Below are 288,358 nucleotides of genomic sequence, written 5' to 3' on the forward strand. Positions count from 1 at the left end.
GTGTGTCACGTAGCTGCAAGACGCAAGGAAGATGTCCACGGGTGAGTAGTTCGGGAAGGCAGAAGTAGAAACCCCGGAGAAATGAGGCAGCAGAGAACTCTGAGGTCAGGTGTTTAATTAAGGATGTCATCATCAGAGAAGGAAGGAGAGGGAGGGCACAGACCAGTTGCAAAGCTGTCCCTCCCAGAACACTAAAGTGCATGCTCAGGTTCTTCAGAGAATCAGACAACAGGTCATATGATGTGAGGTAGATGAGTGGAAATGGACTGTGGGGCTCAGCTGAGGCATCCCATGACCTGCTGGCTGATAGCCAGTGATGTCATTCAGTCCAGAGGTCTGAACCCAGTCTGGGGCCAAAGTCTGGGGCTAGGAGAGGTTTGTAGGGTGAGGTTTCCTGTGGGAGGGGCTTTGTCTTTCTATATTTTTGTTCTATTCAGATCCTCAGAGGATTGAATGATCCTACCCTGCCCACATTTTCTTTACTAATAGAATATAGAATACTGGTAGAATACACAGACAACAGACACACACAAGAAAGAGACAGGCACAGAAATAGAGACAGAGAAACAAAGAGACAGAGGCCTTTGAGGGAGGGCCATGGGCTGTCTTGTTTAGTTTTTAAAGGATTTTTAATGATTGTATTTTACTTATTTCATGTGGGTGGGTGTGAGTGTTCATGTACCATGGTGCACACATGAAGGTCAGAGAACAACTCTGGAGAGTTGTTGTTCTCATCCCCCTTCACCACATGGAATCCAGAGATGGAAAGCAGGTTGTTGGACTTGGCCACAAGACAATCCCCTTTGCCCACTGTATCATCCTGACTGCCCTTCTTGGTCATTTGTAGTTTCTGCAGACATTACTACATAGGTCTTGGTAACCTATGTTTTGTTCTTGTGCTAATAGAAAAGTACTTTTTCTTTGGACCGTTGTTAGGTTTGCTTTTCCTTCTCTTTACAGAGAGAACATGAACACAGTCCCCCACTACCAGGAGTTACGCAGTTGAATTTCCTGTATGTGAGAAAATCGAAGAGTTAGAGTATCAGCCTGCAGGAGATAGACCTTACCCTGAGAAAGTTCTCTTCTTGGTCTTGCTGTTTCCCTGGCAGAAGAACATTACTGATTGGTTTGTAAGCCAGGGCCTTGCTCCGTAGCCCACACTGGCTTTGAACAAGGTTTCTCTGTGAAGCCCTGGTTGTCTTGGGACTTTTTCTGCAGACCAACATGACTTCACTATGGAGCCCAAGTGGGACTAAAATTTGCTATGGAGCCCAAGTTGGCCTCAAACTTAGGGCAACCCCTGAATCCTCTCCTTGGTCTCCTGAGTACCAGGATATTTTGTACTTTTTAAAATAAAGTGACTTCAATCAGCCTATTTTCTCCCCATTGAGTAAAGAAGGGTGTGTGTGTGTGTGTGTGTGTGTGTGTGTGTGTGTGTGTGTGTGGTATTTGTGGAGGTGCCAAAGATTGGTACGGATTATTTTCTTCTATCTCCTTCTACCTTCTCTTTGGAGACAAGGCCTCTTACTGAACCTGGAGCTCGCTGTTCCATCTAGGCAGGCTAACTAGCAAGTCCCCCTACCCCCATCTGCCTGTCTCTGCCCACCCCATGCTGTGGTTACAGAACATACCACCACTTCTGGCTCCTTTGATGGGTGCCAAGGATCCAAACTCAGATCTTCAAGCTTGCATGGCAAGCTATCTACCCACTGAGCAGTCTGCCTAGCCTCCTCACCCTGGCATTTTAATAAGTTCATAATAAGTGATGTGCCCAGTTTGTGAAAATAATGGACTTAAAAAACATACTTTTTATTATAAAAAATGCCTTCAAACACTTACAGAAATAGCATAGTGTAGATAAAATCCCCCGTACCCATCAGCTCGTTACCCAGACTTGACAGTTATCAGCTCACAGATGAGCAGTCTTTGTCACACCCATCATCTTCCTTCTGTGACTCCTTTTTGGCAGTTAATCTTCAACATCTTATCATTTCATCTGAAAATATTTCAGTATCAGACAATTGAAAAGGTATGCCACCAAGGCATCCACTTTTTCCTTTGTGGTTTCTGCTCTTAGTATTGTGCTCAAAAGAATGTCAAGTGCTGGAGACATGGTATAGCAGTTTAGACACCATACTGCCATTGTAGAGGAGGTAGGTTCCCAGCACCCATGTTAGCTGCTGCTCATGTCAGGTGGCTCTCAGTTGCTCGTAACCCCAACACCAGGAGATCTAACACTTCTGGCCTTTAAAGGTCTTTGGCTCCTGTGCATATACAGCCCTCAGACATGTAGATTTTGTTTTTGTTTTTAATAGCATGTTCTTGGGTATGGCAGTACACGACTTTAATCCTAGCACTCAAAAGGCAGGGGCAAATGGAGCTCTGTGAGTTCAAGGCCAGTCTGATCTACATGGTGAGTTCTAGAACAACTAGGACAATGTAGAAAAACCCAATCTCAAAAACAAACAAACAAACAAACAAACAAACAAAGTAGTATATTACAAAAGAAATCCAACCAAAACAATGAATAATCAGATTATAACTAATACTTGCCTAGAATCCTCTGTCTCTTGTTTTTTTCTGGTGGAGGAAGTTGTCTTCTGATTCTACAAGTTGCCTGAGGGAAGCAGGAAATGAAAACCTATTGGATTCCAGACGAGGGCTGGTGCCTGGGCATAACTAGGGCATTCTAACAATGTGGGCGATTACTGACTTGCAGCAGAGGAAACTCAGGTAGGTGTATGTGACTTAGTGCATGTCCTAGTCCAAAAGATTGGGCAAACAGAGTACGATCTTCACAGCTGCCAGAAGGGTTGGACAGATCCCCAGGACAAGGGGGTCCCTCATACCCTGCCCTTCAGGTAGAAGATAGAGGGGAGACAGAGCCTCAGGACAAAGAGGTCCCTCATTCCCTCACCTTTGGATGGAAAATATAGGGGACAGATTGTCCTCTGGTTCCATGAATTCACTGGTGCTAAGGAGGCTGCTAATTTTCCCTAGTACTGGTTGCAATGCATTCTGGGAGGACTCTGGCTGTAATATGGAGTAGGCCCAAGGGAGCCTCTCTCTTAGGAGGGCAAAGACCTGCTGGGAGATCGCAGACACCTGTGTATAGTTTGCTTAATCAACTCTTCTTCAGGGCCAAGGTCCCACCTGCATACATCTCCATAAATATACTTATTAAAAAAGTATCAATTATTTTTATCTACATTTTTTCTAGTTGATTTTGGTTTCATAAATAAAAATGCTTTAATCAGGGCTGATGATGCAATAGATAAAAGGCTTGATACTCAAGAATGAGAACCTGACATTGGATCTTCCTCCAGGACTTAAAAGAGCTGACCTCACCAAACAGTGTAGCCGATCAGTAAACTAGAGACTAAAAAAATTAAGGTGGAGACAAATAAAGACACTTAGACATTGACCTCAGGTCTCCCTATACACATATATCTAAACTTGCATCTGTACCAGACCCCACATGAATATAAGCACACATGCACGCACGCACGCATGCACTGCTTTAAACTTTGGATCCATCTGTACTAAGAAATTTTAAAAATATAATTAGCTGAGTAAGTTACTCTGTTCTCACAGGATTGAAACACCAACTTCTCTCTGAGAAATGCTTTTTCCATTGCTGGAGTGGTATTTTTTTTCTCTACCATTACCGTTCTCTCTCTCTCTCTCTTTTTCTCTCTCTCTCTCTCTTCTGTGTGGAGGGAAGACCTTAAAATTGAGTATTCATTCTACTGAGAAGTTACATTTGCAAGCTCTGCAGACACAAATTATCCCTCTCTGTTACTACTAAGTACAAATTTACTCATTACTTAGTCAAGCACAATCCAACCATGACGGTATATTTTTACAAATTAAAAATGAAGGTGACTAGAAATTACCAGAAATTTAATTCCAATTAATTGACAGATGTGCTTTGAGTTCCCACATTGTGATTAGGACATGATACTTGGCCCTTCTGATGTCACAGGGGAAACAAGGGGGACAGAGGCCCCATCTTCAAGTAGATAAGCAACTCCAAATCCTGTGATCTATTTTCCAGGCACTGGGCCCCTTGTGAAGACTCCTTAGAAAGGGCAGTGGGAGGGTGTACTCATCTGTGAAATGACCTCACTTGTGGGAAGATTCGGGCCCCTATGCTTTGTTTCTTTCGATTCTTACCTCCAAGGTGCTTTCTCAGCGTTCTGTAGCTCAGAGAGCTCCCCTCCACCACCCATACTACTTCCCCCTGTTCTGGGTTCCAGTGACCTCATTTACAAAACATTGAATAAAAGGCCTCAGAATTTAAAAAGGTCATAAAAAAGGTAAAGAGGAAAGGGGCTTTGCCTCCAAAAACTTTCCAATAAACGGAAGGTCCTCCCTTAAGTTACTGCCAACACAGAACCCTGGCAGTCTTCTCAAGGTATCCTGTGCCCTGTTTGAGAAATGTCAATTGTCGCTTCCTGTTATTTTCATTGTTAGAGGTGGAATTATGTTTGTTTGTCTCTCTTTTGGTTTCATTGCAAGAAAATTATATTCTTGCTTTCTATAAGGTGTAGTTTCTCTCCTTGTGTTGGAGCTTTCCATCTATTATCCTTTGTAGGGCTGGATTTGTAGAAAGATATTGTGCTCTTCACATTAGATGTATTAAACAGATACATCCTTAAAAGTCTACTCCATTATTAATTATACTTACATTTTTTTCTATTCAGGAAAAAGTAGAATGTAGTCCTAATTATCCCACAACTGATCAATACAATGCTCGTTTTGTCTGTATTGGAAACCACTTAAGAGCAGTGTACAATCTGTTGTTACGAGTATGTTATGAGTTGTATATGAGTTAATGCTGCTGTGAGGCACAAGTAACAAAGCAAACACAACATCAAGATAAAATCCAAAGCCTTCCAATTTTGTTGTGTAAGGAAGGCCAAAGTTGGAAGTTAATTCAACAACACCATTAGAATGTGAACCTTGGGGCCAGTAAGATGTCTCAGCAGGGAAGGGCCCTTGGACCAAGCCTGAGTTTCATCCTGGAAAAGACGAAACAGAAAGCCAAATCCTGATGTCCAGAGTGAACACACACACACACACACAGACACAGAGACAGAGAGACAGAGAGAGAGAGAGAGAGAGAGAGAGACAGAGAGAGACAGAGAGAGACAGAGAGAGACAGAGAGAGACAGAGAGAGACAGAGAGAGACAGAGAGAGAGAGAGAAGGGGAGTTAAACTTTATCTCTCTCAACTACCGTGTGACAAGGTAAGATCGTACAGAGGTTCCTCCATCTTGTATTCTTATTGAGATCATTTCAGGTTTAAGTAGACTTTGTTCTCCTTGATAGAGAATCCCACCTCTTTTCTATGAACCCAAAGTCAACATACCCTAAGCTAAGATATCTTCTTTTAACCTGTCTGCTTGTGCAGATCCTCCCCCCTGCAGCTGCAGAGCAAGGTACCAGGATGTGGTTAGATGTTTGGTGCTACACTGGGCTCTTAAATACCTGAGTATAGTCCCAGTCAGTTGGCATAAATACTTTCAACTGGCTATAAACTGTGCTGAGTGGTCATCTCTGGTGGATTCCTTGTAACATTTTGGAAGCCCCAGTGAGATCCCCAGACAGAGACTGGACTCTGACACAGGACTTGGGACTGCCGGGAATGGGGAAGAGAACACAAGCTGGAGAGGACTCCTAGAGGGTGAGCACTCCGAGAGGTTCCAGGGAGCTGGAAAAATCCTGTGCAACTGTCACTGCTGAGAGTGCTCCAGAGGCGATGCAGTCCCCAAAAGAGAAATCGAAAGTCATCTGCTCTGAACATCTTGTAGGTAAGTTCAGTCCGCAAGAGGCGACATCTGGTTAGGTCTGTCTGACACAGCTACAGATTCTGTGTCCAGGATCAGAGTGAGATGTCGCTGGACTTCCCTTATCTGTTCAGGTGTATGAAGTGCATGAATGTGTGCTGGTCACCCCAGTTGCCTTTATTACATGTCTCTCTGCATGACTATTTTCTCCGTGTGTGTGTGTGTGTGTGTGTGTGTGTGTGTGTGTGTGTGTGTGTGTGTGTGTGTCTGTCTGTCTGTCTGTCTGTCTTGTAATTCTGTTGTTTGGAGAAACAGATCTAAGCTGCAAGAGGCATAGATGGGCTATCCTAGACAGCAGCCATCAATGCCTCTGAGGCAGTACATGGTTTCCTGATTTCCTACAGGCTCACGGCCATACATACAGGGTTGCCTAGCCTTGCTGAGGTAGCCCTCCTTCCAGTAGCAACTGAGGATGCACCTTGGTTACTGGATACTCACGGCAACGCTGATGGCTGCCCAGCCACACACCCCTTCCTCCCTTGGCTTAAGACCTGTGCCATCTTGTTGGGGGCCTGAATCCTTTTAGCCTGCTCTTGTTACTCAAAGAAAAAATCAAAACCTCTGTCTATTCTCTCAGTTCTACAGGATGACATCGAACTCCTCCCTTCCCTTCTGACTCCCGTTCATGGTCCTGGGGCCCTGATCCTGTTCTCTGTGTGGAAGCGGGGACACCTCAGAGTGCATGCAGGAGCTAGAAATAGGTCCCCTAGGCAGCACCTGCTCTGATCCTTCTCCCCTTTCTCTAAGCATCTGTGTTGGACCAGAGAAGGAGAAAGTGATTCCCCAGATAGTTCTGTGAGGGCAGGGGAGTGGAAGTTCCACTTTTTCAAACGATTCTTTTGTACATTACATCCCAAGTGCAGTCTCTCTTTCTTCCATGTCTTCCAGTTCCCTCACACACTTCCCCTCCAATCCCACTGTTAGGAGTCCCACAGGAATTCCAAGCTACACAACCACAACAGAAGTTAAACTCCTTTCCTGGTCATAGTTTGTCTCCTTCTCTACCAATGCCTTGGATAATCGGAAGATCCAAACCCTTCCACTTTTGGATATGCTGCAGGCCCTTTCAACCTATGAGAAACTGTTTTAAGGTAAGAGGGCACTAGGAACCTCACCCCATTACTGGGTAGAGTAAAAGTGGTAGGTCAGGTTACTTGAGGACCTGATGAATCATTTGCTCAGTCTCTGGAAAAGCTCTGAGAGAAGTATCAGATACTCACTGCCATACACCCAGACATCCCCCAAAACCCAGCAGGCTGCTAATTGCTGATCCAGAGATTTGAAAGGATGACTGTGTCTCCACTTTTGGAAATTTGTTCAGCAAGTTTACAACAGCCAAGATTCAGCCAAAGACAGAAAGGGAAAGAAACTTCTGTGGGGTGATTGCTGTCCTTGGGGAAAACAAATATGAGAAGACATGGGGGAAACAAAGCAGGAGAAGGGGTTCAGGGACTCACCAGCAATTTTTCATAGAGCAGAGTGTAGATCTAATGGAATTTAGACAAAAAGATTCACAAAGCACCCTGTTCCAGTGTGTAGATGGCCTCCTCGTAGCTCCAACCACTGAGGAAGAATATGGACAGGCAATAGAAGCCCTTTAGAGGCCCTTGAAGCCCTGGGATACTGAGTCTCAGCCAAGAAGGCTCAGGTGTGTATCCCTCTGTTCATATACGTATGCTACAACCTAGAGGAAGGAAAACAGATGCATGGACATGTGGATACATAACAGCCATGTTTCAGTTACCGTGTAATCCCTTTCCCCCATTAAAAACCAAGCACATGAATTTCTAAAGGAGGTTGGATGCTGCCAGGTATAGACGGTGGGTTTTGTTGATACAGCCAACACCCTCTATGCCAGCCCTGGAGATACATACACTTTGAGATGGACTGAAACTGAGCAGAGGGCGTTCAGACTTTGAAAAATGTCCTGGTGTCTACCCTATCCCTGGCCCTCTCAGGGCTAAACCATTATTACTAAACCATTCCACTTGTATGTAGATGGGGCTAGAGGCATTGCCCAGAGGTTCTTTATGCAAACCCTGGGTCCCTGGAAAAGACCTATGGCAATCTGTTCAAGAGTCTTGATCTGGTTGCAGCTGGATGGCCAGCATGTATAAAGGCCACAGCTGCCACAGCCCTACTGGTGCAAGAAACTAATTAACTTTACAGCATGAAATGTTCCTGACAGCCCCACATTCTGTTGAAGTCCTCTTAAAGAGAGCACCTGAGAGAGGGATGACTAATTTTCAAGTGACCTGACACCAAGCCCTGCTTCAGGATTGACTTAGTTAGGGTTTTACTGCTGTGAACAGATACCATGACCAAGGCAACTCTTATAAGGACAACATTTAATTGGGGCTGGCTTACAGGTTCAGAGGTTTAGTCCATTACCATCAAGGTGGGAGTATGGTAGCATCCAGGCAGGCATGGTGCAGGAGGAGCTGAGAATTCCACATCTTCATCTGGCCCAGAGAGTGGCACTATTAGAAGGTATGGCCTTGTTGGAGTAGGTATGGGCATGGGCTTTAAGACCCTCATTCTAGCTTCCTGGAACCCAGTATTCTGCTAGCAGCCTCCAGATGAAGATGGGTGGGAGAAAGACTGGCTACCACCATATACAGATAGCTGATACACTTTCACAATGGTCCATGGGCTCAATATAGGGAAAGAAGATTGCTAACTTCAGCAGGAAAAGAAATAAAAAATAGACATCTTGATTCTATTGGAAGCTATCTGGTTACCCAAAAGGGTGGCCATTGTCCAATGCAGAGGACACCAAAAGGGTGATTCCCCAGAAGCCACAGCAAAAGAGAGGCTGACCTGGTAACCAGAGAAATGGGCCCAGAACCAATGGAGCCTCTCCAAGTCTTGGGAGTTCTGCTGGAGTTTAGTTTATTGGACCACCTGGAGTAGACTGAGGTGTGGTTGGGGATGGAGGGTGGTGCTTGACTGTGAGAAACAAGAACTGGCCAAACAGGATAAGCAAGGATGGTAAAGGTTGCCAGATATAGACCAACCTTTCTGGGAGTCGAGGGAAGTCAACTGGTTACAGATCTCCACCAAAGCACAGGGACCACAGAACTGCCGAACTCCTCGGGTATTACACTCAAAATCTGGGAAGCCTGATTAATGACACCACTTTTAGACTGTGCTACCTGGGTTCAGGTGAACCCCAAAGGGGAAGGAAGATCCCACAAGAGATCTGGGCCTTGGGAAATGGGCCTGGGAACATCCAGAGTTGGACTTTACTGAAATATGACCTAATGGTTTTGGCTATAAATATTTTCTGGTATTTGTAGACACCTCCTCAGGATGGGTGGAGGCCTACCCCAGCCAAAAAGGGACCGCACCAATAGTTACTAAGAAACTTCTTTAGGAAATAATTTCTAGGTTTGAACTGCCCCTAGCTCTGGGGTACAACAATGGCCTGGCCTTCACAGCCAAAGTGTTTCAAAATTTGACAAAAGTATTAAATATTAATTAGAAATTACACCGGGCACATAGGTCACAGAGCTCAGGTCAGGTAGAAAGGATGAATAGATCTCTTTAAAGAAATTATGACGAACTTGATCCTGGAAACTTGAAAAAAATGGGTCAACCTCTTCCCTTTGCTCTTCTCAGGGCCCAATGCACTCCTTACCAGGGGGAGGTTCCTTCTTTTGAAATTGTGTTTGGGACAGCATCACTATCTTGGTCAGTGTTCTATCGGTGAGAAAAGACACCACAACTATAGCAACTCTTATAAAGGGAAGCATTTAATTGGAGCTTGCTTACATTTTCAGAGGTTTAGTCCAGTATCATCATGGTGGAGAACATGGTAGCATGCAAACAGGTATGGTGCTGGAGAATTTGAGAGCTCTATGTCTGGATCCACAGGCAGCAGGAAGACAGTAAGCCACCGGGAGTGGCTTGGGTTTCTGAAACCTCAAAGCCCACCCCCAGTGACATACTTCCTCCAACAAGGTATCCATCTTCTAATCCTTCTAAGTAGTGCAACCCTCTGGTGAGTAAACATTTAAGATATGACCCTATGGGGGGCATTCTTATTCAAACCATCAGAACCTCCTAGTCTTCCCCAAATTCTCAGAAAATTCACCAGGCAGAAATGTCTAACCACTCCTTTCTCAAGTCATTGCAGACTTTGCAGAAAGCTCAATAGGCCATTAAAGGGATTCCTGCCATCTCCCGCCTCTGAACCCACCCACCGGTTCCAGCCAGGAACTGGTTTAGATAAAGAGGATCCCTGTCTGGACCCTGAAACCTACCCAGACATCCTCAACACCCCAACTGCTGTCAAAGTAGCTGGTGTCATCCCTTGAAAAAAGGCCAATGAGGATGACAACTGAGGGGTGGTTGCTTGGATCTCAGACCCCTTGGATCTCAGACCCCTTAAAGATAAGAGTGACTGGAGTTTACCAACCCATGTTACACACATCGGCTTCACACCTGGACATGGAAGTTTAAAACAGCAAGGACGGGAAGCTCTGCCTTTCAGATGGATCTCTGCTGTCTTATACCTCCTTCCAGGGGTAGAACAGTATGGGTCGAGGAGAGAGATGACAGTCAGGAAATCAGGTTTCAACATCCTTAATTTAACTTTTGCAGCCAGGTCCTCTCCTGGACTCTGAGAATTTTTGAATGATAAGGGAACAACAGAGTGGGCAAGTTGCATGTAGTCTATTAAGGCATAACAGGAAATTGGTTATGTTTTATAGCTTACCCACCTTGGTTTAGATAACAGCACTTTCTATATTCTTTACCATTTAATAGACAATTAAGAAAACATTTGGAGAAGTGGAATAGGTGTTTGTGCCCAGGAACATGAACTTGTTTGACCCTGTCAGCAAGATGAAGAACTTGTTCTTGAGATGGCTGGACTCAAACAACTGTTCCCTCACAAGTTATCCCTGAGATGTCAGGACTCAGACAACTGTTTACAACAGAAGCTGTTCAGCTGTAGGGAAGTCCCCAGCTTCTCTTAGAGCCTGGGACTTTGAATCCAGTTTCTCTCTATGATTCAATGGAGTCCGGAAATGAAGTGGTAGTACTTAGCACAAGTTTCCTTTGCTTATTCTCATCAGTATTAGTCTCTGTTTGCCTGGTCCTCATGGCTGACCATCATACTTTAAATATTAGTGGCACCATTGAGTCAAATTCTGATTAGGCTAAGGGTAGGACCCTGGATTCTCAACTGCATGGTCAACTACATCAAACAGAGTGTAAACTCATTACGCTACCAGTCCTCAGGACCAGCTGTGTCCTCCTGGAAAAGGCAAACAATTTGGCTCATGCCCATAGAACCTGAGACTGAGGCTGGACGAGAGACTGCAGAGCTCTGTCATCTTACATTCTTACTAAGGCCATTTCAGGTTTAACTTAATTTCCTTAGTGGAGAATCCCATGGCAAATTACTCAACTCTATTCCAGGAACCCAAGGTTAAGATTTCTCAGCTAACTTAGCTTCTGTTAAACTGCTTGCTTGTGCAAAAACCTCCCCCTGCAGCTGTGAAGTAATGTGACTTTTAACTTTAAAAGCCTTTGCTCTACATGGTCAAAGCTACACTTGGTTTCCCAAATACCCAAGTATAGTCCCAGCCAGTGGAATAAAGACATTCAATTGGCTATTAAAAACTGTATTTGAGCAGTCATTTCTGGTGGGTTTCCTTTTACACCACCATATTTCAGTGTGAAATTCCATCTCTTGGTGGCTATAGTTCTAGAAACAAAGCCTGCCACTCAGGTGAAACAAGAAAGGGATGCTCAGTCTGGCTGTGGGCTAGGGATGTGGCTTAGTGATTCTGCCATGGAGAGTAGTGTATAGAAGGTCCTGGGTTCAAACAGCAATGAGGCAGTCTAGGAGTCTTAATTGGGTTCATTTTCTCTGACAGATAAACAATTACAAGCTAAGAAAACATCTCTATTGAGACAGGTAGCAATGGAGAAATCTAGAACACAGCATACAGGAGCTGACAGAATCAACAGCTGAAGAAGGTGCTTGGTGGGGTTGAGTGGTGGGGTTGAGGAAGCAAACCCATGCAGCAGACACAGAAAGAATCTCTACAAATCAGGGTGGGGGGTGGAGGGGACTTGGAAAGTTGAAAAATCTAGTCTCTTCTAGAGAGCTGGGTTTTTAAAAGTCTCCAAGGAATTTTTCTCCCTGGATTTAGGGTTGGTCAGTTTGAAGAAAGATAGGATGGTTGATTAACCCGCAACTCTTGTAAAACAAATCCTGATCAAGTCTAAAACTTGTTGGGTCAGTCCAGCAGTAGAGGGCCTTCTAGCTGGAAAAAGGTTTATAAGACCTTTAAGCTACCAGGTGAGGAAGATGAGGAAGAAGACAGCTGCCTTAAAAGCTCACCATCTTTATTACCTAGTTTTGGCCCTTCTCTCTCTGTCTAGTAGGGAAATCTGTCTCCTCAGTCTCTCACCAGTTCTGAAAAGAAAGAACACATTTTTTTTTTTTTTTCTGGAAGCTCCTCAGGATGTTTTCTACTACTGGGCAGAATCATGTCATGTGGTCTTGCTTGTATCAAGGGAGGCTGGGTGACTGTCTTCATTGTAAGCCTTGTTACTGAGAACAAAATCTGGGCTTTTCCTTCAAGAAAGGTGGGGTGGCTGCACAGCTAAGCCACAGAGCGCATGGACACTGCCCATCAATTGTGTGGGCTGCTTTCATCTTCCTTAAGGTCACATTGCATTAACACTGCCCACACAGGGAGGGACAGATTTGCTCTATAGAGGGATTCACCAAATTATTCATTCATTAGCAACTTAACTCACATTTTCAAACCCTTTATGCTTGCATAGGGAGATCAATGATGGACAAAACAGACATGTTTCCTAGTCCCTGACTTCCACAGTATCTGGTGTCAGTAAGAAGAAAAACTCGACAATGTATCTGATTCCATCCTGACAAGTAAGGTTTTCTTTTCTTCTTTAAAGATTTATTTGTTTGTTTTATGCAAGTACACTGTAACTGTCTTCAGACACACTAGAAGAGGACATCAGATCCCATTACAGATGGTTGTGAGGCACCGTGTGGTTGCTGGGAATTGAACTCAGGACCCCTGGAAGAGCAGTCAGTACTCTTAACTACTGAGCCATCTCTCCAGCCCAGATTTATTTTCTTTCTTTCTTTCTTTCCTTCCTTCTTTCTTTCTTTCTTTCTTTCTTTCTTTCTTTCTTTCTTTCTTTCTTCCTTCCTTCCTTCCTTCCTCACTTCCTTTCTTTCTTCTTTCTTCCTTCCTTCCTCCCTTCCTCCCTTCCTTCCTTCCTTTCTTTTTAGATTTATTTTATCTTCATTTTTAGTTGTATGCATATGTAGAGTAAACTGGACTCAGGTCCTCTGTAAGAGGTATATGTGTGCACTTAATGGCTGAACCATCTTTCTAGCCCCCGGAACTAATTTTTTAAGCATGTATATTCACCTTCTGTTGCAGGATATTTGATCACACTGTGAAACCTGAAATTGTGTTACTTATAAAACAAAACCACAAAAAAAAAAAAACCTCAGGAAATCAAAACGAAACAAAAAACAAAACAAAACAAAATAAAAAAGTGTTTCTAGTTATGGTGTGGTTCAGCCCTTAGTACACACCTTTATTCTAAACAATGAAGGTAATGGTAGTTTGTAGAAGAAAGTACCCCATGTTTGAAAGTTTTGTCTAATTGAGTGACAAAGCAACAAATTAAAGAAAGATCGGACAGAAGAAGATATGCCCAGCTCTACTTAAAAGAGCAGCACAGACAGAAAAAGGAAGGAGGCAGTCTTACTGGGACAGTTGTACAAAGACAGGTTGTAGAGGGAGAACATGCTAGACATGCGTGAAAGACAGAAGTCAGAGAATGAGAAGGAAGATTGCATGGGCTGGAGAGATGGCTCAGTAGTTAACAGCACTGGCTGCTCTTCCAGAGGTCCTGAGTTCAATTCCCAGCAACCACATGGTGGCTCACAACCATCTGTAATGGAATCTGATGCCCTCTTCTGGTGTGTCTGAAGACAGTGACAGTGTATACATAAAATAAATAAATAAATCTTTAAAAAGACAAAAAGAACATATTGCCAAAGTTAGGATGAGGCCGAGCAAAGCGATTCAGGAGAAACTGAGAGAAGTGAGGGTAAATCCAGGACAACAGTTTGAGCCAAAACAGCTGTCTTGAACCAGCCTGCCAGAGATCAGAAAGAGCTCAGAAAAGGAGAGCATATTCAACATCAAGTCTCAGAGGCTGAAAGCATTCTAGGCCTAGATAAGATTGTATGGCAGCTAGAAGCTTCTAGGACTAGGCCTAGCAGACAGAGGCAGTCAGTCTCTAGACAACAAATTGTATCAGGTGAATACAAGTTACTTTTACACCCTTCTCTTTTGGTCATAATACATAAGTCACCTATCCCATATTAATATGGCTTTGCCTTTACAAATCAAGTCAATCTTCAGTAACTCAACACTTACAAGATTAATATGCAAGACAATGTCAAACATGTAAATGCCAATATCAAAGAGTAGAAGCCAATGCCTTCAGCTACATGGTGTGTTGTTTAGCTCATTAGTCCTAGCTGGTGGGCGGGGAAAGAGTTACTTCAACAGCAATGACAATCCTAACATTTGGCTGTGACGTGACCTTGTCCCTTCACATGTCCCAGGTCAATTCATTGACTAGACTCATGCTAAGGACCCAACAAACACATTTGCTGGTCTGAATTCAGGGTAAACCTTACTCTGCTAGAATGGTAAGAATCACATAGAAGTTCTTTAAGGTCAAGTTGGACAGCTGTTAACTTGGTCCTTGTATCTAATAGGGCACAGCCATTCTCCAAGGTGGATGCTAAACTCTCCCAGCCAAAATGCCAAGGCATCCTGTCTCTCCTGTGGATGCTCCCTCCTGAAGATGGTTGTACAGAGAGGTTAGCATCTAAAAACTAGAACGTATTTATTTGCTGAGGAGCTTTTACACGACGATTGTGCTGAGACACTGAGTTTGTTACACCCGAGCAGCACATCTCATCTTAGAGGGCCACACAAAGTCTAACCTCAGCTCTAAGTAATATGGGTGAGCAAGGCTTGCTCTCTATGGCATTCAGCACATTAAGTTTAATAGTCACATAAACACAAATGAGTTTACTTTTACAGGAAGCTTCCCTCTGTATAGTCTCTCAAAATGATCCAAAAGTTTAGTCTTTCCATTTAGTTATTAGTCATGTACGGAGTCGTATTGCACACATCCTTTGCAGAGGATACAGAGACTAAACTAAAGAAGCCAACTTTAAGTTTCCCAACAGCTCTGCCACCAGAACATCTGGAATATGACTGCTATCCTTCCTATCGTCAGCGCAAAGATGCGGACTTAGGAATCATTAGCTGTCCTTTCACGGGCTGCGCGCTGGTCCATTCTGTCAGGTGGGAGGAACGGTGCTGGAGGAAGACTGACTAGGAGGAGAGTGGGCACTACTCATTTCAGTTCAGTTCTCAAAGTCCCCTGTTTTTACCCTGCATTAGATTAGAGTGAAGCGTACTGGCATCTGTTCCTCACAGAAATAGCAAGACAGGACCTGAGACCATTGTCTAAGGATACAAGATGGCTCAGTGGGTAAACAAGTCTGATGATCCAAGTTTGATCCCCCAAACTCGCATGATGGAAAGAGAGAAACAACTCCTATAAGTTGTCCTCTCAACTCCATACCTATGTCCACCCCAAAAATACATATAATAATAATAATAATAATAATGATAAGATCACCTAAATATTCACAAAGGACTGATTTATTTGCTTATTTATTTATTTATTTATTTACTTAAGTTATGGTCTCATTGGCCACTATGAAGTTGGGAGTGACCACGAACTCCTGATCCCGCAAACTGTTTTCAGGCTTCTTAAGAGTGTCTTGACTGTGGCAGAGATAACTTTCTCTTTGCAATTCTGGCAACTGACCCAGTAGCTATGGCATGAAAAACGCCACACACATTGACTTAGTACAGGAATCAAGCAGGCAAAATAGCAACATGAAAAAACTCTCAAGTCTTTGGGGGAAAAAAAATGAAACTGAAAGCCAGAAGGTAAAGCCTAGCCATGGAAGAACAGTTTTGCCCAGCTAACTTTAAAACAGACTTGAAGAGGCATTGTGTGCAGTTTTTTGGAAATTTATGAATTTAGTGAGTATATGGTCTTCTAAAGTTCAGTCCACAATGTTACTACTGATGTTGGTATTGGTAAATCAATTTAGATTAGGATGCTCAAAATTCTTTTTGTTTTCAAAAAGGTTGTAATCCTTCTTGGGACATCTTTGAGGTCTGGAGTGGTGACTGCCCACTGGGGCTCTGGTTGCATTAACCGCAGGTAGCCTGGGATGCCCTCCTCTCCCTGAAAGCGAAGCCTAATGCCAAAGTCCAGAGGAGAGGCTCTGCCAACTGAACACCAGGGTTCACATGGTTTCAAAGGCCCTGAGAGCTATATTTGGAAAGTCACTTAAAGCCCATAGTCAAGACAACAGACGATTAAAATCGTTTTAACATGTCTTTCATGATTAAAAGTCTGGCGCCAAAACAATTCTAGAGAAACTAACATCATAAAGGACAGATATGGAGTATGAGTATCCAGTTGGCACCATGTAGGGGGGGTTGATGTAAGGGGTGAGGGTGAGAAAGTACCATGTTCACACCAGTTGTAAAACCAACAGGCACGGGAACACGTACGAGGGGGATCAGAGCATCTATGGTAGGGGGTATTCAAAAAGTCTTGAATCTCAGCAATTGGTGTAGAGGAAAGAGGAATCCGAGTTCTACGCCAGTGTAGGTTAAACTGTCTCAAACAACCAAAAGAGAAAAAAATAGCACTGATTAGAGGGAAGCAAGGCATTTTTTAATGTATTCAATTCTCTTTCTCAATAATTATCTTTTACATAAATTCCCAATAACCCTACCAGGACAAAGTTGGTTCTGGAGAACCGAATCCTAAAGTATCTGTGCACCTACCTTTTCAATCCAGGATTGTCCCAACCGCCCCATCTCTTCAGAGCCCCGCCCCAATCACCGTAAGCTCCGCCCCAGACACCAGAGCCTCGCTTAGGACCGGGGAGTTTGTTCTAACCAGCAGCCCTGCCCAGATGCACTAACTCCCCGCCCAAGAGGTGAGAGCCCCGCCCAGATAGGGGAGTCCTGCTTCAGACTAGGGCGTCCGTTCTGAGGGGCAGCCCCGCCCGCTTGTGGGGCGCGCGGCGCGGTAACCCGGAAGTGGCGGCAGCGTGCGGGGGCGGGGCGGCGCGCTCGAGCGGGCATGGCTGCCGCCGCCGCGGGCTTTGTGTGCAGCGCGCGAGCCCCGCCGTCCGCACTCGCCGGGGCTGCGGGGCTGCCGCTGACCCGCCCCGCTCGCCGCGCCGCGCCCGCCTGGCCCCGCCCCTGGCCTCTCCGCCTCCTCGGCCGGCCTCCAGTTCTCCGCGCTCTCCCTCTGCGCTCCCTGCGCTTCCCTCCCGCCCGCGGCGGGCGCCAGGCCGTCCCGATGCCCGAGCCCGGCCCCAGGATGAACGGCTTCTCGCTCGGCGAGCTGTGCTGGCTCTTCTGCTGCCCTCCTTGTCCGAGCCGCATCGCCGCCAAGCTGGCCTTCCCTGCCGCCCGAACCCACCTACACGGTGCTGGCGCCTGAGCAGCGCGCGCCCGCGCCCGCTGCGACCCCGGCGCCAGCCCCCGGCGGCGCAGCCCGCCCGGCCGAGGAGGGTGCGGGCCCCGGCGCGTGCAGCCTGCACCTGAGCGAGCGCGCCGACTGGCAGTACTCGCAGCGCGAACTGGACGCCGTAGAGGTCTTCTTCTCGCGCACGGCCCGCGACAACCGGCTGGGCTGCATGTTCGTGCGCTGCGCGCCCTCCAGCCGCTACACGCTGCTCTTCTCGCACGGCAACGCTGTGGACTTGGGCCAGATGTGTAGCTTCTACATCGGCCTGGGCTCGCGCATCAACTGCAACATCTTTTCTTACGACTATTCGGGCTATGGTGTGAGCTCCGGCAAGCCCTCCGAAAAGAATCTCTACGCCGACATCGACGCCGCATGGCAGGCGTTGCGCACCCGGTGAGCCCCGAGCCACGGTTTGGGTGCGGGCTTGTGCTCCCAGATTGTTGCATTCGCTCTGGATCACCAGCCCTTGTGGGGATGGATAGCTCAGACTTAAAGGGTCCTGCCTGCTTTTCACTGGCCAGCGAGGCCTGGAGTCTTTGTGGCTCCGGTTAAACGCACGTGGCCGCTGTGGGGGGTGCTAACGTACCGGCCAAACCAACTTGGTTGAGCTCGAGTTGTGTGATGAACTACGCGCAGACCCTGAAGGTCTGGTAGAAGTGACCTTGGGCTTTTCAGTGTCCTGTGAAAACAGGGGAGAGACTATGACCTCTAAAAGACTTTCTAAGTAGAAAGTCCCCCTGGGGCGATGCCTGAACAGCCCTTAAGGCTGGGTCGGGTCGGGTGTGGTGAGGACTTTGCCTCTTGGTCCCGCAGAGTATGTGGCTCCTTGAGATCAGGAAGTTAGCTGATGTCGGAACCTTCCCTAAACCCCACTAGTAGCGCAGGGTGTCTTATAGGCTCGAGGGAATCGGTTGACCTTGAGTTAGGGTTCATAAAACTGGAAAGTATTTATTCGGGGTCTTTTACATGCCAAGCACAAATTGTTATATCTGGGGACAGATCAGGTGGGAAAAAGAAAAACCTGCTTGAGTTTTACTCTGAACTTAAACTTTTGATTTGTGAGAAAGTTAAGTGACCTGTCCTGTTTGATGCTTGTGACCTTCCCATGTAATCCCCATAGCACAGGTGGCAACCTTTTGGGTAATGAGCTTGGATTTCTTTAGAGGAACAAGTCCTCAGAATAAGGACAGTAGGCACTGTTCTTTTTAGAGACCTTTGTATAGTTTTTATGAAAAGTCTATTTGCTGGGCTAAGTACATGATCAGTAATAATGACTTATTTCCATATGTGTTGCCCGTATGTTCATAAATTATCCCTTATGCTTCTTGAGAAACAGAGAAGTACTTAGTATTTACTCTGTGCTGTTTGCTTAAACTCTTCTGAGGTCTTGGAGGGGATCCTTAATTGGGGTGTAGTTTTCAGAGAACGATGTAGGCAGATGCGGCTGGATTCTGTCCTGATGGAGTGGCTGAGGATCCACAAGTAGTCACATGCCACCTGTTCCCAAGAACAGGTTTCAGAAGTATGTGTCAGGGAGTGCTGGTGTAGGATATGCCTCAGTACTCTGGGGCAGAGGCTGAAGGATTGCTGAACGTTTCAGGCTAGCCTTAGCTGCACGGTGAGTTCTACATTGGTCAGGGCCTGGAAAAAGTGTTCAGGTAGCTAGGTGGCTGAGTGAGTGGAGGCTGCTTTCTGGGCAGACATGGTGACCAGAGTTTGACCTGTGGAATACAGAGGTGGAGGGAGAGAGAACTGGCTCTCCTAGGCTGTCCTGTCATCCAGTAATTGTGCCCACACTCATCTACCATACCCAGTTCTTTTTAAAAAGCACGCGTCGCACATCTTGAACTACCTAATCTGCCATAGTGTAGGTGGTAAAAATAAATTTTAGTATTAGATATTTTTACAGTGAAACAGTAAAGTCCTACCTTGAGTTGATGGTCTATAAAAATTTCTACAAAACATTGCTCAGATGTGGACCTTTCTTTCTTTCACTCTTGAGTATGTATGTCTGTCTTACCACAAAGGTGAGGTGCAGTCCATAACACATAAAAGGCATTGTTTCGGGGTACGTCAAGATTTGAATTACCTGCTAATTTTGCTTGTGGTTTAATGCTTTACTAGAACTCATATCTAAAATAAGCATGAGTTCTTTGTTGTTGCGTTTGGTCTTTGTTGTTGTTGTTTTTTAAACTGCTTTTGGAGACTCAGACTCACCTTGCAGCTGAGTCTGACCATCACCACCTCCCTCTGCTTCACAAGTGCTGGTATTACAGGTGTGCATTGTCACTCCTGGTTCCCAGAGTCAGACTATGAAGATACAAATAAGCCTCTTATTCTGTGCTTTCCCAGCCGGTTAGACTGACTACAGTAAGATGCTCATTCCACACCTTGATCATGCTTGCACATCGCATACGCATCTGAGGCTGCGTATCTGAATGGAATGTTTCACAGAACATCCCAACCCCAGTGGGTACTTTGGGTAACAGAATGTGTTCTGTTTTATTTGACTTGAAAAAAAAAAAAAAAAGTGCTGGTTGTGAAGTGTTTCCCAGCGCCCATGTGGGTGCTGCCTTCATCCACCCTCCCCAGGATAATATCACAGCCAGCCAGCAGGTCTCCTAACTGGTAGTTTAGAGTTTTCTCACCCTGTATTTGATTTCTCAAAAGGTGTAAGTCTGGCTTACCTGATTCTAAGGCTGATTCCTCAACCACCTTCCTTCAGCCTAGATTGCTGTGTTGTCTTACTGTATGTGATCTTTCAATAACATAGTCTGGAATAAGCTCATCTCTACCCCTTCTCAGCTGTCTTAAGGTCCCTGCTGTTGAAGGACTTCTTCACTGTGACAGTTCCTCTGGACTGGCTCAGAAACCCTCTCCCAAACACCAGTTGTTCTGTGAGTGGTTTCCCCTCTGACTTCCTGGTTAGCTACACTGCAGAGGCACTGACTTGAGGCTTGCAGCCTCCTGAGTCGTCTCTGTCCTGGCCCATAGATTAGTCCCCGAGAAATAGGTTGTTTAAGTCAATGCTAGGCAGCCCCAAGTCCCAGGCATTTCCTGAGCTCCTAGGTGGTGTTTTGAGAATGTCCTTCATGTTAAGAGTATTGATCCTAACTGAATCCTGGTTATATTAGGAGATCCTAGTGTCCCCATCTTGTGGCCCATGGTTTAAGCCTGGTCCCCCAGTACAGTGTTCAGAAGTGGAGCTTTGGTAGAAATGATGGGATAGAAAAGACCCAACCCCACCCACAGATTAATAACCCACTGATGGTTCTTAGTCAAATGGACTTTGGAAAGTGAGGAACCTGGAAGTGGGGCCTGATTGGAGGAGTTGATTACCATTGTGCGTCAGGAGGTGATATCTTGCCCTGGCCTCTTCCCCTCTTCTGGCTGCCATGGGGTGGTAGTGGATGGGTAGGGGCAACTTTCCTCTATTATGTCTTTCTTCCTTAATAGCCTTGGCACGGGTCTAAAAGCAGCAGAGCCAGCTGAACTTGGGTAGACTAAAGACTTTGAAACTGTGAGCTAAAGTAACTCGACCCTGAAGTTGTGTACCCCATATCTGTCACAACCACGAAAAGTAACTAACACATTGTTGCACCTGTCACTCAGTCCCTTTACTTAGGCATTGCCATAGCTGCTGTTTAATTGACAGTTTCTTGTGGAAAGGACCTCTGTCCACTCTATTCCCAGAAACTAGCACTGGGACTTAAAATATAGACTCTGATCAAATATTTGCTCAGGGTGTTTCATTTATAAAAGAGTGAGTGCTCTGTTGACGAGTGGCAGTCAGTCAGTGCTGCTAAGTTGCAAACAGTGACTACAACCATCCACCAAAAATGGTGTGTGTTCAAATGGCTTGTGGTCTCAGCCACTTCCTAGCTGTCATATTGGTGTTCTTATGACTTCGTGGTGTCTTTATCCATTATATGTCTGTGCAGCTCCTTCGTGCTATTATTGTGATTTTAACCGAGAGCTGAAATTCTCCCCAGCATGCAGACCCCCACATGCAGGTATAAAGTCAGCCAATCCCTCCAAAAAAGGGTACAGAGTCAGAAAAGGTGATTTGCTATAGGTTATTGACTATAATCTATAAGGATTTAAATATTTTCTGGGGGCATGATGTTGGAGAGGAGGTAGAAAGTGACCTCGTGTTGGCACGTGACCATAAGAAATGGCCACTAAGCCGGATGATGGGTACCAGGGACAGAGGCGCATCCCTCTGCGGGCTCAGAAGCACTGGAGAGCACACTGTAAATCATGGGCTTGTTGGAGCCTGTGCTGCTGCTTGAGTTGGGAAGATGGATTGCCTGATGTATGCAGTGCGGGGTGAGGATAGGTGGACCCAGGCTCTGTGCCTGCCCTGTAAGAAGACAGATCTCGTCAAGAATTGTAGACTGCAGATGTTTGACTGTAACTTAGTGGGATTAAACCCAAATAAGCAAATAATCCCCCAGAATGGGGTATAAAGTATAAAGAGAATTTTAGCTTAAGTGTTTCCATCTAGATTTCCAGAAGTGAACAGTGGGGCATTCGTTATTTGGTTTGTTTGTTAAGTGGTCATCTCTGAGCCTTCCGTTTGATATAGGTGGCAAGGACAGTAGAGGAGAAAAGGCATTTGGTAACAGAGAAAGCAGATGCAGAGAGGGGAAGATAAGAAAGAAGCTTTTTTTATGGCTTGGTTCAAAAAGCAATTTAAAGACCCAAAATCTTATTCCATCAGCAAACCATTTATTAGCCATTGTCTGCCTGTTTCTCTCTCTGACAAGTGATTTTAGAAGCAAGTGAACATATATCCACATGCTGTTTGGTAACTTTAATGTCTGCCATTCATAGGCCCTGTGGCTTAGGGAATCTGTGACAGACAATAAGGCTATGGTGACATAGGTGATGGGGGTTGAAAGGCACTGTCTGTGGATTGTGATCAGTATTTAAAATTGGCACTCGGTATAATTTCAAGAGTAACAAAGCTCTCCTTTTCGGAGTATGGTGAAGTTGTTAGTATACCTCTTTGTTCTCAGGAATACTGTGTACCTGTTAAGGAAAAAGCCTAGGATTTCTGTCTATCTTTGATCAGTAGTAAGAAAACAGAACCTGTTTTGAACACTGTTTGATACAAGGAGAAAGCACAGTGATATTTATGGAAAGGAATTGTACTTGTCTCCTGGTATCCATGGGTAGTTGTTTCCAGGACCCTGTGGATACAAAAATCCACAGCTCAAGTCCTTAGTAGAAAACGGCACAGAATTTGCATATAACCCACATTCGTCCTTTAAATCAGGTCTAGATTGCTTGTAAGATCTAATGCAGTGTGAATGCTATGTAAATAGTTGTTGGATTGAACTATTTAGGGAATAATGACAAGGCAAAGGTCTTGTTCAGTAGAGCTGCAGTTTGTGTTTTTTGATACTTTGATGGTGAATCTGCAGGTGTACAACATGTTGACATGGAGGGTCAACTGTCAATGCTAGCTCACAGTTCCAGCAGTGGGAGACTCCTGTTAGGAAGAGCATGACTCCTCTGAGAGCAAATGTGTCCAGGCAAAGCAGCTTGAAAGCAGTCTGTCTGCCAGTCTGCACAGAGCTCTCCCTCTGGCTGCTCCCTTTCTCTCTCATGCTTGAAGCCTAGGCTTACTACTTCACCCCTGCAGGAAGCAGAGTCTGATTCTTACCTCCTCCCTGGGGAACCTGCTGACTGGTTCTGTTCTGATGGACCTTGTACTTCTGCTGTTATCCAGTCGCAGGACATCTGTCGTTTTCTTTGGTAATGTTTAACTTCATAATGAGCCTGCTCTCCTCTCAGCATTTTGTTTAGGATATTCTTGGTGTCCTAAGCACTCATCATTTAACATTCAGTCCTAAGGCTGGAAGAAGTGTTGCCACAGCCCTTTAAGGCTGGCTGTTGTGAATCTACCTTACCCTTAAGGTCCCTTGCTCCTTTCTGCTTCCTCTCTCCACCCTCCATCACACTTTTAGAATCTTTGTTCAGCAGTCATAATCCCAGGTAAGACTCTGAAGTCTGGCTTTAGAAATAGAGTTCATTTGGTCACACCTTTCTTATCTGCACTGGCTTCTGCTAACCTCATACTGAAGCTATAGGTCTGGTCCAGTCCCCACCGAAATACACATAGGAGATAGAAAACAATGGCACTTTTTTTTTTTGGACACATTGTTCTAAGTAACAGGTTCCTTGATTTTGATAAGAAGATAGAGACAGTAGATGAAAGCTAAAACTTTGAGTTTGGCAGTCAGTTTAAATTGAGACTCACCACTCTCTCTTTGCCCCTTTGTGCTGATGTAGTGGCAATACACAGATTATAAAGAAGCTTATTCTTCCTCATTAGACTCTGGAAAGTCTAAGATGAAGGCACTAGTAGGTTCTGTGGTGTGGTGAGGGCCCTGCCTTAGCTTCCAGGACGGCTCCTGGAATACCTTAGAGGGGCAGAAGGCTCCTCCTCACAGGGGTTAGAGCTGGGCAGGGCTTTTGGGGTTTGGTTTTACAGTCACAGTATCTTGTGCTTGCTTACGGTGCCCTTTCCTGTAAGGTTTGCGTCTACACTTTACCTTCTTCCTATGGTTTCTCTCTCCTACTCAGCAAATGATCTGACCACCCTGACAGAAGGCACTATTCCTTTCAGGAAGTGGGGGGTTATCTTGGTCTGTCGCCTCCTAAAGGTTCCACCTAACAGTGGTTCAGAGGGAATCAACTATCAACATTGGTCTTGGGGAAGGGCTGTGGCAGATGCATAGGTCAACTTTGTTTCTTTCTCATATGCAGTGCTCCACATTTACTGTGCCTTCTCAGTTGGTCCTGCTTTCCATTCAATCTGTGTGGGTTGTGCAGAATGTTGACCTTGAAAAAAGGTGCCTTAAACCAGGTCAGTGGGGCAGTAGATGTCACTGTTCTTTTGTGACCTCACGTGTGGTCGTCTGATAAAAGCCTGGAAGAGATGGTAGAGAGCAGCCAGGGAACATGGGGCTCTTCTCTTTGGACACTTCTCGTTTTCCTACACTTCCCTACAGGCAGCAGATGACACTGAGGGGTGGTGGAGGAGGCCTGTTGTGGAGATGCCATTCTGAACAATCCACAGAGCAGAGAGAGCAGGAAAGGGATGACTGCAGATGCTGCGTAGTGCAGGTAGGCTTGTGTGTGGTTTAAGCTAAAGATCTCCAGCATGAGATGGTCCAATGGTTTGTTTCTTCATTTAGGAGATTTACAACTGGAACTGGTTTCCAGCTTATGTCAGAATCACATAGGCAAGGTTGTTAGAAGGATAACTCAGAGAATCACGTCTCTGCCAGCCTGAGCTTTCAGATAATGTGTTTAGAGATTAAGGGAACAGACTTTAGTCTAACAGACTTGGATTTAGGACTTGGCTGTGCCACTTGCAAGTTACGTGGCGCCATTTGGATGCTGTGGCCTTCTCCAGCCTCCATTGACTAGTGTAACTGATAATGTGGTGTAAATGATAATACCTGGGCCAGGTCCTGACACAGCACCTCTACACAGTGAGGCACAGGCAAGAGATGCCATTGCCGGGATTGTTCATAGGACTGTTGGGAGTTGCTGTACCAGATGCTCAGATGGGACTGGAGACCAGTCCATCGGTTGCTAACCCCTCCTTCCCCCACCCTCCGGCTGTCTGTAGGGAGATGTCCAAGTGGAGCCTCACTCTGGGGGGGGGTATATTTAGAGCTGAGAAGAGAGAAGTTCTCAGAATTGGTTCCTTTGGAGAGCAGTAGTGCTGTTTTCCTACTGTGGTGTTTATATACTTCCCAATGACATTCTTTCCAGGAGCAGAAGAGAAGCCTTACCTGTCTGTAATCCGACACCTGCAGTCACTTTGCAGACTGTCCTTTGTATTGCTGCAGCCACAAGGGAGCCCTCTCAGATGCAGCAGCAGGCAGAGGCTCCGGGGGAAAATCAGGACAGGGGTGAAACCTGGGCTTCTCTGGCCATTCAGAACCTTCTGGCTGTTCTTGCTAAGAGAACAACTATAAGCCGATATCCGGAAGTTGGCCATGGGACCTGAATCATGTTTCCTTTTAAAATATGAATGTTCCCATGATGCCTTGCACTTCCTATTCAGGGAGTGTTCTCAGGGCTGTGTAACAGAGCTCATTGATAAGTTCCATGATATTGATTCACTGTAGAGCTAAAGGGCCGTGGCACCGTGGTGAAACGGGAAGCCTGTTTCCAGGAAGTCTGGATTGCTCAAGTTCGGGGCTCAGGCGACAGTTAGCTGAGTATCAGTTACACACTGAGTAGCTGTGAGAGCCCTGCAGCTCAGCACAGGACTGCTCACATCTTCAAAGAAAAAGGAGTACAAAGAACCCCTGCGTGCTGCTTCACCTGACATTTTAAATGCTTATAGTGAAGTGTGGGCAGTTGCTTTGTGGGAAGAGTGGAAAGCAGAGCTATTCTGAATGTGTTCACCATAGAATGTGTTTGCAGATGGGAAGGAAGCATGCCTGCTGGCTGCTACTGTAGTGTTAGCGCTGGAACTCAGAAGGGAGTTCCAGCTTTGCCCAGGTGACTTCAGTGAATGTCCTGGATGCAGTGATAACAGTACTGACAATACAGGTCCATGATGCCAGAACAAGATTCGTTTATGGTGGTGGTGGTGGTGGTGGTGGTGGTGGTGGTGGTGGTGGTGGTGACGGTGACGGTGATGGTGGTAATGGTGGTGGTGGTGGTGGTGATGGTGGTGGTGGTGGTGGTAGTGGGTGGTGATGGTGGTAATGGTGGTGGTGGTGATGGTGATGGTGGTGGGTGATGGTGATGGTGGTGGTGGTGGTGGTGGGTGGTAATGGTGGTGGAGGTGGGATAATGGGGGTGGTAGAAGGTGGTGATGGTGGTGGGGGGTGGTGGTGGTGATGGTGATGGTGGTGGTGGTGGTGGAGGTGGTGGTGGGTGGTGGTGGTGGTGGTGGTGATGTGGTGTATGATAGTATATATTAGTACTTGGTGTGTGGGTGGATGCCAGGGGAATTCTTGCTTCCACCTTTATGTGGGTTCTGGGAATTAAACTTGGGTAGTAGAGCTTGCAGCAAGCCCTCTGTGTACTGTGGGATCTTTCCCACCCTCTATTGTTTTAATTTTTATATAGCTGTTAGGAAAAGACTGTTCACATGCTAATTTGTTTCTGTGCATATTTTGTACTATAATTAGGCTAGATGAAGTAAGTTAAAAATGAACATGTCATCTTGGAGTTAATGGAAGAAATTAGTTTTTCTACTAGATTAGCTAAAAATAAGCATACAGAGGGGTAAGAGTTCAGGCTGTCATTGGTGTGTAGAGTAGATCATGAGTTCCTGCGATCTGAGGGTTCACCTTCTCAGGTGGCACTCACTGGCCTTTTCATGGTATACCTAGGCTCAGTGTTCTGTAAACATGGTCTGTCTCCTTGTTCTGAACCTGGAGAGCCCTTTGGCGCCTTCCCTCCTTCATCACATACCTGAGCAGTTGGTCATTTTCTTATCTACCACCTCTTCCCCGGTACAGCCCTGGTCCCTCTCTGTTCATCATCCTTCGCTGTTCTCTGCAGGTCTCTGTCCAGTCCTGGGTCTGACCTGAATCTACATGGCTCTTGGCTTGCTAGTGCTTTTCACTAGCAATGAAACATTCTGTATGCTGTCTGTTGAGTTTTATACAGATGTGTTGGTGATTGCAGGGCTGATGTGAGGTTGTGTGATCTAAATCTTAGGGATACTGGGCCTTGTAAGCTTGTGAGGTAAGTAGTGGAGAAGCCTGCATGGTGACTGGTTTTTAGCTCTCACCATTTCCCTGACATTTGCTGCAGTTCTTCACCTGGGGTGGAGAAGCATGTCACTGGTGTAACAGACTTTTGAAGCTTGTTTTGAAGTAAATGTATACTGTTTTGTTGTTTTAAGAGTCTCTATAGCCTAGGCTGACCTGGAACTCATAGCATTCCTCAGCTTCTGAGTGTAAGCTTCCGTACTCAGCTGTTATATAATAAATGCATAGTTCTGGTTTTTAAGCTCTTTTTGACCTTGGTCTAAGCTGTAGTCCATACATTTTGATCCTACCTTTTGTCACCCCACGTTCTGTGTAAGCCTGCACAGTTTGAATATTGTATGATGTCTAGGCACTATTCAACAGCCTGCCTTGTGATCCCTTTCCCCATGATTCTCTCTGACTGCACCATTGCACAGCTCATGTCTGTGGTCACATCTTGCCCTTTGAAGTCACCTGGACTGAACTGCTGCAAGGATTTTTCGTTCTCAAACATCTGTGTTGACGATGCTGGGAGAACTCGAGAGTGGAGCAGAGGTTACAGTTAATTATAAAGGGAGGCTGGGATTTGCTTCATCTCAAGATGAAGCAGTGGAGGAGAGTTGTATCCCTGGGTTGGAGTGTGCCTGGCAGATGCAGAGTATCAAGGAAGTCAAGATGTTTGGGGCAGGAGAGTCAAGGGTACCAAGGAGGACAGTAGATGGACCACTGTAGGGCATGGAAGATGTGGAAGGGGGTTTAGGTAGAGATGTGATGTGATCTGATTTAGGTGTTAGTCCTCGGTGCTCTTGATAAGGTTGGGGGGAGGCTGCCACGCCACTAGAAAAGAAAGACCAGTAAGAATTTGGAGTGTTTTAGATGACAGGGGAATGAAGTAGTGTGCTTAAAGTTTGGGTGTATTTTAAAGATAAAACCAGCAATATTTGCTGATGCAGAGTAGAGACTGGGTATGTCAGAAATGAGCACAGGAGCCCAGTGGGATACACTCCTGTACCTAGCTCTTGCTGGCATTCTGGCAGTTCCAGCACATGATGGCAGAGGCCAGAGAATCACAAGTCCAAGGTCAGCCTAGGCTACATGGGAAGAGCCAGTCTCACATAAATAGATGAGTAAATGTACACATAGCTGCAAGAATGCTTAAGGTGGAGGAAAGCTGGTCCTGTTTCTGTTGAGCTGGGTGGCTAGGGACAGGGTGGTAGGACACCTAAGGAGGGTGCTGTTAAGCTTCTGAGTTTGAGGTACTCAATTCACAAGTGTGGGGTTCAGGAACAAGAGGGCTAGAGGTAAGAGAATTGAGAAGGGAATCCACAGAAATGGAAAATACCCGTGTTGGCTAGTCTTGCATGAACTTGACACAAACTAGAGTTACCTGAAAGAAGGAACCTCAATTGAGAAAATTTGTCCATAAGGTCTAGCTGCAGGGCATTTTGTTAACTAGTGATTGATAAAGGAGGGTCTGGCCCATTGTGGGTGGTGCCAAACCTGGGCTGGTGGTTCTGGTTTCTATAAGAAAGCAGCCTGAGCAAGATGTTGGGGAGGAGCAAGCCAGTAAGTAGTACTTCTCGATACTTCTCCATGGCCTCCGCACCAGCTCCTGCTCCAGGATCCTTCCCTATTTGAATTTCTGTCATGACTTCTTTGAACAGAGATATGGAAGCGTAACCAAATAAACCCTTTCCTCCCGAAATTGCTGTGGTGTTTCATTTCAGCAATAGAAATTTTTAACTAAGACAGCACATGAAAGAGTTGTCACTTTTGGGTCAGCAAGACAGCTCAGTGGGTGAGAGTGCATGCCACCAAGGCTGAGAATTTAGGTCTGAGCACTGGAACCCATGTTAGTGGATGGAAAGAACTGATTTCTACAAAAGGCCAAGATGCCTGCCCTTCCCCCCCAAACACACCGAATGAGAATGGATGAATGTAAATTTAAAGGGTTAAGAGTGCCCACTTCTGCTTGAGCTTAGTCTGCTGCTATCACCTTCCTTGTGAGGACCACCCTGCAAGAGCTCTCTTCAGTCTGTTGTCTCCTTCCAGGGTCTCTGGTTGGTGTTGCCACAGGTCTACTAGAGGCCAGTGCTGAAGGACAGAGAACTTGTGGCTGGCCTCTTTTTCTTTGGGAGAGATCATCTTGGGGTTAAATTGTGTGTTATATCAGCCTGGCTTGTCTGTCTGGGTAGCCATCCCTAGTTTTCCTTGTACCATTCGGCCCTCCCAAAGCCCATTGAAGTTTTGTGTCCTTACTTGTATTGTGCACTGCAGTTTTGACAGCAGTCTCCATGACTGTATGCTTCCTGGCTTCCACTGAATCAATTTTGAAAAGCCCTCCTAATGACCTGGTGCGCTCTGGATCTTTTTGATGTGTGAAATGCCAGAGACCTGTAATTACTTTCACAGGATTAAGGATGGCAAAGGATAACCATTTTAATTTGCTGGCTGCCTGTCTGTCTCCTCTGTCCCTTATGAACTAAAAGTGGGACAAGTGTTTCTTGGGGACATTTGCAAACTTCTTAAGTCCATTCTTATTTTTGAGTTATCCTCTTAACTTTACATTTAACAAAGAACTGCAAAATTAACACCCCAAACAATTGAAATCTTAATCTTTTAGGAGTTGGATTTTTCTCTTCTGTCTTACTTTTTTTTTTTTTTTTAAACGTGAGAGACTTCTGCTACCTGTGTGTTTCTGAAAGGCACTCGCTCCATCTCAAAGGCATGGATAGCTCTTCTCTAGAATCCTCTGGCCCTTGGCCCTATGCCACCTTACATGTGCCTTGCCAGAACAACAAACTTCCCTGTCTCCACTCTTAGCACTCTGACTTTACCCCTGCTGGATCTCGTCCCCTCCCTAGTCCTCTGAGGAAAGACAATCATAGCTACTTGTTCTTAGACTCAGTAGGCGCCCTGAGAGGTGCTCTTCCTGCAGAGCTGGCCCTACCTGTTCTGATGGCATGGTAGATGGGCTAGACAGAGTCTGAAGCACTCACCGGGTCTGTGTTTCGGGCACTTTGCCCTTTCAGATTAAAGATCATAGGTCTTGATCTTCTTAATTCTGGCCACAAAAGTGCCAGTCAGGTTGCTGGTACAGTTTTAGCTTTCAGTGAAGTCGTTCTCCAGGGTTGAGTGTGGAAGTATAACCCATCTCTGGGAGATACAAGGATCTGGGAAAATTGAGGTCTAAAACCAGTCTCGATGAAAGATGAATCTTTCAAAAAAATCAATACCCTAACCCCCATATTTGCATTTCAAACAGCAGGGATGACCGAATTGCTCAGAGGGGACAGGGTGTGTGTGGTGTGTGTGTGTGTGTGTGTGTGTGTGTGTGTGTGTGTGTGTGTGTGTGTGTGTGTGTGTGTTGCAAGTAGCCACTATTGGGGGAACTAACTACCATCCTTAATATGTATATATACAGCCTTCTCATTCTGTTTTATAATGCTTGTGGTAATGGGTGTGGTAATTACAAATACTGTCAGCTGACTGCAGTGCGGTCTCACTAACTGTCTGTCACTCCATTCCCTCCGGTCCATGAGATCTTGGTGCTCCATTTTCCTATACCATAGTGCTTATGGAAAGCCACTTTATTTGGAAAAATCTCAAAATATAACCAAAGTAAGGAAATACGGGAATAAACCCGGCAATATTAGTGTTCCTCTTTGAGCAGTTATTAACATACAGCTTCCATCTCCACTCACACTGCACCAGGCTGTTCTCAGTATTTTGTGTAGGCCGTTCTTTCTCAACGGAAGAATGTAAAAGCATTGAAGTACAGCCATGCTGGCTGTCTGATTGCTGACAGGATCTCATTATCTGGTCTGGTGGTGAGCAGGAGTGGTACCCCTCCTTCCTCACCGTACAGGAGACACTGTACTAGATGGCAGCTGGGGAGTGGGCTGCACGTGTGATGGACTGAAGGGCTCGCAAGTGCATGCAGTACCAGACAGATAGTTAGAAGGAAGGCTGTAGTCTATTCACTGAGCCCCTGCTGTAGTAATGTCAAGGTGCTGGGTAGATCCGTGACAGAGTTGGTCAGCAACCTAGGGAGCAGTGGCTTCTGGGTGACTACCAAAAGACGCAGCTGTCAGCTCCTGTCTTTGCGCCTCAGTGCCTCTGTTTATGGTAGTAAGAGTTTTGTGCCCATCCTGCTGAGTCAGCATTTGTCAGGGGACTGTTTTGTGCTGAAAGTAACTATTTCACCTATTATGTATTTTCAGCACACCACATCTATGAAGCAGGGGTTTTGGCTGACCCATTTCACAGGTATAGAAACTGAAGACTACAGAAAAATGAATGACTTGATTTGGATCACACTGAATTAAGCAGCAAGCCAGGGTTTGATCCCAGGTGGGCTGAACCTGGAGCCTGTGTTCTCAGATCAGACACCGTTCTACATAGGAGTGTGTGTGTGTGTGTGTGTGTGTGTGTGTGTGTGTGTGTGAGAGAGAGAGAGAGAGAGAGAGAGAGAGAGAGAGAGAGAGAGAGAGAGAATATTGTTATTGTGAGGGACACTCAAGCCCAAGTGTAAAAAGCAAGATCAGAATTTAGAGTCCTCATCCTCACTGCCTGCTTCGTTTTGCTTTGCCTTGGGTGTGCGTCAGTTGTGCAGCCTATTAAAGTCATGCACAGCCTTAGTCTCCTGCTCTTATTTAAAGTTCAAAGGCCAAAACCCTTGGATTTCTTTTCCTGAGTTTTTAAGATTTGAGCACAACAATAAAATGTTGAGAAATTTTAGTCTTTGAACAAATTGAGTACCTGGTGTGTCCCTGTAGGATGTAGGGCTAAATGCCAGGTAGGGGCTTACGTTGCTCACACACAATGTTTAATTTGCATCTGAAAAGATAATTTGAACACCTTCATACAGACTCCCACTGCCCTGAGGAGCTCAGCGCTGTTGGTTGGGTAACAAATAGTATTCTGGAGACAGAGTACTTACTTTCTGGCTTTGAGAATCAACTGGAAGAAGGAAGCAGCTTCTCTAGTGAGTGGTTGCTTGGGTTCCCGAATAGTTTTTGAGCCTCGTGCTTCCTGTTATATGGTTTTTGGTTGTTGTTGTTGTTGTTTAAGAGTTGTTGTTTTTTTTTTTCCAGTGTTGGCAACATTTGGTAAGTTTGTTGTTGTTGTTGTTGTTGTTGTTGTTGTTGTCTCTTTTAAACTGAAGAGAAATGAGTCAGTTCAGTGTATGTGAAAGATAACAGCCTGGTGTTTCTAAGGGAGTTGCAGCCTTCAAAGTGCTCTACTTTGATCCCGAGAACAGCTCTGTGGGAACAGCGGGAGGGGAGCTGCACACTTGGGGGCTTAGCAGGAGGAAGCCAGCTGGCAGTGGGCTGGCTGAGCCAGGGGCTGGGGAGCGAGTATCAGCTGTTAGTATTTCTCCTGACTTAAACATTCCTGTGACCTGCCTCAGTGATGTAGTGTCTTCTGTGTTGGACCTTCTTTCACTTGAGTGTGCTGCTCACTTACTGATATCCCTGTTCTTGGTTATGATTAATGATTAACTCAGTTAACTTGTTTGTTTTCTGAAATGCTCTGATGCAGCTCAGGCTTCGAAACTGTAGCAAAGCCACTGCTGGAACAATACCATTTAAATAGGGACCAGCTTTTCTTATTAAATTGCCATCTCTTTGAAGAGGGGGTTTGAAATATTTAAAACTTCAGTTTGATTTCCTTATGAAGCTTAAATTAGCGTTGCAAGTCCCTTCCTTCCTGGAGTTGTGTAAACTCATGGTGTAGAATGTTTGCCTTCAGCAGCAGTTCCTTGGAAGACCGGCACTGGGCAGTTCTGGAATGGCTTGCTGACCTGAGGACTTGGCTCCCAATGGGCTTATTTGGAGACCACAGGAACAAGTAAGACAAGTCCTGTGATCCAGTTGGAGGTGTGATTCATAGCTTGTTAGCAGTTGGTACATTAGTCTCAAAGTTTAGACAGTGATGGCCTCATTTGCTCCTAAAGCAAGGGGGGGCTCTGGAGACCTGTCCAGACAGAGCCTGCAGATAACTGGGCAGGATGGAGCCCCCCTCTTGTCCCACACAAGTTGAGTCTTAAATCAGCCAGAGAGATTCAGATGCATGGCGACTTGTGTTAAAACAGAGTGTACCCTGTAAAGTTCTGTTCTTGTCAACTGGTTTTAAGATTTTGGCCCTTCCATTATTAAGAATGCCATTGTGACAGTCACATGATCTTTGGTGGGTGATGAGGATGGGAATGATCTAGTAAACTCCTGATGCCAAATGGTCCAAGAAGACATTGTGACTCCACAGCAAAGTAGGAAAGCGGGAAGCAAAAACAGTGCCAGTTCCTGGAAAGTCAGATGCAGAAATTACCACCTTTTTTTTATTACAATAATTGATTGCTGTTTAAAATTTGCAAACTTATTAACTCCTTTATTGGGGGGGAAGAAAGGGGCAGTTTGGCAAGTATAAAATCTAGACATCTAGGATATACTCATACTGACCTAGGACTTAATTCCTCTCAAAAAGTTCTGATGCCAAATCCAGAGTTAATTTTCATTTCATGTGTGGCCTTGCTCACGTTAGCAGGTGCACCAGGGTTGAGTCACACCCCCAACACAAAATTTGGTTGATTGAATTACCAATTGTTGACACTTTGAATGACCCCATCGCTATCAGTTTATGTTTGCGTTTGTTTTAAGATGCACTAGATTTGCTATGGGCAAAAGGTAGAGAAGGCCATCCATCTCCTTCTGTGTGGTTCCCATCCTGCCCTTCTCTCCTGCCTCCCAGCGCAGTGTGCATCTCTACACATAGTGGGTCAAGCAGGACTGTGGACAACATCAGGGAGGTTTCATTCATTGAGTGCTGAAGACAGAGGTAATCTTAGTTTTGTCTTGACTTTTAAGGGTGATTTTTAGTTTCTTATAAGTGTTCCTTAAGTGTTTCCCTTTTCTCTTTATAATTGAATGTGCACTCTCATCCAGAGGCTAGTGATCATGTACTGTATGGGCTGTGTGTGTCGGGATTCAAAGTTGTATGTGCTGAGTCCTTTTTATCTTCACTGTAGTCATTTTAAGCACGTGTCTTATACGTATTAATTTTAGCACTTTTTTTTACTTATGATAATGTTCTTTTTTTAATTTTTTTATTATATATTTCTTTACTTACATTTCAAAGGTTATTCCCCTTCCCAGTTTTCTGTAAGCCCCCATTCTCTCCCCTCCCCTCCCCCATCCGGGTATTCCCCCTATACATTCCCCTGATTGCCCTCCCCCATATTCCCCTGCACTGGAGGTCCAACCTTGGCAAGACCAAGGGCTTTTCCTTCCACTGGTGCCCCAACAAGACTATTCTCTAATTTTAGCACTTTTATCTTCCATTTGGAGCTAAGGAAATAGCTCAGTTGATGGAGTACTTGCCTACTGTGCACTAAACAAAGCCCTGGGTTCAGTTTGCAGTACGCACGTAGCACACACCTGATTTCTAGCACTTGGGTGAAAGGCTAGTCAAGAAATTCAAGGCCAGCCTTAGCTATATAGTGAGTCCCAAGCCACCCTGGGACACATGGGACCCTGAAAGCCTTATTTGGCACCTGGCATATTTCTTTCCAGGTAGTGGACATTATACCTAGCAAGATTCCTAGAGTTCCTAGAAGCTCAGATGCTCCAGTTCCAGGACAGCTGAGGCAGACTAGTTCTGCTGGTTCTACAGGTCAGGTGTTGGAGAAGCAGCTTGCTCTGCTCTGGGGATTTGGGAACTGTGTGTTTAGCAGTGTCATTGCACTTGACGCCTGTGGTAAGACCATCTCCAACTGTTTTCCCCTATATGAACTCTGGCTAGAACAGGTTCCTAGCTTAGTGTTTAACTTTCTAAGATCAGCTTTGAATATTTTTGAAACATTGATACCTTCTTGAAGACCAGAAATGCTAGCACATCTTTAATCCCAGCACTGGGGAGGCAGAGTAGGAGGAATTATAAGCTCAAAACCAGCCTTGTCTACATAGGGAGTCCCAGGCCAGCAAGGGGGGAGGGGTATACAGTATGATCCTGTTTGCAAACGAAAAAGATAAATAAACATGTTCTTATAATTTTGAGCGATAAGCTTCCTCCATATCCCCTTGCTCTGATCTTGTTAATCCTCTGCCTTGATTTTTGATGAGAAATTGAAATGTAATTATTGTGCATCAGCATCTGGTGACCTGGGGGCTGAGTGACAGCATTGCAGTGAATAGTTTGCATTTTTGTCACAGCTTCAGAGACAACTGATTAGTGAAGGACAAGGTATAAAGTGAGAGAGAGAAATAGTCGTTTCCGGAATCTCCGAATGAAGCCTCTTCAGCATCCCCCTAAAGTAGTGACCAGTGAACCCAGGTAGTAACTCCATCCTCAGAATTTTTAACTGGAGACGTTGACTAGGTTATGGCTCAGTAACTACAGAGTATCTCTAGGTGCCCACATTGACAGTTAGTGCTCATGTAATAAGTGCCAGGAGAGCTGAGTGACTTCTCGATGACCAAGTCTCATGAGGAGACTGTACATGTGATATCAGCAACAGAACATGGTGCAGTGGACAGCACAGGTCCCCTTAGTTCCCTGACTGCTCCCCGCAGCAGCTTCAGATGGTTATCAGCCTTCTGTAGAGGATTTTTAGTATCAGCTCCTGCCAAGCGCCCCAGCTTTTGACAGATACCTTTGGGTCTGTGCTTTCTGTGCCAACGATTTTAACTAGTGGATTTAAACTTAATTCTTACCGTGTGTGTGTGTGTGTGTGTGTGTGTGTGTGTGTGTGTGTGTGTGTGTGTGTGTGTGTGGTGTGTGTGGTGTGTGTGTGTGTGTGTGTGTGTGTGTGTGTGTGTGTGTGTGTGTGTTGAGGGGTCACCCTCCTGCACCCTTACCTCTTGCTTGGCTTCAGTTCAGCTTTTACTTTCACCATATCTAGTTAATAAACATTCACATCCTTTATAGTATTACCCAGTGACTTATCTTGGGCTTCCTTTAAAAAAAAAAAATTAAACCACGTGTGTGGGGTGGTGGTGGAAGAGACAGTGCATGTGTGGAGGTCAGAGGATAACTTGCTGGATATGCTCTCCGTGTAGATTCCAGGGTTTGAACTCAGTCATCAGGCTTGGCAGGAAGCCATCTGGCCAGGCTTCTTTTGGCTTTCTGTCACTTAAATTGCATTACAAAAGTCAACAAATACCATTCTCTTTGGCATAAAGATGTGGTAGGAAAGTGTCTTCATCTTGGACCTGATGACGTGGCTCAATGGCTCATAGGACTTGAGCCCAACCTGATGACCAGAGTTTAGTGTCCAGAACCCCCATGGTAGAAGGAGAAAACCAAGTTCCACAAGCTGTCCTTTAACTTCAGGTGCACACACATTCACACACATGATTAAAAAATGACTATAAAAATGTAAGGAAGAGAAAGACGGTCCCCCTTTACAGATCAGATTTCTGAGCTTTGGGACTATTTCTTCCCTAGATTAGTACTTATACCATGTATACTCCTAATAGGAACTTAACAGCACGGCTATGTGGTTTTTGAGTTTCAGTCTTCAAATAACTTTCTCTGTGATATTTTTTTCCCTTTCCCCGTTCTTCATGATTGCCTTTTTCTCTTCTCATCTAGCCCTCAAATCACAGCTTTCTGAGATTGGACAAGCTCCCTTGTGCACAGTGTGCACAGATAATTCAGCCATTGTAGCCCCTAGCACCAGTGAGGTGCCTACACTGGTCCTCCCCTGGGTGGCATGAGCCTTTGTATTCCCCACCACAGCAGTGTATGTTTGAAATGTGAAGTAGATACTTTTGGAGAATGTAAGCATCAGATGCGGGTTCTTGTGTGTACTGTTAGGAGCTAAGCCAGCACCAGCCAGACATCCTGTATGTGCCACCTGCTCTGCCACAGGCTCCTAAAACCAAGGCAGCCTGGTTGACCAAGGAGGAAGGTAGACAACAGGAAAGCTGGCCTCCGTGGCCTGGATTCCAATGCATGTTCAAAGACAGGGGAGGGTGAAAAGCCTTTCCTACAGTCAGACAGAGCTCCCAAGTCAACTGTGGCCAGCTGTAGCCAGCTGTTAAAGAGGGTGGTTTGCCTAGCCAAATAAACATTTGAATAATTTGGGCTTTCGGTGGAGCTGAAGGGTAGAGTCCCAAAGTCTAGTAGCACTGTGCTGGGGGGCAGACACTTATGGATAAGAGGTGGCTGGATCCTTCTGAGGGAGCTGCAGTCTGGCTGTAGCTCTCAGGTCTTCTGAGCTGGTGTGTGTCCTTTTAAACTTCAAAATTTAACAGCAATTTGTGATAACATTGGACTAAAATGCCTTTATGTGCTTCCTTTTCATTCTAAGGAGAAAATGGATGGCATAATCATTCATCAGTGACTGTGGATCATCATTAGGAAACTTGGTTAGTTTTTTATTGATTGCTAACTTAATATCTTGTCTTGAGTGAGGTCTGTTATACATGAAATAAATGACAGTAAGGGGAAAAGCAGAATAAAATGGAGCCAAAGTGCTTCTGTGATGACCTGAAGTTTGTTGGGTTGATGGCTGTTTCTACATGACAGTGCCTTGGTGGTTTCTCTTGTCTTCGCCATCCTTTCCCAGTCCTCCTCAGCTTTCTTATGCCTCTTTTCATGAAGGCAGAGCTTTCACTTCTCAGTTCTTCCTGGGATCCTTACGGTGAGTTCCCCTGGGTGGGAGAAAGTAACATCTCTTTAGCTTGCCAGCTTTGATTATGAGTCCACCATCAGCTGTACCCAGTACTTTCTCTGTACCAGTTATATAATCTCCATTTTTATGCTCTTTTGCTCTAGAACCTTGCAGAATAACTAGTCAACTTATCCAAGACTCTCAGGGAAAGGCCTGGTGGCATGTTTTCATTCAGAGATGCTAGTGTCTGTAAGTGTCCTAGGTTGAATTAACTGACATCTTGACACAGCTTAGAATCACAGGGTAGGGGGCAGGGGGAGGACTCATTTGAATGGTTATCTTTGTCAGCTTGGTCTGTGAATCTGTCTTTAGTGGGATTCTTGGTGGTTACTGATGAAGGAAGGCCCACCTTGGATGGGTAATACTGGGCTGTATATAGACGCTAGATGAGTGAGATAGAAAGTGAACCTGCACGTTACTTTCCTCCATGCTTTCTGCCCTCAGATCCTTCCCTGACTCCCCTCAGTGGTGAACCTGCAAGTATAAGCCAAACAAACCTCCTCCCCAGGCTGTTTTTGCTTAGAGTGCCTTACCACAGCAGCAGAGAGAAAACCAGAATGACCAATACTGGGCTCCAGAATGGCAGCCATATACCATTAGCTCATCAAGACTTGACCCAAATAGTTTATAATCCAGGATATTTTAAATTTCTTAGCTTTTGTAGTAGAGATGACCTAATGTGCCGATGTCCTGAGGATGCTGGGCTGCTGCAGGCAGGCTTTGCTGGGAATCCTGCTCCAGGCACTTGGCACATGTTGCCTTCCCCACAGTCTTGTGCACCAAGTTTCATGTTACCGTTTGCTGTGGCTGTGACTTTGATTATGTGAGTGGTCAGGGGGTCTTAGTGAGCTACACTGCCTCAGTAGTTGCTGCTCTCATTGTTTTGCATGTTGGCTGTCATTGTGATTTCTTTTGATTCAGGATTGTTCAGAGAAGTTTTTTCCCCCTGCGTTTCCCTAAAATATCAAGGATTTCCCCTGCTTTTGGCTAACTACTTCTTTGTTCCTGTGCAGCGCGCTCACATTGCAGTGAGAAAGGGTGCCGTGTTGTTTACTGTGATTCTTGACCTCAGTGCCCTTAGCATTTTATTGACTCTTGCACATGTCTGAGTGGTTGATTTCTTATAGTCTGCTCTGCTGTCCCCACTGTTGTCTGGTGCTAGGAGTTGAAGTAAGTTCAGCGTAAGGTCGCAGGTAACCCTGTTCCCATCTTGCAGAGGAAGACAGAAAGGTTAAGCTAGACGTGTAGAAAAAAATCTATTAGCTCACCGTATTGGGCATGATGAGTTCTTAAGAGCCTTGGCCTTATTGCCTCTATGAAGTCCTTCCTTCCACAACAGAACTCAATCGCTGAGTGTAGTCTGGTGTATAGGGCATTTACAAAGAGACTGGGGCAGCCAGCTGCAGGAGAGTGTGCGAAATTATCTGGCTATTTGAGGACTTGACTGTGGGAAATTCAAACTGTGTCTGCTGGGCAGGCGGCCCTTCCGAGCCCCACTGCACATGTGATAAAGTGCATTCTCTGTGCCCTGCCAGCCTTCTGTGCTGTGAATAGTCCACATTTCTAGAGCCACTCTTGGTCCTTCAGCCAGCCATTGCTGTCATAACATTGCATTCTTTTAAAATTAGAGCATGGCCAGGTTCCGAAAATAGTTTCCTTGCAGTAACTGGGAATGCTGGGCGAGAGAGGGAGAGTGTTGTCACTTAGTGATCCTGTGGCCTACGGAGCTCAGTGACCATGCTGCTCACACAGGACATGCTTTGACTAAATTGCTCTGTGTCTGGGGCTGCCTCCTAAGATTCCCACTTAGCATCATGAGGGTGTTATTATGGCAGAGGCCCAGGTGACTTCCTTATGTTCTTGGCTATAATCCAATCCTGACTTCATATCACTTTGCACTGTGTAGCAAGGCTGCCCACCACAGCCTTTGTGGGTCTTTTGTGGAGACCTGTCACTCTGAACAGAGGCTTGGAGCTTTGGAGGCAGGCACCAGACTTGGACAGTTGACCTGACTGGTGGGAGTTGAGTGTCTTGTTCTGTATACTGGAGCTGACCATGCCAGATTGTTGCTAAGACCAGGGACTAGATATAGAGAATGGATTCTGCTGGACGTTTGCTGATGACAGCAAGATCAAGCCACTGCTGTAACACTGTGTGAGCACCTAGCTTCCTTTCATACAGGTGCTGGTGGCCTACAGAGTGCAGAGGTTCTTGCAGAATCAGACATTTTATTCACATGAGGCCTGAGCAGAAGGTAGTAGTGGTACCTGGCCATTGGCCTGCTCCTTTTTGTCCGACCTGGTACAGGTTGAGCTAGTAGGGGAGCAGTGCCAAGCTATTGTAGCTGAGAGGAGCAGGCATGGGCAGGATCCAGACCTGATCCAGCCTAGGCCATTATTTAGGATTAGTGACTTGTGAGCACAGGGTCCTGGACATCACTTGGTTGGCACATCTAAGTCAGTGAAGCCACTTAAGCAAGTGCAAGGGCCTTCCAAGGTCTGAAGAAAACTGAGACTGTCTTTAGAAGATAGAACCTTATCTCCTAGGTGGTCAAAGGAATTATCTAAAAGAAGCACAGCTTTCCCAAGGTACATCCATCCTGGCCTGAGGTCCCGGAGTGGCAGCCCTGGGAGACAGATTGGCCAGACTTAAGAAGTCTTGTGCTCTGGTACTGAGTGCAGGTAACACTCATGATCAGCTCGCCGGTCCAATGATCTTTAGGGGCAATCTCCCTCACCCATGGCACAGTTCTCATAGAGGGTCGGAACTGCCTTACTCTTAGGCTTCTGAGAGGTCTGGTGGGGCAGGGCCAAGGTGCTGAACTCAGGTGCTTGATATCCATTCATATATTACCATGCTTATGAATTTTGTTTTGTGCTGGAGCATAGCAGATTTTCTTAAATACTTTAGCCATATGTTTCCTCTTTTTTTTCAACCTGAGGAATTCTAATACAATATAGAAAATATGCTTATTTCAAGATAAACATGCAAATAAGTAGATATTATCGAAAGCATTTGATCTTGCTTTGCAGATTTTATTTTGATTTCTATGACACTCCCACCTCTATCTTTAAGACTATACCATAAACACTTTTCCTAATGCATTGCATTATGGGAGTTCAAACAAGCTGGTAAGTTAGCAAAGGGGAGCAGTGTGTCAGAAATAACAATGGGAGGACATTCCTAGGCTGAGGATAGATTTAGAAATTTAATGTGTTTAGGTGCCCAGAGCCATCTTGGCCAGGATTTCACCAGGATTTGAAGTCAGGTAGATTTAGAAGGAAGAACCTGGCAGGGGAAGCTGCTGAGTTCCTGAGAGCAGACACGTGGTAGTCACAGATAAGCCTTGCTCTGAGACAGTAAAGTCTGTGCTCAAAGCAGAGGGAATGACCAGGAGCACTTGTCTCTCTGTCTTGAATCTACTATGCTGTCTACCTTCATCCCCTGCTTTTGCTTAACATCTTAGTTAGGGTACTGGCCTGAGTGTCCCCTGTCCTCATAATCCATGAAACCCACTTATGCTGGCCTGCGCTGTCCTCTTCTATTCCTGCTGGCTGTCAGAATAAGGAGCCACCTCCTGCCCACCTCCCAGGCACCTGAATGTGGATGATAAATACATCCAGATGTTACAGTCTGAAGGGTTTACAGTGACGGACCAGTTTGATTTCAGAGTAGGAAGTGGGTTTTCATGTGGAGCTGTCTGAGAGCATTGTTAGCATGTAGCCTGTATAGGCATCACTGTTTCTGTAACAACTGTAAACAGGAGGTAGATAATGTTTTATGTATGTCTTGCCAAAGAAGAGCCATCATTATTAGAGCAGAACAATGTAAGACTGGTGTGGGTCTGCTGCCAAGAAGTTTGTGAATATAGTCAGCATGTGATACACACCTTCACTTCCAGCACTAGGGAGGTAGAGAGTCTCTGAGCTTCAGGCCAGCCTGGTCTACCAGCTTGGTAAATTTCAGGACAGCCAGAGCTATATATACAGTGAGACCTTGTCTTGAAAACAAATAAACAGCAGGTGATGAATGTCTTATCCCTGAGCATGCAATGCTGCATGCTTGGCTTGCTTGCCACAACCACCCAGAGCTTGTTACGCCTCTGGGTGGTTTGCATTTACTCCCAAAGAGTGCATTATAAGATATTGTAAGTGGTTATGGTGAAGTGTGTGGAATGGAATGTGGTTAGCTGGAAATTTTGAATTATTGATCATGGTACTCAGTGTTCTGAGTGGCCAGGAAAGCCTCCTGTTTATGATAACTAAGAATGTAGAATTTGCTTCGTTAAGTTTATGCACGGCATAGTACTTTAAAATAGAACACTGAAGTTACTTCAAGCCTGCGGCTGACTGAGAAGAGGGAGTGGAGGGTTCTGTGAGTTAAGCCTCAGAGTCAGTCTGCTGTTTGCAGGGCACAGAGATTGGATTTGGCACACAAAATCCTAGAGTCCTTGACAGGCGGTCGAGATGGCACATTAGGATGCAGCAGCCCTGTACCAGCTGCCCTTGAATGTTCAGATATAGAAGTTGGAGTTCTGTTACTGTTTCATTCAAATGAAATACACCATTGAAAGAAATGCTTCTGTCCTCAGTGCATTCCCACTCAGCACATAGGGAATCCTTTCATCTCCCAAGACTAGTTAGTCATGGTAGACACGTACCTTCTCGAGGAGGAGAGGTGATGGATGCCTTCCTGGCAAGGAAGGTAAAGTGCTGTTCACACAGCAGTAGTTAGGGTCGCCACCCAGCTTCCCTGAGCCTTCTATGCCTCCTCCCCTAAATATCCCAGGAGAGGAAGAGTCTTCCAGATTGGTAAATTTTATAGTGGTCTTCTCTTTCTCTTGGCTTTGAAACAGTCACTTGCTGTTTTGCCCAGGCTGGGCGGCAGTGACCTTCCTGCCTCGTCTTCCCTAGCAGAAGAGCACAAGAACCACAACACCTGGCTGTACAGTCTTTTTTTTTTTTTTTAAAATAGTAACAATAAACTTTAGTGCCCTTGGATTTACAATAAAAAAGATAGCTTTTATTGTGTTTCTATTTAGACACCTTTGCCATCTTTCTTCTATAGTAAAATCTCATTTAGAATTTGGGAGAACTGGTCTTCCATTGTAGAATCTAGGATAATAAGGAAATAAGATGTGTTAGTTAGATTTGAGAGGAATGGCCACACTATTTTCTTCTTAAAAGTTGTGGTGTATATACTGTAATCTGATTTTGTTTTTTAAGACAGTCTTAAAATGTAAACCAAGCTGGCCTTGAATTCGAGCAATCCTCCTGACTCTACATTCTGAATGCTAGGATTACAAGTATGCGTCAGCATCCCCAACTCTTGCAATTTTTTATTTATCACTTTTAAAAACACTTTTTGGGGAGAGGTGCAGGGGTACACACCTTTAATCCCACCTTTGGGAGGTAGAGGCAGGTGGATTTCTTGAGTTCAAGGTTAGCCTGGTCTACAGAGTGAGTTCTAGGATAAATAGGACTGCACAGAGAAACCTTGTTTCAGAAAAACAAAGCAACAACAAAAATTGTTTGTGACATAGGGTATATCCTTGGTTTATCCTAGTTAACATGAATCTTGCTAGGTTGGCCTTAGATTTAACATGATCCTCTTGTCTCTGTGTCTCTATTGCTGACTTTCTAGGTGTTTACCACCATCCCTGGCACCATGTCTGACATTGTGTAGCATTACCCTGTATATCACTAGGACCCTTCCTACCTCCTCTCCTCCCCATTAAAGCTGATACTCTGCTAATGGATGGACTCGTTCTACTGTTGGATCCAGCAGCATCACCTGGGTGTAGACTGCTGCATCTTTTGAGTTGTGGGTGTGCTTATGCTAATGAACAGCGTTGACCGATCACCCACCACCTCTGGTAGGGAGGATTCTGGTACACAGTGGGAGCTAGAATCCAGTGCAGGGTTGAAAAGCATGCCCCCAACATGTCAGTGGTGGAGGTGGAATAAAACAGTTGTTGGCCTGTCAAAGCTGTGTTGATACCGGCTCATTTATTACACCTTCAGGGAGGTTGCAATGCACAGGATCTGTGGTTCTTCCCCTGCTTAGTTCCGGCTCTGCTCCCCTCAGACGGCTATCTTGGTAATCACAGTCTCAGTTAACGCAGCACCCTTGCTTAGAGCTTGTGTTCTTATCTGTAAAACGTAGTCTTCCATCTGCAGTCTCTAAGGACCTTGCTAAGCTGTCCTGTGGTTTGATTTATTTCTATAATGGATGATGTTGATAATGTATGCTTTTAAGAAAGAGGGAGATGGGAGATTCTGGAAGCAGAGGGAAGAGTGGAGAACACAAGGAGACACAAAGAGTGGAAGAACAAGGGACACACTTGGAAATTCGACTCTGGAGGAATCGAGCTGAAAATATCACTGAGGAGAGGCCAGTTGGTCAGATCTGCAAAGGTGCAATTGCAGATGTCTGGAGCATAGTCAGGCTGAGTCCAGTGTAGGGCAGGATAGCAGGGCAAGTGAGCCAGTGTGCTAGCCTCAGCCTGGGTGGTAATGTTCTGTGGTAACTGGGGCCACAGGCAAGGCCTGAGATTGGAAACAGGACACCAGTATAGAAGGCACATGGGAGGGAGACAGGACTGTGAAAAAGAGAGCTTAGAGCTTGGTTTATCTACTTCTAGGTGTATAGAAGTTAGTCTAAGAATCTGGGTTGCCTGCCCTATCTATCTGTTCTCTCACCTCATTTGTCCCTTACTGCAGTTCAGGAAGCCAGACTCACACCTCTTTGTAGCCAGAGAAGTGGGGTGGGGGAGTCCTCCTGTTGTGGTATATTGGAGACCTAGGATACATTTCCTAGGACTATAGTTCCCCAATGTGTATTTCCTCCTGCTCTGTTCTGCACATCCCACTATAGTCATCACCACATACCTCACTGTTTACCAGAGTATGTTGTTCACTTGGCTTCGTCAGGAGCCATCACAGTCAAAATGCAAGATTGGGTGTGGGCCCTCAAGCTGTGACATTAAGAACCAGTTTCCCTTGGACCTTTACTTGGCTTTCCTCTTAGTAATTGCTGTGGAGGCGGTGTGGTAAAAAAGGTGTCTTTCCTTAGTCCAAGACATGATTGAGACTACACTATGTCTACATAGTGTAGACATCTGAGAGAGACCGGGATAAACCATGCTTGAGTCTTGTGGTTTACCCTGAAAAGTCACCCTGTTAACCTAGACGGGTCCAGACCTCATTGACCATCCCAGCTGTCATACTCTCCAAAAAAGAGTAAGTCATAGGTAGGCTCTGTCTTCTTTTTCTGACCATTCAAGAACTTCCTAGTGGAAACCTTTTTGTTGCAGGACCTGATGGAACATGTAGTGTCCCATCTTGCTAAGGCAGTGCTACGTAGGAAAGCTTCTAGACATTGAAGGTCTGCCCTGAGACTGCATAGAGTGAGATCAAGTACTTAGATGTTCTAATTCTGAGAAGTGACTTTCTGCCTTGCCAATCAAGTGGGGCATGAAGTTGTTGTTTGTTTGTTTGTTTGTTTTTAATCTTTGTCTTCCCAAGGGAGAGCTTTCATGAAATCTGTAACTTAACATTCATTGGGGATTCTAAGAGGTGGGATTTGTGTTTAACTGTATTTACTATGGACAAAGGTAACACTTAACCCCAGTCTCTTGTCTAGTGCCCATGCTAGGATTTTGCATAAGCCGGTTTCATAGGTCTCTAAGGACCTAAAGACAGCTGTGCTCTCACCTGCTTGAAGGTATTTGTGCAGCTGTGGGGGAAGTGGCATTTTCTGGCTTTTCCAGCATGTCAGATAATTACAGAATGCCAAGAGTCTGATTATCATTGGGATAATTTCATGCTCAATTATATTTAGATGAATTCAAGTAAGTGATTCTATTTTAATTGTAACAGATCCAAAGACAGTTAATTCTATATTCTTTAGAACTGTAGTTTTCCTATGAAAGATGGTTTTTAAAATATTAAAATTAAGTCATGTCAGGCTTTATTTATTTTTGCTTTGACAGAGAGTTGGAGTAGGGAACAGTTTTGAATGTCAGAAAAATTGAGTTGTCAGAGTCTCTATTTAGAAAGAAATTGCTAGCATCTAAGCTAGAAGGCCTCTTTGTAACTGGGGGAGTGCATTATGAAAGGAAGGTGCACGGCCTAATGGTGTTTAGATAAGCCCTGACAACAGCTGAATTGATAAGTGTAGTATACCAGTGCAAGCCTTCCTGTAAGTTATATTTTTCTAGAGGCTTCTGTGTCCTGTGCATTTCATTTTATCATCGCAGATGGGATCTGGGCCACTTGATTCCTCCCAGAGTCTCTGCCATTAGCAATACTATGAACAGAGCATTCCTTACCAATGGATTCTGTATCCATGGACTCCACCAACTACATGGGAACATCTGGGAAAGAGGTGGAGAATTAAGAGTCTAGAAAGTTCCCAAAAGCAAAGCTTGAATTTGATATTTGTTGAGTAACATACTAAATCCATATGAGCAGAGTAATATGTGTGCATGTATGTCCTGCCTCTCAGGACTGTTTCCTGTAGCCCCCATTGAGCACTGTGGACTGTAGTTAGTCCTGCTGTGGCTATACTTGTACTGAACATGTAGGCTTTTCTTTTTTTTGTCATTATACCATAAACAATATAGTTAGGTATTGTAAACCGTACAGATATGATTTAAAGTATGGTGGTATGCATAGGTTATATACAAGCATTACACTGTTTTTATGAGAGGCTTGAACATCCCACAAGGGTTGTGTGCACATCTTCTGATACACAGGATGAGCTGAGTTTGTGTTCACATACACAGACATGCACTGGGCTGCCTTTCCAGCCAGGCATCTTCTACATTGTTGCAGAAGATAGGATAAGGAGAACTTTGCACTCAAGATTGGTCTTTCTGGCATATATATCAGACCGTGTATAAGGAGAAGATTGTTCCTTATAGCTAATCCTGAGAAGTTGTGTCACCAAAGTTCCTTGTGTGGGCTGGTGCTAAGCATTGTCTACTCTTCCATCTGAGTTCCCAGTGACAAACTAGGTTAGGATCCTACCAGAGTTCACTCTGAGTAACCAATGAGTTTATTAGATTTAGTTACAGAGGAGTGGAGGAGGGGCTATAGGCAGGGGCATTGATGGCTTTGAAGCAGCCACACTGGAAAGTTTGTGCCCCATAGGCACAGTTGAACTCATGGAGATTGTAATAATTTCTCACTTGGAAGATAATGTCATGCAACAGGTTGACTTTTGTGTACCCGTATTTTGTGCCGGTATTCCATAGTTTCCTGAAATTCAGTATATTCCCAAATGGAACTTCCTACTGAAGCAAACACAATTCTAACAAGATATAGCCGATCTCTTTTACAACTCCTCAATTTAGCCAGTTTTCTCAGGAGCCCTTCCCTCTAGTGTAATTTGACACCCCTCCCCCCCTTTTTAAACCCTTCCTTGTTCCTTCCTGTGTTCTACACACCCATGTAAGAGGCTGTCTTCTACCCATGGCCTTCTCCAGACCACAGCTTACAACCAAGCTCCATGTTCCGGGTATCTTGTGCCTGACCCCCCAAGTCCTCTCCCATGCTTAATCTTCTATAATTTCCAGTAGCATCCTTCTACACCCCTAGGTCCCTGTGTGAGCTGCCTTCCCTCCCCATCTGAGGCCCTGTCCTGGGGGAGGGGAGAGCTCATTCTAACCTTGCCTCATCTGACTGCTTCTTCCTGCCTACGTGCCTTCTTTATTCCTGGAGCTTTCCCCACCCGCCAGTACCCATCCTTTCTACCCTGTTTTTAGACTAAACCTGCCAGCTCTATTGCTCATTTTGCCTTCATTTGTACCTGGGTTTCTATCTGTCCTCAGTTTGAATCTGTTTACTTTTTATTTCCCCAAAGACATGTGACTCAAGCACATAGTTCATCCCCCACCCCTTGTAACCTGGATCCAGTAAGGCTACTTTTCGAAGTTTATGTGGCCTGTTCGATTTTATAACCAGTATGGAGGGAACATGGTTGTGCTCACTTCTTTCTTGTTTGTTTGTTTTGTTTTGTTTTTCTTATAGCTAATCCTGAGAAGTTTTTTTTGTGTAACTCTGGCTGTCAGATCTGCCTGCCTCTGCGTCCCAAGTGCTGGGATCAGAGATGCGGCCCACCATGCCTGACTGTGCTCACATTCTTAAAGCTTTACAGTTTGCAAAAAGTAAATGTCCCTTTCAACTAAATTAACTAAAGCTAGAGGGAAAAGAAACATAGCTCATGGCAGTAACCTGTACATCTTTTACTTTCTAAAGTGGTACCATGTGTCAGATTCTCGAGTGTTTCTGTTTATCACTAGAGTAAACACCTGGGGCAGCCAGCGCATGGGGCTTGGGCTGGTCTATTGCTGAAAACCCTCTCCAGACATACAAGGGTGCACCGTGAGAGAGAAAGGGGAAGGAAATCACTGTGCTTTATGTGGTAGGTGTTTTTTCTCCTCTTCCTCATACATAAAATATAAAGCTTGTGTTGGTTAGGTTTTCTGTGCTGAGAAAGACCCCTACCCTGTGCAGAGGACCTACCCTGGCTGCGTCTGGCCTGTTTGTGCACCTGCTTCCCTCAGCTGTTCTGCTCTGCAGTTTTGACCCACAGTAGACAAGGGCTTCTCCTTACTCTCCAACCTCATCCTTCAGTTACATCCCTGCTACCTTGTCTATTTATCTTCATCCTATGACTTAAGAAATTTCCCCTAGGAATTCTAGCCCTGAAATATTTAAAATGTTGACTTCAAAGTCAGCGGAACTGTGCCAAGCACACGTCTGAAGATAAACGAGGAAGCTTTTGACAAAGGACAAAGTCAAGGTCCATTAACTCACACAGGATGGGGGTGTCTCAGGGAGGCTGGGCTTGTGTTCTGTTGTACACAGAGAAGAAAGCCTTATGCTGAAACAAAAACAAATGACTTTACCTCATAGGAAATGATTCCCATGGGACAGGGACTTGACACTCTCAGCCTCTGGAGTAGGTCTTCTGACCAGCCCAACATCTGTTGATTCAGAGAGGGTCCTGGTGCCTCTGGCTCCAGACCACTCCTGAACTTCGTAGAGCTTAGGTTACAAAACTACAGTGGGAGAGGCTGATGTGCAAGGGCGTGACTGCACACTAGGCTGTTGATTAGAGAGTAGTACCCAGGGCCATGGTTCCCTCATACACTGACTCTGAGACTGAGCGTTGTTTTAAGAAAACCTTAGGACTTACCTGTAAGACCAATATTCATATACTTACTGGATATTAATGTGACTTCCATTTTCCCTGTCCCCCTTGCAAATCAGAGATTCTGCTCCTGTCCAACATGTCCAAGGAAATGTCAGACTTTTCAGTGACTCTTACATCATAGGAATATTAAGTATGCATGGAATTTAGCTTTAAGAAAATAGCCTTTGGTCTAGAGAAATGACTCTTTGTTGGACCTGAATTTGATCTTTAGAACCCATGTGAAAAGAAAACAGGCGTGTTGGTGCGCACATGTAATCCCAGAGGCAGAGAGATAGTGATAGGTGGGCCACTTGGCAAGTCCCAGGCCAAAGATAATCTTATCTAAAACAGACAAACAAAAGAGGTAGGTAGTGTCTCATCCCACCCACTCCCTCTGTGTGTGTGTGTGTGTGTGTGTGTGTGTGTGTGTGTGTGTGTGTGTGTAGAGGTGGGGGAGTTAGTTAGATAGTTAGTTAAATAGTTTGTGTGTTTCTGTATCTAGTTCAAGTAAGTAGCCTTTGGCTATGATCACTTTTAGTTCAAAGCTGGAAATACCCCCAACTCATCCCTGGACATGGGTGTCCTTGACTTTCCTAAAGGTGTAACTTAAGGTCATAGGTTTACACTCTCAAAGCAGTGCAGGCTTACAGCAGAATGGCTTATCACGTGCCCCTCACCCCACTTCACAAATGAACACAAATAAATAACTTGGGCAAAATGATACTGCAGGTGGACTAGAGACATTAGGAAGCATGGGAAGTAGGCGGAACTGGGAGGAATTTGAAGAGGTCTGCAGGGCCCAGTGGTTTGCAGTGATGAAGAACAGTGAGGGCTTTCAGGAAGAGGGTGTTATAATCAACAAGAAAGTCAGCAGTCCATGGCAGAAGGACCAGTTGGAGAGAAAATGTTGGAATAGTTATCTGGGTCGGGTGTGGGTTCCTCTTTGGGATGATGGCTTGAATGTACTGATTTGCTGAAGGGTTTGATTAGAAAGTAACATGATTAAAGGTGTTTTGGCATGTTTTGTTTCCACAAGGTATGTTACGTACTGAGAACATGAGACGTGGACCGGAATGAGCAGTGTGAAAGTCCATGTAGATAGGACTGGGAGTAAGTCAACTGGGAGAAGCATAGAGGTCTGACACAGTCACTTGTCAGGTGCAGGTGATATCTGAGTTCTGCCCTGGGCAGAGGGCAAGGCCAGGGTGGAAGCTGGCAGGCTGGTAGAGCTGTTTATCATTAGCATGAGTCAGGGAAGCAGGGGACTTGAAACTAGGACACCTGCTTCCCCATACTCATGAAATGACTCACAGAAAGAATGGGACAGATTAGAAGTCAGCAATCTGAATGCCCTGGGGAATTAGGCAGTGCCAGTAAGATCTCCAGAATAACCTCTGGGAACAGACCCCAGATTCTTACAGCAGAAACTCGCATTACCGTGAAAGCACACCTAGGCTTGGAAGTACATTTGTCTTGTCAGGACACCTCTGGTTAGTTGCCCACAGGATGCTACTATGTGTACCCACCAGCAGAGCAGCACCTCTGCTGCTCGTATAGGCAGTCAGTCTGCAAACACCTCAGACACGGGAATGGGTTGGACTTAGTGACTAAGAGGGTGTGCAGTAGAAAGGGGAGATAAATTAAGAAATTCCTTCTGGATCCCAGCCCATGGGTGAGAGGTATGGGATGGGTGAGAAATAGAAATGTTAAGATGAGGAAATCGGTATGAAGAGTCACCCTGGGGAGGTGCTGTGTGTGAGGTGCTGAAAGCTCAGAAGAAAATAGCAGCACAAAGAGGGGCGAAAAGTCAGGCTTATCTACTCATCTCTCCAGCAAATAGATGTTGCACAGCTGTGATACATCTCCTACTGTTGGAAGCTGACACTGGAGAGTTCTACATGAAAATAATTATGAAGAGATTCTAGAAAAGGCTGAGAATAGAGGCTGTAGGATTCCTGAGAGGAAAGAGGCATGAGCAAGGAAGCAGAAGGAAGACCCAGAGGGAAAAAGAAATGTAGCTAGTGTGAAACCCTGTCCCAGGGGAACGTTTTTACAGAGATGTGGAACCAGCAGTGAGTGCTGACTCAGCACCTTCCTCACTGACAGCTGCAGTGAGCTCCCAGGTCTCCGTAGAGTGGCTTTCTGAGTCATTGGCTCCTTTGAGTCCTGAGAACTTGTCCAGCCTATTACCAGTTTGTTTGTTTTTCACAACTTTCATCTTGGTTTGCTAGACATGTTCTTTCTCATTCTCAAGCCGATGGTGCCAGATCACGACTCAGCAGGCGCCAAGTGGCCTGACCTTTGGATACACTCCTCCTGGTGTCTCTTCCTGGTGCCTAGGTTCGCTTCTTATGTTTGCTGTTTTGGACCTCTCCTCTCCATTCATGCCCACTTCCCAGGTCCTCTGCTGACTGACTCTGTGGTACTAGGTACAGCAGCTGCCCCAGTTTGCCCTGAGCTCCTTCCATGTTCTTCTGTGAGTCTGTAGCAGACTGTTGCCCCTTGATATTTAAAAACAAAACAAAACAAGCTCTTTTTCCTGCCTGCATCTTGATTTCCATGTCCTCAGATAGAATGGACTCTGAGTCTTTGTTTCCCAAAGAAGCACCATAGATTTCATTCTGTAGGCTGAATAAGGTATGAAAAAAGGGGGAAAAATCATTGAATTTTCCCAGAATTTGAAAGTACACCATAATTACCATTTCACATTCTGCTCACAAGGTCCCTTTCCTTATATTTAAGGTTTAAAGGAACACTGCTTTATTTTTGTAGGCTGCTTTTGTTGAACATTCTGATACTAGCTTTTCTACAGTTCCTATTTATGGGCTTCATGTTTTGTTTAAAGGTGACCTTTTTAGAGACTGGAGAGATGCCTCAGTGTTTCAGAATAATGGGTGTAGTTCCCAGCACCCACATGACTACTAACAACTGTCTAAACTCCAGTTTGAGAGGATCATAAAGCTGGCAGATGTCCAGCTTAATGACCAACAAGATGGATGCTGTAATTAGACACATGCTGTTGCTGCTCTGCACCCTGTGCAGGTGACACTTCTTCCCAGATGAGACCCTTCCCTGTCCCATCCTCACTGTCCTGACTGGAGGGATTCAAGTGTTTCTTTTTCAGTATCTCCTCAAGCTAACAGAAACAGAGTTGCTGTCAGAGAGCAGCATGCAGTGACAGTTCATTTCCGAGAGCTTAGTACTTTACACGTGGTATCTAAGTGTGACCAGATAAGGTCAGATTGCCAGATTGTTCCCCCAAGTTTCTATAGCACAGTGTACTCCTTCAACATGTAACACACTCTACTATTCAGTCTTGTCATCTGAATTCCACTTCTCATTGCTGTGACAAAAGTAGCAAAACAACTTGAGGAGGGGTAGGTTTTATGCTGGCTTGCAGTCTGAGCACAGTGCGGTCAGGGCATGACAGCAAGAGCAGGAGGTGCAGGCTCTGCAGTCAGCAGGGAGCAGAGAGATGGATTCTTTCACCTAGAATTCTGTTCTTCCAAGACCCCAGCCCATGGAATGACGCCCTCTTAGGCTAGAGCTTCTGCAGAACGTGCACCCGTTCAGAGATACTAGGCTTTCCTAGAGGATTTTAGACTCAGCCAAGATGACCGGAAGGATTAAATGGCACACTGTACCTTGAAGTTGTCAATCTAATTTTCCTCAGTCTTTTGGATATAAAATAACTATTCACTGCTTTAATGTGTATCTTCATGTGCTATTGCATGTCTATGTCTGTGCCATGTTGCACATGCGTAAGTCAGAGGCAAACTCAGAAATAGGTTCTCTCCTCCCATTGTGAGTCCTAGGGATAGGTTCCCAGTGAGCATTTTTATTCGTTGAGCTCTCTCTGTCCGTTAATGTTTCTTGTAGGCTAATAGGGGATGTAGTTTCTGTCTGTCTCCTGATGTGTTCTACCTCGTAGGAGAGTGTAGCATTCTTTCACACCTTCACCTGTCATCGCTTTTCACTTCAAAGCTACACCTAGTGCTTGTTGGCTAATATCTGCCCTTGGCTGGAGCTGCCAGGAGGCTGGGAAGTCCTGTTCTACATATGATATTTACCCAACCAGAACCTTTACAGAGGCAGATCAGACCACTGCTGGATTGAAAATCTTGGAAACATTTAGCCCCAAGAAGAGGCTAAAAAAGATGTGGTTGCTTTCAAATTAGTTATATTTTAGTGAACTGTTCTATAAATGTCTTTCATATCATTAAAACTTGACTTGAAGAGTTGTTTGCCATGCCTTGTTTTTACTTTTTGACTTCGCAAGCATGACTATGAGAAGGAATAGCAGGAAGTGTAAGTCCTAGTGAAACCTTAACTAAAGGAAACAATGCACTTGTTAGGTGAGTAGCCAGGAACAAGATCATAGTCATGTTTTTACAAATGTTGTAAAGTCAGATCTGTAGTCATTTAATCCTGAAATAGGCCTCTGTTTGATTTTATAAAATTAATGTTCATTTTAAGCTAAACCATACACGATAGATGATAGCAGTTTTAAGCTAATACATGTGGGAGTTTTGTGGGCTTAAAGTAATGTTGTGCTCTCCCTACGCACACTTGTTAGCCAATGTTGTATAACCTCTGTTTTCTCCAGGTATGGTGTGAGTCCTGAGAACATTATCCTCTACGGACAGAGCATTGGCACTGTCCCCACTGTGGACCTGGCCTCGCGGTATGAGTGTGCAGCCGTCATCCTCCATTCCCCTCTGATGTCTGGATTGCGTGTTGCTTTTCCGGATACCAGGAAAACATACTGCTTTGATGCTTTCCCCAGGTGAGCTTATGGACAAGTGAGAAGTTGACCAGTGTTCAGAGTCCATATCAATGTCTAAATGTTGGTTGCACACCCCTCTGTGCCAGGCCCCTGGGCATCACTGTGGATATAAGACAAATGTAAGATTTCAGCCTTCAGGGCTGGCTATGCATTAGGAAGTCTCCAGATGATGGATAAGGCCCTTGAGTGTGCCAGTACCCAGGACTAATTGATTCACCTGTAACATACAGCATGTCCTGAAGGAACTTCCAGTTCAGTATTCATTTATTCAGAGGGACCTGTATTGCTCAATTACTCAAGAGCTATTCACAAGAGGTATCAGGAAGCAATTAGCTCTGGTATAGACTCTGAACTAAAAACAAGCACACGGAAGAAACTTCTTTTTCAGTCAGAGAATATGGGTGAGGAGAAAGTGACACTGTAATTCTTGTGAAAAGAAGAGAAAGGTAGCCCTGGGAATGGTTGAAACAGCCACCCTTCTTCCTGATCTTAGACTTTTAGGTTGTCCCTGCAGAGATACCCTGCCCTGGGAGAAGGTAAGACTCAGTGTTGGTTATCCTAAGGCCCTCCGCTAGCTGACCCCTGCTGTTCTCTAGCTCCTCCTAATGGAAGGGAGAACGAAGAAATACAATACTGTGAACAAAGTGTTTGCTTTGCAAGTTCCTTCTTGACTAATTGTTTTGTTTTTGATTTTTAAGTGATAATGTGAGAAGGATTTTTAAAGTATTGGCCCCCTAGGTTTTTCCTGCAGTGCCTTGCAGAAGCCAGCCAGCCTGTATTGTGCTTTCCAGGAAAAGCGTCAGCAGGAGTAATGCATGCTCTGAAGATTTGGGTTGACCTATTAATTGCCACTGTTCTGCTCTCGTTGGAGAAGAACATACAGCATTTGGCTGCATGGTGTTGTGTTCCAGTGTCTCATTTCACAGGAAGAGACCTTTGTTAGCATCTGATTCTCAACTTGTGTAGCTTGTACCGGGCTTCACTGAAACTCTGCCTGGGAACGGGACACTGCATTTCTGTGGCATGGCTGCGAATGCTAAGTAGGGTTGACATGCCTGGCAAATGTGGCCTTATTTGTGCTGAATTGGTAATGAGAGTCAGTTTGTTTAAAGACATGCTTTGCATGTTTGTGGGAAGCAGTTCCAGGCGTTACCCTGGCAACAGAACGATGAGATTAGCTTATATCTTAAAATGCAGCCATTGAAACTAATTCCCTTGTAACTAATTGTACTTTATTAATTAATAACAAACCAACAACAAATGCTGTTTGTCTGATTTACCAGGCATTGAAGGCTGACCCTCCAGTTAGCCTTCCCAGCAGCTTTGAAAAGTTGATCCAGTTACTGTACTCTTTACAGATCAGGCCAAAAGCAGTGACATCACTGGCTTCGTAAGGTTGGAGACAAAAGAGGCCACTGCTCCCTAAATTATTGATGGACTAGATTTCAAGCCATTAATGGCTCCACTGGCTTTCATCATTAATTGGATTTGGCAACATTTTCTATATGGTGCCCTTGCTGTCAAATGGCAGAGTGCTGTCTTTCTTAAAGAGAAGTCGGCTTTCATGGTTCCTTCTATGTTAAAAAGAGAGAGACTGAGTCCTGGTCATGCTTCAGTGTTGGTTCTTCTCCGCCTGCACAAATAGGGATGGACAGAGGCTTTCAACTTCAGATGCCCTTTGCAGACAGTAAGAGATTTCCATAAATAGCAGCATGAGATATAGTCTCAGGCCTGTCCTAACTGTTGAGTAAACACAGTTTTTAATTGAGTGTAATTGACGGCTTATAAAGGGAGACACTTGAAAATTAAATCCAGGGGAAGAGTAAGGTTCTGGTACAATTCCTGGTCTGCAAAACTGCACATGACCACAGAGGCTCTGATCTTCACAGGTCCTGTGGCTGCTGGGGTTTTGCAGTCTTTCTGGGGTGCCTTTAAGCAGTTGGCAGCTTTGTGAGTTGTTCATAAAGACTGACAGTCACTTGTAGACCTTTGGAATGTGTAACGGATGTTAGCTCTCTTTATTATCTCCCTGGCCTGGTGCCTGTTATTTTATAATCTCTCTGAGCTTCAGTTCCCTCCCTGATGAAACAGAAGACAGTTCCTCATGGGTTCTTTTTCATGTGAATTAGATGAGATTTCATGTGGACTGTGCAGAGTGCTCTGCTATAATGGATGTGAGCTGTTAACTTTATCAGAAAAACTCCCACAAATAGCACCCATTTGTGTCCTGCTACAATCCTGATGAGGATCAACTAGAAAAGAGTCAGCAGCAAGCTGGTCTTCTCGGGCAGAAGGACAGATGGAAAGAGACGTTTATTCATGGCTTAAAGGACCATCACCCCATCAGAGCAGTCACCCATTCACCCAGCCCGACACATGCTAGTGGCCCTTTCAGCTCCTCCCTGGGACTTATTTTCAGAACCTAAAGCACAGATCCATGAGAAGTCATCTGTGAGAATGGACTTCGTTTTTATAAACAGTTGGAATAAAATCTAAGCATCACATGAAGCTTTTGATGGTGCTTTTTTTTTAATCAAAGAGTTCTCTGCTTTTATGAAATGAGACTTATTTAAAAAGTTTTTAAAAATATTTTATATTTGCGAGTGTGTTTTGCCTCCATGTATGTGTACCACATGTGTGGTTGGTACCCAAAAATACCAAAAGAGGGCATCAGATCCCTTGGTACTGGAGTTACTGATGGTGGTTAGTCTCATGTGGATGCTGGAAGTTGAACCTGGGTCCCCTACAAGAGCAACCAGTGCTATCAACCACCGAGCCACCTGTCCAGCCTGGGCTTGCTTCTTCAGGAAGAGTATCCAGTCCCACTTTACAGAGCTATTCATTCAGATATATCAAGTGCTTGCTTGTTTATATTTTAAAGTTTTCTCAAAATACAAATTAAAAAATACTAGTTATTGTTTTTGCTAGTCGTATGGTTTTAGTTGTTTTTAATAAAACTACTTTTAAAAAAATTGCTAAATGCAATATAGTATTCTTGATGGGATGTTGGAATAGGAAAGAGACATTTGTGGAAAAACAAGTGAAACCTAACTAGAAGTGGGAGGTTTTAGCTAATAGGTATATACTAAAGTTGGTTTCTTGGTTTTGACAAATATTATGGTAATGGCTGCTATTAGCTCAATAGGAAATGAATTAGGAGTTAGGAGATAGGAAGTGAGTTGGGAATTGGTATAGCTTTCTTTGCCATAAATCCTAAATGATTCTAAATTTAAAAAAAAAAAAAAGTTAAGGAAAAACGTATTAGAAAAACAATGGGAAAGAAAGCTAAGCCGTTACGGTATGTCAGCGTGAGCTTATCACCTGTAGTGGGCATCACTTTTAGCTATGAGGGCATGGCAGAGCTCTGTGATGTCCAACTGTGGTGTTAATGGGCTTGTCAGGGCAGCTCTTCTGTGAGTGTGACTAAAGGAGTCCTTTTCTCCCCTCCCACTTCTTTCTTGCAGCATTGACAAGATATCTAAAGTCACCTCTCCTGTGTTGGTCATTCACGGTACCGAGGATGAGGTCATCGATTTCTCGCATGGCTTGGCGATGTATGAGCGCTGTCCCCGTGCTGTAGAGCCCCTGTGGGTTGAGGGGGCTGGGCACAATGATATAGAGCTCTATGCACAGTACCTAGAACGACTAAAACAGTTCATATCTCACGAGCTTCCCAACTCCTGAAGATGGCGGCCAACCTTACCTCATTACTGTGAAGCGAGGATCCTTGTTTGCACACGCTTTGACTGGATTTAACAGTGATACCTAATAACCACAGAGAAGGGCCCAGCCTTTGGGTGTTCTCCTTAAAGAGCTAACACAGTCTGTCTTTTGTACCTAATCTCCACCTTCCATTAGGCTGAGCAGCTGGATTCTCAGCTGCAAGACCTTGCAGGAGTGGGAACGAGAGTTGACCATGAGGGCTGTTTCCCAGGGCTGTAGACTAAAGTGTGATCAAGTCTGTCTCCCTCGCTGTCACCTCTGATTCCCCCCACCCACCGGTGCAGGATCACCGTCTCACCCATGTGCCGGTGTTTGACCTGAGGCGCTTTCAGCCCTGGTGCCAAGGGTGCGATTCCTTTGTGAAGCTGTGGTAGTGTAACTGGAAAACTGTGAGAAATCCTCCATTAACTCGTGTTAACACACAAGTCTTTCCCACACATGAAGAATGATTTCCTGGAACTATCACTAACAGCTTCATCAACTGTTACCATTTAAATACAACTGGAATATTCTTAAACAGGAAACTGGGGTTTTTTTAAGTGTAAATTTATTACTAGCCAAGAGTTTTAATATTTTGATTGTCTGGTCTAATAGAGCCTGGCCGACTGTCCTTCTGTAAAGTCCTCCTTGTCGGCTTTCTTAAAGCCCTGTACATATTTGCAATTACATTGTGCACAAATTCTTAATGGATACATTTCTTTTGTCAGGCTACAACAACAGACTGCAGATTCCTTGTTTGTATTGTAAATGATTGAATACATTTTGTTAATATGTTTTTATTCCTATGTTTTGCTATTAAAATTTTTATAACATTTCCAAGACAAAAAATTCCAAGTTTCTGCTTTGAAGAATTTAGGTAATTAAATTACCCTAAGCTGATCTCTTAGTTTAGGAGTTCTTTGGGTTTTGACACTGGAGTTGTGCCAGGTGAACATCAGAAACGAGATGTTTAAATCACTACACTACTTGTATTGGTTGCGGGATTGGGTTTGGGGTTGTTTGGTCTTATTTTAGTTTTCTTTTTTCAAATTTAAAAGCCTTAAATGTACTGTAAGCCTCAGATCGTTGTACAACTGGATTGCGTTGGTTGCCAGTTTGTGTGCTGTTGCCTGGATGCGGCACGGTGGTTGGTAATGGAATAAAGGACGCATGGATCAGAACACGTGGGCTTATGTGCTCCTTCCTTCATCCGCCATCAAAAGAAACAGTGAGAACGTACCATTCCTCTCGACTCGAGGGGATCCTTGGGGTGTCACTGTTGGAAGCTGAGACACGGAGCAGCAGGAGACATAGATGGTCCCTAAGTGGGACGTGCAGTAGGACTGTTTCAGATTCACAGAGCTGACAGTACTCTTGAGGTACTCGGCCGGGAGAACACAGAGAACCAGTTCTCTGTGAAGGGTGAGTCATGACAGTGACCTAGGGTCTTTTCAGCCTTTGATCACCTTTCCAGAGAAAGGATACCAGCTTTCAGCTCTTAGCACAGCCTTTCCTAATCGCACTTTAAGAGGATGTGGTGATTGCCCCACATGGCACACCAGATGGGAGAAACACCCCAGAGGCCTGTTGAAGAGAAGCTAACCGAGGGGTCTAAGCATCTGACTTCTCATCCTGTTTGTTGATGGTGCTTGGATCTTTAATACTCTCGCCTCTCTTGTTTCACCTACTACACAACTGAGTGAGTCACCAAGTCCAGCATCTAAATTTCAGCAGTTGTTATGAACAAATAGGAAACTGCACCATGACAGATAGAAACTGAGAGGCCTGTTTCTTTACTACTGCTTAATATTCGTTCAGTGCAACTCACACTTTTCTCAGAGCCAGGGGATGTGTGGCACGGGAGTAGCACCCTTCTGAGCATGGCTCAAAAGAATGGAATTCTGGTGGGGGTGGGGTGTTGAACCCCTGAGACTTGGTCACACTGACTGTAGGCTCCCTCCTGAGTTGCACCACCACTACTTTGACGGATGCCCACCAGATTTCCTGTAGTTGCAGAAGTGTCTGGGAGATTTAAATTGTCTTTCTCTATGGTTAACAAAAGAAATCATGAGGCAATGAAAAAAATCTCTTTATAGACTAGATATTGGGTGGGTTATTTCTAATATATGATTTGTGCTTTCCAACACAAAGCCAGGCTTAGAAATCACATTCAGAGTCAGGCACTGTGACCAAGGTCTCTCTCATTCTGATGATTAGTATCCCTAATAGAGAAGTCAGTTACTTTTCTGTTGCTGTAATGACACGAATAACCAAGGGAAACTTTTAAAAGCATTTAATTAGGGACTTACAGGTTCAGAGAGTTCGTCCATGACCATCATAGTGGGGAGCAGGACAGCAAGCAGGCACAGTACTGTAGCTGAGGGCTTATATCTAATCAACAACCAAAAAGTAGAAGGGTAGTTAACTGGGCCTGGGGTGGGCTTTTAAAACCTCAAATCCCACTGTTTGTGGCATTCATTCCTCCAGGGCCTTCTGCTAATCCTTCCCAAACAGTTCCACCAACTGAGGAACAAGTGTTCAGTCACACAAACAACTGAGCCCATGGGCACTGTTCTCATCTAACCCCCAGTCAGTGGTACAGATCAGTCAGAAAAACCCTCACATCCTAAGGTAAAGCACTGCTTTGTCATATTCTTTGCAAACTGGAGAGTAAGGTGGTTGTGGTCTCAGAAAAGGTATTTTCTGTCCAAATAAAATCATTCTTAAAACAGTATAGGCTCTGAGAACCATTTGAAGCTTGGAAGGGCTGATGAATTGTCAAGACACCCTTTGAGGTACAGTTCCCTAACTCTTGGAGGTTAGCAGGGGAGTGTGGAGTTCACAGACTTCTGAGCCTAGAGAGAAGGAACCACAGATGTGTGCTGTGTCAGAGAACAAAGCCAGGAGCATTAAGTTCAACTTGAAAGCCTCTAGCCTAGTGGCTAGTCTGCTCCTGAGGACAGTTTCAGAGACCTGGGGACAGCTTTTCTAGCCTGCAACAGACTGGGATGCAAAGGCCGTCTCACAGCAGAGACACTCAATTGAGAGGTAGCTTCCTGAAGAACGTGCTGATAACAGTGGAAGAACTGGTAAAAACGGAAAACTCTCTCCAAGGCCCCAGCAGTTCACCCAGATAGTCTTTCACATCGTTAAGGGGAACAATGAATTCAAGCAGAGACGTACTTAACAGAGACCAGAATAGCGCTCCCATGCAGAAGCAAATGTGTGGAGTGAAACATTAGGCATTCTATCAAGGTAACCTAGCATGATCAAGCTGCTCTTATTCTGATTACATAAACAAAATGCAAATACTTGTTAATAAGTAAAGCAAAATCTCAAAAGCAAACAATGGTTTGGGGATCAGGCCCAGGATTTTGAACATACTAGACAAATGCTCTACTACTGACCTATATATTTGTCCAGCAATAATAACTTAAACTTCACTTCTTGCTTGGAATCTTAATAAAGTTGGTATGGAAGGATGATTTCTTATTTTGGCAGCGTCTTATCCAGTAGACCAGGCTGGCCTTAAAATGCCAACAAATTCATCCTACCTGAGTTGAGACTCACGTATGCACCACCATTGTTTTTTAATTAATTGAAAAGAACCAAAAACTTAGGTCTGTGGTTGGCATATATTGGTTTTGTTCAAGTTGTCTGCTCTGTTGTCAAGGATTAATGTTGCCATCAACACTACAGTGTAAGGCCTGGAATTCTAACCATGGGTTAAGCCTGGTAATGGAAAGAGACTTCAACAAACTTAAAGGCGATTGCACAAAGTTGTAAGATTCATAAAAATGATGGCTTAGGATTTCTATCACTGTGATAAAACTCTTTGGACAAAAGCAACTTGGAGAAGAAGTGATTTATTTAGTTTGTATATCTTGAGTCACAGTCTACTGAGGAGAACCAAGGCAGGAACCGATACAGAGGCCATGAAGGAGTGCTACTACTGGCTTGCTCTCCATGGCTTGCTCAACCTGCCTTCTTACAGACTGCAGGACCACCAGGCCAAGGATGGTACAAGTGTATGAGTTCTCCCATATCAGTCACTAATCAAGGCAATAACTATAGCTTGCTTACAAGCCAATCTTTTGGAAGCTATTTTTTTTTTCAATTAGAACTCTGTCTTCCCATTTATGTCTGGATTTGTGTCCAGTTGACAAAAAACAACTAGCAAAGGTGACAAATAAAAATGGACCAAAAAAAAAAAAATCAGTTACCACCAGATTATTAGTAATGAGTTATAAAAAGTACTCGTGACATCCTGTTTCAAGAAATACACACCACCAAATACACACCACACACACACACACACACACACACACACGCTGATACTTGTAGAAAGGCTGTGTCGGGGTTGAGGAGCCTGGATCTACTTTGCAGGCTCCGTGAGCCCCAGGAGGCTTATCAGGGCTGTGCATAAGGAATGAGTGTCTGGAGGTAAGAGGGCTGAGTGAAGAATGCCCAGAGCGAAGAATGCATTACACAGCTGGTAGTTCTGTGTGCAGCCAGCCTGGCTTGGAGTTCCTACTGCGTAGTGAGCTTGTGACCTAAAGGAATCCCTAGGCATCTCTGAAGTGATGGTAATATCTGCACAGTTAAAGAATTGAATGAAGTTCTTCAGTAGAAATGCCTGGCAGGCGAGAAGAAACGGAAACGTGCCCACGTTAAACAGAAGTGTAGAGTCTGGGTTTAGAACCAAAATGAAGGAAGAGACTTTGAAAACTACACACTGAGTTAATTTGTCTGCCTCTGTTCTGCACTGCTGCATAATCGTTGCTCACCTCCCCAAGAACTTCCCGTCTCACTGCTTCCAGTTTGATTATACCCGGCCCTGTTCACTGTTGTCTGAAAGTACATCGAGGTGGCTCCCAGCTTGCAGACCTACGTGGACAGTTAGCTGCTTGAATCTAACCTACCCTAGCACTTCCAAGATGGGCTGCTCCAGGCAGGACCTCGCTGTATGTAGCCCAGGCTTAGCCCATGCTGACTCTGAGCCTTCGATTCTCCTATTCATCCATCCATCCACCCATCCATCCATCCGTCCGTCCGTCCATCTGTCCATCCATCCATCCATCCATCCCATCCATCCATCCATCCATCCATCCATCCATCCACCCACTACCCATCCATCCATCCACCCATCCATCCATCCGTCTGTCCGTCAAATCCGTCCGTCCATCCATCCATCCACCACCCACCCACCCACCCACCCATCCATCCATCCACCCACCACCCATCCATCCATCCATCCATCCATCCATCATCCATCCATCCATCCATTCGATCATTCATTCATTTATTAGGCTGTAGAGACGTCTCAGGGGTTAAAAGCACTTGCTGCTCTTCCAGAAGACCATGGTTTGATTTCTAGCACCCATGTGTCAGCTTACTATTGTCTGGAACTCCAATTCTAGGAGTTCTGAAGCTCTCTTCTGGCCTCTGAGGGCATCAGGCATGCACTTAGTGCACAGACATGTGCAGGCAAAACACCCTTACACAGAAAAATAATGTTACAAAATAATAAAAATTAGCCCATCTCCCAAATTTTACAACCAAATTTCTACTATCAGATTAAGTGTCTTCAAGACCTTAGAAAAACATTTTGTTCACTTTCTCCCAAGCACACTCTCTTTCCTCCCATATTCCAGAGGGAACACCATCCCAAGTACCCTCCTTTTCATCTGCTCACATTTCTGTGTAGCCAGAACATCGGTGACATGTTGGAAATAATGTAAGAAATTCAAGAGATTAGTGAAAAGGAGGTCGCTTTTAACATGCCATTCTGCATGTTAAATAGGGCACTAGCGTAGAGAATTTGGCAAAAGGTGGTGGTTTTTCAAGTCTCTTGGTTGAAAAAAAATATTCTGTCCTCCTCTGTCAGAGTCTGGGACTTGACCTTTCCTCAAATTCCCAGTTTCATCGGTTTAAGACACAGAGTCTTATTTAACGAGTAATTTGGGACTTGAGCCTGCTCCCGTTTTTATTATGGGCCTAGTCACATTACAGACAAGGTAATTCTCCAGCTCTCAGAGCTCTAGCCACCACCTGGGGAAGAGAAGGCACAGGGCCTCCTGCTCATCTGTAACCCTGAAGACACTAAGCACGCCTCATGGAAACTAGACTAGTACAATCTTTTTCTTACAGCCATGTGCATGCTGGGATACGCCTGGCCTCGCATGTCTGCATGTGTGTACAGGAAATGTCCCTCACAGCCTCATGTTTGACTACTCTATTTCCAGTTGGTGACACTAACTTGGGATCTTACAAAACCTTCAGGAGGTGGGGCCTCAGTGAAGGACATAGATTCCTAGGGAACAATCCTTGGGGTGTATTATCCCCAGTCACTTCCTGTCTCACTTTCTGCTTCTTAGTCAGCCATGAAGTGAACAGCTCTCCTCCATCATTGGCTCCCTGCACCATGATGTCTTCCTCTAAGCACACAGATCCAGATGGCCAAAGATTGATCTCTTTGAAACCTCTAAACAATGTCTTGCCTCCTTGTTATGATCTGTAGGCAAGATGCTGCACAGGCTGCGGCTGAGCACGTGCTTTGCAGCTGGTGGTGATTTTTGTGGGAGCTGTGGAACCTTCTGAGACTCCGCTTCCAGCCCAGGCTCCCCGCTTCCTGGCTGATGCCATTTCCAAGCAGCTGCTCCGGCACCGGCCGTCTGAGACCAAGCCACATTGGTTGGCATCCTTTCCCTGCTGTGGTAGACAATATCCCTTAAACCATGTGATAAACCTTAGCTCTTAAGCTATTTTGGTCAAGTATTTTGTTTACAGCAACGAAAAGCTAACTTATGAAAGTGGTGGTCGTGAACTCCTTTACCTCATGCCTAATTTTAGAAGAAATGTTTTTTTTAATATCTCTTCATTTATGATGGTTTGCATATGCTTGGCCAGGGAGTGGCACTATTAGAAGGTGTAGCCTTGTTGGAGGATGTGTCACTGTAGGGGTGGGCTTGGAGACCCTCCTCCCAGCTGCCTGAGGATGCTCAGTCTGTTCCTGGCTTCCTTTGGGTGAAGATGTAGAACTCAGCTCCTCCTGCACCATGTCTGCCTGGATGCTGCCATGCTCCTGCCTTGATGATAATGGACTGAACCTCAGAACCTGTAAGCCAGCCCCAATTAAAGTTGTCCTTTATAAAACTTATGCCTATCATGGTGTCTGTTCACAGCAATAAGACCCTAAGACGCCATTCATTACATTATTGGCTGTCAGCTTGTCACGTTTCTATGTTGCAGGATGAACGAACCATCTAGTCCCAGGTTCTTTGGGATTTCATTATGAAGAGTCATGGACTTTTTCTGTGCCTCCCAACATAGTCATGTGACTTTTTTTTAATGAAAAGTAGCTCAAGCAAGGGTGGGTTTCTTTTGGCTGAGGGTTGAGGGTTTAGTCCATCATAGTGGGGAGAGTATGGAAGCCCGAGTGTGAGGCATCCATGTCTGGGAGAAGCAGAGAGAAGGGAAGGCTGGTGCCCAGCTTGTTCTTTCCTTGCTTCCCTATTTCATCCAGGATCACACACAACCGTAGGATGATGCCACCACATTTAGGGGAAGTCTTCCTTCCGCATTTAAACCTCCCTGGGAACCCTATCACAGACATGCCAGAGGTGACTTCCCATGAGACTCAAATCCAGTCAAGTTGACAATAAAGAATGATGACCATCACGACACCTTTACATCATTGGTCTTAGCCAGGGTCTGACATTTTGTGCAGATCCTCTGTTTTGTTTGAACTGTGATAATTTCTCTAACAGTGATACAGTAATTTGATTTTTAGACTTTGTTTTTCTAGGCCAGTGGTTCTGAACCTGTGGATTGTGACCCCTTTCAGGGTTGGTGTCAGACAACCCTTTCACAGTGGTCACATATCAAATATCCTGTATATCAGATACTTATATTACAATTCATAATAGCAAAATTACAGGTATAAAGTAGCAACAAAATAATTTTATGGTTGAAAGTCACCACAGCATGAGGAACTGTATTAAAGGGTTGCAACATTAGGAAAGTTGAGAAAACTGATCTAGACTCTTGACTGCCCTGCCCTGTGGAACCCAAGTAATGGCCAGCCAGGCAAGATGCTTATTGAACAGGTAACATTCTTTAGCTCACTGCTCACGGGGTACCTCTAGCAATGCCAACTGCTGATCAGAAAGGGAAACTCTTCCACTTCCTTCCCCATAAATAGAAGGGAGCTTTGATTCTTCCTGAAGCCCCTCTGTAAATCACCCACTTAATACAGACGTTCTCTGTCCCAAGTGGCTTGCTCTCTTGTCTGTTTCTCTTTCTTTCTGACTTTTCACCCAGAATGAAAATGCTGTGTGACCTTTTTAAATAATCTTTTAAGATGTTTTTTTTATTTCACTTCGCAAGTATATTTCAGCACTGTTGGTATTTGTAGTGTCCTGTTTAGGGTTTCCATTGCTGTGAAGAGACACCATGACCAAGTCAGCCTTTAATTGGGGCTGGCTTACAGGCTCAGAGGTTCAGTCCATTATCATCAAGGCAGGAAGCATGGGAGCATTCAGGTAGACATGGTGCTGGAGGAATTGAAAATTCTACATAGTATTCTGAAGGCAAACAAGAGAAGATTGGCTCCCATGTGGCTAGGTGGAGGGTCTCAAAGCCCTCCCCCACAGTAACATACTTCCTCCAACAAGGCCACACCTCCTAACAGTGCCACTCCCTATGGGCCAAGTCACCACATATAGTCATCAAGGAAACTATTATATAGTTTCTCTCTCTCTCTCTCTCTCTCTCTCTCTCTCTCTCTCTCTCTCTCTCTCTCTCTCTGTGTGTGTGTGTGCATGTGTATGTGTGTGTGTGTGCATGCATGCATGCACGAGAGAGAGACAAAGAGACAGAGAGACAGAGAGACAGAGTGTGTGTCTATGTCCTTATGTGGTTTTAGTATCAAAGTAGGGGTTGGGGATTTAGCTCAGTGGTAAAGTGCTTGCCTAGCAAGCGCAAGGCCCTGGGTTCAGTCCCCAGATCCGGAAAAAAAAAAAAAAAAAAGACAGCGTCACATGGAGCTTAAGCTAGACACAAAGTAATACCAGCTTCATAGCACAAATTTCACAGTACTCCTTCCACTGCTGTTTTATGGACCTGTTGGAGACATATTAATATTGATCCTTTGTTGCATCCAAAGTACTTTATTTTTGTTTTTATTTGTACACTTTCTATTTTGTTTCAATCTCATTTCTTGTTATTATCTGTTTAGGTTGTTTGTATCCTCTTGACTCAATTTAGTTATTTCTTCAAATTCAAGCTTACTCAGTGTATGCTTTCAGAACAGTCCCCAATGAATCTTGGAATTTCAGCTGTATCTGCTGGAATAGCTATCGTTCCTCTCGTCGCAAATTTTATTAATTTAGGTCTTGGTCTTTAATATCCCCCCCATATCTCTCTCTCTCTCTCTCTCTCTCTCTCTCTCTCTCTCTCTCTCTCTCTCTCTCTCTCTCTCTCAGTTTTGCCAAGGACTTACCAATCTTGCTAACCTTTTCAGGTAACCAATTCATTTTTCGCTGATCCTTGCATTATTATTTTAGTCACATTTTGGTAATTTCAGCTCTGATCTAAGTCTATCCATATGTGTCAGTTCTATTTCCATCACTAACAACATCTTAGATAAGCCACCCCAAAAGAGGGACAGTTTCGATTTAGTGATGACTTAGTTTCAATTTAGCTTTGGAGATCGCAATCCACGTTCTGTTGGCGCCATGCTTTTTGTTTAGGTGATGTGGAAGAACATTACAGTAGTATGTGACAAACGAGGATGCTCATCTCACAGTAGCCGGTGAACAAAGAAAACGATGAGGATTATAGTAGAATCCCATATTTCCTTGGAAGTCACCCTCTAGTGGCTTAATCTCACACCATATATCATTGAATTTGTACTGGTAGCCCCAAGGTGAGGACCAAGTCATTAGCATGAGTAGAACTTGAGATGAGATGAACAAGAGCTGTCATAGCAGACACTACTGAAGTTCAAAGGCTCACCGGGCTATTCTAAAGCATACACTGAATAAACTTGAAAATGTAGAAGAAATGGCTAAGTTTCAGACATAACCGATGGACTTGGGGGATACATTCCACATGCAGACTGCAGCCCCCGTTAATTCATGTGGTTGAAAGCACATGGGTATTTGTTGCTATTCTATGAATATATTCTAATTTATGCCGGGATGGACAGTAAGCATTTCATGCGAATTCCATGTTTTTCTTATATTTTTGGTTGTGAGCCTAGCCTCTAATGGTTTTGCACATTTCATGATTCAAGAGACTTCTTCCTGGTGGTCCGTAATCTTACTAATGTGTTGAAATTCCCAAGCTGCATTTAACTACGATGGTGCCGGAATCCTCCTTACTCTCACAGATTCTGATTCGGTTGCTCTGGGCATCTTGACTTTTAAGCAAAATATCTGCAGATTCCCAGATAGACATGTAAAAGAGCTGCCCTAGAAAGCGCTTCCTGGTCTCCACGTGCACCCCCATTAGGCAGACTTTGACTCAGTACATCCATGATGGTTTGAGATTATTTCATAGAATCTCCCAGATGATATTGGTCCGCTGCCCAGGGTGGAGTACGGTGGAGTCAGGGATGTGCCTTCCGCTCTGTTAGAGCCATGCCAACTCATTTTTGAAAGCCGGGGTGCAATGTCTCTTCCCCATATTGGATTAGAGTTCTAGACTTCCACACTTGATGTGCCTGACTTGGTGTATTTTGTCTAGATATGAAATATTATATCCCCGATCACTCAAGAGATAAGATTTCAAAATCACAGGGAACATTGGAGTTTTCTATTGAGAGGAAAAGTATTGGCTCAGGAACCCCAAGACCAAGTTGTCAGACTAATTTCTCAGTACAAAGGAGATGTATTTGCCCCAGAGGGACAGAGGGCAGGAGTAAGGGACAAAGACAGGAGACAGAGGATGAGAGAGGAGAAGGGAACAAGAGAGAGGAGATAGGGGTATTTGTCCTATAGTGGGACAAAGGACTGCTTCTGATTAGAGAGGAGACAGCTGTGGCCCACAGGAAAGTGGCAGTTTATGAGGGTACGTGGGGAAACCCTGTGTTAGGATGAGTGTTTAATTTTAACTGGGCGTGTTAATTAGGTGAGCCGAAGGAGACTTTTGATTGCTGGACTCCAATACTGAGAGCTGGACCTTGGTGGTCAGTCTCAGGAGGAGGAAGTGGCCAAATAAGGGAATGAGGACTTTAGGGACTAGCTTTGGGAATGTAACCTTAGGTTTTTAGCAAGGCAGGGGGAATTGGGGAGAAGGGCAAGGCCTGCCAGAGCCTTGCTTGCCAAGCTGGTCAGAATCCCTTCATGTATGGCGAAATGTCTGTCCTTGGCCCTTGTCTAGTCACCTGGTAGATTCTGTACTTTTTTTTCATAGTAATTCCTCATTAATTCTAGGCACAATTCCCTTATTTAGTATATGCAATATACTCACTCAGTTGTCCCTCACAGGAAATGCTCTTTGCCAGCACCGTGCCTCAGAGGTTTCCCATTGACACACTCGTCCCTGGTTAGGAAGGATTTTTGAGAGGTGCACTTAGACCCCTCCTGTGCCCCAGGTTCTCAAGCAGCGTAAGAAAATCTCAGGCAATGGATAGATTGACTAGACGAGGTGCGTACTCTCCATGGCACATACTGTCACCCTAGAGGCGACCTCTGTCCCTCTCAGTGTAAATCCCAGGCTGTTTCTTAGAACCAAGACCACTTGACATATAACTAATGCATAAGACATGTATAATAGAGCCTTTTAAATATTTTTTAATTTTATATGCACAGGCGTTTTTGCCTGCATGTTTGTCTATTCACTATGTGCATGCTATTACCTGCCAGAGGCCAGCAAAGGACATTGGAGCTCCTAGAACTAGAGTTACAGTGCTTTGTGAATTGCTGTGTGGGCACTGGGAATCAAACCCAGATCCTCTGGAAGAGCAGCCTGTGTTCTTAAGCCTTCTCTCCCACTCCACATATAATCTTTTAGTAAGACTTAGAGTGATTGCTATTCCAGGTTCAGCACTTTGCCTCTCACTCAGAGAACACATTCTGACACCATTGTTCTGGGCTTCAGCCATGAACAATATACACATTCTCTTAGAGCTTATTCTGATAGACAAATGACAATAAACCATGGGAAAATCAAAATATAAAATTAAGTATGATATTCACAATTAACAGAACACTCTGAGAAGGGGCCAAGGCATCACATCTTTTAGCCTTTGAGGGGCAGAACAGTGGTTTTGTGTGTGTGTGTGTGTGTGTGTGTATGTGTGTGTGTGTGTGTGTGTATGTTTATGTGTGTATGAGTATGTGTGTGTATGTGTGTGTACGTGTGTGAGTACGTGTGTGAGTGTGTATGTGTATGTGTGTGTGTGTGTGTGTGTGTGTGTGTCTGTCTGTCTGTCTGTCTGTCTGTGGTCTGTTACCTTAGTTAGCATTTCAGTCCCCACCCTGGAGCTAGCTGTGTGTCACAGGGATTCTTTTTTAACTTCTCTGTGGTGTTCTTCCTTCGGTAAGCAACTTAGGAACTGTCTTCCATCCATGTAAAAGCCATGAATGCCATCAGACAACATCTGGGAGCAGTGGCAGAGTAGCCACTTTGCTACAACCCACCTCTTGGATGTTCCTGCCATGGCATTTGAAAAGTATCCTGACTACGGTACTGTAACTATAAAACTATATTGCACCGTTTGAACATTAGAACATAACATGGTAGGCAGCCCGAATCTCTGTTCTTGGGTCACAGTCACATTTGGCGCAAGAATAATCTGCTTAGCATCTTCTTCGAGGTGAGCATTCTGTTCTGCAACAAGCTGGGCCTTCTCCAGCAGGATCAGTAACCTAGGCAAGTCCCTGGAAGCACTTGGTCTGGGAATTCCCTAGTGTGGGATGGACCGCAATTCCAAGAGAGAAAACGGGCAATCAAGAGGAGGGAAGGGAGAAATTACTGCAGCCTCCTAGAATCTACTTTTCTGACCACAATATGTAGATGGAGGAGTTATCACACTGTCACCACCTTGCCACCGGGGAGCCTGAAAAAGCCCTACAGAGTCTCACCTTGGGTCTCAGATCCAACTGGGTCCTTGACAACACACAGAAAAGAATGTTATGTCAAACGAAGCCAGCAAGTTTATTGGTTATTGGAAAGGACAGCTGCACTTTAAAAGAGTCCAGGGCTGGTGTTGAGAGGGACCCATGTAATAGGTGCTTCAGAAACTACAGGGCTTTTGCAGGTTTGTTGTTTAAAGAAGGTAACATATCATGAAGGTTGATGGAGAAAAAGAATATGTTGATTTCTTTATTTCAGCACAAGAAGGCTTTAAACAAGAATTTTATTTACTGTATGAGACTGGGTATGGAGGCCAGAGAACAACTTGCAGGAGTTAGTCTCCTTCCACTATGTGGGACTCGGGGATTGAACTCAGGTCACCAGCCTTGGCAACAGTCACCGTTTCCCACTGAACCATTTTACCAGCCCATAGGAAAGTCTGTTTGTGTGTGTGTGTGTGTGTGTGTGTGTGTGTGTGTGTGTGATTGTGGGGCGACATGGGCAGGCTTGCATAGACTGTAACAAATATAAGGACATGAATAAATCATTAAATTGAACTATTTTTGCTGTACCTAGGTTGTGCAATGGTTAGAGCATGTTTCAAGAGCTGTGTTATCAGCCTTGAATGTGATGTGGCTGTGTAGAGTACTCTCCAGTCAGCAGGTTACGTAAGCCAAAACTACACAGGTAGGTGAGGGACCCCTTTCCTGTCTGATATCCCATTCACCATTCTGTGTCATTCTAGCTCTGACTCTGAAATGCAGATAAATGCTGTAGTAAACCAGGCTGTAATCTTACTTTAAGGTGTCCTGAGACCCACTAGTGTCTCGTTGTCTGTGTGAATCCTGTCACTGTCTCAGTAGAGGTACTGAGACTGAATTCTGGGCCAGCAGGAGCAGCATCAACCTCCCTTGAGTTGGGAATTCAGAAGGCAAATTCTTGGCCCCACTCCAGCCTATTGACTGAGAGTCAGCGCTGGGCTGGGCGTGTGGCTCAAGGATAGACTGTGTTTGTTTCGCAGTGATCTCATTTCACCCACAACGAATCTAGATTATTGTCTATTTAATTACAAAAGGGATTCTCTGGAGCGCTGATGGTTCTTGAAAGTCTCTGGTGACTATTCTTAGAAAGAAAGATATACTGTTCTCTGGCCATAGAAAGAGGAACGAGAACAACTGGTTTCTATTGATTTAAATTATTTACTCTTTGACAACTTTATATGTGTAAATATATGTTCTGGTCACACTTGTCACTTCACTCCCTCTTATCGCCCTCCCTGTCTTTTTGCTTTGCTCATATTTTATGATATCTGGCTTTAACAAGGGCTCCCTTACTGGCATGGGGGTAGAGCTATCCTCTGGAGTGCACATAACTCACCAGCGGTTACACCACTGGTGACAAGGGCTGACTCTTCCCGTCCCAGAAGCCATCATCTGCCAAGAGCTCTCTGGAATGGAGCCTTTTCCATGGCCTCTCTCCTATCCATGACTAAATAGTGTCAGGTGGAGTTTTGTGCAGGCTCTGTAACCACAGCTGTGAGCGCCTGAATGCAGTGGCCTGTCATGCTCAGAGAATAGGGTTTCAAGGCCTTCCTCCACATGATCTGGCCCTTATCTTATTTCTTCCCCCTCTTTGGGGGATGTTCCTTGAGCCTTGGCAGGGCTAATATGCGTGTTCCATTGAGAGTGAGCACTCAGTGCTTATCCTTTGCACCCATGAGTCTTTGCACTTCACCACCACCACCAGCTGGCGGTTTAGAGGCGGTATTTAGAGCTATTTAAACAGATGATAACAAATGCTGGTGTGAATTTTGGGGGCATGTGAACCCTTAAATACTGTATATGGGAGTGTAAATTGGTGCAGGCACTATGAAAATGAGTGTGGGAGAGATGGCTCGGAAGTTAAAAACACTGCTCTGACAGAGAATTCAGGTTTGGTTCTCAGCACCAACATGGTGGCTCCAACCTCCTATAACTCCAGTTCTAGTGTCTCAGTGACAGGGAGCCTCAGTAGAGGCTCCTGGAAGCCAGCTTATGAGAGGCATCACCCCATCTTTGTTTTCTACAGGCCTGTCATTCCTGAGAACCCTCTCTGCTAAGAGATTAACAATCTGCATCTGAGCCTAGTAGTTTGCTGCCGTCCTTAACCCTTCCCTTGCTTAGCTCCAGATGCACAGAACTGACCTCTTCATAGACTTCCTCATGCAAAATGCTGGGTTCAGCCCACTTGGGACATCTGGAGACTCCCAGGCATTGACAAGTGTTATAAGCACTTGTGGGCCAAGCAGGTGAAACTTCAGGTGCTCTCATACACCAGCACACTATGCCTATGTCTGTCTGCAGTCCTAAGGGCTATAGGCTATCAGTCTAACTCCATTGTTCACATACATTATATTTATTCTAGGCCAGCCAGGGGGAAGAAATTACCCAAGATTGATGGTAGACAGTTTAAGCAAAGCCTGTTCTCTTGGGAGTGTTCAGTGCATGCGTGCATGTGTGTGTGTGTGTGTGTGTGTGTGTGTGTGTGTGTATGAACCTATGTGTGAAGGCCAGAAGCTGATGTCCAGTTTCTTCTTCACTTGCCTCTATCTCTTTTGTTTGAGGCAGGGCCTTTTTCAATGAACCTGGAGGCTCACTGATTGGCTTGGCCAGCTGGCTGGTAAGACCAAGGGTTTCCCCTGCTTCCATCTCCTGCCCTGTACTGGGATTACAGGCATGCACTGCTATGCCCAGCTTTTTATGTGGCTGCTGGGGATACACACTCAGGTCCTTACGCTTGCCTGGCAAGCACTTTACCAGCTTAGGCATCTTTCTAGACCCTCTAGAGCGCACTTCCTTTGCTTTCAAAGAAGAAACAGGGCTTTGCAGCACCTAAAATCAAATATGATGCTGTGTCACCAGTGAAGTCATGAGGGGTGTATGTGCCACCTCAGGCTATCTCCACACCTACCTTTTCTTTCTGCTAGAATAACAACTATTTTGCTTATACTTTATGTTCCATACTAAGGCTTTTTCTCTTTGGGAGGATTGTATGAATCCTTGTGGAGAAATGTTGTTGTTTGGTGTAGCATCTACTTGGGTCATCCTTGTGCTAATCTGTGGTCAGAGATGGAGTGAGATGGCTCACTATTCCAGACTCACAGCTGAAGAGGAGGAGATGGACAGGGCACCCATGCACACAGGCACACATGCACACAGGCACACATGCACATAGGCACACATGCACACATGTACACATGCACACATGTACACATGCACACAGGCACACAGGCATACATGCACACAGGCACACATGCACACATGTACACATGCACACATGCACACAGGCACCCATGCACACAGGCACACATGCACACAGGCACATGCCATGCACACAGGCACACAGGCACACATGCATACAGGCACACAGGCACCCATGCACACAGGCACACATGTCACAGGCACCCATGCGCACAGGCACCCATGCACACAGGCACCCATGCACATATGCACACAGGCACACATGCACACATGTACATAGGCACCCATGCACACAGGCACACATGCACACAGGCACCCATGCACATATGTACACAGGCACACAGGCACACATGCACACATGCACAGACGCACACAAGCACACAGGCACACATGCACACAGGCACACATGCACACAGGCACAGGCACACAGCACCCACACACAGGCACATAGGCACACAGGCACACATGCACACAGGCACACATGCACACATGCACACAGGCACACAGGCACACATGCACACAGGCACACAGGCACCCATGCACACAGGCACACATGCACACAGGCACACATGCACAGTTGCACACAGGCACACAGGCATGCATGCACACAGGCATACATGCACACATGTACACAGGCACACAGGCATGCATGCACACATGCACACAGGCACACAGGCACACAGGCACCCATGCACACAGGCACCCATGCACACAGGCACACATGCACACATGTACACAGGCACACAGGCACGCATGCACACATGCACATCTCTGGGATTCTATAAGGACTGTCTACAGGCCACCACTGAGGCAGCATAGCAAGACCAGGAAATGAAGGGAACATGGGGAGAGAAAGGAATCCCTCATTCCTAGAGTCTGACTGGGACATCTTCCCAGCTGAGAGTCGAGAATTTCAGCACAAATGATAAAATGTGCTTTGAAGAAGACCTCCACAGGCAACATCCCCTCTCTAGAGAAATATTTTCAAATAAGAATGATAAAATTGTAATGCACCATGCTTCAGGTCTACATACAAACAGATTCCATTTCCAGCATGAAACCAATAATGTGCCAGGAATTTTACAAATAAGACTATACATTTTTACTTACAGTAAGAACATCTCAACTTCTTCTGTAACCACTGTGACCCAAGGATCTTTACCTTATCAACTGTAAGCTCTTCCAACGCATCTCAGCAGCCGCCTTATGATATCCTTTAAAACTCCCTAGCAATGCTTTGAGGTGCAACTTCAGAAGCCACAGAAATCAGATCTATGTCTGCATAAAGTCAACTCTCCCTGCAGAAGCCCACTCTCACACTTGGCCCTGCCTTGTCTCTTCTCTGAGGGCCTCTCTTTCTATAACTCCACTCTTAAATATATGTTAAAAGCTCCACCCAATGACCCCCAGCTCTGCTTTATACTGGGTCATCCTGAAATGCTTTTCTGCTGTGAAGTCAAGAATCTCAGCTCCCCATGAATGGAGGTTTCTGAGAATAACGTATCATGCGCACTGGTGGCAGTGTGCACCTATGTCCCCAGCTTGAACCCCCAGTCAGTGACTCCATGAAAATTCAGGATTAGGGGAGATCAGAATATTTCTCTTAATAACATTGACATTTGAGGTAGGCATTGAGAGTGGCTTCATGCTTGCCAGATAACCAACGGAACAAAGAGCTTTGTGCACGTGCTCATGCACATGTGTATGTGTATGTGTGTGTGTGTGTGTGTGTGCCTGTGCCTGTGCGTGTGTGTGTCCTCATCTTCCCACTCCCCAGATTATCCATAGTACCAAGCAAGAAATCAGGCCAGGCACAGGGCTAATCAGGTAGAAGAGCTGGCCTTCAATCCTGATGCTCTGAGTTCAATTCCTGTGACCCCCTTGTGGAAGGAGAGACTGCTGAAAGTTATCCCCTGTCCTCCACATGTGTGCCATGACACATATACATGTGTCCACATACCTTAAAACATAAATGTAGAAAAGTCTGAAAAACAGTAGTTGCACAACTTTATGAATCTACTAAATACTGTTGAATACACACGCAGCCACACACACACAGGAAATCATGATGTTAGCTTCTTATGCACCGTCTAGGTCATTTATATCCAGAGATAATGGGAATTTGTAAATGCACATTTCCTTCCTGTGCCTGCCAAGCTGATAGTACCCATAGCTGTATATTTAACATTTTCATTTTATTTAAAGTCACTAGAATTATTATTCTGATAAATGACTCAGTGGTTGAGACTGTATACTGTTCCTCCAGGGAACTAGAGTTTAGGTCCCCACACTCATATCAGGCAGCTCACAACTCCCGATGATTCCAGCTCTAAGGAATCTGGTATTCTCTTCTGGACTCTGACTACCTGTGTTCATATGCAGTTACTCACAGACATAGACACATGACATAATTAGAAATAATAAAAGTAAATATAATAAAATAATATTTTTTCTCCTTTTGTTCTGTACTTTATCTTTCTGTCTCTGTGCTCTCTCTCTCTCTCTCTCCTTAGATACTGGGCTGGTCTTGAATTGGCAGTTCTCCTGCCTTAGCCCGGTAGCAGGGATAACAGGCGTGCACCTCTGTGCTTTTATTCCCCTTCAGATAGATGGACAATACTCTACCCTATAGATTAACACCTTTAACAACTCCAGTTGTATTGTAAACACTGAGCAGTTTGCTTTGCTACAATTACTAGAAGCAGAGTTTCAGGAGTTGGGGGCATGGCTCAGTCAAGCACTTACTTGTCATGCAAGCATGAGAAGTAGGGTTCCAATCTTCAAAAGACACTTAGAGCTAGTAGTAGTATTAAAGCTGTAATCCCAAAACTCGTGCAGTGAGATGATGGACCGGTAGAGGCAAGGGGATTCCCTAGGAGCTCATGATCCAGGAAAGCCTGGTGTACACAGGAGTGAGGAGACACTCTCGGAACAAAATAAAAAGCAAGGGCCTTGCACTTACACTCAAACACACACACACACACACACACACACACACACACACAGAGAGAGAGAGAGAGAGAGAGAGAGAGAGAGAGAGAGAGAGAGAGAGAGACGAAGCTGCAGTATAAATCTGGTGCTAATCATTTTCACATCATATCTATCTGTAGGGCAAATTCCTGAAGGTGGAATTACTAAGTGAAATGCTATGTATGTTTCATAAGCCTTGTCAAACTGTCCTCAAATATCGCACGGACACAGGCTCATGTCAGCAAGGAATGTGAGGATCTGTTCTCCACCCTCACTGCCTAGCACCCGCAAGGTTACTATCAGATTTTCGATTTTTGCTAACCAGATTAGTTTGCATTTCTTTAGTAATGGGCAGAGTGAAGCATCCTTTCAAGTGTTTGGGCCTCCTCTTTTTAAAGACATTTAAACAGATTTGTGTGTGTGTGTGTGTGTGTGTGTGTGTGTGTGTGTGTATGTGTGTGTGTGTGTGTGTATTACAGCATGTATGTGAAAGTCAGAGGATGACTTGGGGGAGTTAGTTTTCTCCTTCCACCACATGAATTTTGGGAAGGAAGCTCAGTTGTTCAGCTTGGTGGTTGTCTTAGGCTTGTATTGCTGTTTATAAAGACCATGACCAAAAGCAACTTGGGGAGGGAAGAATTTATTTAGCTTCCCAATCACAGTCACCGTGAATGGAAGTCAGGGCAGAAATTCAAGGCTGCAATCTAGAAGCCGGAATTGAAGCAGAAACCGTGGAGGAACACTGCTAACTGGCTGGCTCCCCTTGACTTACTCTGTTTCCTTTTTCATACGTGCCTTGTCCCAGGATGATATCACCTACAGTGGGCTGGGCCCTCCCATGTCAATCATTAATCAAGAAAATGCTCTGCAGAGTTGCCTACAGGCCAGTGTGATGGATGTTTTCTCACTCAGATGACCAAGCTCATGACCAACCTACCAACACCCATTTCCGTGGAGCTGGGAATGGCCTTGGGTTCCAGATTCTCTTTCCCCCCTCCACCTACTAATCTGAATTACAGGTGTGAGCTACTGTGCCCGGCTTTTAAAAGCGTTGTATATTGCTTTCTACATTGTAAACTTGTGCCAGGAGCTGATACCCCTCCCACTGGGTTCATTTCTGAAAAAAAAATATTTTTCTTGAAAATAGGGAACACATACAATTTTTTCAATTAGGAAAAAATAATATACACCAACTTACGTGTATTTTATATGTACTTCTTTTTCTCTGGTGATGACCAGAGGCAAAGAGAAAGGTACAAATCCACTCAAACGGCTCCTGAGAGGTTGACCGCCGTCCTAGGACTTCCTATCCCAAGTTCTTGCCAGATGTTCACTCTTCAGAAACACTGGTGATTTTTCATCTCTCCCGACTGGGCAAGCTCCTTTGCCTCGGACAAAACAGGAACCTAGCAGCTCGAACTTGCTAGAAACGTGGCTTCAGAATGCAGACGCCAGCTTCAGGCTCTGTGTCCAAGGGCGACCCCTGTCGGTGAGATTTCAATTTGCTCTTTTTCCCCCGACTTGAGCTTTCCAGGCTCCGGAGACTTACCGGAGGCTCACTGTTTTGCTTGTCTAGTAGAACGCTCAAGGTCTAGAGCCAACTCATGCAGCCTTGTCCTGCTTCTCGTTTCTAATGGTTTTCTCAGTTCCTAGAGGGGAAGTCAGTGAAACCCCAGGAAGTCAGGACTAGAGGCTTGGAACAGAGCCACAGGTGTGGCTTCAAACTCCGCACAGGCATGTGAGGGGTGGGGTGGTCAATAGGTGAAGTGAGATGACCTTTGTTTTAAGGGTTGGGTGTGGAATATGGCTGGCTGGCTGATGAAAGCTGCCACACTCGTGTAGTTTGTGGACGGCCGGCAATCACATTCCACAGGATGAGGTCTGAGGGATGAATATCCCAGGAAGGTGGTGGGAACTCAGTGCAGAGAGTGGAGGCTGGGTGTGACTCCATACCTCCCAGCCAAGAGCACCATTCATCCCTTTGGGGATCCTGGCAAGAACTTGAAAGCTATCAATTCATTTTGCAACTAGCCCCCACCTCTGCATTGATAAGTCTCGGTTTTAGAGAAGTGTAGACAGGAAATCCATCAGGTTCACATTGCCGGTATTCACCCAAAAAAGAATTACCCATCATACCCTGCCTGCCACAAAGGACTGGGTAGAAGTGCTGAGTGGATATGGCTGGAGAATCTGGTTTTAGACATATGGAGCCTGTCTGTAATTCATCAGCATTTTTCTTCCACCCCAGGCATTAGCCAATGATAAAGAAAACTGGATGCCAGAGGAATGAGCCGCATCTTGGAGAAAGCATGACGAAGCACTTCCCAGAGCCGGTCCCTTAAACAGGAGACTGCCCTTCATCTCTGAGATGCCTGTGAAGATGAGCTCCTCCCTTGCTTTGCAGCCTCTGATCTGTGCATCCCACTGGTTGGAGAGGGAGAGCACACATATGGCCCCAGTGAGGTGGAACCAAGCTCGCCTTTGTTCACTGGGCACAATGCTGTTACCCAGCCCACTCCTCATTGTTTATGGGCCCGGGGAATGGGTTCTTTAAGAAAGGGATTCAGTGAGTACGCATAATGGGAGGACTGGATAGGCACTTTACAAGGAGGTAGGTCCCAGTTTCATTCTGCTAGAAAGGAAGGGTCAAGAAATGAAGCCTGTCACCGAACCCTGTTCATGGCATACTTGGATGTCAAGGACAAACTGAGACTCTTGATCATTGCTTCCAACTTTCTAGAAAAGATCTGGAGGTGGAATGATGTGCTTCCCTGGTTCTAACACATGCCCAAAGGCTTCTGCCCAGAGGACCTAGCAAGGGCTTCCAAAGCTTCTGCCATGGTCTGGCCCTAAAGCCTGAACTTACATCCCTAAAGCTGGTGGCACTGCCTAGAATGAAGACGCTCTTACAAAGCAGTGAGCATAGGACATTGGCAGGCAGGAAGAAAGAAATCTGTATTTGGGGACTCTCGTTAACTGGAGGAGGGAGTTGAGTAATAAGTCTCAAAGAGGGACAGGATGTAGAATTGCAATCAAAGCTGTCATCTTAGAATTAAAATGAAATGGGGGAAAAAAAAAGAATCCCCAACACCTTTCGCCTTTTGCCAGGCTCAGAGTAGGTAAGTAGCTGGTGCTCAGGGCACCGGGTGCTGAGGAGATGTTAGGTGCTCTGTATGGGTCTATTTATTCCTACGGCAGAGAATAACTCACTGGTGGCACGGCCTTGTTTTGACCCTTGAGAACATTGGCCTGTCCAGGCACAGAGGTTCAGGGTCCTACCACTCTACATGCAGGAGAGCAAACACTTGCTAAGAATTGGTACCCATAAAATCTCACTGAAATCTTCTCCCCCCCGTTCTTGGAAGCCCAATGATGAAGTCCCTTGTTTATGGTCAAGTAACTGGCATCTGCAGGAAACTGGCACATGTGAAGTAACTCTACCATCCTTTCTTTTGGTGTGTGTGTGTGTGTGTGTGTGTGTGTGTGTGTGTGTGTGTGTGTGTCCCAGGGCAGAGGTCAAGGTGCCTGGAGTTTTGATACCGGGTATCTCTATTTTACCAGGACTGGCCAGCAAACCCCAACAATCCACCTGCCTCCGCTTCCCCAGCGCTGGAATTACAAAACAGGGCCATCGCCCAAGGCTTTTAAAATGTGGATTCTGGGAATTGAACTCTGTTTTTCAAGCCTGTAAGCACCGTAACGACCATCTCCCTAGCCAATGAACCCACTATCAAAACAAGATCTCCTCTAAGAGACCTCTAGAGCTAGGCGATCCTGGCTTCTGTTGCTATGTTGGCTTACAAAAGGGGAACGGGTTTGAAATCTAACAGCCTGAACGAAGAGTGGTCTGTCCCTTGGGGAGAGCACTGGGTAGAAGCCGCGCTTCCACTATAGCCCTCAGAGGTCCGCAGCGCTCGTCCTAGGCTCCAGCGCCCTCACCTGGTGGCAACGGCATGTCCCGGCGGCAGCTCTCAGGCTCAGGTCTGCGGCTCCCGGAGCGGCCGCCAGAGCCCGCCCGGGTCCAGCCCGCAGGCCGCCCACCTCGGCGAGTGGGAGGACGCTGCCCTGAGACAGGGGTGGGACAGGGGGGACGGGATGAGTGCGGGCGCCGGGGGCTCTGGTGGGGAGGAGTCAGCCCCGGAAGGCGACTATAAAAAGCGTCGGCTCGGGCTGGCAGCTCCGAGCTAGCTACTAAGCCAGTGAGCGCACGGAGTCGAGCGAGGAGCGCCTTCTGCGCTGAGTGGCAGTGGTCTGGTGCTGGGGGAGCACTGTGCCCGAGTGAGGTCGGAATCTTCACCCCACTTCCCGCGAGCTCCTGTCCCGCTTGCTTACGCTCAGGAGCTCAACGCGTGGGATCAGATACCAGACTCCGGGATGCTGTACTCCAGACCCCCGAGGCGTGGCAGGATCTCAGTCATCAACCTGAGGTAAGAGGACCGGAGCTAGGGCGCGAGGGCTGCTTGGATTAAGCCATGGGAAGGAGAGGAGAGACGGAATCCCACATCTCTTCTCTGTTTAGGTAGAACGTTGCCCTCCATCAGTCTGAGTGTCCAGTCTATTCTATGCTGTCTACCAGTGTGTGTGTGTGTATGTCTGTCTGTCTGTTTCTGTCTGCCTGCCTGTCTGCCTATGTGTGTGTGTGTCTGTCTGCCTGCCTGCTTGCCTTCCTATCCATGAATATATTGATGGACATACACCCCCGTCCTTCGTTTCTGAAATCTTTTACAAACGTCAGATGTTGAGGACACCATCGCCCGGGGAATGCATTCGACGGGAGGTGGATCTCTGCTTTGCTTAGCTTGTGCCCCTGTGAATGGCACCAGATGTTCACACAAACAACAGTGTCTCATGGAAGACAGAGGGTCCCTAGGCAGGTCTCACAAGGAGCTCCGTGCAGGGAACGCGCCTACCCTGTGGCTAATGGTGAGCTTCGCAAATCTGCACCTTGTCACGACCACGTAAGCAAGGTCTCCTGGGTCGCCTAGCCTGACTCTGCCCTCCCAGCGATACGCTGGCACCGGGCGGGAGGAGATGATCTGATGTTAGACGACCTCGGTGGTCTCTGCTGTTATTTAAACAAACACTAAGCTTGGCAGCACTGCCGGAACATTGGTGACCCCTGGCAACAGACATCATCTGCAAGAAGGTTCGCGCAAGATTGACAGAAAAACCAAGGTCTCCATAAGGCACAAACCTGAGTTGTCCACGGTTCTCAAGCTCTCCTCTCTGGGAACGAGGTCGGGCGACATCTCGGAATGAACCCCAGAGAAAGCGTGTGCTCCTGACAAGAGCGTTGCGCCGGTGTTACCCAAGAACTGGACATTCTACCCGCACCAGGTCTGAGGTTCTCAGTACTGCTCGGAACAGCCAACTCTGACCACAGGTAAGACCTTCTCTTTAAAACCAAGCTTTTGATGTGAGAGCCACGGCCTGACTGAAGCCCGTCCAGGAGACAGTGAGCCAGGGAGTCATTTCCATCTCCGCGGTCTGGAGAGGGACCCCAAGGCGCGCCCGAGGGAGGGGAATAGACTGCTCTGCGTGCCCAGGCTCGGCGCCACCATGGACAGCTCCCAGCTACTTCCGCCACTCGGGGCCTGTGGCCCCGAGTCTGGTGTGTTCAGGCACCTCCCTCACTGATTAAGGTGTTCAGACACTAGGAAGGTAGAGAGGGACTAGCAGTCTTGGAGGCCTAGGTATTTTTTCTGGAGGCACTAACCACTTAGGAGGGAGCCTACTTGGCCAGAGGCTGTGTTTTCTACCAGGTCCCAGCAGAGCTTGCATCTTTTTCTGTGTAGCCCCTTGATGTCACTAGGGGCTTCCTTTATATTTATGCGGCACCATAGGGATCCCTCAGAGGTGAGGCAGGTGTGAAACTTTTGTTATATGACCCAGACAGTGAGATAAATGTATATGTAATTAGGTACAGAACTAAACTACTTTCAGTGTGGGGAGTAAGGTCATTAAAAAAAATTAAACAATTTAATAAATATGGTAATGAATCAATCCTTTAATTTCATAGTTTATGAGAGAATGGAGGAGAAACCACACTTTAAAAATTACAAAGAGAGTGTCTGAGAGGGTGTATAAAGCAGCAATGCTCTTTCTGATCCTAAGGGTGTCCTCTAAAGCTGGACTCTTGAGACAGTTTCCAAAGGCTCCACACAGCCTGGTAGACGATGGTTCAAACAGATTACTTGGGACTAGGGTATTATGTCCTTCTTCTAGTCAGAAATGATACTGGATGGGCTCTTTTGTCAGTACCACCTATACTCAAACAAAGAAATGTATGTCCCTTTATTATAAAAAGTGTAAGAAATCAGGTCTTTTCTGCTTAGGACTGAAAGATACATATAAAAATTAATTTTAAAAAGAGAGGGAAAAGGCGGAGAGAGGGAGAGAGAGGGGGAGAGGGAGAGAGATCTGTGACTTTGGGAAAGTCAACTAAACTTATACTTGTTTCCTCACCTATAAGTGGGGGCAAGTGGGCTCTCTCAGTAAGTGGCTAGAGAAATTACTAGCATAAGGCAAAGCACTGAAGTCCGGTGCTGAGCACAGAGAACTCTGCTAAAATGGCCCAGATTACAGGTGCGTTTCAAAGCGCTGTGCATTTTTCTGAAGTGCTTACCCGGCCCGTGTCCTCTTTCCTAGCTTAGTAACTGGTTGGGAGTGGATCTACCACCTTGTTATCTTCACATTGGTGAAAGTGCTGAAGGAAGAGATGTGGACAGGCTTTTATGAGAGACAATTCAGTTCGCTGTTTCCCCACCTCCACCGCTTGGAGCAAATACTGTTTTTTAAACAAAGAAGTAGGCCATTTTCAAGACTTCATTTCAGCCCTTTGATCTAGACTAGCGGTTCTCAACCCGTGGGTTACAACCCCTTTGAGGAGGGGAGGGAGTCGAGTGACTGTTTCACAGGGGTTCCCTCAGGCTACAGGAAAGCACAGATATTTACATTATGATTCCTAATATAAAAAAGTTACAGTAACAAAACTTACAAACAAAATTATGAAGTAGCAATGAAAATAACTTTATGGTTGGGGTCATAGCATAATGGACTGTATTTAAAGCATTTCAGCAATAGGAAGGTTGAGAACCACTTATCTAAAGATTTGTTTATTTTATGTATACAAGTACACTGTAGCTGTCTTCAGACCAGAAGAGGACATCGGATCCCTTTACAGATGGTTGTGAGCCACCATGTGGTTGCTGGAAATCGAACTCAGGACCTCTGGAAGAGCAGTCAGTGCTCTTAACCGCTGAGCCATCTCTCCAACCCGAGAACCACTTATCTAGATAGTCTTTTCTTTCTGACTTTTCCCCCATGTGATCTGGTAAGGAGCCTCACTGTCTTTCTGAGGCACAGCACCCCTGGGATGCAGGTATGGAGGGTCTCCAAGGCCTTGTTTCTAGATACTTCTGGTTAGCTGCAGAAGAAAGGCTTTAGTCTTCTCAGACATGGAGTGGTCATGTTGGACAGTCTCTGTCATCTTTGCATTTTGCTTAGACATGACAACCTGGTCAAGACTCTTGACTCATGATATTTTGGTCCATACTGGGTTTGGAGGTGCCCTGCATTTTGGGGTTCTGTCTTGTAAAAGCCACTAGCCCTATGACACACCACAGAAATTTGGATACTGGACCCATAGGCACACAGTATTGTAGGTAGGTTTTTCCCCACAAAGTGTGCATGCACATGTGCATATTTCTGCCAGCTTCCCATTCTGATGAACTCAGATTTTCCTTCCCTCCTTCTCTCAATAGATCAGAAGGATTCTTTGTTTCCTCCACTTGAAAGGGATGAAGTCCAGGAGCATCCCGCAGATGCTGGGAGTTTTTCTGTGACTCTCCTCAGCTGGTGATGTCACTACAACAGAAGTGTATTCCCAACTCATGCTGAAGTCTGGGCTGTCTTCTTTGTGCTAGTGTCCAGTCTCCCGGGTCCCTGTGGCTTCCAGGTAAGAAAACGACTGAACTACAGAACACTTGTGGGAAGCAAGGCCAATGAGGGGAGGAAGCTGCATGGATGGGAAGAAGGAGCTCATCATTAGTTCTGTAGTGTTCTGTCTGTGGTAACCCTGTCTGAGTTTCTGGGACAGATAGATCAGATGGCAAAGGTTGACATTTGATGGGAAAGGCAGCTCTAGTTATTGTCATTGTCTCCTTTGAATCCTGAGGCATAAGTGACGCCTTTTAGTCCTGTGTGCTGTTGGCAGATCAGCACCATCATGTGGACTAAGTGCACTTTGTATTTTATCTGTAGCTCAAAAGACACCTACTGGCATGGAGGTTGGCTTCCCATGGGAAACAAAGTTATTCTTGTGAGCCTCAGCCACAAGATTCCCTAACTGTGACAGTCTGGGTGACATGTATCTTTGTGCATGGTGGCAAATACACAGGTATTTGCAGAGCGATGGGTCAGCTGTCTTTGCTGGTTTTCATCACTCTGAAGGCAGCTTCAGTTTCTTTGGAAGGGGGACTACAAGGGCCTTGCTCGCTTGACTCTGGTTGGGTTGGCAGCCATTGGGAGTGGGTCCTGGGGAAGTTCTCAGGCCCGTGTGTTTCTTTCTATTGTCTTGTCAGCTTCTCAGCATGATCTTCACCTCCTCCAAAGCTATACTTGTTGGAACTTTGCAGATTTGGTTAGGGTGGTGGCTGTCATGGTGATTTTTATTAGTCTCCGCACCTTGCTGTCTAGCCACTCCCTTGGGGCCATCCTGGCCTCTTTGGCAGGTTTCTCAGTTTTCCCTTTATCTTCTCTCTGCCCCAGTGCCAGGCTTTGTTCTAGCCTAGGTCTCTGGCAGGGAGGCTGCTTGCTGAGAAATATCATCAAATATACATTATACTGCTCTGTAGTCCCTCGGTGCCAGGAAACACAACTTACCCACCCAGAGGGAGAGGAGTGCCTTCCTGCCCCTGTTATTTTCCAGGGCCTGTCCCCAGACTCTGCTTGGCTGCTCTAGGTTCTGCTTGGCTCCAGGAAGCTAATATGGGCTTCCCTTCCCAGACCTACAAGGGAGGGGTCCTTTGGAAGCCCAGACTTCCCCTGCAAAGGCACCCACTCTGAGCAAGAATTCCTCCCCCCCCCATCTTAGACAACAGAGCTCCTTGCCTTGGGAACTCACTAAGACATTCACTCTGAATCTCCTGCAAGGGCAATGAGACCACAAGATTACCCACAACTTTATAGTGCTTTAAACAACGGCTTTGGAAAGAACTATGCATTTTTTCTCCATCTGTTGAGGAACTTAGCCACCAGGCATTTTCTACTGCAGGGAAGTCAAGACTAGAGGCCGGTGGCTTTGCCGTGCAAAGCATTGATGGCAGGCAGCTGTCTGTCCCGTTTCTAGGTGGTATAAGGGGACAGGAAGTCCGAAGGCTTCTTCAGCAGCCTACTGCACAGCTGTCTTGGTTTGAACTGAGGGGTTTGTGCTATTGGCAGAGTCTTTATAGCTGCAGGAAATGGGGCTGAGGACATTATGGTGAACATGAAAGTGGGACTCAGTCTTCCTTTCATATGGTTGTACTTCTCAGAAAAGATGGCGGCCACTGGAGCATTCCTCGGAGATTAGAGGATGATGGCCATTGTCATTTTCCTCCCCATTTGGACTGGCAGCCAGATCTTGGGCAGGGTCCTTGGCTCTCCCCATCCTCTGCTTTCTTACTTTCTTACATTAAAGGAACATCCTGAGCTTGAACATGTAAATAAGCTACAGGGAGGTTTGAGAAAGCATGGTTCTGGTTCAGCAGATGAGGGTCGGGCTTTGGGAGGCCTGCATTTCTAAGTAGCTCGGGGGAAGCACTTCTGGTTCTCCCACTGACTTTCTGTGATTCCGACTAACTCACTTTGTTGTCATATAAGTCACTTTCTGATGTCCTAAGTAGATGGACCCAAGCTGGTCCGTGACCTCTTAGTGACCTTATGAAGACCTTTCAAAATTCCCGGAGATAATTATGGTCATTCCTAAGCTGTCTTATCAGCAGACTAAATATCTTGAACCTCCTTTCCATGTCATAATGAATTTCTCCAAACTCTCTGGACCCAGTTACTTTTAAGTACAAGATTATTGTGTAAATGGCAAATTATCTTTGCCTGGCAGGAGCATTTGAATGCAATTTTGGTGGCATTAAGAGATCATTTGAGGAATTTCATCTAACTCTGGTCCCAGACAGTAAGAATGTGTGTTTACATTTAAACAATATTTTCTGGCCTCCAAAAGATTATATTTTTTCTTAAAAAGTGAAAATGAAATTTAAAGCCCCAATGGTCTTCCTCAGTTCTCCATCCCTGCGGGGCGGGGTGGCCCACCCAAATGCATTCTGGGAGCCGGAGATGCAGTGTACTCCTGCAGTCTGCCATCCACCATCACAGTCAGAAGCTGGAAATAGAGAACTCTGATCATCTGAGTGGTGATCCTTGGTCTAGCTTCTGGAGACATGGAGTAGAAGACATAGTCCAAGGTCTCAAATCTAGAGGAAAGACAGACCTCAAAGCCTTCTGAGAAGTTACGCCACAGAGTGAGGAGGACCATGAGAGATGACTCACGGGATGAAAGTCAGGACCAGCTAGGGGAACAGAAGAGTCATTGACTCAGCTGGAGGTGAAGTCAGGAAGCTTCGTGGAAGTCTAGCAGAGCTATCAGGGGGGTCTCTCTCTCTCTCTCTCTCTCTCTCTCTCTCTCTCTCTCTCTCTCTCTCTCTCTCTCTCCCTCTCTCTTGGGTTTCTCTGTGCAGCTCTGGTTGTCCTGAAACTATCTCTCTGTAGACCAGGCTTCAAACTCAGAGATCTATCCACCTTTGCCCCCTGAGTGCTGGGATTAAAGGCATACTCCACTACCTGGCCTAATAGGCATTTTTAACTTAGACGGTGATGGGATTCTAAGAGGGAAGCTCAGAATTCCATATAGAGAAAAGGGCACAGAGAAAGATCTAGAAGCAGCAACAGTCCTAAATGGCTCAGTTTTTGCAACTCTTAGGTGCACATCTGACTCAGGAACACAGGCTCCCTGACATGTCCAGACCTTGGACTATACCATGGAGAAGAACAAGCCTGACAAATGGTGATAGGTCTTGGGACCTTCTGTCTCCTAGACAAGAGGTTTGCAAAAGGACTTTGACTATAAAATGTTTCACTTCTATAAAATCCGACTAAATTCCATTCACAAACCAGATAAAAAAGTATCTATGGCCAGGAGGGGTAGCCGTGTTTGTCTTGAGGACCATAAGAGGTTCCAAACACCCTTCTGGGTTCCCAGGCACGCAGTTGAAAAGCTTTTGTCTGAGATCTTTTTGTTTTGCTCCAGGAAGCCATATTAGTGGTGTTCTTAGTTTCAATATAGTTTATCTTGCTGTGTCTTTTAAATATTTTGGTGTCTTGCTGGGTTTTTTAAAAAATGGTGTCTGTGTGTGTGTGTCTCTAATTTTCAAAGAAATAAGACCAGGGTTATTTTGTATGTAGTAACCTAAAGAATACAGAGGAGAAAGCTTGCTATTGGCAAAGGCTCTCTGACAGAAAGCTCCGGTTGAGCTCACCATGGGAGGAAGCAATACAGCTGTGAGCTATCTGCAAAAATAGGCTGTTTATTTTCAAACCTGTCAATCAATATTAAGACTTTCATATGTTATAAAAGCTGGAGATGAAGAAAATTAGTTTGTTTCCTGGATGTAAAACGCTGACACCTTCTACAGAGGACCTTGGATGTCTTTTCAGTAATGAAAGGTACTCCAATTTGAATTCAAAGTGTTTTTGAAGGAGGAGTCTGGGAATGGGAGAAGGCTGATAGGTAGGTAGGGAAGAGTTTCCATAGCAAAATAGTTCAAGTCTTGAGCCTCCTACAACACGTTCTGAGTAGGACACCCTTTTGAATAGAACCTGCCCATTCCTGATGAGTGGTCTCAGTCACTTAAAGGGGATCTGAAAAGCCACTTCTGGGGCTGGTACCAGCTCTTCCAGCATAACCATACAAATGATTTAAGATGGCAAAAGCAAGTCTTGTTTAGTCCAGAGAACTTAGAAACCCTGCCTTTAGAAGAACCTGCTAGATAACCCTGGCAGAGGCACACACAGCCCACTGGTGCACACGTTCCACCAGGCTAGGCATTTGTGGTTCTCTGAGGTTCCCTCTGTCCTTTGGAGAGTTTCAGAGAAGGCTGCAGAGTAAGGGTGATCAGTGACTCTGCTCTCTGGGGAGCATCTGGCCTTCATCCCACATTGCCACAGTAACTGGAACCCTGAACAAAGACTGGTTCCCAGATCACGGTGTCTTAGCCTCTCCCTTCTTCCTAGGCTATTCCTTAGATTACACTTAGAGTACTTCCTGCATTGCCCTAGTGTCTTGACAGAGGTGTCCCTGACTGTGGTTCTCTGGGAGACTAGCCCGGGGCAAGTCTGAGCCATCGTAGACAGGGGTGTAGAGGCTACTGCTTCACTGTCCATCAAAATTCACCTCTTCTTTCTCGGCTGTCCTGAGGGGCCATGGTATGTGCAGGTAGGACTTGAGGACACTGATGGGTTACCGAGGTAGGCCTTTGTGGAACTTCCGTCCAGCTTTTAGCTTAAGGCACTACCTTCCTGCCTTTTAGAATAAAATCGCATGTTTATATGCATATGTGCAGTGTGTGTGAATGTGTATGTACTTGTTTGTGCATGCTCGTAGGGGCCAGAGGTCAACATCTTCCTTCATTGTTCTCTACCTAACTGATGTGAGAACACCTCTCACTGAACCTGGAGCTTACAGATTCAACTGTGAGTTGGCCAGTAAACTTTGGAGATCCTCTTCTCCCAGCCACCCCAGAGCTGGGATTATATTATAGGCATAAGTCACTACTCCTGGGAATCAAACTCAGGTCCTCATGCTTCCCTGCTCAATGGTCTGCCTCCTGTAGAAGACACTTGTCATGCTGTCTGGTGGGACACTTGTTCCTGCCTTGCCTCACTGTGTGGTGGGACACAGCTGTTCTTCTTCAAATGAACAGTAGAAATCAGCCCCCAGAGGAGTGTGCAGGGAGCAAGCTTGAGTGGATTACTAAAAAATGCTTTTAAACGAGCTGGTGGTTTGTGACCAGCACATTTCAGAGCTGGATTTCAGGCAGTGAGTAATTTGTTCATGTGCTCATTTTCCAAAGGATTGGGCTTAAAAAATAAAAGAGACCTCAGACACCACAGCTAAGTATTTTTCCTTTCCTTCCCCTTGAGAAATCATGTTGTTTTCAGAGGAACTTAATCCATACATTGCAGATCCATTTCCATGTTACTCAGCAAAATGTTTCATTTCTCTACAGTTGCTCAGCCCTGAGTGAGGTCACACATTCCTCTTTTGCTCCGACTCATGCACAAGGCTCACAGCCGGGTGACTCTACAGCCATTCCTTGCACACTAGGATGCACATAAACAGGAGGCAAAGGGGAGGATAATCCACTGTACTGACCCTATTTTTGGTTAGAATTTTGTTCCTTGGTTCTTTGTGAAATAATTTGGCTAAATTTTTAAATGTTGGATTGCAGTATTATTTATATATTAAGGACTGAGCTCTCTGTTCCTTCTGATGCGTGTGTGTGTGTGTGTGTGTGTGTGTGTGTGTTCTCTTTATTTTATACCTAAGGTAAGTATTTTACTTGCTTCACTCTAAGCCAAAGTGGCTCAAGCAAGCCTGTGGGCATGCTGAGGACACTTGTGACTCTGTTGGGATGATTGACTCTTTGGGACTGGTGCCTGAGAGGCACATGGAACCTATATAGACTCTGGAAATGAAATTTCTTATTCTTTTCCCCCTTGCTTACCTGTCTGTCTGGCCCAGATAGACACCGGAGACAGATACGAGGGCCTTCTGCGGAGTTTGCTATACTGCCCTGTGCCTGTGACTTCTTCCTCTACCCAGTCTCTCTACGGTTGCATGCATCCCAGGCTGGCCTAGAACTTACTGTGTAGCTGAGGATAACTTTGAGTTTTTTATTTCCCTGCCTCTACCTCCTTAGTACTAAGATTTTAGGAGTGTGACTGCAGACCCAGTGTATGTGGTGTTGGGAATGGAATCCAAGGTCCTGTGCATGCTGGGTAAACATTCCCCTGATTGAGCTATGTCCATAGCTCATCTCCGAGGACTTTCTGAGAAAGCACAGATGCCATAAGAATCCTTCATTCTGTTCTAGATAGTAAGAGTGAAATCAGTTGAAGGGTTTGGGCTTCAGGATGCCCAGACACATAGTTTTCTTCTTACTGAAATGACTTTGCAAAAGTGCAGTCCTGGCCGTGTTGGTGGTGTACATTAGCATCATAGCTTCCACACAGCTTGGTGATGATGCTGACCACATAATTGTTGGTTGTACATGTGTTGGGGCTTTTCAGGTAGCTGAGGAAGACCTTACATATGATTCAGATTTTAAAATCATAGGGTATAGTTTGTACAAATGGCAGCGTTGTCAACATCTGGAATTTTCTGAGAGTGACCATGTGATGGAAGTCTTTTTTCCTTTAAACATAACCATATACAGTTGCTTTAAATAAGAAGCTATTCTTGACATAAAGACAGAGGTGATGGTTCTTTCAAATCTTGCTTTGCAAGCATAAACTTGAGCCCATGCTCTGCAGAGGTTGCCTGAGGACACTGGGATCTGGGGGACAGAAAGAAGAGAGTCATAATTTGAACAGTGTGCATGCATCTTTCACGCTATTTGTTGACCATTCTGGAGACTGGCCCAGGGGGCTGTGGTTTCTTTTAGGTGGAGATGAATCCTCTCTCATCACCAATAATGCAATCAATAGCCCTTTCCTCAGTCAAAGACAGAATCCCTATCCAGGGCAAAGCAGAGGCTTGTGCTCTATTTATTGCCAATGGCTAGCGTGTAGTAGGAACACACATGGTTCTTGTTAGGTTCCACGGGCTGTCTAAATATCTAGAAATGTGCTCAAGCCTGGACTACAGGAGGATTCCTGGTGGTTAGAGAAAAGCTAGCACTCCTGGGGAACTCATTAAACTAGTTCCCAGCTGCCAAAAGGGGTCATTTCCCTTATCTCTGGTAGAAGGGACATATGGTTCCATTGACATAAGGCTATGGCTGCATATCAAAGCCCCCACATCAGTGTCCTGGCCCTTCCCTTCTCCCAACTACACACCCTTCTTCCCTTCTTATAACCTGTTATTCTCTATTATTCAGATTCTCTCTCTCTCTCTCTCTCTCTCTCTCTCTCTCTCTCTCTTTTTCTTGCTATCTCAGGCTCTCCACTATTCTTTCCCACTCTCCTGTTTCTCTAGCTCCCGCCATATCCAGTCTCTTGGCCACTTTATTCTGTTGCTCTGTTCTCCCTAATATCTACAATAAAAACCTTAACCATATCATGCACAGGTCATGTCATGTATGTCATGTAATGAATTTCTTTACAGCATGCCTTCATACTCTTTTTACTTTGAAACAGTGTCTCACTAAGTTACCCAGCCTGGCCTTCAACTAACTTCATAGACCCAGCAGGCCTGCAACGTTCAATCTTCCTGCCCCTCAGACTCCAGAGAGGCTGGGATTTCAGGGCTGGTAGTGATAGTTCTTCAATATTTTGCTCCAGGAGTGGGACAAAGCTTGTCATCTTCTGAGCTGTCTGTGCTCCTGTGGCCCCGTAGTCATCCTCATCATTTAAATTACTACCTGGAATTTATTGAGCACTTAGAAAGCTTAGATCCAGGTAAAACACTTTGTACACACCACCATATTTTATCAACTATGACAAACCTTTGTCCTATTTTGTAGACAGAGGACCCAGTGAGGTGACATGATTTAGTCAAGATTACCTACTCAGAGGTGGTAGAGTCGAAAACTGGGACCTGGAATCGTATGACCTAAAGGATGTTGCTCTTGCTAATAATTGCTGTGGTTTGACTCTTGAGCTTGGGCAAAATGTGTTTAGGGGAATGTTGTCCTTCTCAGTAGAGTAAGCCGAAAGGAATTGCTACCCCCATGCAGTCACTGCTAAGTGTGGATCTTTTCCAACATCAGAGATTAAGGATTTCTTCATTGTCTCTCCACAATGGCGAAGTTCACAGCTTAGCTGGAGAGATAGACAGACAGCCCTTTTACAATCTGGGCCATAAGGGGGTGTGAACAAAGCAATATGGGGTGCCACGGCAGAGGCAGCACAAACAGCTCTTTAGGCTTAGGCTGCAGGCGTCCTGGAAAAACTGATTAAGTCTTAAAGGAGAGCGCCGTTTGCAGGCCAGGAAGGACAGGCTCAGGAGGAAAGCAAGAGTCTTGGCCACAGACAGAGGAGTAAGAAAATGGGTGTTTGGAAAAGGTTTATGAGTGTCTTGGGACTGGAAATGAGAGCCGAGGGAGGAACAGGTGAGTCTAAGAGCCTAGCTTTCAACTTCAGAGGCTCTGAGAAGGGAGTGAGGAGGAGCCAGGCAGCCACTGTTCCTGGGGGCAGGTGGCCTAGGCAAGGCCTGTGGTATCCGGATAGCCAGAGCTTTCCAAGTCCCCATGGAGGGGGAAACCGTTCCAGCCCTGAGCAGACTCACAGACCTGAGGGAAATGACACTGTCTGGTTTACTTACTGGCACCAGGGCCATGTGTGGCCGTTCACAGGGAACGTCTCAGAGTCTTAGGGCCGACTTCCTAGGATATAGGTTTTGGTTTGAGGAAACATTTCTGAATTCAACTCATCTGAATTCATCAATTGAGAATATCCACCAGAACTGTTTGATGAATCCTGGTTTTCCTTGTCCAACATCAGGACAGGGGCAATGTATTCATTCATTCTGTAGCCTCTGCTGCTGTGTTTTGCTTTGTTTTGTTTTTCTGATTCTTCAAAACTTCTCACAATGCTCAGCCTCTGAGTCTGCTCAGCCTATTTTGTTTGTTTGTTTGTTTGTTTATTTGTTTGGGGTTTTTTTTTGTTTTTAAACCATCTTTCCAACCAGAACACATCCTTGCTTACTTGACTAAAGTTGACCAGTTTGGTAGGAGACAATGAAGTCAACGCATAATATCAGAGTCTTCTTAGAGGTGACCATTCATAGCAGCATCGGCCCATCGAGGTATAGTGGGAGTCATAGACAGAATTTGGAGCATTCTAGCCATCCTGTAAAGTGAAAAGGGCAAAGTTAATTTTTATGGGCCTGGGGATATGGTTCAGCAGGTAAAGTGATTGCCTCACAAGCATGAGGACCAGCTTCCATGTAAATGCTGAGTGACTGTGCCAGCCCAGCTGTTCTTTCAGTCATCACTTAGAAGGCAGAAGTAGAGGATTCCCAGAGCAAACTGGATATGCAGGCTAACTGAACCGGGAAGTTCCGGGTTCAAGTGAGAGAACTTTTCCCAACATTTATAATGTAGACAGTGGTTGACAGATACTCACGCTCAACTTCTGCTTCTATGCATGCATACATACATACATACATACATGCTTATACACACACATATACAAACATACATACACATGCACATATAAAAAGCTCATTAATTTTCACAATATACTTTATTATAATCTAATGCATACAGATATGGCGACTTCCACAATAATTCATAGATAGCATAGTCAGTCTAAAGGATAGTGTCCATCTTTTTATAGCAAGTCTTGAAAATTAGCACGTATCTTCCACTTAGGGCATATCTCACCCACCCTACCTGTTTTTCTGTCCTTTGATAGCTGTGTGTGGATAGGCGGACAGTGTGGTGCAGAGGGAGAGAACAGGGGAAAGCAGCCCACAGCACACACGTGCAAACTTTAAACCATGGTCAGTGACATGAATCAAAGGATCAAGGTCTCAGGAGGGGCAACACTCAGTGAATCTGAGTGGGAATCTGCCTGCAGGTGGCCGCTCTGCTTCACAACTGCTTTTGATCTGCTTTACAACTTTATTGTTATTATTGTTATTGTTGTTATTATTATTATTATTATTATTATTATTATTATTATTATTATTATTACCTATTCACAAAACTAAGCAGGCAAACCGAGATTAGAGTTGTCTTCTTGGTCATGGTAGAGTGAGCTGTAAGTGGTGAGCTGTGGTGAGTTCCGGGGCCACTAGTATACGCACTCAGCGCTCCCCTTTATTTTATTCCGGAGAGCTCTGACTGAGAACCTGAAACTCAAGATGTACTCCTACGGAGACTGCCAAACAAGAGTGAGCAGGCTCGGGGCTTCAGGGTGAGAAGCTCTTATCACACTCGGTGCCTGCTTTGTGTCCCACTTAGGGGTGTGATAAGCCAGCCATGAATTTAACAGTCTGACCTGTTTACTGACAGAAAAATAGATGAGTTTGAAAGCCTGGAGTTGGTGTCGGGGAGATGGCTAAAGCCATGAGATACCAAGTTTGCTTGGGCCCTTTATTCTAAAGGTGTTTATTAACCAACCACGCCACACTAGACAGGGAGGGCACAAAACCAAGTGATTACCTCTTCCATCTTGCCACCCTGAGGTAGCCAATGGGGTGTAATCATGTCGACAAAAGAGAATAACATAGGCTTACAAAGGCACACAGAAGGCAGAAAAGGGGGAAGTGTTCCTTTATTCTGGGGGAAGCTGAGGACTAACATTGATATAGTTAGAATTTGTCTGCTGATCACAGATGGGCACTCTGAGGAAAGGGAGATCAGATAACCTGGCACATTAAAGGACCCGTGAGCAGAAGGGATGCAGCGGCTGGATATTTTTTTTGTGACTGTAAAAGAACACTAGTAAGTCTGCAATGCTAAAATGTTTCCAGAGGTTTGTTGGTTGGTTGGTTAGTTGGGGTTTTTTTTTGAGACAGTGTTTCTCTGTGTAACAGCCCTGTCTGTCCTGGAACTGGTTTTGTAGACCAGACTAGCCTCGAACTCCCAGGGATCTGCCTGCATCTGACTCCTGAGTGCTGGGATTAAAAGTGTGCACTACCACAAGCAGCTGTTCCCAGTGTTTTAAGCCACTGTTTAGAAAGAAAATGCCCAGTTATTTATGTATTTATTCATTCATTAATGGGGTCATTCATTTATCTATGTAACTTGTTTGCCTATTTATTCATTACACTAACATTTAGGGGTGTCCCCTGGGTACTGTCCTGAATCAGTCTAATGTAAGTTTTCAAAGGAAGAAGCAATAACTGGGGACTAGGTGACTAGGAGAGCATGTGATTAATTTCTTACAAATAATATGAATGTTGCATATGTATCTGTATGTAACAGGTTTCTACTATACAAATCCCACCAGATAACTACATGTATGTCCCATTTAAGTTTGGTTGCTGTGAGAAAACATCTTGACCAAAAGCATTTTGTGGAGGAAAAGGTTTACAACTCTGAGTCACAGTCTATCACTGTGGGAAGTCAGGGCAGGAACTCGAGGCAGGAATTAGAGGCAGAAGGTGAAGCAGAGTCCCTGAGTGAATGGCGCTTACTGGCTTGCTCCCTAGGGCTGGCTCAGACTACCTTTTCACACAACTTCAGACCACTTGCCCAGGGATGGGGCTACTCCCTGCTGTCTTGGCTCTCCCACATTAATTTTTAACCAGGAAAATGTCCCCATAGTCTTATCTACAATAAATCTAGTGGAGACGTTTTCTCAATTGGGGTGCCTTCTCCCAAACATGTACAGGTTTATGTCAAGTTGACCAACTAACCAACACAACTTATCAAATGGAAATCACAGAAGAAATCAAATCTAGTACTTCCACCTAAAAGCCCTGATAGGGGTCTGAGTGAATGATTTCCTGGTGTCTTTATAATGCATAGATGTAACTTGCACACACGTGGTTTTAGGTTTTTGTCTCAATTTTAAAAACCGTCAGTTTTATTGCTCTCTAAAAGGTTTCCAATTCCTTGCTAAATCTTTTATTATTAAGAAATTAAAGAGAGTCATGTTGTATTTCCCTCAATTTTGATAAACTTGCACAGGAAAGAGTCCTAGACATGGAACGCAATGGGTCAAAGTGCTTGGCTACTTCTGATTCTTCTTTCAAAGCATCTGTAAAGACTTATTAAAATCTATACCATCTCTTATATGATGACAGTGCCAGGTTCACCAACACTCAATATTTCTAAAGTTAAAAATTAATTTTAGTATGTGAAAATCATAGATATATTTATTTATTGTTTGCAAACACATAGCTGTATTTATTAACCACTGGTAAGGTTAAAAATAATTTTCACGTCATCTCATCTTATATGTTTACATATGAGGTGTTCATTTTTTTCTTATAAAGACAACAGTGCCTATATATTTGAAAATTCTCTCCTCTAATTTTCACTTAAAAATAAAATATGGTATGTGAAGTATTTACGTGTAGCCCAGTGTATCAGTTAGTTGCATCTTGATCTCTTTACCAAGGAAAATTCTAGAGCTACCTGATGATCCATGAGTTGATTTTTAAGCTCTTTGACCTGTCTGGAATTCCTTTCAGCTCCTGGTGCAAGGAGATACGCTAACTCCATTATCCCTTCAATTACTAACCTGTTAGCCCAGCACAATTCTATCGAACAATCTTTCCTTTATCCATTGATTTGTGCTGCCAGGAAGAGTATATTTGATCCAGTTACCAGCATAGAGATAACAGGAATGCGATAAAGCTAGCTCGGTAAGGATTCAGGCAGACACTTGATCTGACCATCTGGGCCAACTTCAGTGATTGCCTCTGAGTAGGCCAAGCCTGGATATGTCTGGGAGTGAAGGCTGGGGCCAGCCTGTAGTGACTCGGCTCTGAGGGGTAGCCAAGTGAGGATTAGGCTGTGGTGTGCTGGGGCGCTGGCTGCTTAGTGTAGGAGCCACTGAGTCCTTCTGCAGAGTTGGCTCGATAGTTGTTCCCTAGGTGTCTCATCAGCCTTCATTGGCGGCCACACACAGTCCTTTCACTTGTCTCCAACTTCAGAAGTCACACTACTAAGCATCATTGACTGTCTCTCAGGAGATGGGGGTCCATGTTGGATTTAATTCACAGATGGTGGAAGAGGCAGCTGTAGTCACCACAGTTCTCTCTGTTCTCTGAAGGCCTCTGCTCTTTCCAGCCACATGAGGTGTGGTACATGGTATAAAAAGGCATTGTCTCAACAAAACAAAACAAAAAACAAAACAGTGCCCCCTCTCCAAAAGCAATCAATCAAACAGGCTTTCATCTCATCTCACTTTGGGACTTCTTTCCCATCTTCTCATCTTGTGTTGGGACTCCTTCCTCATTCTGTCACGGGCATGTTCTTAAGGGGTCTGAGCTAACCATAGTTTTATCAGAGCCAGAGAGGAAACTTGCATGGTTGCTGACATCCCCACCATAACTGCTCATGTTTGAACTATTGCACTCCTCAGCACGGGGGAAAATGCATTGACTTTTCCCCTTTTGATACCTTGTCAGTTATCTGTGATAAATTGAGGCTATTAGGTCAGATGTCTGTGGACCAATGACAAAGCATCTCTTGGCTGGGTAGCATCCTTCTCTCCAGAGTCTGACCTGGGTATGTCCCCCTTTCAGTTTATATTCTAGTGACACACCAAGACTCTTCATGGCCCTTTGGAGCATAATTTCTTTCCTTTTTTTTTTTTTTTGGTTCTTTTTTTCGGAGCTGGGGAGCGAACCCAGGACCTTGCGCTTGCTAGACAAGCGTTCTACCACTGAGCTAAATCCCCAACCCCTTGGAGCATAATTTTTTCTTTCCCATTTTTCCTTGCTATATGTTCTGTTTCCTCTGGTCGAATGACTGGTTAAGTCATTCAACAATCCATTCTTTCCTCCTGGTCCTCTCTGAGTATCATCCTCTCCTCTGTGAGGCCTTTTCAACACTCCTTCTCAATGTATGCTATTGCTGTGTAACAAAGCATACCCCAGGTCAATGGTTTAAACAACCAACATGTCTTCATCCTGTGGGCTGGCCAGCTGGGTTAACTGATGTAGACAGAGCTTTGGATTCCGGATGAGCTCTTAGGTCCACATTTAGTCGGCAGACGGCTTGAAGCTGGTTGGTCTGGAGCAGCTACATTTACAAGTCTGGTCTTAGAGTCAGCTGTCTACTGAGGGGAAGACCATTGATGGGACCACATGACTTCACCAGTAGATCAGCCTGGAGTTGTCCCGGTGGTGATTAACAGATTTCTGTGAGATAGAAACAGTGTGCATTGTCTCTCTGAGGCACCTCCCGACTTAATGCTACATTTCCCCTTTCCTTTCTATTGGTTTAAATTAGAACTGTCCCCCATAGACGCAGGCATTTGAACACTTGGCCTCCAGTGGTGGCTCCGTTTGGGGAGGTTTAGGAAGTGCAGCACTGATAAAGGAAGTATGTCCCAAGAGGAGGGCTTCCAGGGGTTAAAGCCTGGCCTTTGAGTTTGTTTTAAAAAATGATTTATTTATTTATTTACTTATTTATTTATTTATTTATTTACTTATTTATTATATACAAGTGCACTGTAGCTGTCTTCAGACACACCAGAAGAGGGCATCAGATCTCATTACAGATGGTTGGGAGCCACCATGTGGTATGTGGCTGATGGGATTTGAACTCAGGACTTCTGGAAGAGCAGTCAGTGCTCTCAACCATGGAGCCAACTCTCCAGTCCTGAGTTCGTTCTTTACCTCATGTTTTCATTTACAGACACAGAACTCACAGTGTTCCTTTCCAGGCTGCCATGCCAGCTGCTAGCTATCATGTTTCCCCATCATAATGGACTTTATCCCCCTGGAACTGTAAACCAAAATAAACCCTTTCTTCCACAAGTTGTTTTGTATCATGGTGTTTTATCAAAGCAACGAAAAGTGACTAATACCTGAGCTTCCTTCTTCCTTTCCCTTCTAGCTGAAGCAAGGCCAGCTCCTAGAAAGAAGAGATTTAGATTCTGCCTCCTGTTGGGAGAAGCTAAAGTACACGTATCTGAGGAGAGACAGGAGGGTAGGAGGAGGGAAGGCATTGTGAGGTCAACCCGCCACACTCACTTTCACATATCATGACATTGGGTATAGTGGCATCTCACATTGCACTGTTTATCTACCCAAGCCCCAGTTCTGCCAAGGTGCCTGTGTTCATTTCTTATGACATGTAGCTGTCAGCTCATATCCTTGGGATATGTGGGACAATTGTGGTAGCCAGGCAGGATGGGAGTAGGGGAGGATGCATGCCCGGAATCTCAGCTGCAGATCCTAAAACCTAGTTTAACCTGCCAGTGGCTGCAGGGCAATACCAGAGAACAAAGAGAACCCAGCAGTCCCTTGACCATTTCCAGTGCCCTGTCTCTGACTCCAGCCAGGCACACCAGCCTCACCAGAAGGCAACTTCTTCCCTACCCACTGCCTTAGCAGTATGGCCCCCAGGGGCCTGCCCACACACCGGATGTTGACAGGGGCTCAGTTCCAGCACCAGCCTTCATGGATGGTCTCATCACTTTTAAAATAATGACCATGGGGCGTGGGCTAGCTAGAACAGTGACATCACTTTCCAGCGATTCTGGGTCAGTTCTCACTGCTTTCTTCTGAATCTTTAAAGGACTGAAATGAGTCTTTCTGGTTCGGTACATGTTCTGGGAGATTCCTTACATGTCCACACGCCCATCCTTAAATGTGATCAAGATGGCTTTTGATTTCAAGTTAGAGGCCCCGTGTTTTAGGTTCTGGAACTGGTCTGTGCGGGAGCTGGTACTGTTACTGACAACATGACTTCCCTAGTTCTTGTGTGTGCAGTGATTACAATAAGTCTCTGGTTTGGTAAAGAAGTAAGAAAAATGAGTTGGCGTCTTCTCTCAGAGCTCTGTCTCCATTACTTTGGTCTGTATAATAAAGTACTGGGTGGGTTATGAATGAAGGTTGCTTCCTATACTTCTGGATGGTGGAAGTCTGAGGTCAGGATGGCAGCATGCGAGTTCTCATGAGGGTCATCTCTGGCTTATAAACAACCATCCTCTGGTTACATTTGTCACATGACAGAAGAGAGAGAATGCATTTGCCCAGAGTCTCTGTGTTAATCCCTTTTATGAGGGCTTCACGTGCATGGCCTATTACTTCCCATAGGAAGTATACGTACTGGAGGGACCTAAGCATTCAGTCTGTGGTATAGCTGCTGGGGTTTGTCAACTGCCCACAAGGCCTGAGCTGGCATCAATGAGAGATGACATTCCTGTTAGATATGGGGCAGTCATTGTCACAACTTATTTGGTCAGTGGTGGTTAAAGGAGGGAATGCATAGAGAGTGCTGGAGCTGGAGCCAGCCCTTGCTAGAGTTAAAGAAGAGGTGACTCACTGAGTGGCTTGATCATTCCAACATGACGGCTGTGTTCCTGGATGAAGAGAGCAGCAGAAGGGCTCCTGACTGCTCGTCATAGGTCAGAAGCACTTCAAGAGAGGAGATGATCTGTGCTTGCACCTCTGTGAAGGCACTGTCACAGGAATGAACCACTTGGAACATGCATGGGGTACAGGTCTTCTGCAGAGTAGCGTCTCAGAACTGCTGTTCTCAATTGAACGTGGTAAGAGACTGAGTTCCCGGTTTGATTGTAACTGTTTCTCTCTCCACTGCCTAGTCTGTATTTCCTCAGTTAGAGGCCAGAAAAGGTTCCAACTTTCTCTGCTTGAATAAAGAGGCAAGAAGTCTCCACAGATGGTGATACAGACCAGACTTTATTACCTAATGATCCCCTCAAGGTCATATAGAACTTCTCTTGGGGCCACAAGTGCCTAGACCTGTCCACCTTTGCACATGGAGGCCAGAGGGATTGTGCTACAGTACAGAATGAGTGTTCACACATGACATGGCTTTGGGCACCTTGAGTCATCAAAGGAGCAACCAGGGGTGCTACTACCTACTTAGCAGATATATGGAATGTATTTTGTTCAGTTTGAACCTAGAGTTGTAGGTTTTGGGTTAGGAAAGGCCAAACCAAGAAGGTTTAATTCCCAGACTTATTTAAATATCAAAACAAATGAATCATAAAAGAAGAAAATTATTGCAGTGCATAGTGTCCTGAATTGAGAAATAGGTGATAATGGTGTGATGTGATGGTGATCATGATGGTGGTGATAACAGTGTGGCGTGATGGCAGTGGTAGTAGGAATGATGGAGATAGTATAGTGGTGATAGATGGTGGTGGTAATGATGATAGCCTGGCTGTAGTTGTGGTGATGGTGATTGTCTTAGTTACTGTTCTACTGCTATGAAGAGATATCGTGAGCAAGAAAACTAATGAGAGAAAGCATTTAAATTGCAGCTGGCTTACAACTAGTTTCAGAGTGGGAGTCATGGAAGGAAGCAGAAGGCATGGCACTGGGGCAGTAGCTGAGAGATTTACATCCTGATCCATGGGCAGCAGGGAGGGTGAGGTGGGGAAGGGGGGACTGGGCCTTGCTTTTGAAATCTCAGAGCTCACCCCATGTACCTGGGCAGGAATCACATGACTCTGTCATCTCCAACATCTTGGGGTCTCCAGGGCAATCCAAGTTTCATTTTCACAGATTTATGCAATGGCCTTTCTGGGACTCTGCGCAGGGACACCCTGATACATGCCTGGCCTCAGCAGCTTTTCTTAGGCACAGAGAGATATCCTACAACTCCTTTCCTGTCTCCTTGACTCTAAAAGCCAGAACCATGTGGCCAAGGTTGCCAAGTTTTGCTGCTTAATGGAGCTGGAACCTGGCCCCTTCATTCAATTACATTTGCATCAGCTTTTTGTTGTTGATGGTTTCTTTCTCTGCTTAATCTTTTCTTCTACTCCTTTACACAAGTTGGAAGCTTAGCTGGGTGGGGTCTTGCACTGAGGTCACCACTCCCTTTATTACATTTAGTATTAGGATTTTCTTTAAACCTTTTATCTCCATGAGCACAGGAATTGGCTCCATTATACTTCCTGGTGCTTCTTTTCTCCTCAAACTGAGAATTTTCTATTTCGCTTTGTCCAGCTTGCTCCATTTCATACAGAGCTGCAGAACAGTGATTACTAGTAACCACACAGCAAAGTCAATACTAGACTGTCTTAAAATCTCCTCTGCCAATGCAATTAATCCAAAACTCTTTAGCCACAGGCAGATTTTTAGAACAGAAGCAAAAAGCAGCCACATTCTCTGCCAAAATATCACAAGAATGGTCTCCAGACCACTTACTAATATTCTTCCCTTCTGATGCCTCTTGAGTTGGGCCTTTATAATTTACATCACTTTCAGTACTGTCTTCTGTCATTCTACTATAATGGTCCTTTAAACCCCACTTACACTGTTCAACCACTTCTAGTCCAAAATTCCAAAGTCTTTCATAGTCCTTCAAACAAAAATGTGGTCAGGTCTATCACAGCAATACCCAACTGCTGGTACCAACTTCTGCCATAGTTACTATTCTATTGCTGTGAAGAGACAGTATATGAGCCTATAAGGGCCATTTTTTTTTCTTTTCTTTTTTTTTCAGTGCTGGGGACCGAACCCAGGGCCTTGTGCTTGCTAGGCAAGCACTCTACCACTGAGCTAAATCCCCAACCTATAAGGGCTATTTTTATTCAAATAACCACAACCATGCCTAGTGGTAGTGGTAGCTACCAGAATAATGGATAAGCCCTTATACTCATCATTTTATTCTGATTTTCAACCAGGCTATGAGCTTGGCTCATAACTAATCTGTGGGATACAGGAGGTGTGCTGTCTAATCTCAGGACTCCCTTGTGACTCCAAATCCACAGATTTTTTCTCTGGCTTTGACTCATTTTTCTGTGTGGATAAGTAACTACATCTCTGAGTCCCCCAAATCCTATCTGGAATTAGTTGGATCTTAAGAGTTCTCTATTTACAATATTTTGTTATTATTGCATTGCATTGGCTATGTTTTGGGGTAAGGTACATGTATGGTGGTCAGAGAACTACTTTGTAGAGTCAACTACATGTACTTTATGAATTGAATTCAAGTTGTCAGGCATGCACAATTTTATTCACTAAGCTATCTCACCATGGCTTAAGATCTCTTTTGGGATCTAAAACATCTGATCTCCTTGTCTTGCATCTTCCTGAAGAAGCCAGTGCCGTCTCAGGACTGTCATTGTAAATGATGTTTCTGCATAGCTAAGGAATGTGTGTGAAACTGTGCCTCCTTGTTTGGAAGATGTAATTGTGGTTCTCAGGAAAGAGTTCTGGAGTACGGGTCAGCTTCAATACCAAGTGCTTGTGTGAGCTGGGATAGGTGACTTTTATGACCCTGTCCCCAAACAATGAAAGAACAACTTGTACTACATTATCTCTGGGCTCCTTCCAGGTCTGACAGGAGGATGAGTACACCAGGTTTCTTTGCCAATTTTTTCTAACTATCCTAAGGCTAATTCCCAGGCAGGATCAGGCTTGCTTGAAGTATATTTATCTTTCCCAGTGTATTCCTGGCTTCCCCTTTTTTTCTACCTCAGGTAAACATTTAAACCCCCTGGGAAAGTCTCTGATGTTAGAGTAGATGTTTCCCTTTAATGATGAAGCTAAGATCTTCCCTCCAATTGATAACAAACTGGCACAGCAGTCTCACCTTAGTCCCAGGATGCAGGAACCAGCAAAAGCAGCAGGTTGGTGGTTACTTCCATCCTTGTTGAAAAAGCTTCAATGCTTCTCTGACTTAGGAGGAGCCAAGGCTGGGGACAAGCACTCCGGCTATATGCAGAGCCATGGTGGCAGCTCTGGTTTTACATGCTTCCCGGATGAGTTTGCCTGCACAAAGGCTTCAATTTCTGCATCCACACCTCTCCTTTTCTTAACTCCCACACCACATGAAAAGCAGGAGAGGCAGATTTATCCCCAAACAGCCCAAAGAACGAGCTTTGAACCTCGATAAAATCAGAGATCCCATCAGCCCTGGAGAAGCCTGATCAGCCTTGCTAGCTGCCTGGCAAAGTTGCTAGGGGCGGTTTGCATTCTGGAAGTCAGATCCAAGGCAGAAGGAACACACAGAAGATGATGATTATGGGTGTTTTGAAAACCTGCCCCTTCCTGCCCAGCCCGGGACAATATTTACAAAGAGGACTTACGAACAAGCAAACCTTCTTTTCAGGTTAAAATCATCCACCAAGGCAGGTTCTTCCCGTGCCCAGCCATGCCCAGCACCAGTTAAAGGTTTGGAGAGTGAGTTTGCCAGCCAAGCTGCTGCCTTTGCTCGGTGGTTAAGCTGTGGTTTATCAGGCTCAGGACCAGTGTTGCTCTTACTGCTGCAGCATACAGCCTCTTTATAAGGGAAAACATTCCTGAGGATGCCCAGTGTTGACTCAAGCTACCTTTATTATTATATTATTTAAATGTGTGTAAACATAAGACTAGGTACAGATCCCTCAGCTTATGCTTCTTATACACTCTTAACTCTAAAACAAATTTACAAATGATACCCAAACAAAAATGTAACTGGGATAAAACCCAAACTGCCACCATGGAGTTTATCTCTCTGATGGTGGGCTTAATGAGAAGCAACTTACCTCTCCATTTCATATTTCACCCACAAATATGTCTTGATTTGATTTTTCACATAAAGGACTGTTGTTTGAGTCATCCCAGGCCACTTTTCCTACTTTTTAACATGGGACTGATTCTGAGCCGCACATCCATTATTCAATTAAGCCCACTTAACAGCAGTAAAAGAAAACACCAAATTTTTGTGCTCTCTCTCTCTCTCTCTCCCTTCCTCCTTCCCTCCCTCCCCCCATCTCTCTCTGTGTCTCTCTGTGTGTGTGTACATGTGGGTGCACATATGTGTGCAGGTGCCTGTGGCATACACGTGACCGTCAGAGGTTAATGTCAGGTGTCATCCTTAGTTTCTCTCCACTATTTTTTGAGGCAATGTCTCTTAATTACTAGTTTGACTTTCCTGGCAAGCCCTAGAGGTCCTGCTATCTCTACCTCCCAAGCACATCACTCTCAGGTCCTCATGCTTTTGTGGAAAGCATTTTACCTGTTGAACCATGTCTGCAACCTGGGAATTTCATAGCATCTGATGGTATTTTTTTTAACTCGAGTTCTAATTGGTAGAATATTCTTCAATGTGCATTTACTTACCATTAATGAGTGAAGTTGGTATGGTCTGAAGAATGCATCTGCTGGCCCACAGAATAACCACTGAGATGTTTGCAATCAGGAACTTGGCATGCCCACAACACAGGTGTCCCATGACTACTGTTCTTTCTTTACCTACTAACAGTTGTATTCCCAACATTTGTTAGATGCTCCTAGACATTTGACCTTGACTGCTCTAATATATTCACTAATGCAGTGTGGGTAGTGGAACTTGCAGCACTTCCTTCATGGTGACATGGTCACTGTGCCAGGCCACACAGTTCTTGCATTGTAGAACTCAGCCCGTCTATAGGGGCTCAAGAATCCTGGTTTTGGAAAATATTCTCTGGAGAGAAGCACTGTGCATGCTCAGAGGACAAAAGCTCTCCCTGCAGTATGGGATGACCCAGGAGAACAATTTTCTTCCAAGAAAGAGGAAGAAGGAGTACATTTGATCATTTGGTCCCCAGACATTTCTAGAAATCCATCTTTTGCCTGTATGTCACTCTGAGGACAGAGGAGAGGGCAGTTGTAAAGGACAATGTGATTGCCCTCTTTGGCAGCTGCTTGGGACATCTGGAAACTCTTTGGAACTGATTTCTTAGATAGACCATAAGCCCCAGAAGAAAGTCAGGACTAACCTTCAGAATCATGGGATCAACGTCTTGCACAGTTGGGTTCTGTTTGGCCATTTGCTCATGACTACTCTTCTTTTCAAGTGATGCCTGCCCATTTACAGAGAATGGAAATCCTAGGAAGGATTTGAAAAGGAAAACCTGTACTCTTAAGATTAATCTTAACCTGGGTATTGTGACAGACATAATCTTAACATTCAGATAGTTAAAGTTCAAGGATCCTGAGTTTGAGGCCAGCCTGGGCTACATAGTGAGTCTCTGACTCAAAACAAAACAAAACAATCAAACAAACAAAAACCCAATAATCTCAAGAGTGTGCAGCCAGTTCTCTCCCTAGAGTTACAATATAGTAGGTCCTGGTCCTACCTTGTATCATTGTTATCATGGCAATTTTGACATAAGTTTTTTACAGTGGATATTTTAATCATATCCCATACCAATCCATATTCAGTCCCCACTTCTTAAAAGCTGTCTGAGCAAATCTGTATACATACTTAGGTAGGTCTAGTCACTAGATTCTGCGATCTGATAGTGTCTTCAATGTTTATGCTTGAGAACCACACACTCAAGTTTTAAACCCCCTCCTAATGTTTTCAGTAAGTTTATGTTTTGTTTCAGGCCCTATTCACAGCTATCCCTGGGTGCACGTGGTCTGCAGACTCCAGTTAGACACACCTGGAACTGTGTTCATTGCACTGGCATCATGAAAACCATGTGATTTGTTTGGGGATGCTAAGACCTCACCTTGGCTGTGACGTTCCCCACCCAACTTGGCCCCCAGCTTGCATGTCTGTTTCGCATGGACTGCTGAGACCCCAGCTCATGGGGTCATGCCACCTACATTCAGAGTGGTCTTTCTCCTACAATGAAATCCTCTCTGGAAACACCCTAATAGCATATTCATGGCTGGGCATCACTAGTGCCCTAGGTGTCTCTTAATCCAGTGCTGCCTCTTGCCTATTGATGTCCGTTGTGCTGATGTTTGGGCAGACCTGTATGTGGCCAGGACACCTCACCTCTAGGATAGGGGACAGCCTGAGACTGTGCTCTTTTTTCTTGTCAGCCAGTGTTCTCTGGAAATAGCCTGTGCATGCCCATTCCCTTGTGCCCAGGCTTCTGCTGGTGCATATTCTGCTGTGTATCAGCTACTTTTCTCATCACTGTGAACTAATACTTGACACAAAAGTAACTTTAAGGAGGAAAGGATTATGTTGCCTTGTGATTTGAGGGAACAGGACATCGTGGAGGGAAAGGCCTGGCATGGGAGCATGAGGCAGCTTACTTGCATCCAGGTAGATAAGAAAGCAGAAATGCTGGTGCACAGCTGGCTTTCTATCCCCCTCTGGTTTTTCTCTTCAGTCTGGGACCCCAGCCCACAGGATGAGGCCACCTACATTCAGAGTGGTCTTTCTCCTCCAATTAAATCCAGTCTGGACACACCCTCGTAGCATGTTCACAGCTGTGCTTCACTAGTGCCCTAGGTGTCCCTTAATCCAATCAAGTAATTGATCAAAAGCAGCCTTCCACTCCACTTCGGATTTATAGGCAGAATTCTAACCACATCCACAGAGCCAGCAATGGAGAGGAGTATTTGTCTACACCACAGTCATGAAAACCAAGTTGTGATTAGAGCAGTATCACCAAAGAGTAAGAAATCAGAAAATCTAAAACCCTGAGCTGTGTGCATGTTATGCAACAGGAAAGCCAGTCATAGTGGTAACATTGAACAGACACAGAAACAGCATAGCAGAATCACCACAGGGAACAGGAGAGAAGATTTGAATGCATCCGTTATGGAGTCTGTATTAAAGAAAGTCAGTTTTGTAAATGAAGAGCAGCAAGGCTGAAATGAAAGGAAGTTCAGGGAAGCATCCATGAGGAGGTCAGCAACAGAGCCAGGCGATTCACAGCAAGTTAGAGACACATGCTAGAGGTGAGAACTGACTTACTGAAAGCTGCAGCTGATGCACTTGATTGCCAAAACAAGCCGTTCTTCAAGATTCAGAGAAATGGAATGAGACGCCAGTAATAGATGTGAGTGCTACTAAGACAGATGCAGGGGCAAACTAGTGAGGTGTTTTCAGTGTCTCACTTTCAGTCAGGCGTGGGGACTTGAGCAAGTCATCTAATGGCAATGGGAAGTTTTACAAATGGGCATGCTAGCAGGGCAGCAATGTCACTTCTCAGACTTTAATTTTAAGTATATCCAATGCATTTAAAAATATTTATTTTTAGTTATGCATAAATGTGTGTGTGTCTATGTGTGTCTGTGTATTTGTGTGTGTGCAAGTGAGTGTAGGTACTGAGGAGGCCAGAAGAAGGTGTCAGATCCCCTGGAGCTAGAGTTACAGGAAGTAGTGATCCACCTGTGTGGGTGCTAGGGACCAAACTCTGGTCCTCTGTAAGAGCAGCAAGTGTTCTTAACTGCTGAGCCTTCTCTCTATACCCTTGGACTCCATGTTTTAGAAGTTCCCAGAGAAGAACACAAAGTTTCATCTACAACTTAGTTGTAATCAATGACGATCATAATAATGAAAACTTGGAAATTCCCAAACACCCAGTAGTAGGGGAAAGGTCGAATCCATTACTTTGCCTCCACTGAGTATAATAGTATGTGGTCACTGAAAATCCCCCCAAAATGGTATTTTAATTTCATGTGGGAAATATTCCTGTCATATAGTCAGCATTTGAATCACTCAGAGAAAGACTGTTGCTGTTGAATATTTCTTCAGTCAATTAGAAGGGAACCCCATGGCCCACTGTCTATCCAGACTGAAGTTCCTTAGGGAACTGTTGTGGGTGAAATCAATGTGTTAGTTTATATGACTGCTCTCACTGCAAGTGCTGAGGATCTAGTTAAGAGTTCAGAGGACTTTGTGCCCTACAAATTGATCAACTGTTTTCACTTTACTCCATTTTTTTTTGAGGGGGAGGGAGGTTGGATCAAGCTTTAGCGTTGAATATTCTAGAAAAGCTGAGCTACACTCTAACTCCCATTTGTTTGTTTGTTTTTTAGTAGTCATATGATTTACAACACTATGACATTGTTGAGACCAACCTTAATAAGACAACTGAAATAAATAATATAGCTTAAATAAAATAGCTTAAAATTATTTTCCATTTCATTTGGGCAAGATTAGCTTTGGGTTGAAAAACAGCCGCCAATTCTCTTCCTTGAGTCATCTCAGCCTTTAAAACTTATGCTTAGAATGACTCAGTGACTTGGCTACTGGAGATCTTGTCTGCTCTTTGTCCATCTAACCACCCACTAATCTCTCCACTAACCAAATTTTCTTACCCAGCCCTTCCCCCTTCCTTACCTCCCTCCCTCCCCTTCTTCTTTCTTCCTTTTTTCATTCCTTCCATCCATTCATCCACCCATCATATCTCCTCCCATTTATCTGGTTACCCATCCAACTATATATTCAGTCATGCTCATCCATCTCTTTGTCTGTTGAACCTTCTGTCTATTCACTCACTACCCACCAAGCATCAACTCAGATGTCATCTTTCTTGTCTTACTAAACCTGTTTAAAATACTATCACATTGTAGGCCTTGTAGCGGGTGTCACAATCTTAGCATGAAACCTTTTCTCTTAACTTGCTTATGTCTAGTAAAAAGTGGGACAGGAAACAGATACAATTTAATCCTTTAATAGAAGTCTGTGTCAGCTGAGGTAGGAGCCCTACTGGGGTGACATCTGGGAAAGTCAAGAAAGAAAACATAGAATCTTGGCTTTGGAGGATGAAGCAGCTGCCTAATTCTGAGTGAAACCCATCTGTGTTCATCATAGAGCTTGTAGCCTATCAGTGCTCTCATTCTTTAGGAAGGTGGGATTTTCTCAATGTGACGGATAGATAGATACACTATAGGAATCTTAGTCCACAACCCTGGAGGGTTAAGATGGAGCACGGTCTTTGAATATGGTTAAGTAAAATGATGACTGTCAACACGGAGGCCATGAGCCCAAATTTGGCCCACAAACATCTAGATTTCTCTGGCATAATTTGGCCAGTAGTGTTCAGTGCCTAGTACCTTGTACTCTGTGGTCAGGCTCTCAGCAGTACACTTTTTACTGTGAGTCCAACGACAGTTCTAACCTTAGTTCTTGGTAGTCAGTCTTGGCAAATCCATCACAAGGAGAGTGTTCCTCAGTGTACTGGTTACCTGCATAGCATAGCATCTGGGAACTACTTAAATGCTTTCTCCTCATGTTCACCAGAGGCTAGTTTCAAACAGAGGCTTGGAGTTTCTTTTGTAGATTCCTCTTAACCCTTCCCTGTATGAGTTACTGTTCTCACCGGTATAACTATATTCCTGGCAAGGAACAACTTAAGGACATATTTTAGCTCAAGTTTTGAGGAGGTAAGTCCATCACACTGGTGAAGGCACGGTAGCAGGAGCTTGCAAATGCTGCTTACCCAGGTTCAGGAAGCAGAGAGAAGAGAATGCCTATGCCAAACTGGCCTTTCTCCACATCTGCATTTTATTTAGTCAGGAACCCTAGCCCATGGGATGGTACTGCCCACATTCAGGGTGGATCTTACCTTACAGTTCATCCTGTATGGAAATGTCCTCACAGATATACTTAAATATACCCAGATATACTAGTTCATGCTTTAAGTATTTTTCAATCCAATAAATAATGGCCACTAAAATTAGCCAGCAGAGTCTCCTATCTGTATTACAAGCTGCTGTACAAGAGCAGGGAGTTTGGAGATGATCTTGAGACTAAAACATTGTCACTCAACTGCATGGTCCCTCATCCTGGCCGAGGCGCAGGCCTCTCACCTGCAAAGCCGACTTAGTGTCACCTGGATGTGGGCTTGCTTGGGACATGTGCTAAGGCATACTTGGTGCAAAGCATGAGTCAAATTAACATCATTAGTAAAGGGGAGTGGCTTTTGTCATTGCTCTTATTACTGTCACTTGCAGGGACATTTGATATTTTAAGCTCTGTTGGAAGAATCTCATATTTTTCTGCAGGCAGAATTGGCTCACTGATCAGACGAAGCAGATTTATGGTTAAACATGTTTATGAAAAACATGCAGTCATGCTCTTTTTAATGCAGCAGGAAAGCAACTCATTAGGCCTAATTTATTAGGCTGGGAAAATGCTGGAATGAAAGAGTTCATAAACACAGCCGAGGCCAAGCAATGACCACAGCGCTGTATCTTGAAAGGTTCAGATGCTGTGTTGGAAGAGGGATTGGTGGGAGGGTGTGTGATCTTGAGTGACAATCAAGGCTTCTCAAGACTTGTGCTGAGCAGAGACATCTCTACCCCAGAGTCACACTGAATTGCAACAGACAGGTTCCACGGCACCACAGCCTTGCCCTTTCTCAGAGAATGGTTAGTTTTGCTTCCATTCATGCATCTGTGTCTTAGAAACAAAGGGAACCTATGAGCACTGCCTTTGGTTGATTTTCTCTCACTTAAACCCCTTAACGTCTGGGCTTCATAGGGACAGGAGAGCCCCTTCCATTACCTGGCTTCCTTCCAACTCCAGCTTCAGAGCCGCCAGCAGCCAAGGTTTATTGGTCAAAGCTGAGCCAACCCCTCCTACCATCTCAGGGTAAAGTCCAGACTCGCTGGCTTGTTACTGGGTACAACTGGCAGCCTGGCCGCTGTTCTCAGCTTAGCCTGGTACCCTGTAGAGCTTTCTCTGCTGCAGCTGGGGTGGTGCACTAGCCAAACTCCTTTGTCTCAGAGGACCCTCTCTAAGTTCCAGGTTTCCCTGGCAGTCTCCTTTGTTCCTGGAGTCCACACCACCACCTCCTGAAGACCTCCTCTCTCTGCTTTCTTCTCCCGAGACTTCTCAGAAGAGCATGCAGCTGCCTTAGCAGGTGCCATCCCTCTCAGGGTCTTCAAGGATAGACGCGCTCTGGGCACGTGAAGATGAGGCATCGTAGCCCCACAGTACACATCGGGGTAGAGGGGGGAGGCATGACTTTTGTGGACTTCACACTTGAAATCTGTATTTTCCTCAAAGTTAATTGAATTGCCTTTCCCTCCCAGGGCAGAGCTAAATTCCACATCACACTTACTTACCACCTTGAAGTGGTTCCTCGCCTCTGTGGTATGAAGGCTACTGTTTGTGACTTCACCTCTGATTCTTTGTTTTATCAAGGACGTGTATTCTGACTATTGGTTGAGCTGTGAATGAGATTCATTGCTGAGTTTGTTCTTGTTTCTGGATTGTGGTGATGTTATTATGGTTTTTAATGTCAGAATTTTTTCTCCCCTCTCCACCATGGAAACCTTTTAAATTTGTTTTGTTTTGGTTTTTTGAGTGTGTGTTTTTGCTTCATTTTCTAAAAGGTAACTTTGATAGACTTAACAGTTTTGATCTAGGCCTGGACTGAAGCAGTGCGCTGCACTCTCCTGTACCTTTTGTGAGCAAGGACAAAGGTGTTCAGGGACTCCATGAACTGTGGGGAGCAGGAGGTGTCAGTTACCCTTCTGACTGCTGTGACAAAATGCAGAGCAAAAGTAACTCATGGCTCACGCTCTATGAATACAGCCCATCACTGCGAGGGATGTGGGTAGGAAGTGGGAGTGAGGGGCAGCAAGCACGCATAGTCAGGAAGCATGAATATTGGTCCTCTTCTCATTTTCCCTTTATCCTTTATTATTCAGCCCAGGACTGCAGCTCAGGGAATGGTGCTGTGCAGACTGGGGTAGGTCATCCCTCTTCCTTTAAACCTCTCTAGCAAAACCCTCACAGGTACACCCAGAGCTACACACCCTCAGGTGATTCCAAGTCTAGTCTAGTTGACAACAAAAACCTTCTCAGGAGGCATCCAGGTTGGTCTCCACTGGGGAGTCTTTTTTTCTACACTGAGGCCCCTCTACCAACAGAACACATTTCTGACATCTGCTTCTGTTTTGGTGTGTCCTCCTTAGTAGGTCAGTGACTTAGTAGGGGGTCAATGACTGTGACCCCACCCTTTGAGAGATACAAAAGCGGACAGTGACTTGTTTTGTATAGTTTACTTGCAAAAAAACGAGATAGAGAGTGATTTCCAGATAGCTTGGCCACAAGGATGAAATAAGGTTACTTGGTTCTTGTATCCACCAGATTCTCAGTGGAAGCTCTTCTCTCACCCCATCCCTCCCTGACCCTTCTAATCCCTCCCTCCCTCCCCTCCTCTTCTCCCTCCTCCTTCCGTTCTCTCCACATGACTACCTTCTCCATTGTCTCTTAGTTTAAAAAAAAAATGTAACGTTGGAATAGAAATCTTCCAGTTAAAGAATTCAAACTTCCTTTTAAATAAAGAGAATCAAACACCATTTTTTAAAAGGCAGGATATTGTTTGGTAGCCTAAGGAAATCTGCTTCGTTGCAAAAGAAGGGCAGATTCCTCTGTCTTCTACTCTGGGAGCAGTAGAGTTAAAGGTAGGATTAGAGGCCATCAGAACTGCTTCTTTCTTTCTATTTTAGCTTTCACCATACAGCTTAGTGCATGGTGAGGTGCTTTTTCCAGAGCAGAAACTTTCCTTGGCCGAGGAAAGGCGAGAATAAATACTTTTCCTGGGATGACTCCATTGCCGGTGCCCTCTTTCCAACATTCCCCCACACTGGAATTTATACTTGAAAATCCAAGTGAGTTGAAAGACACTGACTTTCTCCAGCAGACCCTTTGCAGGGGGTTTATGGTGTAAAGCCAGAGATGGTCTCTTTTAAGGCTGAGCTTTAGCTCGATGTGTGTACCTCTTTCCTCCTGCCTGAGCTATTGCTGCTCCACATAGGCCAGTCCCATTCATGAGTCTTACTCACACAAGCTACCTTTCCTGGCCCAGGTAAAGCTGGGTCTCCTCCTCTTGGAAGCCTTCTGTGATTACTCCAGCTCTCACAAGTTTCTTTTTTGGGAGCTTTCAAAGCTCCCTCTGAAATCGGGATGTTCCTGTTCTGCCACCATCCTAGCCTTCCTCTCCAGTTGGATTTGAACTCTCCTCTTGAATGCATGTGTGTTAGGATTAGATGGGCCTCAGGACAGGCCATTGTAGGGGTGGAGAGTGATGGAGTTAGGTGAGGGAACTTCATTTCTGTGCACGTGCAACCCAGAGCTCAGGAATGTGTGCATACCAGGTAAGCAGTTTGTCCCTGAGAATGGGAACCGGCTGCTTGTTTTCCTCCACAACAGAGTCAAAGGGGTAGTTCCCTCTTTTCATTACTCACATATTTATATGCCTGATGAAAAGGCAGAGAAATCTATTATGTTTTTATGTTGTACTATGTACTCTGCCTGCTTGTGGGAAACGATGAAGTTGGCTCACAGTAAAGTGTTTGCAATAAGGCTATTTATGTGGAAGTAGACATGGAAAGTCATTGTGTTAGAAGGAGTTACAATTATAACACTGCCAGAAATAATAATAATAATTATTATATATATACTTGGAAGGGGCTATGGAAGTCTATTGGGCAGGTTGTCCTGGAATGTGTAGTATCCTGTCACTGGAGAGAATGGTTTAAATAATTGTACACTGCTTACAGAAGAAAGGATTTCCATAAATAAGGTGGGAGTAAGAGCAGAGAGGATGATGGGACTATTCAAGGGTAGGGTATGGCTGGATCTCTGGATTTGGGTGACTGTTGGAAAGGGTGGGATCCTTAATTTACAAGGCTCCAGTGGTAAATTGTGGCTTTATTTTTAAGTGGTTGCATTTGCTTATCATAGAAATAATTTTGGTGTTGAGTCAGCCTTTCATCTTCAGTGAGGCCTAGCTGATATGTCGCATCTCGTGAAAATTCCATGACTAGAAGTTAGAAATCCCTTGTTATGATTAGTTGGCTAGCTAATTACTCTTTAGGCACTATCGAGATATAATTTGCAAACATTATCTAAACATGAATGCTATCGATAGAATGTGAACAGTAACATGTTTCCCCTTTGCAGAAGGCTGTTGATAGGATCAAAAGAATGGCTGGTTGTAGACCTTTTGTAGGAGTCGAGTTAAGCAAAACAATGCTACAAGGACAACTCCCAGCTCTCAGGAACACAGCACAACACAAGCTTTATTTCATGCTTATGATCATGCTCAACATGGACGCTAATGAGGAAATGCCCATCACAGTTACTGACCAGAAGTTGCATCTTAGCAAGTGCTCCCATGATCACCAGGATGGAGGGAAAAGATGGTGGATTCCATGCTGACCTTCTGCATATGATACATGCGGCTTCTGCTCACATATCATTGGCCAGATCAAAACATGGTACTGCATCCAACTTCAAAGAGGGCTGAGAAAGGCAAACATCATGGACTTCTAGAAGACCAGGATAACTGTAGGCATACTATTGCTTGCCCTAGATTTTAAAGTGCCTGTGAATTCTTGCATAGTAAGCTACAGAGAGCCCTTGGCCATATTAGAATATTTAGAGCTCAGTAGGCTAACCTCACAATGCAGACAGAAGCTAGTGTGCTGTTTGCTAGTGATTGAAGAGAGCATGAGGAGCTTTCTTACCGCAGATCATCTCCCACTGACCTTTGCTGATGATTTCAGGGAATCTTGCATAAAGAATTCAATGTGGGATTCACAGAGTATGAGACCTGTGATTAATTCAAAATGTCTAACATGGGAAAAGAATGTGGAAGCCAGGCCTTTGTCATTCTTGATCAGTTTTGTCCCTTGGATGGAAACACAGAGACTAATGAAAGAATTTATCTATGGAGAGCCAGATGGGGAATGGTTTACAAACACCTTTCCTCTTGGCATGCATTTTGGGAGCCTGGTCAGAACTTAGGAAGGATTCACCTCAGTACACATTGTTCTGTCATAGGCACTCTCCTTTGTTGGTCCAACCAGGCCTGGGTATCTTCATTCCTCTTTGGTGGTGTTAGATAACCCCACTTCCCAAAGACCCAGCAAGGAAGCCGTTTTTCAACTTTCCACAGGCTATCCAGAAAGACAGCTAAACAACTCACCCAGCCGGTTCTTTCCCAAAATACCCACTCCCGTTTTAAAAATGGAGGCTTATATAATTCTTCAAGCAGCCTCACCCATTTCCTTTCTTGCCTGGATGCCATGGCTGTCACTCTGTGGTGAGGACCTCAGGAAGCCGTGGAGAGGCACATGGGAAGAGATGACATTTGGAGTCATACAGCCAGGAGGTCTGTCACTCATGACGGGGCTGGGTCCCACTAGAGGGCTGAACACTTTCTTCAAGATGCTCCAGTATGTCTGGCTGGCTTGGCTTGCATGTGTTTGCTTTAAGCAGGAGGCCAGTGGCTGCAATTCATCGCTTTTCATCTGGGATCTTGTCACACCCATTTATGTCTGGGTTAAGGCCGGATGTGACCTGGAGTGAGAACTCTGGTACATTTCCTCAAATTAGTATCTACTAAGACAGCTGGCAGCACAGCCTATGCATGCCCTCCTTACTCTCTAGAGCATTCGTGAATAGAGGTTGAGGGGATGCATCATTTAGAAAGAGAGCTAGATTTTTCTCAGCGAATTTCATTATTATAAGGAAGAAAAGGATCTGTCTTAGGGAGAAGCAGACAGAGAGACAGCTTAGGGCATGTACATATATAATACGGAGTTTCTGAAAGCCTTTGAGAGCTAGGTCTTCTTTAGGCTGAGGGAAACTGAGGCTTAGTTAAATTTAAGAATTTTGCCTCTTATCTTCATTTGGGTAGTCAAGGTTCAAGGGCGAGCTGGCCTAACCCCCATGGGTTTCCTCCAATATCTTCAGAATCAAACTACAGACATCTCAAACCATCCAGCAGGCTGAGCGGTGTGAAAGGGGCTCAGCCTGGATTCCTCTCACCCATTGTTAATCCTCGCTCTTGGCCTCTCTGCAGAGCTTTCCTGGAATTGTGTGGAACTGTACAAAGGCAGTATACCCTGCCTCTGCATGTGTCTGTTCCCAGACTGGCTTTCCTCTATTTAATCCTCCTGGGCAGCGGTATCCCATGGTAGTTTAGCTACTCAAACTGGCCAGAGGAAAGTGGGCAGTGTGTTCCTTATAAATAGTGAGCCACATGTCTTTCCAACTGCAGAAACGATGCCCAGGATTTCTCTGGCCTGCATACATTTCCGGAGGGCTGGTGGCACCGCACGCTTCCGTCTTCTGACACGTTTGCTTCCCTGGGACCTTCTGATCTTAGGACCCCACTTCTCACAGGTCAAGCTCCCCAACCCCAGACACCCTGAACCATAGTCATGCCTACCTGTTAAAGAGATAGAGTGGGGATTGGTCATGAACAGAGAGGGCAGGCTTAGCTACTTACTAGCTATGTGACTCTGAGACGGTCTCTACACTTTCTATGCCTCAATTTCTTCATCTGTAGACTAGGGTGGTAATAACTAGGAAAAGCTGCTGGATCTAGACTTGATTCTTGAGGACTTGGGAGCAAGGGAACTTTAGCCCAATTCCCTATCCTTTTCCAGCCTCAGTTTTCTCACCTGTAGAATGGACAGATAATAATCCTTAGCCAACAGGGCTAAGGAATATGAACAAGGAAACACTCAGGACAATTTTGTCATTTGATGAATGCTGAAAAATTCTTTTTGGATAGTCTCATTTTATTGTAATTTGTGTCTGTTTCTCAAGGTAGTGCTGAAGTGCAAACACACTGAAAGCCCAAAAAGTGTCTACTGGTGTGTAGAGCACAATACATAGACTCTAAGGCTTAGATTTAGACTTCATAAAAGGATGTGAAGTTTTTGAGAAGACAGTGATAAGAAAGTAACTGTTCGTGTAGCAGGTTCTGTAGATACCATTTATATATTACTTAGAATTAACTAATAAATTAATTGATATTTACTAAATTATAATATATTTATATGTACAGCCGGCATGCATTCATTGCACATTGTGCATTGTGTTTCATTAAAGACATTCCATGCAAGTACATCATGCACTTTGACCATATTCATCTGCTACACTCTGCCTTCTCTCTCTCCATACCCACTCCTGCTGGTCTCCTTCATTCCTGGAGACAGTTTCACATCTACTCTCATGACACAGATACATAAAAGATTTTATATCTGTATAAAAATAAATCTAGGACTCATAAATGAGTGAAACATGTGATGTTTGTCTTTCAGAGCCTGACTTATCTCACTTAACATTATGATCTCCAGTTGCATTCATTTCCCGACAGAAGACATAATTTCCTTCTTATGACTAAAAACTGTGCTCTTTACCTTTCTCTCTCTCTCTCTCTCTCTCTCTCTCTCTCTCTCTCTCTCTCTCTCTCTGTGTGTGTGTGTGTGTGTGTGTGTGTGTGTGTGTTCCTTTGGAAATATATCCAGGAGTGACATAGCTGGGTCATATGGTAGTTCTATTTTTAGTTTTTTGATCTATGCTGATTTCCATAGTGACTATCCAAGTTTGCATTCCCATCAGCAATAAATAAGGATTTTCATTTCTGTACATCCTCATCAGCCTTGTTGCCAGTTTGATGGGAGTGAGATAAGATCTAGACACAGTATTAATTTTCTTTTTTCTAATAAAGTGACGTTAGATACCATTTATATATTTGTTGGTCATGTGTACTTCAGCCTTTGAGAAGCACCTATGCATTTGTTAGCACTACTAGTCTTAGTGCTCTGGTGCTGTGAAGAGACCCCATGAGAGAGACAACTCTTAAAGGGAAGCATTTAATTGGGGGCTTGCTTAGTTTCAGAGGGTTAAATCATGATCATCATGGCAGAAAACAGACAGGCATGGTGATAGAACAGTAGTTAAGAACTTTACATTCCAATTCCCAGGCAGCAGGCGGAGGGGGGGGAACTAGTCATGATGTGAGCTTTTGGAATCTCAAAGTACACCCCCAAAAAGGGTGAATGTAGTGGTTTAAATAAGTTTTTTTCCACAGATTCATGTGTTTGAATGCTTGGCCCATAGGAAATGGCACTACTAGAAGGTATGACCTTGTTGGAATAGGTATGGTCTTGTTGGAGTATGTGTATTATGGTGGGGGGCAGGCTTTGAGATTTCCTATGCTCAAGCTCTACCTAGCATGGAATTCCAGACTCCTGGCCCCCTTCAGATCAAGACACAGAACTCTCAGCTCTATCTTCAGTACCGTGTCTGCCTGCACCCTGCCATGCTTCCCACCATGATTATAATGGACTGAACCTCTGAAACTGTAAGCCAGCCCCAGTGAAGTTCTTTCTTTATAAGAGTTGCCATAGTCATGGTGCCTCTTCACAGCAATGGAAATCCTAACTACAAAAATGACGTTCCTCCTCCTCCAAGGTCACACCTCCTACTCTTCCCAAACAGCCCATCTACTGGTAACTAAGCATTTAGACCTGTGAGCCATTCTCATTCAAACTAGCACATTGACTGACTATGTTGTTTTATTCCTTGATATTTAGCGTTTATGAGTCTTTGTATGTACTAGACACTAATCAGATGTATAGGTAGCAGAGAATTTCTGCTGCTCTTTAGGCTGTCTCTTTGCTCCATTCATTCCTCTGTAACCTGCACTGAGAATGTCTCTGCGACATCAGTTCTTTCTGTTCCCTGTTCTGTTGGAGACCATTCAGAAAATCCTTACCAAAAAACTAACAACACATATACACATATACAAACAAACAAACAAAAGCCCAGCCGAGATGGCACACACCTTTATTCCCAGCACTTGGGATATAGTGAGTTGGAGGCCAGCCTGGTCTACAAAGTAAGTCCAGGACATCCAGGGCTACACAGAATAACCCTGTCATGAAAACAACAACAACAACTAAAAACAAACAAGCAAACACCCAATTAAAACACAAAAAGAAAAGAAAAAAAAAGAAAACCCTCACTTATGCCTAGATATACCTAGATCTTGACGTACTGCTTATAATTTCCTACAGTAATTGTAGAGTTTCATTCTTTATATGTGACAACCCATTTTCCCAGCACCATTTGTCAAAGAGGCTTTCTTCCTTCCAGTGTACTTTTTGGTATATGTATAAAAATCCAGGTGGCTGTAGATGTGTGGCTTTATATTTGGTTCTTCTATTCCATTGACCTGGTTTACACATTGTCTGTTTCTGTGCCAGAGCCACGTTTTTCTGTTACCGTGATTCCGTAGTGTAACTTGAAATCTGGCATGGTGGTGCCATCAACAGTTTTCCTGAGGAAATGCTTTGGGCATTTGGAATTGTTCGAAGCTATATGGATTTAAGTGGGTTTTATTTCTTTATATTTCTGTGAAATTTTTCATTAGCATTTTGATATGGGTTGCTTTTAATCTATATATTGCCTTATAAATATAGTCATTTTTATAATATTAATTCTGCCAATTTGTGAGCATGAGTGTTTTCATCTTATAGAACCTTCTCCAGTGTTCTAAAGCTTTCATTATAGAGGTCTTTCATGTCTTGGTTGGTTTATTCCAAGGTACTTCATGGAGGCAGTTAGGAATAGGATTGTTTTTCAAAGGCTTCTAGTTTGGAGACCTCTTAATTTGTATATAGAAAAGCTGCTGATTAGTGTATGCTGATTTTGTATAATTTGTAAAAAAACATTGATCGTGTATAAATGCTTTATACATTTAGGACTGAGTGCTCCAAAGTCTTTTAACTCTGCACATTGTCTAGTTGTGACCCTGGATATATTAAAAATAAAAATTCACTTTCTAGTTTACAGAATAACTTGAGCAGAAAGGCATGGTAGAATTTAGATATTGAGGATTGAGAGTTGGAATTCATGATCTCCACTCTTCATTGGAGCAGATAAGCTCTTGCTGTGACAGCTCCTGACAGCACGGGGTGAGGATTGTGATGGTTCACACTCAGGGTAGCACATGCAAAACTCCATTCTCCACTGGCTTTTCAATTTCTGTTTCACTTTATTCCTGGTCGTTTCATATGCCAATGTTGTCGATGACCAGAAAGACAAACAGAAATCAAGTTGAAAATCATAACAAGAAATGATGACCCTTATATAATTAAGAGCCATGGGGTTAGAAGACTCCAGGAGAGAAGAATGAGAACATTTGCATTCAGGAAGAGGTTTGGGTTAAAGAGGTAGGTAAGGGCAAGGACGTTGGCTAAGATGCTTTGCCTTTAACCAGGTTAAAAAAATATATAACCAAGAATTTCAAATAAGGGGTCAAACCCAAGAAATCTTGAAGAGAAAAGGTAAAACGTTTGTTCAGTAAGATGAAATGCCAGGCTCCTACTTGGGGTATGAGGTAGAGAAATGTGCAGAGTGGAGATGGGGTGAAGTCAAGGTTGATATACAAATCCTTTAGGTCTCCTCCCTTTTTTGGGTCCCTTAGATGTGCCCAGAGTCAATAGTACAAAGACAGGACATGGAGATGGAGCGTTACTTGGGGGATAGATAAGTCTGCATGGCAAATTCCTAAAACAGTCTCCAGCTGTGCCTTTCTGCCTTCTCTTGGGATTATGAAGAGGTACATGTCAGAAATTCTTGGAGGCTCTTGAACTTTGTAGAGGCCACCATAGTAGGGATGGCTTCCAGCTGTCACTGAGTGCTCAAAGAACAGCATAGACAGTTTTCTTTCCCTCCGTGGTTATTGATACTTGAGATCCTAGTTCAGTGATTGGATTACTTCATCTACAAGGTTGGAGGAAATGGAAGTGTGCTGATGTTTCCAGCCTCACCTGGTTGGAATCTGATAGTACCTGAAACCATGGTGCATCCATTGGCTTTGATAGATGTTCCGGTTAGGACAGAAACCTTATGGATGTCCCTATACACAGACACCTGGCTGCATAAAGGTCTTCAGTCGATGCGTTTTCTATCAGCTTCAGTGTTTTGCCTAGAGCCAGATCTCTCCAGCCCTTAGAATGGTCTTTTTGGTGACATGCATGCCTCTCTCTGCTGCCGCCCCTCAGGGTCACCACCTCAGAGACCTTGCAGGAAGTGAGGGTGATGGATGGTTGTAATGATCTCATGGTGTTTTGATGGTCCACTCATGTGTACAATCATAGCTCTGTCCCTTTCCAAGTCAAACCCAGCCTGTGCCAGGCAGCAGGTCCCTGAAGCAGGGGGCCAAGTTCCCTTTGGCCAGGGTATCTCAAGCTTCCCCTTCAGCTCCTACCATCTGGTTCTCACGCCGACTCTGTTTTCAAAAGCCTCTGCCTTCCTTAATTTTCCACAGCAGGACAGAAGAGATTATGGACAAGCCAGGGGCAGAGCTTGGATCTGACTTTAGCAGAGTCATAGTCTTTAACATAGTCACTTGCTGGGTGATGGTGAGCATGATAGAGGAGTTCAGTGTTTGGAGAGGCAAATATAGCCGCTTGGCTAATGGTTTGGCTTTCCTCCCCTCCTCATGTCACTTGTAGCATAAAAGGAAGCTATTTTCACTCTGAGAACATCTCTGCCCCCAGTGTGGTGCCATTTGGTTCATACTCTATGACTGACTTCCATCTGCTGCCACAGAGAACACCTCACTTTGCAGCCCCTCGAGCAGATGGTCAGGAGGGAGAGCCAAGTTTGGGAAATAGGCAACCCAAGTGAGAACATGGGCTAAGCCTTGCAGGAGCTACTGTGGCTGGTGTGGTCCTGACAAACATTGTCTAATATTTCCTGGGCTAGGATATCTTACACACTAAAAGCAACAACAGCAAAGCCCAATTCCATTTTACACTGAGGGATGGAATGGGAAAGAATAGGATTCCGAGAAGGAATTGGAGGAAGGGGCTGTCGTAGTTAAAATGAGAGTATATGGGTGTTTCTTTCTCTAAGAGTGTTAGCCTGTGGGTTCTTGTAAATGTTTGAAGCTAAGTACAAGACACACCATGGATTAGAGCCAGCATCAGGTGCAGTGGTACCCCTTAGATGGTGAGCAAGGAGCAAGTGTCTTCTCTAGTGACACCTATGCCGTTGATGCCACTAGGGAAATTTTCTGTGGCAGCAGAAGGCCAGACCTTAGGATGGGGATGAGGACTGGAGACCCTCCCCATAGCTGTAGAACTCTTCTAACATATCCCCATAGAGCCACGGGCCAGCTGTCTCAGGGCCTTCCTTCATTCCACAGATCCCAGAGGTCCACTCCTTTCTCTTCTGTAATCCCGACACTACTCATGCTATCTCTAGGCTTCCCCTATCTTGACAACAGATATGAGGTGGCCTCATCCTCCCATCTCAGTTCCATGATCCTCACAAGCCAGATGTGGACAGATCTCAATGGGTTTACTAATTGTCATGATGTCAAGGGAGACACTAGGCATGCCCAGTGAACTGCGTCTGATTGTACCTGATCCCCCTTTTCTCAGATACAAGAGGACAGTCCCACTGTTATCCACTGCAGACCAACGACTTCCCACCCTGGAGCAGGGAGCTCTGACTCTTTCCCCAGAACTGTTCTTGGACACATCAGTAAATTCTAGTCTCCTGTCTTCTTACCAGGTAGCAACGTATTATATCTAGTTTTACTAACATATTTCATTCATAGTTTGAAAAACCTCTCACTAAACAGCAAGGCTTGTTGTTTTTTTACTGCTGATCCCCTAGCCTTCTTGAGTTAGCCAGGGTCCATACTTCATTTTCAGGGTTCTCATGTGATTAGGGAGCCCATTGTAACAGGCCCACCCTTCAGAAAGTGATCTTCATGAAACTATGAAGAAGCAGGTTCTTATGAAACAAACAAACAAACAAACAAACAAACTTTGATCAATTTGAGTTGAGACACATAATGTTCTAGAATGTTCTCCAGCTAACGGTTTACCTGTGAGTCTTAGCAATAACTCCCATGTCCATTTAGGTTAAACGTGTTTTCTTCATCAGTTCAATAATAGCAATGAGCCCCAAGACTGTTTATATGCTTTCTATCCTGAGTTTTCAGGACAAATCTCTACTGCGGGTTGGTTTAGTCTTGGTCCTTCCACGGATGACACAGAAAAACCACTGAATGGGATGTGCCGTGCACCAGGTGGCCACCTCGTCACTATAGGATGTCCCTGAGTTTTGTGTAAGATATCCCCCAGTAACTCTCTCTGAAAACCTACATCGGTATTACTATCAATTTGTGAATGGAAAAACCGAGGCTTGGGGAAATTAAATGATGTAGTGAAGGACTTACCTATACTAGGATAAGATTTAAGTTCTCAACTCCAAGGCTCCACTTCGTCTCCACCCTCAGTGAGGCAGGCATTATTTTCTCCTCTTACTCTTGGAAATGGTCATCAGAATTTCCAGGACAAGGCTGGGCTGCGAAGGCCCCTGCTTGACCTGCTGTTTAAACCACTCCAAATGCTGAGTACCTGCCAAGCCACAGTACACATGGCCAAGGTTCAAACAAGTAAGCTAGGCCATTGCACTTTTCATTAGCATCTGGGATGAGAACAAAAGTCTCCATCAGCCACTCTGTGCTGGAGCCAGGCCACTGACTTATGGTTGGCCAGAGAGCTCAGGTGTCCCTCAGGCCAGAGGGACTGCAGGACACGCGGGGACTTTTCAGACTTTGAGAGCATTCCATTCCTCACTAAGATCCTCGGGCAGCCCTCCCATGAAGCTGTTTGGCTGCTCCACAACTTGACGATTGCAGACTATCTGAAGGTGCATGTAATACGTTCAGCACTGTCCGAATACCTGAAATACAGAAGGGTGGGACAGGTACGTATTGTCACATGCATTTTGCATTTCTTACAAAAGTCATTTCTTGTCAAGTAATTTTGGTATCTGCTCAGGTATTCTTTGCTCCTAAGGACCCTGAAGACTTTCTCATGCATAGTGGTCTCTATAGCCCTGCATTCTGAGTCTTACTTTAGGATAGAAGGAAGGTATTTCCATATAACTTGGTGTCCATCATGAATGTTACCACACTGTGAGGCCCTGTGTTATGTCATGGTATTTGGGGTTCTTTTGGGTTAGCAGTGTGTAGAGTGAGCTGTGGCTTCATACAGAAGTTTGTTTTCTCAGGGGGTAGCTGAGAGAGAACAGAGATCTGAACATGAGCTTCATCACGGAAAGCGCCTTGGCTTCTAAGTTCTACAGTCATCAGATCAGAGTTTCCAGCTGCAGCTGTTGTACTTAGGACTGACTGTGTGTCAAAGCAAGGGTCAGAGGTGACAGTATCAGCCACACTTTGGCCTTTGACCTTCATTAGTATAATTCGAATGCTTTCCAATGCAGCATTCATTCTTCAGGGTGATGTCCACACTCTCTACTGCTGTCTTTCATTCGTCACCTACAAATTCTCCACTTAAGGGACATTCGCACAGGTGAGTCTCTTGCTAGTTCTTAAATAGAGGTTATGCCACATGTCCAGAGTCCCACAGTAAGAATCAGGATTGAGGCTGGAGTTTGTCTTTCTAAGGTCAGGCTCTTTCCTCTCCTCTCCTCTCCTCTCCTCTCCTCTCCTCTCCTCCTCTCCTCTCCTCTCCTCTCCTCTCCTCTCCTCCTCTCCTCTCCCCTCCTCCTCATCCTCTCCCCTCCTCCTCCTCCTCCTTCCTCTCTCTCTCTCTCTCTCTCTCTCTCTCTCTCTCTCTCTCTCTCTCTCTCTCTCTCCTTCAACCCCACTGTGTTGTAGCCAGCTTGACCTTTTGTCATTTCATTAGCAAACTGTTACCAATATGGCTCCAATGACAAGTTCGTTCCACGGCCCCAAATACTTAACTCAGGATTTTGTACCTGGGACAGGAGGATGGTTGGGAGTCAGAGAGAAAGGGGGAATAGGAGGAGGGAGGCAAGAACGGAGGAAGGGAGGAAGGGAGGGAGGGAGAAAGTGGAGAGAATGAAGCCCCTTTCTGACTAGCCACCAAGCAGTGACTAGAAGATGAAAGGAAACTAACTTATTGACAGAGACTACACTCTGCCTGATTGATGATTTTTAATACAAAGTCAAAGACAGTGAGTGATTTGTATAGCAGTTTTAAAAAACCCTAGCCCTCTCTCTTTGGAAAAAAAATCTCAGGAAAAGCCTAACAAGTCCTAACAGGAAGCAAGCCTGCTACTTTTGTGCTGACAGTTAGGGAAAGACATACCAATGCACCTGGGGTGTGGAAACACTTTGATAAGCTTTAGAAGAAAAGAAGTTAGAAGGAAGCCCTCCTTTCATTCCTTCAAGAATACCAGGCTTCTAACATAGCAAAATTAATGCAGCAAATTGCAAGTCTGGCCAGTCTACAATCTATCTAAATTGTCCTTGACTCCCCTCATCTTGGGGGAGAGATGTTGACAGAAATCTGCAAGATCTGGCAGGATCGCAAATAGGCGGCAGGGAGTGAAAGGGGGTATAATCAAATGGTTAAAGGAGAGAAAAGAAAAAGGATTTCTTACTAAGAAAAGCACTTAGATTTGTCCTAAAACTTCTTCTGAGCATGGACCCCCAAGAACTGACTCCAAAGCTGGATATAAAGGTTCAGTCCAAATATCACACTGTTTAAGATACAAAGACTATAAACCATTTGGGTCACTGTATCATCAAGCTGCTTAATTTGAAAGATGTAGCTTGATTGCTGAACTTCATATTTTAAACAATCTCTAAATATTATTTTTGCAGAGTAAATCAACTCCCCTCCCCTCTCTCTCCAGTCAATATCTCCCTAGTGATATAAATAAGCCCTTCATGATCTAAGAAAATGACAGTAACTTGTTGGGGTATGGGTGACTTCTTGCTTGTCTTAGTCTGTGTAACAAGTTCCATCATTGAAAATGTCTGTAATAAATCATACTGAGTATCCGGTCTCCATAGGAGTGGTCTTCAGTAGACTTAAGATTTGCTTCATGCTTCCAAGACAGTTGAATCCATCTAGGCCTGAAACTGAGCAGGTTCTAGATTGGAATTGCAGTCTGAGTTCTGGATCTTTCCCCCTTTTTTGATTGAGACATACTAATTATACTTATTTATGGAGAGTATGTTTCCATATGTGTGTATGTTGAGATTGGCCAGTGTTAGAATAAAGAATAAACTGCCATCACACAGCGGGGAGAATGTAGTTGACAAGTACTTAGAATTCTAAAATATCTAGAAAAGATGTTTGAACATCTTGTCACAAAGGAGCAGATTAATTTTTTTTCTTCTTTTGGGAAACCCAGTCCCTTCTTCTTCTCCACAGAGAATTGTTGATGAAATTATAGGAGCAAACAATCTCTCCACAGCCATGCTGGGGTTCTCAGTTGGGTACACATACACATCCCACCATTGCTCCAAGCTTCTATGCTCCCCAAATGCCCCAACCACATAGAGTATGTGCTATGATCTGTTATCTTCATCCCTACCCCTAAATACTTGCCATTGCCTGTGTCCATGCCAATTGCTCAACACTCAGTGGTAAACTGGGCTCTCCTTTTACTCCTTTTGCCACTCGAGCATCCTATGGTGTTAATTGGTCACTGAGCCACCCAGACCTCTGCTTTCCCTTGCTTTCACTGCTGGGTTGAGGTTCATTCAAATGCTACTAATAGTTCCCATACTTCTTGGGCTACCTTTGGCACATTTCAGGTCTGTAATCCTCAAGCTGTTCTGAGGAACTCTACCAAAGCCATAGAAATTTCTTGGGTATTTTGGAGGAAAAAAAAGGGCCAGCTGGCCTCCACCCACGTTTAAGCAAAGCAGGTCTCCTCTTGACCTGTAAAGTCTTGGGAGGTTGTGAGGAGTTATTAGAACAAGGGTTGTGTAGCTCAGGCTCTAGTCCACATCTGGACATGACTAGCTGGTCTAGTGTGTCCCATTAGAGCAGAGGGGAAATTTTCCAACACTTCCAGAGAGTGCTAGGCTTGCACATGGGAAATGGAGAGGCTGGTAGACCACTTCCTACATGAAAGTTCCCCAATTATCAGTCCTCTCAAAACTCTTCAGGCTTTTCTTCTAAGAGAAATGTTTGCTTTTCTCTTAAAGCCTCTTATGAACTCATGCATCTTAACCCAGCACCCCAGAAAACAGACACGTGCCTGTGCATGTCTATGTGTGTGTGTCTGTGTGTGTCTGTCTCTCAGTGTATCTCTCTGTGTGTATATGTTTATCTTTGTGTGTCTGTGTGTATCTGTGTGTCTCTGTCTCTCTCTCTCTGTGTGTATATGTGTGTGTGTGTCTTTCTGTCTGTGTGTGTGTCTTTCTGTCTGTGTGTGTGCATCTGTATGTCTTTGTGTGTCTTCTCTCTCTGTGTGTCTTTCTCTCTCTGTCTTTCTCTCTCTCCCCCTCTCCCTCCCCCCTCTTCCCTCTCTCCTTCCCTCTTCCTCTTTCTCTTTCTCCTTCCTTCCCTCCTCCCTCTCCTTCCCTCTCTCCCTCATCCTCTTTCTTTCTCTCCTTCCTTCCCTCTTTCTCTTCCTCTCCCCTCATCCCTCTGTCTCACTGTCTCTCTGTCTCTCTCATCTCTCTCTTATTCTCTCTCTGTGTCTCTTACACACACACACACACACACACACACACACACACACACACACACACACACACACTTTGCTTGAACTCAAAGCGACATCAGTTCGAAGCAGTGTCCAGTGCGGTAACCTGAAGACAATGCAGATCAAAGAGTGTACTACTTGCAACCGTGACTCTAATAATACCAGCTTGCACCCACGGAAATGTGCTAAATGTGGAAAGGGCAAAAGCTTCCAACCAGATTTTTTAAATCAAAGCTGGCCGACAAGGAAGGGCTTTGTGGCAGTGTATGCTAGGCATGCAAGCTCTCCTAAGCACATTCTTGTCCTGTAGAACCGAGCAGGTGAGGCTTACAACAGAATGACAGCCAGGAAATGCCTGTGTCAGGTCCCTTTTCTCTCAGTCACTCAGTCTAAAGCTACCTTTCTCAGACTTCAGTACATAGATATCCACCTGGGGAATGCCAAAGGAAAGGAAATTGCTACTGTTGACACGGAGGGAGCCATAGGAGCAGCAGTTCCACCCACGGCCCTCTGAGAAGACTGATGACAACTTGTGCCTTCTGATCAGACTTCAGAACTGAAATTTCCAGCCTAAAACTTTCTAACACCCAGAATTTGGGCATCTGTAAGGAGAGGGCCAAGATAAGGAAGCAGTATCTGGGAGCTCACAGCTCCAGCTCTGGCTTTTGAACTTTAATGTATGGGGTTATTTGATGGAATCTGGCATTCACTGTCTCCACATGGGACTCCTAGACAGAGGCTAATCATTCCTGGACCAGCAGCTGCTGCCTGATTGAAGGTCGCCTGGTTAGCCCAGGTCTAGCTGCCCCTCCCAAGCCACTGCTATTGTTTTTCCCACCCCCAGCTGCCTGTGCTTTGCCTAATCAGTGTGCCTCTCAGAACCTTGTACCTTGCCCAGGCCTTACCCTCTTTCCAGACAGTTTCTTTCACCTTTTACCTACACCTCCGCCTAGTTCTTTCCCAGAGTTCCCATCAGCCTCCCAAGGCTACCAACCTCTTTACCACACCTCCCAGATCCTCCAGGTTGGAGAATGGGATCGAGGTGCCATACTTCTCAAACCCAGCAGGATATAAGTCTCCTGCATCCTAACTCTTCCTCAGTTGACTTCCCAAGCCACATGGAAGGCTTGCGGGAGAGGGGGGGTCCATTGTGGACTCAGTGCTTGCTTGTCATACAATACGATTATATTAGCTATTTGATAAAGGCAATCTCATGGGGCCCGCCTCATCCAGCCCCCCTTTGAGATAGGAGGGAGTAGGGCCGAGCATCCTGAGGACCAGTCTCAGCTGTGGCAGAACAGTCAAATGAGAGGACTTGGAGTTCCAGAACCAGCAGGACACCCCAGACTGCAGGATGCCCCACTCCTCCTCCCTGCTGCTCTCAGGCTGACACCTAAGGGATAAAGATGGCCGCTCAGCAGGCCACCTTAGGAGCTGTGATTACAGTTTCAGTTGGGGCTTTCCATGATGGTGGTAATTACGGCAGGAAGTTGAACTTGGTTCAACAGACAGATATGAAAGAAACCATATTGCGGAATGTTGAGCAATCGACAACGGGGTGCTGAACAAAGAACGCTTTTTGGTGGATGTGAAAGCTGTCAGCACAGACCATGGATGGATGAGACAGATAAGAGGATTACAGGCAGAGGTGTCCCAGATCCCTTAGAACATGAACACTGGGCTAGGTGTGACCAGGACCAAGACTTGTCACTGTCACTCACTGGGGACACACACACACACACACACACACACACAGAGAGAGAGAGAGAGAGAGAGAGAGAGAGAGAGAGAGAGAGAGAGAGAGACACTTATGCAAGGCGTTTCCAATTCCGTTTAATGGATGCTTAGGTCCAAAAGTTGATAGAGACTGCACGTGTATCAACATCAGGGTTCAGTACCTGTTGTCACATGAGGTATCAAATAATCACATGTTCTTCGCTTGAGTTATCTCAGAATGAGCTAGTGGCGGTCAAAGGGCAGCAGGCTGATGAAGAACTTGGCTTTAAAACTCTGGAAAGTTCACACTAAACCACAGATACCCCATTATTGATGGCTGCCCAACTGTCCCAAAACTTTGATTTTCAAAAGAAGCCATATTTTTCTTTTCTCACAAACCCAGGATGTTGACAACTCAGCAGGGTCAACTGCTTTGGTCTTGTTCTGCTTCAGTTGAAAAGCTGGAACTGGAACCATCTGAGGTTGCTCATGTGCCTGGCAGCAGGACCTCGATGCCTCCCCACACGACCTCCTCTGGGATACAGAGGCCTCTCTGTGTGGCTGTCTGGCTTTTGCACAGCATAATGGTTGTGTTTAAACCATGAAAATGAGGCAGGGGAAGTGAGGAAAATGAAGAAAGGAGAAAAGAAAGAGAAAAGAAAGAGTCCCTCGCCCTACACCTGGTGGTCTAACCTCCTCTCACAGACAGCAAGGGCATCACTTCACTTCACTGGTTGCTAGAATGAATTGGTACCAAGTATAATGTTACACACCCAAATCTCAGTATTTCGGAGGCCTAGGAAGAAATATCACCACTAGCTCCAGGACAGCCTGGGCTACAGAGCTAAGTCGTGTCAAAAAAGAAAACCAGTTCCCCACAAACCAAGTCATAGACCTGGCCCATGGGAGAAACATCTCAGCATCAGAGCAGTCTTAAAGCCACCATACATGGTTCTGCTCTTCCTTAGAAAGTTAAGTGACCCCGTGGGAATGGATCAGAACAATGCCATCCCGCAGTTCCCTGTCTGCAAAGACTTCTCATTTTGAAAAGTTAGACCAGGTCTCAGAATGTGGTAAAATTTAACCAGATAAGTATTTTTTCCTGGAAACTATGACTTTTATTACCTCTTTATAGGGTGTCAAATATGTGGATGGGAGATGGGAGAGCTAAAGGTTTGTGCTGCATGACCCTAGTTTGTGTCAAGTAGATAAAAAGCTAGATAGCACATCTGACCAAGGTATCAACAGTGGGAAGAGTGAGGGACCCTGTTCTAAATTAGTTTTTTAAATTAAAATAAACCATCTGGTAGAAAATGCTTGAGTAGAGTTTCATGGAAGAGAACATTTTAAGGCCTGTGAAGAGCTCCCGCGGGAGCTAGGAGGTACATATTCTGACCACACTGAGCCACACAGCATAGAGTAAGAAGACTAATATTCAATGTCAATAAACATTGAACAGCCAGCCCTCTCCTCAATACCAGTAGGGAGTGCATAAAGGTACTAGAACTTGGACAATGGCATCGTGAGAAGCTAAAAAGGGATGGATCTAATGCTTGCCATCTGTTGATGTGATAAATAAGTGGTACACTGATAAACAATGGCAAATAATTAGTCTTCACTTTTCTTTTTCTTCAGGATTGTTTTAATGGCTCTGAGAATAGAACAGAGGGCAAGTGCTCTACATTGAGCTATGTCCTAAGATGCTCACAGATACACCCAGATTGCCATGACACTTGTGTCACATATGGTGTTCCAGGCAGAGAAGAGGGACCACCAGAATCAGAGCCTAGGGAGGAGTATCGGCTGACTGTGTTGTCAGAACCAAGACATGGAGAACAATCAGGAATTCCCAAGTGAAGAAGAGGAGGGTCCGCTACCCAGCAGTGCCTAGTCTAGCTTAAGAACATAGAGGCTCCATCAGCATGCACTCATGGGTAGCATTTATCATGCCCGGGGTCAGGTTGGCCCTAGGTGGTGTTGAACCCTCTGGGGACAGTCAATCTATGCTCTTGAGCCCACAGAAGAGGCTGATTTGATGGAAGTGGGTGGAATCTACCAGGCAGTCCTTAACAGTCTGAAGCTCTGGGGTGTCTCAGGAAGTCTTGGAGTACATATAGCTTTTCCTTTTGTGGACTGGAGTCGTGACTGAAGATCTGTGTGTGCACCTGTGTTTCTTGTGAGAGCCTTGAGGTCCTTGCAGGTTTCCTCTTCCTAGGAGACTGTGGGGAGGATGCTTCCGTGACCATCCGCTCTCTCACTTCCCACCATTGTCTGTAGGTAGGAAGGACTGGAACCCGTGCCTCAACCTGAACAGTATTTTCTCTTTTTAAATAATACTATCCATAAGATTTAGGTGAAAATGGAAAGATCCACACTTTTATTTTTGAGTGGCCTTTTCAAATGTTAAGTGCTTTGTTGGGAAACATCAAAATAGGTCATGTGTAACTTGGTCTGCTCATAAAAGAACGGCCTCATGCTTGGTATATTTAGAGAGAGGAAGAAACTTTTTCTTTGTAACTTTTTGGTTTTTTGTTTTTTCTTTTAAACCAAAAAGTGCCTGGAAAATTCCTCCACCCTCTGGACTGCTGGTGGTTTTCCTGGCCTCAGAACCCTGGTATGGGCTCCTGTTGCCCTGACTGAAGGAGGAGATACAATGAGCTCTGTGGGACCTGAGCTCAGCCTCTCAGTCAGCGTCCTGACAGGGCTGAGGCTGGTAAGGGCCAGCGTGGCAGAGTTCCGAGGCTGAAGTGCCTCCTTTTGTAAGTAGGTTTGGTGGTAATTTAAAGTAAATTGTTTTGACCACTCTCTGGCTGTCCCTGTAGCTTGTATTGAGGTTTGTCCATTTGTACCAAAATTGGCCTGAGGGGCTGGAGAGCAGGCTCAGTCAGCCATGCCCGGAAAGCATGAGGATTAGAGGGCAAGCATTATGGACACTAAAAATGCTGGGTGTGTGCTCTATGCTTATAACCCCAGTGATGGGGACAGGTAAATTCCAGGAGTTAAGTATCCAACCAGCAGTGTCAAGTCAGTGAACCCAAGGTCCTAGTAAGAGACCCATCTCAAAAAACAAGGCAGATGGCAGCTGAGGATTCCACCTGGAGTTGATCTCTGACCTCCATGCATTAACAACATATAGATACACAAGTGCGCGCGCGCGCACGCGCACGCGCACGCACACACACACACACACACAGGCACACATGCACACAGGCACACACACACACACACACACCACACACACACACACACACACACACTCCAAAACATGAACTAAAACCCTGCCTGAAATCTATCTTTAAATACATGCATCCTCTATTTCCCTCTTCCTTCCAGTATCCAACCTCCCCTGTCTTTTCCTTCTCCTGTTCCCTCTAGCTAGACTCTGGTCCTCACTCAAACCAAAGCCTTCCCTACTGTGTTCTACAAAATCTGGTCTAGCACCAGCTTCCATGCCCAGACTTCTACAGTCCAACCAACAGGGTGTTCAGCAAGCATTCTCTAAGGACCTCGGCTGCAGAAGGCATAGTAGCGTTTTATAACAAACCAGAATAGTAGATGGTGATTCAAGGATCAAACTGGAAAACCCCTTAAAGCCTTTCTCAGTACTTGGATGCTTAGAGCCTTGCTCTAGAAAAATTACCTCTCACCTCTCTAGCTTTTATTTGCACCATCCTTCCAGGACAGGACCCTTCCTTGAGGATACATTTAGCAGTTCCTATTTCTGCAGTTATTGTGAAAACAGGATCCAGGGGATGCGTCTTCCTCTAAAGGCTGAGGAGCAGCTAGAGCTGCTAAACCCTCAGAGTAGTCCTGAGCCTTTCTGGACATTCTATAGCTGCCTGGAACCATCTGAAAAGCATAGAGTGCCTGGCAGGCACCTCAAGATGCACACAACAGGCAGATTGTTGCCATGCAGATCCTGTGATACACAGGTATGCGAGCCGAGGGACTGAGATGCTGAAGGAGCTTAAAGAACGAGGGGCACCTCTTAGAATCATATAAGCAAAGGAACTCCCCAGGCTTTTCTGGAAGAGCTGTTTAATGTGGCAAGACCAAACTGAATGCCGCAGTTTCTCCATGCCAGCCTGGTATGGAACACTTTGCAGGCCACCAGCTTGTGTCTGTCCTCAAAACATTCCTGAGAGGTCGCTGGAAAGAAACAAAACCAAATAAGAGCTGTCTAGATTGAGAGCCACCGAGTTCAGGCAGTGAACCTCTGAGGCTTGCTGAGCCAAGGAGTTGAGCTGGCTTGCTCGGACTCCTGTGCTAAATACTGTCATGTGTTTTCTTCATCCTCATCTGCCTTTCATCAAGAGAAAGTGCCCGGATATTGCAGAGCATCGGAATCAAGCAACCTTGTATTTATTTACGGACTCTGCTAGCTCACATTTCTTGTTATTCAAGATGCTCCCTTGTGGAAGCAAAGCCATCCAGATGAGCTGAACTCATGGTAGAGCCAGGATGGTGGCCAATATAATTCACCCTACCAGGAGGCTTCACCTATACCCACAAACCCTCCATTTCATGGTTTTTCTCATGGGACTTCTCTGGTTTCTGTCTAAGCAAGACCCATTTCACATTCTGTTTTCTCTAGCTGCCACAGGTCTCTATAGGTTTTCCCTGGTCCTTGCTTCTGGCCTTCTGCTTGTCCATATCCTAACTATGGTTTCAAGTTCGGAGGTAATGTTCCCTCTGCTGCCCAGCAGCTGCTGGTTGGATTAAACTCCTTAGTAATGATGTCCAAAACCTCAAAGTTCTTTTCTCAAGGTTCTCCTCTGTATGTGTCTACAGTTCACATCCACCTTGCTTTTGGAGAGGCCCTAGGACATCTTTAATGGTCCAGGCCATCCCAGAGCCTGGTCCACGGCACTCTCAGAACCATAGAATACTTAGGCTTGGTCTCCTTGGATGGAAAAGGAGGCAAGTCCCATTATTTCTTCCCTGAGATCAGATAGGTTGAGCAACTAGCTTCCATGGCTCAGCAAGGAAAAGCAGAGCGAGCATTCAGCCTCAGGCTTTCCTGCCCCCAAACCACATGCTCCCTGTCCCTGTCCCACTCTCTCTAAGTGACTGGCATGTTTGACCTCAGGTATGAGAGAGTTTGAGCCTTGGAGTACCTAGCACTTATCATCTGAGGATAACCAAGGCATCCTGATGTGTGAAAGGCCCTCAGAGGGAAGAGAGAAACCCAACCGGGCCTGGGTAAGGGTGAGGCTGAGGCTGAGGCAGCTGAGGCTGAGATTGGGCTGCTCTGCCTAGCAGGACAGAAACAGCAGTGAGGTCACTCCACTCTTCAAGATAAGAGGTGTCCTGATCCCCCAACAGGAAGCCTCTAATTTTAAGGAATCTTGTCAGAAGAGAAGGCTCTGGAGTCAAGTGTGTGTGTGCGTGTGTGTGTGTGTGTGTGTGTGTGTGTGTGTGTGTGTGTTGGACCCCTAACTAAAGACTGAACTAAGGGGCTGGGATATGCCTCAGCACTTGCTGGCATGCAAGGGGCCCTGGGTTCCATTCCCAGAACCACATAAACTGGGCACGGAGAGTCTACATCTACAATCTCAGCACTCAGGAGATGAGAGCAGGAAGATGGGCTACAAAGCCAATTTGAGACCGGCCTGGGCTATGTAAGACTCTGTCTCAAAAACCAGGAGTGAATTAAGACAGACAAGGGAAATTAGTCTCACATTAGGGAGTGATGAGTGGGGCCAGAGGACATGAAGGCCATGGCCACCCAAGGAAGTGATCTATACAGTCATAGTCTCCCTGGGCTTTATGAAATCCTCCCACCCACATCTGGCCCTGCAAGAGTACCTGAAGAGTGTTTCTGCTGCTGCCTAGTAGGCCAGACTTCCCAAGGTCCCCTCCTTAGCCTATAGGGTGAGCATTCAGGAGCTCTGTGCTCTGGGCGGAAATGCACTTGTTTGTCTTGCTGTTCCTACAGCATCTCAGCATCCTAGAAGTCAGCTGGGCCCAGGGCTAGGCCAGATGACTGTTCTAGTGCTGCCTTAATGGGATATGAGCGAGTGCCCCAGGTGGCACTGCCCTGGAAACTTTTACCTGCCTACCTTCCTGGGGACCAGGCAGCATCAGGTACCAAGGGGGTTGTGAGTGGTGGTTCTCCCATCCAGGTGCTTATTCCACTGGCGTTTTGTCAAGTATTTCTGAAGTTATACTTGTATTTCATTATGACACAGACTCATTACACACCCCTCTGTCTTCCCAAGTCTTCCCCGTGGCTGTTGTGAAGCTTTTGCAGCTGTAGAAAGAGAACACTGGGGTTGGGGCACTAACTCATCCAAAGTCAACCATCGAGGAAAGCAAGGTGGGGACTTTGAGTTGAGGTTTTTATGAATTCTGTAATGTTTATGGCCCCCTAAACACAAAAGGGAGAGAAAACCACGAGTTCCCAATTCTAAGGGCAAATGGGCAGCAGAAGAGGGGCCACATGCAGAGAGGATTGTGGGAAGGCAGAAGCCAAAGAGGCCAGTATTTGCAAGGGCCGTTAGAGGTTCCTGGGAGCTAAAGTTATGGTGGAGGGATGGGAACTCCAGGCCAATAGGAGAAGGTATGACTATCTGCTGGGAAGGCTGGGCTCTCCAAGCTGCCTGGCCCACTCCTGCAAGTCACCCTGGCCTATGGGCACCCTCTCACCCCTCTGGGCCCTGCCAGCTTGTCTGCTGTGCCCTTCTTCTTGGCTCTGCCTCTAGAGCTATGGCAAGGCTGCTGTTATGAAATATGTGCTTGGATTTTCTGGAAACTTCTTGAAGTCGGAAAGAAAAGTCTGCCTGCTGGTTCTGACATGGCTTCCTTGCCATCATTGCCTCCCCGAGGAAGTAAACAGGTTTGAGCTCCAGAGAGCTGCCTGGGATACACTGCTCAGATTGTAGGGTGCCACCAGCCTGAAGTGTGGGCAGCCAGCCTGAGCCTGCATGCCCAAGTGTTTGCCCAGGTGCCCTGGGCAGAACAGCCTAGGGAATGTGGGGGTGGGGTGGGGGCACTGTGGCCAGAGGAAGAGCCATCGAGCATCCAGGCCAGGAAGCCAGATGTGTTTGATATTGCATCAAAAGTCCCAGAAGTTTTCCTGGAGGGCCCGAGCCCCGTGGTCAAGAAATAAGCAGCTTGGAGGCTGCCTGGCTCCCCACTGTGGGGCCACCATGCCTCACTTCATGAGCTGACAAAGCCACTCTCTGTCCTCACCAGCTACAAGCAGAGGAATGTACAGCCTCTCTCCCAGCACCTGGGGCCTTGGCCAGAGATGTCCTGAGGGTACCCTCTCTCTGCCTTTCCCAGAGGAGCAGCTATACCCAGCTGAGACAGCAGCTGCAGTCCCCTCCATCTGACAGTTGCTGGAGCTGCAGATTTTCCAGCAAATCTGGAACTCCAGAAATGTGTGTGAAATTTCTCAGTTGCTACAAATTCTTACAAACAGCACCGTAGGCTGAGCTAACCACATCTGCAGGCCAGACTCTCCCTGGGTACTGAGTTAGTGACTACTGTTTTCAGCTTGCAGATACCCAGAGCCCTCATCTAAACACGGTCTCCATGTCAACAACAGAAAATGGAGGGAAGGGGAAGAATGATTGAGTGAGACACCAAAGTCCAAAGACAACAGAGCAAGTACTCTCCCACTCTCTATAAAGGAAGAAAATCACTTCATGTGTTCAAGGACAGAGGAAGGCATTCAGGGCATCTCTCTCTCTCTCTCTCTCTCTCTCTCTCTCTCTCTCTCTCTCCCTCCATCCCTCTCTCCCTCCCTCCTTGCCTCTCTCCCCCTCTCTCTCCTTCTTTCTCCCTCCATCCCTTTCTCCTCTCTTGGGTTTCTAGTCTTAGTCTACATCACTCCATTGGGTTGGTCAAAAGATATGTCTAGAGCAGGTCTTCCTGTCTCTATTATCTCATTCTCTGCTCATACTTTTCTTTCTCTTAAATCCTTGGTAGACACCAGTGCCCACACCCTAAAAGGTGTTGACCAAGAGAGGCCAGCCAGTCAGTGCAGTTGGCCTTATCAATAGGGATCAATAGCAGCATCTCATGGGGAAGGAGGAAGGGGATTGGAGAAGGGGGAAGGGGGATAGCATAAGCTCTGTGGTCAGATAGAGTCAGATGCAGGCAATAACTCTTCACAACTGGCCGTATGACCTTGAGAGAATCACCAAACTTCCTAGGCCCTCATCTGTTAAACAGGACATCAGTTCCTTCTGGGTCACAATCACATGTGGAGATGAATGGAAAGTGCCTAATGTGGTTCCTGGAACAGATTATAAGCTATACTGCTTGTCTTAGTTAAGGTTACCATTGCTGTGGTGACACAAACCACGACCAAAGCAACTTGGGAAGGAAGGGGTTTATTTGGCTTACATTTCCAGATTATAGTCCTTCATGGAAGGAAGGCAGGACAGGAACTCAAACAGGGCAGGAACTTGGAGGCAGGAGCTGATGCAGAGGCCACGAAGAAGTGCTGCTTATTGGCTTGCTGCTCCTGGCTTGTTCAGCCTGTTTTCCTGTAGAATTCAGTACCATCAGCCCAGGGATGACCTCATCCACAATGGGCTGGGCCCTTCCCCATCAATCACTGATTAAGAAAATGCTCTTCAGGCTTGTCTACCTCCTGATCTTATGAAGACATTTTCTTAATTGAGATTCCCTCCTCTCGGATGACTTAAACTTCTGACAAGTTGACGTAAAACTATCCATCACACTGGTTGGTGTTGCAAGTGATCTTGAAGTCCTCTTAAGCCAAACCTCTTCCCAAAGACACAATGCCAGGTCTTCAAAAACACACATGGAATCCCACTCGGGTGTCATCTGTGCCAACTTCTTTCTTTACTTAGTAATGTGTGTGTGTGTGTGTGTGTGTGTGTGTGTGTGTGTGTGTGGTGTATGTGTGTCTGTGTGTGTGTGTGTTTCTGTCTGTCTGTCTGACTATATGTATATATGTCTGTGTCTGTGGGTCTATATCTATGACTGTGTGTTTGTGTATGTCTGTTTTTGAATGCATGTGTGCACTGAGGCCAAGGGACAACATCAGCTGTCATTCCTCGGGTGCCATCTAACTTGTGTTTCAAGACTATTTCTCTAACTGGCTTTGGACTCACTAAATAGGTTAGACTGACTGGCTAATGAGCCCCTTGGATCCACCTGCCTGAATCCTATGTGCTGAGATTTTAACTGTGTTACCACACCTGGACCTTTTTAATATGGAGTCTTAGGGATTGTACTCAGGTCTCCATGCTTGTAAGGTAGATGTGCTAGTCTCTCAGTCCCTTTCTTAGCCTCTGAAACAGTCCTGGTCACATAAGGACTATCAGCTCTGCCATCAACAGTTCCTCATCTCGGCTGCTTTTCATTCTTTTCTCCTACTGTTTAACTTCTCCATTCCCCAAAACCCTTTTTTTGGGCTACCAAGTTCACCAATACACTAGTCAATAACTTTCCACAGAAGCCTTGTCCTGTTGGGCAGTGAGGGGCAGACCTGCAGATAAAGGTTGAGGAATTTGAGGACAAAGGGAAGCCATGGTTCTGGTTGGGTGTGGAGAAGGATATCATCCTGGAGACACTGGAGGGAGACTTGAGAGATTAGATCAGGGGAACAGGAAGGAAGGAGACGAATTCCAGAGACCTGTGGAGGAACCAAGAATGAGCGTGTGGGGAGAGATCCAGGGAGTGACCTAGTTTGTTCAGGTTAGTGTTCAGGTCATCAACTGAGATTGAAAACAGCAGAGAGAGAGTTTGGCTAGTGGGGGTGATGCCTTGAACTGGGCAAAATGGCCTTAGCAGTGTGAGACAACCAGGACATTAGAATAACACTAGGCATCTCTATGGCCTGTCAGGAAAACTACCATGCATATCCCACCATTCTAGGCTCTGAGGGTCAGAATGAAGAAACTAATGGGTTCCAGAGCCCGGAACTAGTAAGTAGAGATATGCTGAATTTCTGACTTATCTAGCCTTGTCTTGGGTGCACTTCTCTATTCATTCAGCAGTCAAAGATACCTGCCCAGAGCAAGCCCCTCTCACCTGTACCTGCTGCCCCTGTGTATGGCATGAAGGACGTGGAGTGTAACGAAAGTGTGAGCTTCACAACTTGAAAGGTTTTCTCCTTATCCCCGGTTCCTCTTACCCTCTCACTCAGTTCCTAGCAGTCTAGCCTAGGCTCAGGAGAAAAGGCCCTTATACATTCTGACAAGAGCCAGGCACAGATGATTGAGAGATTGCAGCCACTTGGCAGGCACACACACACACACACACACACACACACACACACACACACACAGAGAGAGAGAGAGAGAGAGAGAGAGAGAGAGAGAGAGAACTTTACAGATGGCAAATCTTGGAGGAGGAGGAGGAATTACCCAAGGCCTTCCATGACTATGAAACATGACCAGGTGAGGATGGAAGCCAATATTGGGAAGCTGGCCACACATATATCTTTAGAAGGTATGCCACCAAGGCCTTTGCCCTACAGCCTTGCTAATGGGTCCTCACTTCACCCACTCTAGCCTAGAGAGCAGCTGGTCAGTGGGCGTGGACTTCCTGCCCCTGTGAGCACTCTCCCTTTTGCAAGAGGACTTGAAGCTGCTCTGGGCTTCTATGCCTGAGTCTTCCCCCCACCAGCCTGTGTCCCCCGGCAACACATGCCCTAGGATCCTCAGTGCATCTGGGGAAAAGGAGCCCAGGCCAGAAAAAAAGGCCATTAAAATAAGCAGAATGCCAGGATGGAGGGGGTGGGAACAGCTGCAGTCTCCTTCCTAAGCTTAGGCAGGTTACAACTCTGCCTGTTCCTTCCTCTCTGGGCTTTTTGGATGACCGCAGCCTCCATGGTATAAGAATGCTACTGAAAGCCACCCCCAGGGTGACTCACAGGCTGTGGCAGCCTAGAGAGGAATGTCTACTCACTTCAGTTGGAGCTTTTTAAAGCCAGTGGAACCCAACCAGCAGCTGCACAAGGACACCCTTTATTTCCTGTGTCCCTACCCTACTTCAATGCCTGTCACTACAGGGTTTGGGTAGAATGAGGAGGTGACTCTCAGTCATCAGAGATGTTCAGAGATGCTGAAGCCTCCCTACTCATTCTAGAATCCAGCAAGCCACAGAACCCAGATAAGTGCAGCTTCTGTTAGGTGAGCAGGACACCAGAACACAGTGCACCACATGTCTAGATCTCAGTATTGGAAATGCCCTCTAAATCACCTCGTCTAGAAGCATTAATTGGGAAGTGACTTTAAACTGAATATGGGTGGCATGAGGTCACGGCACAGAGACCTGTCATTGGCCCCTGAGTACATGGGGTTCTGACATTTACACCTCCTACAGGTTCTGGTCCTCTGGTCTCCATCTCCACTCCCTCTCCACGGTCTTTGTCTAGGGAGGATAAGTGTCCCCTCAAAACATTTTTCCTGACCTGATTTTAGCTTAGTTGAGTCTAGTACACCATACATTCCAAGCTTTAACATTCTATGTTGACTTTGGCAGTGAGCGAGAGACCAACAGGCCAGGGCTGAGGTGGAAAGTCTTGTAAGCGAGCTAGACAGAATCACCAGGCGGGGCCACATTAAGCCAGAGGAAATGGGAGAAAAGTGAGTCTAGAAGGCCTCATGCAAAGATGCATCTGATAATTTGTGACCCAAGCAGACATTCCAGGACCTGCTCTCCTATCCAGAGCTAGGAGAGTTCCCTGATACACCCCTTCTACCCACCCCAGCTGCACCTCAGTCTGACCCTGTCCTGAGTGTGCACACCCTCTGCTACACCCACCTCATTCAGGATGCAAGGCTTCCTATACCCACCCACATGGATCCAAGTTTCCACACAGACCATTAATTTACTTTAGGCCAGACCAGGTGGCAGAAGGAAGGGAAGACCAGGGGAAGATCATCAAAACACATATTCTTTTTTTGTTTGTTTTCCTGATTCTTCTGTAGCATCAGACCCATAGGTATTCTGCTAGAGCTGGATGTGCCCCCACCCGCCCCCAACACACATCTGCATAAACTCATACACGGGGGTTAGAGTGTGACAAACATCTTCAAGTCCATGTCAGCCACTTACTCTGCCCTCTCTTCTAGCTCAGTGCATTGGTCCTGCAGGTAGCCCAAGACTCAGGTGTCTATATTTAGTCCTTTTTGTCATGTTCTCCATGGCACTCTGTGGCAATAATTTACTAGGTCACGTGTTTTAATGGTTGATTGATTGTTGTTATCTACCCCCAGTAAATTACAAGCTCTAAGAAAACAGAAAACATGGATGCCTTGTTAGATATTGATTCCCTAGGACAAAATCTAGTGCTGATAAGTAATAGGTATCCTATCAATGATTCCCAAATGAGGAGTTGGAAGGTTTTGGAGTGAGACCAAGCAAAATTTAACCTCGACTCGGCTGCTTCCTTCCTGGCTATTGGACAGTCAACATACTGAGCATCATTCTTTCCCACGTAGTCAGAAGCAAAGTTACGCACCAGACCGTGCAGCCAAGAGCGGATGGCAGTGCATGGAGACCAGATGGACAGAGCCTAGACTCTGGTGAGGGCAGTAACTAGGATGGTCTCCAATACTTCTCATGGGCTGCACCACACTAGTCCAGTCGTTATGATATTCTTTCTCATCCTTGAGTGACAGACAAGACCACAGTGTAACAGAGGCCCGGGGACTTGTCCAATGGAGACTAAGAAAATTACTAGATTTTTTTTCTCCTGACAGCTTTACTGAAGTGTGATTTGCATCTGTAACACCTTCCTTTAAAGTATGTGAATAAGTAGTTTTGGTAGAGGGTCTCTCAACTGGCACTGCTATAATCTACTTTTAGGACATTCTGGGCCCCCAACTTAGCAGTCATCGGCTATGGTCACTTTCCAATCACCTCTCTCCCAGCTGACTCCTATGTCTGTGATTTTTGTCAGTTGTGGACATTTCTGATAAATGCATCAGAATCAAACAAGATGTGGTCTTTCTGGTCTCTTTCACTGAGCATGTTTTCAGGGTTCATCCTTGTTTGAAATGCATCAGCACGTTGTTCCTTTGTCTGGCTAGCTAATATTCTATGGTGTGGAAAGACCATACTTATTTATCCATTCATCCATTGATGGACATCTGCACTGCTTCTGTTCTTGGCTCTTGTGAATGATAAATGCTGTGTGTAAAATTTTACATGTAGATTTTCTCCCCACAATGGGCAAAGATTTTGATTTCTCTTGAGTTTCCACGTAAGAGTAGACACTCAGGGTCCTGTGGTAACCCACTGAGCAAAAGCCTGACTGTGTTCTGAGGTAGCTGCACGGTTTTCCATTTCTGCCAGCAGCAGATGAAAGAAGCCGATTTTGAACCCAGTTTGAATTTCCATGCTGGGTGGATGGATGGCCTCTGAGTTGTTTGTTTTGCTACACAAGTTATAGTTGCAGGTCAGTGCTTGGAGCAGCTTATTTGTAGGCTGACACCTGGGCCAAGCCTGTATTTGGAGCCTTTTCTCTTGATCTGGACCTTCACAGTGCCTGATTCTCTCTGGAGAGGTGGAGATTAACCTAAACCCCTCGTTATGGATGTATCTTTTAGGGGTGTTTTCATCCAGTGAGGATCAGTCCAGGGAGGGTGAACCCAGCATACCCTAACAGCTTGGAGTATGTCAGGGCAGAGCTGCTCAGCAGCTGTGGATGGCAAGAAGGTGACCCTAACTGAGCAGGTGGTGTGGCTGGCTGGTAGCCAGGTATGGCAGGTGGACTGCCAGCCCCACAAAGTGCCAGACAGCAACTTCAAACACTCTGATAACATTGCTGGCCCAATGGTGCGGGATTGCCTTTAGATAGGAAGGGACGCCTGTGAAGGAGGGGTGTGGGAATTTGCACCCCAGAAGCAGTTGACCTTGATGTTATAACACAGAAACAAGACCAGGGTACAGCCTCTGAGGCAAGGCCAAGGCTAATTGTGTCTGCTCTCAGGCTTCAGTCTTGGAAGTTGACTGTTCATCTGACCAGTGACACAGACAGCCTTAGGGACTTTTTTTTTTCTGTGTTTGTTTGAGATGTAGTCTCATTTTAAAGGCCACTGTTAATCTGGAATTTGCTATGTAGATCAGGGTAGCCTTGAACTAGGACTCTTTAAGCTACATCTAAAACTCACACCTCCCTCTTGAAGCTCACCAACTCCTGCCTAATGAACATCTATGTTCAATGGCTGTACCATGGATTCCAAGTGAGGAGAGACTTCTAGAAGCTCAGTGCTCTGCTTTCTCTCAACAAGGGCTCTGTCCTCTGTTTCAGCCCTTAGTTGACCTGTTCCTTCTCTCTTCATCAACTGTGACTGTGACATGGCCAGTTGCTTGCCCTGCCAGTGATCTCAGACTTCCTAGGCCAGTAATTCTCTACCTTCAGCTTGGTAACTGGAGCAGATGTGAGAGACAAAGGAATCAGGGACACCTGGGGTTTCTCGTCCTCAGAAAGTTGTATATGGTTAAGAGTGATACTCAGTAGAGACAGTTGGGAGAAAGAAGAAACACAAGAAAGTGAGTTGTTTCTTGGTGTTTATCATTGAATCCACAAAAGCGGGGCTCAGTTAAAATATGTGAAAGTAGCAGGGTGGTGGTGCACACATTTATTCCTAGCACTTGAGAGGCAGAGGCATGCAGATCTTTGAGAGGCCAACCTGTTCTACAGAGCAAGATCTAGGACAGCCAGGGCTACACAGAGAAACCCTGTCTGAAAAATCACTATACCTGTGTATATATCAAAGGAAGAAAGATATATAAATAGGTGGGAAGAAATACCAGGCAGAGGAAACATTGAGTCAAGACAGAAACAAAAACCCTCAAGGGAGGCCTATTCCACTTACCTCTTGGTGAGGAATGATCGCTCGGATGTGACAACCATCTCTGAGCCATGGTATCTGGGAGGAGACAACACTAGGGCTTTGGAGTAAGAGCTGGATATAAGGATTGTGTACTGGAGTGACTCAGTGGAAAGACAGGTGGCTGGAAGCTGGCCTGTATGGACCAGACTGGTCAGAGGAAGGGTAGGTAATGCAGGGTATTCATGGTGGTAGCTAGATGGGGGCAATGATTCCTAATCAGGCTTGATGATATGTTTGGAGACTGTTAGCAGCTTCTTCATTCAGTGGCCACCTAGGACCAGACAATTATCTGAGACACGCTAGGTGGTGCAAATTCCTGCAAGGTTAGGGGTCTGAGAGGGGAAGGTGACAGACAGTCTTGGATCCACCACAAGTCTCTCCAGTGCAGGACTAGGGGCAAGAGAGGGAAACAATGAGGCGATGATGGGCCAGTGGCTGCTATCTTCACTCCCTGGGTGAGACCTTGGTCCACTGATCTGGGGAGCAGTAATTCTATTCTTCATCCAACAAGTTTTTTGCTCAGTGTCTGTACTGGGCCAGATCTCGGATAGCAGAGAGACAAAGAAAGTAAGACTTCCAGCCCTTTAGTAGTTCACTTAGCAGCATGGACATCTCATGCAATAACATCCCATAATAACAACTGAAACAAAAGGCAAATGCTATTATAGGATGGGAGTGAAGAGGGAAGCTTTCGGTTCCTGTGACTTTTTCCAGGGAAGCAATGACTTCAGGCCACCTTGACAACTTTGATAACTTAGATATGTAAGCACAGAGAGCCTTGGTAGATTATGGATAAGCCTTCTGTGTAGGTAGGTCTAGGTGGGTCTACTTTACGGAATAGAGGATGGCAGGTTTTTGAGGGGTGAGGCTGGGAATCTTTTGGGAGTCACATGAAGGTCCTCATGTGGTACTGACATTTTAGAATAATAAAAAACATAAGACCCACCATTGAGAATGTTCAAGGTGAGAAGTGAAAGGTGGCACAAAGGTCACATGGGATGAAGAAGGTTCAGAGTAGGAGGGACAACTGAGAATTTGTAACTGTGTTCCCTTTGTTTGACTTTGCTCCCCTCTTTGTTCTGATGTGGATTCTAGCACACCCTTATAGATATCTGAGTAGCTGTGGGTATTGCCCTGTGGTCCACACCCTCTGCCTCTCTGAGCTGGAGAAAATGCCAGAGCTTGAACAACTAATTTGGAACCACTTAACTTCTGAGATGTAGGTAAATCTCTCAAAGGCCTCTACAATAAAAGCCCCCTTACCAGAAAACTTTTCAGACAGAATGCGAACTTTGAAATAATCTGTACTTTTAATCTCTTTGCTTCCTTGGAGAATGAGTGATAAGTAGCTACTGGGAGAGTGTTGTTCGTCTCCCATGAAGCACAGCCCCTATTTATGTAGCACAGGGAACTTGAGCCAGCCTGGCATTTCCTCTGCACTGCTTACTTTTAAACTGAGATGTGTTTTTGGGGGGTTTTCTGGTTTTTTGTTTTGTTTTGTTTTTTGTTTTTTTTGTTTTTGTAAAAACCAAAAACCAAAAAGCAACTTTGTCCCTATTCTAAGTAAGTTCTTTTATGTCAACACATTTGAAGGGTTGTCTCCCCTCCCTTCATCCTTTGTCAGGACTCTGGAAATCAGACAAACAAGGTGGGGCTTAGCTTACTTTTAACCCCAAAGAAGGAGAAATACTATGTGATGTTAACTTAGTCAGTTTATTTGATTTTGCTCCTATCTTTGTTCTGACGTGGATTCCAGCACACCCTTATAGACGTCTTAGTAGCTGTGGGCATCGCCCTGTGGTCCACACCCTCTGCCTCATCATCATGAATCTTCCCAGGTCATCTAGGTGACCCTAGGGTCCTGCCCTGGGATGCAGAATGAGTCAGAGAATCACTTCCTCTGTTTTTACAACATGTTAAGCATGAAAGACAATGGGGCCAATACTCACAGGAGCGGATGTAGAATAGGACAGAAGTCCATGCAGAAGACAGACTGTCCTTAATGGAAAAGTTGGGCTCTTCTGGTTGTCAGGAATCAATGTTGGCTGCCTTCAGTCAGCAGCAAACAGGCTAGAGATAATGGAAGACAGGGCTTATCCTGGAATCAAAAGCTGCCATAAAATGGGATTGGGGTCAGAATAAAAATGATCACTCGTGTTCAGTTGGTAAAAATCCTGGTCTAGTAGTTTTATTAATGGGAGATTCTTCCAAGTCTCTGTGGTAAGTCTGGCTGCAGGAGGCAATCCTACAAGCTCTCTTTCCTGAGGTCTGAACAGAGTGCAGACTTTGCTCGGGGTGAAGTTTCTCGTGCCCCAGAACCCCTAAGAAAGTGGCTCGGTTTCAAAGCATAGATCTCACAGTGAAAGGTGGGTACCCTGGGAAAGAGATGGAAACAGGGAGATTAGATAAAAAAAAGGTCAACACATTCTGAAGGCACCTCTGATCTCTAATCTTGTGTCCCCACCTCACCTCCCAGGCTCAGACACAATGGTGTCTGTGTGCACTGAGTGGCTAAATGATGAACAGGTTGGGTTTTATGGGCCCCACATTTTTGTAACAGTTGAACATGAACAATTTCTTTTTGTTCAGTATAACACGTAAAACATGTGATGACCAGAATTGAGGTTCCATCTCATTGAAATTTCTCTGAGACCTTTGAATAAATCAAGGGTTCTGTGTGGCCTCCACTTTCTTTTTTATGCCTACTTTGCATTGGCAAGTGACTAAGTGCTCAGAGTGGAGTTTCTTTTTTTGAGGCAGTGTCTTGTGGAGCTCAAGTTGGTCTCAAACTTGTTACGTAGCCAAGGGAGACCTTGAACTTCTGAATCTCCTGGCTCCACTTCCCAAGTGCTGGGGTCATAGACATATGCTACTGTATTGCTTTATATGGAGTTAGGGATTGAACCGAGTGCTTCATGTGTGTTAGGCAAGCAGTCTGCCTACTGAATTATGCCTCTAGACCACAAAGCTATATTTTGATGCACTCATGCATGGTGGAATGATTATATCACAGTAATTAACAGCACTATCACCCCAGATGGGCTAAGGGGAATCTGAGGAATAGGCACAAAGCTACAGTAGGCAGGAGGAATACTTTGGGCATTAGTAGGTGACTTCTGATTACATGTATATTTCAAAATAACTGAAGGAGAGGATTCTAAATACAGCTTCAGAGACTTAATTGCCATGGCAAACAGAATCAGGAAAAGGCTGGAGTTGGGTGATTCTGGTCACCCATCCTCTGGATTTCTGCAGGCTGTAGGTAAACCAGTGAGGACAGCCCTAACTGACAATTCCCTCTTCTCTCTGCTAGAATACCCCTCCCCTCTCACAGTGAGGAATAACTTTTTCCAAAAGATGCTTCTGGAAGGTCTTGGGCAATGAAGTCAACTTGGTTTAAACTTGGGCCAGCTTCCTGGACCTTTGCTCAGCTCAGGAAATGTAGCCAGAGCTGGAGGCAGGGACTATGCTTGCTGCTTGGCCACCATTTCTGGCTAGGAACTCAACATGGGCTGTAGCCTGATGCCCAGGGGCTGCTTCAAGCACTTGGTAGATGTTCTTACATTTCACTCTCGGTACCTTCTCACAGGCAGGAAACTTGAGGCTGGCCTGTATTACAGTCAGTGTTCTGACTTCCGAGGCCATAACTCCCAGAGTGTCTTGTTTTCGGTAATTATGAACACCAGTCATTGCTCTGAACATTCAGAGAATGCAGTGTGTGTGTGTGTGTGTGTGTGTGTGTGTGTGTGCGCGCGTGCGTGCGCGTGTGTGTGTGTGTGTGCGCGCGTGCGTGCGCGCGTGTGTGTGTGTGTGTGTGTGTGCGCGTGTGTGTGTGTGTGTACAAGTACTTTCCTAAGCTGACTCCTCCCCAACTCTTGACTTTTGGGACAGGATCTCACTACGTAGCCTGGGCTGACCTGAAATTTACAATTCTCCTGCCTCAGCCTCCTAAATGCTGAGATTCTAGGTGTGAACTGCCATACTTAGCTATTATCTGAAATTCTCCCAAACCATCCTGTAGGCAGAGTACACTAACCTATTTCTCTGCTAGAGTGGAGCCTTAGCCAAGAAACATGAAGGAAGGTGGTGGAGAACCTAGGGGAACATGGGAAAAAATATGTCCACAAGGTAATATCATAAAGTAGTTTGAATAGTGCAGTTAAAAAGGAGTCCATGGAAATTTCCCAGACTCACAGAGCTCCTGCGTGGCTCACACTGGGTACAAGCTCCTACCAATGAACAGGCAGAGTTCCTCCGCTCCAGTTTATTGAAGCTTTGCCATGTGCTCTGCTGGATGCTTTCCAGCCATGTGAGGATGCTCTTTCAATTCCCATGACCTCTCAGCTGAGGAACCTGGAGAACAGAGAGGCACAGACGCCAATATCACCCTCCTCCCAGCTCGTTATGTATGTGGTCTTATTTTCTGTGGCATCAATTATCCATAGTCAACCATGGTCCAGAACTGTCAAGGAGGAAATTTAGGAAATACATAATTCATTTGTTTAGAACTGAACAACACCACCACGAGTCGAGTGATGACATCTTAGGGCATCCCATTCTTTCCTGCCCAGAACATTTCTTAAGTCATTGTATCCTCATTGTATTGTATTTGCCATCTGTCAGCCTCTTAGGAGCCATCTCAGTTACCTCTCTGCATTAGAGTGTCTGTGTCCAAATGACCCCAAAGCTCCCTTTAGTGTAATGTGTGACACACTTTGGAGCTGTCTGTGGTCCCTGGCATCCACCAGCAGATGTATCTCCCACGGACAGGCTGCTAGTACACCAGGATCTGCCCAATCCAGCCCAGTAAGTGGTGGAATGGATCTGAACCAACAATGCCTACATTCGCAGCATCTTGACTGTCTATTTCAGTTTTCAGAGCAAAGCTACACTCTTCTTTAATCCCCAGTGTTACTTTAAGGGAATTGCCTAGAACATCAATACCAAAACCACCAAATGGCACAGTATATATGTACACAACTGGCTATGACTTAGCATGAACTCCTGATGATACGTGCAGCAACAAAGATGCATCTCTGAAATGCACTGAGTGTGAGAAGTCTTGCACAAAGGGTCACATGCTGTACAATTCTTTGATGTGAGTTCTAGAAGAAAAAAATGTGCTGTTCTCCAATACTCTCAACTGGAGAAATGGTTACCTTCCGTGAATAGACTAGACTGGGCACGGACCTGCAGGAGCTTACTGGAACAACAGCCTTGATCTGTCCCTGCACGGGGCTTTGGCTAATAGGCACAAAATGTTTGCCAAAACTCAATACATCCTTCAGCTTTGTGTATCTCATACATGTAGATGAATTTTGAACTCTAGTGTACAATGTGCATATCAAACTCATTAGAAAGGTGGCGATTTCTTCACTCTACTTGGAAATGCATTAAAGAACTAAGGTTGATATTTGAATGGATAGAAACATGGATAGATGAGTAGTTACATGAAAGGTCAAATAGAGCATGGTGTTGCTGGTAGCAGGGAGTTGTAGGCCAGTAAGGATCACTGTAATGTTCTTAAAAGTTGACTGTGTATTTGAGCATTCTCACAGTGGAATTTTGTATTGATAAAGAAAGCAATTATGTGGAGCCCTGGTATCTCCTGGTGGCCAGTCAAGGGTCCTGGGACTTGGAAGGAGCTTCTTCAGGCAGGAATCTATGTCTTGCATTTTCCAGTCACAGCTCATGATTTTAAGCAAGTGCTAAGGTACTAAAGTACATGTTTCCCCTGTGTAGATAAGGCTGAGGCCCAGAGCCTTGTGATTTCCAGTCATGCCTTGCAAAAACTCACTCTCTTCCTGAGAATGTTGGCGTTTGTTGCATAGCCCAGGGCTTCAGGTCACACCTGAGAGATGGAAGGCAGGTAACACAATAAGCCAGGCTCTGAGAGAAGCAACTGGTTCTACTGTAGGGCTCTTGCCTGCTGGCTTCCTGTTGGTGCATTTGGAGCAGTAGGAAACCACAGTAGCTATTACAAATAAATAACCCAGTAAAGACAAGTCTCTCAGATCAAAGAAGGACTCCGGGTCCGGTCTGGGCCCAAAGCAGGCATGCCCCTTGGCACCCACTGTGGCCAGGAGAGGGGGGCATGGAGAAGGTCTATCTGCTTTGCAAACATTCCCTGTCTCAGCCCTTCCTGGGTTTGTGAGAGCCTGAGAACAGCGGCCTGGAGGAAGGTGGCTCTCTGAACTGCTGCCAGGCCTGCGAGGCTAAGTCTGCCTCATGACCTTCCAGCCTGTCTGCCCAGAGTAGTGAGTCCCCAACAGGGACCAGCTGCAGCTTCTGCCTGTGTCCCAACTGGAAGAGCTCCTTTGTGGGTGGTTGTATGCCTCAGAACTCTCAGGGGATCCCTCTCTCATCACCCACTCTAGGGACTGCTCTGACTAGCCTTTTTTCATAGGTGTAGTGACCCTCGTAGCAGACATGATGTTGTGGGAAAGGCGGGGAGCAGAGAGATAACATGACAGCAGCCTAGACTCTCCGTAAGGGGCTAGAGGAAGTAGAAAGGTGTCGCTGGGACCAGCAAATCAGTGGCCTGGGCCAGGACCTCTCATTACTCAGAAGTTTCCAAGTGATGTGGAGGCCACTGGTTGCAGAACCACATTCTGAGTAGCATTAAAGCTGGTCATGGTTCCTCCCTGCATGTAGTTCACACATCCCAATCAAATCCATGATCATACACTGTGTCGAGTGAAAAAGGCAACAAGGAAACTATGAGGGGTACAAGAGGGCAGGGTGGGAAAGGGCGTCCAAAAGCTCTCTAAGAACAGGAGCATGCACCGAGCCACCAGACTGGGGGAGTGGGGAGGGGAAAGGATATTAGATAATGGGGAAAGCATAGGAAAAGATCCCAGGGGAGCATGGGCTTGACATCTCCGAGGAAATATCCAACAGGCCAATATAACTGGTACAGACACGGTGTGTGAGGAGAGTAGAGAGGGGCCATCAGATCTGATGTAAAACTGCTATGATTGCCACTGGCAGGTCTGTGGAGATTGTAAAGAGGTGAGGGTTGGGAGTAGGAAGTTAAATGGATGATACCAAAAATGTGTTTTCTTTCCTTTTTCTTTTCTTCTTTTCTTTTCTTTCTTTTCTTTCTTTTCCTTCAATAGTGTCAGCAGTTAAACCTAGGGCCTTGCACGCTGGATAAGTGCTCTATCACTGAGCAATAGCCCCAGTCTTTTAATATTCAATTTTATTTGGGACAAGGTCTCTAAATTATCTAGTCTGACTTCAAATTTTCAGGCCCATAGGTCAGGTCCTACCTACTCTGGTGACAGGGCTGTTTTCTTCCTTTCTGGGGTGGCCTACATTTCTCTGGGACAGGCATGCTGCAGTTTGGAAAAGGAAGTATTGTGTCCCTGTTTTATGAGATCAAAGAGACCTGGAAGAACTTTCATCTTGCTTTCCCTTCTGGCTTCTTACTAGTTGGGACTGTTTCCATAGTGAATGTCAGAAACACAACTCAAATTGGCTTAAACAAAATAGAAACTTTATTGCCACGTGTAAATGAAAACCCCAAGGATACTATTCAAGAATAGTCGGATCTGGATACCCAAGGTTTGTTCCTTTTCACCTCTAGGCTCTCTGCTTCCCTGTTCACACTTCATTTTGATGGTGAAGAGGCTGGCACTTGCCGACCACAGTGGAACAGGAACCTGTATTCCCAGTAACTCCAGCCAATACTGGATCATGCACCAATCTCTCAATAAGCCTAGCCAATAGATCCATTCACGGTTTCTCTCAGGGGCGCATGTAGGTGCCTTAGCCCCACTCAGACCCTAAGAAAGAAGATCAAGGGGGCAAAGGGGAGTGCAGACAAGCAAGCCAATCCCCCAGGATACTCTGGGGTCCTAAAAGCCTGTGTCGTGGTGTTGTCATTCATGTTTCCTCTTGGCCATGTTCCTTCCTGCCCAGCTGAACACACTGAACACAGCATGTCCTTCTATCAGCCTCCGAGGCTTCAAATTAATCAACTTTATTCCAAATTGTGTCTGGACCCTCATGTGATAAACTCTCCAGGCCATAGTCACATTCTCCCCCATCCCCTAGGTGTGCATGTGTGTCTGCTCTCCAATCTACTCCCAGAAGCATTCTGATTAATTTGCTTGTTGGTTGATTGGTTTGTTTATAGTTTTGGACACACAATATTTAGCCCCAGTTGGCCTTAAACATGTGGTAATCCTTCTAATTCAGGCTGCTGGATGCTGAAATTGCATGTGGTGAGCCTGCTATGATTAGCTACTCTGCAGTGTGAAGGATGCTCAGTTCACAGTCTGGGTACGCAAATTCCATCATGATCCCTTTCTAGGTTTAATAGGTCTCAACTGTGAGGGCTGTATACACACAGCCCACGACAGTGCTGGCACTGAGCTGAATTGCAGCACTCCAGTTAGTGTGTACAGAGACCTGGAGACCTGTTTGGTGTGAAGCCCCCTGGCATATTGAGTAGCCAGTGGTATTGGTATAGTTGAGTGAAAACGGTTTTCCTTTACTTAGGTAGAAAAGAAAGCACTCTTCCTTTTCGTTGTGCCTCTGCCTCTGCCAATCATCCAAGGGTCTGGCAGGGCTACAAAAGCCTGTGGCTGGGCTGGGCCCAGGGACCAGATCTCTGGGAAGTGAGGGAGAGACTGTAAGTTTGTCAGGTCTACCCTGTGCTCCACCCCTCAGACACTCACACACATTCTTTCTTGTTAAACACTTCCACTCCCACTTCCCCTCATATCCCCTGACCTCTCAGCTCATCTACAGTCCTCTCTCTGCCTGCCTTCCGAGACTATGGTGGGCTTGCCTCTGTTGCCGTTCTCCTTCCTTTAGTTGGGCGTGGGCGTGGAGGGTGGGGAGTGAGGGGTGGAGGGTGGGGGAAGCTTTTGAATGATACTCTTCCCAGGCATGGTGGATCATGCCTACAAACTCAGCACTGGGGAGGCTGAGGCAGGAGGATTAAATGAAGTTTGGAGTTCTAGGCTAGCCTGGGTTGTAGAGTAAGACTATCTGGAACAATACTAACTAACTAACTAATTAACTAACAACTACTCTATACTCTGTCATACAAAAATAGCTTGCATGCCCAGGACAGAGGCATGCACAGAGCCCTTAGACACAGCTGGCTTTCTTTAGCTGTCTCTCTGACAAAATTTCCCTTCCCATGTGTGCTGTGTGGGCTGGAAAAACCACTTTCCTAGATCTACCACATTCCTGCTCTCCCCCACGGTCTAGATACAGTTTTTTGCAGGGCTCACTCAGGCCCTGTGATATACTTACCATGTTTTTGGAGGCATTTCTCCAGCAGAAATTATGGTCAGCACGGGAGCTTTAGATGGAGCATGGCCCAGGACAATGGCAAAGGCACAGAATGAAAACAGCAGCCAACTAGGGAAATGCCTCCCTAGATCAGAGAGTGGATTTCACACTAGCCAAGTGGGTCTCTGCAGTGGACCAAGATGTCATTTCTCTGACATGCTCAGTTCAAACTCCTTATTTCCTTCCCTGCCCCTTGTTCATTCCCAGTAGGTTACTAGGAGTTTACTACACACCTCCTTGGCTCATGGTAGTATTCCTTTTGCCATCAGCTCAGCTCCACTTGTAGCTCCTCCCCATCCCCCAACACTTCTCCATCTGTGTATGCCTAGAACATGGTCAGCTCCCCTGTCTCTTTCTTAGGTCTCTGCCAACACGTCACCTTGTCACCCTTTCTCTTCTGCTCCCCTCACCCCACCCTGCCAGCTCCCAACACCAGCAGATATTCACGTCTGCTTGTTTGGTTGGTTCTTCTGCTTTCTCTACCCAACCCCAGATAAACTGTGAGTCTTTGCATGATGCAGGGCAGGGTGTTTCTGGCTGCATCCAGTGATGACCTGTCTGTCTAATAGGCATCAGTGTGTGTGCATGTGTGTGTGTGTGCATGCATGTGCTCATCTGTGCTTGTGTGTGTGTGTGTGTGTGTGTGTGTGTGTGTGACTAGAGAAATGGCTCAGTAGTTAAGAGGAGTGGCTGCTCTTGCAGAAGACCCAGGTTCAATTCTCAGCACTGTTCGAGGGGTTCTGATGCCATCAGGTACCAGACCTGCCTGCCAGTGCACAGATATACATGCAAACAAAATATGCACACACACACACACACACATATTAATAAACTGTACCTGCATCCTACACTGACCTGCTTAGCCTTAGAACCCTCAACTTTTGTGCACATCCTCTTTGTGGAACTATGAGCTCCCCTCACCCCATGCATACCCTAAAGAGGAGCAGCATAGATCTCCAGCCTGATGGAGAGGAGCACATGGCAGAAATCTTTCTTGAGCCTCAGAAACAAGTGAGCATGCGTGGGGAATTCTCAAGCCAGAAGGAACACCCAGTCAATTGCTGATGCTAGGATTTTCACTTAAAACCAGAGCTGATGAAGTGTTTACCACTGCCGTCACTTTCTGAGCCAGGGAAGACATGAGGCCAGCATCTCTGACTCTGCCCACAGGAACTCTCCGTGTTCTGTGATCCAGCCAGATGCTCATGGTCTTATGTGTCCTGGCCACAATGAGTTTGCCCAGTGTGCCAGGAACAAAAGCCTTCGGTAGATGAAAGCTCAGGAAACTACCATTGAGGTCTAGGTCAACTTGCCTTTGAATCCAATTGACAGCTTCTGTCTCCAAATTCCTACTGGAATCAGCACACTTGTAAGGAGGCCGAGGAACCTGGGCTGGGCAATACAGCTTCAATGCTCTTTCCAGATGAAGAGCACTTTTTTATACCCATTTGATGGGCAGAGAAGACTATACACATGTTCCTATGTAGGGAAGGACAAGAGGCTCCTGAGAGAGGCATACCACAGTGAAAAAAGGTATTATATGCCATCCAGACAAAAGGCTGGAGCTAGAGGGACTGTGGGGAGGGCCTTAGGATAGAGGGCACTGCCACCCATACACTATATGTTATACAGACCTCTGTATGCTGAGGAAAACATTGTATGCGCCTTTCAATGCCTTCCTGGGATGTAAATCCAGCTCGAGCTGTGTTCCTATCCAAGTGAGATAACAAACAACTTTCACTGTGAGAGAGGAGGCAGCCACGACCCCACCCCACCCACGATGTCCCCAGCACTGGGCCTGGAGCTAACAGCAGCAGGACCAGAGGCTGAAGCTGAGTTGTCAGGGGTGAAGCTAGAGCTCTGTGAAGAGACACGGCGTGAAGTCCCAGGGCATTTACCTGAAAGAGAAAAGACAACACTATCTGCATGAACAACTAAGTCTCAGGGGTGTGTCAGACATCTAATATTGGGGGAATTAAAGGAAGGGGCATTGAGATATTCCATTAACTTTTATACCATACAGTGGTCTCTCTGGAGAATACCAGAATTGCTGGGAGAGGCCAAGACCCTTCTCTGCTACAGCCTCAGGTCATCCCTAACTGAGCTAAGGCAGGCTGACCTTGGGCTTGGCAACTTCCTCTCTGGCTTCATGATGTGTGGGGTCAAACCCAACTTGACATTATTTTCCTCAGGTGAAAGTAAGGCTTAAATCGCAGACTGAAAACCAAAGTGGAAGAAATAATATTTTTACTTAAATGAATCCAGGTTCAATATCAAAAAATACACTCACCTGTTTTGTGGAGAGCACTGAACAGAGTCCAAAGTTACAGAGTGACTGAGTGGATAACTCATTTGTTCATTCAGTAAAGAGCTGGCAAACCTTTTGGTGATTGTCCAGTGCTAGCTGGGCCCCCACTGTATGCCAAGCCTGGAGCTGATGTTTTCCATTAAAGAACTGGGTTTGCAGAGTCCGGACACTCAGGCAACTGTGCTCCAAAGTGGAAGGCACAACAACCCACTGCTCAATGAAATACTTTTTAAAAAAGACTTAAGCAGGGCCTAGGGAGCTAGCTTAGTTAATAAAGTGCTCACCACACAAACATGAGGATCTGCGTTCAAAGCACCCACATAAAAGGCCAGTGTGGCAATGGGTGCTTATAATCCCAGCACCAGCGAAGCAGAGACCAGGGCTCCCCAGAGATTGCTACTCAGTCAGCTTTCCATAACTAGTAAGGCCGAGTCCAGTGAGAGACGCCTAAGAAACAACACGGGAGGCTAATCTCCTCACACAACAGCGTGCATGTATACTCACATACAAATGAACATGCAAATGTACACACACACACACACACACACACACACACACACACACACACACACACGTTCATTCAGTAGCCTGCAGATGCAAAGGAAGAAGCAAAGATGGGGACTTCAAAGGCAGGGGAACTCAGGGAGGTAGAAACTAAATAAATATTCAACGGTAAATGACAGTGGTAAAGTGGGGGAACATTTTTTTCCTTTTTTTTTCTTTTGGCATTTATGTGCTTTATTGTATAACTATTTAGTGCAAGTTTGGCATTCAATGATTCATGATAAGTTATGTCTAGCTCATTCATCTTGTAGACATATTTCTTTATCAATTGACCTCAATACTTTCTTTTTTAATAATTATTTTATTTATTTATATCCCAAATGTTGCCTTCCCTCCAGGTCCCCCCCTCCCAGAGTTCTTCACCCTATCCACCCTCCCCTTCACCTCTGAGAGGGTGCTTCCCCTTCTCTACAGGACATCTTCCTTCCTTGGGTCATTAAGCTCTACAGGATTAGGCCCATGCATCCTCTCCCACTGAGGCCAGACCAGGCAGTTCTCTGCTACATATGTGCAGGGGCCTCAGGCCAACCCTTGTATCGGCTTTGGTTGGTGGCTGAGTCTCTGGGAGCCCACAGAGGTTCAGGGTCCAGGTTAGTTGACACTATTGGTCTTCCAGGGGAACATTTAAATCCAAGAGGCAAATCATAGACTGTGAGGGAGACCTGTGGGCGTCAAGGGGACAAGGCCGGCTAGGGCATAATGAATCTGCCCTCGGTGTCATGTGTATCTTTGTTTTCTTTCTCAAGCACATTTTCATCCCTCGACCCAAACCTGTAATTCTGGGTTGGGTGGACAGGGTCTTCTTCCTAAATTTTCATCTCTCTTCTCTTTTGGGAGTTGGGTTTTGCTTAAACTCGGGGGACATCCAAGCCTCCGCACACCATGATAAAATAATCTGAGCAAAATAAAAATGTAATGAAAAATGTAAATAATCAAAAGTGTCCCTCTCTGGCACCTATCCCCAGCCTCTGAGGTAGAAGGCCAGCTCCCAGCTTCCCTGTTCTCTCTCCATAAGCCGGCTGGCTACATCAGGGATCAGGACCCCAAACGGTGCATTTTGCACACTGTGTTATCCAGGTACAGCCTTTGCCTGGAGCCCGGCGTGCGGATCCCATTAGGTCATGTTTGTGTTTTCTCCTCATCCCATACACATACTGCTCCATGTTGTAGTTTCCTGCTGGCAGTTCCGCTGACAAGCTTTGAGGAAGCACTTCTTGTTAGAGGTACCTCCAGCCCATACATGCCATACATTCACAAGGCTAACACTTAACTGCTGGTTGACAAGTGTCCCTTTCGGATTGAATCAATACCCTGCACACATCACGGTCACTTGGAGGATTTGTTATAGAAGGTTGTCGGACCCTTAAAAGGACAGTTTCTGATAGGATGATCAATAGGCATGAAACTGTGTTCTAATCACTATCGCCCACACTGGCCCAGATCACACCATGAGCCCCCTTTAGCTCTAAAAAGACTCGCGTCGTCAGTGGCATCGTCTGAATCACTGAGCACCAAGGCTGAGCATGAGCAGATTGTCCAGGTCCAATGCTCTGTGGAGGCCCTACCACACACTTCCCTTGCTGCGTGTTGCCGATAAACTAAATCTGGGGCTTGGGAAATGGCTCAGTCAGTAAAGTGCTTTTCATGTAAGCACGAAGACCTGAACTCAAATTCCCAGAATCCATGTAAAAAGTTGGAAATAGTAATAAATAGTTGTGATTCTAGTGCTGGGGAAGCAGAGACGGGGCATCCCTGTGAGTTGTTGGCCTGGCAGCCTAGTTTAATCAGCAAATTCTAGACCAGGGAGAGACCGCGTCTCCGGAAAGCAGAGTGGGTAGTGCTTGAGGCCTTAACATGTGTGCGTGCATATTTACATGTGTGCAAGCGTACACACACACACACACACACACACACACACACACACACACACCCGCACAGAGAGAGAGACAGAGAAAGACAGAGACACATACATAGACACACAGACACACAGGGAAAGAGAGAGAGAATCTGAGGGTTATTTTTTTAACTTCACTTTAAGTTGACATAGCCATCTGTAATAGGTAGATACTGAGTTAGACAGGGAAGCTCTAAACAAAAGAAAGAGAGAGAGAGAGAGAGAGAGAGAGAGAGAGAGAGAGAGAGAGAGAGAGAGAGAAAGAAGAAGAAAGAAAGAAAGAAAGAAAGAAAGAAAGAAAGAAAGAAAGAAAGAAAGAAAGAAAGAAAGAAAGGGACAAAGAAAGTGAGTTGTCCCTTGCAGGGTAAAGTACCTAAGTTGAAGTAACCATCTACTCTTACTGCAAAATATCGGGTTTGCTGGAGAGCTGTGTCCATCATTTCAATTTTGGGGCCTTCTGCTTAGAGTGATGTGATCGGAGGCATCCCTAAAGACAGAAGCCTGGTTTACTTCTTCCCACACCAGTGCAGTGCTCATGGGGCACCAAGGTTAGGAACGCTGAGTGTGGAGGGGAGCAGGGTACCAGGGCTGCTCCTTCCCAGCTGTGCCAGCACAGCTCACAGCTGATGATGGAGTGATAGGGATGTGAGGAACTGATGGTGCAGAGAACCATGCAGGGTTCTTGATGCTGTGTGTGTGGTGAGGAGGCCAGCCATTGTGGATGTGCTGCACCGCTAGGCATGGCTCCTACAGGTGGCTCCAGTGGGAATTTCCCAGATCAAAGAAAGTTCCTCTGGGCAAAGGAGTGAAGATGCTGGATGATGGATGACTATCTGAACCTCTGCAGGGCACCCAGGACATGTGCTTACAATCCAAACTATGACTTGGGCAAAACAAAGGGGAGAAGGTAGACACCCAGTTCTCTGGGTTCCTCCTTCTTCCCAAACAAACAGGATGGCAAGGAAGGCAGTATATGCTTTGGTCTGAACATTCTCCGTTAGATACTGAGTCAGGTACTGGGTCAGGCTTTCTTCCTTTACTTGATTCTTCTCAATGCAAACAACCTTCTTCTACTCTGTGGGTCTCATTTTGTCCACTTGTAGGTTGGAAAGTATAGAACTAGATCCTTGCTACTAACAGTCTACTACCCAGTCATATTATCCTCACTTGAAAGTGTGTTAGAAAGCCTTAATCAGAACCAGATATAGTGACACATGTCTGTCATCCCGGAACTTGGGGGGCTAAGGCAGAATCATGACTTTGAGACTGGCTTGAGCTATATAGCTTGTTTTCCCACCCCCTCCAAGCAAAACAAACAACAATCCAACAACAAAATGATCTGAGTGTGATAGCACACATTTGTTCCAACATTTGGGAGGTAGAGGCAGATGGACCTGAAACTCAGCATCACCCTCTCGTACACAGGGAGTTTGAGGTCAGCCTGGCATGCGTGAGACCCATTCTTTAAAACAACAACCCAGGAAACAAGCAAGAACAAAAAAAGAAATGCAAAACCGGGCTCCTTAGACCTGCCAGGTGGAAACCTGCTCATAGAAGAGTTTCCCTGGTAACAGGTACCCACAGGGAAGTGCAGCTGGGAGAGCTGTCTGTGGGCTGGAGAAGAAGGTGCAGAGTGTTTCATCTTAGGAAGTCAGTGGGCTTGGTTTGGGAGAGCTGCTGGGGCTCTAGTCTTTGCAGCAATGAGGCAGGTCTCAGCCGGTGCATTGTGATGGAGTGGCACATGTCCAAGAAGCCAGTTTCATGGAGTAGCCTGAGGAGTGCTGAGCATCAGGGGCTAAGGGTCCTCTAAGTGCACCCATCTGAGGGACAAGTTAGACTCTGTGACCCTGGGGTCCCTTGCACAGATGTCTTACATATATCATCAAATTACATTATGCTAATGGGGTGCCCTGAAAAGAGGAAAGGGGCGCAGGACTAAGGGGGCTTCCTAGGGATTCAACTTTCTCTTTACCCATTATTCAGAGCGGCACTCAATCTGTCTACTCTCCTGCCTCCCTCAGAGTGCTGCTTCCAGATCAGGTGGCCAGAGAGATACATGTCCCTGTCAGGAGAAAGCTAGGCCTGAGTACAGATCAAGTGTAACCAAGGAAACTGGCTTAAGAAAGGGGTGGCTCCCTTGGAACAAGTTGGAGAAGGTGTCTGCTTTGTCATGTCTGAAGGGCTTTATGCCCAATGAGTGAGATCTCCTGGCTTCTGCATTTCAGTTCTGCCATGATTCTTGGTGGCCACTGGGACATCCTGACTAAGACTTTTTCTAGATAGACACAGGATGCGAGTGATTCTTTCTCTACCTTCCTTATTGCTGCAGGTTTGCGTGGCAAGGACTTTTACCTGCTTAACCATCCCATTGGTCTCATGAACTGGCCATGAACTCTATGATCCGATCACCTCTCACAACTTAAGTCCAGATTGTGAGAAATATTGCTGCTCCCATTTTTATAAAAAAAAAAAAAAAACAAAAAAAAACTAAGGCTCCAGCAGGCTGAGTGACCTACTGGGAACCACATAGCTGACAGGAGCTACAACTGGAGCTCAAGCCTAGAGTTTTAGATTCAAGTCTTTCAGGTTCTTCTTACTGGACGCTGAGTGTTCCTGGTATGAGTGGCTCCCCATGCTCCCGTGCTGTCCCCAGATCAAACTCAGAGCTGTGTGGTTTTCATGGGAGCATCTATTCTGATGCTCATAATGGCCCTGCAGCTCGATTCTATTTCATTTCATTTCATTTTTCTAACCTCAAAGAATGAGCCCTGTGGCTGGGACCTTAGGAAGGCTCTGGTGTCCACATTCCTGACCACCTGTTGACTTGCTCATCTGTTAACTCAGGCTTGCTTAGGGTTTGGTTGAGTAACAAGAAAGGAGATAGAGCCCCGGGGGTGTCCCCCATAGAAATGTGCTCTGGCTCACTCTGGGAGCCTTCACTTCAGAGGACCCTTGTCCCTGCTTGTCCTTATTTCCTCGTCTAATCTTTATAGAGAGTCCCACCTTCTGCAGCCTTTGAAGCCTCAGGAATTCCCATACCTGGGAGCTGGGAAGCCACAGGATACAAGTGCGTTCATGAGTACTCTCTGGGACAGCACTGAGTCCTCTTTAACACTCTGCTTGATCTACAGGTGACAACCCCGGGACTCCAGGACAGTCATAGAAGGATTGGCAGAGCTCCTGTACCTGGCATTCATGAACTCTCATTCTGTTGTCCCTGCATCTCCAAGGCTGGCACAGCAGCTCCATTGGGAACACTGGGCACCTAGCAACTTGGTTTGTTACTGTGAACATATGCGATGGCCTGAAGTGTAGGTCTGCCAAGGAAACCGTATGATTCTTCTCACATGCTGATGGAGTTCCCACACCCTTCAGGCACAGGCCAGCCGAGACCATCATGACCGATGTCTTTGCAACCCTGTAGCCTGACCAGTGTAGAGTCAGCTGACTACCTCCAAGAAGTCCCCAACATCATTCCCTGCGAGCTCTTCTGAGGCCTTCCACAGCTGAAACCCTCTTCCAGCCTGTCTTACCAACAAAGAAGCTTAATTCCAACCTCACTGCCAGAAGCTTCAGTGACCAGCTGAAAGTGCTGTCCTGGGTAGACAGTTCCCAAGAGAAACCTGGACATCTGTAGGATCCACAGCAGCAGGACCGTCTCCAGGCCCTGGGAGTTACTCTGTGCTGGAAAGCTTGAAGTCTGTGTGTTCTGCAATGGGGCAGTTATGGGCATAGGGGCCTCTCTACCCCCTGTGGCTCAGACCCTGGAGAGAACGCTGCCGAAGGTGTAATAACAGGAAAGGGTCCTGGGCAGTGCTCCCTTCTGTGGAAGTGTTCTTACATGAGAACTGTGAGGTCTTCACAAGTCCATCTTGGGGAATGTCCTCCTACCTCGTACTGCCCCACCAGGTTCCATCATAAAGTGAGGGTGCCAATTGTTCAGGTCTGACTTCCCTGGAGAATGTGGCCCAGTGAGGTTATAAGGCTCGTTGGCAGCTCGTGGCAGGTTGCCTTTGTTTTCTCTCTAAGCCGGCTGAGACCTGAGAAGGGTGCTCTGTCTTTCCCCTGAGGTCTGGATGCCCCACTCACTGCCATCCCTCTTCAAGTTATGAAGCACTCCTCCCTGGGAGCCATAGGAAAGGTGGCCTCCCAGATGTGAGAGACAAGTGCCCCTGTTGTTCTAGCAGAGCCAGTCTGGGTCGGGCAGGGTGCTGGAAGGGGACACACAGGCTTTGATTCTGAATTGTTTCTTCCTCCCCAACCCTCCTCCCAGCCCACCTGTGCAGAAGGTCCCCTCTTCCTGCCTCGGTTGGCTGAGCTGGCACAAAGAGCTTCACTGAGCTCAGAGTCAGGGGCATCAGATTAGCCACCGAGCAGGCCTGAGAGGTGGAGCCTCTGTGAGCCACTTTCTTGGGATAATGTCTGCTTGTTCTGGGCACAAACACAGGTCTGTTGGGAAGGACCTGGGGAGACGACTCAGAAACTAGAGCTACCCTTCCCAAAGCTCAGGCAGATCTCTGGGCACAAAGACAGAGACAAAACAAAACAAAACCAAGAATCTGTGCTGTTAAAATTCCCATCCTGATGTTTATCTAGATTCCTGTAGTCACCTTCTACATGAGTAAGAAGTAAAATGAATCAATCACAGAACAAATCTTTTAAAAACACAAGTTTAATAAAAGAAATTAAATTGTCTCGACCTAAGAATGAGTCCACGCCCAGAGTTATTTCTGCCCTGGATTTCTTCTCATTCGCTTTGCTGTTCTCAGTGCTTGGTTCCTACTACATGACTCACGAGAGTTACTGGAGGTCCGGCCATCGTATCTGCATCCCAGCCATCAGATAGGCAGAAGAAAGGAAGGGAAGTTTTTTGTTTTTTTTTCCTTTCCCTCAAGGGCATTTGCTGGAAGTCTGCTTTATTGATTGAACTTAATCCCAAGGCCACAGGGAAACTGAAGAGTGTGCTGCCTATTCAAGGTGGCTAGGCACCCACATAAAAATTAGGGGTTCTGTTACTGGGCAAAGACGAGACAGATGAGCAGCACACACTGATGACATCAAGTTCAAAGATCAGACGATCTACTATGTCCCGCATTAGGCAACAAGGTCCAGAGAAGTCCGTGAATCAGCAGAGAGCACACCAGCAAGCCTGTGGCAGTGGATTCCCAACTTACGTTTGGTTTCTTCTGTTTCTGGGCTTAAGTAGAAAGACTCCATTTCAAAGGGAGGGAGCTTGAGGGCCACTCAGCTGAGAGCCTCGGGACAGAGGCAGAATGGTGACCGAGTTTGCGTGTCCAGATCTGCCTGGCCCTGAGTCATGGTAGGTGAGGAACTACTCACAAGGTCTCCGCTCTGGGCCTGTGGGGTGTGCCTCTCCTGTCATGTCCTTGTCCCTGCCTCGGTGTGGGTGAGTCTCTGTCTCCTGTTGGTGCTTACCGTGGGGCTGTGCTTCTGATCCTCTGCTTGTGTTTCAGGGAGCAAAGTGTTGGAATGAGAGCTGCTGGGAGCCACAATGTCTCCCTCAAGATTGTGCTGGCCATGGGCTGCCTCCTTCTGGTCCGCTTCTCGGGGGCTGCATCTGCAGGTGAGATGCCACAAAAGTTGGACCTCACTAGCTTTCGAAACAAAGGTTTCAGCCCGGCTGCTGGGGGAGGGAGATCACAGGGAGTCTCTCAGGTAGGGTCCTCACTGAACATGTTGGGTTTCTGGCAAGCCTCATCATGCCCCAAGTTCTCTTAGGAAATGACAGGCTGGCCTAGAATCATCACAGGTTGCAAACTCAGCGTCTGCCTGAATTCCATTGCAAGTAAACCTAGTTGGAAAAGGACTATCGTCTCCATGGAGCCGAGACTTCCCTAGTAGAGCACCCATCTCTCAATTCTGGGCAATTGGAAAGGGGAGATGCTATTGTAAGATAGTTTGAATTTTTTAAAGAGACCAGAAATTTGGATTTTTATTAAAAATCTTGTTTTTTGAATGATAGCTGCTAGTACAAAATTTAGAATCTGTCCAGGAGAGAGTAAAGGAGTGTGGAGGGAGAATTCAGCCAAGACTGGGCTTTCTACCTCTGGTCTACTCAATTTCAGCGCATCCCTCCCCACAGTGTGTCATCAGGTCAGGATCTGGGCCTGTGAAGCCCTTTGCAACCACAATGCTCTCAGCAAGGACTAGCTTGTATTTTTCTTTTTTGTTGTTTAGTTTGCTTTACATATATATTAAGATAGGACCTCCCAAGATAACCCTGACTGGTAAACTCACAGACTGGGCTGTCTCTGCCACTGGAGTTCTGGGATCAAAGGTATGCACCGCCACGCCGAGCTGTTTTCCGTTTGAGACAGTGACTTTCTCCGTATGATCCAGGCTAACTTCAAACTTGCAATCTTGCGGCTTCAGCCCCCTAAGTGCTAGGGTTACAGGCCTGTGTCACAGCCCAGCACCCTACTAGTTCCACCTTACTATCTGCGTATTGTCAATTTTGTTTTAAGTGGTTTTATTTTATCTTGTGGAGCTTTTTTTTTCCCTTTTACCTCATGGTACCAAGCAAGTGATCTTTAAGTGAATTTTAAATTAAAATTAGAAGCATAGGACACTTCTCCCAGACTACAGGAAGCAACCATTGAATACCTGGCACCGTTGGCAGATACTGGAGGCACACGAGTACAAATCTTAGAAAAACTTGGCAGGGTTTAATAAGACCACCATGGATACCATTGCTCATCTTAAAATGTTATTATTACTCATTGAGTTTTATGTTCTTCCACAATGAAGGACCTCATATTGAATTGCATTGTTTACCAGCCCACTGTGGTCAGGAAGCATTCTGTAGCATAGTATGCCTTCACCATGATTTCTTACAAAATCTCCTCAATTCTTGGTTGACAAAGCAAGTGGACAAAGTGTCAGCGTTCAGTGCAATGATTTACGACATTGCCAGAATTCATTCATCTGCTCTTTCTTTCCTTTTCTTTTCTTTTTTTTTTTTTCCTTCGGAGCTGGGGACTGAACCCAGCGCTCTACCACTGAGCTAAATCCCCAACCCCCTGCTCTTTCAATTAATAAACATGAAGTAGGTGTTGACTCTGGGCTAGGAACCACGTTTGAGTTTATGTTTTGGGGTGATTCAGCTTGGGAAGTATTCAGATATTTCCTGGGTGTTTCCTCCCACACCCCAGTTTGCATATAAATCCTTTGGAACGGAGGCCATGCCTCTCTCTGGTGCCCTTTAGTCTGCGTTCTTTGGGAGAGGTAGAAATTGCCTTTGTCGTTCATGCTTTTAAGTAGTCATATCCTGTACTCCCTTATCGTCTGCTTCATAGGCCCTCTGCCGTAGTCAGGGAAATCAGTGTGGTTGCCATGGTGATGTTTCATAGATGGTCCTGGTGATTCTCAGATGATTTACTGATCCATATGTATGAATACCCAGCTTCCACAAAGGAGGGCCCACCACATCCAGTCTTACTGGATAATACTTACAGAAATACTTACAGAATACTTACAGTCTTACAGAAATACTATGTCTTAGCCATGGGTCAGAGCTTTTGGAGTGGTGCTCATGCTCCTGATGGTGGGCAAACCTGTAGTGTGAGGTCCACCATAGCTAAGTTGAGATGCGAAGTTGGCTGCAGAATCATATGCCTAGACAGGGAAAGGTCTATGGGCTTGGCTCGGAAGTGAGACGGTGAGACCTGAAGCATTGTCCACTTACTAGTCCTCCCCAGGAGGCTCTTGGTCTGGAGTACTGGGCACTCCAGGAGGCTACATTTGTTCTTCACACTCTGGTAATCCTTGAGATTGATTCCCACATCCAGGACCAGGTGGAAGACTAGGAATTCATGACGAACCTCTTTGGAGATAAGCCTAGGTGTGGGACTCAGCACCCAGCTCTCAGAGCTGTTGCTTTGAGCACCGGCTTGAGCATTCTTTATCGAGGCAGGGAGCTGCCCAGCTATGCAGGCTGGTGGCAGCTCTTCTCTCCAGCCAGCAGGGGAGTCTGCATCTGCTCCCTGTGCTGTTATCACGTGCAGCTTAGGATCTGAAATGGTGACTCATTGTGGAGTTCTCACTGTAGTGACACTTAAGTCTGAATTCACACCAACAGTGAGACAAACGGAATCTGGGGGAGGATGTGAGGGCTGGGCACCCACACAGAAAACTTGGGCTCAGTGGGAGACTAGGTAGTCTTTATCTGGTGCTGTTGAGTGCAGATAACAGCATGTCTCCCTCTAAGCTCTTCTTTAGATATCTAACCATGGCAGTTATGGCTTCCTTCTTGCATACCTGAAGAATAATAAAATACCCCTCAGAGCTGCTATGCTTGCCATGGTACTAACTGAATTGGTACTGGTCCCATGTTGTTGGTGTGATCCTGTACCAACTTTACCTGTGGAGTATAGTGATTCTAAGTCCCCTGCACTTTGGCACTTGCTTCCACTCCTGATACCTAGACTGGTCTCCCAACTGAACTCTTTCCCTTGTGGGCTCACCTAAGCCTCACCTCTATCTCCCCATCTTCTCTGTGCTACTTGTAAGTCTGATTTACTCTTCCCAGTCTAATTGCCAAGAAAATGAAAATAGCCTCATATCAATTAGCCCCTTCTCCCTGCTTCTTTTTCTGGACCCTCTCTTGCTTTCCACAAGGTGGTTCTCCCAGCTCCTGGGACATAGATGTCCCTTTTTGTATCTTCCAGGGCTTGGATTTGGAGCAGGTCCCAGCACACCTTGTGAAAACCCAGGAGTCTCCCAATCCAACTAAACACTCTGCTTGCAGGCCACACTTGGCCATAGACTGCCTCGGGGGCCATGCAGGGCAGGAAGCACAGCCTGACCTCAGAGCAACAGCAGGTGGCTCCCTACCCTGGGGAGTCCACACAACCCACAAACCCACTTCAGGAGTAACAGCTCAGAACAAAAGGAAGAAGAGCAGCCTAGCCAGGAGGTGGTGGTGAACACCATTAATCCCAGCACTTGGGAGGCAGAAACAAGGGGATCTGTGAGATCAAGGCCAGTCTGGTCTACAGAGTGAGTTCCAAGACAGACAGAGTCACACGGAGAAACCCTGTCTCAAACAAAACAAAACAAACAAACAACTAGCCTGGACAAATGTAAAAACTGCCCCAACTCTGTGGCCTTATACTCCACCAGAGCCAGTATCACTTACAGTGATGCCACTCATGTCATGTGGTAGATGCCTGCAAAGGACATGTCCTGTGATAAGAGTTATTACCCTCAGAGGAGCCACCAGGTAGAAAGCTATTTAGGACAGGCACGGAGGAGGTAAATACAAGACTTGCCTAGGCATACGGTTAGCCTCTGTTGTCTCAAAAATAATACTAATACTAATAAATACTAATATTAATACTGTATAGTGGCTCCCTGTTTACAGGTCGTTAGCAACGGCAGGTCACATGTGTTGTAATCAGTGCTACTTGTTTATCCCATTCATTTCTTACCATCTTTCTCAGGTCTCCAAGGGAACAGCGTTAGAAAAGTAACCCAAAACCATGTATATGGTGAAAGAACTTTAACTCTTCAAACACTGCTTGGAAACCAAGAACTCTGGGTCAATTGTAGTGTCACTTCAAACCCTGCAATGCTTTGAGTGGTCACCAGACCTATCCTTCATGCAAAGGGGGCACTGAATCAGAGGAGGAAGGAGGCTGTCCAGAGTTGGGTGATAAAACCATGAAAGGGGTTTGTTTGGCTATAGCCAGGGTAGCTGCCTCTCAGATCAGAGCATCTCTCTGGTGTCTAAGAACTTGCTTTTAGCCTTGGTAGAGAAGAAATGGGTGTCATGAAGTGAGTTTCCTTCACTCTCCTGTCATTCTGTGCTTGGTGATGTGGTTGATCCGAGTGGTGACATGTCATTATCTTTGGCAGTGGCAACTGAGTGTCCTGACCAGAGTCCTGAGCTGCAGCCTTGGAGCCCTGGCCATGACAGAAACCATCAAGTACACATTGGCCATGGCAGGAAACTGCTGCTCACCTCTTCTGCCACCGTCCACTCCATCACTATCTCAGGGGGAGGTAAGTCTGCCTGTCCCCACCTTGAGTCCTGCAAATGGGTCTACAAAGCCAGGAGCTGAGACAGACAGAACAAATGCTCTATGTTTTGGGTTCATGTCAGAAGACCTGGAGATTTGAGATCTCCATCCACTCAGAGCACTAAGAAAGAGATTGTCAAAGTTCTAATCTTGTGGGGAGGGGAGGAAGAGTGTTTAAAATGGCAGTTTTTATTGGTGCTCCAAAGGGACCTGTTATTCTACATGCTTGGTAATTAAGCTCAGGACATGGGGTAATGGCTATGGACCAGGTGAGCACTGTGTATATCTTGCAAAGCAGATGCTGGAGAAAAGTAATTTCTGCAAGACAATGGGCGTAGAAGTGCTGAGAAGATGCTGTTTGCCTGCCTAAGAGGATGGGGTACAGGGACTCTGCTCTGGGCTCTGCTCTACCGAAGATTCTTGTCTTCTCAGACATCCCCTTTCCTCTCTCTTCAGGAAAGCTCGTCATTAAAGACCACCATGAGCACATCGTACTGCGCACCCGGCACATCCTGATTGATGATGGTGGAGAACTGCATGCTGGGAGTGCCCTCTGTCCTTTTGAGGGCAATTTCAGTATTGTGCTGTATGGAAGGTAGGATGACTTTGCTCAGGGGTCAAGCACTGCTATTGGGTCTGATGGGAAATAGGTTTTTCAAAGAAGAGGGAAACCAGAAGTCTAGACTTCTCTAAAGGACAGGAACCACCACTGTGTCCCATGAATAAGACAGGCATGATAAAGTGCAAAAGCCAGTATCCAAGGGGCTCTTTGTGCTGTACATGGAGTAACTGCATCACAGAAATCCCTGACAGGCTCTCAGTAGTCATTCTGTGATTTGAAGAGACTCTGAAAGAGGTTGATTAGTGCTATAAAGGACAAGTGTGCAATGTTTCACAGGGAGGTGCGAACAAATGTATTTACTCCAGCGAGGGCACCAATAACAGACCTGAGACAATTCTACTCGGGTCTAGCTTGTGGAACCTATACGGTTATTGGGGTTACTTTTAACAACATAGATGATTGAAAGTGGCTGCATCACTTAAAAGCAACCACAGCATGGGTGCTGACTCAGGAAAACTTCATCCTTGGCACTTGTGTCCCAACAGGCAGGCAACTCCACTGGAGAGAGCCTTGTACCTAAGCAACTGTTTAGTGCTTGTACATAACCAATGGAGGGGTCCTTCTGAGACTTCTAACTTCCCTTAGGTTTCTGAGTCTTATGAGCATCTCTCCACACTCCAGGAGAGGATGCTTCCATTTGGAGAAGACAGAAGAACATCAGTAAGACTCAAGAAAGTTCCCTGCGCTTTTCCCTCAGGCCTGTGACCCACCTTGAAGCAATTGAAAGTTATAAGAAGTGATAGCTAAGAATGTTTGACTGTAGGACGGGAACCCAGTGGAAGTACCTGTGATTCCACAGCCAACAGGGCAGAGACAGAAACCAGGGCTGAAGACAGTGGCAGCGAACAGTGTCTGCCAGGCACTTCTGCTGCCCTGTGCACCTGCTGTCACTCTGTATTGGGCTGATGCTTTTCTGAAGACCTAATGTCACCACCCAAAGCACAGCTTGGCAGTCTGAGGCCAGTGGGAATCAGGAACCAGTGATGATCCCCTAGGGGCGCAGCATCTGACTGAGATGTCTTAGCCAACCCTTTGGAACCTTTGTCTTTACAGAGCCGATGAAAGCATCCCGCCGGACCCTTACTATGGCCTGAAGTACATCGGAGTGGGCAAAGGAGGCACTCTTGAGTTGCATGGGCAGAAAAAGCTTTCCTGGACTTTTCTAAACAAGACCCTTCATCCGGGTGGCATGCAGGAGGGAGGATATTTTTTTGAAAGGAGCTGGGGTCACCGTGGAGTCATTGTTCATGTCATTGACGCCAAATTGGGCGCAGTTGTCCATTCTGATCGGTAAGATTGGCTTTCCTCTACACATGTCCTCACTTGTTCAGGATCTCCCCCAGCCCGGTGACTTCCCCAGGGACTGGCAGGCTGTGTGAATGATATGGAAGGAAGTTCTGCTCTAGAGAGGCACCTTCTTTCCCAGGCATTTGCCCAGCAAAACTGACTTTAATGCAAATGTGTGCAAGTACAACACACACACACACACACACACACACACACACACACACACACACGCACACACACACACCTTTCAGGTGGTGATAACTAGTGATAGAAAACTAGTGATAGAAGTAGAATATAGTGGGATAATAGAGAGAGACCTGGCGGGTTCACTTCAGACAGGTGATCAGGAAAGGCCAGTGTGAAGGAGCAGCCTGTGAGCTGAGAACTGTGTCAGGAAAAACCTCAGCACAAGTGCAAAGGGCCAGAGGAGCCCAAAGCACTGCACTCTTAGATGAGGGGGAGGGGCCCAAAGGTGGACATGCGGGACAGGACGGAGGAGGAGCAGAGGTACAGGTGACAGTAAAGAGGTGGCTTCTATTTTCAGTGAACTGTGAAGCCATCTGAGGTCTTGAAGTAAGGCATGGTCTAATTGAAAAAAAAAAACATTCTGGTGACTGGGGAGAAAATGGGAGGTAGCTGGGAGGGGGGAAGTGATGACTGTCAAGTATTGTTGAAATTATTTAATCCCAATCTAGGGTTTCCACCCTGCCTTTGGCCAGGTAGTTCCTGGATAGAAGACATACATGACCTTTATATTCATAATGAGCCTTAATCCGCATGACAGCTGGGCAGATAGCTACTCTCAACACTATTATGTCTATTTCCCAGCTAGTAATCCCATTATATAATTTGCAGTGTTTCATCTAGGCTGATCTTAATTCCAATTAGCCAACCCACATGGCTGTGTTTTCATGACTCACGTAAACCATGGTGGCTTCCTCCTCTCTTACCTTCCTCTCGCCTTGTGGTTCTCCTCCAACCCCAAGCTCCAGAACCCTAAACCCTGCCTATGTCTCTTCTGCCCAGCTTTTGGTTGTCAGCATCTTTATTTACCAATCAGAAATAACTTAGGGGCAGGTGGCCTCTCTTGTCACTGGGGCAACCAGGTCTTGCAGGCGTGCATTTAGCATTACAACACATAGCAACAGATCTCATCAGTCAAGCTGTAGTGGGCCAGGTGAGAGGTGTAGGTGGAGACGAGGCATCTGCAGGAAGTACTGCTGATAGAAGACTCTAGAGCCACTTGGAAGGCAGAGCAACAGGCCTCCTGCTCCTTCGTGCCTCACATTTATTCTGGGGTCTACCTGGGTTCCGCAGAGCTGGACCTGCCCTGTTTCCTCAGGGGTCTTAAGCTCCCCTCTAGAAAAGATCCCTGGAAGGATAAAGCTGGGTGGACCAGTAGAGACAGAACTCTATGGGTACAGCTGCAGAGTCAGGGACCCTCGTAGGGGCAGGTACAGGAATCAGTGTCACATAGACCAGCTGCAGTGTGGAGGCCAGTCAGGAGCTAAAGTGCTGTCAGTACAGGGGACAGCTAGAACGGGTGTTTAACTGAGGATCAGGAGCCCTGCTTGCTTCACCTCCTTGGCTTAAAGATTGTCGGAGACCTCAAGGATCCCATAGTTGAGAATATGGAGAGAGACTAACAAGCACAGACAAATGCAGGCTATGTTCACATGAGAAGTTTATCTGAAGGAGCAAGAATTGGGTTGGCTTTTAAAGGTGGCTTTGATGGGGTTGAAATCAGGGGAGAAGGCAAGGCTCCTGAAGGAGGAGTGGATGTGGTATCATGGGTAAGGGCTGGCTGTGTGGACAGGCTGGGGAGGCCTAGACTTCAGAAGCACACTTGAGCCAGATGGTGTGAATCAGCAGTGGGCGATACCTCTCCAATGACCACACTACACTGTGGTACCTTGTCCTTCTCAAATTTTTCCTAGCCAGTCAGGCTGGCCTATTTTTTTTTCAAGATTCATTTAGAACAATTTGCTTGTTAACTGCCAAGTCAGATCTCTTCCACTATAACTGTACAAAACCTTATATAGCCAGAGCAAGGACCATACCAGTAGACATGGCAACGTGGAAGTGGGAGGTCAGATGGCCTCAGCCCTTCAGAAAGAACTACAGGCAGCTAATGAATGCTGAGAGTGGGAGGAAATAGCTTTTCCTAGAGAAAAAAACACACCAATCGGTTACAAATACCAAGTGGTCAGCCCTGAAAACATACATGTGAGTAACATTATACAGACAAAGCAGGTTGTATTTAGAAATAAATGCACGCACACGCGCACACACACACACACGCGCACACACACACACACACGCACACACATACATGTACATGCACACACTGAACACACTTAACGGAAAAGGTCATAAATTTGAATAAGACCAGGTGGATGACATGGGAGGGGTTGGAGACAGGAGAGGGAAGGGTTGGGGGAAAGTGATATAATTATATTATAATTTCAAAATTAAAACAATTATTAACAAAAAGAAAGTCCCTTCTGTAGAGTTGCCGCCTTAGAATAGTGATGCTGGAGCAATTGTTTTCCTTTATGGTTTCTTTTTTTAAATATTTATTTATTTATTATATATGAGTACACTGTAGCTGTCTTCAGACACACCAGAAGAGGGCAAAAGATCCCATTACAGATGGTTGTGAGCCACCGTGTGGTTGCTGGGATTTGAACTCAGGACCTCTGGAAAAGAAGTCAGTGTCTTCACCACTGAGCCATCTCTCCAGCTCCTCCTTTATGATTTCTTACTGTCAGGGGATAGTTGTTGGTGTTAAACATCTGTATCGTGTGTAAATTTCACTCGTAAGAGTGAATTAGCCAGGCATGGAGGTATGCGGCTGACATTCCAGCTACTTGAGAAGCTGAGAAAGGATTACTTGAATCCAGGAGTTCAAGGCCAGCCTGAGCAACACAGTGGGATACACTGCTCCTTCCCCTTTCCCCAAAAAGTAGGAACCCAGTGAGATGGCACACTCCTGTAATTCCAGCCTTTGGGAGGCTGAGGAAGGCTCTCTTTGAGGTCAAGATCAGGCTCTGCTATATTGTGGGCTGTCTCAATCTGTAGCTCCCCCCTCCCACACACACACAATGTAATAAGGGATGATCATTTCTTACAACATCGTACTTGTAAATGGCCATAATGTGCTGTATACTTAAAACTTGTTTAAGATCAAGTCTTACAACATGGTACTTGTAGTCGACCATAATGCATTATATACTTAAAAACTTGTTTGAAATGGTGAGTTTATTAGAGTTCTTATTATACTAAAGTAGAATGGTTTTTTAAAAGAGAAAGAATGAGGGAAAAGCAGAAATGCAGTAGCATTCACAGAGGTTAAACAGTGTATTGCTACTGCAGTGGGAATCGGACCGACAGTTTGATGACTGAAATTCACTTGAGCTGCTCCAGGGTGGGAGACAGGACATGTGGCCGCCTCGATGTCATCCCAAGGACTTTGGAAGAGTTGCTTTGGTCTGGATCAGAGACAGAAATCCCTGCTGCTCTAGGTGTCTGGACTGTCTCCTAATGCCAATCCCTTCCGAAATGCATGAGCAGCAGCTCGCAGGAAGACAGGGGACATGTAAAGCCTGAACCCCAAGCATGTGACTTATTCTACATCTCAGATCCAAAGCTCTCCACCACTGTAGTTATTTCTGAGGCACTTTCCTCTGTGAATGTTAAGTGTGACCAAATCAAATCCCTCTTCTTGAGCATCTCTGTAGGGCAAGACAAACAGCCAAACTCGCTTGCTCTTACAAGAGGCTTCTCTGTTTATACCCCTCGAGGTCTAGGGACAATATCTTAGCTGCTAAAACAGATGTGCACTTAGGTCTCTGTCTCTTTCAGATCATCCACATCTTCACTCTCTCTTCTCCTTTTAGGTTTGACACTTACAGATCCAAGAAAGAGAGTGAACGTCTGGTCCAGTATTTGAATGCAGTGCCTGATGGCAGGATTCTTTCTGTCGCAGTGAATGACGAAGGTTCTAGAAACCTGGATGACACAGCCCGGAAAGCAATGACCAAACTGGGCAGCAAGCACTTCCTCCACCTTGGATTTAGGTACTGTCCATCACTTCCATCTCCACTGTACTTAGAAGGACAACACAGGGCTCTGCAGGCAAACTGCTCACTCACACTGGACAAATTCAGGCATGATGCTCAAAGGAAGCCTAGGCTTTTGCTTCGTTTTCTTTTTGCTTTGTTTTGTTTTTATAGGAAAGCCCACTACTGCAGTGCACAGGTCTCTGTATGAACTTACTTCCTCAGTCACTGACAAGCACTGAGTGTGCCTAGAATGAGCAAGGGAATAAGAGTCCTGATGGACAGCCAGGGTCTGTTTACCCTTTCAAGGTTCATATTGTGCCTTGGGGATTGGCAGACAGTGTTCTAGGGATTATGCAATTATCTCCACCCAGCTAAGCATCCAAGGAAAGGGAGCCTTTTAACAGGTTCTAGTGTGCAGCCTCTTGCTTTGGATTGTAACATCACGCCTGTTGTTGGCATGTGCACATTGACAACTGCAGGAAGTCGTTTGGCACACTGCAGTCACATCTTTCGATCCTGTGAGCCAGCTCTCATCTTGGGTGAATTTGCTCTGATCTGTTCCCTAGCTGTTTGAGATTATGTTACCAGCTTTTCGGCTCCTCAGATAAGGGCAAGCAAGAGATGCTCAAAGCGTTTTCTAGCCTGCAGAGTAAATTAGCTGGCTGGACAGAGAACCTCTGGGCAAGAAGAGCCACCTCAGGTCCCAGGCCGTATTCTCTGGCTGCTGCTTCTGGAAGGGAAACTGGAGCAGGAAGCTCAAGCGGCCAAATATGACAATAATATCTTGGCATGGCAGGACCTCCTTTGTCAGTGAATGCCAGACACACTTTCATTTCACCACATTATAAACCAAAAGTCAGTTTATTAATTTATGATGAGAGAAGGACTATGAAGAAAAAAGCTACTGAAGGACCTTGGGAGAAGGTTGTGGTGGCCCGGAGCCCAAAGCCTGACTTGTGATGCCTGCCTTTGAGGCTGTGCTGCACTGCCTCTGAGGTGTGACCACAGGCAAGTGATTCATCCTCTTTGCTTAATTCTCGCATCTGTAAAATAGGGTATCTCAGGATCTATCGCAAAAGAGTGCTGGGAGGGGCTCCATGGGATAATATGAGTAACATAGTTGTCACTCTGCCTGGCAGTTAATGACTGTTCTCTCCTTCTAAGAGAGTCATTGGAACAATGGGAACCTCCACATTTCATCCTGGTCACAGCATCAGGAATTACATAATCACTCCTCCTTTATATGTTTGGGTGATGAGAACTGAGCATCTAAAATCAGCAGATGTCCTGGGACTGGGATCCCTCATTTATTTTTTCAGGAAATAGTGAGGAGGTTTTGGTGAGATTTACTTGGCTGGGCCTGCTGAGCTTGCATGAATAGGTGGATATGAATGGGACCCATGAGAGAGAGAGAGAGAGAGAGAGAGAGAGAGAGAGAGAGAGAGAGAGAGAGAGAGAGAGAGAGAGAACTAGACTTTTTAGGAAACATTATTATGTAGCCTGTGGAGTTGGGAAGGACCAAGCTGTGATGTACACAGGAAGGGTGCATGAGAGACAAGGATGCAAGGTTGACATTGGAGGGTCAATGGCTCTGTGCCAATGAACTTCAGTTTTGTTCAAGGGCAATGGGAAGCCATTGAAAGATTTATGTACAAGTGTGACACAGCCGACTCTTAAACCTCAGCTGAACATCGTTCAGCACTGACTTCCTAACACAGGTGGTCCAAGCAAAATGAAAAGTTACTCACATCGTGGTGATCTTTTGCTTAGTTGTAGAAGAGCACTTCCTGCATCCTTGGGGGATGGAAGAGTCTTCAAAAAGGGCCCGGTTCTCATAAGAAAGCTACATAGATTTCACTATGCTAAGTTAAACACCACGGAGAACCTTCCCAAGGAAACAGAAGCCATAAGAACCCAAAGAGTTCAACCTGAGGATTTTTGTGCTAAGTTTGATGAAATGTAGAGAATAATAAGAAAATCTGATAAGTCTTTCTCCAATAAGCCAACTATCATGAACGGACTTGGGGTTCTTCCCAGAATCACTCTTCATTCAGCTCTAGAGAGGATGCCTCTCTTCTGGGGGTGAGGAAGGAAGGATAGAGAGTCATTTCTGCCATTTCTCAGTTCCTTTCAGTATAGAATGCTCAATATGCCAGGGTAGTATATTAGGTGGGGCCCTTACCCCAGTCGTTCATGTAGCATGCTAGGCAAAACAATCACTAAATAAAGCAGTGCACGCTTTCAGACAGAAAGGCTATGAGACCTTTCCAGACCATAAGCCTTTCTTTCCTTCCCTCCCCATCACCGGGCCAACATACTTCATCCCATTCTAAGATCCAAGGCAGATGGCTAAGTGGCCAGTCCTAGTATCCTGTGCCATTTTCCTTGAGTTCATCTCTTTCAGTCAATGGGCATGAATGGAATCACCTCTGTTGGAACCAGTCCGATATTTGCTGCAGGATCTAATTGGGCTTGGCGGGTGGCATGGTTGGTTGAGTTGTTGGCATGTTTGTTTGTGATTCATAGCCATTCTTTGCCAGCATTGAGTAAAACTGTCTCCAGGCAAGAGATGCCCAGGCTAGCTGGCTGCTGAGGAAGCAGGCAGTCTTGTGCTTGCAAAGAGAGGTTCTTGTTTTATGGGGAAGGGATGCCCATGGGTGGATGGTAAATTCCTCCAGTAGTTAGGGAGACTCAGCTATGAGACTGTGTCTTCACTCTGTGAGCCCTACCGAGTGCCGGCTCTGACATGTGAAAAACCTGACCCTCTGTTGTTTTTTTCCAGACACCCTTGGAGCTTCATCACTGTGAAAGGAAATCCCTCCTCTTCAGTTGAAGACCACATTGAATACCATGGTAATGAATGGTTGGTGAAAGTCCCAGTCCCCTCCAGTGTCTCCCTGATGAGAGGCTGTGGGTACTGATGAGTGACTGACCGCTCCCAGAACATACCTGCCCATCTGCAAGGACCCAGTTAAGAATCTGGTCACTTCACAATGAGCCAGCAACACAGGTCCAGGCTAGAGGAAAGTAGATCTCTCCCTAGGATTTTGTATATCCAAAGATGTCTTCACTGACAAAGAAAAGCTAAGAGCTGAAAGGTGGCCTCCAGAAAAACAGTATGGACTAGAGACCATAGAAAGTTTGTTTTTGTTTGTTTGTCTTTTTGTTGTTTTTTAAGGCAAGTAGCCCATATTGGCCTCAACATCAATATATAGCTGAGGATGACCTTGAACTACTGACCCTCCTCCTACTTCTACCTCCTTAGCATTGAGATTACAGGTATATACATACCCCCATTGCATAAACCTATGGTTTATTGCATGCTAGGCAATCACTTTGTCTGAGCTACATCCATGGCCTGTACAGGGTCTTTCTCAGACAGACCAAGTGGTTAGGGTACGTACTGCCAGTTCTAAGCCCAGTGGAGAACTGAGATCATGAGAAATAATAGATTTTCTTAACTTTCCATTTGTCAGAAGGGTATAATTGAACTTTCAAAACTGAAACACAGAAGAAAAAAAATGGATGTAAACCTCTTTCTAAGTGACAAGAATAGTTTGATAATGGGAAAAATATTTTTTAATGAAATGGTTCAAGATCTTTGAGTTTAAAAAAATCCACTGTGAATTGGACTTGATAGTGCACATCTGAAATCCCTATAATTGGGAGGTGGAAGCAAGCAAGGTTATTCTTGGCTTCATAATTCAAAGGCTAGCCGGGGCTACCTGAGATTCAATCTCAAAACAAAACTGAAAATAAAACACTAAAACCAAACCAAATCAAAACAAAGAGATATAGGGGTAGGGCTTTCCTTTCTGTTAAAGTCAACATCATCATGGAGTTGAGGGTCTGTTGACTTGCTCACACATCTGGTCCTTTTGACAGGTCACAAAGGCTCGGCTGCTGCCTGGGTTTTCAAACTGTTCCAGACAGAGCATGGCGAACACTTCAATGTTTCTTCATCCAGCGAATGGGTTCAAGGTGAGGTGTTTCAGACAGACTGCTAAAGCCAAGCATCGATCAGCAGCACAGGTCGAGGACTTCTTATACTAGTAGGGACACTTTACTAGGCATCAACTGAGAAATTGGCAGCTGACGCTGTCTTTCATTAATCAAGCCACCTTGGCAAATTGTTAGCAAGCTCTCACCTGTGGTTAAGATTTGCATTGCACCTCCACAGGGATTTGTGGTGGTTTTTTTGTTGTTGTTTTGTTTTGTTTTAATATGCCAGGTCATGGTATTGGCCAGGAAATGCAGGCAGAGGCTGGAATACCAGCTGGCCTTCAAGCAGCTATCTCAGGCTTGCAAAAAGCAAGCCATGGTAGTGGTGGGCATTGGGGGCAGGCTTACGAATGGGCTTTTATTTCTCTCCATCCTGCTCATTTTTCTTGTAAGAACAAGAAGCCCATATTGCCTTTATAAAAGGAAACAGTCATCAGGAGACAAGTCAAAAGGAAACACGGTCCTGTCTGATCTTGTCTCTGCTTTCTGCCTAGATGTGGAATGGACAGAGTGGTTTAACCATGATAAGGTGCCTCAGAGCAAAGGTGGGGAGAAAATCTCAGATCTGCGAGCAGCTTACCCAGGAAAAATCTGCAATCGACCCATTGATATACAGGTACCAACCTCACAACAGTCAGGGAGTCTGCTGGTTGAACCCAACAGCTGACTGAAACAGATACAGACACACACAGCCTTTGAAGAAGGCTCTAGATCAGAACTTTTCTTTTTTTCTTTTCTTTTTCATGTTTTTCCACTAATTATTTATTCACTTTACATCTTGATATCAGCACCCTCCTTCTTAGTTTCCCCTCACATAGCCCATCCTCCCAAATCCCCTCCCCTTCTTCTCTGATAAAGGGAAGGCCTCACTCTGGCACATTAAGTCACTACAGAACTAAGTGATCCTCTCACTGAGGCCAGACAAGGCAATCCAGTTACAGGAACAGGATCTACAGGCAGGCAACAGAGTTAGGGATAGCCCTGTCTCTAGTTGTTGGCTGACCTACATGAAGATGAAGCCGCACATATGTTACATATTTGTTGGGGAAGCTAGGTTGGGCCCATGTATGCTCTTTGATTGATGGTTCATTCTCTGGGAGACTCCAAGAACCCAATTAGTTGAATCTGTTGGTCTTCATGTGGAGTCCCTATCCCCTCCAGGTCCCTCAACCTTTCTCCCAACTCATCCACAAGAGTCCCCAAGCTCCATCTAATGTTTGACTGTGGGTCTCTGTGTCTGTTTCAGTCAGCTTCTCAAAGGACAGTATGCTAGGGTCCTGTCTGCAAGCATAACAGAATCATTAATAATGTCAGGGATTGGTTCTTGCCTATAGGATGGGTCTCAAGTTGAGCCAGTTATTGCTTGGCCATTCCCTCAGTCTCTGCTCCATCTTTGTCCCTACACTTCTTCTAGGTAGGACAAATTTGTGGAGGGAAAAGGACACCAACTCATCCATAGCTTTTCTTGTCACCTGGGTGGCATTACTCTCTGTCCCCTCCTCTGAAGCAGGTTAGCCAAATTGTACTATTCCCACCTGAGAGACAGAAGTGAAAGTTCCTTATCTGTCTGAAGCCTAGACTCCAGCTCCTGTCTGAGTTCCTTCTCCCTCTTGTCACCCTGCTTTTTCAGCCATGGCTGCAGGATCCTGTTTGGTCCACCAAACTCACTTCTCTGTCGATATCCTGTGGGCCCTTAGGCACATAGTGGGCAGATAGGATTTGAAGTGCAGCCCAATGCCAGCAGTTACATAAAAGTCAGCATTCATGGAGTCTGCAGAGGATCTCCACTCATAGTTTATTTTACTTGGAGATGGAGATGACCTCCCCATTGGGCACACATTGAAGTGAAAGAGACTCATAAACCATCTTTGTCCCCATAGTTGTCAATCTCTTCTCACCTCCTTGGGGGCTCAGGGGACTCACTAAGCCCTCTTTCATGACTGCATCACCCGCACTGCCCAGGACTGCATCTGACACAGGTTCTGGACACCTGTTCCACATGGACAGAGTTAGATCATCTGGGGACAGGGTAGGATGGACATCTGTGACCTCCAGAGGACTGGAGAATGGGAAACAACAGCAGGATTGCCATTGTCACCCCACAGTAGCTGACACAGAGCTGGAAGCCACGGATGTCTGACTAGCTGAGAAGGACCCATTCATTTCACTGACAGCTTTGGGCTGTCTAATATGAATGCTCTGGGTGGCATGCCTCCTTGGGGTGACTCTGTGCTTGCACTGCCCTCGAAGTGAGCATTTTCAAACCCTATGCTCTACTTCTGCATCTACATTCTGGCTGTAGATGTATATCAAATTATTTGACTTTATGGCTCAGTGCAAAAACATGGGTCATAAATGTTCCCTCACAACTTGGTTTTGTGGACTGTACATGTATGGACCTGGATATCTGAATGTCCTCTACAAGTTTTATTCAAAAACCCAAGGAGGGGTTTAAGACAGGGTCTCACAATGCCTGGCTGGCCTGAACTTCACTATATAGACCAGGCTGTCAAAGAGACCCACCTGCCAATTTTTCCTGGGTGCTGGGATTAAAGGCAGGTGCCATTGTACCACCCTGCCCTGCTCAAAGTTAATTAATGTACTGTTAAAACTGAAATATTATAAAGTATTTTATTATCTGCAAGCATGGCTAGTAATAATATTTTTTTAAAGATTCCTGCCATTGAGCAGTGACAGATCTCTTTTTACTCTCCTTGTACAAGGCTGACTGAAGTCATTAAAAGAGAAAGCAGTGTACTTGAGCAGTTCCCTTGAAATCATTGCTGGATTTCTTTTTTGTCCCGTAACAAATATCCAACTCTAACAGGTAGTGAGTAGTGGCCCTGTTGTCAGTGTGACAGGGCTCCCACTGAAGATGAAGCTGACTTTATAGGGCCCTGAGGTCAGAGCTTGACAGCTGATGAACTTGAGTTTGATGATGACTCCTGTGGGGTTTGGTAGATACCAAAGGGATGGGCTTACAACCTGGTCTCAACTGTAACAGAGACCATGGAAATCATGGCTGTGAGAGTGACTTGAAAAGAGCTGGATTTTGATTGATTTTTAGTATGCATTTCCCTTCAGGCCAAAGATGAAGCTGGCTCTGTTAGTCGGTCAGTGAGATTCTAGATAATCTTTCCTAAAAAGTCTAGTGTTCTCTCTCTCTCTCTCTCTCTCTCTCTCTCTCTCTCTCTCTCTCTCTCTCTCTCTCTCTCTCTCTCTCTCATTGGTGATACTTCCCTCCCTTCTCCAAGCCTGTTTCCTTGACACCATGGTTTCTGTGCCAACGATGGTCACAGAGCTTTTCTAAATTGCATGTCTTTGAATGACAGCCACAGTCTGGAGAGGGACACACCCTGGCTTTGGGATGAGCCCCAGTTGGCAAGAGCCACCGTCCTTTGAGCCTGTTCCTAAATTCTATCCTGCCCTTGTGCTTCTTGCCTGGCATCCCTGGTCAGTTACAACCTCACTTTCAAGGATGCATTGGGGGTGGATGGGTAGTGGGGATGGGAAACCGGACATTTGAACCAAGGCCATGAGGCTGAGCCTGCCTGAAAACTAGAATGGGGGCTTTGAAGCTAAATGAACTTGGGCTTCAGTTTTCACTCCAGCACTCACTGGCCTTGTGGTGTTTGGCAAGTTACTCATCCTCTCTGAAGGCCATTTTTCTTATCTCTAGAACCAACTACCACAACATAGTTTCACTATGAGGATGCAATGAATAAACACAAGCATTTAGGTCTTTCACTGAGAGAGTTGATCCCAACTTTCCTACCTGTTAGAATCACCTGGGCAATTTTTAAAGTCCAGATGCCTAGGCCAAAGCCTAAACACACCAGATCTGAGCTACCCTTAGATTTAAGGGTAGTGTTTGGTTGGAACCACTGCCCAAACCTTGCACAAACTGGTAAACCCCATCTGCTCTCCTTTCCTCAACCCCACCCACACAGAGAACTCTGGGCTAACGTGTCATCCATGTTTCTCTACCATCAATCCATGTAAACGCTTCCATGTTTCCAGCAACCTCCCTGAGAGTGCCCATCCAGGGGCTCAGGTTTTGAGCATAATGGGCACAATCTAAGCTCCTATTGGACACATCATCCCTCCTCACCAAGCTCCATGAAACCCTTGCTTTAAAGGGAATGCTCAACTTCACTGACCTGCTCCTTTGAGATCAGTGAACCCACTGGAGAGCTACCTCCCAATAAATCTGCTTTTATATTCTTGTTTGGGCCGAACTGGCTTATTCTGTCAGTAAAGAAACCTTTTAGGTAGAGCCTGGGCACAGAGACTTTTGAGATTCCTGGTGGGGAAAGAAGCCCATTTGGGCACCTGTGGGTTATATAGAGTGAATCCCCGGTAAATAAATGCCAGCTCCTTTCATAGACTGATGGTGGTAAGATGGTCATAAGAAGAGACACGTCAGGGTCCTAAGAGAGCCTGTGTATTGTGGATGCTCTGTAAATATGTACACAATGATGAGCAATAAGGAGGACTCAGGACTTCTGCTAGATCACAAACCTTCTAACTGATCCTTTCCCAGAAATCAGGCCTTACCACCTCCACTCTGAGACTTAACACTGTCTTCCTTATAACAAAACTCACAAAGATAATTGGGATAATAGTCCTGGGCTGTTGTAAAGAGTTTCACAGTGGGGACAATTTTAGGCTTGTAAATATAAGTTGTAGACATTAATCTGCACTCTCCCTCTTCATAAAAAAAAAAAAAATCCTTGCTCTGTAATTTCCATTCCATTCTCAGGCCACAACAATGGATGGAGTTGCCCTCAGCACTGAGGTTGTCTACAAAAATGGCCAAGATTACAGGTTTGCTTGCTACACCCGGGGCAGAGCCTGCCGCAACTATCGAGTGAGATTCTTATGCGGAAAACCTGGTAAGCAAGCAGATCCTGGCACCTTATTGGGTTAGAAATGCAACTGAGCTCTGATCCCTGACCTGGCTTCAATGCAGTGTGAAATGGGATGGCTGGGTCAGCGTGTTGAGTATCAAAGTGTCATAATCACCCCCACTGAGTGCAGAAGCAGCCAGATTAGTCCCAGCCATTGAAGCAGATAGCAAATCTCTGGCCTGTCAGTAAGCCTTTCTAGAAGGGTGGGCATGGTCCAAGAATGCAGTGTGCTGATGGACAGGGCTGACACAGACTCTCTGCTTCTTCTGGTGCTGTTGTTTGAAACCCAGTTCCCCAGGTAATGCTCATTAGAAAGGACTGGAAATGGCTGGTTTGTTCTGGAATCAGCATCTCCAGAAAGCACTCATTAGGGATGGACTTGGTGGGAGGGCTTACGGCTACTGGAAATAACAGTGGAGAGGGACTATATTTGTTTTACATCTTGGGCAAAGAGGGTGTGGTGAGGCAGCACACTGAACACCAACTTAGAAGTCAGTGGAAAATTCCTCTGCCCAGAGCTAATGAATGGGTCTTTTTTGGTTGGGTTTTTGTTGACTTCAAAAACCTGTAAGTACTGAGACTGGGATGAGAGAGAGCCTGGTGATTTGGGTTTTGGAAGGGCACACCTGGCATTTACCGATTTCCAAAAGGGAGGGGAAGAGGTGGGCAGCCACATGTTTGCTGAAGGCAAAGGGCTGTATCTCAGTCCTTCCTGTTTTGGGTTACAGTGAGGCCAAAGCTCACGGTTAGCATCGACACCAACGTAAACAGCACAATCCTGAGTCTGGTGGACAATGTGCGGTCCTGGAAGCCTGGAGACACCCTGGTCGTCGCCAGCACTGACTACTCGATGTACCAGGCAGAAGAGTTCCAGGTGCTCCCCTGCAAAGCTTGCACCTCTACACAGGTCAAAGTGGCAGGTAAGTATCTGCTTACTTCAGGCTGCAGAAATCTGAACACTGGTAGACCTTAAGTGAAAGGAGATCAGTATCTGTGAGCTAATCTCAGAGTTCTGCAAAACAAAGAAAATGATGAGATCCTCCCTGCAAGCATTGGTTCCTCATTGGTGCATTTAAATATTGTCCAAGCAGGCAGCCTAACTGACATCTGAAATGAATTTACTTAAAAAGAAAGACACATGGGTTTGGAAGCTTCAGTTCATGGTTTGTTAGCCCCGTTGTTTAGGGCAAGAACTAGTGATGGAGGAAGTTGCTTATCTCATGGCATCCAGGAAACAAAGAAAGGAAGATGTTGGAATCCCAGCATCCTCCTCAAAGATTTTTCCAGTGATCTAACTTCTTCCCACTAGACCCTGCCCCTAATAGCATCATGGCAAAGCTTTAACTCATGAGCCTTTGGGGGACACAATCATAGCACAAGGCTTAAGCCTTTCTAGGCTGAGCCTAGCTCCAGTCTAGAAGTTGGGCTTAGATTGTCTCCATACTATTCTCAGTCTTTCCCAGACACATTCTTCTCATGACAGAGGTTGGAAATTCCTATAGAGGGGGGTAGAGAGAATGGAGGATTTCTAAGGTCCGAGCTTAGAACTAGCTCACGATGGGCATACTAGCTTATATCTAGATCTAGAATTCTAGAACTTGGGAGACCAGAAAGGGAAAATGGCTGTGAGTTTGAGACCAGCCTGAGATACATAGTCATAGTGAGTATCAGGCAAACTTAGGCTTCAGGATAACGTCTTACTTCAAAACAAAAGAAAACAAAATGAACTCAGAGAAAAATAAACAACACAATCACAGTTTGCTGGCCAAAACACAGGTCAATATAGAGTGCATCCCACAGTGCAGGTCAATATGAACTGTCAGAAAAGCCTATTTTTCTCACTGAGATTGAGAGGACAGAATGAACATTTGTTTGAAAATAAGTTAGTCCTGTGTCAATGCTTTAAATCTCCTTTTTCTATAGCTTTTGAGATTTCTATTTTCTTCTCCTTTTACATGCCTTATGTTTTATGTTTTGTGATATTACCAGAATCACAGATCCTTAGAGAGTAAAAAAGACTGTCTTAGTCAGTGTTATATTGCTATGAAGAGACACCATAACCACAACTTTTATAAAGGAAATCATTTAATTTGGGTTGGATTGCAGTCTAGAGATTCAGTTCATTATTGTCGTGGTAGGCAGCATGGTGGCATCAGACATGATGCTGGAGAAGTTCCTGAGAGATCTACATCTGGACTGGCAGGTGGCAGGAAGAGAGGAAAACACTGGGCCTGGCTTGGGCATTTAAAATCCCAAAGCCCACCCCTAGTGACATACTTCCTCCAAGAAGGCCACACCTCCTATTCCTTCTCAAGTAGTGCCACTTCCTAATGACATTAAAAAACATGAGCCTAAGGGGTCATTCCTATTCAAACCACTACAGAGACCTTAGACATAATGTAGGTCAATTGCTCCTGGAAATTACGTATTATGTCTTTGGGTTGTAAGCAACAGAATCCAACTTGACTATCTGAAACAAAGAAGGAATTGATGGGCAGGCCATCCTGTCAGAAAAACAAATTAGATACTGAAGAACAAAGCTGCAAAGGACTCCGTGCAGGGCAGCTTTGAGGGCCTGGGCAGCAGGGAGCAGTGGACAACATCTCTAAGCATCCCTGTCTCTAGAGCATGACGAGTCCCTGGGACATCATACTGCACAGCCACTGCCCAGGGAGAGAAGATCTGACTAGGCTTTTCTGAGAGGTCAGGACTTTTATCAGTAATCTTTAGACTGCCTCAAGTCAATACAAGGGTCATTCTTTAAAACCAGAGTGACCTGCCAGAAGGGAAGGGACTCACTAATGGATATTCATTCTATCACACGCTACTGCAAGACTATCACGTGCAACTGCCTGGGGAAGTAGCCCAATCTTGATGAGAAGACTGAGCACTGAGATGGCATAGGAAGTATAGTTTAAAAATCTAGTGTTTCAGAAATAAACCTTGAGAAACTAAAACTCAATACAATCTCTTTCGGCTGATTAGGACATACTTGAGGAAGAATTTGTGAAGCCTCATCTCAATGAAGTGAGAAGCAGTTATAGAGGTCCACCTCCTGAATTTGTTCTTGGAGGAAATGGCCCAGTGTATCAGATGCCTGAGGCAGCACAGCTGGAATCCCAAGGCACCAATTCTCTGATTAGAGTCTGCAAAACATATAGTTTTAGTGAGATGCTAGCTTTGGAGTATGGCTAGAAAAAGAAGGAGGTAGCAGTGGGCAGGACAAGTCTAGAAGAGAAGTTTGCAAGGTAAGAGATCCCATCTAAATAATATTTGAACCCCTACATTCTTCAGGATAGGCTTGGGGCATCTTATAAGTAAGTCCAGATCAATCTGACACCCAAAGGAAAGAAATGAAGTGGAAAAAAAAAAGAATAATCTGGAGAATAAAAGTCTAAGTAACAAAGCAGAAAAAATAGTTCCACATGAATGTCAGAGAAACTAATCTATATTCAAGAAAGGGAAGGAGATAGACCTAGAAGATCACCCTTCTCTTAGCCCTGAGCTTGAGGAGTTAGCCTCGTTCATCATCTACAGGACAGGGCATGGCAACATGAACTTGACACTATGCTAAAATGCTCTGGATGGGGGTTATTTGTGGTTTGAATTCTAATGTTAGAAGGAAATGAGATGCTGGGCATAATCTGTAACACATTCTGCAAAAGGCATCTTTGACTTCATCTTGTTTGGCAGAGGCAAAAAAGAGGAATCAAGCAGCTGTGTCCCCATTTGTAGAGATAAGATCTCACTAACGTAGCCCAGGATAGCCCCAACTCAAAATCCCAAATGCTAAGATCAAAAGCCTGTGCCACCACACCTACCGTGCCGCACTTACTATTAACATCAGCTACAATTCTTTTTATTCTTCTTATTTATGTATGTGTTTAGTGTTTGTGTATATATATGCATGCATGCTCACACATTGGGGGATGTGCATGTATGTGTGTGGTGGTCAGATTTCATATTGGGAGTCATCCTTTATCATTCTCCTGCTTATTTAAATTTACTGAGTACTGAGGTAGTCTCTGAACTGAACCCAGACCTCACTAACGCAGCTAGTCTGACTAGCTAGCTCATTCCAGGGATCCCTAATTTCTACCTTCTGAGCAAGGGAATTATAGGCAGACTGTTACACCCAAGCAGCATTTGTGTAGGTTCTGGGAACTGAACTCAGAATCTTCACATTTGTGTGACACTGAGCTATCTCCACAGCCCTACCTACAATAATTTAGCATCTAGCCCTCAGTATGAGAGGGATAGAGGAGCGCCATTGATTACTAGTGGTTGGACCTTGTATGTTTCAGTTTGCCATTTCTGCCATTTAGGACCTGCAGGCACTTGGCATTGTGGAGGAAAAAGCAACCGCTATCATTATTAAGTAACATTTGAGGCTGTGGCAGCCTGCTGTAATCTTCTGGAGATCTGACCGGCTAGGTGTGGTTCAGGTGTGGGAGTCACATCTGTGATGATGGGTCAGCACCTTCCTCCCCCGGGGATGAGGAGGGTGGGGACAGAAAGAGGGGTGGAACATTTTATCATCTATACACCTCAAGGTGCCATGGTGAGCAGGATGGACAGCCCCAAGGGAAGCTGCAGCCCAGCAGGAAGAATGGCATCCATCAAAGAGTCATTACAATAGCAGTAAGACTCCATACACAATAATTAAAAAGAGATGTGTAAGGAGCTGGAGCTGGGCAGAGGGAGGAGGGATTCCACTCTGTTGGGAGTGGGCATGGTGCTTTCCCTGAGGTTCACCATTAAGAGGGAAGCTGGGAGAAGATGACAAAGTGCCTAGGAAAGAGAAGTATTGCTAGAAAGGAAGGCATATGGGCAATCACCTGATCAGGGGTGAACCAGCCATGAGGAGCACAAGTGGACTATAGGGGAGACCATGAGAGCTCCTAGGATCACAGATGGCAGAGGAGGCCGCAGGACAACCAGGGGCTTTACTTGAGTACACAGGAAGCTAATCAACTCCATGAGTCTGTTGGGTGCTCCTAACAAGGAAGGATTTCCCATGTTTGCATCTGCAGGAGAATACTCAGGTCATCATCGCAGTGCATGGTAGACAAACTCCTGGGATGTCAGTTGCCCCTCTGGCAGATCATTTGAGCTCAAGTCACTCCTTATGCCTTCAGGCAGCATGCAGCTATACAGAATGACTTCCACCACTGGCCTGAATGGATGTAGGAAGATTTCCCCTAGGTTTGGGCTAAACCTTGGGTATACCCTAAGATTGAGAGATCTCACTTTGAGAAGATCCCGACAGGGCAACTGTGAATGCCAAAGTAACCCTGAGGTAGAAGGACCCATGAGATGCCAGGCTCACACAGCAGAGATTTGGGGATTCATGCCTGACAGAATGTTAGCAACACAACCAACTACCTCATGAATGTGCCCAGGCTGGACCAAGAATGTCAGGGTGCTTCTTGGGGGCCAAGTTCCAAAGGATGAAAGTATGAAGGGAGACAATGTTAGACTTCTTTCATGATGTCCTCAAGTCACTTACATTACCATTGAAGGATTCTGCTCTAGCCCCACACCCAGCCTCCCACTGTCTATTGGGTCCCCATGGAAACGGTTCTACCTGATGAGTAGTGTCACAAAAGTGCCAGTTGGGGATGATCGTGCAAGCACAGCTGTCTGTTCACCAGTCTGTCCTGAGGGACACCCACTGTTCCTCTTCCCAAAGGCCACACTCTGCTTTCTGTTCCCCCACTAACACAGCGTGAGGACTCCTCCTATCCACCCCATTCTGTTCATGAATTCTTCTCCTACCTGTTGACTTCTGTCAGAGTCAGCTCCTCAGCCTGGCTACAGAGAGGGGTACATTCTTCTTTGATCCTCCTTTCCTATTTCCAGTCAAGAACCCTCTCTGCATTTTAAGGTTTTGTTGGTGATACGAGTGACAATGTGCTGAAAATGTATGGCCCACCTAAAAACTTTTTTCCCAAGTTTTGCCAGCCCCAGTGTGATTTCTACCACCTCTTGATGTGGCCATGACACTTGAAATTTCCCCTTTGGTTATTTTGCCATCCTCTCTCTTTGTCACTGTCTCACCTTGCCTTGCAAATACCCCCCACCCTTTAACTCCTATGACCACTCTTAGAATGAGCACCATTTCCCATGATAGTTCCAGTACTGCGCAGGCCTACCTGTCCCATTTTCGTGTGGCCCTCAATATCTGAGAGTTCCTGTTTTACATATGAAGCAGATGGAGAAACTGAGGTTGTAGAAATCAAATACCTAAGTCCATGGTTTCCAAAGTGGTAGCCACCAGCCACATGTAGCTGCTTTAATTTAATTGAAGTAAAATAAAATTTCATCCTGTTCCTCACAGTAGAAAGATTTTAAGTGTTTGAAAGCCACATGAACTTAGTGGCTACCATGCAGAACAACATGGAATCTGTTGTCACAGGATGTCCTGGTGGGTGGTGCTAGCATAGACCAATCAAGCTAGTATCTTTCAAATCCCCAGCTCTCTAGCTGCAAACCTATATATGCTGTGTCGTCTTCCATAAACATACATAATCTTAGCATCTCCATCTGAAATGGCCATAGGAGTCCTAGGCAATTCTTGTCCCTCTGGACTAGTCCTTGCCCCTGATTGTATGAGAAGAACAATCCAGTCTTCACCTTCTTCTGACACCCTGGGTTCTAATCTATAAGTACCTGGTGTGTCTGTCTCCCAGAGAAGGTGTTTGTGATTTATTCTTCTCTTGTTCTCAGGGTGTCTGGTTCTCTGCTTGGATAAACCCAGAAAATACCAACATTTAGAGTCTCCCTATGCCCCAGGTCCCCTCCCCATTTCCTAGTAGGCCTAAGTCATTTGAGACAGTTCTGGCCTAGTCAGCCTATACATGAGTGCTGTGAAAAGGCAGGGACTTGGGGTGGGGAGAGATGGAGAGTTGTGGGAGAACCTCACATGCAGGGAGGGATGGAAGAAATCAGGCACACCACTTCCCTGGGATTGCGGTTGGGAGTGGCCTGTGAAAGGGACAAGGAGAGATAACTGCTCGCACTGTGGACAGAAACAATGTTGTAAAGGTTCTGATAAGGCGTCTTGGAGCAGGGGAGGTGGCTGTGACCACAAAATTCCTGCAGTTCTCAGTAGAACCTGCATTTCCTTAATCTATGGGAATCTGATACACACAAGCCTTCCATCTACCTGAAGTCACTCGAACCCTGCTTCCCCTGTGAAACCAGCTGTCCATTAGTTTCTGTCACTGGTGAAACTCTGGAGACAAAAGCCCTGTCAGCTGCAAATGTCATTTCTGTCCCTCTGGCCTCCAACCAACTGCCCAGGGCTGTTTAAGCACATTTCTATGAATTAACTATCTTGTTGATCTAGCTACCTTTTGGGACATGAGCTATTTTTAATCTCTGTTTCATAGACGAAGGGCCCAAGGTTTAGGAAGTTTAAACGATAGGCTCCAGGACTCTACTGCAAACTAAGTCACACAGCCTGGCTCAGAGCCATGTGGAAAATGGCTCTCTTCTTAGAGGCAACAAGGTGGATGGGTACTCTGGGGTAGCAAAGGCCCTCAGGTGGTAATGCCAGCTAGGCTGAAGGGAGCTGAAGAAGATGTCTAAGAGAGAAAGAGATGAGCCCACCAGGAGCCAGGGTGTCTATCCACCTTAGACCATTAGAGAATGGCATCAGGGCTGATGTAACCGAGTCAGTTGTTCATAGTGCCATCTGTTCCCAAAACAAGTCTAGCCTTCTAGGGACATTTGGAAAGCCAACTCTATGCTGTACCACTCAGCATACCCAAAAGAATGCTTATCACTTGCCTTGGGCAGTAGCAGTCAATTCTTCTTCTCTATCCCAGATAAAACCCCAAGCTGTCTTGCTTGGTTGAGAAATCCTTTGAGAGTTTCCCTGGGCATTGTCAGTAACATTGTCCTTTGGAGTTTCCATTAAGAAAGATTAGCTCTGGATCTAGCCTGACTGGAGGCCTGGGATGCCCAAGACTGGGATCCCGGATGCTCTTGGGAACAGATTATTCAGCTTTGTAAAATGACCCAGTTCTCTGCATATTGAACTGGGGTGGCTTAGGAGAATAGATGCTCTCCATGACAAAGAAAAGGGCCAAGGAAGATATATTCAGACAGAAATAGACATATAAAAGGCTCTCTGACAAGATGCGTGTGAGGACTCTGCAGGATCTGCAGACCACCATGCAGGTACAGAAGGACAGAGATCAGTCAGATACACCTCTTCCTTTCAGGAAGTCCTGAACCGGTTAAAGTGGATCAACAGGCTCTCTGGAACAAAGATGGGGGAGTTCGAGGCCCTGTGATCTAAAACTGCATGAACTGTAATAGAAGGAACAGTGGTTGATGTTCAGTTCTTGAAGAGAGGTCAGAGCAGCACACTTCTGTGGTCATCATTAAAAAAGGACCCAGTGATACAGTGACCTGCTCTGCCCTTGAAGTCAGAGTCAAGTGTATGTGGGAAACAAATAGGTTCTGGAAAGAGGGACCTCTCACCCTCCATGAAGCATCACCCTCAAGTCATTCAAGGCGTTACACAGAAGTGTCTGTACTGGAGGAGGCCTGGACTCACAGCACTCCCTGGCCTGGGCTCCCTCTTCCCTGGAGTCAGCATCCAGTTGTAAAGAGAAATGCATATACCCTATGACGTCATAACTCCACATTCTCCTCCAGACTCACCAATATCTAACCTTCCACATGTTCATGAGGAGATCAAAAGCTAGCAGATCAAAAGCAGGATGGTAGAAAGTCCTCCATGACTGAGACATCATAATTAGAGATGGACTGCATCTACTTCTAGAATGGCTCTTTCTAAATTTGAGTCTCTTTTCTTTCATCCACCAAATAGGCATTGTGTTGCCTCTGTCTGGCTCTCCTAAGGCAGTGTCCCTCAGAAGCCATGCACACCACTTTTGGGGACAGGCTTTGCCCTTTAGAGGGCAGACCCCGTGGTTTCCTTGCCTGTGAAGATCACAGAGCTAACAGGCAAGGAGAACAACAGGGATAGAAGCAGAGGTTTCTACATGAGTGACCATAGGACCTTAAAGCAGGTACATTGCCCTTGACTCCAAACCAAAAGCTACAGTGGGTTCAGGGAGGAAGAGCCCCAGAATCCCGTAGTTAACTTGTTTCCAATGGTCTTCTCTAGTGATGTCAGACCAGTGTGGAACTGTTAGAAGGTGGTAGAACTTAATGGAGGTTTTAAGTTCATAAGGATAAGTCCTAGAAGCAGACTGCGGGATATTGGTCTCCTTTCCCTGTTTCATTTCTGGATGCAGAGTAAATGGATTTCCTCTGCCATATGCAACCACCATGATATGCTGTGTCACCATTGGCCAAAGCAACATAGCCTGTGGGTATCAAAATCTCTGAAACTATCAACTGAAATAAGCTTTTCTTCTTTATAAATACATTTATCTCAGCTATTAGTTATAGTAACAGAAAGCTGACTGACACTATACCTGAGACTCTTAAGGACACTGTGATAGGCTGAATCTATGCTGTGATCCTTAGTTCCTGTGAACACTGCCTCACGTGATAGAAAGGGCTTACAATGATGACTAGATTAAAGTTCTGGAACTGGAAGTGTTCTGGGTTATATGGGTGGGTCCAATGTGACGGCAAAGGTACCAGAAAAGAAGTATTATAGGAGATTAGTGAAGAAAAAGCAAAGGAGTGACAGAAGCAGAGGGACCTATGAAAATAGAAGATGGCTATCTCAAAGCCAAGGAGTACAGGTGGCCACTGGAATCTGGAAATGCTCAGGAACGGATTCTATGCGGTACTTTCTCAAGTAAGCAGCCATGCCAACACCTTGACTCACCCCAGAAAATTAATTTCAGACATCTAACCTCCAGGATCATAAAAAATAAACCTGTGGTAATCTGTCACAGCTGCAATAGAAAACACATACCATTCACTTGCCTGGAGTTGTTTTCTCAGCTTTAGTATGCACCAATGTCATATTGCTTCAAAGAAACCACTATCTCACTGAGTCTGCAGAATTCTAAAACCATAGGCTTCTGTAGCAATACTGTCAGCTCCCAGGATGTGTGCTTGATAATGGGGAGGGCAGCGGTCAGCAGAGGAAGGTCGTTGGGGTGGGTATTGCTAATTTTAACTGTGGCCTTCACACGTGGGCACTAGTGGTATCTCAGGGTTGAGGCAAGCGCCTCCTTGATCAAGTCAAGGCCAGAGCAAAAGGCAAGTGGTGTAGGTGTTGTGGTTTGGGCTGGAAGTCCACATGGACTTGCCCTTTGCATTTCATCCTCAAAATGAAAGAGAAAGTGACTACAAGCCCTGCCAGCCATCTTAGTGACGAGCGTGTATTAAGCTATGTTTTCTGCACAGATGGAGGAAGGAGATGGGAGCTAACACTAAAGGAATTTGACTAAAGAAAGGGCGAGGTCATGGGAGGAAGAAAATGGGCAGAACATAGGGTCAAGGATTCAGCCACAAAGGACATGGACCAGAGTGAATGTGGGAGGGTGTTTGGCTTTGAGATTTTTCTCAAGAATAGCAAGACCGGGGGACATCTGAGGGCAGAGAACATAGCAAAGGAGGGACAAGATGGCTGACCTGGAAAGGACTGCCAGCTGGAGGCAATACCTTCTAGAGGTGCCACAGGACAGAGCTAAGATCCATGGCCTCAGAGAGTGCCTCCGCTGAGGGATGCAGGATGAAGTCAGCACAGATCAGGACACAAGTCCTTCTCCATTGCTCCTTTCCATACCACAGAAACTGCTGAGAGTAGAGCATGGGGTGACCTTGCTCAGCTCAGAATCAGGGGCCTGAAAGGTTTCTTTTATCCTAAGAATTATAGCTAGAGACACCCTACAGTGCAAACTCTAAGGAGTCATCTAGAGACAAGGTCTCTCTCTCTCTGTCTCTCTCTGTCTCTCTCTGTCTCTCTCTCTCTCTCTGTCTCTCTCTCTGTGTGTGTGTGTGTATATATATATGTGTGTGTGTCTGTCTGTCTGTCTGTCTCACTGTCTCTATCTCTGTTTCTGTCCCTGTTTCTGTCTCTCTCTCTGTTTCTGTCCCTGTCTTTGTCTCTCTGTCTCTCTGTCTCTCTCTCTGTCTCTCTCTCTATCTCTCTCTCTCTCTGTCTCTCTCTCTCGTTGCTCTGCTATCTCTAGGCCATGGCCTCCTTCTGCTGGGTGAGGTTGGCCCACCAGAGAGACAAGCCAAGGTTACACCTGGCGCTTCTATGTACATCCTGTGGCCATGCCTCACTGTGGGAAGTGGGAGAGTCTAGCTCTGAAATCAGAAGCAGAGTATATGTTACTTGACAAGCAGCCACCCTGCCATGACCTTAAGGAGCATGAGTAGCTATGAACTATGAACTCCTGGGTGTGTGACCACATCGATCAGAGCTCTGCTCTTCCATGTCATGGGAGCAAGGGCCATGGGGCCCCAGATGAACAAGGGTCTGGTGAAGAGCAAGCTACAGCTGTGAAAGAACTAGATGGGAACCTAGTGGACACGCTTCACCCACCATTCTGCTCCTAGGGAAGCCCCAATACCTACATATCGGGGAAGAGATTGATGGCGTAGACATGCGGGCTGAGGTCGGACTTCTGACTCGAAACATTGTGGTGATGGGGGAGATGGAGGACAGATGCTATCCCTACAGCAATCACATCTGTGACTTCTTTGACTTCGATACCTTTGGGGGCCACATCAAGGTAGGAATGTGCCTGGCTAAGGCTCTGAGCCCTACAGGGGGGTACTTGAGGTTCTAGCTGTGGACAGAGACTCATGAGAGTGAACAGGGTGGTGGAGCAGGGGGTAGGAAGGCAAGTGCACCCTTAGGTTCTGCTGAGCTCCTGGGATGTGGCATCATCTGCCTAAGCAGTTTCCCTGAACGCATCCAGGAGCAGCCCTATGCTGTGACCATCTGCCACTCACATGCATGTCCCCGGAGCAGAGGCTCATGGTATCTCCATCATTAGCGCCTTCCTTTCTCAGAAGAAGATTTCACACAATAAACAATAATACCCTGAGTCCTCCACTCTCCAGCACTCCCAGGGCATGTTTTATGTCGCCCCTACCCCCTAAGCATTTTAGGATTATCCCTTCCTCATGGTTGGCTATGGAGGTGGTAAAGGAAGATCACAGCACGTCCACCTATTGTCCTGGGCATTTCCAATCCAAACAGTCTGTTATCCTGTAGCATCCTGTAATGCCTTGCTGGATTCCTTAGTGTAAGAAGGACCAGGCATTCTCAGCCATGTACCCAGAGCCTCTTTGATTTATTGAGTAACCAGGATGTACTAAGTAAAGCCCAGTGACAAAGCACTAGGAACATAATACCTCTGTCCTCTGGGAATGCAGGTCAGCTAGCACAGTGGGGGCTGGGGGGAGATCAGCAGCTGCCTTGGGGCTCCTTTGACTTTCACTTTCCTGTTGCAGTTTGCACTGGGGTTTAAAGCAACCCACTTGGAGGGTGTGGAGCTGAAGTACATGGGGCAGCAGCTGGTGGGCCAGTACCCAATTCACTTCCACCTGGCTGGAGATTTGGATGAACAGGGAGGCTATGACCCACCTACGTACATCAGGGACCTCTCCATTCATCACACATTCTCCCGCTGCGTCACTGTCCATGGCTCCAATGGTCTGTTGGTAAGTGTCTGCTGGAAGGGTGTCTACACATAGGCCATGCGGGGGAAGTGAGACCCTGTACTGTGCTTTCTCACCGACTTCCAGTGTGAATTTGGACAAGTACTGAATCGGTCAGATCTTCCTTTCTTTCCTGTGAGCCCTACAGAGCACAGTGTTACCTTCAGTTTGCTTGGATAGAAGAGGAGAGTGAAACAGTCTGGACTATATTGACCTAGCATCTCATTTTCAGAGCAGGGAATCCAGGTCTTACCACAGAACAGCTGGCATTGGGGAAGCTGAGCTCAGGGCCATGTGGAACACCCACCAGGACAGCATGGGGAGTTGGTACCTCAGTGAGATAAAGCTTTCCGGAACTGGCATGGGGCCATCCCCAGGACTTTGTCATCTCAGTGAGGTGGGAGAGTCAAAAGACTGTGGTGGGAAAGGGAAAACAGTGAATTAAGGCACCCACCCACCTCCCAGATCTGACCTGGGACAATTAGATATGTCCATGGTCCCCACAATAGAGTCAGACCCTTAGAACAGAACTCTGGCTAACTGCATCCAACCAGAATATCTGTGCAACACTGTTAGCGAGGATTTCCTCCTGCCCAGGACTGCCAGCTGCCAAATTGGGAAGGAGCATCTCTCAGCTCCCTTGTCATCTGGCTACCACATGAGGTGCCGGTTGAGGTGCCAGTTACAACCTTAACCTAGCAGCCATTCAGGAACCTACCACCAATCAGTTCTGAGCTGTGTCTGCTGGCTAAGCTATAGAGATAGATCTGAAGGCAGAATCTTGTTGCAGTCTTTCCAAGGTGGAACCAAACTGCATGGCTTGCCATTGAGGTGGTCCAGGTCTCTAGTTCTCTGAGCCAAGCAGGCAGCAGCAGGGCCATATCCTAGACAGACCGGCAGTTTTACGGATTGGCTTTGAATGCTCTTGGAATGTATGGTTGTGTGCCTTCCAGAATGCTGCTGTGGGAGCTGGCCTTTGACACTGCATGCTTTTCTTTGCTGCCTGAACTGATGGCTTTACTAGTGGGTGACTATGCTTGGGGGCGGGGGAAAGGTGTCAATTAACAGAACCATAAGAGGCCATATAGAAACAAACATGCTATTATGCTTTAGAGAGCAGGGGACACAGTGGTGTGTGTGTGTGTGTGTGTGTGTGTGTGTGTGTGTGTGTGTGTGTGTGTGTGTGTGTGATTGCTAACATAATCCCTGGTCAGAAATGGGCAGATCCCAGAAAGAAGGGCCTCTCGCTGTATGGTGCTCTAAGGAGCCTCAGCACCTTGCTCCACCCCGCAGGTCCTGAAGTGCCTCAGGAGGCCATCTCTCCAGTCTCTTCCCTCTTCTCTCCTATGTACTCCTATCCTTGGGAGCCAGTGTCCCTCATCCCCTGTTGCAGGCAGCCCCCTGTCCCCTCATTTATTATTTTATTTTTACAAAGGTTGTTGTATATGTAAGAGTCTTCACATGGAATGTTATGTACGTATACCACGTGCCTGCCTGGTACCCACAGAAGTCAGATGAAGCCATTAGGTCCATGAAACTGGAGTTAGGGCTGTTGTATGCTATGATATGGATACTCGGGACTGAACCTGAGTCCTCTGCAAGAGCAACAAGAGCTTTTAACCTCTGAGCCACCTCTGCAGCCAGTTAAACCAATTCCCTCTGACGAACACACACACACACACACCCTCTGAGTTTTGGGGACAGCTTTCAGCAATGTGACTCTGAAATGTCACTGAGTTTAGCAAACCATTGTCCCCTCAGTTCATGCATCTCTTTGTTCTTTCCCCGTGTCAGTGCTGTGGGACTCGGCAGAAACTCAAAAGTCACCAGCACAGAGTTGTAGGAACGGATGAAAATATCCTGGGCCTCAGTTTCCCCCAGTGAAAACCTGATAGAGTCAACTACAAAGGGTAGTCAGGAGAATGAAGCCAGAAAGCACAAATGACATGCTCCCAGGGGGACACGAAATAGTTGCAGCCCTGTGTGCCCTTGCGTCTCTATGTGGTCTGTGAAAACACCTCTGCTTCCGGTAGATAGCGGCATATGTCCCCAGCGAAAAGTGGAGCCAATGTAGTTAGCTGCTCTTGGCAAACTCTGCATGCACGTGCTCCCTCCCAGCCACTTTGAAAAGTCCCAGTGCTCACAACGGAAGGGTCTTCAGCAGAAACACACTGAGTTGATGGAGCCCAATGCCTGCGCTCCTCTGGTCACAGGGCCCCTTTCTCACACTGCTTTTGCAGCTCACTAAGTCCCTGTTCTCAGTCCACAGAGTGAAGCTGTAGGAATGTCTCCAGTGAGAGTAGCATTGTTGAGAATGTCTTTCTAGCAATATAGCAGAGAGCACCCAGGTTCCCTGGCAGGTGTGAGAGAGGAAGCCTGACTTCAGAAGGAGGCTCTGCACTGACTGTCTCCCGGACGCTAGCCAGTAGAGGTTGGGAGAACTCTCTCCCAAGGAGAAGTTGTGCATGCACTCTCTGCAGGGCCACAGAGCATCTGCATGTGTATTTAGAGCTCCTAAGCGGGACCTTGAACATTGTCTTTCTATTACTGGAAGGCAATCAAGATATTCCTGGCCTGTAGCAGGAGGTACAAAGACCCAAGTGAGAATTGTACTCTCTTCTACCTCCTTTCTTTAAGCCTGGGAGACTGCGCAGAAGAAAGCACGCCCTTTCTGAGGGACTTGCTCACCACTTATCTTTATTATAAATGCCTGTGCCATGAAGCCAAGACGTGCCGAGCTGGTTGCAACTGCTGTGCCCTGCAGGGCTCCAGGTGCCAGTCAGTCCCTAAGCTTCCCTTCCCTGGGGTTTCGCTTGGCATTCTGCTAAAGATGGATGGAGCCCATGATGGGGAAACCCAGCATCCTCTCTGCCAGCTGCGCAGCCCTGGGAATTGTGGGAAAGGCTTTCATTTTCTCAGGCTCACCCCTTTCCAGTGTCTTTGAATGTGTGCTGCACTTTTCAAGATGTGTAGCTATTCTCTCCTTCCCACTTGAGCCCAGAGGTTAGACCCAGACACCATCTTTCCTCTCCCGCAAAGATAGCTTGGTCCAGGGCTGCACTGGGAGACTGAGGTAGAGATGAAGAGGAGGATAGAGAACACTCCAGAGCAGAGCAGAGCAGACATTGACAGTGTGGAAGAGAATGCAGGTCTCTCTGGTCTCACTGCCCCTTTCCAGGTCACATGCTTTCCCTCCGGCAGCACCCTGACCTTGCAAGCTCCATCCTCCCCCATCCTTGCCCCCCACCCCTCCCTACCTTCCCCACACAGCCTTGGAAGCATTCCTTCCCTTTTTAGGTAGGGTTTGATTCTGTTTCCTCTCTCAACTTCTATTTGCATATTCAAAAACTCATTAAGATCTTCAAAACAAATGACCCTTGCCTGTGCTCCAAGGCCAGCTTCTCCTCAGGAATTTTATTTTTAAGTTTTTCTAATAAGGTCAGAAGCTTGGACCGAATTTGCTGGGAGGCTTCTCGGTGATATATTATATCATTTGCACCCTAGGCTGCAGACGTAGCATCCTCTTTCATACCAGGAACCCCTGAAGGGTGCCAAAGTCCTTCATTTCTCCTTTGCACTTAAAAATTACTTCTAGTTGGTTTATGATGCCATGTAAATGCCTAGTAAACAGTTGGCATCCCATATTGTTTGAGGACTGATGACAAGGTAAAAGAATCTCTGTACATGGTCCACATTGGCAATTTCTTTAAAAGAAATATTTCCTGTCTGAGCTTGATTGAATCTATAGTGGAATCCTGCATATCCAGAGAGTCAACCAACCACTAATTTCTGCTTGTGTTTGATTAATTGAAGCACCATTCTTCTTAGAGAAGAAGGTTGTTGATGGGAGCTAGTTCAGACTGGGGTGATCATAGATCACGATGCACGCAGAAAACAGTCTTCAGACCAGGAGCTGCCTCTGCTAGCCTCCTCTAGCACTAACACCCCACCCCCAAGCCCCAACAATGCTCTGACTTGATGACGACTAAATAGAGAGTCGCACTAGTGGAAGCAGTACCTGAGAGCTGTTTCTGGGTCTTTTATTACTAGGCAGAACCTAGGAATTTTCTCCTTTACAATCTCATGACCAGACCCAACTACAGTGAAAGACTTAAAACAGCTTCCGGGAGTCATGAACCACAGATATCAGCAGGCAAGAAGTGATGCAGAAAAACCAAGGGGGAATATAGCTTTAGCTTTCTCAACGAGGATGGCAGAAGGGTTTACACATTATTTCTGGCTAGCATATAAGGACAGCCCCCATTGGGGGAGGGAGTATTCATTTAGTTGCTGTGTCTATCTATATGAATCTATTATCTACCTGTCTGTCTAGCTATCCTATTTTCCTATCCATTTATTCATGCAACTACCATCTGTTTATTATTTACCGGTATATCTACCTAACAACCATATCTATTTTTCTATATACTCACTACCCCTATCTGTCTGTCTGTCTGTCTGCCTGCCTGCCTATCTATCTATCTATCTATCTATCTATCTATCTATCTATCTATCTATCCATCCATTCACTTATTGTCCCTAATAGTCAATTCTGTAAAACATTCTAAGGAGAAACCATCTGCAAGCATTTTTAGCATTCCCTCTATTACACAAGGGATGCTCAGTGTAGCAGACGAGTAAGTCCGTGACTGAGTAACAGCGTGAATTACACTGTGTCTCCCGCTCCAGACTTTTATTTGCTCTTGCCCTGCTTTTCTCCTGACTCTGCCGGCCTCATTGCAATGACAAAGCAAAGGACTGGTTTCTGTTTCTGATGTTGATAGAAATCAAGTCTGCGTTCTGTCCTTGCAAAGGGGCTTGGACACTCAATTCAAGTGGTGTCCACTGAGATGAGGTTGATACTCATCAACGTGTGTAAGAACTGGACTTCCAACAGCAGCAGCTGTTTTCCTTCCTTCTAGTGAAGCACTTTCTGTCACAGAATCTCTCACAAATCTTAGAAGCCAGCTTCTCTCCGAGTGTCAGAAAAATGTCCCTAACTCATTCACTCACTTTCAGAGATCTGAAGTGGAGGGCAAATGTGTAGGGACAAGTCAGAAAGATCAGGAGCAGAAGACAGCAGACTCTAAAGTATAAATTCCCTGGGATACCCCACATCCCTTCTCTGGACATAGTTTCCTCTTCTGCAAGGCCAGACATTGAATTGGATCTTAGAAGTCTCTGCCAGCAAGAGCAGCCGCATCCCCTCCCAGACTTGTCTTTCTGGGCTATTTATAACAAGTTTTCATTTCTCACTAGGAGAGAAGGGAACATCCCACTGGATGACCTTGGCATTGACTGAAATGCCCATTGAAGGAGTGAATGAGCCTCAAGGTCATGCCCTGTCAAAGATTAAAACCAAGATTAAAGGAAGGATGCTCAGTTTTAGAGGCAGATGGCTTGTCTGGTATAAGCAGGCAGTGTGGAGAGTGGAATAAGCCAACAGAGTGAACACACAGGCCTGAAAAATCAAATGTCCCCACCCTGGCTTTGCCCACTAAGCTTTTGTGACCTTGGACAATTGCTTAGCTTCTCCCAGCCTCAACTCACTCATTTCTAAAACAAAATTTGCAAGAGGACTTTGTAAGATTGCAGAGAAATTAAAGGTCTAAGAGGCCAACCCGTGTTCAGCCATGCAGGGCTTGCTGTGGGTATGGTTCTAATAGCTGACAGAAAGCCTGGCAGTTAGGGAGCAAGCACTTGCAATGTAAAAGCCTGGAAGGACCTGGGTTGCTTGCCTTAGATCAATGTTTTTCCATCAGACACAGTCTTGTCAGCTCTCCTACATGGTGGACCACTGAGTAATGGAAGTCTGGAAACAGCCTGGAGGTAGTGTATGATATTGACACCTGGCAGGGACAGACCAGGGTTACTAAGTGTCCTGCAGTGAGCAAGACAGTCCCTTGTAGTGAGTGGCACCAGGGCTAAGGGCAATGGCCTTGGTATTTCAGTCATTGCCAAGGGCATTTGGATGGCTTACAGATTTTCCAGCTCCTGGTACACTGGCAGCTCCTTAAGAGGTGTGGGTTGATCTGAGGTCACAAGGAAGTAGGGAAGATCTTATTGGATGAAGTCACTGGCCAAGCAGGGATGGAAGAACACAGTAAAGATATGCAAAGGGCTCCCACCCTCACCCACTGTACCTTGTAAGCTGAGAGCATCTCTAGGGTGTTTGAGCCAAAGCCAGAGCCTCTGCAGGAGAGATGTGATGTCAGAGTCTGATGTGAACAGGGAACTGGGGCTCAGGACACGGCTCTCTAAGGATGCTGAGGCTTTGGCGATGCTGGAGGTCAAGCCCATAACTTTGTGGTAGTGATGGAGCCAGGTAGGCAGGCTGGTGTAAGATCTTCCTGGTGCTGATGCTAAGACCACACTCTACTCTCACAGTGTCTCTTCAAAATGCTCTTTCTGATTTTCTATCCAGGAAGGTGACCCACGAGCTGGATTTACCAGCTTGCTCTGATTCTCAGCCTGGGGTGAGAAGGCATCATTGGCTAACAAACTGGCTTGGGTTGAAGGACTCATAAAACTAGACTAGTGATGGTGGTGCACACCTTTAATCCTAGTATTTTGAGAGGCAGAGGTCAGTGGATCTTTATGAGTTCAAGGCTAACCTGGTCTACAGAAAGAATTCCAGGACAGGGCTACATAGAGAAAGCCTGTTTAGAAAAACAAAACAAAATATATTAGTTCAGACATTCATGAAAAGTCCCCCAGGCCTCCTATGGCTCTACCTCCTGGAGGAGCTGTCCTACCCCTCATGTTGGCTCCAGAGACCCTCCTTGGGACGTCCTGGCAAGCTGTGTCCTCAGCGGAATAGTCTCTAGAACCCAAGCCTGAGTTTCCCTTGAACCCACCTTTCCACTTCTGCTATTTCATCCCCAACCTTATCCACCAAAGCCTCATCCCCAGCACATTCAACCTCTTGTTGCCCACCCTGCCTGAGGGCAAGGTTGTCTCAACCCCCAGGACACTCAGGCCTGGTCTAGCTCAGCACTATTTCCTGTTTGTTGAATGAATATGTAGACATATGCACACTTGGATGCTGAGTAAAACTCCTGTCTTGACCCTGCAGATCAAGGATGTTGTGGGCTATAATTCTTTGGGACACTGCTTCTTCACCGAAGATGGGCCAGAGGAACGCAACACTTTTGACCACTGCCTTGGCCTCCTTGTTAAGTCAGGGACCCTCCTCCCATCGGATCGGGATAGCAGGATGTGCAAAGTGATCACAGAGGACTCATACCCAGGATACATCCCCAAGCCCAGGCAGGACTGCAAGTAAGTGTACACATAGTACAGCAGGATATTCCCTACACTTGGGTCTGGAGGAGGGCGGGGAGAGGGGATGAGCATCCTACCTCAGGACCTTTAAAAGCTTACTTCTTACCTCTGCCTCCTTCTCAGAGTGAGGTACCAAAAGTAGCTCCTCCCCTCCTCCCTCCTCCCTCCTCCCTCCTCCCTCCTCTCTCCTCCCTCTTCTCTGAGCCTCACTAGAGCTGTTTGGTTTGGAGACCTGTGGCTCTATACCATATGGAATCTTGTAAACAGGAAACAGTTATCATATTAGCTCCCAACATGTGCCCATAGTACCTCAGTAATCTCTTTCTAACCAGAGAGAGACATGGTATCACAAAGAGACACCGAAAAGCAGAGATAGGGAGAAAAAAGAAAGAAAGAAACAGGCAGGAAAAACAGAAACAGACTGAGAGACACAGAACTACAGAGGCAGAGAAACAAAAGGAGAAATGAAGGGGAAATGCAGACACAGAGACAGAAAGACAGAGAAATGTGAAGAGGAGAGACAGAGTCACAGAGGAGAGACACAGACAGAGACAGAGAGACATACAGACACATCTCACCCTGCACAGACAACCTCCCTTAGACAGGTCTGCTTTCTTGAACTGAAATTCATGCTTCTGCAGAGGTACAAGCTACGCCTCATTTATCCATTTATCTCAACAGTGCTCAGGTTTAGATGTTCTGTCTTTTGGTGAGAAAGTGAAGTCATAAACGGATACACCAATGATCCATTAAGTCTTAGACAAGAGCCTCCACCAATATTGCTGCCTCACATGGGCTCTCCCACTGGGTAGCAGAGAGGGTGCTAGCAGTCCTTGCTATGACTGTCTTCAACTACCCTCTTCTCCCTGCAGTGCTGTGTCCACTTTTTGGATGGCGAATCCCAACAACAATCTCATCAACTGTGCAGCTGCGGGGTCTGAGGTAAGCAGAAACAAGCAAGGCGGGGCTGGCAGAGGCTGCCCTGTAAATGCTATGTTTAGAGCTCAAGACCACTCCTCCGTGTGACTGGAGATGGGGAGTCCTGTGACTTGGTTTTAAATACCAATTCAGCCTGTCACTTCATAACCCTGGTGACCATAGCTAATAAGTCATTTATTTTGGCTTGTGGTATAAGGGATACAGTCCATAGTAGGAGAGAAGGTATGGTGGCAGGAGTCACTTGTGGCTATGACAGTGAGAGTTTGTATACACCTGGGTGTATCAGGAAAGAGTAGGAGGGGCTGGAGAAATGGCTCCATGGTTTAAAGTATTTGTTTTTGCAGAGGGTCCAATTTTGATTTCCAGCTTCCACATGGTGGCTCAAAATCATCCATAACTCTAGTTTCGGGGAACCCTATGTTTTCTTCTGACCTCTGTGGGTACCAGGCACACATGTGGTATACAGACATACTAAGAACCAAACACTCATACACATAAAACATTAAAATAAAATAAAAAAAACATTTTAGAAAACAGAGAGGCTGGAGAGATGGCTCAGTGTTAAGAGCATTCACTGCTCTTCCAAAGGTCCTGAGTTCGAATTCCGGCAACCACATGGTGGCTCACAACCATCTGTAATGGGATCTGATGCTCTCTTCTGGTGTGTCTGAAGACATCTACAGTGTACTTATAACGAATAAATAAATAAATAAATGAATAAATAAATAAATGAATAAATAAATCTATCTTAAAAAATAAACCAGAGAAGGCAGGAAGTAGAGCCGTGTTATAATCCTTAAGCCCCACCTCCAATGACCCACATCCACCATTTTTCTCTTCCTCTTCTAAAGGTTTCACTACCTCCAAAAGCAGAGCTATAGACCAAGTGTTCAAACACATGACCCTGTGGGGAACATTTCATGGCAGAGTACTAAATAATTTTGTACAGTAATTCATTAGAGAATGAGTCCTTTTGCCTTAGGATGGTACCTGGTACTTTGTCAGTGCTATGAGCTAACACCAAGTGATTCTATCATAAAGGGTACGCTCTGGGCTAGTGTGGAAGCTAAGACAGGAGACCTAGTATGTCTGAAGCCCCACATAGCTGGGTGGTAGCAGATAGGCAACAAGCATCATGTTCTGCTCCAACGGCCTTGATCTAACCCAGTTCTCCCCTGCTGCTGGTTTTGCTTGAGGCCTTGACCCTGTCTCTTGTTCTTTCTGGGTCTTAGTTTTGAGATCTCTAAGGAAAGCTACTATCATTTGCTTTCGGAATTCTATCTATCAGTAGTCTAACCTCGACGTGACCCACTAACTCAGACAATGCAGAGAACAAGGCTGATGTGAAGAGTGAGAGCTTTCAAGGTGGACCCCACAAATTACAGTAGCCTCAAATTTTCCTTTTATCCAAGCATAGGACCACATGGACATGTTTGGTGGTGTACGGTGTTCAGTCAAGCACTGGACCACATGGATTTGTTTGGTGGTTATGGTGTCCAAATACTGAACCACTTGGATGTGTGTGATGATGACTTGTTCTGGTCACAGTACTGCATCCACTACCCCAGCCTGAGCCTCAATCAGGAACTCACTGCCACTAATTTCTGTGTCTTTTTCCTGTGCCTGTCCCAACAGGAAACTGGGTTTTGGTTCATTTTTCACCATGTGCCGACAGGCCCCTCCGTGGGGATGTACTCCCCAGGTTATTCTGAGCACATCCCACTGGGGAAGTTCTACAACAACCGAGCACATTCTAACTACCGGGTAAGTCTTTCTGTGCTGTGTCACTACGGCCAGTCTGTTCATTCCCCTGCCCCAACCTGCGGATGATTAGAGCCTGGAAGAGCTGCACTCTCATTGTGGGTCCAGAGCAGCCTTCCAAAGCCTGCAGGTCACCCACGACAAATTCCTGTGGGGCAGTGCCTCATCCCAGCATCTGTATAGCCAAAGGAGCAAGGCGTGCCTTCACCCCAGCGTCCACTCCCAGAAGATGCTGGGTTGGATGTCAGACTTGATTTTGTGATCCTGATGTGGGCATCAGTGATATTCACTATGAAATGAGGCCTGGCCATGAACTACAGGAGGATTGGATGTGGTTCTGAGTGGCGCTGGCATCCAAGACTTCCTCCTTTCTTTCTGGGGAGTAGGTGGCTCCATCTGGGCAGTGTTAGGTCAGTAGGTGGAAAACGAGAAACTTCTTGACCACTTCATTTATCACCCTCCTTTCCTAAGTACCAATGCAAGCCCTGCTTCAAGCTAGGGTATAGAGCAAAAAGGAGAAGCACTGAGATGGCTGGGCCCCAATACGTCAAGAACCTTCCCATAGGAGCAATAATTAAGACTGGAGCCACTGGACACACCACGAGAGCTTGGAATAAGGCTGAGATAAGCATGACCCCCTGTGTCTCTAGGATATAGGGATGATGAGAAGACAAAGTGGTATCTGGTCTAATTCTTAATAGTACACCCAGGGGACTGCCAGAGAGGAACAGGTGATATCCAGAGTCAAGAAAAGCTATTTCAGAGAGCTAGTGAGATAGCTCAGTATTTAAGGTTCTTGCTGTGCACACACAAAAGCAAAAGTACATGCCTGTAACTACATTGATGGGAAAGCAGAGATAGGCAAATCCCAAAGCCTATGGCCAGCCAGATAGCCAGGGAACTCCAGGTTCAATGAAGGACTATCTATCAAAATAATAACAACAATAGAAAGCAATAGAAGTCACTTGTTATCCACCTCTGGTCTCCTCATTCACCTACACAAACCAAACCTGTTTCAAAAATATTGAACCTGGGAGAAGGCCCAAAAAGTAGGAACATATGTTCAGAACAGATCCATGCTGAAACTCGGGAGGGAAGAAGACAAAAGCCAGTGATGAGGAGAGAGCCATGAGGAGGGGAGAGGAGGCACTTCTTAGTCATGTCTTAGAGACTAAGCAGGGGGACGATTCCAGAGGCAATGGCAGTAATCTGGAGGTGAGTTTGTGGTTGGATGTTGTGCTGCCCCATGCAGAGGCAGGCGCTTAGATCGTATCACTGTCAGAGCAGGACAGAAAACACATTGACCTCTTGTTGGGACCCACCATTCCCTGGACCCTCAAGATTTCCTGCTTGAAAGAGAAGGTCCACAGGACTGGGAAGGAAAAGGGGATGAGGTAGGAAGTAATGCAGTCAAAAACAACGTCTCTAATAGGAAGACAAGTCAGAGTCAAGGGCATAGATGTGTGTAGGACGATTTAGCACTTGTGAGGACAGAAGGGGCTCTAATACTCTGAGATAGGCAGGGAGAAATGGGAGAATCTACAGCTGGACCAGCTTGTCAGTCTGAGCAGAGAGTACAGGGTCTACATCCTGGACGCTTCTATCCAGGAATACTGACACCACGCCCACCTCAGGCAGTCATGTAATCATTTCTCGGGCATTTTGTACAGTCACCACAGCTGTTCTGTGAAGCAGGTATCCTTAGCCAACTTTACAGATAATGACTGGCCAAAGAGGTGAGGGGACTTGCCAATGTCAGTGTGTGAGACCAGAGCCAAGAGTGTAGCTCATATCATCACTGTTGTGAAGTTAAAGCCAGCTGGAGAACAAGTAGGAGCTTGGACGCACAGCTGGTATGAACCTTCTAAGAGGCCAGGAGGATCTACAAGTGAAAGGGACTGGATGCTGGCCTCCAGGACTTCCACCTCTATTCCAACCCACCTTGTGTCTGCAAAGTGGGCAGCTTTGGCAACAAAGAAGAAAACCAGGTTCAGAGCTGGAGATGTAGCTCAGTTGGTAAAAGTGTTTGCCAGGTGTACATGAAGCCCTGGGTTTGTGTACAGACTAGACATGGTCCCACACACCTGTAATCCCAACATGCTAAAAGCTGAAGCAAGAGAATTAGAAATTCAACGTCATCTTTGACTACCCGGTTACATGAAGCCCTGTCTCTTTAAAAAAGAGTTAACCTTTCTCAAGCCAAGTAGGAACTGAAACAGGCTGTAGGAAGTCACCAACTCTCACACGATGGGAAAGAGAGACAAGTTCAGTCAGTATTCCATTTGGACATCTGTGACACATTTCTGAGTGCACTGTGGTAGTCCTTGTTTGGGAGTCTGGGATAGGAACTCCGCAAAGTGGTGTGAGTTCTGTATACGGAATTGGCTATGTAGCCCCAGATTAGACACTCTGAAACCCTAGTTTAGGGAAGCTGGAGAGATAGTTCAGAGTTTAAGAGAACTGGCTGCTCTTGTAGAGGTCCTGTGTCTAATTCCCAGCAACCACAGTGTGGCTCAGAACTATCTATGATGTGATCTGATATCCTCTTAGATATCTTGTAGATAGAGCATATATATAAAACAAATAAATAAATCTTTTTAAAAAACCTAGTTTATTCATCTACACACAAACACACACACACACACACACACACACACACACACACACACACACACACACACACACACATAGGTCTGCTTGTCCCAATATGGTCAGAGAAATGCAGAATGACACTGACTTTCTCCAGCTCTCACTGTAGACCGTAGTCCATGAACATAGTCTAAGACCTACGTGGGTTTATGGGCATATTCAAAAGCATGTCTCTAGGCTGGGGTAAGAAGATGACTGTGAGCACTGCTAGTAGCTAATGTGTCCTTTGTCCCCAGGCTGGCATGATCATAGACAATGGAGTCAAGACCACTGAGGCCTCAGCCAAGGACAAGCGGCCCTTCCTCTCCATCATCTCTGCCAGGTAATAACCCCTGGGAAAACTTGTCCCTTGGGACCTCTTGGCTCGATGCCTTTCCTCCTGCTTCAGCCATACATTTCTTCTCCGTAGCTGGCACTGAGCCAGTTGCTGAGATACAGCCCTGTGCTAGAAATCTAAACTAACTGAATTAGCATTCAGGCTCCAGGAGCTAAAGGGAAACTGAAATTCCTAGCATTTTCCAGATCCCTCCACACAGCCAGGGCCATAAAACAGGAGTGGCCAGAGCTGTGACATGATGGGCAGGGATACAGAGGTGATCAGAAAGGAAGGGTGTACTGCCACTTTGATGGTAAGGAATCTGATAGCCAGGCTGACAAGTCAACGTCAGAGCTTAGCTGAAGACCAAAGGCTGCTTTTAAAAGGTTGTTGTCAAGGCTGGATGGGGTGGTACATGCCTTTAACTCCTTTCGTTCTGCACCCGAGAGGCAGAAGCAAGCAGATCTCTGCAAGTTCAAGGTCAGCATGGTCTGCACAGTCTGTTATAGGCTACCCAAGGCTACATAATAAGAACCTATCTACATAATAAGAACAAACAAAAAAAGTGTTGTCAAAACTTCAAGGCCATTAGCAACAGTGGGACCCCTTGTCTGTCTCCTGCATGGAACAGGGCCCTAGAAATGTAACTCCCTGCCTCTAGGAGAAACTCAGAGCTGTTCATGACATAGCCAATAAATATCTGTTGAGTCAGAGATATCTGGGACCTGTAAGTGGAAAGCAGTTTACAGAGCTCAGAAAAAATACTCCCTGTATCCTCCCACACTCCAGGTACAGCCCTCACCAGGATGCAGACCCACTGAAACCCCGAGAACCAGCCATTATCCGACACTTCACCGCCTACAAGAACCAGGATCATGGAGCCTGGCTGCGGGGTGGGGATGTGTGGCTGGACAGCTGTCGGTAAGTCTGGAAAGGGAGGTGATGCTGCTACAAAAGAGGCTTGATGTTCCTGTCCTAGACTGAAGAGGGAGCAAGGTAGAGAGGATTCTAAACATACTGATATTTAGCTTTCTGCTCCCCCTGCAAGACAAGGGTATAGGATGGCAGCAGACAGTGACCAGGAGAAGAAGAAACCACACAGCAGCATGCTAGATTGGCCAACAGTGCTGGGCACTACGGGTTACTCTCTTTCATGGTTACATGGGTGATCAATTCAGGAAATGAAAAGGGAGTCATGGTCCTGGCTACTCACTGTGTGCCTAAACTTTGGCCTTATTTCTTTCTCACTGTATTTCTCAAGGATGCAAATTTTAAAAAAAGAATGCAAAATCCTAACTCTATTGATGATTAGTTGAGGCTCAGTTAGTGAGCATCTTAAGCTGCATAGCTATAGCTAATACGTGGAGAGAGAGAGAAAGAGAGAGAGAGAGAGAGAGAGAGAGTTGATGCTTAAGGCTGTTAGACTCTATGCCCAACAAAAAGATCCAAAAACATTGATTTATGGTGTAAAGTCCTCAGACGTCTGATGCCAAACATGTTTCTCCTTCTGCAAGAAAATGATGAATCACCCTGCCAATAGGGGCTTATCCTCCACCAGACAGTTTACGGAAGCCCAGAGTCTGGCTGGCATCAGGGCTGTGGTCCAACAAATAGAAAGAGTTGACATGGTCTGGAGATGACAGAATGATCTCTTCCAGGACTTTAGGTATTAATCCAGTGTGACTGTGGGGAAGTTAGGGAGGTTCTAGTATCCCTGGATGCAGGCAAGGGTGGAAGAGGTTACTCCTAGAAGTGGTAAACTAGACAGCCAACTGGAATACCACACTCTAGTTCTGGTGGGAAAGAATCAGAGATAAGGAAAGTGTGGATAAGCCCTAAACTTCAGCATAGTGAGTAAGTGTGGGTGGGGAGCTGTGTTTTAAGATGTGTTGAGTTGAAAATTCTCACAAAGTATGCAGTAAAAAATGTCCCAAATCTTCCAAAGACAAGATAGGACAAATGTTTGGTTTTAGAGTTACCCAGATGGGTGGAAAGAGGAGTTATGAATGTCTGTAATGTCCCTAGGGTGACAATGGAGTATGAAGGGACCACAGCAAAATACCAGGTGATACCAGAGATGAGGAAAGCTGGGACAAGGATTAAAAGAGAGCAGGAGAGCTTGGTACTCTACATGAGATTTGATCGATTGGTTTGGCTAGATAGATCTTTGAAGAGGGAACTCAGGATGCTGAAAGAAAGCTCAACTGAAGTGTGCTGGGAACAGGAGAGCTTGTAGAACCAGGATTAGCCTAGTGTGACTGAAATAGAAGGGAACAGGGATGACTTGGGGCTTCTGTGCCAGAGCAAGACCTGGGCTTGGGCTCATAGGAGATGTGAAGCCACTAGAGACTCAAGCAGTGCAGGAGGTGCATGAAAATGGCGCCTGGGGGAGATGAGCCTCTTGGGGTGTACTGGACAAGAGGGAAGAGGAGGAACAAAGGAAATGAAGGCACCACAGACCTAAGGTCCTATTCCTTCATGAGCCTATTTGAGTTACTTACTATGGCTAAGAATAGTCCCTATATAACCTACCTTTAGTAGTGCTGGCCTTGGGGTGAGAAAGCACAGCCACCCCATCACCCACCTCCTGCCATTTCTTCTGATCGACCCCACAGGCCCTCTGCTAGAGAGGCCTGTGAGACCCCGTCCTCCTGTAGCTAAAGCTCCATGTCCTCATGTGCTGAGTCATTGTGGACCCATGCCAATGTCTTCTAGCTCTTTACCCACCACTCCAAGGAATACCAAATCTGTGAGGAGGAACCAGAATACCCATTTGCTGTGTAAAGTGGAAAATTATGATTCCCTCAGCAAAACTCCAACCTCAATGTCCAAGTAGACTAGTGACAAAGGAGAGTCCTTCCTTCTGCAACCTCATTGACTATGGAGTAAGAACATGGGCTGACTATCTGCTCTTGTCCCTAGGTTTGCTGATAATGGCATCGGTCTGACCCTGGCCAGGTAAGAGTGACTGCTGTTGTGACTGGTCTTTTGTGGGAGTTTATATTTGGACATCTCATTTTGAACATCTCCTCTCTGCAGTGGTGGAACCTTCCCATATGATGATGGCTCGAAGCAGGAGATAAAGAACAGCTTGTTTGTTGGCGAGAGTGGCAATGTGGGCACAGAAATGATGGACAACAGGATCTGGGGCCCAGGTGGCTTGGACCACAGTGGAAGGACCCTCCCTATTGGCCAGTAGGTTTGCAATGGTGGGAACTGCCCTTTGTGTGTGTGTATGTGTATGTGTGGGGGTGGGTGTTGAGTCATAGCCATGGAAAGAAAGAAGTCAATGGGTGACTATTTGTTGACTGAATTTTTCTGCTCTCTATCAACCTGCAATGTATAATAGTTGGGGCACAATGAGGAGAGAACATACTATAGACTAGATTCCAAAGAGCATACAACCATCAGATGGCCAGGGGAACATGGTGTCTAGAAGGAGGGATTCTGAATCCCCTTAGCAACTCACTTGAAGTCTTTCACTTTTGATTATTCCAAAGAGGCAATTAGGATGAGCAGAGATAATCAAACCTCCAGCCTTGTCTTCTTGCACATCTCAAGGCAGCCATGCATGCAAGAGGCTATGTTTGTTCCACTGAGGCCCTAGAATTAGTTTAGTCTTCTTTTTATGAAAATAACAGTTTTTGCTGCTAGAATCAGGACAGAAACATATAGACTGAAACCTTCAACCTGGGTGCAATGGGTCTTCCAAATTATGCCCTAGAGGCAAACACAGAGGCATTCACCTGGTCCTCTTGACCAATCTACCAAGAAGCCCTTGCTTCCATTTTAAGAGATATGGAAGACCCTTTTATTTATAGGTGACTCAAGTCTGAATTTCTAGAATTTTTTTTTTACCAACCCCCAGGGACAAGATATTCCAGTGACTTCCAGAGGTATCTATAGTAGCCTGACAGACTCAGACAGGTTTCTCGCAGTGCCTTTGAGAGAAGAGACCTAGGAAGGACTGTGCAATTTTAATTGAGGTAGATAGGATCTTAAGCATATGGTTTATGTAGAACTAGCAAAAATGTGCTGCCTGAACACCTTAACTGAAAAAATGCATGGATGCACCCCATGAGAACCAGGACCCAAGGCGATGGCATCATTGCTTGCTAATATAAAAATATGGAAACACAAGGGGGTTTGGGGGTGAGTAGAAACTTCTTGGGAGTCATATGCAATATCTGGGAGCCTGAATAGAAGACTAGGGACAGCTTGGGACAGAACCCTCAGGTGCTTCCTTTTCTATCTTTATTCCCTTGTTTCTCTATGTTCCCTATGGAAGAGAAGGGAAGGGACCAAGCCAGAAGCAGAGACATGGGTATAAACAAACATTCACCCAATGGGCCTTCCTTTCACATACCCTGCTCAAGAGTTTCAAGTCAATGGGAGAGGTAGCTCTGAGGCCCTCCTCCCTGCTCTATGTCACTGATTCTTCCCTGGTCCCTCCATGTCTCCCAGCTTCCACCTCTTCCCACTTCCTTCCTGCTGCTTGCCAGCATCAGACCTTCTCAGAGGCCCTGTGTGTCAGTCTGAGGTCTTGCTTTTCCAGCAGAAGCTGCCTTTGCCTCTGGCAATGCTTAAAAAGTTGCACTGTAATTCTTTTCTATCATTGCCTATTCTCTGTATTTCTGTTCCTATTTCCCAAACCCAGCACATTGCCAGTGGGTAGGCTTACAGAGGAAACACATCTGGCTCTTAATCTGATTAAATTGTCATAGCAACTAAAAGTAGGGCGATAGTGACTAACAGTGCTCCCCTCCCAAGGGACAGAATATTGGCAGTCTCTAGAAGTATTTACAGTATTTTCCTAGTGACTGGACGCATTGATGGGAAGAGTAGAGAAACTGCCTAAACAGAGGTCTCTAAGCCAACTGCTTGATAGACGGCTATTTATCTACCAACTTACCATTCATTCAGCCAACTAATTGTCTATCATACCACTCATCTGCTCATCCAGCTGCTCACCACCTATTCATCCACCATCCATCTACCTACGAATTCTCCATCTATTCATCCATTCATTCATCTGCCTATCCGCCAGCATCCATCTACCCATCCATCCAACCCAATCCACCCACCCATTTATCCACCATCTATTCGTCTACCAAACATTATCCAGTCAATGCATCCCTACCATCCATCTATACAGACATTTACCCATTAATAATTCTTCCATTGACACTGTGTCCATACATATCTTCTCAGTGAATTAATTGACTTAATGATTTTCAGTGGAAGGAGTTTCTGGAGGTGGGGATGAGAAGCGATTTTACTCAGAAAATTTTCTTATCATTCAACCTCCAAAGAAGCAAACAACATGGCACTCAGAGGACACGTGATTTCCTTAACTCCACAGGAATTTTCCAATTAGAGGAATTCAGTTCTACGATGGCCCCATCAACATCCAGAACTGCACCTTCCGCAAGTTCGCAGCCCTCGAGGGCAGACACACTAGTGCCTTGGCCTTCCGCCTAAACAATGCCTGGCAAAGCTGTCCCCACAACAATGTGACCAACATTGCCTTTGAGGATGTCCCGGTGAGTATGGTGCCAGGACAGGCTCCTGGCACAGCCAGGCTTTGAGTGATGACTCACTTGTCCCCCACGGCTTGGAGATTGAGCTGTTGCCACCACCACAAGGGTGGAATAGCTTCCTCCAAGTAGACTGGACCATGTCCCAGTTTACTCTCTGCCCAAACTGGAAAAGTACAAGCTCAGGTCACAGCAAGAGGTCAAGTCTGGGTGATGCCCACTGGCCTTCCATCTGTACCTCAGTAAGAGCCTGGAGATGAACTCAGGTTTCTGAAGCTCTTCCTCCAGACCCTTGACACACTGGATGATGTGACCAGGCTACTTGAGTCGAAACAGATGGTCTCAAAACTCAAGCAGTGCCCAAGGGAAGTCTTCTGAAGACATTGTTTAATGTAGATGTAAACAGGGCCTTCCTGGGTGTAGATGTTGAAGGTGGAGGGAGCTAAGGGTCAGGAAAGCAGTCCAAGGCTGCCTGTGAGAACTGCTACTCCTCACTATCTACAGCAAACAACATATATAGCCTATATAGAGAAACAGTATCTATAGCTTGTGGTCTCCCAAACCATTCCCTCCTCTCACTCCTCTCTTCCTTGCCCTCCCCCTCCTCAGTTACTCCTCCTCCTTCCAGTCACTGCCTTTGCCTGTCTGCTCAGTCACAGATAGGGCGGCTGAGAGGATACAAAACTTAAGTTACATAATTTCTCCTCTCAGACCCCTGAGGGCCTGTAGGAGGTCAGTGACAGAGATATCCAATGGCTTTCACTGTGAGACTGTCCTCCTTAAACCCACCACACAAAAAAGCTCATCTACACACTCACACACAGGTACCCCCTACACACTGTACACACTTTCTCATACAAACACCTCCCCACCCCCACCCCTCCCAGCTCATTCTTCAGAGGCTTCAAGTTCAATCAATCCTAAGCCCCTCCTCTACCAGACCAGCCTCTAAGACAAACGACAACAGCCAAAACAGTGAGCAGAGCCAAAATTGTACACTAGTTTTTGGAGTTAAGGCACAGTGACACTCTGACTGTTTTTCGGGTCCCATGAGATGGTCAGCCATGCGGTTTCCTCTAGAGCCCAAGGGCAGCCTCTGTCTGACGGCTTTGTAATGTCAGCGGAAATTGGAAACTTTGCCCTGGCCTGATGACGGCTGCAGTTTCCGTTCACCTTCTGGCTCAGCCTTATTTTCCTGGGCTCTGTTCAGATTACTTCCAGAGTGTTCTTCGGAGAGCCCGGGCCCTGGTTCAACCAGCTGGACATGGATGGGGACAAGACATCTGTGTTCCATGATCTGGACGGCTCTGTGTCGGAGTATCCTGGCTCCTATCTCACTAAGGACGACAATTGGCTGGTTCGACACCCAGACTGCATCAACGTCCCAGACTGGAGAGGGGCCATCTGCAGCGGGCGCTATGCACAGGTGGGGATGCCACCCTAAGCCACTTGCTAGCTCACTCACCCAGTCACGTGACAAGGACTTGGAACGCCTGCTGTGTGTCCAGTTAGTTCTCTGTTTGGCCAAGAACGATGCTAACTGTTCCTTCCTTCCTTTTTCTGCCCCTCACTCCCATACCACAGGATTTTCACAGTCAACACTGTACTGGGGTCCTTCACGTCCGGTCCCAGGACTTACTAACTGTTGCTCTCCAGTTTACAAAATTGGAGCCTCAAAATCAACTTAGCTAAAAACCAGACTTCTATGATGATATTTTAGGAACTGTTTCAGTTGATACAAATAAAACCCTTCCTCCTGTCCTTTTTTAGGAATAGAAATATAATGCAAGCCATAGCTTTCCTAGTAGTTATGTTAAAAGGTTAAAAAGAGAGAAATTAATTCAATAATATTTTACATATATTCAAAATATTATCCTTTCAACATGTAATTAATATGGAAATTATTAATCAATTTTTTCTGTTCAGACTTTAAGCTTCCATATATATTTTATATTTCTAGTCCACTTATTTTTTAAGTATTTATTTTATGTGTATGAGTGTTTTGCCTGCATATCTATATATGCTCTCCATGCATGTAGGTGCCCACAGAGGAACTGGCATTAGGGATGGTTGCGAACCACTATGTAAGTGCTGGGATCTGAGCTCAGGTCCTCTGCAAGAGGAGCAAGCACTCTTAAGTGCTGCGCCGTCTCTGTGGCCCACTAGCCCATTCCTGTAGAAATGTTAGTGCTCCTCAAAGTAACACAGAGACCTACCAAAATAATCAAATTATGTTTTAATAGGAAGACATTTTTTCACTGCTTCTGTTTTGAAATTTATTGAGCAATTGCTTTTGTGATTTACATCTGCATTTTGTGATTTAAATGAATTAAAACAGCATTTTAGAACTGGTTCCTGGGCCACACTGTCTTCATGTCCAGGACTCAGTGTGCACATGTGACCCATGACTAACACATGAAACAGTGCTATACAATGTCTGGGGTGTAACAACCTGCAATTATTGCCATGACCCTGTGACAGTTACTGCCTTTACTTGGATGAATGGGCAGTGAGTGAGTGAGTGAATAGATAGAGGCCAGAGAAAACTGCCCAATTAGGAAGAAGCACAATGGGGGAGGTAGGACAGAGAAGAAGGAAGTTTGTGAGTGAAGGTGTCTTCGTGACCATGGTGAGGATCCTTATCATCATGGTGGACCTCAGAAAGTGGAGTGTTAAGAGAATAGCTAAATGGAGATTTGGTGAAGGACTAGAGGTGGTGCCATGCTAAGAGGACAGGGGCAAGGTAGGCACAGAGTGCAGATGGGGGAAGGGTTGGCTTTAGCAAAAGGAGGGGCCCGGGGACAGGAAGTTGAGGCAGTTTTTTTCTGAACTAGAAGGTGAGGTCATGAGCTGAGAATCCAGGAATGGGCCTGAGAAGGAAGAACAGCCTGCAGAGAGCGATAAACAGCTGAAGGAGCTGCTGCAGGACGTGGGAAATGTTGACGAGAGGCATGCAGACAGACTGCCTAGCTGTGTGGAAAACCCTGTGGAGATTGACACAGTGCCTCTCTCCTAGGCTAGGGGATTTTCTCCACCTCAGCTGAGAGCCCTAGAAGCACTGGTGAAGGACAATGATCCAGGGCCAGGCTTCTGCCATATGTGTGGACGGGGCAAGGGCCAAGACAGCAGTGGAAATGATGGTCTACAGAAGAGGAGGAGAGGAGAGATTGTGGGTGGGAATCATGCCTACATAACTGAAGGGTGACAAACCATCAGGGAGCACCCACACCTCTAGCATTATCCACCTGGCCCAGGGGCTGAGGTAGAGAGCAAATGGGACAACATTCACAGACAAACTCTCAGAGTGAAGGCCTAGCTGTATCTGAAGTAGAGTTTGAATACACTCCTCCTAGGGGCCTGGTACTACAGGCCCTGACATCTCAACTGCTGGAGAGGAGGAGGCAGGAGGCTTGCAGGCTCATGGCCTGCCAGAGCTACACAGTGGGCTTTAAGACCAGCTTGGGCAGGCAACTTAATGAGACCTTCCTTGACTCAAAGAGTAAAAGGAGGCTGGGGGATACAGCTCAGTGCTGGAGTGCTCGCCCAGCATATGCACTGGTTAATGCCCTGTATTTAGTGCCCAGTATGGAAAAGGGAAAGAAAAGGAAGGAAGAGAGGAAGGGGTGATGAAGGAAGAAATAAAGGAGGGAAAAAGGAAAGAAGGAAGGAAGGGAGAAAGGAAAGGAAGGAAAGACAGAGTCTTCTCTCCCTTGTTCTTGTCCTTCCACACTTGCTTCCATTTTCTAGAGTTCACCATGTGCCTAGCAGTCAACTCCTAGCAGTTGCAGTGGTCACTCCTTCCGCAGAGATTGTTTTCTGGAAATCACAGAACATGCCAGCTAAGCTGCACAGTGCTATTTGGGCTGTGTCCGCCAGCCCCTTATTTGGTCTTCCTTTCATTCAGGCTCTGCAAAGAGACAGTACCTCTGAAAGTGCCCTCTGAGATCAGATGCTAGCCAGACCCTCTAGAACAATCCCTTATAACAGCCTCCTTGTTCGTTTCCTTTTTTGTGTTTTCAAAGATGTACATCCAGGCCTACAAAAGCAGCAATCTGCGCATGAAGATCATCAAGAACGACTTTCCCAGCCATCCCCTCTACCTGGAGGGGGCCCTCACCAGGAGCACCCACTACCAGCAGTATCAGCCTGTCATCACCCTGCAGAAGGGCTATACCATCCACTGGGACCAGACGGCCCCTGCTGAGCTTGCCATCTGGCTCATCAACTTCAACAAGTGCGTGAGAGCAGACAGGAAAGCACTACCCAGGACAGTGGTGCTGGCTAAAGCTCAGGCAGGGATAGTGAGAATGCCTCATTGAAAAATCCCGGGTTTACTATTCTTGATACTGTAGTCTAGATAATTGCTCAGGCTGATCCCTTTCACCCCTGTAAGAGGTACCCAGATAGGTTCTCATTACCCAGAGTTAAGAACCCAAGGGCACAGGCGGAAGCTGCATACAGGACCCACCTTTGTACAGAACAGCTAACCTCCTGGAGGCCTGGGGTGATTATCACTTGCCAAGTGAACAAAGACTGTATAGTGAGCTAATGAAATGATCGCCCAGCTCCTGGTATTACCACGTGCTCAGTAAATGGAAAAGGCATTGCTGATGTTATTTATAGAGAAGGGAGCAAAGCTTTATGAGGGCATCTTACCTTTTTGTTACTGCGGTGAGATAGCCTAACAGAAGCGACTTAAGGAAAGAAGGATTTATTTTGGGTCAGAGTTTAAGGTAAAGTCTGTCATGGTGAGGACATCACGTGGTCAGGAGCTCGAGTCAGCTGGTCACATTCTATCCCCAGTCAGGAAGCAGAGGGAGTTGACTGCTTCGTTTTATTTGGTCCAGGACCCTAGCTAATGGAATGATGTCATCCACATTTAGGGTGCCCGCCCCAATTAAGCTAATCAAGAAAATTCCTCACAGGCATGCTGAGAGACTAAGTATAGATAATTGCTCAAAGCTGAGACCAGGGGATTGTACCCTTTCTTAGGTGGTCTAAGGACCTGTCAAGTCCACCAATATAAACCACAGCAGAGAGGAAGAAGTTGGGTTAAGCACATCGGGTCAACTGTGTGTTTTCACATTCAAACATTTCCTACATGCACTGTGTTCCCATTGCTGTACTCCTGAGACAGACAGTTGCAGAAAATAGGGTGAAGGGCCCTCCAATCATCCTCTTTTAGAGCTAACCCTAGCCCTCAGTTGCTTATGCTCTTTAATCATAGCCCATTCAAAAGAATACCATTTTCCCAGCCAAAACCCACACAGAACACCTCTAGCTCATCCCTTGACTGCTCACAGGTCACCCATCCCAATGGCCCTCCTCAGTCACTGATGACCACTATCCATCCTTTTCTCCCTGAACACTTTGTACCTTAGTGATTATTCTTTCAAAACTTCTCACTAAGAATTCTTTGGCCCTATTCCTGTGGTGTGCTCAAGGGCCCTTGCCCAGTACTAACCCCACTTTCCTTTTTAGGGGTGACTGGATCCGAGTGGGGCTCTGCTACCCAAGAGGCACCACCTTTTCCATCCTTTCAGATGTTCACAATCGCCTGCTAAAGCAAACGTCCAAGACTGGGACCTTCGTGAGGACTCTGCAGATGGACAAAGTTGAGCAGAGCTATCCTGGCAGGAGCCACTACTACTGGGATGAGGATTCTGGGTAAGGAGGCCACTGTGGTATGTAGAAATGAGGCTCCTTCATTACGTATCTTGAGTCCCCCCCCGTAACCCTAAGAACTACAATGTAGTTTATGCTAATGAATACAGAATGCTTCCTTAAGCACTTTGACGCTAACACGAACCATGTTCTCAACCACTTAAAGACATCAAGACTTTGGGAGGGAAATAATGTCTCTATTAAGTCTGCAAGTGAATCATAGGGAAATTTTCAGAAAAAAGTAAAGGCAATAAACAAAAACAAATAAACAAACATGTTATGTTATCCATCCCCCAACCCAAACGGAACAAACGATATTCTAATTTAAAGATAGGAAAAGAAGACCCTGAGAGAGAAGGAGTGAATTGCTCTGGGGTCATACTACCTCAGCTGGATCTGAACCTAGAACTATCTCTACCCCAAGCCCTCCCACTTCTGCTAACTGGGTCCTGGTCAATGGAAACACAGTGGAAGCGAAGTGTCTGCATAAAGACATTAAGAAACTAGTGATCATTTCCCCTAAAAATAAATCTGTGGCCGAGATGATTCAGTCAGTCAAGCACTTGCTATGCAAACATGAGGACCTGAGTTCAGTCCCCTAGAACCTACTGAAAAAAAGATAGGTGCAGTGGCATGAAATTGTAATCCCAGAACTAGAGGTGGAGTGGAGTGGAAACATGTAGATTTCTGTACTCACAGCCAACCTAGTTTAATTTGAAAAGTCCAGGTAAAAATGAAAGTTCCTTTCTTAAAATTTAAAATGGCCAGCTCCTGAGATTGACACCAAGAGATGACATGTGGTTTTCACAATCATACATATACATACGTATCTGTATACACACACGCACACACACACACACACAAATATACACACACGCACACACACACACACACACACACACACACACACACACACACACACAACTCAGATTAATTGCTGAGGAAGTCCAGTATGCCCTAGCAGGATGGAGATGGACACAAAAGTCTTCTAAGGAGTAAGGTAAAAGATTATTTAATGGGCATTTTGCTTTTTTTTTTTTATGAGTAGAAAACAAAGTAGCTGCTCTCTTTCAAAAGAGTAATCAACTTGCCATAATTAGGGGTAAAATGAATATGGGCTGACTGAGAGGAGGGAATTCCAAGGTGGTGAATGAGCCCAGCTCGGCTCTAGCTATATTCTGTACAACTGGGTTTATCAGTTGCTACCCAAGGGAGTATCAGCAAATAATAAAATATGGCATAATGGAGTATGGCCCTAGATTCTTCCCTATCCCAGGGCCTCAGCGTTCAGTTCAGCTCACTGGGATATCCATAGGTTGTAGGTCAAGGTCAGAGCTGTGATTTGTGCAGAAGTATGGGATGGATGGTCTCTCAGACTCCCCTTGCTCTGACCTGGCATCAAGGAAATCTTAACACTGTTAAGACCAGTATAGGAGCTAAGGGGTCATGCCAATTTCTGCCTCTGGGTCCTTAGTCCCAGTGTGATGTACCCATGGGCAACACTCAAAGGAGATGTCACCTCTGAACCTTTCCCACCATGCAGAGCATATGGATGGCACTGGCTCTGTTCTTATCCTTGAGCTGGGGACTCCTATATCTAACAGTTTCCATTTTAGTCAGCAATCACTTAATGCCAAGAAAAGGGGTATTTTGTGTTTGTGTGCTTGGTTTTTGTGTTTTTGAAATAGGATCTTACTATATAGCACTGGCTGACCTAAAACTTACTATCTAGACCAGGCTGTCTCAAAACACTCAGAGAACCATCAGCCTTTGCCTTCCTCCTGGTGCTGAGATTAAAGGTGTGCGCTATCACACCCAGCAGAACAAAGGCTCTTGCTTTGGAGTGCCTTGAAGCAGCTCATGTCTACCTCACGTGAGGTTTATTCCCTCACATCCTCACACACACATGAGTTCATGTGTACACTAAACTTCTGGTATCAGGCTCCTCTCTTGAGCTGCCTTCTCTTAATTCCTTGGGACAGCCATGATACAAAAGAGTTATAGTAGCCATTTCTCACTTGGCTTTACAACTCAAGTGCCAACTAGTAAATAAGACCTGTCACTTCCTTCATTCCAGCTCACAAGAGAGTGCATCCTCTTGCCCTCCTATAACCAATAAATAACCTATTTAAAATCCAGCGTGAGCCCCAACAGTGGTCAGAAGTGGGTACAGTAGGCTCTGGCACCCTGGCCCAAAGCCAAGTGGGTTCATTGAAAGTTGGCTCCCCTAAAGAAGAGTGTGGAGACAATCAGGATCTTATCTTTAGGTTTTACAGACAGGACTCAGCTTGAGAGCATTTCTCTGAGATGAAAGAACAACAATAGTAGATGCCAAGTTAGAACTGTGGCAGCTACATAATCTGTCTCCCTGGAACACAGGCCAGGTTCCTTCCCAGCAGTTATAATTGGAATAAGTTATGGCTTGAACAAAAGTAGAGTTAGGATCCATGGTGGGATGGGGAAACTCCCAGCTCTGTTTCTCCCGGTGGTGGAGTCGGTTCTCTGAGATAGTTTCCCCATCTGGGAATCAGTGTCATAATAGTACACTGTGGGCAGGTTGACAATTAAATGAGATGATATGTCAACCTCCTATTGTATGACATGTAATTGGTACTCAGGAAATATTTGCCAGAATTTTTAGCTCCTTCTTCAATATCTATCCATCTATCTATCTAGATACACACACACGTATGTATGTATGTATGTATGTATGTATGTATGTATGTATGTATGTATGTATGTATTCTTCCAGCTGCATATGATTCTCTGACAGACACACTTCCATGATTTAAGGCCCTTGGGATGTAACCTCAGTGACCAGGCTATTTGCTATTTGTTTGCCCATTTGTTGGCTTGAGACAAGGTCTCGCTAGGTAGTCCTGCCTGGCCTTGAACTTAATATGTAAAGCAATCTGACCTTGAACTGGTCCGGGTGACAGGTAGGAGCCATCATGTCTGATTTGAGTGCGGAGGAGGTTATAATTGCCCCCATAAGAATACCCAGATTCCTTCTGTGCACAGGTTGCTCTTCTTGAAGCTAAAAGCCCAGAATGAAAGGGAGAAATTTGCTTTCTGCTCCATGAAGGGCTGTGAAAGAATCAAGATCAAAGCTCTGCTCCCAAGGAACGCAGGCATCAGCGACTGCACAGCTACTGCTTACCCCAGGTTCACTGAGAGGGCCGTAGTGGACGTGCCAATGCCCAGGAAGCTGTTCGGGGCTCAGCTGGTAAGTAGCCATGGTAACTGGGCCTTTTACCTCTAAGAGGCTCAGAGCCAGCTGAGCTCTTCTCTGGATACCTACTCACCTCCATGACTCCGTTCTGGGTCAAGGCACAGAGCACATGAGGAGAAAAAGCACTCAGACCTCACAGTTCTGTGTTTGTTTTTCAGAAGACAAAAGACCACTTCCTGGAAGTGAAGATGGAAAGTTCCAGGCAGCATTTCTTCCACCTTCGGAATGACTTCGCTTATATTGAAGTAAGCAAAGATTTTGTAGGCGCAAGGCTGCTCACTGGTGTGAAGCAGATGTATTAGCTGCAGTGACCTCACTGTGATCACGGTACATGATGAATGATGACTGATTGGAGGAAAGATTTATTTTCCTCCTGGTTTCAGGGGGCTTTGGTCCATTGCAGTAAGGAAGTATGACAGAAAAGGCCAGTTCACAGAGGCCTGATGTCATAGTTGCTTTTCTAGTGCTGTGACATTTATCACACAGTGTGAGTGTTATCACACTGATTCCCAGATGGGGAAATTATCTCAGAGAACTGACTACACTACTGGGAGTAACTGGGAGTAATAAGTTCAAGCCACAACTTATTCTAATTATAAAAACACCATAACCAAAGAAACTTATAAATGGAAGTGTTCAATGTGGAGCTTACAATTTCAGATGGCTTGAGTTCATGATGGCAGAGAAAAGGTATGGTGGTAGGAGCAGCTGGGAGCTTTCGTCTTGATCTACAAGTAGGAGGCAGAGAGAGACAATGAGAATGGCAGACTCTTTTGAAACCTCAAAGCCTTTCCCTAGTGACACACCTCCTCTAACTAGGCCACACCCCCTAATCCTTCCCAATCCATTCCACCAACTGGGAACCCAATCCTTCGAATATATGAACCTATGGGGCCATTCTCACTCAAACCACCACACTGCACCTGCACACATGGCAGAGGCTATTGATCTCATGGAGGACCAGAAAGAAATGAAAAAGGCAGGAAGTAGGGGCCAGGAATAACTATCAGTCAAACACTGACTGATAGTAACCAACTTCCTCCAGCTAGAGTTTACTTCCTAAAGGTTCCCCACACTCCTGAAACATCAATACCAGGTAGGGAGAAAGCATTCAAAACATGAACCTGTGGGGGCATGTCAGATTAAACTGTAACAGGTGGTATTGTGCTAAATTGCCCCGAGCTGGGTGGGTTAAAACAAAAATTATTCTCTTTTCAGTTTTGGAAGTCAGAAAGCTTCTTCTAATTTCAGGTGGCCCTAACGGACCTTTGGATTAGAGTTACATCACTGACATCTCTGTCCCATCTTCACGAGGCCCTCCCTCCTTTGTTCCTATCTCCTATCTCTTACCTTTCTGCCTAAGGGACCCCATCATTGGATTTAGTGCCTACCTAAACATTCTTGATGATCCTACCCTGAGACCGTTAATATATGTGTCATTAAACATCTTCAAAAACACTATTTCTAGATAAATAAAATCTGAAGGTTCCTAGGGTTGGGGATTTATCTTTGGGTTCCTATTCAAACCTGGTTGGGTCCCCAGCTCCGGAAAAAAAAAAAAAAAAGAAAAGAAAGAAAAAAAAAATCTGAAGGTTCCTAGTGGGCGTATCTTTGGGAGGTCACTATTCAAACCTACAGAGAGCACAGTTGTAAGGGGTGTAAAGGGTTCTTATAAGTTGATCAGCTGTGTAACCAAACTCTGTCTTTAGTATATGTAGGAAGGATACATACAGGAAGGAGAACTCTGGGCCTGACATGCCCCAGGATCTCTCACTCCCCTGTTGCTTTGGCCCTGCAGGTGGATGGGAGGAGGTACCCTTGCTCAGAAGATGGCATCCAGATAGTGGTGATTGATGGGAGTCGAGGTCATGTGGTGAGCCACGGTAGCTTCAGAAATGCCGTTCTGCAAGGCATACCGTGGCAACTCTTCAACTACGTGGCAGCTATCCCTGACAAGTAAGTGTATGTCTCAGTTTCTGAACTGTCCAGCGCCACAACAGATTCCTGGCTAGGGCCCAGTCGCTCATGCTCAACCGCTCATGATTCTTGCCAGTCGGGATGATCTGCGCCTACAGATTGTGTCTACTGGGTGGAGAGAGCTTTGTGCCTGTTGCTGCTCAGACTGGAGGCAGGTCTGCTGTGGATGTAGGTCAGCCTGAGGCAGAGGGGAATGCTGCCTCACTCCTTGGAAGGCTGCCTGACCCTCTGCCCCCGTCACAGCACTCTCCTCCAGTGATCTCATCTCCACCCACACCTCCAATAGGATCCAAATGCTGGTGGCTTCTGAAGCTCTCCAGTCTGGATCTCTTTTCTAAACCCCAAACACCCATATCCAATGGCTACTAAAAGGTTGCCACCTAGATGTCTTGAAGGGAACTAAATTCTCATCCCTTTTCTCTTTTGATCATCCAGATCAGCCCTCCTTCTGTTTCCTTTAAATCATCATCCATCAAGATGTTTGGATCAGAATCTGAACTTAATGCCCAGTATTCTTTCATTCACTTCCATATTCGAACCCAATCTAAAACAGTCCATTGCCTTCCCTCTTCATTCCTCCCTCATGTCTTCTCTGGCCCTGTTCTTTCTTCACTGTTGGTCGACCAACACTATAGGTTCCGGACAGACTTTTTCTTCCCATCTCCGATATTGGAAGTTAGTTTGAGTGTCTTAGATGCTAGGCTCCTCTGTACCCTGTCCTCACTTCCTACCGCCTGTTTCTTCCTCACTAATGTCTTTTCCCATCAACCCACCATTCTCCACTGGAGCACTGCTTGGAACAGAAACGGAAGCCTCAAATGATGCCTTATCAAGGAATCAGACTTCCTGATGTTGACTCCACAATAGACTTACTTATTCATGTCCAATCTCTGAACTACAATGTGGGTGTGGAAATCTCTCTGGAGTTGCAGACTACTGGAAAGCCTCTGTAATTCATGTGGCACCTGTCACCCCTAGGTGCTTAGTAAATTGTTAATGAGTAGAGACAAGGACTCTTCAGGATGGACTCTTGTGGCTGAGGGGCAAGACTGACTCCGTGTATGATTCTGGAGAATAGCTTTTCCTCGGTCACATGTTGTATCTGTTCTTCCCACACTCAGTGCTCTTTTCACATATATTCACACATATGCATGTAGAAGCAAATGTACAGGGGTGTGCACACATGTCTGCAGAAGCTAGAAGACAAACACCCCTGGGTGTCTTTTTTTTTTTTTTTTTTTTTTTTTTTGAGAAAAGGTCTCTCACTGGCCTAGAAGTCATCATTGCTTAACAGCAAGTCCTGGGAATCAGATGCTTGTCTCCTCTTCCCTGTCACTGAGATTACAAACACAGGTGCATCCACCACACCTGGCTTTATTTTTTGTTCTGGATTCTGGGTATCAAATTTGACTCCTTGTGTTTGTAAGACAAGCAAACCTTAAGGACTAAGTGAGCCCCCTAGCCCCACACTCGAGCTCTCAAGTGTAAATTCATACAGAAGAATCTGACTTTCCAAGTTGGGAAAGTTCATTTATCATCTAGAGATCAGTAGGTTTCAGGCCTTTTTGGCCACAGGCCTTTTCTTGAAATGAACCAGATTATAGAAGCTGGGAATGAGAAACAGCTCCCGGAGTTCTGTTTGGAGCTGTGTGGGGTTCCTTGCAGCCCTTGCACATCTTTAGGAGAAGTGAGGATGGTTTCAGTCAGACTTAGGATAACAATTGATACACAGTCAGGAATGGGTACCACCTACCTCTCCCTGGCTTCCTGAGAAGCAGCAGTTGAGAGGGGAGGGAGAGGTGCTTCTGTTCTGTGGCTCAAACCTAGCCTGGGCCTTATCCTCCCTCCCCCATCCATGCACAGGACCACCAGTGGCCATAGGGTGCCAGCTGCTCATACCTCAGACACTGAGGAGAGCTTGTAGAAGCCCCCTCTGACCTTCCACCTATGGGAAGGTCATGATTATGTCATGAGACACAGGGGCTAAGTGATCCTGTACCAGGGGCTAAGAGGATAATGTACCAGGCAGAGAGACCCTAATGTGAATTGTACCAGGAGGTATATGATAAGTAACCCTGTCCCTGATGCCACCTTGAGTATATGACCTTGCTTTGAGTTCACTAGTTCAGTCATAGGCCTTCAGTGTTTATTCTCATCCAAACAAAGGGAAAATTTCCTCGTGGGAGCAGAGCTTGGATCTACCCCAAGGATGTATTAGCAATGAATCCTTTCTCATTAGTGGGCCTCACTTTTCCAATCCCTTGGGCCTCCTCCTTTTAGCCTTCTTAAAGAGCCCAAGACAGCCTTCCCACCAGCCTCCCATTAGTTCTTATTGTACACTAGCCCTTTGCCTGTTGACAGCTTTCCTTTGCTCCCAGTGGGACAAAATCAGGAGTAATAGCAAGTTCCAGAATCTTATACAGTTTTTCCATGTCTGGACTGTGGTCTGTGGTTACAGAATTCCACTGAGATGGAAGTTGGAAGCCCTGTGGATCTTCTGCCCTGTTTCTGTTCTGGGGTGGTGCTCACTCCCCATGTCTGGCCCAGCATGAGTCTGCTACCACAGAGGCTGTTTTCTTAGCACTGGGGGGCTAAATGCAGCCCAAGGCAGGAAGAACAGACTTCCCAACTCAACTTTTGCAAATTGGGTTCTTCTGACCCCCTTCCCTCCCGAGCAACCATGTTGGGAAGCCCCCACAGATCATGTGTAGCTGCTCAATCTCCCATTGGCAAAACCAGGCAGGCAGATCTTGCATGACCAGAGAGAGTGGTGACACATAACAGAGCCATTCTGGAAATGCAACAACTACACAGTGTCCTTCCCAGAATACTCTTAAAACCTGGGCCTCGCTCTTTCTGCAGCTCGGAGGAGGTTGGGCTGCACAAAGCTCAGTGCCTTCCACAGAAACCACTAAAATACACATATGGGCTCTGTACTTGGTGCACATGGAGAACTAGAGCTCAGATCCCAGAACCAATGTAAAAAGCCAGCTATGGGCCACACCTGTGCCTGTAACCTGTAGGAGACAGAGACGGGAGACTGCTCAGTACTTCCAGCCTAACAGAAGTTTCAGTGAGAGACCCTGGGTTAAGAGAATAAGGTGGGGGTTGGTAGAGCAGGATGCCTGATGTCATCCTCTGGCCTCTACATGCAAAAAACATCCAGAGATTCACAACAAAAGGAAGACAGGAAAAGAAAAAGAGAGAGAATATGGATTCCACTGGGAACCTAATGTGGGGCAGGCTCCCTGTTCTTACGAGGTCAGATGTGGTCTTGTAGGAATGAAGCTTGTAGGTCAGAAGGCCTGCTGTGAGAAGGCTGTATGGGCCTTGTGAGCTCCCAAGCCACTGCAGCAGGTCTCCAAGGCGGCATGCTGTGGAGCACTCACGATGGCTTTGTCTTTGGATGGTGCTTCCTCCTCTCTCTTCCAGTCCCCTGGTCTCATTCCTTCTTTGCTCCCTTGTAGCTGCCTTGTCTTTCTCTGTCATCACATTCTCGTTGACTTTTATTCCCAACAGTGTTGAAATGATTTGAATTAAGAAATACATATTAGCTGGCCCGTGATAATGTACGCCTGTAATCCCAGCAATCGGGAGGCAGAAGCAGGTGGATCGCTATGAGTTTTGAGGCCATCTTGGTCTACATAGTAAATTCCAGGTCAGTCAGGGCTCATAGTGAGACCCTGTCTCAAAAGAAAATTTAAAAAAAAAAGGAAAGAAAAATCAAAAAGGAAAGGAAAAATAGGGAGGAAGGAAAGAGAGAGAGAGAGAGAGGTCACACTGTGCTGGGATAGCACACAGGTGCTGGTGTAGCGCCTTGAGATAGCGCTCCTCACACATACTATCCTGCTTGCTGGAACCCTGTCTAAACTTGAGAAGGTCAGAGACACCAGATGTGGGCAGATGCTGGGGGATATTTGCCATTGAAAGGAAAGAGTGTGTTGGTTAAGATGGAAGGCGGGATCTCCTCTCTCAGGTCCCTTGCCAGGTCCAGCCTTCCTCCTGCCCACCCCTCAATGGAGTTTGCTCTCATTCCTGTCGTCTGACCAGTCTCTTCCTCCTCAGTTCCATAGTGCTCATGGCATCAAAGGGCAGATACATCACCAGAGGCCCATGGACCAGGGTGCTGGAAAAGCTTGGAGCAGACAAAGGTCTCAAGTTGAAAGGTAAGTCTGACGGGGTCTAAGTGAGTCAGAACCAGGGCAGGTGGTGCGGAGAAGCCATTATCCTTGCCGCATTTGGGACATTGTTCCCCACTAGGCTTGGGTGCAGACCCCGAACCCTCAACATGGTTCGTGGCCTTCTGGCCTTGTGCCACATGCTTATCATCCCTCACTAAAGCTCATTCATTTTTCCTTACGATCAGACACTGGTAGAAAGCTGCTAGAACTATTTGCCCCTCGTCTCCACAAGTGGCCCTCTATTCAATGAAAGCATCATCAGAAACTGCCTTTGTCTGACTATTCAGCCTGGCAAGGGTCTGCATCCTCCTCACAAGTCCAGATGATGCCTGCTTTTGTAGCATCTTTTGCAGTTTGAAAAAAAAATGTCTTCTAAGATAGGAAAAAAGGAGAGAATGATATCCCAGAGACATTCCATGCTTGTTTACAGTCAAACGAGTCTTCTGTGATGAAACCCAGCCCAGGCTTCCTGGATATGCTGGATAAATCTAGCCAGATCCACGTGATGCTCATTAGTCATGGATTGGTCAGAGCAAGGCCCCAGGGAGATATAAATGAGAGAGAGCAGACGTGTCAATGATGGTGACCATGACAGCTACCGTTTGACACCAGACTTGCACCTTGTTGAACTTCCAATAATTGTCTCGCGCATTCACAAATAACATGGGCAGCAACGATAGCTCCCTCCGCAGAGGAGGGAGACATCTACAGTTACATAATGAGGTGCTTGCTTCAGCTAGGATATGGACCCTTGCCCTCCTGAACCAGGTCCTGACTATCTGTCCTGATCATGCGAACATCAAAACCAGCAGCCTATCATGAAAATATTTATCCCAGGCAGCCAGAGAAAAGTCTGGAAGGATACAAGCCTGTGTGGTAGCCAGTAGAGAAAGAGTCAAGGTCCTTTCCTGAAAACCTCAGAGCTCTTTGGGGGCTTCTATGTGTTAAATTAGGGTGCTGTTGCCAAAGCCTCAGATATATGATGAAGAATATCAAGTGGTACTTGTCCAGAGTTGATAGATGTACACTGTCCCCCAAGCCTGGGCCACTCCTGAGCATAGACATGGACCTCCATGTCACTGAAGTGCAGGGCAGAGACAGAGCACGCAGCATGGAAGCCTAAGGTCTGGACTGCTACTCAGTCCACACTGTGTGTCATTTGTCCTGGGACAATTCTTCCCTCCTAGAGCTACAAAGTAACAGAGTCGAGGCTAAGATCTTGAAGACAAATGCCAGCATTCTGCAGGTGGGGTCATAGGATACAGCAACTTTCTGTTGATAGTAAGTCAGCTAGAAATCAAGCAGGAGTCCTACCAGCACTCTTCCCTCCTCAGCCCCTCTGTCCACTGCTGTGCATGGCTCTCCTGTAACATACCCTACTGAGGTGGCCATGATGCTCAAGAGTGATGCCTACAAACTCCATACAAAAAGATACCTAATCCCAGCAACAGCTGGACTGAGAGCTTTCTCTAGAGGGCCAGAGCTCAATGTCTCCAGGAAGGGATTGCCATATGGGGACAGAGGATGCTGAAGGAGAGTGCTAAGGCATAACATGCAGCAATTCTCTAAAGTTTCATTATTTTCACCCACTTGATTCCTCACATTACAGAAAAGATGACATTCGTCGGCTTCAAAGGCAACTTTCGACCCATCTGGGTGACTCTGGAGACTGAGGACCACAAGGCCAAAATCTTCCAAGTGGTGCCCATTCCTGTGGTGAGAAAGAAGAAGTTGTAAGAAGATTTGCCACTTGGTACCACCCCAGGCTGGACCCATACAGCAACTGGGGACAGGATGGCTGGGTCCCCTCATTCTCAGCTCTGCTGGGCTAAGGGACAAATATCAGAGACCTTGGTGCTGCCACCTGCCCCTACTCAAGTCTACCTGCAGCCTCTGGGCAGTGTTGGCCGATGCTACAACCTCCTCTTGGGTGCTTCTCTCCTACCTGTACCTCAGCAGTAGGCATGGGGACCATACAAAGAGACCTGGGTTGTGCTGGCAGCAAAGGGCCATTTGGACAGGAGTCTGAACCCACCTAGGGGATGGTCTGGATAATGGGACCACTCACAGTTTTCCACAGTCACTTTCAGATTCATTAAGTGGCAGACGGAGAGAGTACCTCTTTATTCCTGTAAGCGAGGGTCTGGCTTCCTGGGTTTAGGAGCTGGAGTGCAGACAGAGCTGTCCAGTGTGGCAGACAACACTGGGGAGGAGACGGAACCCTGTCTACAGGGGATGCTTGTTCAAGAGACTTCAGCTGGCACATTGGAACAGGGACTAGGTGGCTGCTGTTCGTCCCTCCTGAGATTGTAGAATCTCTATTGTGTTTTGCTCTGTGCCTGGAGCCCATCAGTAGAAATAATCATTGTAGCTGACATCTCCACTGAGTACCCTGGATATAACAAATGGAGAGGTGAAAACTCACCCCTGGGAGTCAGCTGGTGACAGGCAGCCAGGTCTCAGCACACTCTGATACCAGGTTGAGAGCCCAGAAAGATGTGACACAGTTGAGCAGAGGTAGAGTGGAGGAGGGGAACTTCACCACACCCAGGAACATGGGGAAGGCTTCTTCTGAGAGGTGGTGGTTCTGGCAGGAGTGAAGGACAGAGATGATGGAGAGAGATGAAGTGGCCTCTGGCATGGCTCAGAGGTGAAGGCTTTCCTGCCACCACCTGCAGCATCTGAGTCATGTCAGGTCACCTCTTACCCTATGCAGCTGACCCACTTGTGATAGAGAAGTAGAGTCTGCAAAAGAGAAATGGACTGCGTTGCAATGCACAGAGCCTTATTCGGATTGGTCTCCAACCAGCTCCCTCTGACTCAGAGAGGTGGGAATGGAGTTCACACACAGGCCTGAGGCTCTACAATGGGTCTCCAGTGCACTTCAGTCAGGAAATCTGAGCATGCTCACATCATAGTGAACCTGGAGTGTCAGAGATGGGGAGGACCTTGGGGGCCCTCAAGGGCCATCTAGTCCATCACTTTGTACCTACATCTGAGGAAAATGGTACAAACCAAACAGTCAGGTCTGCAAGCCCCAAGCTCTGTACCCACTGCCACACCATACTGCCTCTGTGGCTAGCCTGGGATGTCCAGTATTCCCAAGATAGCGTTTGGAAGGGAGTATAGTCCCTAGAAGGGGAGAAAAGGTCCAGAATATAATGGCCTTTTTAAAAGGGCTTTTCCTTCTTGCCCCTCAGTACACACTGCCCACTCTCCTCTTGGCAGCAGCCCTGCCACTTTCTTTACACTGCCGGCCACATGTGGACATGGGCTACTCATGACTGTGGAATTCTCTTGGTGCCACCTTATTCCTCAGTGGTGCTGGTATGCACAATGGATAGCATCAGGATATGCCAATGTGTTTTTGTTGGGCCAGTTGGCTCCTTGTGGGGATCTGAGAGTGGTTGACTCCAGTCCAGGGACTTTCAGTTTCTGTTCACTCTGTCTGAGCAAACAGCTTCAAGGCCCAGATGAGTGGAAACTATCCATGCTCAGTAATCTTCTGAGGCATCAGGGTTTCTCTGTGTTTCATGAATGGGATTGGTTCCCTTTCCTCCACAACCACAAACTCATTCTTTCAAAGAAGACTTGCTTTGGTCCCCTCTGTCCAGTGTTGTCAAGGAGCCTTAGTCCCAGATTCCACTCTCCAGGTTGAGCCAACTCCCAGAGGGTCTTTCCCTCTGAATGGGTCTTCCAGCTGCTGGGAAGTGGCTGTGGAGCCATGCCTCTTAAGACATAGTGGCTTCAGTTGCCAATGTCAGAGGGAAGACCTCTTCTGGGGAGATGAGTGGGGAGGGGAGGGGATAAAAGTGACCTCATGTTTTTTCTTGTCTAAGTTTCATTGAATTTTTAATGCGAGGGTCTCACACTGTGAACCACTTAAGACGCGATCACTTTCAGGTGGCCATGAATGTTGAATGTCTTTGGCTCAGTTCATTTCAGCAAATACCTATTGGAAAGTTCTCCGGGTTGTACATATGTTGAACAGTACAGTGTTCTGTACAGAAAGCATTCTTTCCTAAACCATCCAACAAGAGTCGATGTACAGGCATTTTCTTGGTAGCACAAGTGTCTTTCTTGCTTAGAAAGTTGCTCTTGTCCTTTCTGTTCACCAGCATTGCCATTGAGTCAGGGGCCTTTGATTGAAAGGCCCATCTGTCCCGTTGGCTAAATAGCTGGCCCTTCCTCGTGAATTGGATGCACAGCATGTTTTGTATGTAAATGTTCCTTATAGGTGTCACCATGAACAAAGATATATTTTCTATTTATTTATTATATATTCACTTCAAGAAGTCACTGTCAGAGAAGTGAAGAGTCATCTTAAGTATTATATTAGAGGATGTCCTTTGGACTACCGGGAGGAGGTGTGCCCAGAGCCAAGGATGTCAGCTCTGGTTTGGAAAAATCCTGCTGTACCATATTAAACATACGAAAGATGTCATTGTCTTGTCTGCTTGTTTAATTCACTGGTACAGTGGGCCTCATTGTTAGACCAGTCATCTAGAGAAAATAAGATAAAAATCACCTGAGTTTGCCCCACTTGCTTCCTAGTCTTGTTCCCAAGAGCTACTTACATTTCAGAATCCCCCATCCCACAGGAACACTGAGAGGAGCAGATAGAAGGGTCCACTGGCAGAGAAGATGCCCTTCATGTGACCAAGTAAGACTGAGGAATCTAGGGAAGGTATCAGGGTCAGGGCTAGACGACCAAATTTTGACCAGAGGACAAACTCTGGGACTGAGAGAGGCATGGGTATAGTGAGAGAGAAACAAGTCCAACCTGAGCTTCAGACAAGGATAGGGATATAGGTGGGATGGGGTAGAGAGAGGAATAAAGGAGGCACAACTGTCAGAGCAGAGGGGAGATGGTCTAGACCACTTGTGGATACTGACATTTAATTAATTTCAGAACAACTTAAAATACAATTCCATATCTGTACTGGCCACACTGGAGATGCTCCCCTTTCGTGGGAGTCTAGTGACCACCATTGTGGACTGCATGAATATAAAACATGACCACCACCATGGGAAGGTCTTTTCTTGACACTGTCCAGAAAGCTGCTGATTCTTACACATGGGTATTTTAAAAATCTATGCCCCTAGTGTAGGCAATAAAGTGTGAGTGTGGGTGTATACAATTCATAGAATTAGCACCAGGTTAGTGGTATTAAGCTGTCAGTAAATAGTTAATTAGATGATCTACCCCTGGATATACTGTATAAACAAAACAGTGGAGAATATAGGACCCAAGGCTTATGAACATGTCATCATTAAGTACAAGGGGTCATGTCTGTAATCCCAGCATTGAGGAGGATGAAGCAGGAAGCTTGTGTGTTGGAGAGCAGTCTGTACTACCGACATCTTACCTATAGTTCCCTCTATAGTACCTCCTGGGTGTTCCTGGAGACTGTCAGGAGCAACAGAACATCCCCAGGATCCACTCTGGTCTTGTGTAGCTTCTTTTACTTTGAATCCTTCCAGGAGCTGCCTGGTCCTGTTTTAGGCCCATGAGATGGTCCAGTGGATAAAGGTGCTTACCTGATGACCTCAGTTTGATCCACAATTCCCGTGGGGAAAGAGAACCAACTTCTGAAAGTTGTGTTCTGACCTCTACACATATACTGTCATGCAGATAATGCACATGCTACAGACACAAAGACACATACCTAGACATACACACACAGACATACAGACCCACAAACACATACGCACCCACACACACACACACACAAAGACACACAAGAGACACACACAAACAGATACACATACACACTATAATAAATAAATTTTATTTCTTAAAAATAGATCAGTCCCAGAAAAAGAAAGGAGATGGGAGAGAAAGGCAAACCGGGAAGGAGGGGGAACAGAGGAGAAACCTTAGCATCAGGAAGCAATCACATTTGTACTATGCCAGACGCCATGCACAAAAGGCAACACGAAAGAGTAAAATATGGCAGGGCCTGCCCAGGGAGGGGCGTAGCAAGATTCTTCAAACAGGGAGGAATTTTTGTCATCTAGAATCATCATGAAGGTCAATGGGCCGGGCAGGGATACCAGAGTTCACCTAGGAGTTATGTAGGACAAAAAAAAGGGACCTTTACAGTCCGGGCAGAGGTAATAACCAGGGTTTGAAGACTTGAGGCCATCTGAGCGTATAACATACACGAGGGAAGGTGGGAACCTGGACAGGGCCAGGGGAATGGCGGACCTGATGATGGGATTCCTAAGATTTCTTAGCCAATGCTGTCGTCTTTCTCTGCCCCTCACTTTAGCAGGGGATTGACTGAGATAGTTTCCTATATAGAACAGTAAGAGAGAAGTAAGAGTGCTCATGTCAGATTAAAGACTTTCACAGCAAATTATTAAAATTCTCGTGTGATCTGGAAATCAGTAGAGTATTGTAAATAAAGCATATTATAACACTAGCAGGTAGTTTTTACATTGTTTGGCTTATTTAGAAGATAATGTGAAACACATTTTTATTTTCTAATTGATACACATTTTTACGTATCAACTTAGACTATTATATAACTGTACAAATAAGTTCCCGGCCAGTCGGTAACAAAGATGCCTGAGAGAAGTGTAGAGAGGCCTTTGGTAGATGACTACCATGCCTACCTGGATCCAAAGATGCAATATATGACCAGGGTAGACCCTGAGAACCTTCGGTTGCTCCCGATATAGTCACCAGGTCCCCCACAAAGAGCAAATGTGGAGGCATTAGGTAAGCTCTTTGTCACTGTTTAAATGGAGCTGGGAGCAGGCTGACTGGCTGACTGGAGATGCACTTGATGCCACCGGCCTGGGGGAAGACATGAGGGCAGGAGACGCTCCAGGGACAAAGCAAGATGCACTGATGAAGGTGCAGAAGGACACTGCCTCCTGAGGCCCCCAGGATACAGTCTAGAGATAAAGAAAGATGTGGTAGGGGGAAACTTCCTGCAGGCTGTGAGGAGTCAGTGAGGGCGCATCACTGGAGGAAAACATGGTCTGTCTTTAAGTGGTCAGGAAGCTTAGAGTTAAGAGCATCTGCTTAAATGTATTAGCAAGCCAACCAAAGCGCTTAGGAGAGTCTGTCCTCATTACTAACAGGATAGTCTTGGCACAAAGGTGTCCTTAGGTGGCAAATGCCCACATCTCCATACCTACTATTTACTTACCTCCTGTCACAAGGTAAGCCCCAAGTGTAAAAAGCATGTCTTTCCTCTTTCATCTCTCATTTCTCCTGGGCTTATAGATCTTTGTGTCTCCTCTACCTGGCAAATCCATCCCCCATTCTCTCCCACTTTGCTCATGAGAATCACTCTGTGGGGGCTCCACAAAGAGCCCCAGCCCGGGCCTAGGCCAAGAATCCTGGAGTTTGCAGCTTCTGTGAGCTCTGGTTTATCCCTTCCCCCCATGTGGTGGCCTCCTGCAAACAGGGGCCATCTGCCTTTCTTATCTGGAGTTGTCAGCTTCCAGACAGCTCTGTGTAGGGGTGTTGACTAGATTTTCCTTTTGTCACGACCAATGACACCGTTATCCTACTAGCTGCCTCAAGTCCCCCACCTCATGTCCCCACACTGCAAGCTGGGAAAGTAGGAGGCTTCCTACTTTCCTCACAGCAGGAAAAGGAATGGGATGTGGGAGAGAATCATACCTCCTGAAGAAGACAGGTTTCCATGTCCACAGACTGGGTTGAGGGTGAGAAAGAGAGAGAATAGGGAATTGGGGAGAGATGCTTCCTTAGTCCCAGAAACACCAAGAGCATCTATGAGAATTGAAAATGCCTTCCAGAGAGCTCCCACAGCTCTGCCTGTAGCCACTGCTGAATACCAATGTCAGGAATGCAGGCTCTTGGGGCTGATGATTTAGCTGAATAGAAGTTTGGTCCTCAGCACCGAGAAAAAGAAATTCAAACTCTCAGCACCCTCTGCCATGGGCACAAAACATACTGCATTGTTTTATTTTATTTAAAAGATTTCTCTGAGGATATGGGTTGCTGTGGAAAGTGCTTATGTGTAAACAGGGGAACCTGAATGCAGATCCCAGCACCCTTGTGAAAGGCAGATGCTGGGACTGGACAAAATGGTTTAGCTCCAGAAGGGGATTTGAACTTGTTCTGCAGCAGCCAAAATGAGTGGTGCACAATAGCTTGTAAGTCTAGCTCCAGGACATTTGGTGCCTTCTGCTGGCCTCTGTAGGCACTAGCACTCGAATGCACATACACAGACACAGCACAGGCACAGGCACAGGCACACAAATAATCAAAAAGAAAATAGCAGTCAGAGGACTGGGGAGATGTTTCAGTGGTTGAGTGCATGCTGCTCTTCCAAAGAACCAGAGTTCAGATTCCAGTTCCCATGTTGGATGACCTACCAGTTGTTACCGGTAACTCCAGCTCAGCAGGGGATTGGGAATGCCCACATCTTCCTTTGGCTTCTGAATGTCTGCTCACATGTATCACACTGGCTAGGTTTATATCAACTTGATACAAGCTAGAGTCACCAGAGAAAATGAAACCCCAAATGAGAAAATACCTCTATAAGAATAGGTCATAGGGGGTTGGGGATTTAGCTCAGTGGTAGAGCGCTTGCCTAGCAAGCGCAAGGCCCTGGGTTCGGTCCCTAGCTCTGAAAAAGAAAAAAAAAAAGAAAGAAAAGAAAAGAAAAAGAAAAGAAAAAAAAGAATAGGTCATAGGTAACCCTGTAGAGAATTTTCTTAATTAGTGATCAATGAGGGAGAGTCCAGTCCATTGTGGGTGAGGCCACTCCAGGCTGGTAGTTCTGCATTCTATAAGAAAGCAGGCTGAGCAAGCCATGGGGAGCAAGTCAGTAAGCAGCACCCGTCCATGGCTTCTGCATCAACTCCTGCCTCCAGGTTCCTGGCTGCCTGAGTTCCTGTCCTCATTGCTTTCTATGGAAGTGTGAGTGAAATAAACCCTTTCCTCCCTAAGTTGCTTTTGATATTTCAACACAGCAGTAGTTACCCTGACTAAGATATACATACATACATACATACATACATACATACATACATACATACATATGCAACAGAATAAAATAAATCTATTTCATTATTTAATTATCTGTGAGGGTGTGTGTTATGTGCACATGAGTACTCAAAAGGCAAGAAGGTTTCAGAGTCCCCTGAAACTGGAGTTACAGGCTGTTATAAGACACTTAATATGGGGGCTGTGAACTGAATTTAGGTTCTCTGCAAGCACAGTACATGTGTTTAACCACTGAGTGCTCTCCAGTTCCACATGCTGCATTTTAAATGAGCCCCAGAACAGTTGTAGGCATGGTCAGATGTATTAAGCATGATCCTGAGAGTCTCTTAGAGCCTAGGAGGCAGGCTTGCCATGAGTGAGATAAATGGGCTCCTTAGCCATGATGACACCAAGGCTAAAGAATCAGGAGCTATCCAGTTGCTCCCCTACCGTCAACCAGCCCCTCTCTCCTGTCCCAGGACTCCAACTCACTAAATTAATAATGAAAAGGAACCAACCAGTCTAAAAAATATATTAGATACCACTCAGAAAAAGAGCAAAAGAAAATAGGTCTGGAATCTAAGACTTGAGAAGAATGGGCTGCTCCTACTGAAAAGTTGCCATGGAGGTGATCTCTAAGCCAGATGTCATAGTACTAAGAATTCTAGAATGGGGGAGAGGTGTCAGAAGAGCTGGCAGCAAGGCCTGAAATGACAGAGATATGGAAAAAGCTTTGCCTGTATCAGCCCAGCCTGAGGGCAAGGCCAGGGTAACTGGGAGCTAATGAGAGTCTTCAGAGAAGAAGGCTGGGTTTCTGTGAGACACTCCTGATGCAAACAGGCAGTGGGGAGGAGCAGGTAGGAGAAGCTGTGCAGACACTCCTGCTTCCCCGTGGGAGGAAAACTATGTTGTCCTAGACATTGATCGGTCTGTAATTACAGGGTTAAGAACGCAAACAAAAACTAATGATGATAATTAGTCCTACTCAGAATAAGACGTCTCCTTCCTAAACCACTGCGGAAGATAAAAGCAAAAACACAGTCTGCTCAGAAAGGGAACGGGAAAGTCACCATGAGAAACTACGGATGACCTCATGGCATGTGGGCAGTGGGCAGAAGGTGGCATGTGGGCAGTGGGCAGAAGGGCTGCAACCCCAGCAGCAGCCCCAACAGCACAAAAGCAAGCTGCCCTGTGAACAAAGAGCAGAGACAACCGAGAAAGGGAATTAAGTTATTTGCTTGCTACTGGATTATTACTTTGAATGTTGGTTATCATGTCAGCTTTGAGAGACCACTTTTATCTCCCTGTGATTAATCTTCTGTGACTTCAAGACACTCCATACCTCCTATACCCACTTCGGGCACCCACATGTACTCGTGCACACACACACACACACACACACACACACACACACACACACACACACGTGTACATACACACAGCACATGTAGCACACACATGCCCACAGCACATGCTGCAGTTATATTTATACATACACTTGCAGTACACAAATACACGCATATGCACAGAAACATACATATAAGTCCATGAGCTTACTGGTCTGGAGGATAGTGGGCATGCAAAGAGAAAACTGGAGGCCCATCAGACCCTTCTGCTGCCTTGGGTAGGGGAGATCTATAAAGTGCCTCCACTAGGGGAGTCCAAAGAAGGCAGAGGTGAGAGATTCCCTTGAAGCATGGGATGGCAAAGGTCAGCCCCTAGAGAACACACGTCTGCCTTTGGCCAGCAGGGTGAGTAAGGAATCCTATGAGCCCTGCACCCAGGGGGAAGTTAGTCTGGCTACACTGTGTACAAAGCTGGAGGAGTCAGTCCCAGATGACTGAAGGATCAAAGCAGGATTCTTGTCTCAGAAGGTACAGGAGGAAGGGATTCCATCAGTATTCAACTGGAAAATCGTGGCTGAGATCACAGTAAGGGGTGCCTCACAATGGTCTAAATCTGAATGACTAAATGGCAGTGAGTCGACCCAGCCCTTGCCACAACACAGGACACTTAGAAGCACTTTACAGCACCTTCTATCGAAGACTTCCTAAGCTTTTTCCTCCATTCTTCCCTGTGTGCCCAGCCCATCAACAATAGAGGATATGGGAGAAGAGAAGGAAAGCAATAGAGAAGAGGAGTGACTGCCTCACTCTCTCCTGTGGGTGGTCAGGAGGCCAGGGAAGGAGAGCAGGAGAAATGGATAGGCAGAAGGAAGCCCTGGGTTGTACCATTTCTGTTTCCACAGAGTAAATTCTTCTACCATAGGAAGCACAAGCTATAACAGCTGAATAGCCAAATTGCAAAATTCCTTCTTAGCAACTGTTTACAAGTTGGTACTAGCTGGCCAGTCATCAAGAAAGCTTGAGTTAACAGAGGTGTGCTTGACCACTACCTTAGTTAGGGTTTTACTGCTGTGAGCAGATACCATGACCAAGGCAACTCTTAAAAAGACAACATTTAATTGGGGCTGACTTACAGGTTCAAAAGTTTAGTCCATTATCATCAAGATAGGAACATGGCAGCATCCAGGCAGGCATGGTGCAGGAGAAGCTGAGAGTTCTACATCTTCATCTGAAGACTACTAGGAGAATACTGGCTTCCAGGCAGCTAGGATGAGGGTCTTAAAGCCCACGCCTACAGTGACACACATATTCTAACAAAACCACTCCTACTTCAACAGGGCCACATCTTCTAATAGTGCCTGCCACTCCCTGGGCCAAGCATATACCAACCATCACAAGCACAGCTTGAGAAAAATGGGAATATCTGCCTGTGCCTATCAGATCAACCCATGCAGCCAAGCGACCACACGAACCACAGAGGACTGCAAGAATTCATACTCTAGGAAAGAACTAAGTCTCAAAGATGGGATTCTGTTCATGTATATGTGTTAACTTGGCTTAGGTTTGCACATAGCCTAGGCTGGCCTTAAACTCAGAATGTAGCTAAGGATAACCTTGAGTTTCTCATTCTCCTGCCTCTACCTTCCAAGTGCTAGGATTACAGGTGTGCACCACCACACCAAGATCTATGTGCATCTTCTACATCGATTGGCTTTTCTTCATCTTCTAAAGTGAATTATTTAGTTGGATGATGATAACTTCTGTGATAGAGCAATAGCTAATCTTGGTTGTGGACAAATCATGGAATTAAGTAAAACCCAAGCAGCTGGGCACACTTGTGCAGGATTTTTCTTGGTTGGATTGCTTGAGGTGGAAGACGTGTTACATATTAGTTGTTCAGTCCACTAGACTAATGTATATTCTGTCAGTTTTGTTCCTTAGAGACCCTGACTAACACAGATGGGTAATGTCCTCCTAAACACAGTACCAATGGTGTGTATCATCAAGACTCGCTGACACAGAACTAAAGAGGCGACTCAGTGGTTAAGAACACTTGCTGCTCTTCCCCAGAGTCCTTGAGTTTGGGTCCCAGCATCCATGTTAGGCAGCTCAGAGCTATCTATAACTCTAGCTCCAGGATGCACATACTCTCATGATGGCAAACACCTATACATAATCTGTAAATGATTTATTTATTTAAAAAACTGGGTGATGCGACTGTCAAATTATTGAAACTAAATAATACTGAAAATAAATGCACCGAGGAAATGAGTTAAAATGTATATCCTAGGTAAGAGATGAATGCTTTGAATGCCTGCTGCTCTGATTGTCCTTTTCCTACCCCAGTATTTTATTCAGCTCCTTGGTGGCTCATGAAATATCTGAGACAGTGAACATCTTTGGACCTAAGCTGTATCACATGGGATAAATTCCCAGATAAGTAAATAGGAGGGCAAAGAAAAAGACTATTTTCTATAACATTGATTTATAATGCTAAATTCAATCTAAATGGGTTATTTCTACTTTTCAAAGACTTTTGTCCTGGAAACACTTTAAATGACTACATAAAAAATATCATCAGTCACTACAATCCACAGACCCAAAGAAGTCAAATAACAAGGAGGGCCAAGGAAGGATGCTTAAATTTTTCTCAGAAGAGGAAATAAAATAAATATTGGAGGTAGAGGGAGGGAGGAAGGGAATTGGGTAGGAGAGGGGATGAGGAGGAAAGGGGGCAATCAGGGGAGAGAGAGCAGTGGTGAGAAACAGAAATTCACAGTGGGCAGTGGGGTAAGGGCATCTCTAGAATATGCCAGAAACCTGTGATGGGGGAAGCCCCAAGGTGTCTATGGGGGTGACTAGCTGAAACTTCTAGCAGTGGGGGATTTGAATCCTGAAGTGAGCACTTCCTGTAGTCAGGCAGGACTCCCAGTGGAGGGATAAGGCCAGCAACCCACCCACAAAACATACCTTCGACCCAAAAATCTGTCTTGCCTACAAGATGTGCTGGGACAGAGAACAGAGATAAAGGAAATGACCAACCAATGACTGCTGACTCCCACCCCATGGGCAAGAACCAACCCTGACATTATTAATGACACTTTGTTAGGCTTGCAGACAGGAGCCTAGCATAACTGTCCTCTGAGAGGTTCTACCCAACAGTCAGTGAAAAGAGATACAGAGACCCACAGCCAAACATTAGGTTGGGCTCAGAAAGTCTCATGGAAGAGTTAGAAGGATTGGGAGATTCAAAGAAGACAGGGACTCCACAGGAAATCCAACTAACCTGGACCCTTGGGAGTTTCCAGAGACTGAACCATCAACCAAGGAGTGAGCACGGGTTGGACCTAGGCATATATGCAACAGATCTGCAGCTTGGTTTCCTGCGCGTTCCCCAACAACTGGAGCAGAGGATGTTCCAGAATCTGTTGCCTGACTTGATCCAGTTCCCCTAGTGGGGCTGTCTTATTTGGCCTCAGTGGGAGAGGATTCACCTCGTCCTGTAGTGATTTTATGTGAGGGAGGGAGGCTGTGTGGAGGTGGGAGTGATCCAAAGGTGGGGTGGGCTTCCCTTCTCAGATGAGAAGGAGGGGGGGAACGTGGGGAGGATATTTGTGAGGGGGGGACTAGGAGGAGAGGTGGGGCTGATGTTAGGCTATAAGGTGAACAAATACATTTAAAAAATTTTTAAAGATAAATAACAAATTTAATAGAACTGGGGAAAAAATCCTGTGAATTGCCATGGGTGATAGGTGTTCTGATGTCAGCTTTAATTGTCACCGATATTTCAGTGATCACTTGACTCTTCAGTTGGGAAAGGTGCTGATCTCTGATCACTATTCAAACTATTTCATGATGTGCATGACCGCGTAAAACACGGCACCATATGTTCTTTTCTTAAGTCCTTTGTATCACTGAAGCATGTTCTTTGGAGCCAAAATCTGCATGCTTTTTGATACAGTTCTTACACAGCCCCGAAATGTTCTGCAGAAAAGTTGCTCCAAGTGATTCTTCTAACACCACTGCCCAGGAGTGTCTAGTTCTTCTTTTTGTTCCAAGTGTTTATTTTCTAGTTCTTTTTACAGCCCTCTTGTTTAATAATCTAATAGATGCATCTTGCTGTTCTTTCCCATCATATCTTGTAATTACAGAAGACACAGACACATGGAATTTTAACACATTTGCCCTTGTGTGAACTGGCCACTTCTTCTAATAATTTTAGTGGTTTATTTGCTTGTTTGTTTCTTTTTTAAATCTTACTGCCTTGTAGGAAATATTTATATATTAAAAATATCAAGAGTGTCTAATAGTCCTAGCCACATGGGAAGTCAAGAGAGGAGGTTAAAACAGGAGCTCCCAAGCTTAAAATCAACTGGGGCAATATAGGGAGACCCTGTCTCAAGAAACAGGAAGGGGGAGAGGGAAATGCTGTATAGAGGTGGAACTTTAGGGAAGAGACTAGACTAAGCCATTAGGATGCAACCTCCATAGTTTGCGGCTGGTTTTTAAGGCTTTTTTGAGCAAAGAGACCAAGTGGGCCCAGGTGCCCCATTTTTCTAAAGGGTTTGTAAATAACACACAACTCGTCGGACCAATCGTACACCTGTAAGGTGCAGAAGTCACAGAACATCCCAGACTGAAAGAGTTCTGCTGGCCCAGTATTCCTCACGTTAGGGATGTTTGCTATGTGAACGCATACACACACCCAAGCTCACATGCACATTTACACACACATACCAGTGACACAAGGTGTTAATTACTAATCTGTTGTGGCGATAAAATGTTCTTACCAAAGCAACTTAGGGAAGAAAGCAGGAGCAGGAAGAAGACATCACATTTCATTGGGGTGGGTGTGGGGAGTCAGGAAATAGGGTAAGACTCTCTCTTGCAGCTTGGTGCTCATACCTCCTTTTTTTTTTTTTAAATGATTTATTTATTTATTATATATAAGTACACTGTAGCTGTCTTCAGACACACCAGAAGAGGACATCGGATCTCATTACAGAGAGTTGTGAGCCACCATGTGGTTGCTGGGATTGAACTCAGGACCTCTGGAAGAGCAGTCGGTGCTCTTAACCTCTGAGCCATCTCTCCAGCCCCCTCATACCTGCTTTTATTCTGGTATTGGTGGTGGCTGTTCTGGGAAAACCCCTCCCCACACATCCTTGGCACAGTCTCTCATGAGTTGGCATCTCAGCTCTGTCTCCCTGCCCCAATCTTAGCTGGGTGGCAGTTGGTAGGAAATTTCCCCTGCCCTCCCTGGAATAACCCCTCTCCCGAGGGCTGACGCTCAGCCCTGTTCCCAGCAGCCTCTGTGCACTCTAGTGGACTGACTTGACTCAGGCCTCTTCGTACACCTGTTGTCTCTGCCCCAGAGCTTTGCACCTCCTCCCCCTTCACTGTGCATCCCAAAAAAAACGCTGAAGAAGTAGGCTCAACGTGGCAAACTGCTGTCGAGGTGGTTCAGTGGTTACGAGCACTGACTGCTTTTCCAGAGAAGCCAAGTTCTGTTCCTAGTGCCCTCATGGTGGCTCACAAGTTTGTCACTCCAGTTACAGATGCACCAGTGACTTCTTCTGATGCCTGTGGACACCAGGCAGGCAAAACATTCACACATACAAAATAAAAAGAAATAAGTCCTTAAAAAAGAAAAAAGAAAAAAAAACTGGCAAACTCCTCTCCGGTAGGCTATACCTTTGGAGAAACTCCAGCTGAGGCCCGAGAGGGGACACATTCTGGCCCAGAAAGCATTGTGATATGTATTGTCAAGAAGAGCTAAAGACAGAAATCTCCATCGTCACCCTGCAGGGGTTCAAACACAGGAACACAGGTCTCAGGGGATTCACAATGAAGGGCTGTTCTAGAGAACTCAGGGACCTGCATGCATTGGGATAAGGGACTCAGGGGTGCATGCATTGGGATGAGGGACCCCTTTGTGACATTTTTTCTGAGATATAAATCTCAAGCCGGGGGACCAGTCATCCCTGCTCATAGACGAGGATGCTCTAATCTGTAGAGATTTAGCAATGACATCCAATCACTAGCTTTGGGGCTTAAGTGATGAGAGCATCAAAGTGGCCTCAGTGTGTCAGGTCTGGCCAGAATCTATCTCCCCATGAGAAGACCATAGGCTGGCAGAAGCAGACTCGGACATTTCCAGCAACCTACTTGTGATGGCCCCTCAGACCCAAAGCCAGGCCCTAATAATCCCTTTGATTCAGGAATGTCACCTGGGAGACCTTGGGAGACTCCTGGAGAGAGGGAGAAAGAGAACAAAGCATTCTGGGTTTGGTGGTGAGCATCTAACGGGGATCTGGCAAGTAGGCCACGAGGTCCAGAGTGTTCAGAAACTCCTGGTTTGTGGGAATTTAGCAAGTTCTCTGGAGATGCTGCCAGTGTCTCAGATGACAGTTCCTATCTCCTGAGATTGGAACCCAGGAGAAAGGACTTTTGAGTCTCTGGTTTTATAGCACTGGAGGGAACCTTTTAAAAATCTGGTCACTGGAATGTCTTTGTGTCAGCAAGTACCCCAGTCAGCCTGTACCCTCCTGTTAGTCAAGAGGGACTCTGGGACTCTGCCCTAATCTGGTTCCTAAAGCAAGACCATCTCATGTGGGGTGAAGGCCACGGCCTCAGGCTCAACCAAGCACCACAGTGGCAAGTAGAGCTGTCTAGAACAAAGCTGTGTCATACACACTGGGAGGTGGCCGTCCTTCTTCTAGAACAACCTGTGACTAAGCAGTTTTCCATCCCAGCTGTCTTCTTTGGGCTTCAGAAGCACAGTGAGGGAGTCCTGGCCCTCTGTCCTAGTCAGGGTTTCTATTGCTGTGATGAAACACCATGACCAAAAGACCAAGTTGGGGAGGAGCGAGTTTATTTAGCATACACTTCCACAGCATTGAAGGAAGTCAGGACTGGACCGAAACAGGGCAGGAGCCTGGAGGCAGGAGCTGATGCAGAAGCCATGGAGGGATGCTGCTTACTGACTTGTTCATCATGACTTACTCAGCCTAGAACTCAGGACCACCAGCCCGTCGATGGAACCACTCACAATGGGCAGAGACCTCCCCCATCAATCATTAATTGAAAAAAAATGCCCTACAGCCCAATGGTCTGGAGGCATTTTCTCAGTAGAGGTTCCCTTCTCTCAGATAATTCTAGCTTGTGTCAAGTTCACATAAAATCAGCCAGCACACACTCCAGAGGAAGCGCTGCCGAGGGAAGGCTATGCCTGGGAAATTTAAATTGAATGTAATTCGTGTACGCCTCTGTGTATATACCTATCATAAAAAAACAGAAACAAAACAAAACATGGAAAACAATCAAAATCAGGGTTTGATTGCTGTGAAGAGACACCATGACCATAGCAACTCTTATAAGAGGAAGAATTGAATTGGGGCTGGCTTACGGGTTCAGAGTTTTAGGCTGTTATTGTCATGGTGGGAAACACGGTGTCATGCAGGCCGACATGGTGCTGAAGGAGGAGCCGAGACTTCCACATCTGGATCTCCAAGCAGCAGGAAGAGAGAGAGACAGTAGGCCTGGTTAGGGCTTCTGACACCCAAAGCCTGCCCCAGTGACATGCTTCCTCCAACAAGGCCACACTTCCTAACCTCTCAAGTAGCACCACTGTCTTAAGACTCACCATTCTAATATTTGAGCCTGTTGGGGCCATCTCTATTCAAACCACCACAAAAACTGTGATGGTAGTAAGCATTTGGGTGGGTTAGCTCACTTGACCCTTACAACACTTCTCCAAGGTGGGAAGTTGCATCGGTGCTTAGTGGACATAGGCAAGGGCCTCAGGGACTTGCCCAGTGTGGTCAGGCTGAAGGCAGAGCTTCAGAAGGTCTAAAGACTTGAGGGAGAGAAGAGAGGTGAGGATTAAAGGCCTATGCGGAGTAGGTAAAGCACATTGTATAGAGCAGACATGTCATGTCATGCAATGAAGTTTGCAAATACCAGAAGGAAGGGACCTCTCTGCTTTGTTCATATCCACCCCCATCACCCTTAAGATCCCCTGGATCAGTGGTGTTCAGCTCTTAGTCAGGGAGTGTCTGCAGAGAAGCCCATGGAACAGGACCTGGAGGCAAATTGAAGGAACTAAGGCAGGCTTCAGAGTCCAAACACATGAGTTCAAACCTCACCTCTGTCACTGCTTTGGGATTGGACTTTGAGAAATTCTGTACTTCTTTGGACTGTGGCTTCCCTCTGGGTAAGTAATCTATATATGACTATCACATAGGGCCGCTGAGGATGGTATAAATTATTTAAAGATGCATTAGGTGCTCACATGCCACGGTGCTTGTATGCAAGTGAACATCAAGTTTTAGTAGTTGGTCCTCCCCTTCCGCCTAGTGAATTCTGAGGTCAAACTCAGGTTATCATGGCTTCAGGTTTCTTTATTCACCAGTCTCCCTAACCTAAATTAATATACGTTACGTTAAAGGATGCACAGGGGTCAAATGATCACTTATATTTCAAAGAGAAATTGATGTACAGTGGTGTATTTTCCCAAAACATGAGTCTGACTGAGCAATGAGTAATAACTGAAGAATTCCCACCAAAGGACCTCAGTGAAAAAAGCCAAGAGTTGGAGGAACAGCAAGGCTCAGCAGGTCTCTGCTGCCCCCTAGTGGGCACCACTCAGATTTCAAATCGATTCCTCAACGGGAAGACTCTGGAGAGCTATAGCAAAGGACTTCTTCCCAAGAGCTCTCTTGCTTTTTAGGACCATACAGAGGAGAGTACATAAATTTTTACATTATTGGACAGGAGCCTTTTTTCTTTTTCTTCTTCTTTCTTTTCTTCTTTTTTTTTTTTTTTTTTTGAAATGAGGTCCTTGACCTCACACTTCTATGGTCTCAGCCTCTCAAAGTGCGTGGACTTCAAGTGTGCTCCACCACCTCTGATTGATAGGAGCCTCGAGAAGGAGGCGGGGCACTCACTGCCTGTTATATGACGGGGCAAGTCCCACTAGCCTACATTTTAAACTCCATTTTACCTGCAGGATTGTCGTGAGCATGCGCATAATCTCTAAAGCCTAGCCTATGCTCACAGCTGCGCACAGCTCCACAACGGAACTCCTTGGAAAGCCAACCCAGTATTACCAGTTCTTCAGGGCCTTTTCCCCTCAGACTCTGTAAGAGAAAACTACAGTCTGGTAATATGAAGATAATAAAACCGGGTTTTAATTGGGAGCTCTTGCAACAGAAGAGCGTTCTGAACACAGCATGAACTGTTGGGCTTTGTAGCTGAGGCAGGTTAGAATCAGTGGATGGATGAAGATAGCAGATACACCAGGGGTGAGGGGATTCTCCATAAAACAGTGTAAGCAGTTCGTCTTCCTCACGGCTTCGATCCCACATTGCTTGGTCCCATGCACTAAGGCAGTGCAAGCATGCGGAGGAGGAGACTGTTCATAGAAATGGAAACAGGGAGGAAGGGGTTGGGGACCAGATATAGCCCTCAAAGGCACACCTCCAAGTGAGCTTGCTCCAACTGGGCCCTATCTTCTAAATTTTCCAGAACATTCCAAATATTTCCAAAATAGTGCTACCAGCTGAGACTATGCATTGACACATAGCCCAAAAGACATTTCATATTGAACCATAATCTATATGAAGTGTGATATTAAGGATAGGAGATTCTAGGAGAACTCACTTGACAGGATTCTTGCCAAACTGGATAATTTAAGTTTGCCATAGATGGATGCTGAAGGCTGGGGCCTAGTGGGCTTGAAGGAGCCTGACTGAAGTTTGATCAAGGAGGAGAATCTCTCAGATTCCATCCTAAAGGATTCAAATCTTCCAGCCTTTTCAGATTCCTTATAGGGTCCCATTTTATCAAGTCTCACAGTCAGGAGCTGGTGCCGGTGTACAAGAATGACTAGGCACATCGCATCACGTCAGAGATAAGAAAGGCCCCGGACTCAGGCAAAACTTCAGTCAGAAGCCAACCATGGTGATCCACACCTATAATCTCAGTATTTGGTAGACTGAGGCCAGGGGATTTTGAGTTCAAACCTAGCCTGGATTACACAGCAGTAACTGGTCTCAAAAGCAAAATCAAACTTCAGTCATAAACCAGTTTAACAAGAATCTCCTCTTCCTTGATAGACAATCAAGTTCATCTTAGCCATTGCCACTCAGACCGTACGTACACTCTGCCCTTGGTTATAAATCTCCAGCTGTGTTCACTGCATTCTCAGTTGAGCCCTCTCTTTCTCTTGTTGTCAAAGGGGCAGTAAAGGTTCTCTCTCTCTCTCTCTCTCTCTCTCTCTCTCTCTCTCTCTCTCAATTTCTTTTCTTTTTTTTTTTTTCTTTTGGAGACAGATCTCAGATCTCATGTGCTGTCATCTGGCTTTGAAATGTCTGTGTAGCTGGGGATGACCTTAAACTTCTGATCTTTCTGCCTCTACTTCCTACTTGGCAGGGATTATGGGCATGTGAAACCACCCCCCGTTCGGTAGTGTTGGGACTCAAACTCTGTCTAATTTTTTTTTTTTTTCTGGAGCTGGGGACCGAACCCAGGGCCTTGAGTTTGCTAGGCAAGCGCTCTGCCACTGAGCTAAATCCCCAACCCCTCAAACTCTGTCTATGCTAGTTACTTTTCTGTTGCCTCAATAAACACAGCATGAGCAAGGCAATGTATAGAAGACAGAATGTATTTGGCGTACAAAGGGATCGTAGTACACGATGATGGAATGGAGCATCAGTTGACAGGAGGCTAGAGCAACAGCAAAGCGTTCACACCATGAAACACAAACAGGAAGCAGAGAGTGCACCCCAGAAATGGTGTATGGCTTCTGAAACCTCGGAGGCTGATTCCAGTGATGGGCTTCCTCCAGCAAGGCCACATCTCCTAAACTGCCCAATGCCACAAACTGGGGACCAAGTATTCAAATACCCACATACAAGGAAATCTCATTCAGATCACCATAACGTTAACTTTTTCAAGGCTTACTTTTAATGATGGTTCTTAAACCCTTTAACCTCCTTTTCAGCCCACTACCCACCAGAGGTAGTGGAAAAGAAAGGATACGGGGCAGGATCGGGGGAGGGAACCTGTTTAGAAATTTTCCCATCTTCATTGTCTGGAAATTAGTAGTTCAGTTCACAGGTCAACAGCGGTGGCTTGATCTACTCACAAGCACTTCATGGATACACCAGCAGTCCAATCTGGTAGAGTTGGGATAGCAAACATGAATCGGCAGCAGTGGCGCTACCTAGCAAAGAAGCCAGGCCTCAGCCTTGGCACCAGTCAGCAGGAGGGACCAGGCAGTAATGTCTGAAGAAGCTCTTGGCTGTGCCTCTCTGAGCAAAGCAAAGATCAGCGAAGACTTGAGACCAACAAGAGTTGCACAGCTCGCTCTATAAGTAAGCCAAGCTCAGCCTCCATCACTGTCGAGTCTTTTTTATGCTCCCTCCACACATCACATGTCCTCCACAGGTCTTGCCTCAGTGCACTAAGTCTGTCTCAGCTGACTTCACTCTGCCAATCAGCCGAGTCTGAAGAAGCAGCAAGAAACTGCAGCACACCACCAGAAGTTTTTTGGTGTGTTTCTCTCTATGGACTCCTGATAAATTCGAGCTTAACTACGAAATGTAAGGTGGACCAATACATGTGTGTTATTAGCAACATTAGCCAGCCTAGTTTACAAAGTAAACTGCAGGTTAGCCAATGCTAATACCCTGCCTCAGAAACAAAAATATTGAAATCCTGCCTGAAAAACAAACAAAAAATACAAAACAACCCTCCTCCCACAACATACACAGAGTCTTGCCTTCTCAGCCCAACCCTTGGGGCGTCCGCACAAAAGAAAAGGGGGTGGGGAAGAGGAGAAGAGAAAGAAGGAAAAATAAAAGTAAATTATTTCATTGGAAGAACTGGTTTTTAAACTTATAAATTTTATTTTGTTTTGTTTTTTCCTTCAACAGGATTTCTCTGAATAACAGCCCTGACTGTCCTAAAACTCAGGCTGTGGACCAGGCTAGCCTCAAAGTCACGAAGATCTGCCTGCCTCTGTCTCTAGAGACTGAGCTTAAAGGGTGTTCGCCAACACACTCAGCTATGAATATTTGTGTTACATTTACTTACTGTGGTGAAGGGAGGGTGTGCCTATCATGGCGGGCATGTGAAAACAGAGGGTGGCTGTTCTTTTTACCAACAGTTGGATCCTCGGGACCAGATCTAGGTTGGCGGCAGCACAGTGGGCAGGAAATCTCACTCATTAAGGCTTACAAATAAGGTTAGTCAACATTGTTGCCTGGCACATAAGTGATCAATATGTGTTTTGTTTATTTGTTTTTGTTTTTGATGAGTTAACAATATGGCCTGATCCTACTGGGCACCTGAATTTATAGGTCCACTCTATAGAAATCAGAAATGCAGAAACCTCTCCAAACTTGGCCTCATGGATCTTGAACTCTTAGAACTTATTGGCAATTCACGACCCAGGCCAGACTAGAAGCCTGCCCAACAGAAGTCCCTGGGCCTTCCGTCTAGCTGCCAGTCACAACTGAGCTATTGAATCAGTCCCTGGCTGAGGAGGATCTGACTTGCCATGGAAAGACACCCCAGGGGTCAGACGTTCATCTCTGGTCTCCATGACCATCCAGCAAATGGAACAGCAGGGAAGGCTGGCAGGATGGCTGGAACCGTGGACTGCAGCAGATGTTCCTAGAAATGCTTTGGGGCATCCACCAGAGAAGACTACGCAGACCTGAGTTTAAGACAACCGGAAGTCTTTATTAGCCTGCCAATAGCTACCCTGGGTGTTTAGAATTCCAGTGTAGCCACAAGCCTTTCTCAAGGTGAGCTTTTTTTTTAACAATAGACTTTTTATTAAACTTATAAATTTAAACAAATAATTGGAGAGTTTTACCCAGTGAGATATAATTTAGTATGTACAAAAATATAGGCAGGAGAAGGGCTGGGAGGGCAAGGTTGCAGTCCCTGGATTGTTGGTGGCTGAAACCCAGAGGAACTCTAGGCAAACCTCAGCTTCTTACAAGATGTACGAGCTGAGGATGCAGACAGGGTTCTCAGAAGCTACAACAATGCTGGTCTCATGAGATGGAACCGAAGGCTGCAGCAGGACAAGGTATCTTATACAGTCACAAGCAAAGAAGTGTGAACTCAGGGTGAACTTTTATGAACAAAAACTAAATCCTGGGTTGACATACTTCAGTTAACAAGAAGAGTTAGCCAGAAGCAGAACTACAGAAGCCAAAAAGCAAGGTGAGGCCATTTAGAGACTTTCCCAGAACCTTTGACGGACTTTGATGGATTAGGTGTTGGTTTTCATTTTGGCAGGTGATGCTGTCTACGTGCTGAGTTTTACAGCCTGCATGGTACTTCCATCATGGAGAGGGGCAGGCCAAGGGCTAGGGCCCTGTTACAGAGACCGTATTGATCTGACTCAAGTGCTTCTGCAGACTCTTCCCTAGAGTCATGCCTGACCCTGTTTTCTCCATGATGTCATCTGTAAAATCCTAAGTGAGATTATGGCCTAGTACCAGGACAGAGATGCTGTAGCAGCTATGCTGCTGAGCATAAAGCTTAGTCATGGAGATGGAAACAGGAAAAATGAAAGTATTTCTTCTATTATGATAATGACGTCAATCTGAAAATAATGCTCAGAGATAATGCCCCCCCATCCTTTCCTTATCAAGTGAGAAAGATGTCTTTGTAGAGGAAGTTCACACACACACACACACACACACACACACACACACACACACACACACGAGTGACATAATATGCAGAGGTCAACAAACACTTTGAGGAGCTGGTCCTGTCTTTCTACTGTGGTAACCAGGAGTAAAACTCAGTTTTGGTTGGTTGGTTGGTTGGTTGGTGGGTTGATTGGTTTGGTTGGTTGGTTGGTTGGTTGGTTGGTTGGTTGGTGGGTGGGTGGGTTGGTTGGTTGTTGGGTGGATTGGTTGTTTGGTTGGTTGGTGGGGGGGTTGGTGGGTGGGTTAGTTGGTTGGTTGGTTGGTGGGTTGGTTGGTTGGTTAGTTGATTGGTTGATTGGTTGGTTGGTTGGTTGGTTGGTGGGTTGGTTGGTTGGTTGGTTGGTTGGTTGGTTGGTTGGTGGTGGGTTGGTTGGTTGGTTGGTTGGTTGGTTGGTTGGTTGGTGGGTTGGTGGGTTGGTTGGTTGGTTGGTTGGTGGGTTGGTTGGTTGGTTGGTTGGTTGGTGTGGTTGGTTGGTGGTTGGTTGGTTGGTTGGTTGGTTGGTTGGTTGGTTGGTGGGTTGGTTGGTTGGTTGGTTGGTTGATTGGTTGGTTGGTTGGTTGGTTTGTTGTTTTTCAGGTTTTCACCAAACACTTTCACCTGTTGAGATATCAACTCAGCCCAAGTGTTCTTTTACATAGCTTTTTACTATTGCTATGACTTTACTTATTTATATCTGAGTTCAGGCTAGCCTTGAACTGGCAGTGACCCTCCCATCTCAGGCAGTACAAGCAAGATTTACCACAACCTGCTTTGTGATATTATCCTAGTAAAAATTAAGATTTCAGATGGGTGTGGTACTGACACCATAACCAGACCCTGTTTCAAAAGCAAACACAAAATCAAGATTTCAACTGTTATTCTAAAACACCTAGGAATTCAGAGAATGTGAAGTTTTATCTCAAGGAACCTGCAAGAGCCATTTTGGCATTCCAGAAAAAATCCAGTATGTCTTCTTCCTTTCAGGCCAGGCTCTCCAGTCCCATTGACCATCACGGCGGCAGGAAGCAGGCAGGCCTGTTTGCTACACCCATTTGTTACACTGACCTACTTAGAAAAAGTGATTTTTTTTTTTTTGAAAAATCATTTTGTGGGGAAGGGTTTTATAACTTAAATTTTTCCCCATTTTCCTTCTGGTTAAAACTATATTTATGAAGCCAGGCGTGGTAGCACACACTTTTAATCCCAGCACACTAAAGGTCTGGTCTACATAGAGCCTTCCAGGTCTACAGAGTGAGACCCTGTCTCAAAAATAAATAAGAAAGAATGAAAGGGAGGGAGGGAGGGAGGGAGGGAGGGAGAAGGAAGGAAGAAAGAGTACACAGTGCTCTGGAAGAGGACCAGCATTGGGTTCCTAGCATCCAAGCCCAAGTACTCACGATTGCCTACAACTCCAGCTCTGAGGCATTTGGTGTCTCCTTCTGGACTCTGGGGGATGCGCATACAAATGCATATATGCATATAACTTTAAAATAATAATACAATAGCAATAATAATAATCCTTTAAAACTTTGTCAAATGATTCTATTATAGTGTCATTTAACATGTAAACTGTAGCTGGGGCATGGTGGCACACACCTCTAATCCCCAGCATTTGGGAGGCAGAGGCAGGTGGATCTCTGTGTTCGAGGTCAGCATAGTCTCCAGAGTCAGTTCCAGAGCAGCCAGGGCTGCACAGAGAAACCCTGTCATAGAGATAGAAACATAAACAAACAAACAAACAAACAAATGAATAACATATAAACTATATTATATATAAACAAATTATAATATCTAATTTTTTTGTTTTATTTAGTGTATTTTAGTTTTTCCTGCATGCATATATGTGCACCACTTGCAGGCCTTGTGTCCACAAAAGCTAGAAGTGAATGTCATCTCCCCTAGAATTGGAGTTACTGATGGTAGTGGGCCACCACATGGGTGGTGGGGATTGACCTACATCCTCTAGAACAGCAGCAAGTGCTGTTCTGCCTCTCTAGCCTCCTTAAGAACTGCAGGTTAAACTGGCAGATTAGCCCCACTCACAACACTATGTCTTACAGCCTCATTACTATCACTGGTTGTGCTGAACTGTTTATGTCAATTGACACAAGCCCTAGTTATGTGAAAGGAAGAAACCTTGATTAAGAAAATGCCTCCGGGTTGGAGAGATGGCTCAGCGGTTTAACAAACACTTTGGACTGCTCTTCCAGAGGTCGTGAGTTCAAATCCCAGCAACCACAACCATCTGTAATGAGATCTGATGCCCTCTTCTGGTGTGTCTGAAGACAGCAACAGTGTACTCATATACATAAATCTTGAATGAAAGAAAGAGAGAGAGAGAGAGAAAGAAAGAGGAAGAAAGAAAGAAAGGAAGGAAGGAAAGGAGAGAGAGAGAGAGAGAGAGAGAGAAAGAAAGAAAGAAAGAAAGAAAGAAAGAAAGAGAGAGAAAGAGAGAAAGAAAGAAAGGAAAATGCCTCTAAGAGGGCTGGGAGTGAGAATGGAAATCTGTGAAGGGCATCTCTGGGACCAGCTGGAGGCATGGGACTGGGAGAATACAGGGAGTCTGTCGGGGTGATCCTAGCTGAGATTCCTACCAGAGGGGGGTATAGATACCAAAGTGACCACCAGGCAGGACTTCTAGAGGAGGGAAGGGCACATCAATCCACCACCCACGAAACCTTCAACCAAAAATTTGTCCTGCCTACAAGATGTGCAGGGATAAAGATGGAGCAGAGACTAAGGGAACAGCCAACCAATGACTGTCTCAACTTGAGACCATGTGGGAGAGCCAACCCCTGACACTATTAATGATACTCTGCTATACTTGCAGACAGGAGTCTAGCTTAACTGTCTTCTGAGACGCTGCATCCAGCAGCACATAGAGGCAGATACAGAGACCCACAACCAGACATCAGGGCATTTTCTTAACTAGTGATTGATGGGGGAGGGCCCAGCCCAGCCCATTGTGGGTGGGGCCGCCCCAGGCTGATAATCCTGGGTTCTATAAGTAGCCTGAGCAAGACATGGAGAGGAGCAAGCCAGTAAGCAGCACCCCTCCGTGGCCTCTGCATCAGCTCCTGCCACCAGGTTCCTGCCCTGTTTGAGTTCCTATCCTAACTTCCTTCAGTGATGGACTATGATGTGGAAGTGTAAGCCATGTAAGTCCTTTCCTCCCCAACTTGCTTTTGGTCATGTTGTTTGATCGCAGCAATAGAAACAAACTCTAAGACACTGTTCTTTATCGAAATATTGGTTTTTCTCATTAAAATCTTTTTAATGTTAATTTTCAAACTTCTGCATTAAATTTTTATTTTGATTACTCAATTTGTGACAACCCTAGGTTGTATACCCATGGCAAGTACTTCTTTATTTCCTATACCTCAGTCTTGACCACATCGGCACACACACCCTCACCCCCCCAACACAATTTTTTTTTCTCCATGTGACTGTCCAGGTATACATGTGAGTCAGAAGTGTCATCCTCAGGAATGCTGTCTCCCAATTCCCCTCATTGGCAGGAGGCTCACCACAGATTAGACTACAATGGCCAGGCGAGGAGCCCCAGGGTGTCTCCTGTCTCTGCCTCCACAATGTTGGGATTACAACTGGATTCCTTCACACCTGGCATTTTCAAGTAGGTTTTAAGGAACAAACTCAGGTCCTTGTGCTTGCAATTACTTTACTGGGCCACTCTGTCCCTATCTACATCCCCTAAAAGCCACAGGTTATAAGGTCTTTCCTTTTGCAGGATGTGGAGGTAAAAGACAGATAAGTAAAGCATCTTTTTCCAACAAAGAGGCCCAGGCTCACAGCTTCAGGGGAGGGAAGCTCTAAGGTCCAGGCTGCTTCTCTCCAACCTGGGTGAAAGACCCTAGTCTAGGCCACTTCCTGAAAGCACAGGAGGCCAAGGCCACCTGCCAACTAGGCCAAGATCAATGTCCTCTGAACTTTTCTCTTCTCACTGTTCAGTTTTGAGAAAGCAGCATCCAGCCCTCGATCATATCTTCCCAGCTCAGAGGGAGGGAGGCAGGTCCAGGAGAAATCACTGAGAAGGCTGGCAGGCTGGCGTAGGCCCACGGTGAGGAAAAGCTGTGTCTACTCAAGAATGAATGAAAGAGAAAAGAAAGAGGTATGGCTTCACCCAAACATTTTGGAATGAGACATCATCATCATCAACAACAACAACAAAACACAGCAAGCTAATGCTACAAATACATATTTTTTATAGACAAAGTCATTACTCTAGGCTTGCCTCAAACTTTTTATGTAGTCAAGGATGACATTGAACTGCTGACCCTCCGGCCTCTGCTTCCTATGTGCTTGTGGTATAAGCCTGTGTCATCATCACACTGGGTTTATGTGATAGTGGGAACTTATTCTAGGCCTCTGTGCCTTCTAGCAAGCACTTTACTGAGCCATGTTCCCAATCTCAATACAGACAAATATTCTGTCAGGGCAAGAAACATAAGCCAAGATGGGGAGTCTCCATTTGTGTTTTTCTGAGTTGGGGAACTTAATAAAAAACTAGATTTTTAAGTCAAACAACTCAAAGATGTGATTTACAATATGTAGATTTAAAGATCATTTCAAAGGCAAGCATGGCATGTCATAATGCCAGCATTTGGAAAGCTGATGTAAGAGGATCACTGTGAATTCAAGTTCCAGGTTAGCCTGGTCAAAGAATAAATCCCTGCCTCAAATTCATCAGGAGGCTCTTCAGTTGGAGGTTAGCCTGGGCTATATAGTGAGTTTGAGGTCAGTCTGAGCTCCACAGAAAAATCTGTTTCAAAGTAACAAAATAAAGCAAACCAAAAGGTAAACTAAGGAAAAAAATTGCTGTGCAAAATCTGTACAGATAGGTTGACAAACAAAAAGATAAGTTTTATCCAAATGTTTTAAGCAAAGGAGAGAGCTGAATCTGTAATTAAAGATTAAGGAAAATCAGCACGAAGAGTTTTCCTAGAAAAAAATGGCAGAACGTTGATAATAGAAAGAATCTGGGCTGGCAAGATGTCTCAAAGGGTAAAGTTATTTGCAGCCAAGCCTGTTGACCCGAGTTCAATCCCTGAGACCTACATAATAAGTAGGAATGAATTCCAGCAGGTTATCTGTTCTCTGACCTCCACATAGGACCGACCTGTGACACTTGCACACCCACACATATGCTGCACAAATAAACAAATGCAAAAAAAAAAAAATGGTAAAACTGAAAACCTTCTTAGAATCTAGTAGAAAAACCACTTTCTTCCATGCGGTAACAAAAAGGGTTGCTTCAGACCCCTCCAAAGGGGAAGAACGTGGATGCTGAAGAAGTCATATGCTCCACATTGTCACTGGAACATAAAGGTTGACATAATGCTCACAGAGGGTGACCAGTCTTATACGCCTCATGAATGTACACAGAAAGGATTTTTAACTGAAATTTATTGACTGTGTGTGATGGCAAGGCAGTGCACACATGCTGTGGTGTGTGTAGAAATCAGAAGCTGACTGGGAATCTTTTCTGTCATTGTGTACTCTGGGGACCAAACAGGCCAAAGGGTTTGCACAGCAAGCACTTTACTAACTGAGCTATCTCACAGGACACCTCCCCACAAGTGTTAAACAGTAACAGGAGATGGGAAGACACCCACAAATTCCTTCTGTTAAGATGTGAATAGCAGAGTGTTCTGTGAAGGCTCAGGGGTTAAGGATTTAGTCCCAGCTGGCAGGCTTTTGATAGGTGACTGACCATGGGGACCTACCTTCATCAATGACATTTGATATTTTAATAAGTGACTGCCCTAGAGCTACTGTTTAGAGAAACCTCATGCATAGTCTACAGTGTCCTAGCTGAGTGTCACCAGGAGGCGGCTCTGACAGGGGGCTGTTACTGAGGCACATGTGAAGTGTAGTTCTGAACCCCACTCTTCCTCTGTCTCTAATCTGCCTCACCATAGGCCCAGGAACACTGATCCAAGCAATCAGATTAAAAACTGAGAGGCAACCTAACCTCCCTTTAAACTGACTTTCTCTGACATTTTGCCTCAGCATTCAAATGCTAACAAGTGTATGTTCTGTGGAAAGCTTTTGCGGCTGCTTCTAGAAACTTGGCAGGAATTTGACATTGAGCCAGGACAAGGAAGCTCAGGTAAGACTTTGACTTTGGGCTCTGACAGGGAAGTAGCTAATACAAAGCTATCAAGGCTAAGGTAAACTCAGCCAGGGAACGTGCTGCTCCTTTTATCTTGGTCATCCTGATAAACCCCCAGAAACAGTGATCACGGGACTATTTGTGTTTACTGCCCTGTTTGTTCCTTAATCTAGAACTGACCTTATTTGCATGCACTTCAAATGGTATAAAAGCAGACTGGGAAAAAATAAACCCGCTTCAGCCTCAGCACTGGCTGGAGTCATGTTACACTTTTTTCTGATTGTCTTTTTCTTTTCAATCTTTGCTCCCTCCCTTGAGACTGGGTTGACTGAACTGGCTTGGTCAATGTTCACCTTGACAAGTAGCTATTCATACTTCTCCAGCATGCACACACACAAAACCAACAGAAACACTAAAAACTACAACAGAGCTGTCATAAGCCAGAGAGCTCAAGGATGAAGGAAGTCCTAAAACATAAGGCTTACCCAATAAGGCTCACACATCTTGTAGCTGATAGGAGACAGAGGCAGGTGGCTCTCCAGTGTGTCCAGTGTTCTTCATAGGAAGTTCCAAGTCAAAACAAAAACCAACATCCTAGATTGGCCTAGGTCGCAGGTTATTTCTGTTGTTAGTGGTAGCGTTTTGCTTATTTCGTCTCATTTTGAGTGTTCGTGTAATACAATCTGATCTGCAACTTCTGATCTTCTTGCTTCTGCTTCCTCAATGTTGGGCTTACAGGTAAGTTGGGGCGTTAAAGCACTTTTAGGGATATATAATTGGGGGTGGGAGGAGCTACCTTGGAGCATCTTTCAGAAACTTCAACAGACCCATCCCAAAGACTTAATACAGGATTCTCTCACAAAAAAATTTTTTCAGATGACTGTAAACCTGGGAGACCAAAGGCCCGAGCCCTGAGAAGCTCTTCTGTCAGTTGGTGCTATGCAAAACCTCTCAGGCACTCAAAACTCCAACAGCCCCCTGGAGTCTTCATTTCCCAGCCCAGACTCTTCAGTGGCCTTCCTGGAGCCCCCTCTTACTCAGGGCCTCTGCAAAGGGAATGCCCTCTGACCTTTCCAACAAGGCAGAGTCTGCCCATTCAGCTCCCTGCATTCTACATTTCTTCTATTCTCCCCAGTTACTGTTTAACACTGCAGGTTATTTGTAACCCCTGTCATGTCTGCACTGTCCTTGGCACCCACTAGTGCCAGCTACATCACAGATGATGCATGAACTGTGAAAGCTGTGACAGTCCTGTGTCAGCAACGTGAAGGCTCAGACATGACAAGAGCCAATCAACTGCCCCATGTAGAATCAGAAAAACCCCAGGAACTGGGCTGCTTCAGATTTGCTGGGCCCACAGATACCAAAAGGATGGGTGCCCTGTTTCAGCATCTCCCGGACTGGCAGCACCTTCCAAGAGCAGGACAGAAGCAGATCATCTAAAGTCACGTTGTGTGAGGACCAAGAAAAGCTTCTTTCCGAAGAGGCTCAGCAGGTTGTGTCCAGGACCCCCTGAGCTGGGGAGGAAGATGTGGCTCACTTCGAGGAACAAATGGAAACCTACTTGAGGACAGAATATATCTACCACGGGAAACCAGTAAACGTATTTTATTTTTGAAAAACCAACAATCAATAGTAGCTTCACTGGGACAAAGTACGGGCAGCAGGGTAGGGCAATTCTTCACACTGTGACATTCTAACAGTGACACTTTCTAGCCGGGTATGTGTACACGTACTATTTTGAATTTAAAACCACAATTGAGGTTTTAAAAAATGTAAGTTCTTAAAAATGGCATCCTCATAGAAATGTTCTCTTAGATAAGCTTCAACCTATGAACAGCAAAAACAGTATGAACAGTAGCCCACCATGAGAGTACCATACAGAAGCACAAGTTTAGGCACTTTATCAAAGAAAACCACTTAGAAATACTGTAGATGAGGTCCGCTCCTATGGAAGATTCTGCTGGTCTCTCCTCCAGCTTTGTAGTTGTGGGGCTATGCAGAGCAGGAGCCCTCAGCTGCTGCACCTTCTTTCCTCAAGTGAGGCACAATAGCATTCCCTCTACAACCACAGGAAGACTGGGAGACAGGATCCCCTGAACTGATGAGAACGCAAGCCACGTGAAATGACTCCTTGGACGTCTGGATGGCACTGTCTTGTGAATCTGCACATTCTACACAGAGAGTTAGCTGTCCAGATCCTGGGTGTCCAGCACTGCACACACAGCACAGTTATCTTCACCCCCTCAACGATCAATGCCTACGTCTGTCAAGCCAAAGGTTCTCAAGGCTTGTCTGACTTGAGCTTGCAACACACAGAAACAACAGGCCCTTGGGCCACAGCAGGTGCAGTGAAGAGGGAGTGATACTCGGGTTGTCAAGAACTCATGAGATGTAAGAGGTATAAGACATCTATCAAGTTTCCAAGTCAGATGATGCCACAATAAGCAGGACCTGCCAGTCCACGGTGAATCACAAACCCTGCCTTTACATGTGAAGCCTTTTATACAGTAACTGTGATATTGGCCAGATGGTCGCACACAGACCCTTGCTAGAGGACGTGAGAATGCCATCTGCTCTGCAGTTTCCTGCACCTACCTGCCCCACCAGTCTGCAAGGGGCTATCCTTCCTGCCTACCCGGCGGGAAACCTGCCACCCGCTAGAGGTCTTCTCTTCTGCTCCCAGCTCGGTTGTCTTCCTTGGAAGCCCGTGGCTTGGGATCTCCCTCCTTCTTTTTACCCTTCTCTGGCTTTGTTTTATTTTTCTCCTTGCTTCCTCCTCCTTTGCCAGGGTACATCTGTCCCTCTAGAGTGACTTCAGCACACCTGTCTTGATTGACCAAAAAGTCCTTGATCTCCCAGGCATAGCTCCCATCCCGGAGCATGAAAATAGCACGGTCTGATCCCACGATGAACCTAGATGGAGAGACTATCAGTTAGCAATGCAAGTGGGGTGCCTGAGGTCAGAGGAGACGGGGGGCCTACATTCCAATTCTACGTAAACACAGAATACCCCACCGTCTACCTTGGGCCAAGCAGCTGCTGACTTTAATGTTCACTGAGCTCTAAAAAATCATCCTGCTTAGATCAAGACAGAAGAAGATGCTTGATGGTCCTGAAGCATACATAAATGATGCCGTGAAGAGATTATGAAAGGCAAACTCCTTAGGGAGCTGCGAGGGACACGGGTGTGTAGCAGGGGAGAGAAATTCCCATTTTTATCCTTAACATTCTGAAATGTCATTTCCACCTATGTTTTAGTTTTTGTTTCCTGATAAATGGTCTCATATAGCCCAGGATGACTTCATGAGGATGATCTGGAACTTCAGAAAAAAAAATGTAAATAAAAGAATTTATAAACAGGAAAGGTCCAAGGCCCTTGGGAAGACTATCAAAAAGGACATCGTGCTTCAGCCCCAGAAAACCGTCCAGCACACATCCAGGTGAGGTGGCACCAAGCTGCAGTCCCAGTGCTAAAGAGAGAGAGGCTGGAGGATCTTAAGTGTGGGGAGTGAGGCTAGCTAGACGAAATGGCTCAAGCTACAGTTAGAAAACCTATCTTAAGAAACCAAATGTAACCCCCAAATTCCCACAGAAATGACCTAGCGTAGCTTGAGGGCTTTACCTCTGAACATCATAGTTGGCATTGAACAGGCTACCCTGCCACAGGCTGGTGATTTCCTCTGTCTCCTTCTCGGTGGGGTTCCCTGAGATGGTGACAAACATCATCAGAGTCTTCCCTTTCTTTGTCATTTTCAAGATGCTCTCAGGTTTGCCTGGGTCTAGCTTTGAAAAGTCGATAGGTGCCGATGGTCTCTTGTGTTCCGGAAGGTCTCCTTCTTCTATGTCATCATCTTTCTGTCAGGAGAGAGGGAGCATTAACCTATCATCAGAGACACCTTCTGTTCTCCCACAGGCTCTGCCCAGGATTTCAGAAGCGAGGACACACCACCAAACCACTACACAAACAAAACGTCCAAGGATATACCCCTTGACAACACTTAGGGTTCCTGTGTCACAGAGGTTTCTATGTTTCTATTCTCAATTTAGATTACAAAAACAGCCATATTCTGCTGTGGTTATAGAAGCTACCTAGCAATGAAAATCAAATACATATACAACAGATCTCAAATACAGGTATAATGGCTGAAGTTTGTACTCTCAGTGACTCTTAGTGAGCTCAAGGAGAAAGATGGAGAATGCAAGGCCAACTTAAGCAATTTAGCAAGATCTTACCTACAAAAATGTCTGGCAATGGGGCTTTGTGGTACAGTACATGCCAAGCATGTGTGAGGCCTTGAGGTAAATCTCCAACACCACTAAGACAATTTTCTTTTTTAAAAATAACAGATGACAGGCATAAAAGAAAGATACTATACAATCCCATTTATTTAAGGTATAAAGAACAGTTAAAACTAATGTAGGGTGATAGGAATTAGAATACTGATTGCTTTTGGGAGGATATGAGATGAATCTGACTGAGAAAGAACATGAAGGAACCTTTTGGTATGATGATCTGAAATCCCAGGACTCGCTCAGTTCTGTATTTCAATAATGAGTAGATTATCAGTGAAAGAGTGCATTCCTAGCAATCCTTGGGTTTTGGGTTCTTGCTCCCAGCAGAGCAAAACAAATACCTCATGTTGCATCCTTAAAACCCACAATTCACTGCATGCAAATGTTCAACCCCAGGTGTCAGGCCTCTCCTATGTAGTGGTGTGTCCTAGCAATTCTGAAAACACCTTCTGTGAATTCTAGGAAGGAGCAAAGGTGTAGACGCTCTAAAGGTGACTACAGCAGATTCCTCATTGGGGAAGATGCAAACATGGAAGCAGGAGGAGAGCACTGGCGGTGCAGACTGGAATTATAAGCAGATTGATTTGACAGGTATCTGGATGAACGGATGGATAAAAATATTAAGACATAGGTTTCTTGAAGAAAAGCCTAGTCACAGAATAGAAAACAAAAGTAAAGCCTTAAATATCTTTTTGCCTCAGAAAGAATTGCTCACATAACACATCAGAATGACATGGACGGGGTTGGGGATTTAGCTCAGTGGTAGAGCGCTTGCCTAGGAAGCACAAGGCCCTGGGTTCAGTCCCCAGCTCTGAAAAAAAGAACCAAAAAAAAAAAAAAAAGAATGACATGGACACCAACCAGAAGCAGTTCAAAGGTCAAATCTGGGATAATATGAACATCAAAATAATAGTGGATTTCTAATTCCTCAAGTAAACTCCACACGACATAAAGGAAGAAAAAAAGAGTATCAGTAGATCAGTAGCTAATAAATAGACTAGTAAGATAACTAATAAACAGAAAAAATGCACACACAAGACAGACAAATAAAAACCACCACCAAGGGACTGGCAACGGCTTGGTGCATGCCTTGGCACCCATGGTGATCTGAGTTTAATCCCCAGGGTCCACACGGTGGAAGGAAAGAAATGACCCCCCACACCCAACTTGTTCTCTGACTTTCACAGGCATGCTGCGGCACACACACAGGCACAGAGCTCTCTACTAGACCAAATTCGAAAGCTTATGTGTATTAAATACAGGGAATGCTAATCTGTTGGTCTCTGCTATTCAGCCCAGTACCCACTAACAGAGTCTTCTAGCATACTGTCCTGTCCTGTCTAAAATTAAATCTCCCTGCAACCTTCTGACGTTTGCACACAACACTTTCTCTTTCTAAGATCCGACCGTTTTTGTTTCTGTCTACTATGGTTATTTCCTATCCACTTGTTCGGACAGATGTCTTGCTCTGAGCATTGTCCGAGGCTAGGCTTATCACAAGGTAAGGTTCTCTCTCATTTTGGCAGGTTAAAAAGCATTATTTACTAGAGTCCAAAAAAGACAGTTTGAAATTGAGAAGAGAATGGGGATTCAGTCATACCCACTCAAATCTACTCTAAATTTTCTTTTCTTTTTGGGGAGTGGGGGGGGGCAAGTCTCACAGTGAACCCAAACTAGTTTGAAATTTACTATATGTAGCCCAGATTTAACTAAGACTAGCCTCCTCCAATAATGTCTTAAGTGCTGGAATTACAATGCACTACCATGGCCCACTTCTCCAATTCTTTTGTCGGGTACAGATAACATGAAAACAGGAGTCCCCCCTTTTCAAGTCAAAACCAGCAGGTGACTATTTTAGGCTTATGCCCCAAAGTCTTTGCCCCCTTCCAACAATATAGAGTTGTGTGATTCCTTTCCACCAGCTGTGCAATCAAATACAATCAAGGGCTGCTGTGCACTTTTGATCAGGAACTGCCCCTTAGAACCTTTTGCACACCCCAAGTGCAATCAAGTAAGAGATCAGAATTTGGCCTCTCACAAAACAAGTTCACTATTCCCATGAATCAAAAACCTGAGTTCCATATGAGATGCCTTAGCTCCCTCTACCAGTAAAATAAATCCACCCACGAAATTACAAAAGTCCCAGCAGGGACAAACACCAAAAGAAGTCGGAAACCCTCTATATTTGGAAAGATCTCTATCAAAACGAGCGGGGGATGGGGGGGAAGACCACCTTCACAACCAATTCACTCCAGAACAGGAGGGGGAAGGAGGGAACGCTCCTCAGGAGCTCTCGCTCCCTTTGCGGTTCACTGTCCACCAAGATCAATGTGAGAGCACTAGGACACAGCAAGGAAAGTAGGGTTTGACCAGTGAGAATCCAAGTCCTGACTAGAGTGTCTGAGGAGCCATGGTAGTGGAGGACACTGGGCGAGAGGCCTGAACCGTGTGGAATGGAGACACGGGAGGTCAGCGGGTACTGGACACAGTCAATAAGGACCCTGAACACAGGGCAGAGAGAGGGATCAGGGGACACAAGTCAGAAGGTCAAAAGACCTAGAGGGTAAGGGTTAGAAAAAAGGGATCTGTATGGGAAGATGCTCAGGAGTATGCGGGCGACACGGACCTCCCACTGCTCCAGAAGTCGCGCCATGTCGGCATCGTTGTAATCGCGGATGTCCTTCTTTTTCCGTGGAGGTGTGATGGCCTCGCCGGGAGTATCGGTCGCGTAGGCTTCAGGAGGAGAGAGCAACAGAAGGTCCGAAGCACATAGAAACAGGAGAACCGCGCGCAGCCAGCTGGAGGCCGCCATGTTAGCCGCCCAGTGTAACGGGCTACACACTGAGCCTGCGCAAACAGCGTGCGGAGTCTCGGCGCCGGAGCCTCGCCCCCACCCCACCCCCGGTCTTCCAATCCAGTCCCTCGCTCGCTCTGAGCAGAACTAAAGCCAGTACTCGACCCTGTCCCACTCTCGCGGACACAGGTCCAATGGCTCCTCCTCCTAAGCGTCCTAGCCTACCGCACCCCGCCTCGTTCTGTTTCCTCCAGTCCGGACCTCATCCGATATCCCCTTCCCTTCCCTTGGGCCCGCCCCACAATTGCCCGCCCCTGTGACTCCCAACCTCAGGCTCCTCCTCATCATCGAGCCTTTCACCACTTGACTCCGCCTCTCAGCTAAGGTCTCCTGACTCCGCCCCTAGGGCCCTTGCCTCCTCACCAGACTCCACCCCATAGCTCTGGGACCTCACCTGGCTGGGCACCAAGGGTTCGTTCCACCCCCTAGTTCCTCCCTTTGTTAGGCTCCGCCCCGCGAGCTCCTCCCCTTATTCTGGCCAAGCAATTTACCCTAGCTGGGTCCTGCTGGACTGTGCTATTTCCACTGTTTTGGGGTTTTGTTAGAAGTCAGCCCTTTTGTTTTTCATTCACTAGCCAGGTTTGAAAAGTTTCATCAGAGTGTCCTGCATAAACTGTTGGGAGTCCTGGAATCCTACGAAATGAATGAGAATGGAAGATATGCAAACTGCCTTGACCCTGAGGCCCTTTTCAGGGTGTGGACTTTGAACCATGCTCCCTAGTAATTTCCTGTGAGAACCACCAGCTAAAAAGCTAAGGACCACCGGCGCGACTTTTCTTGAAGACTGTAAATATGGAATCTATTGTTATTCTGCTCCGTAGATGATTTTCGACCCGCCAGTCTTTCAATTATCATTGTCAATTAAACTTTAAAAAATCATTTAATTGATAATCATTTTTATTGTTTAAAATAGTTCCAGCCTCTTCTGATTTCCATCTACCACTGCAGTTCTAATCTATAAGACAAAATTACCCTAATTTTGTTTTCTGTTTTACAAGATTCTGACAACTATGCTTTTCAGAAATAAAATACTTGGGGTCAGAGATACTTTAGTTTCCTAAGCTTTAAGTGGCAGATCTGATTTCTTTAAAATTTCAAATTATATCCTAAGACATGAAACTTTGGTGTAGTTGGAAAATATTCGAACAATATAGTTTAATTACTGACCCAAGGTGTCACATACTGCGGTACAATTCATTCCTATATTCACAAATGTGAAAGTATCTAAGAATGGGTTTTCAATGCTTAATTAGCATACTGTATTAACTACTAAGTATACCGGGGTTCTTGAGTGCTTCACCCCTTTAGTCTTTGGCTTTTTGTTTTGTTTTGTTTTGGGGTGTTTTTTGTCTTTGTTTTTTTCAAGACTAGGTTTCCCTGGCTAACCTGGAACTCACTCTAGACCAAGCCGACACAGCCCTCAGAGATCTGCCTGACTCTGCCTCCCAAGTGCTGGATTGAAGGCACGTGCTACCACAGCCAGTATAGTATTCTCCACTACTGCACCAGTGTTTTGATTTTGCTTTCTCGCTCATTATTACTATTTCCCCTGTCTTTCTCTCTATGCTTTGGATGAAAATGATTAATAGGTTTCATAGAGTGCAAATCCTTTATAACATGCTTAAGGAAAAATCTTTCTTATGAGGGAGATTTCTTTAACAGAAGTAGGTGGCAACTGAGTGTGTCCTGAGTTGTCCTGCTTTCTTTCTCATTTGACCCCATCACACAGGTCTGGAGTTTCCACCCTAGAGGTCATCAAAAGTCCCAGGATGGCTATTGGAATTCCAGCTACCAGATGACATTCCAATCAAAGGAAATGGGGAATGAGCCAAGCTGAAGCCAAATCCTATTCTGGAACTGTGCACAGCATTTCTGGTCTCACTGAGCTACCTCTCTGAGAGGGCCTGAGGAGTGATCATTCAGCTGTACTTGCTACAATCTCAAATAAACTTAGGCTTGTTGTGAAGGGAAAAACATAAAGTGAGGTTATGGTTCAGTGGTTAAGAGCACCGACTGCTCTTCCAAAGGTCCTGAGTTCAACTCCCAGCAAGCACATGGTGGCTCACAACCCTCTGTAATGGGATCTGATGCCCTCTTCTGGTGTGTCTGAGGACAGCTACAATGTGCTCGTACACATAAAACAAATGAATAATTCTTTAAAAAAAAAAAAAGAGCTACCTAGCAATGTGTGCCTTATTGATTTTCACTCTAAGGTCAAACGGGGTGTGCATTTATTCCCACTGTAGTAAAGTGGCTGATTTTTTCCGTATGCATGCATGGATCTGAATAAACACAAGGACATTTTCTGTTGACACTGTGCAGAAACAACTCATAAGAAGAAAAAAAAGAGGAACTTTTTTTCTTTTCTGAAATCATAGGGGAAATGTCATGAGCCTTCTCCCAGGGGCACAGTGCTCCACCCAGTGGCTTGGAGCTCTGTCCTGGCACAGTCATGCTCAAAAACATGCACAGCTGTGGTAGATCATGTGCTCTGCAGGGCGGGGTCACCCTGGTCATTCATTCTGCCAACTGCCAAGGTAAGGTTAAAAAAAAAAATGGTTTCCTTGGCCCAAAATATCTAGTTACAGGGAAAAAAAAAGTTTGTTTTTTTTAAAAGTATTGTACCACAATTGTTACAACTAGTCAAAAGTTCCAGGGCTACTGACTGTCATCTGAGGAGGAAACACATCTGGCTCCTTCTCCATTGATCTGAGAACATCTGAGGCAACTACATCTTCAACATTTGATACGTTAAGTATAATTTGGTGTTTTGGAACCCTGAAGGACCTTATTTGCCTAACAACTTACTGTTAGGCAGGCGAGACACTGAGAGGAAGGTGAACCTGAAGTCCTTGGTATCATAGAGGAGGGTCTGCAATAGCAGAGAGGCTAAGTTATCTACAGTACATTTTACAGATTTCAAGTCAGAAGCTAAGGGAATCATCATGTCTGTACTTATTTCTTGTGTGTGTGTGTGTGTGTGTGTGTGTGTGTGTGTGTGTGTGTGATTCACGTGAAGGCCAGAGGTTAACATCTAGTGCCTCCTTTCATTTATTTCCACATAATAATATAATAAAGCAGGTTATTTTTTTTAAACCTCCAGTTTACCACTTCTACTAATCTGGCTAGCTAGTTCACCACAGGGATTCCCTTTTCTGTCTCCTTGAGGGCTGGCCTACCCAGCTTTATGTAGATCCCAGGAATCCAAACTTTGGCCCCATGCTTGCTCAGCAAGTGCTCTGCCCACTGAGCCATCTCCACAGATCCTGCCCCTGTATTTGTTTTTGTTTTGGAATCATTCAACTGTGGCCAAATACGTGGTATAGCCATGGGGCAAAAATATGGACCCAGGAATCCAGGACACTTTCTCCCTGATGTCTTTCTTCTACCATGGCACCAGTGAGGCTTACAGCATAGTAACACTCGTAGCCACATAGAACAGTTTCAAAGTCTAGAGCCAGGAGAACTCAGATGGCCCTGGAATCTGAACCAGGTCAGAGGCAGTGCCCTATAGAGCTGGAGAAGAGGGGCCAGAGGTAAAACTTTGTTCAGCGCCTAAAAGAGGGGCGGGGCTCTGAGTTAAACACTCATCCCAAGTGCATCCTAAGTTTAATGAGAACATGAGTCTGGGTTCATGCCGGCCTATGTTCTCCACAGCTAAGGAGTGGGAGCAACACCTTCTAGCCCTACCTGAAACCTTGCATGAGCAATATCCTAAAGAGAACCTGAATGGCACCATCATCAATGAGGCCCAGGACCTGGTAGGTGCCAAACATTAACCCTTTAGGGATCAGATTGTAGGAAGGTCTGACAAATGGATGATGGTATTAACACCCGCTGGTGACTATGCAAGGCACTCATGTATAGGGGAGAGTAAATACTGCCTCTCCTCTTCACAGGTTAACAGAACTGTGGAGGGAGCTAAGCCAGTAGTCCCAAACAGCATGGCAATAGTCTCAATCAGGTTCTGCGGACAGCACGGTATAAACGAGGGACAGACATACCCAAGTGTGTGTAAAGGTCCAGAGAAGCTCTGTGTGAGGGCAGCAATAGCCTGAGTTAATCTGTAAGTACTGACTGCCAGGTATTCTGGCCAGGAATGATTAGTGTTAGCTGCCTATGGTGCCTAAATCCTGAGATCCATCTTTTTTCCCACTGGCCAGTAGAAGAATAGGCTATGAAATTATTAGCCTGCGCAAGCAGCCTTACCGTGGTACCAGTGAGGGTGATTGCATAGTAACATAGTAGGATACCCTGAGAAACAACTGGAGGAAATCCCCACTCTCCTCAATACTAGAAGCTGGCATTCATGCCAGTGCCTTCGCTGGGCCTGTGCACAGCTTCCATGCTCTCCACAGAAGCAGCAGAGAAGACGAGAAACTGAAGGCTAAAGTCTTGCCCCAAGTGTGTTACTGAACCGGATCATGATGTGCCAGAGGACCAGAGAATACACCAAGTAAGGAGCGTGGTCTATCCACGGTGATTCTGCACCCTAGCCAGTAGGGGGCTCTTATGTATCAACTGTCATTAAAAAAACAAAACAAAACAAAACAAAACAAAAAAAACAAAAAGAAAAACAAAAGGGGATGGGACTGCATGCTTCAGTTGTAAATTGTTCTCCAGGAGAGGTGTTATTTGTTGTTGTCAGGCTAGGCTTCACCTAGCCCAGGCTTGCTTTAAACTCCTTACATGGCTGGCAGATGCTCTCGAACTCCTGATCCTGCTGCCTCAACCTCCCAAGTGCTAGTGTGCGACACCACACCTGGCCAGGAGTGATATTCAAAGAACAAGAATGAACCATGATGTCCGCCAATGTGAAAGAAAGATCACCTGAGGTCGCTGTCCACCTGTACGCACAAACAAAACCAAGAAACACAGGTCCAGAGAGAAGATATTCAAGACTGCTCCTTACGAACCACTGGGTGGCACTGTATACCACAGACAGCTTGGTTGCTAGTCCAGAAAATTTTGGGAGTGTACCATGAAACATTGGTATGAATGTCCAAAGTACATACAAGTGAATATTTATTTCCCATGAAAAGGACATTCTGATACGTTAAAGCACTGACTAACCTTAATGACATTATGCTTAATGAAATAGTCACAAAAGAACAGAGTACTTCAAATAATCGAGTTCATGGATAAAGGTGGTGATGGCTGGACTACAAGAGAGAATGGAGAGATGCTATTTCACGTGTAGAGTGCCAGGGAAGATGAAACTTTTCCGAAGGTGGATGGTGCTGGGCAGTCGTCCCCCTTACCATCTATCCCCACCCCCAACCCATCCAGCAGTTACATCAAGGTTCGAGAAGGGACAGGGAGTCTTAGATTTGGTTTCCACTGCTTTGGCGCACAGGTCACCATGATTTCCCAAGCACTGATCAGAATGCATAAGTCTGCCCAACTTGACCAAAAAACGTGCTATGCAGTGCGTTTTGTCCTGTGCTTTCACTGAACAAACAGTAACTGAGAGCACTTGTTTGTGAACCTGCCCTTCCTGGACTCTAATCTTCACAGGCAGAGGCTGCCTATTACAGTCTATTATGTAAGCTCAGTGCCTTGAACAAGGGCTGGCACATGGTAGGCACGCAGTGTCAGAGCTGTAAGTGAACAATGGCAGGAGAAAAAAAAAAAAGAACCTGGAAAGATCAGTTTAGGAAGAGTAGCACTATCTGAAAAGAATGAAGCCTTGGTGGCAGGCACCTTTGCCTGCTGAGCCAGCCATCTTGCTGGGCCCTCTCTCAGGTTCTTAAGAGTTAGGAGAACTATTCTTTAGGACTAACTGCTATTCCTGGGTTACCATGGAAGGAGTCTGATCTGCTTTTCCCTTGTAGAGAAATACAAAAGAGTAGCCCTACAGAATCACTTGTTAAGAGAGCCACTGGTTGTACTGGCTTCAGTTTGCAGAGACAGTTGGTTCACCTAGAATCTAGAGACTCTGCAAGGGCATATTTTGGATATGAGTAGGGTGACTATCCAGGCTTTTAATCTGTTGTCCCTTGTTAGCTTCTATCAGTGACTTATCTCAAAGCTCATTCTGTAAGCTACTGGGGTTTGGACAATAAATTTGAGGTCATCCAACTTATAAACAACACTTATAACTGTCTTAAACGCGTAGATGTGGAGGTTCTAGTAAGAGACAGAAGAACAAACATTTCCATTGGCTGAGCACACCCGGCTTTGCTAGGCACCAGCAGAACACTTCAAGGCTGTTCAGAAGGGAGTGCTTTGCTGGGAGGAGGCCCAGGTGTTCCAGGAGTTTCTTGCAGACAAGTCCTGAACAAAGAAAAGGGGTGGCTGTGGGAGGTGGGGGTGGGGCCATCTCTTCTACCCATCTGCTGTGGTCAGGAGCTCAGGGAGTCCTTTAAGTCTACTTGGCCACAGGGCCCTGTGGCACGGGCCTACAATCACTACTTGAGACGCCGAGGGAGGAGGATGGTAAGTTCAAAGCCAGTCAACACAATTTAACCAGTTAAATTAATAAATAAAAAAGTACACCAGCAAAAGGTCCTAGGTTTAATCCCTAGTTACAGGGCGGGGAGCCATCTGGGCCACCAGTTTCCCAGCCTGTAACGCAGAGATAACAGTGTTTACCTTCAGAGACAGGCTCTTTACTTAACAATGGCTGCTCTTATTCCATTATATAGATGGAGTCAGGAAAGGGCGAACTGCTGATCATGGCACATGCTAATTCTGGCCAGCTGGAACCGAGGTCACCATACACTACCTGACTTGGAGGGAGAACTAGCCCAAGGTCACACAACTCCTAAACAAACGGCTGGGGATAGATCGACCCAGGAAGAGTCTATCTCTGAGCCCCACTAGACCAGCATTCCCTTTTACTGCTTCACGGAAACCCACCCACAGAAGAGGGTCGTACACAACAAAGGGCGGAGGGGGGCTTGCATAAGTCATCGAATCTCATAGGTGATTGGAATCCGGAGGGGTTGGGACGAGGGGGGAGAACTAGGGAATAGTGAGTGGCCTCCTCCCCAAGCAAGCAAAACAGATCACCTTTTACACTAGCTCACTTGGCGGGGAGAAAGCACCGAGTCCCAGGGCAGGCTGAGAGCTTACGTAAGGCCACTCGCGGCTGCGCCCCGGTGTCCCCAGGGTGTGCGCAGCGCTGGGCGCGGAGCGAGGGCGGGCCTTCCCCACCACACAAGCTTCCTAGCCTCTCCGGATGCAGGGACCACCGGCCCCAGAGCCGCAGCGTCGGGGCTGGGCGCGGCGTCCTCCCACGGCCCCCAGCTTCCCGGGGGAGGAGCAGCGCATCGCGCAAGCATCCGGGATCGGCGGAGGGGGCGGGAGGAAGGGCGAGAGGAGGAAGCGGGATTTAAACGAAAGGCGGTGACGCCACACAAAAGATTCCTATAGGCTCCGGGGAGGTTACGGCCGAGGTGGCGGCGGCGAGCCGGGGGCGAGGCGGACGCGAGGAGGCGAAAGCCGCAGCCGCGCGCGGGCAGGCGGGTGTCCCCTGGCCTGCGGTCTCCGCCCTTCCTTTCAGTTGCTCAGAGGTCGCTCGGAAGTTGCTGGTTGACAAACATGGCAGGAGTCCGGGCCCGGGTCGGCCTCCGCGACGCCACGCTCACCTTGTGAGCCGACCACCCCGGGGCGTCGGATGCGCGGGGCCCGCGGGCTCTGCGGGGAAACAGAGATGGAATCTCCACGACAGCCGGTGGCGGGTCGCAGGCCATTCAGGCGGGGAGGGCGTGCCGCCGCGGCGCCGGGCCGCGCACTCTGAACCGCCAGGCGGGAAGGCGCGGCCGCCCAGCACCCTGCGTTGCAGCCTCCCGCCCGACTGACTCCGCGCGGCCGCCACAGAGCCAGCCACGCCCTCGGCCCTGTGGCCGCCCAGCGCCCCAAGAGCCGGAGCAGGAGATGCGGCCGCGCGCCCCCGGGCGTCAGCTCCGGCCGCCGTCGCCAGCCAGTACCGTCTGGCGGGGTCGCCGCCCCTGAAGCCCACGTGCGCTGCTGAGCCGGATCGCCGCAGCGTAGCGGCTGACAGCAAAGCCTGCCGGGGCCGCCGCCTGCGCTCCTCTAGGAGCAGAGGATTTTGATTTCAAAGGAAGGAAGGAAGGAAGGACAACTCCCAGCCTCCCCGTCCCGCCCTCTCCGCTCCGGCGGCCCGGCCGCCCATGCCCAGGAAGGTGGCGACAACCGGGCAGCGGGGACTTTACTGGTAGGCTGGTGAAGAGGGGCGCGGACTAGGAGTCTGCCGTGCCCTGGCTCACGGTTCCCGCGAGCTACACAGCGCCCCGAAGAGCTTGCCGCGGGCCTGGGCCCGCCCCGCGACGCCGGGCCACCGGCCGCCGCCACCCGACTCTCTGTGCCCGCCGCGGTGGGTGGCATGATGGTGCGCGGAAGGCAGCGCGGCCCTGGCCAGCTGAGTCGCGGCGGCGGTGGTAGCGGACTCCCCAGCGGCATGCCAGTGCCCCCTGGGCGCGATGGCTAGCGGCAGCGCCGGGAAGCCCACTGGCGAGGCGGCTTCTCCGGCTCCTGGGAGCGCCGTCGGCGGGGCCAGCTCGCAGCCGCGGAAGAGGCTGGTGTCTATCTGTGATCACTGCAAGGGCAAGATGCAGCTGGTGGCCGACCTGCTGCTGCTGTCTAGCGAGGCGCGGCCGGTGCTCTTCGAAGGCCCCGCCTCCCCTGGCGCTGGTGCGGAGTCCTTCGAGCAGTGCCGGGACACCATCATCGCGCGCACCAAGGGGCTGTCCATCCTAACCCACGACGTGCAGAGCCAGCTCAACATGGGCCGCTTCGGAGAGGCGGGGGACAGTCTTGTGGAACTGGGCGACTTGGTGGTGTCGCTGACCGAGTGTTCTGCACATGCGGCCTACCTGGCAGCCGTTGCCACACCGGGCGCTCAACCTGCACAGCCAGGCCTTGTGGACCGCTACCGTGTGACACGCTGCCGCCACGAGGTGGAGCAGGGCTGTGCTGTGCTGCGAGCCACCCCACTGGCAGACATGACCCCACAGCTGCTGCTGGAGGTGTCGCAGGGCCTGTCTCGAAACCTCAAGTTCTTGACCGATGCGTGCGCCCTGGCCAGTGACAAGTCACGGGACCGCTTCTCGCGCGAACAGTTCAAGCTGGGCGTCAAGTGCATGAGCACCAGTGCATCTGCGCTGTTAGCATGTGTGCGCGAAGTGAAGGCGGCGCCCAGCGAGCTGGCCCGCAGTCGTTGCGCGCTCTTCAGTGGGCCCTTGGTGCAGGCAGTGAGCGCTTTGGTGGGCTTTGCCACCGAGCCTCAATTCCTGGGTCGCGCAGCTGCTGTGAGCACTGAGGGCAAGGCGGTACAGACCGCCATCCTGGGAGGTGCCATGAGTGTGGTGTCGGCCTGCGTGCTCTTGACCCAGTGCCTCAGGGATCTGGCGCAGCACCCAGATGGGAGCGCCAAGATGTCGGACCACAGGGAGAGGCTGAGGAACTCGGCCTGCGCCGTGTCTGAAGGCTGTACCCTGCTATCTCAGGCTTTAAGGGAAAGGTCTTCACCCAGGACTTTACCGCCAGTGAATTCCAATTCTGTGAATTAGCACTTCCCCGCTCCATGCCCCCCCTCCCCAGCCCCCATACCCATTTTCCACCCCAGGCTAAAAAGAAGACACTTAACTCCTCCCTCTCCATTTATACCAAAAGAAACCATAGGTGACCCCTCTTCCCCCATGTTAATGCTCAAGAGGAATATTCCAGAAGGCAGGGCCATGCACTCAACATGTACACAGAGGGCCCAGGTGTCTACCAGCCCACTATAGGGACTCAGACACAGAGAAGATGGGTAGTGTGCTGGCTGCAGGATTACCCCTACACACTCCAGACCCGCAACTCAGTTATCAATTGGGCAGGAAAGAGGTCATGGGTTCATTTCTTTCTTCTTTTTAATTAAATGAAAGTTACCTCAGTTTTCACTCCTTTAGACATGGATGTAGCTACCTTTTTGTATGTCGTTATTTTTGTTGAATTAGAGTATACATGGTGTGAAAAAGAGTATGACTTTGCCATATGATTTGCAAGTGGGGGGAAAGCAACTGTGAGCGTGTGTTTTATTTTTTAAATTACACTATAGAGTGATTTTTTTTCCCCCAATGTCAAGTTTTTACCCTGCATGTACTGGAGTATTTATTTCATCTATTAAATTGTTATGTTTCTCAGATGGCTTTTTGCAGTTACTGTATTTTCGCTAATTGTGCATACCTGCCGCCTGTCATCTGTGGGAAGGAGCTGGGGGTGGGGGGTGGGGGGTGGGGGGTGGGGGGGTTTGCCTCCCTTGGCAAGTGAATCTCTGGTACCTAAACTTCGACTTTTCTGTCAAGTATTAGTCCTCTGAGCCTCCTAACATCCTAGAAGATGTATATGATCCGTTTTGTTTTAAAGACAGGCGATATGTGATTGGATCATGCAGTGCTTGGGGGAGGGCTGTTAGTGGGGGTTTTGTCTTCCTTCTAGTTTTTCCGGAAAGTAATCTAGCTCTCTTTGTCCTCTACTCATCTCTCTATCGTAATGAGACTGAAGTCTGATTTGTATTCGGCCTGCCATTTTCAGATTAAAATGCTTCCTAATACAGTTTTGGATGCTGCCTTGTCAGCTCACAGGATTTTACCTGGGACATAAGAGCACACCGCGTACCAACTGAGTGCCTGTAGCATCTTCGGTGAGGCTAAGCCTAACTCAGAAATCTCTATGGCTTTATAGAAGGTTCCAGGCAATTTGACAGAGGATATCTTCTGGAGCGTGTTAAAGAACTTTCTAGAGCATAATTGCCGAGGGAGGGCTTGTTTTGGTGACCTTGATTCAAGTGGTTGGTTGTGTATCGAAGGAATATTTTGTCAATTGAAATTATGTCAAGGCTTTTCTGTAGATATATGAAGGAATTTGGGATGGACTTTTTAAGGGAGTTTATGGTTTGCTGAAGACACTGTTGAACATTTCTTATTAAAAAGAACGGCAAACTTATCTGTAGCCTTGAAGCCTGGAAGCGCCACAAGCACAGAAACTCCTATCAGCTTCCAGTGTATCACTTACTTTTTCGGGGGGATTTATTGTGTTTACACCTTTGCAGTGCCCACAGACAGATCTGAACAGTTTTCACCATAAAGTACTAGCGTGAAGGAAGTCATGTGACTGACTTGCTTGAGTGGCTGTTATTTATTGCAAGAACAAGAATGTAAAATCATCTTTTCTCACACTTTCTTAAAAAAGTGAAAGTACTAGGGTGTATACATTTTATTTCCAACGGTCAGGGGAAAGCTGGCTGTGGTCGCTCACCTATAATTCCAACACCTCAGAGGCTGAAGTAGGAGCCTTACCCTGTTTGAGGCCAGCGCAGGCTGTCTCAGACAACACATGTGCATTAGGAATTAACTAAGAAGGGATCGAAGGAGTGGTTCATTTCTCTAATTAGAGCTTGTAAGAGTTAAAGTATAAAGTAAAATGAAGTGACCTTCAGTATGCTCCTCCTCCCAGCTCCTTTGTAAAGTTTAGTCTAGATCGGCTTCAGGGAGATGGGGGGAGGGAGGCGGGGGTGCCAAAGGAAATCCTACGTACACATGGGAATTATTTCTAGTCATTGGGTTTACACAGATAATGATAAGTCTAAACTTTGTATGGTCCCTTTAGTCTGCAGATCACAGAGTAAACTGAAAGGAATTAAGGGCCAGAAACCTGTAATTTTGATAATTAAGAAAGAAGAATTGTCAGTGTATTCTGGAACTCACTCCTTGAAGGACTATTTTAGAACTATGCAAGCCAAAAGGAAACAAGACTTGCCCTATCTCCTTGCATGACATTGACTAGCTAGTCTCCACATTAGATCGACAAGTAGCAGTTGTCTCAGTGCTTGTGTATTATGATAAGGGTTGAGTGAATAATCTTAAAAACTCTGTCCTTGAGAAATGTGATATTTAATTTCTTTTTTTCTCTTGGGTTTATACGGGTGAGGGTTTGTTCAAAAGGAGGTTTCTTTTCAGCAGGGTTTTAGAAGCCAGAATGAGTAGCGCAGAGCAGTGTTCTCTCTCTCTCTCTCTCTCTCTCTCTCTCTCTCTCTTTCTCTGTGTGTGTGTGTGTGTGTGTGTGTGTGTGTGTGTGTGTGTGTGTGTGTCTTCAGTGCCTGGTTAGGGACTTGGGCAATGGTCTTTGGCATTCTAACTTAGCTTCCAATATATTAGTTGCCAAACTTCTCTTTGAAATAATCCTTGATTTTTTTTTTTTTTTTAAAGAAGTACACCAACGTATTTCATAATAGGCTGTAATGAGGTCAGCAGAGTTACTGGTTCCAGGAATAAAATCAGAACGGCCTCATTTCACTCTGCCTTCTTTTTATAAATATGTAAATTAAACTTCACCCCCACTGACTTCCAGTCCATCCCTGGGTTCTTCTGACTTTCCAGGTCAAGGTTTGTAAGTCAGGCTTAAAGCAGAATCCTGTCTGACCAAGAGATGTCAAGAACCTTCTTAGGAATGCTGAAGAGAAAGATGGAAAAACAGCTAAATTCCCTGAACAAAAGCCATTGTCTATGACAGTCAACCCAAGGAAATGGGACAGAACAGGCTTTCAAGCATTACCAGGGGGAGAGAAAAAAAAAAGATCAAACCAAGACAAGAAGCCTTTCTTTGTCAGTTTAAAGTTTGGACTTTCTTATTCATCCTGAGTTCTTGGTAAGAATGCAAAGCTCTGTGTGTGTGTGTGTGTGTGTGTGTGTGTGTGTGTGTGTGTGTGTGTGTGTGTGTAATTCTGGAAACGTCAGTTAACGGCTGAATGGTGGTTCTTTTTCACTTTCCTTTTAAAGCTGGTTTAGGGATCTGAGATATTTTACAGTTTGAGACAGCTAATTTTAACAGGAACACCTGTTTTTCTGAATGAATGGGACTGGTGAACCGGCAGAATGGTGGGGGTTGGACAGAGGACCTCCAGAGTTAGCAACTGAGGAGTGCACAGAGACTGAGAGGACTTGGAGAAGAAATCCACAGACTTAGCACCTCTGCCTGTAGCTGCTGCCTGGCTTGACCTTTGGCTCTAGTAACTGAAAGAATTCTTGTGGAGACCTGGGTTTTAAGGGCAGAAACAAACACTTGTGCCCCAGGCAGATCCTCGCAGAGTTTGCTCGATTATTTACTTTGCATATCTGTGACTAATTGGTCCATTTTGCTTAAGCAAAGTTTCTGGAAGTGACCTGCTTTCCCTACCATGATAAAAGGCTCAAAAACTACATGTAGTTGTCTAGATACAAGGAGAAACTGCTGTTAGCCTGGGCATCTGTAATTGGGGTCAGTTTAACAAAATTGGGGTCAATTTAACAAAGCAGCAAGCCCATTAGGTCAGAGACTATGATGGGCATACATGTATTTTGGTTTTTAAGTGAAACTAATAAAATGCCTGTTTACATAAGCAAGTAGTGAAACAGTTCTTGTAAGTCAAGTTATAACTCTCATTCACTGGGCCAGAAGTCTGTGGGAACCAACTAGGATACCTCTGTGAGTGATGCCATGTTCTAGACCGAGTACTGCTGTGTGATCCAAGCATCTGCACTATTCTGGCTGCCCCGTCAGCTTTGTTCAGTAGAAACTGATCTGTGTTGTAGCAGGCTTTTCCAGGTGACTGATGGCATGCCCAGGTTGGAGACTCACCTCTACAGAGTATGCAAGTTTCCTTTTACTCTCTTTCTTTAAGTCCCCTTGTGTGCCAGGAGGCCACATCATTTCTATGAGCTCCTCCTTTGCTCTGGTGTCCTTTTCTCCTGGATATTGTGAGATCAAACCTAAGTCTTTGTATGTGGCAAGCAAGTGTTCTGCTACTGAGTTATGTCCTCAGGCCCTAAGAACTTTTTTCTTTGGATTGATCTTTGAGAGGGTGTGTGTGTGTGTGTGTGTGTGTGTGTGTGTGTGTGTGTGTTGTATTTCTTTTGTGTGTATCTGATGTGTGTGAATGGAACTGTGCACGTGCCACAGCTTGCATGCGGAGATCAAAGGACAGGTTTGAGAATTACATCATTAAGGTTGTGTAGCAATACTCTGGGAGCCATCTCTTCAGCTTAAGCATTGAAAACGCTCTCTCTCTCTCTCTCTCTCTCTCTCTCTCTCTCTCTCTCTCTGTGTGTGTGTGTGTGTGTGTGTGTGTGTGTGTGTCTTAAGTACAGAGTTCAATACAATATAAACTAGCAAAATGGCTTTATGTTCTTAAATATTGTCTCTTGTCCTAGAAATAGCAAGGTGAATTTAAAAGAAAAGGCAACCTGTGAAATCTTTGACCACCAAAGAAAGAGCACGTCACTTCTGAGTTTATTTACTATTTTGTGTAGTTTTTTTTAAATTTATGGGTATGAGTTTTTGCCTTCAAGTATGTCTGTGTACCGTGTGCATGCCTTGGGCCTAAGAAGATCAGAAGAGGGCACTGGAGCTGCTGGAACTGGAGTTATGGATATCTGTGAGTCACCATATGGATGCTGGGAACCAAACCTGGGTCTCCTTCGAGAGCAACAAGTGCTCTTAACTGCTGAGCTTTCCCTCTAACCCTGGCTACTGAGTTATAAAACATACTCACAAGCAACTTGTGTGCAGACCCATTCCAACATGTACCGCAGGAAATTTGTACTGTAGTATTTGATACACTCAGGAGATAGGGGTTCTTTAAGGGAGATCAACTAGAGTTGCCTTTTAAAAGACTCACTATTCTTGGGATAGTGGCAGGAGTAGGGACTGGGACCAGAAGCTGCTACTCACATAATGCAATACCCAGAGGGTACACAGGATCTCAGTCATACTCTGGCCCTAGCCCCTGCCTAGTAAGAACACTTTGGCACCTTATCCAGGAGGCCCTATTCACATTCACTCTGGGACAGTTCTGTGGTAGCATGAGGTAGCCTTGATTGAGTCCTGGCTTAATTCTGAAGGTGGGGACTGAAGCATTTGTCATTCTTATTTCAGCCTCTTTAGTTTACAGACAACTTTCACTCAGAATGTGTACTTGGGTCCTTAAAACACTCTTGGGAGGAGGTAGATATTACTCACTGTGTCTGTCTTCCAAACATTTGTGCCTCTGTTTTCCCGTTGTAAAAATTAAAGCAAATATTTACAGTGAACTCCATGAAGTGGAAGACCTCGGAATGGACTCCACCAGAGTAGCCCCATCTACCTCACGGTGTCATCTCCCTGAATGTTAGGTTCACATCGGTTTTCCTTAACATTCTTGTCTTAACTTGGAGTGCTCTGACACTGCAAGTGTCTCCATGCTTTGCTTTCCGTCCTCTAAGAAGTGTTCTGTGTAGCTTCAGGCCTCCAATCCAGACTCTGCAACGTTGTATGTCTTAAAATCTTTTAACGACTATATTTTGGGCCTTCAGGGAAGACAGATGTTAGGTATGAATTTTATTATAATTGAAAAATGAATACGTCCCCACAGTTGTAAACTATGACAAACAGTTGAATTTATAAGATTTATTTTTTTATGTGTTCAAATGTATGTGTTTGGTGTGTGTGTGTGTGTGTGTGTGTGTGTGTGTGTGTGTGTGTGTTTACGTGTTGCAAAGGATATGTGAAAGTCAGAAGACAACCTTGAGGAATCGGTTTTCTCCTTCCACCCTTATATAGGATTTGGGCATTGAACTTGGGTCTCGGGCTTCCTAAGCTTTTTCTGCTGAGCCTGCTAATGGATCCTATTCTAATGTGTAGTACACAGGTATCCAGTCTCAGCTAAAGGAAGGACAGAGAAGACTTAGTTAATCCTGTTTTAGAGGAAGAGAAATACATTTGGGATGCGTTCAACTTGAACATGTCACTTCCCCAAACCGCTGAAGATGAGGTGTGTTATTCAAGCACACATCACTTCAGAATTTGTTGTAAATAGCCCAAGTTATTAACAGTTAATTCATTAATTTTGCATGTGGGGGGGTAGGTGACCCCACAACTCTGCATGCTAAATGAATGCTCTATCACTGAGCTGTAACCTGCCTACATTTTGAACGATGCTTAAGCAAACACCAATCAAGCAAAACTCTCATTCATCAGTCACCTTGGCTCTCTTATCAAACAACTTTCAGGAGGTCTGGGCTGGTGGCAAACCTCCAGAAGCTAGAGGAAACCCTGGGCAGCTTTGGTGACATATGCCCTTTCCTTTCACCTTTTCTTTTTGGGTAATCATCAGATTCCTGTTGTAAATTCGACTGGCAAACAGCCTAATGTGACAAATACCTGTAATCCTAGCACTTGGGAGATGGAGGCAGGAAAGCCAGGAGTTCAAGGTTACTCTCCTGGGCTACGTGAAACCCTATGTCAAAAAACAAAAACAAACAAACAAAATCCACCAACAAAAATAGGGAGAAAAAAATCTCATAACTTAATATGTTAATTGGCAATTATGCCAGCATCTTCCTTTGGATAGAATTTTGGTAAACAGATTTTCCTTAAAGGCTTCTTGGCAGCTGTTTCTTCTCATGCCATGTTAAACACGAGTTGGACTAATTTTCAAAATAGGTAGTTAAAGCTATGAAGTGATACATGACTTTTAAAGTAGTACTTGGGAGGCTGAGACAGGAGGATCAGAAGTTCAAGGCCATCCTCGGTATAGTCTGGGCTGGATGAAACTGCACCCCTCACCCCTACACACACCCTGCCACAAACATAATAAGGAAAAAAAATCATAAGCACTGGAGAGACAGCTCAGCAGTTCAGAGCACTGGCTGCTCTTCTAGAGGACCTGGTTCAATTCCCAGCAACCACATAGTGGCTCACAACCATCTGTGACTCAAGTTCCAGAGGAAAGGATGTCCTCTTCTGGCCTCCAAGGACACGGGGCAGGCACAGTGTGTACAGATATATGTGCAGGCAAAACACCCATAGACGTAAGTAAAATAAAATAAAAACATCAACAATAAAAATCCCAGTGTAGTTCAAATGGTCTGTAGAAACAACTGCAAATTCCACCTTACCAATTAATTATTTTAAAATATGTGTGTGTGTTGTGTGTGTGTGTGTGTGTGTGTGTGTGTGTGTGTGTGTGTGTGTGTGTACATGCTGGCAAACTCCATACAGAGGACATTAACTAAAACTACTGGCAGTTGTAAGAATACTGATAATGGAGTTCAGGGATGCCCAGTAGACTCACGACCTTGACTGTACATTGAGGATGCAGAAACAATCAGTGGGTGCTGGGAACACAAAGATGATTATCACAGGAGAACAACTTAAGCACCTAACCTTTTACCTATCTCCAGTCCTCATAATCTCTAGTTGGAGTCATATTGGCTATGTTAACCTGCCAAAGAGGAATGGTACTGGCTAGAACTGATTTGCCTACCTCTGTGTCCAGTGACCACGTGTGAGTGGGAATTTCCTGATTTGCTTTCTGTCTAACTGAGCGGCCATAGGTACCTTGGAATGAACCTTGTATCCTTTTCTATTCTAATTTCCAGGATGTGTTGATGTGAGATGTAGGGCTCTTTCTACATACCAAGTCTGATCTACAGAAAGCTTCCTCTCCTCTTGATGCTAGCCTGGTCTTAAGTCAGGAGCTTGTGTGGTGCTGGTAGGACACATTTACCTATAGATAGATCCTAAGTCTGACTGCCTTTGTAGCTCATCTGGGCTGGGACAATAGAGGAGGCATGTGGGTGGGAGGGTGAGGGCTTGCTGGTGGAGTGGAAGCCTTCTAAGGTGATCCGCATGTCTCTTTCGGCCCCATCATCCCTGGGTATCATCTAGATTTTCAGTAAGCCGGTTAATGAAAGGGGAGTAGTAGTTGGCATTGTTCCACCTTTATATCACTCACATTCAACCAACACGTTGAGGGACAGAGAGCTCTCTCAGGTGAGGATGCTCAACTGAAACTGCTTGCCCAGGTCACAAGCTGCTAAGTAGGAACAGAAAAATATGAACCATGGGCTGTCTCTGACAGAGCCTAGTATTAGGACTTGCCTATGTGAGTGAGTGAATTTCTACCATGGAGTCCCTCTGCTCTTTTAGATAATATGTTTCTGACCCAGTTATACTTCACCACACAGAGGGTGCTTCCTATGAGTTTTTTTTCCTAAGTCAGTTTCCTACATTCGGTTTGAGCTCCTCCTAGGTGGCTAAGGAGCACTGTCTAGAGCTCCTGGTAGCTGACTCAGGCAAAACAGATATGGAGAAAGGTGAAACACCTGCTGTCGCATCCTGTGGGCCTTAGAGGATGCCTGAGCAAGAGTGACTTCTGGTTTGTTCAGGAACATTTGGGTCTCTAAGATGCAAATGTCTTGTTGTTCACCCTACAATCCTCCCACTGACTTGAGGGCAAAAGCTTTTATCCTCACCTCTCTTATCCAAAAGCTACACTCCCAGTTAAGACCTTTCCAGAAGGTTGAGTCCCATAGCTGCCTTGCAGACTACACCTCCAACACCGAACTCCATGTGTTCTCTTGGTCTCTAAGCTGTCGCACAGGCTAAACTGTCTTTCCTTGGACTCATCTCTTTTTCCTCCTCCCCACTCTCCAGCTCTGATAACAACCTCTTCTGTAGGCTTAGACTTATTGCACACTAGTATTTACCAACTCGTTGTGACTATGTTTGCTTACCTATATTCCCAGTATGGTCATCATGTGGTAACATCATCTTTTTAGTAGCTGCCTAACAGACATATTCAATAAATATGTTTACTTGAATATATGTAAGGTATGAGTGTCTTACCCGTATTTCAAAGACAGAGTCCCAAGAAGAAGATATTTTTCTTGCCCTCTTGCTCTCCCTTACCCTTTTACCCTCTTCCCCCTTTGTCCCTTCTTTCTCTATTCCCCTCCCCACTTCTGTCCACATGCTCATGGCTGGCCTCTACTCTTCTTCTCTACTCTTCTATTTCTCTACTTCTCTCTTTCTCTGCCCTACTACCCTCTTAACTCCCCTCCCCATGCCCTGAATAAATTCTATGCTATACTAAAAAAAAAAAAAGAAAAAGAAAAAAGAAAGAAAGAAAAAGAGAACAAAATGTTTCCTTAACCTCTTCCTCCAGTTGCCTTTAGTCAGTGGTCAGACTCTTTGAAACCTTTATGTTTTGTACTTTTGGTGGTCAACACCCAACCTCCTTCTCCATCCAGGCTTTAGTTGGTTCTCTCCCCGTATGAGATTCCTAGGTGTAGCCATAGCAGGCTTACTTTTATCCTCACCTCTCTTATCCATCACTCACGGACCCTACATAGTAACTTCCATCTGTCAAAACTTTTACACATTCCTTATCGGCAGCATGACATAGGATGGGGCCCACAGAAAACAAAGCCAAGCGATCATCATTGCTGAGGCCTCCTCTTCCTCTCTAGCCCAAGGCCCAGTGCCAGTAGCATTGGTGTAAGACAATCTCTCCTTGTTGTGCCTTGCTTTGTTGGCTTCTCTGCAAAGTTTCTCTCCTTTCACTCTAAATTCAAGAGTGCAGAATGCTTGCTGGGCCCAAAGCTGAGGACTATCAGTGAGTGTCAGGACAAGGCTGCTGTGGCCTGTGTGGGGCTTTGTAGGCCTTCCGGAGGCTGAAGATGTATTTCAGGTGGCTGAGCACCTGCTTAGCCTGCTGATATACATCTATAATCCTAGCACTGAGGAAGCAAGATCAGGAGTTCAAAATCATTTTTGGATACATAATAAGTTGGAAGCCAGGCTAGGCTACACTAGACCCTTTCTTACAAAAAAATTTTTTACTAATTTTATTATTATTTTATTGTTTTATGTGTGAGTATTTTGCCTGCACATGTCTCTGTGCACCACATGCATATCCACAGAGTCCAGACGAAGGAGGTGGATCCCATAGACCTGGAGCTACAAATGTTTGTGAGCTGCTATGTGGGCAATGGGAACCAACCAAACCCGGGTCCTCTGGAAAAACAGTCAGTGCTCTTAACTACTGAGACATTTCTCCTGCCCCCAGAAAAATAAAATCTTGTAAGCTCCCCAGGGATTTAAGTGAACTCTAAGAAGAAATGAGAGGATTTGGGTAGACTGATCTCTATTTTGAGGAGTTGGGAATGGGGGATAGGGGCTGCTTACGTTGATAGTTCCTTTAGGGCCTTGGCTAAACTTGGACTCTGGGCTGTAAGCTGTAGGCCTAGGTGTGCACCCGGTGATGATTCTAGCTCTTCTCAGGGGTCTAGAAACCATTCGCCACCCTGGGAAGCTGGTCTTTCCCACACATCCACTGAGAACCAGACTCCCCAGGGAGCCCTTGAAGCTGGCGTGAGAATTGAGTTCTGGCTTCTAGTCCTGTGATTGTTATAATACAAAAATTACTCATGATTTTCCCTAATCAGGTTCAGGTTATGATAATGTGCTTAAATGTGTTTCTGGAGTGAGCAGTACCCAGTACACATGCACACAGAGAGAGAGAAAGAGAGAGAGGAGGAGAGAGGGGGGAAAAGGGAGAGGGGAGAGAGAGAGAAAAGAGAGGGAGGGAGAAAGAGAAGAGATAGAGAGAGAGACTCAGGATAAAAGTCCAAGTCACTAGGGAGCTCAGGAAAAGTAAAAGAGCAGTTGAGTATTGTGAAATATGTCTATAATCCCAGCACCCATGAGGCTGAAGCAGGAGGATAGCCAGTTTAAGGACAGCCTGGATTATAAAGTAATACCCTGTCTCAAAAACACTAATAACTCAACAAACAAAA

The 288,358-nt window shown here is 45.9% G+C and overlaps 4 protein-coding genes across 6 annotated transcripts; 3 read left to right on the forward strand and 1 right to left on the reverse strand.

Annotated features, from left to right (window-relative positions):
• The first annotated feature begins 17,091 nt into the window (after positions 1-17,091).
• Abhd17c (abhydrolase domain containing 17C, depalmitoylase) lies at positions 17,092-58,796 on the forward strand. Its single transcript, XM_032893288.1, is given in 4 exon segments — positions 17,092-17,447; positions 17,449-17,906; positions 53,734-53,913; positions 57,378-58,796. Coding segments are annotated over 4 exon segments (1,185 nt in total). The 5' UTR covers positions 17,092-17,120; the 3' UTR covers positions 57,598-58,796.
• A 22,318-nt stretch (positions 58,797-81,114) lies between these two features.
• Positions 81,115-234,877, forward strand: Cemip (cell migration inducing hyaluronidase 1). Of its 2 annotated transcripts, none has more exons than XM_032893289.1 (29): positions 81,115-81,334; positions 164,825-164,934; positions 169,227-169,373; positions 169,847-169,985; positions 171,066-171,302; positions 175,199-175,378; positions 178,146-178,216; positions 179,249-179,344; positions 179,860-179,981; positions 184,128-184,260; positions 185,004-185,195; positions 195,784-195,959; positions 196,687-196,896; positions 203,969-204,174; positions 205,050-205,119; positions 206,752-206,880; positions 209,763-209,848; positions 210,632-210,763; positions 212,765-212,800; positions 212,882-213,037; positions 215,205-215,385; positions 216,590-216,805; positions 219,402-219,613; positions 220,861-221,046; positions 224,065-224,269; positions 224,434-224,520; positions 226,074-226,231; positions 230,318-230,418; positions 232,043-234,877. In XM_032893289.1, exons 1-29 carry the CDS (start codon positions 81,282-81,284, stop codon positions 232,168-232,170), a joined length of 4,155 nt encoding a protein of 1,384 aa, XP_032749180.1. In that variant the 5' UTR covers positions 81,115-81,281; the 3' UTR covers positions 232,171-234,877. The 2 variants fall into 2 exon arrangements, with proteins under 2 accessions (XP_032749180.1, XP_032749181.1); XM_032893290.1 differs by lacking the exon at positions 81,115-81,334 and adding an exon at positions 163,442-164,670 and having other exon boundaries at positions 232,043-232,170.
• A 27,320-nt stretch (positions 234,878-262,197) lies between these two features.
• On the reverse strand, positions 262,198-275,477 carry Mesd (mesoderm development LRP chaperone). Of its 2 annotated transcripts, none has more exons than XM_032893294.1 (3): positions 275,348-275,477; positions 264,231-264,463; positions 262,198-263,521 (listed from the first exon to the last, which is right to left on the reverse strand). In XM_032893294.1, the coding sequence occupies exons 1-3, from the start codon at positions 275,450-275,452 to the stop codon at positions 263,266-263,268; spliced, it is 594 nt and encodes a 197-aa protein (XP_032749185.1). In that variant the 5' UTR covers positions 275,453-275,477; the 3' UTR covers positions 262,198-263,265. The 2 variants fall into 2 exon arrangements, with proteins under 2 accessions (XP_032749185.1, XP_032749184.1); XM_032893293.1 differs by lacking the exon at positions 275,348-275,477 and adding an exon at positions 267,528-267,965.
• A 416-nt stretch (positions 275,478-275,893) lies between these two features.
• On the forward strand, positions 275,894-277,908 carry Tlnrd1 (talin rod domain containing 1). Its single transcript, XM_032893292.1, has one exon. The coding sequence runs from the start codon at positions 276,203-276,205 to the stop codon at positions 277,289-277,291; it is 1,089 nt and encodes a 362-aa protein (XP_032749183.1). The 5' UTR covers positions 275,894-276,202; the 3' UTR covers positions 277,292-277,908.
• Positions 277,909-288,358: the final 10,450 nt, after the last annotated feature.

The sequence above is a fragment of the Rattus rattus genome, chromosome 2, assembly GCF_011064425.1.
Source record: "Rattus rattus isolate New Zealand chromosome 2, Rrattus_CSIRO_v1, whole genome shotgun sequence".
NCBI lineage: Eukaryota > Metazoa > Chordata > Mammalia > Rodentia > Muridae > Rattus > Rattus rattus.

Bases quoted from the DNA above. Each gene is read 5' to 3' on its own strand.
- Tlnrd1 (XM_032893292.1), top strand. From the start codon at position 276,203: ATGGCTAGCGGCAGCGCCGGGAAGCCCACTGGCGAGGCGGCTTCTCCG.
- Mesd (XM_032893293.1), bottom strand. From the start codon at position 267,713: ATGGCGGCCTCCAGCTGGCTGCGCGCGGTTCTCCTGTTTCTATGTGCT. The intron at 264,464-267,527 runs GTCCGTGTCGCC...CTCTCCTGACAG, and splicing joins GACTTCTGGAGCAGTGGGAG to AAAGATGATGACATAGAAGA. The intron at 263,522-264,230 runs GTAAAGCCCTCA...CTCTCCATCTAG, and splicing joins GCCAACTATGATGTTCAGAG to GTTCATCGTGGGATCAGACC.
- Cemip (XM_032893289.1), top strand. From the start codon at position 81,282: ATGCTGTACTCCAGACCCCCGAGGCGTGGCAGGATCTCAGTCATCAAC. The intron at 196,897-203,968 runs GTAAGTGTCTGC...TTGACCCTGCAG, and splicing joins ATGGCTCCAATGGTCTGTTG to ATCAAGGATGTTGTGGGCTA. The intron at 206,881-209,762 runs GTAAGTCTTTCT...CTTTGTCCCCAG, and splicing joins GAGCACATTCTAACTACCGG to GCTGGCATGATCATAGACAA.